The sequence below is a fragment of the Micrasema longulum genome, unplaced genomic scaffold, assembly GCF_059751315.1.
Source record: "Micrasema longulum isolate JH-2025_06_02 unplaced genomic scaffold, ASM5975131v1 h1tg000900l, whole genome shotgun sequence".
In the NCBI taxonomy this organism is placed as follows: domain Eukaryota; kingdom Metazoa; phylum Arthropoda; class Insecta; order Trichoptera; family Brachycentridae; genus Micrasema; species Micrasema longulum.
This window is the reverse complement of record NW_028278091.1, coordinates 344,622-630,027: the sequence shown is the minus strand read 5'-3', so window position 1 is coordinate 630,027 and position 285,406 is coordinate 344,622. Positions and strand designations below refer to the sequence as shown.

Below are 285,406 nucleotides of genomic sequence, written 5' to 3'. Positions count from 1 at the left end.
AAATAATTATTTAAATAACAACATGTGTAGCATATACTTTACGTATGTACTTGTACGTACTTTGGTCTACACATACCTACGTAAATTTAATATTAAATAATACAGTCAGCCTATCGAGCATACCTCGGCTGTATTACAAAATCAATGTCAAGGAGCATTACCGATATGACCAACATATCTTCATAATGACATCATTTACACATATAATAGGTAGGCACTTGAATGTACTATGTATAACGTAAAAGCGCCTTATAATTAGGGCTGCCACCTCTCAAAAAGGGCAGGCCCGGAGATAACGGAAAAATCACTATTTTATTAAATAAAGTTTTCATTTTTAGAAGAATCATTTTTTTCTATACTTGAATTACAATGCTGCTAGGACCAGCTTGAGTTTTAAATCCATATTCTTTTAACCAACTCTTTTTGCTCTAGTTTTTTTCAAAAACTTTTTTAAATCCTGCAAGGTCATTTTGTAATTAATATATTAAATGAACTCTGCCAGATCCGGAGATATTAGATGTGGACCCGTAGCCCGAATGTGAATCAATCGAACCCGTAGAGGTGTAGCAGCCAAGAGCGTAGCCACGGTGGGGCAGGATAGGGCGCTTGCCCACCATCATTAATTGCATTTTCAAAATACTGAATGCTATAAGTGATGTCCCATCTCTTTTGCAATTTATTTATTTTCATGTTCCCAACCATGTTACCAGAAGAAAAAATCTGTAATTTATCAAATCTTTTAATATCGACTTTTGTTTTCATGTCCCGATGTCCAGAACGTGTAGATTAGCCAATTCGTCCCACAATTTCGAATTCTTTGGGATAGATCTTCCAACTTTTCATAGATCTCTTCGCCACTAAAACAGTGTGGGATGAAGATGGATTGGCATGGTTTAGCTCGATGTCTTATATGTTGATCGTGTTTATGAATATATTGACTACTATTATTTTACTACCGTTATTTGTCTTTGATACATAGTTTTATTATCTTTTTGTTCCATTTCATTGGTAACAGTTGTAATTGGGCTAGACCGTATATATAATAAATAAATAAATAGGTCACAATAGTATTGCACCGGTAAGGCTAAACTTTGGTACTACCAATGGAAAAGAAAAATGCGGAACTGTAGGAGATAAGGAGGGCGGCCTCCGTGGTGTAGTGGTCAAGACGCTTGACTCACGCACGGAAGGTTCTCCGGGTTCGATTCCCGGTCAGAACACAAAAATTAAAAATGTGATTTTCCTCAAGCCTGGGTGTTCTGTGATGTAATTCACCACTGTAATTGGGCCTCCTGGCCTGTTGTGGTGCAAAAAATAAATAAATAAATAAATAGGACAGCTGCCAGCTGCACTAGTTAAAGAAACCCAATTGGTATATCCATTTACAAAACAGGGGCAACCAATTTCACTTGCACAACCCTACATAATGTGTACTATCGAAAGATCCTTCAGCACCTCACGCCGGTGAAAACTTAGTTACTGTCAACAAAAACAGAAAATGTACTAAAAAAGAAGGTTCTGGAAGCTAAAAATAAAATTGAGATATAAATTTTGTTATGATTTATCCAAAACGCACGTACTCTAATGCTGACATATGATTTAGATACGTTCGAATAGCATTGCAACTAATTACTTTTAGCGTTTTCAAATGTTTAAAAAACGCCCCCATTGGTGAAAATCCTGGCTACGCCCTTGGTCTCAGCCCGGCTAATCGGCAACCCGCAACCTCAACATACCTACAAAAATAGTAGTGGATATTATGATTTCAGTGACTATACGTTTATCCAAACAATCCTACATACCCAATATATTGTAAAAAACATTAAAAATAAAGGTAAAATACAATTTCATTCTCCTGAAATCATATTTACTAAATATCCGGGAAACGCGATGCGAGCAGAAAACTTCAGGTTTAAAAAACGTCCTTGTCGCATTTTTGCTCAAAATTCCACCAGAGACGACAAAAGCTATGTTGGATATTATATAATGTTCTCAAAGGTACAATAATGAGTTAAAAGCTATTAGAAGTGTCTGCGAAGTGTCTCTAACGTCCAACGCATTACAAGCACCCCTGACCTGCTTTTGGAGAAAAAAAACTATTCTCAAGGTTTAGCCGACTGAATGAACTGAGAGACTGTAAATATTTTCTCGATAAATTTATTGCTAAGCCATTCATAACTGTTTGTTTCTGAGTTCTGGCCACTGGCGCTCACTGATAGTACAGTCTACAGTCGAGAAAAAAAGTTTCAGGGCCCCGATAACAATGGGAATTTCTTAAATTCTCAATAAAGTATCTTTCGTCCGTTTAATTGTCAATAAAGCATCTTGTCAATAAAGTATCTCGTCAATAAAGTATCTTTCTTAAATGTCAGTTTAATTTCACTTGATATACCTCTGTTAACATTCTATATTAATACGGGCCCTGGGCCCAGATCTCAATGGGAAGTTTACAGAGTTGCCATCGACTGTCCATAAAGTGTCGGCCTCGTGGTGTAGTGGTCAGCGTGTTTGCCTACCATGCAAAATGTATCGGGTTAGATTCTCGACATGATTGGCATGAAATATTTATTTAAAAAGGTGTTTTTACACTAGAATACTTCATTGTTCCTGGACTGGTACCTGAAGCGTAAGACTGATCATCTTACCGTCATGTAACAAAAATGATCAAGATACACTGCGATTAGTGTACCAAGTACCAATGCAGTTCCTTATGCAACATTAGGAGCGGAAAGGGAATGATGATGATGTCCATGAAGTAAAATATAAATTTATGTACGAAAATTTGTATAGTATGAAAGTTTGAAGTATCTTCGTCGGTAACCTGTGATTGAACATGTTTTAAAAAAAAATGTATGTCTAAAAATCAGCACCATATGGTGCATAGGGCACTGTACTGGTACACCAAATGCAGTCTTATGTTCAAGTTGACAGTCGATGGAAAATTAAATATTGCAGTGTAAATTTTAAAGCATATTTACTGTCAACCTTTCGGAAAATCCGGGAATCGAAACCGAGACCTCAAGCATGGTACGCGAACGCATTACGAGGTAGACCGATTGTTTACCTGAGATTAGCGAGCCGAGAACGCTCGTCTTGGATTCTGGTTCTATTTCACATACAGAAATGTATTCTTCATCCACCTGGACACGGAGATAATATGCATACAGTTTCGGTTTAGTAATGTGTACCTGCATAAAAGAGACTGTATTTTCGTCGCAGAACCGGCTACGTTCTAAACTTTCAAGTTTCCCTTTAAATTCATGGCTACCCTTAAACTCCACCTAATAAAAAGTCATTTACACGCAGTATAAAAGAATGTCTTTTCTGTGTCCGGGATCCAAAACCAGAATCCCAGACGAGTGTTTTTGACTTGATGGCTAAAAAAAAGAAAGCAAGGGAGAGATGTCCGCCTCGTAATGTAGTGGTTGACGCGTTTACCTTCCATGCTTGAGGTCCTGGGAGGGCCGACATAAATATTTGTTTATAAGGTGGTTTTACACTGGGGAATTTCACTGTCCTTGGACTGGAACCCAAAGCGTAAGACTGATCAGCTTATCTTCCGGTAACAGATAAACGAGATACGCTGCATTTCCTTCACCGGTCACGGCCGGAAAAATTTCAAAACTTTAAAAAATCATAGCGATGTTCATACAATACTGAAAAATCAAAATATTCTGGGTAAGTTTGATATCAACTAATAAAAAAATGTAAAGAAAACCACTGAACTTCCTCATTATCATGAGTCCCCTTTACGACCTAGTGGCCAGCGCGTTTACCTACCACGGAAGAGGTCTAAGTTTCGATTCCCTACATGGTTGAAATTAAACATTTAAGTTGTTTTTACACGAAAATGTTCCATAGTCCCTTGACACGGCGCGACGCGGCACCTGTGCCTCGATTATGAACGCTATCTTCATCTGTATATATCGAGACGGTATACTTAACTTCTGTACTATCTGTATCTTACCTCGGTATGTTCTACCTACTTGTCATATCGACATCATATGATCGAAACAAGCCAATGGATGACCGCAAACAAGTAGTCCGCGTTCTTTACGTCATAAACATTTAAAATAGTTCTTATTTATATTTTAAATAGGCTTCTGTGATAGAAAGTGCCCACTTCAAAGCGATTTAAAACTCCAATAAATCCCAATTCAAGCAAAAAAAGCTCAATTAAATATGATTTTCATATGACTTTTAACCATTGCCAAAACGATATCTGCATTTATAACGATCGTCTGCATTTATCTACTGAGATAGTACTGAGCAACTACAAGGCTGACTCTCGATACGTTCTCTCAGGAAGATAGTAAAACATATGGAAAAAATATAATAACTAAATTATTTTTTACAGTGGTAACTTTCTAACGCCTAGATACTCTTATTTTTTAATAGGACAGAACCTAGCGACATTATTTTTGCATCTAGGCGTTTTATTATTTATTTATTTATTTATTAGTTTATACATACAATGTTACAAAATGGCACAAAAAACACTCTGGCAAAATTCTGCTAGTACTAGGAGTAGGCTCAGTATATGAAGGGTCGGCAAGCCAGAAATATTAATACGCCTAATGTTGCAATCGGTTCCTATATGGGCAAATGCCTGTTCTAAGAAACCGATTTGTTGCGGCAAATATGGTTTACGAATATTTTTCCTATAAATAAAAAAAACTATATTGAAGAAATAAAAAAAAAACCGTTATAGCCCAAAAGAGAAGAAAAGAAAAAAAAATTTAGTTTACATTAAATGTAAAAATACAATTAAATACACAAATATAAAGCATACATACTTCGTACATACATATACACATACATACATATATACACACATATACATACATATACATATATATACACACATTCATACACGATATATATGCACATGCGAAAATACAATAAATTTATATATGATTCAGTGGGATAGCATAATATTTAGATTACTATCTTCAATAAATTCTCCGATTCCTTACTTCCAATGTCTGTCAACCAAATTTTTAAATTTCTTTTCAAAACTGATGGTTTATCAGATTTCCAAAAAGACGGTATCAGGTTGTATAGTTTAGGTCCGTTATATAGAAATGATTTTTGGAATACCGCTGTACGTGCTATTGGAATCACCAAATCGTTTCGTTTGTTTTATTAAACTGTTAGTTTTGTCGTAATTTAATTCGATTTCAAAATTTACTTATTTCTCTCTCATATTTTTAATAGGGTTTTAAGAAAAAAAATGCCACCCTCAAAACGATTTAAATTTTTAATAAATCATAATTAAAGGAAAAATTACTCGGTGGAAATTTTTTTTTGACACTTTTAATGCGTAGATAAACGTATCGAGGGGTTCTTGACCCGTCGTTATAAACCGATGTACTTAAATTAAAACTTGATGGTGGGGGTATCGGTAGTACATCTTTGTAGTCGGTCGGCAGACTTTTATCTTCAACTATGACGTCATACTGAAACTAAGTCATTTTAGAGCGTAGAAATGTGTACCGTGACGTACACTTCCCCTTTTTTCATATCGATGTACCTACCCAAAACTTGAAGGTGGAGGGTCGGTATTATATCGTTGTAATCGCTAGAGGGAATTTATCTCCAACTATACCGTCAAGGTGAAGGTATGACGTCTTTATCTATCTTCTCATCATAATCAAGGCCCAGGGCCTCGATTATGATGAGAAGATAAAATTTATCTTCAATTTTATTTACAAAGTAAAATAAAGTTTTTTGCAAGAAAAATTATCGGTTACCGACGAAGGTATTTTGAATTATCATACATATATATACACCTTCGTACATAAATACTATAATTCATTGCGTGGTTCAAATAGTTTAAGTCAGTTCTAGTTTCTAGTATAAATAGACTTATTTCTGTCCCATCTTCTATAGTTCAAGTAGTACATATTAAATATTGATGATACTTGTACAAATTAGTTGAATGTGATTTTAAATAATCCGTAAATAATAGCCCATTTCGCGGAATATGAGTTCTGTAGCTATAAATTTGGTTACAAAAAAACGTTTTTTTGTTCTTCTGAAAAGTTACACTTTTGCAGTTATACTCTTTTGTCCGCCCATCGAAGATATATCCATCTCGCTCTAACGCAATCAAAATCGTATTTCGCCCTCATACGATACAAATGAATTTACGAAACGAAGCTGTTACAGAATAAGGGCTTTGAAACGTGAGGATATTTCATCGTACCTTTGATCGATATATTTCTTTAAAGACTTTATATACATACACAGTTTACATACATATGCATAAGGACAGGCATATTGCCTTGAAGTATTTTTTTCCTACCCACCCAAACCGTTCAATTTGAAAAAATCAGTGGCATATGAACATATTGTTGGTTTATTAATAATTTATTTATAAAACAAAATATTCATAAAAAAATGATTTTTTTACATTTATGTGTGAAAACATTTCTCCACAATATCTATATTGATTTTGAAAATAAAATAGTTATTCTAAATCCTTTGGCCTCGTGTTGTAATGGTCAGCGCGTTTGCCTACCACGCCAGAGGTCTCGGGTTCGATTCCCGGCATGGTTGATATGAAATATTTATTTAAAAGGGTGTTTTTACACTTAAAATATTTCATAGTCCCTGGACTGGTACCTGAAGCGTGTGACTGATCATCTTACCTTCAATTGTGAAAATACCATATTGCAGCATGTTTAAAATATTACATGGAAGGCCATGATCAATCCTACGCTTCAAGTGGCAATCCAGGGCCCCGATTACAATGGGAAGTTAACAAAGTTATCGATGATTGTCTCTAAAATAAAATCGATGTGTGCGTGTCGGAACATTTTCAAATAAAATATTGTACTGTGCTAACTAACAGAAACGAAAATTGAATGTTTATTTGGTTTACTGACAGGCACAAACACATTATTTAATGAATCTTTTGTACTTTATAAATATTTGTACATTGTCGGGTTTATTGCCAAATGGTATTTTTTTCCAGCTATCCAATATTAACATAAGTTTAATATACAATGGAAGGCATTTTTCATTGAAAAATAAGATTTTCCATGATCCTATGGTACTTTTTCCGATGCGAGATTCCCTTGTTGCTTAAATACGCATTTTCCATCCGCATTAATATTTTGTTATCCTATTTATTATTTTTTTCTTTAACAATGTATGTATGACTTTTTTACATTAATGATAATGTGGGGGTGTCTCGTGCCTGGGAGACATTTTTCATAATTTTGAAACTTGCCTTATTAAACACAATTAAATAAATATCAAATTCATATAAAACATAATAAAATAATAATGAAAATAAATGAAAAAATTAGTAAAATAATTTTAATAAAAACGAACTACAAAAGACTTTTTTTTCGTGATTATAAAAAACACATTTTTGAATGTTTAAGAACAACATTAGTTTTTCATGGATCCCGATCAAATTATTTCTTTAAATTCCTTATAATTTCTACCCATTCATTATTTATTTTACTGGATTATTCGTAATACAAAAATAATGTTGACTGACATTCAATACATTTTTGAAAATCGCATTCTTAAATAAAGTGCACCCCTGTTGGTGGTCAGAGTTTGACATTTGCAAAAAGAATTCTACATTTAAAAGTGAATTATTTTAAGTTTTTGAATTCAACCATAAACAAGTACCTGGGTACCTACTCAAATACAATATTTGAAAATAAACTATTTTAAGTTCTGGAATTCAATCATAAACAAGTACCTAGGTACCTACTTACCAATAAAAAGTTACACAATCTTTTTTAAGTTTATCCGAACGGTTTTTACACGCTCTCACGACTCAACCAAGCATTTCGGTTTCGAATTAAATGTCAAGCTTACGTCAAAACCCCGCTAGCGGTTAACAAACGATGTAGGATAGGAGTTAGCGTTCGGGCATGAGTTAAGTGTCATAACTTTAGAGGGTTTCGAGTGCGTCTATGTGTATTAATAGGTCGATGGTTTTATTTAAAAACACTGAACCTGTTTCTATGGTTACAAAAAAGCATTATGAAGTAAAGTTTTGTAAGTATACTTTAAGAGCAAACGCGGTCTGACTTTTCTTCATACAAACGTTTTCCCATATTTTCTCTCTGGATCTGGATCTTTCTCACTGGCACTAGAGCAGTGATTTTTTTACACACTATAGAGATGTACTATTGGCGCATCTCTATCGTTTTGTTTTTGAAAAAAAAATATTATGGGAACTAGAACCATCCAAAAACCCATTAAAAAGCACAATTTATCTGTTGTCTTCGGGCGCACAGTATACAAATATAATTATTTTTGAAAAACGCAAAACGTACCGATACTAAAAAACTTATACTGATACTACTGATAGTCTAAAAAAATAACAAAATGGTTCAGTTTTGACAAACTGTGTTTTTTTCTGACAGAAGGTCTGACATGCAGTTGTCTTTTTCGCACACTATCGGGAAGACATCTGCAAGACAGTGACATGAAAACAATGTTCAAATACCTATTTATCGAAATTCTCTGTCCTCACAATTTATGTAAACCGAAACAAAAATAATCACGTATACGTACATATCGAATTTGGACTAAATTCAATAATTGATATCAAACTATCGATTGTGTTTATTTAATGTATATACGGGTATGCACTCAAATCTGGCAATAGAAAAGCATTGTCGGGTTCAACTCGTTCAAAAATAAACACCGAACTTCCTCATTCCATATCACCATCCGGAACAACACGCGGCACTGTGTGTGTAACACAATATCCTGATAAAGAATCGACAAATTTATGCAATGTCTTGCAGCAGCATCTTGCAATGCGCGAGACCTACAGTTCGCAACTTCGGAGGGATGGGTTCACACTGACCCATTTTATCAGACCGATAAGAGAGTTTATCAAGAACTCAGCTTTTTAAGAGAGTATCAATTTTTATGTTCCAAGTAATTATCTCCGACAGCTTCAGCACGGAATGTTTTACCTCCCAGCTTCCAAAACCAACCTGCCACTGGTTATGCCGATTGGAAGAGCAGTCGGGTAGCTGATCATCATCAAATAAATATGTTGTCCCAATACGAAGGCTCAAATATTTTATGTTGTTGATTATGTTATTTTGGTAAAATAAATTAATGTGAATTAAAAAAAAAATATTTACAATTTGTCATTAGTCGTTTTAGTAAAAATATTTTTTAAAGATATAAATAACTCGCTCCGTGAGTGCTCTCCGACAACATTCAGAGATTTGAGGATTGAAAAATATTAAGCACGAATATTTTGACTGGGTATTTTACTGTCGTATTTTAGTTGAGTCCGTTGAATAATTCACTTCCCACTTTTCCTCAATCCAATAAAGTACATATTATGTACTTCTGGATTACCTTCTTTCAGCACGAAGGCTGCCAAGGCTGTCAGTTTACAGAGAGTCCCTTTGGGCAGCATTTCTCTTTCTGCAACGAGCTTTTTCCTTGTATGAGTGCACCGCCAAACAGACAGTCCTCAGATGCGGTGTGTCGTATGTGGCGGGAAAGCTGTCATATATTTGATACCTACATCAAATGTTGACAAATATTGAACACGGCAATAGTTAGGTACGTACAAAACACAACATTAAAAATATTGTTTTTAATTTGGCTACCCACAATAAAGTGTGGTGTGGTGTCACTTTTTTAAATGTGTTATGTTGTGTTGTTTATTATTATGATTACGGATAACATATGTTACAGTGTCATTTTCCTAAATACCTCGAGAGTTCGCGTATTATGGTGTGTGTTGTTAGTGCAAGTGAGGGTGGTGTTAATGCGATCGCACAAAGTGTTACCTGAACGTCTTGAGCTTGTCCTGCAGCTGCGTGGCCAGGGACTTCCTGAGGGGGCCCGGAGAAGGCCCCGGGGAGCCTCCGCCCCCCTCGGCCCCCTGCACGAGAGCCCGCGCCATGGCCAAGTCCTTCCCGTTCATGGCCGAACTGTTAATTCGACGTTAATCACTTTACACTCAACTGGTTTCTTCACACTCAAATTGCCTAATCTAGATCATAAAGTCATTTAAGACCCGGCTCGCTGTTGCAATAGCTTTTTTATACTAATTTCAATTATCATCGATCTTGCAAATTATATATTGTCTCGATTGTTTACGAAAATTAACTTTGACACGGACATTTTATCACCATCAAGATTCGGAGATTTATTAACTATAACGAAATAAAAAATATACGAGGTTTGTGCGGAATATTATGTCACTTTGACACGTTCTAATTGTAAAATAAACACTTTACATGTACTCGTACCACTTAGTATTTTAATATTATCTCGCCCCACTATCGCAAATTTAAAAATATCACGTTCTTACGTACGCTTTATAAGCCCACAAATAATAAAATTAACAAAAATACGCAGACTCGTATTTTCCATCTTAAGGAAACTGACTAATATTAGTTTTGTCGAGGACATTAAGTTCAGGTGAGTCACTTAGCTTCATACTTCGTGGGTAGACATTATAATGTTAAATAATCTGCAATAATAATAGCATTTTTCAAAGATTTTTGTTGAACCATTTCGATCTACGGTTTATAAAGATATTACATATACATATTCAACAATGTTCGAGTATGTTCAAATGCTTACACATTGTTGAATCGCTCAAACATTGTTGAATTAACTACCAATAAAAGAAGAAGTATAAAAATTTGTTTCAAGCGTTGCCTAGCAGGTGATTTGGTTCAGCCGGATGAATCTGAGTTAAGTGGCCACTTAAACCAGCCAATGACAGGTCATAGCTCTGTAAATGCCTAGACTTCCATATTTCCTTCTCAAAAATGTTTTCCCTCCCTGTTGAAATAAATTTAAATATGACATATTACTCAAATTTTATAGAAAATCAAAATGAACGATACAATGTAAATTATTTCATTATTGTTAAATCACCTACATACCTACTGTGGCCCATTTTACATGTGTCGTGCCAATTCACCGGACCCTACAAAATTAGTGTGGGAATGCGTATTTATTATTTTATATTTTTGTTTTATTTCTTTAGTTTTTACTCGCGGGTGAAAATTTTGCTAAAGGAAATCGAGTGGAGATTAGTCGGCCTCGCGGTGTATTGGTTAATGCGTTTACCTGCCAGTAATGATTTTTTAAAAATAATGATTATACGATAAAAGTCAATCGACCCAATGTTTTTTTATAGGGCTGGGTGTATTTTTGCTGTGGTCTGGAAACGATAGAGTATTTGCACCAAATATCGTAATAAAACCAACTGGTCCAAAAAGAAGTTTAAAAATTGGAAAATTGTTTTCAGGCGTTGCTTAATATGGGAAATAATTCAGTCAGATGAATCTCTTCGCAACAATAAAGGTTTCAGCTCTTTGACTTCACTAAAATCAACAGATGAAGGAATTGAAGAAATATGGATGTTCAAACATAGGCAAAATGGTGAATGTTACACAGTATGTTAAGTAGCCACTTAAACCAGCCGACGACAGATCATAAGCCCTGTAAATGCCTAGACTTCCATATTTCCTAATTTAAGGTATTCTCCACACGTGTTGTAATTTGTTAAATCAGTGAAGATTAGAAAATATTCAAGCATTGTTGCGTCAACAATGCTATGGAAAAAACGGGTTGCATGAGAATTATTAAAATAAAACAACCAGTTTTTCTCATGTTGACTAGCAATTATTTATCTTTAAAAATTGTTTATGCTAATTTTTTATGGTTTAACTATTGTTTTTATAAGTTGGACGTCAGACAGCATTCAATGTCCTCTAAAATCTTCCGTATAAACCTTCTAATTTAAAAAGATTGTATCTCTGGGGAGGTATTCCAAACGCTCTCGCGGCCGTATTATCTCTCGTATTTACATAAAAAACACACGAGTTGTTTTCTCATAGCATAGCACCCCTGGGTCCGTATTACAATGGGAAGTTAATAATTAATAAACAATTTTATTTACAAACTAAAATTAAGTTTTTGTATGAAAAATAAAACATGCAAACAACTTTTTTTCTAACATGTTCAATTACGTGTTACCAACGAAGATACCTACTTCAAATTTGTACACAAATATTCACATTTTCGTCCATACATATCGAATTTACTAGAGACAGGCAAAGATACGATTGTAATGAGGGAGTTTAGTGGGTTTTTTAAATTTCTCTACGGATTCCCGCCAACCGAACACATATCACAACACTTTGAAATTGTTTGATTTCGGAGAACTAGTGACGTCGTTCAAAGCAGTTAATTTTTTTTATGCATTTTGGAGAAACTTCGCCGTACAATGAATTGCTCTAATTTTTACCGCGCGTACGAAAATATTTTTTATATCCGATTTTCCGTTGCACTGACTAAAGTGTAGGCGCGTTTTGGTTGGTGGATACCGGATAGAATGCTATTAAAAAAATTGCATTTACAATTAATTTTATTTAGGGTTTAAAAAAACCTTACGCACATTTCAAATGTGATATACAGGGTGTTCATTAAACCCTGTCACATCCGAAACCACGATGATCAGCATGACCAAGAAGACATATTGGCACATTAAAATATTTTTTTAGAACGAATAAAATATGAAAAAAAGCAAATGGTTGCTTACTTCTGCAGGGGTGAAACGAGGAGAGGGGAGGGGGGAGTCTGATACTGCGCCGCGTTCCCCTCACTTCTCTCCTGCAGAAGTAAGCAACTATTTGTTTTTTTAAATATTTTTTTTTTTTTAATTTTCTTTATTCCAAATATTTTTTAAAATATGCTTATATGTCTTCTTGCCCATGCTGATCATTGTGGTTTCGGATGTGACAAGGTTTAAAGAACATCCTATATTAAAAGCCATAAAACTTCTGGAAATATGAGGCATGTTCAAAAAAGTATGTGTACTATATCTTTTTTTTTGAGAAAAAGTGAATTTGAAAAAAAATTACAGGATATTGTAAATACACTTTTTGACTATTTTTACACATAATCACCATCCCGTTCAATTCATGTGGTTAACCGTGGCACGAGCTTCTTTATGCCCTCCTCGAAGAACTCTCCCTCCATCTCCTTCCTTCACTTCAGAACCTCTTTTTGCGCCTGATTGTCTGTTGAAAATTTAATTCCACCCATGCGTGGCTCTAGAGAGGTGAAAAGATGATAATCTGAAGGTGCCAAATCGGGGGAATACGAGGGGAGGTTCAAAGTTCAAAACATCTCAACTAAATGAGCCCGTCCTCATTAGCCACCAAGGCGCTCTTGGACTCATTTGGTTGGGATGTTTTGAACCACACCAGTATTTCTTTGATTCGGCACCTTTAGATTATCATCTTTTCACCTATCTGAAGGCACATATGGGTGGAATTAAATTTTAACGGACGAGCAGGAGAAGAAAGAGGTTCTGAAGAGGGGGAAGAAGCTGGTGTAGAGTTCTTGGAGGTAGGCATAAAGAAGCCTGTGTCACGGCTCGCCACATGCATTGAACGGAATGGCGTTTATGTGGAAAAATAGTCAAGAAGTGTCAATTCAACAATTACCTGTAATTTTTTTTCAAATGCACTTTTAATAAAAAAATATAAAAATCTAGTACACGTACTTTCTGAACATGCCTCGTATTTCCAATTTGTGTTTTAAAGCAGCTCTATTACCAATTTGAAGATACTATTTTTGACGATACTTATAATGTTAAAAATCTAAAATTTATTAAATATATCTTGTCCGTGTGCAGCCGGATGAAGAATACAGTTATGTGAGTGAAATAGAACCTGAACCACGGACGAATGTGTTCAACTCGGATCACTACTTAGTTAAATTTCCCGAAAAACGGAATAGAGTGGAGATAAGTCACCTACCGTACTTGAGATCCCGGGTACGACTCCTGGAAAGGACGACATGAAAACATGGTCGAGGTGTTTTTACAATTTAATTTTTCAATATTGGTCAAGACTGGTCATCTTGCATTCATGTATCGAAGTCTCGTCGCATTGAAGTACCTACCGATCCAGTGCCTTATGAACCCCCGTGTGTGAATAAGAGTACGATGATGATACGAAATCAATTTATTCAAATGAATCAATGTACATTACATTAATCATACAAACATTGAAAAAACTTTGAATTGAGAACGTACCATAATTAAACTAAAAGTTCAGCTTATCCTTAATTTCCTAACATGTCCATAGTCGGTTAGAGTGAGTATTTAGAAACCCGATATGTTTTTTGCCGAACAACTAAGCTAATTGTCTAATATTTGCTTTGGCATTTAGTCTACCCACGCCGAATGCAGCCTATCTTGATCATCCGTTACATGAAGATAAGATAATTAGTCTTACGCTTCAGATCCAGCCCAGGGACAATAAAATATTTCAGTCTAAAAAAACACCTTATGCTCATATTTCACGTGCTAACCTAGGTGGAACTCTATTTACTTTTCCAGGATTTTTATTTGAGACTAGCCATCGGGTCAAAAACACTCATGCATCCAGGATTCCGGTCTCATTTCACCAACAGAACTATAATATTCATTCTCCCGGACATGAACGTATATTATCACATTTTATTATTGTTATTTATTTATTTATATGGCTATGGCTTGCATGCACCAATGTCCCGATTGTGTCGTATTGTAAACTCGAGACAAGATCTGGACTTTTTTGTGGTAAGTCTTTATAGATTTAAAAAGTCACTAAGATAGACCGGATCTTGTCTTGAGGTAGTAATTTTGTTTTGTCCTAGCTTTAATTTTATTTAGTTGTATTTTATTTTATTAGTGCCTGAATTTATTATGAGAAGTTGTATTTACCATTGTTAGAATGTACTGCATAAGTCCGTCAAATAAATAAATAAAATTTATTTTATTGTAAAAGTACACATGAATAAAAATTAAGCATAGAAAAGAAGTACACCTAATATTTATTTACTCACTTTTTGTGTCTTGTTGGTGAAGTTTACCTAAATAAATATTATAACTACTTAAAAATGAATATCTTTACATAAACAATAAGATAGACTGTTTCCGCTCAATCAAAAAAAGAAAATCATAATAATAAGAGAAACAAATATATCATGAAAAAAAATATTGACGGGTTGTGGTTCCGCGGGTAGTGTCGCAGGCTCCGGATCGAGTCGTACGAAGTTCGAACCCTGCTCTACCACAACTTGTTTCCCATTTTCTAAAATGGCATTTGCGACTAAAAAATGGCCACAAAAGTAAAATATTTGGTTAAATCGATAGAATGCAAATATCGTATTAATGAAAATAAAAATGCGAAAAATGCCTCATGGCGGGTTAGGTTAGGTTTGCCGGGTTTATTACCAAAATGTAAGAGGATTGGTAGTGAGCCTAATCAAATATATAACTGGCTAAACCTCTATTTTAGATGCTTGTCAGCAGTTCAAACAACGAATGAAAAAGACATTAATGGTATAATATATTAATAACAGGTTTAAGGCATCTTCCAAAGATTTTTTGTTACAAAATGTTACAAAAAATAAAAAATACGTTAATATCAAATTAATATAAACAACATTTACAATACTAATGGAACAGTAGGTAAAAATAGTAAACAAAATAATGTAAGTGTTAAAAACAAGTTCAGAATAACTATTATTAAAGAAAAGAAAAAAAAAATATCCCCGGGTGAGAATTGTTTCTGTTCGTTTTGTGTATTATGTCAGAAGAAATAAGTACGAATGTTTTGGTAAGACACGATTTTATTTAAGATAAGCACAAATAATTTTTGATAACTTGAGTAATTTCCACACACATTTTTATAATATGAACATTTGTGTCCCTAAAACAACATTTCAGCAACCACTTTCGGACACCATTTTTGTTTACTACATCATTTTGGAATACTCGTGATATTTTAAAATGGTTTTTAGAAGCCCGGTGTCTACCACTTGAATTTTTAATGCAAATGAGTCTTAACATGGACATACTTAATACTGAGGTGCTATTTTATACAACACGCCAGTAAGCTATGCACCTGCCAGAACACACACTGTATATATTGTTTATGTGTATTTTATCAATTGAAAAATAGACATATATTTTATACAAAATTCTGAAAAAGAGAAATTGTAACAAAATAGGAGTTTAACTAATTAATATTATTTATTACTTATTATTAGAATGATACGCGACTCCAAAATGGTCCTGTAAATTCCAATCAATATGGGTGTTTTTTTTTGTTAAACGAGTAAACTTTATTGTTTGGCCCTAGTCAACATATTATTATGTCCTTGATTATACATATTTTTTGTATGATTCTAGCTTAAACTTGTCAAAGCAAAGAAATTATTTTGACAAATCCAATTAGATTTGATTTGTGAAATACAATGTTATTTCCTCGTTCAACAAACTATTGCTCACACTTCATTGAGAACGAACGTTGTCACATACTTTAAAATGCAAGACAAGTAGAAATGAAATACAAAAGAATAAATTACTAATATGTTTGTAGAGTTACGAGTATGTTCGCTGATGAGAGTTAGACAAAAATATACAGAAATGGATCTCCCAGGTCAAGGAACGCAACCCAATAGTTCGCTAACACTGACCCGCGCTTTACATCCTTCTCACAATTTAATAGTTATATACCAATATTATTTTTATTCTGGCAATTAAAATACCCTTGAATTTAGATAATAAAAATGACATAAGTTATCTCACTTATTTATTTTATTTATGCATTATTAAATTAGAATATAAACTTTAATAAACATTACTGTTTTTTTTCAAAATTTCTCAAGAAAATATTTTTTTCAAATTAATGAAAAATAATTCAATTCCTCCTATTTCTTTTATCTGTTGAGGTATCTCATTGTACCAGGGATTGAAGCTGTTTTGAGATTCTGTTTTCTCCTCATGGTAATCTTATCTTTTTTTATCCCTTGTTTCATATGTATGACATTGTTTGTTAATTTTTTTATTTTATTCATCCCTTTTAAGTATTTTATGCCTAAAAATTGCTTCATTATATTTTATTTGCTGCTTTACTGTGAGCAAACCAATTTCTTTGTGAATTCTTTCTACATTGGAATACATATTTCTTTGGGGTATAATCCGCATCTTATTTTGAAGAATTTGAATAAATTCAATTTCCCCTTCATTATTACATTTCGTAATCTTCCCATTTTTTTATAATTATTAAATTTTCCAAATCCATATACGTATATTATGAATGTCGCTAGACTATCTATACATATGAAATACATCAGACAGCTCAACCAAAAAAAAAACAATGTATTCAAAACTCATTCCGTAACAAAACATTTTGGATATATTTTATAGTTGATATACGAGTTCTATTAAAGATCGCTAAAAAAGCGTATAAGGTTCATAAAAAATCAGCTTCAAGAAGATAATATATTCCAATTTTAATCAGGTTGTGGTCCCGTGGGTAGTGGTCGTGTCGCGGACTCACGGATCAGAGGTCCGAGGTTCGAACCCCACTCTACCCCAACTTGATTTTCATTTTCCAATAGTGAGTTATTTACAACTCGTTGAAAATGGCCACCAAAATGGAAATATTTGGGTAATTATAAGAATGCAAATATTTATTATTTTACTATTTTTAATAAATCCCTTAATTTGTATGTTATATATTAGTTGGATAATTTATCTAGCGCCATTTCGTGAAAATCCCCTAAAAGGCGCTGTTCAATAAATAAATCAATATCCCAGCACATTTTGCAGTTACAGAGCGCATAGACGGTTGGGGTTCTAGTTCCTCATTTTAAATTAAGATTAATTTTAATTATAAAAGATAGGAGCTTGATTACAGCACGTCTTGCAGGTACAGATCCCATGGACGGTAAGAAATCTAGCCTCCATTTACACATTTTTTTTAATTGGCAAAGAAATTTAGTGTATTAATGAAATAAAAAAAAAAAAAAAAAAAGAGATTACAACACGTCTTGCAGCTACTAAGCGCACGGAGGAGTGGAATTCTAGCAACTTAAAATAATATCAATAAATTTACAAAAAATAAACTTAAACATAGAGCATAGGTAGCAGTAAATTACTACATAGTAGACGTTATTTATATTAGTTAAAGAATTACTGGTCGTTTTTTTGTACAACAACCTGAATAAATTTATTTACATCAAATTGGACTGAACAAGCATAAATAAATAAAATTACGGTGATGGACGCTTGACTTGCGCGCGGAAGGTTCCGGGTTCGATTGGCGGTAGGAACAAAAAAAACTGATTTTTCACAAGTCTGGGTGTCCTGTGCTGTAATGAATTACTGTAATTAGCCCTCCTGGCCTGTTGTGGTGCAAAAAAACTATTTTAACGAAAGCATTAGAAATTATTATAATGTGTCTTTTTCACTTTTATACTACATATTTGATAGTTCCTAATGGACTGTCTTTAAAGCGGTTCAAAAGTTGACAGCGAATTGATTGATAAAATGTAACTAAAAATGACATTTACATTCATACAAGAAAATTATATGCAAATGAATTGTACATTCATTTTATATTAAGTAGCGACTAAATAATTTTTATTGACGCAAAATACTAGTCTATTATACAGTATTTTTTTATTGCATAAAAAATATCACATTTCAAAAGTTTGCTCCATATATCCCCGTAAACGAGGCAGAGTGAAGGAAAACTATTCTTACCTAAAAACTGAAGCAAAATATAGCGATAAATGAGTGTCACGATTATTCGCAAATACAGTTTTTGTTCGAGTAACACAGTAAGCACTTTTTAGCTGATTACACGATGCTTTGTGACTATCGCGGAGACATATTGTCGCGAGCACGCGTCGTGCTTTATCGGTCGAGCTTATTCGGCACCTGTTTTGTGTATAGAGTTATCAGTGAGGTGAGGTGAGGTGGATGGCGATATAATAATATGCAACTACAGCCTGCGTTTATCTCACGCGCTAGAGAAAGACTGATGTGTGAGCGCGATATTTGAGAATCTGTCGTCGGGCCTTTTGTCCAAACACTGCCCGTGGACCGACACCAATGTGGAGGGATATACGAGTGTATAATACTCGTAATAAATATCTATATGTCTTTTACCTACACAAAATCTCGTTACAAGACAACGTCAAGATAAAAATAACAACCCTAAACGTATTCAAAATGTGTTTTACCACCTTCATTATTTTTAAAATAGCGTTTGCGCGTGGACAGTACAATATTGTTCTGTCCCAGAATTCGACCTATTGTCCACGTGTAGACAGCAATCTGTAGGACATGCACATTGTTCCGAGACACTGGCATACTTATGTCACCGCCGCGCGCGGCCGCATTGTCCTCGTGTAAACGGACGAGCGAGGACAGGACCGAAGGACTCTGCCGAAATGTCGGCAGGAAAAATGCTTTTTTATTATTATTTAGTTCGTTCTTTATCAATTCGAATCTTGGTATAAAAGAAACAATATTTTTCGCGAACTCGCTCGTAACAAACGTCCCCGTGTATTCATTTTCGCAGCGCTCACATGTGAACTACGGCCGAATTTTCGTATTGTCCCAGCATCCTGTCCAGCGCGGCCGAGGCTGTTCACGGAACTAGGACAATGCGATTTTGTTTTATGTATTGTATTATCGTCTTATAAAAGGTACTTAAATCGTGGCTTTTCATTTCGTTTTATTTATAATAAGATGAAACACAATATAGATGAAGGAAAGAAATTACCAACAAAAATATCGGTAATTGTTTTTGGAAACTCGCATGTGGGTGTTTTACTGCAGGTTCGCACAAAAGCAAATTGGCGAATGTTACACAGTGTATACAGTATTATTTAAATCTGCAATGACAAGTCGTGATCACTGTAAATAGCTAGACTTCCTTAAATTAAATTTAAAAAATATATTGTTGTGAATGTTGATGTATGCAGAAAACAAGGAAGACCGAAAAATAGATGGTATGACAAAGTCCAACAAATATTTATGATGGACATGTCAAAGTAGGAATAATCGACGCGACGTGCGTCTGTGAGGAAGATGTATGGATGTAGAGAAAGCGAGGTCTGTATTCAAAGGCAGAGTCGTGTGGCGTTCTATCCTCTCTGCCTAACTCTACTGGAAAATGTCGAGACGATTAATTTATTTTAGTTTATTTATTCTACTTCAAAGACTTCCATTGTCACTTCAAATAATTATTTTTAATGATTAAATAATTATTAAAATGTTTTCTGATATCTTTATTTTTATCAATAAATTTATTATTATTTTGCATTTTAACTATGGAATATTTAAAAAAAAAAAAAAAATTTGAAAGGGAAAAATACGTATATTATTTGAAAATCTTATATGCTTACAGCTATTTGTTTAAAATTAACCCGATTATCGTTGGATTGTTTGAAATATAAAATTATTAACTATACAGTAAATTAAACAACAGGCTTACACATACCGATTACGATAAAAAGTGCTTTTCAAATATGTAGTAAATAAACCATTTTTAAAACAAGCATATTTGAAGAGCGTGAGATGTCAGATACCAAATACCATTAGCTACTTGTTTCGGAACACCCATAACATAAAAAGAAAACTAAACGTATTTTAATGAAAAAAGTTTTTAAAATTAGGTATGCAGATTATGTACGTATTTAGCAGCTTGCATCATACTATTATGCCGATGAGTTTTTTTTCTAGTACATCTATATATTTATACACGTGTCGATATAGTTTGTTCTGTACAGTACGCGCCTAAGCTTCCCGCTTTCTCCTTGAGCTGCTCTCAGTTGGTTTAAAAAAAAAATCGAAAAAAAATTACGCAATAATTTTTTTGTTTTCTTCATTTTTCCTAAAACGTTTTCTAGAATACGATTAAGTATGTGGGTCAGTCAAATATGAAGGCTGCACAACGGACGCAGACGGTTTGCTGGGGGTCACGATTTTATGACTCTTATTGGATCATCGAGCCCTCGGGCACAATAGCTGTCGGGTAATTAAAACGATTTTTACGATAGAACATTTGGTTCAATAGGGTAATAAAGACATTTCATTCCTTTATGTACCGTACCTATGTTTGTAAGTAGGGTGATCATAGTTTTAGGTGTCTCACAAATCAAGATTTTGGCCCACGGGTAAGATAAAAACGGAGTTCTAAGAATTTATTTGATATTTATATTATTATCTAACAGCTTATATTATTCACGAATCTTATTTGAAGTCATTTTGCCCATTAGAGGGTGATCGGCCAAAGAAACGGGTGGAAGTGTACATTTTTTAATTCAATTTTTTTATATGGAAGTTGCATTATTTTTTACCTTGCTTATAATATACAAGGTTAATATTTAAAAAGAGGATTTTTCTACAATTATATTACTTTAAATTAATCTAAACTGTTGGGATCAGGAAGGATATACTAAAGTGGGCCGATCAGGAACTTCTCAGCATTGCTCGAGTATGCCTCTTCTGTTTGGTCTCCACAATATGTCACACATAAAGAAAGGTTCGAGAAAATTCAATGGAAATTTCTTAGACATCTTAACTGGAGATGCAGGAATACCGATCTCAATTATATGTCTTCCTGCATAAAGCACCACTTGCTTAGTTTAGAAGATCGCCGTCTACTATTAGACATGGGGGTCCTACATGACATACTTAGTGGACGCCTTGATAGTCCCGGTTCTTATGTCGGAGTTATCATTAAATGTCTCTGGCTACCGCACCCGTCACACGTCAAGCCCTCTATTTCATGTGCCAGCAGTTCGTACGAACTATGCCCAGAACTCTCCACTTATAGCTCGTTTAGCTCGTGAATATAATTTAAACTTTTCCCTCATTTATTCGTTTGATTGTCACAAATTAGCGTTTTAAAACAAACTTTTTTTCTTGTACTTAGTTTCTACAATACTCGTAAATTCTTATTTTATCTCTAATTCTTAATATTTTATATATTTTCATATTTTTGACCCTATATTTACATACATGTCCACCCTCATTCCATAATAAAACCCACTCACCCACCCTCTCACACACTTACACTAACACAAACTCCGGCCTGTTAACGTAGTAAGCAGGCCTTCCGTTCCATTAGAAGAGTACTCGGCATTTTGTTCCCTACTTTGGTTTATTTTACCAATTGCCTGCACTATATTGACCATGCATGATACTACCTCTCGAGTGAGTTCTTTATTACCTATCACCGATGAGATGTCGCATAGATCTTCACAGTCGCACAGGCTTCAGCATAGCGCCTCCAGCTGTTGTATTTGAAAGCTGAAAAAGGGGCAATGCATCAACAGGTGGGGGACATCTTGAGGAGTTTCATCGTCGCATGGGCGGCTGTCGATCTCGGAGAGCTTGAAGCGATGCAGGTAGCTCATGAACCCATCATGACCCGTGAGAATCTGGGTGAGCTCGTAGCCGGCTTTTTGCATTCTCCTGAAATCATAGGCATGGAAAATTGTAGGGATAAACATTTTAGTAATACTTCCGGTAGGTGGAAGTGTACTAAGTATTTTTAGTTCACAACTTACAATCAAATTAAAGTCACTATAAAATTCATCTGAGAACACGCAATGAAGAAGTTCAGAGCTAGGGGAATTTGGATATAAAAAGTGTTTTCGTACGCGCGGCAAAAAATTTGAGCATTTTATTGTATTGCGGAGTTTCCTGAAAATTAATGAAAAAAATAATAAAAATAAACCTCTTTGAACGTCACCAGTTCTTTCGAATTAATCCCCAATCAGCAGAACTCACCGAAGAGAACTTGCGACGTCACAGGCGGATTAATTTCAAAATCACAGCGCTGGTAATACGATACATAAAAACATATACAAATATTTTTTGCTTAGTTTGGTAGTCTCTTAACAAATAAAAAAATACATAAAACTACTGTACTTCCTCATTCAGCAAATAACATGTTTTTGTAACTTTACGATAAATATTGAATCAGTTTTAACATCGATCAACATCGATTTTTAAGAATGATAGGCTGGATGTTAGGCTTATCCAGAAGCGAATACACATGATATTTATAATGAGCTAGAAACAATCATAAATATATTTTCTCTTCATGATCGTCGAAATATGTCAATGGTTTTGTCTATATTCTTATACTTTTTTCTCTGTAGGTACTTATTATATATTTTTTTTCTCTTTCATTTAATGTATATAGTGTATATGTATTTTTTATATTATGTAGATATTTAGTATTAATTTATGTATTGGTATGTTGTCGGGAAAGCTTTCCTTATCGAAGGGTGACATCAGAGTCGACGTCGAAGAGATTTTTAAGCAACGTACGAGAAAAATACTTCTTATTACGATTAAAAAATATCTTTGACAGAAATGTTTAATTCTCGAAAAGACAAATAAATAATCGAAAAAAACAACAACAAAAAATGGCTATTTAAAAAAAGGTATAAAAATAGTCAATTATGGTGTAAAAATAGATTGATGTATTAAAAACAGCTTCTCAATTAATGAGATGATTGCCATTTAAACAGTAAAAAAAATACATTTTAAACTATCAAGACATGTTGCAAATTTATATGAACGAGAAAGTAGTATTTCCTGTATATTATCATTAAACTATTTATATTAAATTTATTAACATTAGTACGAGTATAAAATACACATGTGTACTTGTATTATGAGTATTAAATAATAATTTTATTTATTTATAATTAAATATTTACATGCTTATCGGCAATTTACATTTAGTTATATATACAATGAGTAATAAAAGTATACATACATATTTTTTGTTTTTTGCTGGTGAGTCATTTAAGCTTTTAATCGGTTCGTGGTCCCGTGCTAGTGTTGTGGAATCGTTCATGGATCCGAGGTTCGCACCTCACTCTACCGCAACTCAATTTCCATTTTCTAATAGTGAGTTATTTACAACTCGTTGAAAATGGCCACCAAAATTGAAATATTTGGGTAAATCATAAGAACGCAAAGATTTTTTTATTAAAAAAAAAGGGAGGGTAACTTAACCGTTTTAAGACAGTAAATATATTTTTTTAGAATCAGTTATTTTTATCATAAATATTATTCACATAATTGTTTTTTTAACCTTTTTGTTAGTTTTCCCATTGTTATAATTAATATTTAAAGGGAAATTAAATTAAAATGTAATTAAAAATAACAAATGCAATAAAAATAAAAATAAATGTTTAAAATAAGAATAAAATAGTGTAGTAATAATTTGGGCAAAGGTTTATTCATATCATATCAAAATTCAGACTTAGAGTTAAGACACATTAATTTGTTAAACTATTTACTAATGAGATTCAGGTTTATACAATATTATTATTATTAGAGCACAATAGAAATATGTTTATGTGTGCCCTACTTTCAGATAATAAATATACCACTAATACCTAAATCCTAATTCATTACCAGTAAAACAAGAATTCAACTTACGTCTTTCTACATCGGACAACAATTTCTCTGATCCCCCGAAAAATACAGAGTAAAAATGTGGCCATCACTTCATTTTATGTGTCAATTAATTATTACGATTATTGTGATAAAAATGATGATAAAATTAAATACCGTGGATACAAATCTCGCTATACAGGTAAACGTCGTTTTGCGCCGCTTTGATTTACGCCGATTTACAATTACGCCGGTTGGTACCGGCGTGGGATTCTCCGGTTCGGCCGACACCGGACGACAGTAGGCGCCGCGATTTTAATAGCAGACACACTTTTACACGTTGTTTTATTCTATTACCGTGTACGCGAGCAGCCTATTGCGCGTGTAAAATTGTTTCTGATTTAGTTTTCGTTTTGTTTTTAAGAAAAATAAAAAGGTATAGTTTTATTTTATATTTTATTATTATTAAAATTAAAAGAATATTCATTTTTTTTAGTTTATGCTATGATTCTGCAAGAAAGGAAGCAAAAATCAAAGCAAATGAAATTAGATGCTTTTTTCAAAAAAGTGAGAGAATTTAATTTAGTACCGACGAACTGGTGAGTTAGTATTTATTATGAATAAAATCATCGTTTATATCAAGAGATCATTATTTATTATGTGAACGAATTATAACTGTATTTATTGAATACATTTATATTTTGTTTTGAATATATATAGGATATGTATTAAATAAACATGTTAGATTGTTCTTAGAATTTTGACACGGAACCTAACCTTATATCTTCCATTATATTTGTGTTCATTTTACGCCAATGTCTCTCGGAACGGAACCTCGGCGTAAAACGACGTTTACCTGTGTTGTGATTTCAATCCTATTTTAGTGCAATTTATCTTTTTGATTTTGTCTTTCACAATACGTTATGTATTAAGTTGTAAATAAATGTATTTTTAAGAAAAATCTTATGTAAAGTATGGTTGCCCTATTAATAATAAATTACATGAACATAGTCGTTAATTGATAAAGCTAAAGATTACCGTCGTTTCGGTGATTAATAGTCTGTATATTGTATGTACGAGTAGGTACTGCCTGCATGATTTATTATAGAAACAAATTGACCAAATCGCTTGCACGTACTATCATTTTATTATTATAACGATAAAGTTTGACCGATTTAGGACAAATTCTATCTGAAACGGCAGTTAAATATGAGGTAATCTTGTATACAACGCTGGTCAAAAATATTTAACTGCTTCATGTTGCTGATTTAGCAGTAAATCCAATTCATATATGGCGCTTTTTAAAGGCCGTGCCTACCTATCCTATTGTACTTTTCATGAATTGCAAAAAATCGGAGCTCAACGGAATCTGAACAACTTTGCACGATCCACTGCAACGGCCAATAGGGAAATATCACTTTTAAATACATTTTTGAAGAAATAAAGGTCTATGAAATACTGCATATTTATTTATTAGTGGCATAAAAAATATTTTTAAATATGTAATTTTGAATTCCCACAAAAGCGGTCATTCCATTGGCCACTCCCCTAATACGTGACGATTCATGTTTATTTGTTCCTGGCCATTGAAATTTGTTGAGAACATTATCACGAATCTTTACGTCACAACAACCAAGGCCAAACACGTCGCGTTTTTCTTGCAACGTATTTTTATTAAATTTCTTTTTTACATATGTATGTATGAAGACATTTTTCCACAATATCCATATTGATTTTGAAAATCCAATAATTAATTATTCTAAATCCATTTCATATATTTTTATCGGTATTCGTAGTACGTGATATTTCCATATTATCGTGGATTTTTTTTATAAGCTAATAAATTAATGCAAAAAATCACAAGACAGTCGTTACTATTGTGTTAAGAAATAAGGGAGATATAAAGAATCAAAGTCTAGTCATTTGAATAAGGGTAAAAACAATTTGTGACGTCACCAAGTATGACGTCATCGGATGCGGAGACAGTTTTTTCCGTAAAGTCTATGATTGGTGAGAAGTGAAATGGGATGACTTTGAACAGTTTCGAACTTAAAACCTTCATAAAGGGAAATTGAAATTGTTATTTTTTAAATGAGAAAATATTATGTTACGTGAGCGCCAAAAAAAATAAATTTTGGTGATCAAAGTCAACCCTCGGAGTAGGGTCACTTTGATAGACCATAATTTTATGTGTTTGTTTTGAGGATTTTCCAATTATAAATTATTTACAAAAAAATACACTGAAGTGAAAAGCAAAAAGGAAAGGCGTGTCTTTGATGGAGGGCGTTTAAATGGCATCTCATAAAATAATTAAGTAAATATAAATAATATACTTTAATTCCAGATGAAGTCAATTCATTTTCAAATTATTGTGACCCAAAAAAGATCATTTTACTATAAACATAAAATTAGTAATTGAAATAGATATCAAGTTTAAAATTTTAAAATATTATGGTGTTTGAAAAAAAACATATTATTAAATATTAATTGATAAAGATGGCATAATACCCTTGCAATCTGATCAAAGTCAATGAATATATTGGGTATAAGAATTTTTTCATTAGCTGACATTATTATCAGATCAGTATGAGAGGTTATTGTGTCCTTTTTATGTATGGCGGAAATTTATCTTTTACAGCTTTGAAAACATATATTTTACCAAATGTTTTAGAATCCATTACTTTCATTCCAGTAAAGCAATTCTTGTATCTGATAATCTGTTTCTTATAATGACTTGAAACATACCTAGGAAATTTTATACTGGCCATATTCAACAGTGTTCGACAAGATTTCACAAGAAGTGCAATTGAAGTGTATGAGGTTCTTCTACAAGCATTTTGTCACTTAATAGATAAATCATTCACCGTTACCATTCGAAGACGAAGCCTCACATTTATTTCGCTCATTTTTACTGAAAACCTCCTAAATCCAAAAATTGCTCTAAAACTAAATATTTAATTTTATTTATAAAATTATTATTAAACATTGTTTTTAAATTTAAAAGCAACCAAAGTGTATTTTGGAATTTACGAATTCCATTCCAAATTAAAATAAAATAGTTTAAACTGTCTTCTGAACAATTTGTAATTTTGGTTTACAAGAAAGACTGACAACATACTGAAAACGAGGATTTGTATGGCAAATATTATTTTCTAATGAATATTTACGTACACCATAAACTGTTTCTTTAAATAAATAATCAGGGACATGGGGGTTGTCAGAACAAAATCGGATGGCGGATTTAAATTTTTTGTTGTTTTTGTAACTTTTTTCGATTTAATTTTCTCCGGGATGTATTGGGAAGGGTAACCTCTGCCCTAGATTTCCGTGATGAAATCAAGTTGTTTAAGGTTTATCTGATTTTTCTGCCTTGTTTTCTGTAATATTGTTTTGCTCCCATTTAACATTTGTTAATATTGTATGTTTCTGGGTAATATTACCAAGAGTGGTAAAAGCCATTCTTCTTCTTGCGGCGCCTTGTCAGGTCCCCCCGACGTTTGCGATCATGACAGCGAAAGCATCTCGGTCCTGCGCTCATCTTGTATTCCGCAGCTAGGACAACTGCTTTTTGGATATACTCGCCATAGTGATTCCTGGGAAAAGATGACTAGAGTGGTTTCCCGTTGCCTTCTTTGGTGGATTTTTCTGTCGGGGTTACCTTCCCTTAGCTTGATAGTTCTGGTTTGGAGGCGCCAGAAACTCGCCTTTCATCTTCTCGTTAACTGCTGCGATCACACCTTTATGAGTATGGTTCCATTGCCCGGGATACGCGACGTGGACGCTAACGAATATGACTAGTCAGTAGTGTTGCCGGTGGAATGCAACTTAGCATTCACAGCATTTTATAGAAGCACACCCTCCGGCAAGAGTGTGTCTCACTGCGACCCTACTGACAGTTTGAACCTCCTTAAAAAGGGCATAATAAATTTAATTAATAGAAAAAAAAAATGCTTTTCTCGCATTAATACTCGTCCGATCTCGCTTTGGTTTTCACCATTTAAAACATAAAAATAAACGACATTCCTAATCCTAAATATATAAAAAACTCAATCATACAAATTCGCGCCATTCAAAATGCGTGTGAATATTTAAATAATTACTAACTTAGTCAAATGTGTTTATAATACCGGGAAAAGCGTACCAAACTTGCAAAGGAAAAAACTTTTATTTTATATTATAAAATGAAGAAAAATGGTATAATAATTTATGTCCGATACCCAATACAAAATATTATTTCAAACAAAGTATTTATAAATCCTCTTTTAGAAGTAATTTAATATTAATTTCACATCAATAAAGTATTTCTGATGAGAATATAACATTAATTTCACATTAAGAAAGTATTTCATATAAGAATTCAACACAGATTTTTTATCATGGAATCAGTCTTCAGGGAAACAATGCGCCTGGAATAGTGTAAAAAGATATATTGGCCAGTATGTTCCTCTCATGATAGCTTTCCCCAGAAAGGAGCAGGACTTGAAGATGATAAAGGGAGCTCCTCCTGGAGCTATCACACGATTTCACCATCAGGCTTCAGGTTCAGAAATCTCATGGTGCATCAAGCGGAAAAAACACAAATGTTCTATTTTTTTTATTTAATTATAAATCATTTGTCCTTGATCGTGTTTTTTAATTTATGTCTCTCTGTACTAAAAAGAGTTTTCATAAGGTGTGTGTGCGCTTTACGAGCAATAACAAATAGTTTTTATCAAGTGCTCCTTATATTTCTGATAGGCGATAATGGGAACAGGGGTAGGTGATATTGGGAACCCACTTTTGTAAAATTCTCTTACGAGTTTTATCAAATTTTGCTAGTTTTATTTAACTGTCACAATGTTACGAAGAGATTTTATCTCTGGAAACCAAATAATGGTTCTTTGTGATATTTGAGAAACTTACCATATACATCTTACTCGGGAAAAGGTAAATCAAAATAAAACCAGATAACTCAGTTCATTAGCTCTATATTTATTGATAATCTAAATTTTCATTTTTATTTAAGTCTCAATATTAGACTACAAACATTATATGTAATTCCAAGTTTAAGAAGAAAATTTAGTTTGCACTATGTAAAAATATCTATAGAAACCTAACACATATATTGGTAAACCAGGTTTGTGAACATAGCCATAAAAAGTCCATTAAAACTTTTCAGAAAAATAATATGATTAAGTATGCTTAATAATGTTATTATAGAAAACATAACAGTTGACAGTAGGGCCCTTCCTTTGGAAATCCTAAGAATATGGCAGTATTTCATTACATGTACAAGTACTTAGGCATAATCTCCGAATATGATCTACATCCCTTTGCTCCATTCTCTCTCTATCTCTTGATACGAAAAGAGCGCAAAAACTAAGGAATTATCTGCATTTGGTGCAACAAATAACATCGTAATTATTTGTGCGTTTAGGTCACTTTGTACTGATGTTTCTCTAACCTCTTTTGCTGTTGCAAAAAACACGTTAGGATTATTCTGAGCAGCCCTTCTGCTTGTAAAACTGTCGGATATGAATATATAAATTTGATTTTAAAGAAAAAAATCAGTCTTTTGTTAAAACGATAAAAGCATTTAAGATACAACCATTTTACAAAAAAATGTCTAATTTTGCATACAAGCAATGGTAAAAATAGATTTTTCCGGTACAATCTCCACCTAAACTAGAATATAATAATAAAACCGGAAGAATACATTCAAGGTATAATTTTATGAAAGTTCCCTATTCTTTAATTGAAGCCGCAGAATAATTACATATAATTAATACATAAATATAATAGTAAAGTAAGCAAACCTAAAATACTTCTGTTGCTGACCTCTTACTCTAATATTCGTTGCTAGTGTTGCTACATTATGTTGGCGTGTTATACTGAGAAACAAATCCTCAACACCTAGTCATATATTACTGTCAAGAAGAATAAATTCTATCTAAAACTAGTCAATTTTTGACGTCGCACTACCATTTCGCCATGGAAGCAATATCAGGAAATATACTGTTCGCACGTCCTACAATTTTAGCGTATTAATATTATGTGTTATCTAACATGTATTTAGTTTACTGTCAAACAGAAATCAAATATAATTTGGTAAACATTTTTTTGAATTCCAAAAACATTCATATTTTTTGACATTATTTTGAAACAAAACAAAAATAGAAAATGTAGGTACTTTTTACCATAGTTCAGATCATTCTAATTTATGGACCAAATTACTAATACATAAAGAAAGTAACATAAAAATTATGAAAAATTAATACTACATACATATTATGAAAGTAAATATCTATGCAGACACACAATCTTATAATGCACCTAATAAAATTAAGCTACAAATAAATTAATAAACATATTAGTGGATGAAGATGTTATGTCGCAAATTTTAAAAAATGTACTTTTTTACATAGATCAAGATTTTAGGTTCAGCCCTTTCATATAAAACCAACTACACCATCAAAAAGCAGCAAAAAACCAATTTGGGAACGAATGAAGGTGTTATATTATCAATAATTGTACTGGTGTTCAGAATTCTAACTTTTTGTTTTTGTCGGATAACACCTTTATCCACTCATGTCTTCAAATATTTATAGGTTTTATAGATTCTATTGTTTTAATATAATTGGCAGTAAAATTCATTAGAAAAAATTGCTTATAACTTTTAAGTTCTGATAAAATTTTCCAATATTAAATTAATAATAATGATGATAATAATATAATATATTTTACAGTACTTTTATTCTTCTTTTTAAGAATAAATATATTTAATAGTTTTAATAGATGCATTATTGATTTATACAAATACTGTAATAAAAAAAAACAATACAATTGATATACTTAGAAATAATTACTTGATAATATAAGAAAAATAAATGATTTTAAGACGTGATAAACATAATTTACATACTTAAATAAAGTTTAAACAGAAAATTCATATTATTAGTTGCCACATTTTTATTATATTTGGCCTTAAGTATTAGATAATATAATTAATAAAGGAAAGTAAAAATATAATAACAGTAGTAATAATATGAATCAACAGGAATATTAAAATTCATTGGAAAAATTCACAACACACACAAAGTAGAATAATATGTAATTAATTTCCAACGCCTGCAATAAAACTGTATGAAGACTCGCTTCAAATGAAGAGTTTTAATGTTACACTAAAGCCTTTAACAATAATCTATTGTTCTTTATGCGTGGAAGATAATCAAGCCTTACCATAATATATATCCAAAAGGAAATAAAATATAAGATAAAATTAATTACAGTAAACCTCGTTTTTACGTTCCTCGATTTTAAATGTTCCCGCTTTTTACACTGAAATGTTCAAGACCCATTTTTCTTCATACATTCTCATACAAATATTCCCCCCAATTAACGTTTTTTACATTTTCAAACAAATCATTATACACAGTTGACAAACGTTTAGAAACAATAAAGTTTTAATATCATTAAATTGCGATGTTTAAAACATAACAATATAAATATTTAAAGCTATAAAAAAGATGGTTTAAAAGCCGCGATCTATATGACAGTTGTTTTTAGTGATGCCATAGAAAAAAAGTGATACCGTATAAATAAAATTTCCCAACATTCAGGGGAACAATTATTTTATGCTAATTCAAAATTCTAATTTCGTTTTTTTTTTATTTACCCACAATATTGTTTGAAAAAATATAAAAATATTTTTAGTGAAATCATTGAAAATAGGTAAAAAAAAATTATATTAACAATTTCCACTTATCGCCGTTTTTACAATTTTTCTGGAAGTATATGTACACTATAGTGTAGCAAATCAATTTTATTTTTATGTAATTCCTATTTTTTCCATACATTTTTCATTTCTTCACTTTAGCGTTTTCCTCAGTTTGAGACTTTTTTTGTTGCTCCCTTGAAAAACGTAAAGAGGGGGTTTTATTGTATTTACATTAGATACTTCACTTCAACTAAGATGTTATGTATTGTATTGCATCTATTTAGATATTATATTTCAAAGGTTAGTGTTAAAAAAATAAATATTAATTGTCCTTTTCTCCATGGCTTGCAATAATTATAAATACCAATAATTCGTCACTATAAATATGTATGTAAACACAGTACTTTTTAAATAAAAATTGTTAGTACAATAAGTACCCAGAAAATATTTGTAGTCAATATTAGAACACAAGTAAAATTAACATAATTGTAGTTGAACCGAAAACCTCTTAACACATTCACAGTAACATTAGAAATCAAATCATCATCCTCTTTAGACGTGTGCTTGTCAATATTGTAAAAATATTACAATCCCTAAAGGCGCTACATTTTTTTAAGAACGCCAAAGATGGATGCATTTAACATCTCTCGACTCTCGGCGCATCTACGCAGCGAAGCATCAAGCGTGCGCCAGTCTGGAATCAGAATCTTCCGTAATTGGAAAAGGCGAAGATTCAACATCGCCGTCCAGCTACCACTCGCTGCAGTCAGCGGGCCAGCAAAAGTCCGGTCCGGGGGCATGAGCCCTAAAGGGACGCGCCGGTGTTCTGCCACAGGGAGGAGGGGAGCGTGTCGTAGTGGGAGGGGACTGTGACCAGGGCATCGTCGGACGAGCGGCTCGTGGAGCAGTTCTGCAAACATTCCCAACGTTGTACACACTGATCTATGAACTTATAAAATGAAGCCAACAATGATTTGTTTTATACAGGAAACGAACAATGCTCACATACGGATACATAAATCTTATTCTATTTCTTTACTGTTCTTACAATTCATTCTAGATACTGTCCGCGATACTGCAATACCGCGTGACCATCAATTTTGTTCTGTGAATGTATTACGTACGGTTTAATTCACCAGAAATAATATTGGGGTATTATAACAATGGGGAAATACAACAAATCACATACAACAAATAACAATAAAAACACGTGAAATATTAATTGTATTTTCAAAATTAATATGGATATTGAAGAGAAATGTTTTCATGAATTTTGAAAATAAATTTGTTAAAAAACGTGTCTTGACAAAAACGCGACATGTTTGGACTTGACATTCGACAATAAATTGTGATATCAAGATTCGTGACGATGTTCTATTTAAATGGTCATAAACAAAGTTCAAAATTTAACCGTGACGTATTAGAGGCGTGGACAGTGCAATGAACCATTTTCAAAAAGTGATATTTCCTTAAAGTATTAAGAGTTATCCATACGGAGAAAAACCATTCGATGATTATTGACCACAAAGTTAGTAACAGATTACAGCGATACAACGGGCCGTAGGTACTTGGGTTGAGAATGAGGAATTCAAGCCCAACCCGGAATTAAATTTAAAAAATGTTTTCGTGTACACGTGAATATTGAAAAATTTTGGAGTAGGATGAAATATCTCAGAAATGCACGCAAAAATAAATAAATAAAAAATGTTAAAAATAGTATTCATTTTAAAATCGTAAATAATGACATCACTCCTTATATCTACGTGTAGTATTTCCGGTTTCCGCTTAAAGCCCCCGCAACTTGTAAGCTACGTTTATATTTATATATATATCTAAGTTTATATTCCATAGATTCTTGTCAGGTTAGTGAAAGTAAGAACCCCAACCGTTTCATGACGTCACTACTGAAAAGTGACACACTGATTACAGTCATTTGGTGCGGTATTTGATAAATGTAACTTTAAAAAATCATATCTTTGTAAATAACGCACAAAAAATATATATATATTTTTCTTAGTTAAATAGTACGCTAATAAAAAATAAATAAATTAGAAAACAGTGGAATTCCTCATTGCAAGGCGCAAACTGAAACCGTCCGTTACACGTTTGTTGTAAAGCTAAAAACCAAATTAAAGCAAACGTTTGTAATGCTTTTGTTCTATGCGATAGAGCTTAAGGGCTTCTCTAGAGAATTATTACTCTGAGGATATTTCCCTATTATTTAGAGTGAAAAATATCAGGAATTTTAAACTAACAGCTCTTAGTCCCAAGAATGAATTTATGTTGTAAAAACATATTTGTAAAAAAATTAAGTTACAATGAGGTATATTGCAGAATCATCGACGATTCATAATCGAGTATTTGGTATTGCAGATCAATAAGAAGATAAGGGTAATTATAAAAATGGTTATGTAATTGCCATTCATTATTATTTTTTATTTGTTTTGCACCACAACAGGTCTCGAGGTTCATTTACAGTGGTGAAGTACAGCACAGAACTCCCAGGCTCGAGAATATTCAGGATTAAATTTTTGTGTTCTTGCCGAGAATCGAAACCTGAACCTTTCGTGTGTGAGTCAAGCGTCTTAACCACTACACCACGGAGGCCGCCAATTTATGTTTGGTTTGGGTAATACTTAAGGATTGATTAATAATGCCGGAACGAGTTGTAAATAACTCACTATTAGAAAATGGGAATCAAGTTGGGGCAGAGTGGGATTCGAACCTTGGACCTTTGAGCCGTGAGTCCGATACACTTGCCACGGGACCACAACCCGATTTGTAAATTTAAACTTCACTTATCAAATAACTAAAATAAACTTTAATTAACATGCATTTCATATGATACAGAATTATTATCAAAATGTTTTTTTTTCATCATTTAGTCCAACTTACATTAGGTTGGTGGCGATGTGTGTCCACACAGTCTATGGGAAGTTTAATGAGCTCCGAGTGATACTTGTGTCCATGTGCTGTCAACTTGATAATTGTGTGAAGGGGAACATTCATGTAAGGAAGTTCGTCTGTAACAAATTATAAAAAATATTAATTTTATTCGATTTACAAGATTATCTCAGAATAAAACAAAATATCAATTGAACATTTTAAGTGAATGTGTCCAACTTCTTGTAAATTAAAATGTTTGGTGAAGAAACATATTACTACCGGATTTAATCCCAAGAGGTTTTACCGAAGAAAATATTAATATTATTTTAAATATTCATGTTTGTTGAGTAAATTTTTGACAAAAGTATATTTCAATGAAACAGAGAAATTATTTTTGAAAAGGATAATAGAAGTCGAGGCATTTGTCATGTCAAAGTTTGATTGAACTATAAAAGTTATGCCCTACATAAAGAAAAACACTAACCAACACATTTAACCCTGGACGGACCCTGAATCGTAAATAATTTGAGTTATTTTGGCATTTACATAATGTCCTTGAAATTTTTTAATAATGCATGTAATCTGAGCACAAGAGATAGTCTCTTTTTTGGAAAGTTGCAGTTATAACATTAACTAAATATAGAAAAGTAGATTGTAATAGAAAAAAAAACATGTGTCATTTATGTAACTATATTCATTAATAAAAAAAAAAAAGATTGTAAAAATTACAATGCAACAGATTTATCAAGAAGAGGAAAAGTAAATAAAGAATTAGGTATGCAGAAAAACTAACATTAGGAATAATTCCGCAATAAATATAAAATGGGCACAGAGCCAACCAAAACACAAATTTTACAATAAACATAAAAACAGTCACCGCCTCGCTATTCTTGGTGTTCCTTAACAGTTTAATTCAATGTACATAGGTAAATAACATTGGAAATAATTAAAAAAGAATGGTGCTTCTTTAATTGACGAGTTTTAATTGCAAAATTATTTGTGGCACAGTATCATCAAAATATATAAATACCACTAGCCCAATTCATATTAAGTGTTTCCATTGTGATTCTTGCATTTTTTCTCTATTATTTATCTGTCATGTTAGTAACGCATATTTAAACAAATGATTTCAAGATTCATTATTTTATCTGTCATGAAGATGCTCTAAAATGTCACATACTCAAAATATTGTTAAATGAATAGTACAGGATCATTATTTGGAAAAAATTTAAGATACAATTTTGCGCAACAGAATAAGAGACCCAATCCGAACCCAGATCCTTTAAGTATAAGGCAATTAAGTAGGGGGCGAGCACCCTAACATCCTCAGGTTTAACTAGTGACCCCCGAAGATGCGACTTATTTTGTGATATAAAACATCACATTCACATAGAATGTGAATAGGTGTTTCTATTATACTGTCTGTCTATTTTACCAAGTAAACGAACCTAGTTTGGCATCGAGGAAGTAGCCGAGGATGCAGCGCAGCACGGCCTGGTGACCGACCAGCAGCACGTTGTGCGAACTGTCAAGCGCCGTAAGGGCGGGGCGCAGGCGAGACATGATGTCGATATAGCTCTCCCCCCACGGGTAGCGGTAGCGCAGCTTGTCCTGGTCTCGCCAGGCAAACTCCTGCGGGAAGCGCTGCTGCATCTCCTCGTACGTGAGACCCTCGCATATTCCCTGGAATCGCTTCATTCGTTAAATGTGTACAAATAGATAGATGGATAAATAGAATCATAACACAACTAAATTTCAAATTTTTAACTATTCCATTTAGCCATTTTGAAGCCCACTATCGGTCACCACTATTTCTTGCCTAGAATTTGGCATACCGGCACAGCACAAACTGTGGCTTTCACGCACTAATGTTCCGATTGTGTCGCATTGTAAACTCGAGACAGGATTTGGACTTTTTTGGTGTAGGCTTTTGTAGATTTAAATCAATCACAAAAATAGACTAGATCAGTGGTCTCCAAACTCAATAAGGATGTGAGCTACTTTCAGAAATTGAACTTGTCTGGTGAGCTATCTATACAATTTCCCTCTTTTTATCATCGGATTTCAAATATTTCATTTCTTTGATTTCTTTGGGTAACTATTGTAAAATTATTTTTAACAAATTTTGAGAATGTTTTTCTCCTCATCAGTTATCGTTTCAATCTCTGTTTTTGTATGCTTGGCATTGCTGGTGTCATTTTTCAGGGTGTAGAATATCAACATTGACAATTTAAGGCTTCTTGACTTTATTAACCCTATTGCTGACTATACTGTACATTACGTTCTAAAATTACAGGATGAAGGGTAAAAATATGGAGCATTCCATTTATTCTAATTAAAATCAGGACATGGCTAAAGTTATACCTGAAAACTGAGATTTCCTTAAAGAACAGAACTATTTACATGTTCGAAATTGGTGGTATTTGCATTGTTTTATCTACTTTTAAAAAAAGGTATAACCTGCCAAGCGTCTATTTTAGAGGGTTGTAAGCAAGTGAGAAAGACAGGATATGAAAGAAAGTTTTGAAAAATACACCACAAAACCCACACCAATTGAGAAAAAATATTTTGTGGGTCTTTTCCTCGCAACTGGCGGGAATCGAACCCGCGACACCAGTTTCACGGTTAGATGCAATCAACTGGGCAGTGGCGCCTGTCGCGGCGCAGTTGGTTTAAAGTCAAAGAAATATATAACTCACAGCGTCCAATTCATTCAGAGGTCTGACGCAGAATTTAGGGGCATTGATGCCATCGGCCGTCTGCTTGGTCCTCTTCATCTCGCTGGTCCACACCTGTGCGGGGGACACGCCTGCCGACCTAAAGTACTGTGACAGGGCTACTGCGTACTGCTGTCCGCGCGGAGACAGGTCCGCATCGCCGCCGATGCGCCCCAACACGTTGTACTCACTCTCACCGTGCTGAAAATTTATTATTGTTAACACTAAGACTATTGGAAAAGTATTGTGATGTGTCCGTCGGGTGATTTATTGGTTAGCATGTTTGCCTACCATGTATGAGGTCTCGGGTTCGATTTCTGGTAAGGTTGACATGAGAATTTTTTTTTAAACCTTACACCTATTTAAGACTTAAAGGTGTTTTTACACTGCAATAGTCTGTGAAGCGTAAGATCATAAGTCTTTTTGAAAATGTTTTTTAAAATAAATATTTGGGATCCAATGATTCAGCCAAATACTTCAATTTTGGGGGCCATTTTCAATGAGTTGTAAATAACTCACTTTTAGAAAATAGGAATCAAGTTGTGATAGAGCGGATTTCGAACCTCTGACCTCTGATCTGTGAGTCCGCAACACTAGCCACAGGACAACAACCACATTTATATGTAAACTAAAGCAGTGCCTTATTACAATTGTTGTGTTTTATATTGCACAATAAGGTTAGAGAATGTATGTATCGATATACTGATGACAATAATTATTAAAATAATAAAATTATAGAGAAAATTGAAATGGTAACATTCATATAATCACTATATTGACTGGTTTAAAATAATTAAATAAGAGTAATTGCATAAATATTTTGATTTCATCATTATTGTTTTGAAATATTATTACTTGAATAGCCGTAGCCATATTATTTACAAAATAAATGTACACAAAAACAAGGATCTTGTTTCAATGACGTGTGAATTCTGTACAAATAAAGATTAGAATGCTTATATATATTATTATATCGGGAATTTCCGTAAAGGATTTTATTGACATGTGAGGGTATTACTTGACAAAATCCAAAATCTTAAAAGTGAGACGTGAATTAAAACTTATTCAGAATACAATAATAATAACATTGTCATTCCAAAATACGGTTTTATTTGCGAGAATCTGACTTTCAAATTATTGGGTTTGTTGCAAACATGGCAAACTCTGCTGGCGTATCTTCAAAATTAAATTAATAACTTCACTATTGTTTTTTGACATTATGATGATCAATTTAATGCTAGTTACTTATAAAATATTAACGGCTTATAATAAATATTTAAAATATAATAAAAAGTAGAAGCTATTATTGTATCCTTTTTAGTGATTTGCTCGAAATCAAAAAAGATGGATTATCCCAAGTTTGCAAATAAAAAATATTTGTTTTGGCAAAGAAAGTATTACATTATTTTGAGTTAATCCAAATGTTTGTAGACAATATAGGCAAAATGGTGAATGTCACACAGAGTGTAAAGTGGCCACTAAAACCAGCCAATGACAGGTCATAAGCCCTGTAAATGCCTAGACTTCCATATATCCTTCTCTAAAATGTTTTACATCTCTCTTTTAATTTGTTAGTAAGTGTTATATATTTTTTTTTTGTAATTAGAAAATAATATGCCGTAAACAAGCACACCATTAAAATGTATATTTTTCTACAGTACATTAATTCTGTACTTAATAACATGTATTTTGTATCTGCACTAGACAGATACCTATGAATAAGAAAAAGCCACCGAGCACGGGTAATTTAGGTATTTTATATGATGTACAAAAACACATTTTTCATAGGTAGATGTGTCAACAATACCTCAAGCGATATGTCCGTCCGTCACCGATATATATCTCAGAGTAAGTTTGCATTTGACAGAAAACAATATTTACTCGGTTCACTCCGTACAAATTTATATGAAAATCGCAAGCGTGACAAAATCAATAAAAATCAAGAATATTTAAGTAAATGACAGAGCAAAATACACATATTTATTTATTGACTTTATATTGTTATTCATATTATTAGTTTTAATATAAGTGAAAAATTTTAAGTTAACATGCTCATAAGACTTTTAATTATGCCTTCAGCTAAGGAATTTTTTAGCGTTTTGCCCATATTTAGATATGATTATCACTGTTAATGTATTACATATGGAAATAATAGTTTGTTAATAGTATTTTTCTCAGCGTACATATTTTGATACTTAACTACACGCCAGTAGTTACGCCCGCAGTATACCCCGATTGCCTATTTCATTGATACGCATAATAGCAAAATAGAGACAAAAATATACTTTAGCACACGCAAAGAAATGTGACGGATGTTTTACTGAATTCCAGCAGAGAGAATTTACAAGTCGGCTTATCAGAAAGGTGAAATGACTTTAATAAAAAAATAACACAATATCTAGCATTAAGAGTTGTTTACAGGCAACATAAAATAATAATCTGCGATAAAAACACGCCATTTAAATAAATAGATACTATATCAGTAAGAACAGTTTAATACCTTTAATAGCACAGGGGACAAATTAATGATAACAGAAATAACAAGGTAGATCTATATTACATTGATTTAAATAATAATTTTAGATAATGCGCATAATATTACTCAATTAATACAAAAAATGTTTCAAAAATGATTACATTGATATGAATACCGGTTAGTTAACAGAGATTTAGGATATTTCTAGCGTACAAAAATCATGAAGAGATCATTCCAAACATCATTGATTTGGACACGTATATTGCTGTTTTATTGATGACTTTTAATTAACTCTTAAAAGATAGTCCTAAAAAATCACTCTGCAAACGGTTATGTAATGACGTGTTAAATTAAGCAAAGGACGAGGTATTTTAAAATACAGGTATTTAAAAACAAAAATTTAACACATATATATATATAAATATACATACTGTTTATTAGTCTATTTTCCATAATTTATAAACATAATTATATGATTTCGGCCCGTTACAGCGAAATATTACTTCATTATTATAAAAAAAAGAAAGATATATTAAGTCTCCTATTCTATGTAGACTCACGTGACTTCATAGCCACACAAGAGTTAAGGATGAGATAGTAAAACATTCTTAGACATCAATTTTACGACATTATTTCATCACGAATATACAATTAGTTGTGCGAACTTAATTTTTTTTTGTGTTTAACTTGGTGAAGTGATAATCATTTTAGTTTAGCGCAACACAGAGGGAACATTTTGAGAAGGCCATGGAAAACTAGGCATTTACAGGGCTTACAACCTGGTATTGGCTGGTTTAACTGGCCAATTTACCCACTGTGTAATATTCATCAATCTCGTAAATGCCTAGAGTTCCATATTCCCTTCTCAAAGATGTTTCCCTCTCTGTTGCAATAAATTTCAATCTTCCCGGGGGAGTCAAATCCAGCCTTGTCCACAAAAATTTGTTCACACACAAAATATAGTATAATAATTACATAGTTTCTTGAAAACTCTCAAAATACATAGTATAATATAAAATATTAACTTCTCAGATTGTTGATCAGTATTAGTGCATGGGTTAATGCTGCAGTAAAAATCAATCTGTATTCTGAAATACAACTATTAATGGAATAAATTTGTGCCGTATGGAATTTAAGATTTTTTAATTTGATTTTTTTAAATTAATATAGTTACCTAAATGATACATGATTTTTTTCTATTGCAATCTACTTTTATATATTTAGTTGATATTAAAACTGTAACATTCCAAAAGAGAGACTAGCTCTTGCGCTTGGAGAGTGACATACACTGTTATAGTTAATTAGTCATTTGAAGTTATATAATTTCGAATATACACAAGAAAAAATTATACGAAATAAAACGATAAAACAGAAAATAATAATACGGTAATATTAATTAAAATTAGAACGCTGTTTTTACTCAGGTTTAAAAAATTTCTTTAAATTTACTTTGAATTTCTTTATTGATTTATTAGTTTTAATAGTTTTTAATAGCCAAAGACTTTGTAGTTGGGATATTTTAAACAACTCACTCGTGTGAAATAGAGGGTCTGCGGCATGGGCTTCACACTAGCCAAATAGCCCAAGATGGCGCTCTCTCTCTGACCCGTGAGCTTGTGCCCGTTGACAGACTGGCCCCCGTTAAAGACGCGAATATAGCAAGTGTCCTCCGTGGCGGGGTCGATGGGCTCGTATTGGCGCACGTAATGGTCCAGCTTGTTCTTTAAGTCCTCCAGTGCCTCGGCTCGCTTCATGCCCTTATAGTCGGGAGAGTAGTGCAAGATCTCGAGGATGTTCTTCTCCGTGAGCTCCTCGTCGTCGCAGATACACTCGATGAAAAGTACTCGGAACCCGAGATCCTGCACACAATGGTTCTGGAGGTCATGCCTCTGCTGAGCCGTAATATTAGTTCCGTCAAATATCTGCAAGCAGAAATAATACATGAAAAAAAATATTGACTGAATGATTAATTTTTTTATTTTTTATTACAGTTTAGCAAAACATCACACGAAAAAAATGGATAAAAGATACACAAAACAGATTTGTAAATAATTTCAGATATGCATAAGTAGATACAACTTTTTAAGATCTTCGTTCGAAAAAAAAAACAGGTTGTGGCAGAGGCCGCTAGAAAAAAACTCAATGATAAATTTCAATAATATTTTTTTAATGTTAGATTTTAGCACACTCATTCAATATCAATCTAAATTAAATATCTCCGATATTAATTTTACTAGAGAGAGAGTAGTATATTAAGGGGTGAAGTATATTAAAGGAGACTAACAGCGATACTGTTCCCATCATTGAGCCACTGGATGGCATCGTGCACTGCGTCCCGGGCGCTCTGCCTCCGCACCACAGCCCCCGTGGGATGGTCAGCCCGGAACATGTCATGCCTCCCATACGCCTCCATCTGTCTCCTTCTGTACTCGCTGCAGTCGAACACTGCAACCAACCACCGCACCATAAGTACAGGAGACAAACAGAGCATTTAGGAATACCGACATGCTTATACTAATGCTCATATAAACCATTTGCGTGTTATTTTACTGTTCAACAGGCTTCAAACAGCAGTTACAACTGCGAGACGAATAAAGGATGTTTACTGTTTCTAACTATACTTCTGTATTAATCAGGGTACATTACATAGCGATGATAATTAATTAAAACTGTGATGCTCATTAATTTCAATGAAAATGTTTATGTCTACCTACTATTGGCACAAATACTTTTACAAAGTAAATTAAGATGAGTTGCGGGAGTTTTAAAATTGTTTTCATATATGGCCGTTTATTGATGATTCTATTGAAATAATTACGAAATCATAATAGAAATAAAATACATAAAAACAGAAAATACAGAGAAATATGAAATTATTAGTCATGTGATATTACTTGAACTTTTTTATGATGGGTAGATTTTAAATTATTCTAATAGTCTTAAAAATTTACGGGTAAATGTTATACAACTGTTCGCCGTAATATAAAAGTATATTCTACATCAGCATTAATTGTTCATGTTTAAGCCAGATTCAGCTGTGAGTCATGAATAATGAGATATAGATACTCGTAAGTACCAATTAAAAAAATATATATATTATTACCCACCTAACTTAATTTTTAAAAAGAGAATGTAGGGAATGATTTCAGCTCTTTTACTTCACAAAAGTCAACAGATGGAAGAGTTGAGGAAATGTGGATGTTAAAACATAGGCAGAATGGTGTATGTAAAGTGGCCACTTAAACCAGCCAATGACAGGTCATAAGCCCTGTAAATGCCTAGACTTCCATAGTCCCTTCTCAAAATGTTTTCCCTCTCTATTGCCACAAAGTTAGATCTAAATAACTCCCTAGGGAGGAAATCCAGCCAATCTACAAACATTTGGGCATACTCAAAACATTGTTTATTAAAGAGAATGTAGTTACAACAAAATAGTTGTGTTCTCTTTTTAGTTCATTGGCTTTATCACCTCCCTACTGAAGTTGCAATATCATTAGTATCCTTATAATGTTATTCAGAGATAAAGGTTAAACCAATGAAAACTACAAGAAAAAAATAATTACTGGTACCAAAAAAATTTTCATTTTGTGGCCTGCAGAATCAATGTCTAAAAAATGATCATGTATTTTAAAAGAAAAAACATTATTTGATTTACGTTAAAAGAATAGGCACTTATAATATAAATAATACAGAATTATCATAAGTTAATACATATTTTTTATTTTATTGAATTGTTTACATAAAAAAATATGCGCATAAATGTATTTACTATTGTTATTTCACTACTGTATTACAAGATTTAATGATAATATTTTTATATCTTATGTCTCTCCTAAATTCACAGACATTCTATTGTTGTCAAGATTTGTTTATGATCAGTAGGAACCAAGCATGAGATGAGGGGCGGGTGACCTACCCTTGGTGCTCTCCCCCTGCCAGTTGAGGTGGCGGGCGAGGCGGTGTGCCAGGTGTGTCTTGCCTCGCGCGGGGAGGCCGGCTAGAGCCACCAGGAGCGGGGAGAACTGGGCCCATGACTCTCCGGAGTGAGAAACAGCTGAAAAGATTAACATTTTTAGTATGTTCCAATCTCTTGGCCAAATTACAAACCTACCCCCATAAAGTAAGCATCCATTGGTTTACTTTCTAAAAAGGCATCCATAAATGATAGTACTCAATTCGACAAGATTTTATCAAGATAATAGGAACGGTGAGAAAGGGGTGACTCGATAGACATATAAAATACTCAATAATCACTCCAGCTACCCAAATTTGAATACCATGCTCAAACTAAAACAAGTTGCTCGACTTAGTCGACGCTAGTCACAGGCTGGAGAAAAACAGTTCAACCTTAACCCATGGAAGCATTTTCTGAACAGTAGGATTGTTGATGGTAGGAATAAGCTGCCACAAGAGCTGGCCTCAATGTGAAGTCACGATAACTTCAAAAATGGGCTAGATTTGTTTAGGAGAAGTTAAAATGCACTAACAACTAACTTTTACAGAAACAGATTTAAGCATATCAGCTTTTATGTATCTCTACAGACGTGTAGATATTATTTTTTTTTAGAAGAGGATATGAAAGCCTAGGCATTTATTACGGAGTTCATAATCTCTCCTTTGGCTGATGAGATCTATTATGTGGGCAATTAAAATGCCATTCCCTACAATTCAAAAACCTTTATCAAAATAAATATTCTTAATTGCTGTTGTTAATTGTCATCTATAAATAAAACCCACTGGGAAAAAGCATTTCACACCTAAATATCTCTTTTCTTTTCTATTTTATGAATTAGAAGTTGCAGGTTTTTCTCGATATTTTATTTACATCGTGGTTTGATTATTAATTTTACGCTTCAGGTACCAACCAGTTCAAGGTAACAACATATTATACTACAGAGAAAAATCTTTTGATCCTACAGGCCGATCATCGGCCTCAAAATTTGTGTTAAAGTTTTATATGGATTTTTGTCTTTTGTAACTTTGAAAAGTTTATTCCGGAAAAGGTCATTTCTATTCTGTTGATATTTTGTAAACTTGCTAATCTAACTCAATTTTCCGAAACTAAATAGGTAATAGGTTTAAGGCAGGCTAAAAAGGTATTAACTAATAAATAAAAAATGACAAAAGTCAGAATAATCGGCGCGCAAGCATGAGAAGGTATTTAATTATTTGTTACAATAATTAAATTATTGTAAAAATAATTAAATACCTACAATAGAATTTAATAATTAATTATTGAGAAAATAAAAACTTTGTTTTTAGTGTAACACTAATAACAAAGTTTTTATTTTTGTAATAATTTATACTGAAGTGTTGTGAAGTGAATGCCGATTGAATTAATAATATAAATAATAATTTTTTCTTTCATTCTATTATCTTACAGAAAATAAAAAAAATTGAAAAACTTTTTTAACAATGCAAAAAAAGATATTACAGTTTTTTTTAAAAAACAAATCGAGCCTTAAATTTTATGTATTGACCAGTTGAATTGAAGGGAGGAAAGTAATGGGTAAACCAAATAATGAAACCAATGGGGGAGGGGGGGGTTCAAATCAAATGTAGAAATTGGCACAGTACTAAAAGGCATGGAGATAGATACTTTCTGTGGAAAATTCCTTAACAGCCGCACTTAGCATTGATCAAAACGTCAAGGGGATCAAAACGTCAAGGGGATCAAAACGTCAAGGGGATCAAAATGATCAATTAATTAAGAGATAACATATATTGTGTACCAATTAATTGTTATCAAAGCAAATATGATAAAAATGTATGAAAAACAAATAGTTTCAAGATTGCCATCGTAATTTATATTTTTCTGTAATTTAAAATGAGATAATCATAATTCCATGGTTACAAGATTATATAAAATGGTTCTCAATACCTGAACTAGATGTGTGGATAATTATCAGCACTGCAATCAACAGTATGAGATATTTAGATAGAACTTCACACATTAGCATTTATTCAAACTGATGAATACTAAACACTCGGTTTGAATTTGTGATTATCACCTTCAGTAAAGGTATTCTACGATACTTATTGTGGGGAGAAAATGATCACTGGATACATAAAGAATTATGTTGTCGATGTTTATATATGTTATCAATATTCATCATGCAACATTAATAACGTTAATGGATGTTTATGATAATCCGCAAATTATAACTATAATAAAAAAATATATAAGCTGATGAAATATCAATGTTTTTCTTATTCAAAATACATACATCTATAGAACAAACATCCTATAAAAAGTCATCATCATTATACCCCTGTCCGCACCTGATGGTGCATAGTGTAACGTGTCACTTTATCTAATAGAACACTTCCCATTACCAAAAATTGATGTAACCCATCTTTTGATTTATCTATGAAAAATGCTCACGTAAAATACCTTCTCTATGCTCCTCCCTTTCTCCTTCTTTGATGACAAGCGAGTAGATGATTTTCTACAATGTAATGTGACAACTAATCAAGGGTTGCGAGTGACCTCGTGTAAGTTTATTGAAATTATTTTAATATATCGATTCAATGATTTAATTTAGCTCTGTATTCATTTTCCGTATTCACTAGTTTTATACAGATTCCCTGGTATTAAATATGTATACTTATATTTGCAATAAATTTCTAAAATAAATAAATGTCTCATGACATACTCATTAAATTTAAAATTGCAAAACCCCTTTTTACCTCCATTTTTTTCATTTATCTTATCTACAAATACATTTATTAAATATTTTATTCATGGGTACGTGTATGTGTATGTATCAATTTATAATATAAAAAATCATCCTGTAGCTATCTATCTATCCGAATAACTAATGCTACTTTAAAATGCAAAATTTTATTCACTTCATAAATTTCATGGATGACTTTTAAGATGTGGAACCACTCATATCTGAACTAAAGGCTTCAGGAAATGACTTATTTTTAATTACCTGGTTGCAGATTTCTCAGAGAAGATGACGACATCATGAGCAGGCAAACAACCAGGAGTTAAAACCCGAAATCTTTGCCAGTCCCCGTTTTATCATTTCACAATTTTTTTTTCTATTTAAATTTAAGTCTAGAATTAACATTCATGTTTGATTATTTTACTGTATTTTAGCTCTTGATATTGAAGATTCTTGAATCTATTAGGTGAAGATACTTTAGGACATGTCAACTAAATCGTAAAATGTAATTAAATTCGGTTTCCGTAAACAAAATGTTTCATTTCAAGGGTTCCCATTTTCAATATTTTCTGTAATCAATCGCTTACGTTTAGATTTAAGCGATTGATTATACGTGACACCCTGACATGTCTCTGCTAATGTGGCTTGTTGGTGGCAATGGTTGCGCACGTGCAAAACATCGGAGGTTCGTTGAGCAAATTATTAGAATGTCTGAAATTAATTTATTTTTGAAAACATTCAATCTGTTGCACAAACACGCATTGCGATAGGGCACTGTGTCGGTACAGTAAATGCGGCGTATATCGATCATCTGTTACATGAAGGTAAGGTGACCAGCCTTAGGCTTCGGGTGCCAGTCCAGGAACATGGAATATTGCAGTTTAGAACAACCTTTTTAATCAATATTACCAGATATTACCAGGAATCGAACCCGGGACCCCAAGCATGATAGGCAAATGCACTAACCACTACAGTACGAGGCGGATTTGTGTTTACTCTATTTCCAAATTCAGGGTTTTTACCTGACCTGAGAGAAGCCATCGAGGCAAAAGCACTTGCCAGGATTCAGGTTCTATTTCACATACATAATTTGTATTCTTAATGCGCCCGGACACAGACTTGTATAAAAAGCTAGCTTCTACTTGCAGATTTGCCCGCGTGCTATTATGAAGAAATAAGTTAGCTAATTATTTAGTTTTGTCATATAATAATAACAATTTTCCTGATGGAAATATTATGTCTGTGGCTTGGGTCTAAAAGAACTATTACTATCCTCCAACTATCGCTATGAAAAAATACGACAGTCAGGTTGGTCTATGGTGATGTAGGATCGTTATTCTGTTCACAAATTCAAAACGAAAAGCAAACCAAACTAACCATATGATAAAATAAGTTGATTTTGTAAAATTAAACAATTAATTTCAAATAGATTATTTTTGACCTCCCCCCTTAACCATTTACTCATTTTCTTTTAATGCTCATTGTTGATTTATTGTGTTTTTTTTTTCAATGCATTTTTTTTTTATCCGGGATGAAAAATATGTATCCTATTTTACTTCTCACCTCTCTGGCTATGCAAAAAAATATGACAATCGGTCATCATCGAGACGCGAAGGAAACATAAACAAACACTTTCGCGTTTATAATATTAGTATGGATACATTGAAATGCACATCATACTGATTAAAATGTATCATTATTCTAATAAATTACAGTATACATAATATTATTTTTCCTTACTATTTACAGGGTCATATCTTAATTTGAATTAAAAGCACTATCTACCTATAGTTACATAATTGTTAGAGTTATATAATTGAGTAGGAATACAATAATTGTACACACTAAACGCAAATTATTTACAGTCTTTCGTAAGCCGTCATGTTTTGATAACATGACTCTGGGAAATACTTATCAATTTCTCACCAGAGTATCTGTGTACATTAGCAAATTAAATAAAATATTTCATTATTAAATCTAATCTTATGAAATTTCCCTTTTTTATTTGTCTCTCATGCATCCTAAATAATAAATATAAATTTACTTCCATACGTAAGTGTTAGGAATAAAACTCCGTTGTGCACTGGCAGTTAAGCCTCGATGGACATATTTTTATTAGCAATTACTGTGCTTAGTGCGCCATTTATCTTGCTATCCACATTCACTTTTCTTTCAACATCTTTTTTTAGTCTTCCATCTCTTGAAAACATGATTCCCAGATACACAAATTCTTCTACTTGTTCAAGACATTTGTTGTTTACATTTATTATGCAGTCAGTAACCTCACTTCCCCATTTCAAATACCATCACTTTTGACATACTTTCGTTCATCACCAATTCGCTCTCCGGACATACATTCTAGAGACTATTTGTTGCAAATCCTCCTTGCTGCTTGCTAAAAGAACTGCATCATCAGCGTACAACAAACAGGTTACTGTAAAATTATTAATTTTTGCTCCAATACCCATGCATTATATCTCTTTCATACAGTTGTCCATGTGCAGATTAAACATCCGTGGTGACATCACATATCCCTGTTTCACGCCTTTTGAGATTGCAAACCACGATGTCATATTCACGCTGAAATTTATTACATAATATATTATGACTTCAATAGAGTTTTTGGTAGGAAAATCGATACTTTATATCTAAAAATATGATTCACATTTTCAAAGTGAACTAACTTAAAAAATGAAAAAGTCTTTAATTAAAAGTCCCCTTGACCCGTTAACACTTATCCTAATATTTAGAGAAAAATATGCATACAGCACAGTTCAATACCCGTTATACGTGAGTATTTCAAAATCAGTTCAAGGTTTCCTAAAATGGCATTCAAAGAAAAGTGTTGGGAGGAGAAAGTTATTATAATTTATTACCGAGTATTCTAAGACTTGAGATTATTATTTGTCTAAACAGTCTACATGTATCTGGGCCCATTACAATGGGAAGTTAATAGATCTTCAGTTGTATATAAAGTAAAAATTAATTTTCGGTAGACATTTTTTTCATACAAATATATATATAAATTTCCGTGATAAAAATTCGATTTGACTTCCTATTGCTATTGGGACCCTGGGAAGCTATCAGTAAAAAAAAAAAAACAAACTAGAACCCTCAGTATAACAATACCATAGAACTGAATCAAGAAATCACACCTTTATAAGAACTACTTATATTTCTTAATAACAAATTACAACAGGGATGGAGAATACCTTGAATAAGGGAATATGGAAGTCTAGGCATTTACAGGGCTTATGACCTGTCATTGGCTGGTTTAAGTGGCCACTTTACACACTGTGTAACATTCACCATTTTGCCTATGTTTGAACATCCATATTTCAATTCTTCCATTTGTTGATTTTAGTGAAGTTTAAGAGCTGAAACCTTTGTTGTTGTGAAGAGATTCATCTGACTGAATTATTTCACATACTAGGCAACGCCTGAAAACAATTTATCAATTTTTAAACTTCTTCTTGGACCAGTTCGTTTCATTACAATATTTGAGTTTTACTTAAAATCAAACATACTATTTTAAAAAAAACAATAAGTTTTACATGAATGTGTAGTATGTATGTATTGGTTTTAATTATTATTATATTTTATAAAAATGTGCCCTTGTTTAATGTAATATTCACTATTCTGTATACAATTTATAATTCTACATTTAATTTCATAATCACCAAAGGCGGAATAATATTTCATTAGAATATTATCGCAATAATAGATAAACATATTTATATTTATTAGCTTCTAAAAAAAGTGCATGAATAAAAACAAGAATAAAATTATACTGTAGAATTAAGAAAATTGCTTTGATAAATCAATGAATGAATACAATTAATATTAGTTGAAAAATAAAACATAGGTGTACATTTTGTAAACAAAATAACACTCAAAAGTTAATGAGCTCATTATTTTGAAATGTTTTTACATTGGCAACTTAACCTTGAGGTGTGTAATTTAATTATCGAAATTAATAATATTTTTTTATTTAATTTTGATAATTTTTCACTGAGATTCTGTTGCGCGCATAAAAATCCTATGAATAAGTTGGAAAAGAGGCTGCCAACCCCTAGAACTCCTTTGGAAGAAGCGCAGAAGTCAACCGCACGAAATAAAAATACGCTACAACTTACATATAGTAAGAATTCGCCAATATTCTGATTTAACCATTCAGAATCTGGAGGCGCGCGTGCCAAAAGCGCATAGCGCGAATTTTATGCAAACAGTGAATTCGAATAAAAAAATGAATCGTGAAACATAATTTTAAAAAAAATATTAGTTACAAGTTACACGATTTCTTGCTCAGAATTCTGCTAAGATTTTCGACCAATTTCTTGTTAAGTTTTATGACAAGTTTTATGACGTAATAACGTGAAATAACCGTGCCAAAAAACGAAAATCAACTTGTAGAGTGAGATTCGAACTTAGGACCTTCGTAAGTCCGTGACACTACACATATAGGGTGGATCGATCTTGTATGGAGAAAAAAATGAAATTATCGAAATGGTCCTATGCGGAAAAGATGTTCCATAGTATGTAGAATAAGGGAAAAATATAATAAAAAATCATTTTTAATGATATGGTTTGCCGCGAGGGGGTTAAATATTAGTTTTTTTTTTTTTTAAAGCCATGTTTTGATAAGATGATTTTTGATACTAAATGACAGTTTTTCTGCAATTTAAATATGCATAAATTATTATCATTAATTAAATAATATATTACGATGGCTTTGATAACTAACCTCTTCTCCGCTTCCTCTAAAATCAGTTCATAAAACTGCATCAAACTGAGCGAGCGGCCGTCAGAATAGCATGCGCGATCGCTGTTCCCGCTACATAAATGAACATTATTTTGTGGGAATTGTGTGAGTCTATATACTTGAAATGGTTTTGTACTATGGCGATATTAAGAAAATACATGATTTGTCCTGCTTTCGGGTCTGGTTGTGATATGCCATCAAATATGCTTTCTACCTATGAAAACGTAATATGGTACGTACAATGGCATTTAAACCGACATGCGACATAAGGAAGACATTTCTGCACCGTGTAAAGAAATCGTTAAGAAGCTAACTTCTTAACAATTTCTTTACTTTTTCTTCTAAAAGATATCTAAAAATAATCATCAATCCCAATAACTAAGCACAATATAATTTTGAGAAAAATACGAGCAAACAGAAGCAGCGTGTGAGCGAGAGAACTGACTTTCCAATACAGTAGGATATTGTTGAAAGCGCACCCTAAATCTCGAAGTGACCAAATTTTCAGCCATAGCTAGAACATTAGATCAGTATGGCGTTTGTGATCGAGCAGGGACAGGCATCGTGTCAGCTGCACAGATGTTGGCCTTATATCACGAAGCAACATATCGAACGTCATTGATTGTATTTAAATTCGGCGAGAGAGAACAAAAACAAGAACCACTTTATCATCTCAGCCAGTTGTAACAGATTTTGATCCGATTAATTTATATTTTGATGGACGTGAAAACAAGACCATAACATTTTTTAAAAAGCGGATGAAAAATCAAAACTAAAAACATATGTCTGTTAAAAGAACTTGAGCCATAGCATATTGGTAACGTACCTGTAAATGTCGGAAGAGTTAGAAAATTGGAAAACACCTAATAAGGTCTGATATTTATTATTTTATTGAAATAAACGGCACTTAGTACCTTTTGCATATTAGTTACAAATACAATTAAATATACATACATATAATTATAAGTAATACAGAGCATTTAAAACAATATTATTAATTAACAAATTAAGAAAGTCTAAAAAAGATAAACTATATAAAAAAAAAAAATATTACCAATTATATAATTATCGATAAAAATGATAATTTGGTATCAGAAATACTTTGAACCAGTTAAAAAAAAAAAAAACTAAGAAAACTATTTTAAGTAACATTAAATGATAAAATATATATATATATATGTATTATTATTTAAAACTAATACTTAGGTAATTAATATTGATCTTACAAAGTTGGTTGCGATTGGATTCGATGGAACCGTGGTTTGTGTGCCAGTTACACGCCAGTTCCACATTGTCATATTTTTGCAAATTTAGATGGAACTACGATTGGGCTCAGAAGCTTCACGGGAGAAATAGGAAACTGTTAGATGGCGAGAAGCTGCCTATAGTTTCATTCACCTGAATAAGTAAACTACCTGAATTCATCAATAAGACAGACTTAAGCACTGATCAGCTATACTTAATGGACATTGTGAAGCTATCAACTTCGAACATTGCAATTAAAGTCTGTCGAAGAGAACCCCTTGAAAGATTTGGCACTCGAGGTGGCCTTCAACCGCAAACAGGATTCATAAGGTGTATGCATCTCACAATAATCCACCAGAGAATTAAGTTACATTAATGACTTTAATTATTTAAGTTCATTTTCATTTTTTTTTTGCACCACAACAGGCCAGGAGGCCCAATTACAGTGATGAATTACATTACAGAACAAGCAGGCTTGAGAAAAATCACGTTTTAATTTTGGTGTTCTCACCGGGAATCGAACCCGGAACCTTCCGTGCGTGAATCAAGCGTCTTGACCACTACACCACGGAGGCCGCCGCCGTGTCATGCACTTATGTGGTTCAACAAAACCATCAAACGTGTATGTTGTGCAGCATTTGTATAAGTCAATCGCTTTATCTTGTTTGTCCATTGAAATGAAATAAGTTATTATTATGATCCAGTAATTAAAAAAAAGTGACTTCGTATCTTACTAGAAAGTTCTTTTATCAGTGCTAGCTGACGAGAGAAGACACGTAAGAAAAAATGTTTTTCGGGAGAATTACGAGAGCCTGAAAAATAAAACGGACTGCAATTGCAACAAGTATCCAAATGTTCTAATTATCAGAATGTGATATTTGTGCAACAGATTATGTGGATTCGATTAAGTGAGATAATCTGACAGAGCCACGAATGACTGAACAATTTACATATAAGATGATTTCATAAGCAATCGGAGGCACATTAATTATTCAGGAGGCCACACTACTTTCCTGCCACAGTCAAGCCACACGAATTGTTAGTTAAGAAAGCGTCAGTTTCCGTCTGCAGAAACCAAAAAAAGAAACAAGTTTATGGAAAAAACGCCAAAAATCAAGAAAATGAATGCCAGTGTTTAACGCTAGTAATAACCGCCAATTGTAAGTTTGATGTGTTTTTTAGCATAAAAAAATAATATTCTGAATCTGCTCAATACATATATGTATACATTATTTAATGTATCCATTGTCCTTATGTTTTATCTTTGTAATAAATGCTAAAAAAAGCATATAAAAAAAATGATTTACCTAAAAAAAATATTTTTTAATACTATGTACGATGAAAATGCTAAAAAACCTAAACTTCAACAGCCTCGCGGCAAATATTATCGAAAAAATATTTTTTTGTTGTTTATTTTTCCCTTAATATTTTCCGCATAGGGCCGTTATGAATTTCCAAAAAATTAGAAATCGAACCACCTTACGACAAAATCATCATACATAAATATAATAAGTATGTAATGTTATCTAAAAAATACAAAATTTTGCGGGAATTATCGGAAAATTGGAGGAGTCTGCTGCCAAATGTCGACGTTTTTTAAATTACATACATTCTCGTAGATATAATTTTTATCGGAAAGGCAATCCTGAATGCTTTTTAGTAATATGTTACCGACAAAAATAAATATTTAATACACGGTTTTTTGCGTAGAAAGTCGAGTTCACTTACGGGATCCATGTTCATACAATGAGATGTAGAAAATTGTTAGTTGTTGCTAATATTTGTCGATGTAGTTAACTAACCAGAATTTTCCCCGCGAAAACAAACATAATTTTATACTAGTGTATTAAAATTTTTCGTTCCTATTGAAGGCAAGTTACATTTTTTACAAATATTAGAAAATTCGGATGATTAAATTAGCAATGGACAGTCCTACGAAGGCCAAGTTTATTAAATTTTGGGAATTGCTTATCATTTACGTTATGCCCGGTATAACTACATTTATCTGAATGATAAGAATTAGAAAAATTCGTCCTGATGCTATATTTATATCGTGTTGACGCCTCGCAAATCGCAAAGTCCATTCGCATTTAAAATACGAGTATCTAGGTTACTTTATAAACTTGTAAAAAAATTAAGTAAACTATTGATTATAAGTGTTACCTATGTTGGTAAGTATACACACATATTATATTTCTTTATGTTGAAAACAATAATTGCGTAAATTGTTACTGTGCATTTACGTAAAAATAATATACTACCTTCGTTACTTCCGTACCTACAGAGAAATAGGTGTGTACGTATGTAAGTACGATGTACTTAAAAACCTGATAGCGAACTTCGGTAATTATAATTACGTATAATAAGTACGTATAAATAATGAGGGAATATATGACATATTTGCCTATAGAAGAGCACAAGACCGTTCCAGATGGAGGGAGACTGTCCACAGACGAGCCATGCCTGGAGTCAGGCATAATCACCATCCTCAGACATGAGGCACGGATTGAAGAGAGATATGACATATTTATACAACCAGCCGTTTCAACTATTTTTTTAATATGAATGCAGAATAGTTGTATGAAAATTTGACGTTGAGTATATGTTACCGACGAAATTTCATAGAAACATTCTAATTTACTTAATAAATATTTGGGTTTAGGTAAATCAACTATGTATGTCGAATCACAGGTCGAACTGAAAGTGTCCCGTCAGCAGTCAGCAGTCAGAATCAGCGTTAGCTAGTTAGTATCTACCTTAGAGTAATAACACGCCAGATAGTGAGGTAACTAAACTATTTACACCTACATAATGTTTTTGTGATTGCAAGTGGCTAGCTTAGTTCAGAGTAATAAGACGCCAGATATTGAGGTATCTACACTACATACATCTACATAATGTTTTTGTGATTGTAAGTAGCTAGTTAGTATCTAACTTAGAGCAATAACACGCCAGATACTGAGGTATCTACACTACATACACTTACATAATGTTTTTGTGATTAAAAAAAAAAAAAAATTGAATCTAATAATATTATACAATAAATAAGTTAATTTCACCTTGCTTGGGAAAAGTAAAATGCAGGAAGTATACTTTGAAGGATATTAAGTTTTTTTGTATAAAGCTGATTGACGAAGTCAAAGCCTATCTGAATATGAATCGCAGGATAAAGATTATATTATTATTTACAGATAATAATGTATGCGTGCGAAATACAGACGCGATTGAAGAAAGAACGGTCGAGCCTCCATTCTCCGTACTCTGTCCATCCATGTTTACAGCATACCATCATTACCAACAACAGTGGGCCTGGCTAGTCAGTAGTCAAGTAGTAGAGCAATATCCGATAAGGAAACTACGCATACGCACCCACTACAAATAAATACATGACTTATTTAACTCCTTTGCATTGTATGCATGCTTTCAACTTTGAACAATAAATAATTATGTGTTTCTCACGACTATAATAAATATAATATAATACATATAATACGCTATCATTATAAAATTGTCGAAGGCCGTTTGTTGTTTGTAAGCATGATATTATTTATTGCCTACGAGCTCGGTAAGCAGCCTGACGGGCGGTATATTATGTATGTGTGTTGCGTGTTGCGATCAACAGCAGCAGCAGCAGCAACAGCAGCTATATACCGGAATTGGAATTAATTGTTTTTCGCAACGGAGCAAACGCTTCCGCCTCGAGATAATGCGAAGTTTCTTGAACAGAAGCGACTAAATTAATTCGCAGACGTTCTGGAAAACATACTAAGATAACTTTCTCGAAACGGGATGCGAATATTCTATCATTGTGCCGATTTGTAATTCCCCGTTTCTCGTGTCCTCGTGAGACATTTCTAGGTTGGGGTTTTCATTAACCTTGTTTCGCTATATTCAACTTACATTGTATTTGTAGAGCGAGGTTTAGATATCGAGAATATTTTTTTATTCAAATCCTATTATAAGACGAGAATTGCTCAATATTTTATTCGATTAAGCCCAACTCCGCTCTGCTGTGTCCGCGCAAACAACTTGCCTACCGATTTCTTGGCACGAGAAGTTGTAGCGGATAATCGGATAAGCGATAAGATTTGGCTATAAGTACGAGTATATTTCATTTTTTAAATGCATCAGATAAAGATAAAAAAGTAAGTATTTAAATAGTATATTATTTTGGAAGGCCGCTAATTTAATTTTTAAAACATTCTCGGTACGGGAGAATTCGGTGTTGAATAAATGTTTGCGGGTTCAATATTTACATTTAGATTGCCAAGAGCACTGTTATATTTCTGTTTATCCCTTCACACGATAGTGCTAACATTACAAACGATGTCGCTGGAAAAGTCACCTTCAATCTTTAATGGTTATTTGCCGAGTTTGCAAGTAAAGAGAAATGCGTAACTTATCGATCGGCCTACGCGGTACGCTCAACGCTACGCACACTGTCGCACACCGTACACCGCACACGATCACAGCGAGCTAATAATACGGACTTAGAACGCTGGACTTTGCACAGTACCGATTAGTCTAAACATATTTAACTATGTATTCTATTTTATATCATAAAACTATTTTTGTTTTTATTTTCAAAATAAGAAACAGCATACCATACCGATACGCTCTCGTAAACATGACAATACTATTGGTGTATCCGGGAAATAAAGAAGCTTTATTATGAAAATATCTACACCGCAAGACAAAAAAAATTACGAGTTTACCTGCTACCGCGCCCCTTGACTTTACTGAACCCTTTTTCTAAGAAATCCTTTATCGATACCTCTTTCTTTTGTTTAATAAATTAAGGAAACTATGTGTCACCTTTCTACAATATTTACATTTTAAAATGTCTCAACAGTCTTGTTTTACCCGCGTTTGAGTGAACATAACACAACAATCATGGAAAGTGCAAAGCAAATGTCGATTGCGATAAAATCCAAAATAATCACATTGTCGCAAGAAAACATATCTAATTGTGAAATATCTCGTCGAGTTGGGTATTCAGAAGGTGCAGTGAGGTTTTTATTTAAAAAAAATCCAAGAAACTGGATCCATAGAACGGAAAAAAGGAAGCGGACGGGGGCGCGTGACATCTGCCCGAGATGATCGCTTAATAAAAAAAATTGTTATGCGCGATCGATTTTTAACGGCACCTGAAATACACGCAAAAGGTGCAGTCTACCAGCACATCAACATTTTCAGTAAAAACAGTGTCCAGGCGGCTGTTGGAGCATGGTTTCCAAGCACGGAGTCCCGCAAAGAAACCATTACTCACGGACAAAATGAAGAAGGCTAGACTGGATTGGGTGAAAGAGCACCAGAATTGGACCTTGGAGGATTGGCAAAATGTTGTTTTCTCTGATGAATCAAAATTCAACCTTTTTGGTCCAGACGGCAGAAAGATAGTTCGACGAAAACGTGGGGAAAGATATCATCCGTCGTGCGTCACTCGAACCGTTAAACATTCACCCTACGTGATGATTTGGGGGTGCATGACAGCATACGGTTTAGGACCTCTAAATTTTGTACAGGGTACGATGAATGCCATTCAGTACAAAAAAGTGTTAAAAAAACATATTATTCCAACAATCGAGGACATTACGCAGTATACCGCGGACCCAATTTTTCAGGACGATTCTGCGCCGTGCCATAGAGCCCGCACTGTGAGTACAAATATATATATTTTTAAATGCATTTTGTGACCACATGATAAATAATTTATTGTTTTTTTATAGATCAATGAATTCAAGGAGAAAATTGGCTTAAAATCGTTGACGTGGCCCGGGAATAGCCCTGATTTGAACCCGATAGAAAATTTATGGGCGATTATGAAAAAAAAAGTCGGGAAAAAAAAATCAAAAAACATTGAGGAATTAAAAAAAAACTTAATTCAAGTTTGGGAAGAAGAAATAACATCAGAAATTTTAGATTCGCTTTACGCTTCTCTAAATAATAGAATTTTACATGTTGTAAAAAATAAAGGTGAATTCACTAAGTACTAAATATTTTTAAATGTTATAAATATGTTTAAATGTAAAATACTTTAATTTAAAATAAAGCGATAAGAACCTACTTCTTAAATATGAATTAAAAAATAACATGTCTTTTATTATTCCATCACAAACACTCGACCATAAATGAACCGTTATGGGTCTCTAAGGTTCGGGTAATCTGATACCTGATATATAATGGCAATTTCTAAGTACAATTCATGAGTAAGATTTTTTATTTTAACCTTGAAATAACGAGTAGTCATCACATATGTCAAACAATATAAAAAAAACTAATTAAATATCAAGAATAATTCATTATATGTCAATTTTAGTTTTTTTTGAGAACTCGTAAATTTATTTGTCTTGCGGTGTATGTATAAAAGGCAATGTTCGTATGCGTGTCCTTGATAGACTGAATAACTACTGGACCGATTTACGTGCGGTTTTCAGCGAAAGGTAGATCTTTGCCACGAGCATATTTATAGCTCTGAAAATCTTTAATTTATTGAGTAGAAAAAGTTAGGAGCGTAAATGTTTTTTTTCATCGTACCAGGGCTGCATTTGCCGAGAATGCATTTACAAAAAAAAAGGAAGGACGTTATTTTTTTGACTTTGAAGTTTACAAACATTCGTTTTTTTGGATCCCAATCAGATTATCTCCTTAAATTTCTTATAATTCCTACACATTTATTTTGACTGGATTTTTGGTAATACTAAAATAATGTTAACTGACATTCAATACATTTTTGGAAATCGAATTCCTAAATAAAGTGCACCCTGTAGGTGAGAAGAGCAGAGTTTGACATTTGCTAAAAGAATTCTATGTTTGAAAATGAATTATTTAAAGTATTGGAATTCAACCATAAAAAGTACCTAGGTACCTATTTATAAATGAAAAGTTACACCATATTTTCACGTTTATCCGAACGGGTTTCACACGCTTTCACGACACAACCAAGCATTTCGGATTCGATTTAAATGTCAAGCTGACATCAAAACCCAGCTGGCGGTTAAAGAACGACTAAATATGCGTAGGGCAGGACTGAACGTTCGGGCATGAGTTAAGTATCATAATTTTAGGGGGTTCCGGGTGCGTCTGTGTTGAGGTGCGTGAAACGGGACAACGAAACGTCGATTTTGTTTTTTTTTCTAACAAAAGGTCTGACATGCAGTTGTCTTTTTCGCACAGTATCGAGGAGGCATCTGCAAGATGACAGGAAAACAATGTTCAAATACGTATTTAATAAAATTCTCTGTCCTCACAATTTATGTAAACCGAAACACAAAAATAATAATAGATACGTGCATATCGAATTTGGACTAAATACAATAATTGATATCAAACTTTCGATTGTGTTAATTTAATATGTATAAGAGTGTTCATTTAATGAGTAATTACTCAAATCTAGCAATAGCAAAGCATTGCCGGGTTCAGCTCGTAGGCTTTAAAAGTAAAAGCTTGGTTCTAGTGTATATTGTAATGATGTGATTTTTATTAATATTTTTTTTGTGCAAACTACTTTATATTAAACATTAACTGTTATGGCATAATTAATGTTTGTTTTGGTGTTAAAATTTTGGTTTGTATACAACTTGCGAGGCATTTCAACATCAGTACAAACGACAAAGTCAATTCGATAAATCAATTACTCAATAGTCAAATTATTTGTATGAAATCTAAAATAACCTTTGTCGGTAACACAATACTGTTCTTCACCACATATATTTTTTAACGCGAAATAAAATATTTATAAAATTTTGAAATCAAAATCACAAAGATTTTATTTTTATTTTATTTCATTTGGGACTTTAACAGCTATTACATAAAAAAGGAAGAAATATATTAACAATACTAGAGCCAATCAAAAAAATCCACTGTAAATTTAATGACACATAATATATAAGAAAAGAGTTTACGTAATTGTATGTGTGTGACGTTTATATTCATGTGTATGTGAATGTGTGAATGAATGGGGGAGAGGGTACATGTGCGTGTGGGAATGAATGAGAGAGAGGGTGCGTAAGTAAAAAAAATAATAGTAGAAAACTTGTAATTGTATAAAAAAGAGAACAGGAAAGAAAATTTTGATTATTTAAAAAAAATAATAGTTTATACCTACTTTCGAAACCTTTTTGTTAAAATTTAAATCAAGAAATGTTATAAATTGCATTTTTTTAAATTATGGAAAATTTCAAAACCGTATTCTGAAAAAAAGCATTTTATTTTAAAATTTAACTGATACACACTGAATGAATAATGTGCGACGAGTCCCATACAATAATACGGTAAGATTGATAAAACCAATAGGTACTTTTATTGGGTATAGGTAAACAAATTAAAAACCAGTAATTCTAGGGCACGTTCATCAACTATTGACTACTTACGTAGTAAATACTCCAACATACAGAACAAATTTTATAAAATTTTCATAGCCTACTTGGCGCTATCAATTTACGAAAAAAAATTGCTGGGCGGAATTCACACGCCACGCGCTATGCCAATTCAATATATTATAACCGATATAAGTACAAGCGTAGAGAAATACAATGATTCATTTTGTTAATATTCGGTGATTTGTGTGCCTGGAAAATGGACGCGGAGTTTCAATGATTTTTCACTTGTTTATCGAGTAAGTAGTTGATAAGCAATACAAATGTTTACTACATTCATTTTCTCAGCTATTGTTTTGCAAAGAGATGTTTTGCAAAAAGATGTTTAAAAAAACAGCTGTTTAAACAACGAGCAAATACCGGGGGAGATAGGTCATAATAAATATTGTGTGCATGATATATTACTAGATAAGTATGTATCCAGCGGCGTGCGTTCCATACAGACAAATAAGAAATGTTTACCCTACTAGATTATCCAAAAAATATTTTAAATGAAATATAAAGTGTGCAAGAAAAGATATACAGAATTTGAAAAATTCGCGCAAACAATTGAGCATGATTAGGACCTTTTCACGTTTTTTTAGATACTTCCCAGTGCTGCAGAACACCGTTTCTTCCTCATGCTTAAAGCATGTTATAATTTTAGCTACCCACTAAGTCTAGATACGTGCACTCGACTGGTTTGTTCTAAGTACTGTGTACAATATACGCACACTCACTACAATTTAACAATTCCAGTCTCTCTCCGCTTGTGTTCATATAAAAAAATGACGTAGAAAAACATGTTGCCAACGCCCAGCAACAGTCGCATAAAGATAAAAATAAAATATTTGTGTTGTTAAGCATATGGATCGAGTATGATGAAAATTTTAAAATAGCTATCTCTATCGCTTACAGCGGGAGATAGTGACACCCGCGCCCGCGTCACGGTTCACGGTAGAATGGTCCGACAGAGATTACAAAGAATGTTTAAAAAAACAACTATTTTCGAAATATACAAAATAACACGAGAATTCACGCCAGAAGAGGATGTTTCTCGACAGGTAATAATGTGTAGTAGGTCCGGAGTCCGGAGGCTCGACCCCGTGCGGGAGGATGCAGTATGCATCATGCAGCGTATGCACCCAACAGTATTATACTGCCGTCATAATAAAGAAAGACATTCTACATAACACTAAAAAACGGAGAAAATAAATATTTTGTAACTCGGAGATTGAAAAATTCGCTGTGTGAAAAATACTACAAAAATTAAGTATATTATTATGCGACAGTATGTGTTATGGTGTTCCCTAACGGAATATATATATTTATTTTTTTAAATAAATTTTACGTTCTATATTTAAAAAATAACATTGTCATTTTCCTTTTGGTAAAAAAAATACAAGAAAATATGTTATACTGCAATGAAAAGACGTTTCTGGTTAGAAACGCCCTTTTTATTTAGTAATTAAGTCAATGTCTTTCTTTCTTAGTGTTAATATGCCAATTGATTCTACTCAACTAAATAAAATAGACGTTACTGGCCATTTACTGCTTTTCAAACTAGTAACGCCGACCTAATAATCAATTAACTTCGAAATTACCAGCAGATATTAAATTTAACTGAATACGAGTAGGTACATTCATTTCAGATGTTTTTAAAAACGGAATAGAAGAAAAATTAAGTATTTTAATCAGTCTTTTAAAATTATATAAGTCAGAAGAGCCTTATATATTTAGTAATCTTCAAGACTTTTTGCAGTTAAGTCTCATTGAAAAAAAATAGGGTTGTGGTTATTTTAGGAAGATAATTCTAGTACCAGTAGATGCCTATTTTTTTCCTGATTCCGAATATGTATTTAACTCATTTTCGAAAAAAATGTTAGATGCGTCCTTCTTTCTTATGACAGCAGTATAGCCGTGTGGCGGGATGTGACTTTTGAGAAGCGAGGACAATATGCAACATTGAATTGAACAGATTTTTTTTACAAATAGACTGAAAAAATATTCCCAATAAATTTACTGTAAATTTTTAGAATTAACCTGGATTCCATAATGTCTGTCTAATGTATTAATTTGTCTTTGCTTTTCTTTGTTGTATTGCTTCTATTATTTGTTACTGTATTATTATTGTTTTTCGTTGAATGATTTGTTTAAATTGGACATTGTCCGTAAATTTGTTAAAAAAATAAATAAACATTGCGTCTATGCGATGAGATTACAAAACATAAGCAGAAAAGGACACTCGCGAGGTCATAGCAATGGATACACATGAATTTATAATGTCTGAGCTAATGTAAACATGCATAGTAGTGTCTGTTAGACCAAAATAAATTCCGGATCACTTAAGGTCGTAAGGAGAACTATACTCTATCCAACCATTTATTTAACTTTTGACAGCTCGATTATGTATCGATTAGGGATGTCCTAATGCGTTACCGAATCGATTTCTCATAAAAATCGACTTTACTTATGAAAAAGTTTTAATCTCAACATTTTGTAGTTTATAAACATACCCAGACGTTTAAAGCAGAGTTTATATTACGAAAGCGCTGTAGTAAAACTTTTTTTTTTTTAAGTCTTCATTCAATAAATAATATTGCAAAAATTACATCATTTCTTTACAAAAGAAACTTCAAATACAGTCTCGATAAACTCCTTAATTGGAGTTTGTCATTGGGTGCAGGAGCTACAGAAAACCCAAATATGCATAGGACTATTTTATTGTTGTAATGTAAATTGAGAAATTTTGTGTCGCGACTCTGTCAGTTTGTCGGCGACAATAATAAATGACAGCGACCACGGCGCCATTAAAATTCAATATATTCTGACGAACTGTCAAATTAGTTTTGGCCATAGACAATCGATAAGTAGTTTTTAATAAATATTTGATATTTTCACAATATTGAATCAGTTAGACATTTATATTTCATGTAAATTAGTCGTATTCATTATTAAGTGAATAAAAATACTGTGGCTTTCTATAGAAAATTATTTTTTTTAATTTCTGGTTCATTTTGTCAACTTGTATAATCCTCGTTGCATAAGTAGTCTCAATAAACATCGATATCGATAAATATCGGAGCAAATGAACATGTCGCTTCACTATCGTAATGAAAAAAACATGAAGTATTGCATTTTTCGGTCTATGGTTGCCTGTCAATAATTACGGAACTTTATAGGCGCCCATGTGTCAAAAGTTAAATAAACGCTTGGAAATACTGTAGTTGCAGTATAATAAATAGATATTAGGTACTAGGCACCCATTTCGGGAAACGGGTCATCGTATTATGCACCGGTAGTTCGGCCATTGCAGCAAAGCGCGGTCGTCAAAATCATACGATTTCCGCGAAGAAACAAAGACCTTTGTTATTTGAAATAAGGGCGTTGACTTGACGTTTAGACTCTTGGAATCTTGTGGTTTACGAGTACATATTACATAGGTACGTTCGTTCCCCAGAATAATTATATTTATTCCGTGTATTTTTTAAACTAACGTTCAAAGATAATTCCGATAGAATAAAACTTTGTATGTCAATCGTTCACAAAATAACAAGCGTTTGGAAATAATAAGTTGCAAATCCTGTTTTCCAAAGTAAGTATATGCGTTCTTGCTTCTGACAGTAACCCGGCAAACCTGTATAAAGATTAGAAATACGTAAACGTAATATTTAATGATACTGCACGTAAGCCATGTTTTGTTTGTCTCACTAGTATCTAAGAGTACGCATGTGTATGTGTGTTTTTGTATGTATGTAAACTGCATATAGTAAATATCTTCTCCGTGCAAAGCTATCTTGAGTTCAATTCTGAACTAATTAAGATTAGAATATGGAACATTGTTCGCGAACAACCAAATCACTAAGTAAAGTGAAAAACAAAGATTAGAAAGAGCAAAGGAAGGTGTGTCTTAGTTAAGAAATATCTGTATTTTGATGATAAGCGTAAGTAGTTTATGCACAATGTAAAACTCGTACCTACCAAGGAGGAGACTAGACGCTATCATAGTTATATAAAATATCTAAGCCACCGAACTTCTGTATTAGGCATACAAAACTTGGTCCAAATCTAAACGTCCAAACTTGTTTCTTGATTAGTTATGTTTATTTATTTATTTATTTATTAACGGACATTGTCCATGTATACAATTTATAAGGTTTAAATATTACAATAAAAGAATAGTTTAAAACATAAAAAAAAGAAAGAAGCATTGACAAACATAAGGGACATCGAGACAAGATCTGGACTATTTATTTAGTGCTCGTTTAAATCGTTGTAAACTTAAACCAAAAAAGTCCAGATCTTGTCTTGAGTTAACAATACGACAAAGGCGGGTCATTGGAGAATTTAGGCCATAGTTTGTTCTATGCTGATCGATGAACAGTACTTCATTGTTTCTCAATCTAGGAGTCGGAATATTGAATTTTACTTGTCCCAGTAATGATGGAACATCGATTATACCATTTAGTATGCCGAACATATATATGGAGTCAATATTAGTTCTACGTTTTTGTAGACTAGAAATATTTAACATTGACTCTATTTCAGCATAAGAATAATTATCTCTCTCTAGTCCGAGCATCCACGCTATTTTTCGAAGCAAGCGATGTTGGACTGATTCAATGTGATTTATGCGATTGACATAGAATGGAGACCAGACCACGGAGGCATATTCTAGAAGAGGGCGAACAGTTGAGCAATAAAGAGTTTTGATTGAACGGACATGAGTAAAATCAGAGGATATTCTGTTAATGAAGCCAAGTAATTTCGGTGATTTATTTACTGTATTATATATATGCTCGTTGTATGTCAGTTTATAGTCCAAAACAAATGTTCGATATAATATCGTTGTTCGAATGTTGATAATATGCTATTCGACAGCATGATACCTTGACAGTGTTGACAGCATATTGGTATAAATAACTGTAAATAATACACAGCTAATTTTGAATGTACTGGAAACATTTGTATTTTACTTTCATATTTAAACTAATATTAAAATCCTACGTTACATTTAATATCAGATGCACATGCACACCGACCTTTCATGAATTCATTAGTTATACGTAGGTAAAGTAATTGATTAAGAACGCAGCTTGTTAAATATTTAATTTTAAAACCCCAGTTAGTATCTAACATCTGATCCTAGATTAGTATCTAACAAAATCGTTAATTGGTCCGGATATTGACCGTCGCGAAATACGACGTCAATCAATTGGTTAGGTTGCACAATGGGGTACTATCTAACCCGATAGACTGACATGCACCACTTACTACGAAAACTATTCGAAAAAGGAAATCTGATGCATGGTTTGACGAAAATTGTCGACGCAAAAAGAAAGAGTTGAGACGTCTAGAACGTAAATACAGAAATACACTGCCAACTTCAGACCGATCAATATGGTTAGAAATGCAAGCCTCTTATAGGACATATATAAATTAAACAAAATCTAGTTTCCGTGCCTCGATTATGAACGCTATCTTCATCTGTATATATCGAGACGGTATACTTAACTTCTGTACTATATGTATCTTACCTCGGTATGTTCTACCTACTTGTCATATCGACATCATATGATCGAAACAAGCCAATGAATGACCGCAAACAATAAGTCCGCGTTCCTTACGTAATTAACATTTAAAATAGTTCTCATTTATCTTTTAAATAGGCTTCTGTGATAGAAAGTGCGCACTTCAAGGCAATTATAAACTCCAATAAATCCCAATTCAAGCAAAAAAATCTCGCTTAAATGCGATTTTTATATGACTTTTAACCATTGCCAAAACGATATCTGCATTTATAACGATCGTCTGCATTTATCTACTGAGATAGTACTGAGCGATTACAAGGCCGACTCTCGATACGTTTTCTCAGAAAGATAATAAAACAGATGGAAAAAATATAATTAAAAAAATATTTTTTTACAGTGGTAACTTTCTAACGCCTAGATACTTATATTTTAATAGGACAGAACCTAGCGACATTATTTTCGCATCTAGGCGTTCGTTTTATTAAACTGACAGTTATGTCGGAATTTAATTCGACTTCAAAATATACCTATTTCTCTCTCATTTTTTTAATAGGCTTTTAAGAAAAAAAAATGCCAATGTTTGGTTGATCGTATGACAAACCCTAAGATTTTGTAAGCTTTTTCTATAGTATTATTTCGTACTAATAATAAAGCCGTAGCAAGTGATAACAAAAAACGTTTTGCTTAAATTACAAATTTAAAAGCTTATATTAAATTTATTTATGTATAGAATCACTACGTTACTAATTATATTACGAAAATGGCGCTATATAAGTTATACATAACAATAACATGCGCATCACTAAGGACTTTAAAAATATAAACACTTTAAAAATTTTATACACCTCCTTGGTGAGAAGCATCTTGGAGTATAATTCTACAATATGGAGCCCTTATTATGCCTCTCACCAAATTACCATAGAAAGAGTTCAGAATAAGTTTTTGAGATATGTTAATTTTAAATTAGGAATACTTAATGAATTTCGTAACCTATGATTATTTATTAAATATATTAAATTTGATTAAATTAAGGGACAGGAGAACTATTAATGATTTATTAGTTCTATTTAAAATCGTTAATTCAGTATTGGACAGCCCTGAAATTTTGGCCCTCGTTGGTTTTAAAGTACCAGTTAGAGTGACTAAGCTAGTTCAACTTTATCACTGCAACAATCATATCTCAATATATTCTAGCAATTCAGTACTGAATCGTCTACATGCGCTGGGTAATAAACATTCGAAATTAGGTGACATATTTTTATTGACATTTCCAGCTTATAAACAATTACTTGTAAAACATTTTAGTGTGGAATCAATATTTTAATTATGTTCTATCTAAGTAAGCATTGAAAAAGTTGTTACTGTATATACTCCACTGTAAATACTTACGTATGTATGTAATGTAAAAGGTACTTGTACCGTTAATTCTCGAAAAAATAAAAATAAAATAAAATAAAATTAGTAGATCTACCGAAAAATTGGCAGGGTTGGCAACAACGCTGGTTGCAAGAAAGCTACCATCAACCCCAAGGATAGATTTTATTCATTCGTGATCGGGAATCGGACCACGGCGCGGGGCCCAGCTCATAATTTGGCCCTAAATATGTTCAGAAAATGTGAAGCAATTTATATATTCCAACAGTAAAACTTAGGCTCCGGTAAGGGTTCGAATGACTATTTGCAATACCCCATTTCATACAAATTAAAAACATAAACAACTTCATGAGCAGTTTCACCGAAAATTGTACATTATTTCAATTATGACGAAAAATAAAAAAAGAACAAGACTTTATAGTGTTTTTTGTGTATACCTAACCTAGATGGACGTTAAATATATTTCATTTTACCGTACGCTAAAAAATCACACGTCAGGTACATGTTGTTATACGGAGTCAGCGAACCACGGTACCACAAACCGAAGTTATCCACGGCTTGCAGAAAAAGCCCCAAAATTTTTAATATAAAAATAAATGCAAATACATATATTTATTATTTATTTCTTTAATACAACGTGATAAGCAATCCTCCTTCGTTTTTCGCAGATGCATGGTAATTTTGTGGTGACATTTAGTTGAGTTCGATAAAAAGTATCAAAATAGATTTTCTGTCAGACAATTTTAGAACTTTCGGATACTAAACCTGAGGCAACTGTCCCATATAATATGCTAGTTTGGAGCTACATCTAGTATTGAAACGGATAACGGTTCTAGACTCAAAAGTACCCGTGACACTGAGGCAAAATATTGATCTCTGATAACCTTCCATGCAGACTGATATCTGAGTAATTAAACACTTACGGGTCATACGAATAGTCCGCAGTCTGCGGCCATTAGTACATTAGTAGCTCCTATAACAGTACATAAATTCTTATTATTTATTAAAATAATACATCATCTAATATCCACGTACCGACTGTACCGAGTACAGTGAGTACTGACAGATTACGGGCAAAAGTTGTCTCCCGGGTTTATTATTTACTACTACTACTACTCGCATTACGTCTAGACTTAATTTAAGTAAAACGAATCGGATCTACAATGACGATAACGCTGATAACAGTCAGAGATCATTATTTTTACGAGAGGATAATGTATTCCGAAATTATTTGCGTTTTTTTTTGAAAAATAAATATTTGCGTTTGATTTACCCAAATATTTCAGATTTGGGGGCCATTTTCAACGAGTTGTAAATAACTTAATATAAGAAAATGGTAGCCAAGTAGTGGTAGAGCGGGTTGCGAACCTCGGACCTCTGACCCGTGAGTCTGCGGCCTAGTCACGGGACGACAACCCGGTTGAAATTTATAATACTATACAATCCGTAGCTAAGCTGGTGAAAAATACAGTTCTGTATTGTACCCGGTAAGGTACCGACGCAAACAAGGCCTAACTTATTTATTTTAGCAAATAACTTTCAAAGCGAGGAAAACGTTTTTTTTTGTTTTTAATAAATGATATTTTTAAAAGAATTGGCAATCTGGTCTCCATTCCTTTGTGATACGTTATAATATATACCTTTTTTATAGTATTCCGTTGGAGAAAATCTATCGTACGGGCTACGGTACCTTACCTATGATGTTTTTCGACTTGATGGCTTTTCTCGGGAAAAAATCCTACAAAATTAAAATGAAGATTAGTCCGCCTCACGGTGTAGTGATTGGCGCGTTCGCCTACCATCGTTGAGGTCTCGGGTTCGATTTCTGGCACATTCGACATGAAAATTTACTAAATGGTGGTTTTACACTGTAATAAAGGGTTTTTCAATTGGCGCAGGTAGATTTTGACGGCTCGTGGCGGCCATTTTGTTTTGATGACATCTGTCAAATATTTTTTTTATTATTCAGTTACTTATGCCAAATCACCATGGCAAGTTACACAATTGAACAGCACGTTCAAATGATAAAATTTTATTATCAAAATGAGTGTTCGTTAGTGCAAACATTGCGCGCATTTTACGGTAGACGTGGTGGCCCTTCACAGTCAACTCTTAAACGTTTGGTTGCCAAATTTGAAACGACCAGTTCGGTAATCAATCAGCCAACACCCGTACGTTTAAGGAACGCAAGATCGGCCGAGAACATCGCCGCTGTCCGTGAAAGTGTACAGCAGAGCCCCAGGCAGTCGATTCCTCGCCGTGCACAAGAACTCGGCCTTTCGCAGACTTCAACTTGGCGAATATTGCGTCGGGACTTAGGCCTACACCCGTACAAGATTCGACTGACCCAGGAGCTTAAAGTTCATGACCGTAGACAACGCCGTTTGTTCGCCGACTGGGCTTCGAATCGTTCGGAAGACGACCCCAATTTTTGCCGAAAAATCATTTTTAGCGACGAGGCGCTTTTCTGGATGAACGGCTGGGTTAACAAGCAAAATAACCGTATACGGGACGACACCAACCCAGGCGAAGTTCACCAGGTGATAATGCATCCTCAAAAAGTTACCGTTTGGTGTGAATTTCGGGCCGGCGGCGTCATTGGTCCGTACTTTTTCGAAAACGACGTTGATGAGGCGGTCACCGTCAACAGCGAGCGCTACAGGATGATGATAACCAATTTCTTATGGCCCAAATTGAACCATATGGACCTAGACGACACGTGGTTCCAGCAGGGAGGTGCTACGTGCCACACAGCGGACGCCGCGATAGACATTCTGCATGAACGATTTGAAGGTAAGGTTACCTCTCGCAGGGGTGATCTAAATGGGCCACCAAGGTCATGCGATTTGACCCCGCTAGACTTTTTCTTGTAGGGTTTCTTGAAGTCACAAGTCTATGCAAATAAACCACAATCGACCGATGCCTTAAAGGTGAACGAACATAACACAGGCCATCGCTCAAATTCAGTCGGATCTCCGCGGAAGTCATTGAAAATTGGAGCACTCGGATCCGTGCCACCGTAAGAAGCCGAGGCGGGCATTTAAACGATGTCATATTTCACACTTAATGCACATATGGGCCTTTTAAATAAAAAAAAAAAAATTAATACCTCACACCCAACTTGTTTAATTTCATTTCAATATCTACCCGCCCTTGTTGAAAAACCCTTTATTTCATTACCAATGGACTGGCACCTGAAGCGTAAGACTGAGCATCTTGCCTTCATGTATCAAGACGCGCTGTATTGGAGTACCAATGCAGTGATCTGTGGAACACGGTAATATACTAAGCTGTAAATTGCTAAGAATTTTTCAAATCATGGGTATATCAAAAATTCACTATCTGACAATATAGCTTTTTTGTACGCCGTTATTAAATTATTTTCTTAAAGTGAAATGCTTTTATGAGAAACATTTCTAAAAATTGCAGATGAGTTTATGATTGGGACCGACGACAGGTAGAGGTATATTACTGATAGAAAATAGGGATAATGTTGGCTGCTGACATGAATTTATTCAATTCTCATCAGAAATATCTGAAACCCCTACTGCTGGTAATTTGTATAAGTCAATAATTAAATACATAAATAAATCAATTGCAAAAAACTACATATGTATTGGGTATAATTATAAATAAGATATTAATGGATCTGCGAAAGGAGATTTAAAAATCGTGAATGTCATAAAACCGGAGCTAGTAAATTTCCACTTTTCTCAGAAAGGAAATTCGAACTTTGGCCGAACGCCGCCGCTACCAATGAAAAGAAAATCGTACTATATGAAATTTGCTTCCCAAATACTTCCACGTTTCCTTGAAATTTCCGCCCAATTTATATTTCATGGAATGGTGAAAAAAAAAACATAAGAATTTTAATCAAAGTAGGCAGCTCCCGTGGAGGATTCCGGGTGAGATGACAAAAAATATAATACCATATAATACGATCGGGCCCCCGGGCCTATTGTGGGCCAAAAGAAACCAATTATTTATCTCAATAATATAACTACGTATTTACTTTGTGTAAAAACATTAAAATACAATTTAATATGCCGACCGGTTTCATAACATGACTGTTCCTTTGCCAAGGTTTAAAAATATACCAACACTAAATATTTAAAATATTACCGAATAATAAGTGTGTACAATCTATGTAAATCTGCTCTGTCTGCGTTGCAATACATTTTGAAATTTGTATGTTTATTTGGTCGGACAGGCACTTACGTATATAAACATAGGATTACTAACATTCGAACGCACTGTAGATAACTTAAAATGCATCATCGGACAACGCGTGTTCGATGCTTTGCGTCCAGTCCGGACTACAAACCCTCATAAAAGGAATGGTTTCTCTCATCTTTGTCCAAGTACACATTGTTTTCTTACATTAAAAAAATGAGACAATAATGTTAAATAAGTATACATTTTAATAATAAAGACGCTGCAGCGTCATCTTGATTGAACAATAAAATGAAGGAAAATCCGTGAATTTGTTCGACTGCCAAAATTACTTATACCGAGTAGAAATCTGTAATACGCGAGCTTTGTTAGAATTTAACTTTTGTAGCAGAAAGCAGGACAATACGTTCACGTACACTGGGTATGCGAGGGTCTGTTTGGAGTAGTGGTAGATGGAGAAAGTCAGGAATCACACTCTCGACTCGATCCTTCCCGGTGAGAAGGCGAGGTTGGTTGGATAACACGGTTATGTAGTGGCCAGGGGCTCGGGGCCATCAAGAGTCCGTCGCCCCCCTGTTCCCCTAACCGCTGACTCTCATCCAGTCCACCACCCCGAGCCAGGGCCCCGATTACATTCAGTCAGTCACCGAGTTATCTTCAACTGTGTGTAAAGTAAAATTTCTGTACGAAACTGTGTATATTTATGTTTTTTTTAAATTTAAAATATGTTCGATTACACGTTACCGACAAAGAAATTTCACATTTTTGTTTAAAAAACAATTTTACTTTATAGACAATTAAAGATAACTGTTAACTTCCCATTGTAATCGGCGCGCAGAGTCCACAATGGGAGGCTATCAGTTTTTTTAAATCAAATTATCTGTACGAAAATGTGTATATTTATATAAAAATTTGAAGTATCTTCGTCGGCAACCTGTGATTGAAAATGTTTCAAAAAAATAATTAAATAAATATTCAATTTTTCATGCAGAAAATTAGTTTTTACTTTATAAACATATAGACAGTTAAAGATAACTTGTGTTTCGTCAAATCAACAACACACTTGAGAATGCTTTGTTTTTGTTTACTTTAGAGAAGAGCATTATTTTTTAGTATTATATCGGTGTATGGGTTAAAATTAATAAAACGCAAATAATTAGTTAGGTATATTTTTACGAAATGAACAATAAAAACTCATCAATAGTACCTAGTACCTATATGATTGGATAATTTTACTTTCTAAATTACTGGCCCTGAATATTGTTTTTTCGCGAACGTAATAACAATACACATATAGTGAACAAAAATCGATGGATTTAGGTAAACTTACCGGTCCTCTGTTTAGTAGTCGTCATCCTGTCTTTGTCCTCTCTCATGGAGTCTGCGGTAGAAACGGGTGCCATGATCTTGTCGCGGAAACTTTTGCCGGAGTGAATGTCTCTCGAACGAAGCTCACTGTCGGCCGTTTGACTGGCGACTGCTAGGGCTGGAGCGACCGGACGGACTAGGCGGCCCGAGGCCCCCTGCAGGCATCGCCGTACCAGACCCAGCGGCGCAGATAGCAGTCCCCCCTCGCCGATGCGGCCCGACCATTTCTTATCGTCCGACAGCAGGCTGCGATAAATAGTCGCTAAAAACCCAATCTTCAGGATGAAGTTGATTATCACAAATTGGAAATACAGCAGCACGGTCAAATACAACTGAACCAGCTTCTGTAGCGTCATGGCGGAATTTTGATAGGCGAATGTAAACAAACTGATAATGTTTCATTACACCGACCCTCGCCTAAATTTCAGCACGTTCTTCGCAGAAATGGTCCGAAGAAGTGTGTCGGATAAATTGTACGAGGTCGGGTCTCATGGTGGTCGACGCCCGTGAGCTAGCCCCTGGCCCCAAAGCCGCGGCCGACAAAGCGATGTATCGCCGAGAAACGCAAGCAACACACATGTGAAAACTGTCTTGAGGGGTCGAAAAAATACGTATTTTATCGAAAATGCGCGGCTTTGAACCGCGCTACAAGAATTGGAACTCGTTGAAGGTTTCTGGTCGCAACCAATTTCCTAAAAACGCTAGTAGTTAAGAGAAAATTCCGAGAAGGTCTCTGTTGTGGCCTATTTTCGCTTCAGTATAATCTAATATTAGTACAGATTGAGGGTCACAAATTCACTCATTTAATCCGAAAAACTCAAGCACATAATATATTTTCACACTAACTGCCACATTCACCGCTGCAAACCAGATAAAAATCCTATCTGATTGAAAATTCGATACCGAACATATGTATAAAATAGAAAACAGCCGCTAACGCTAAAATCGACTCACAGCTGGAAACTGGAAACATCCCTTTAGAATTCAGAATAATAATAATAACAATTCGTGACCATAAAAATCCGTAATATGCAATGCCGTCATTTCGGGAAAACACTATATTTATATGTAAACACTTCATCTGAACAAACACTTTTAGTCCCGGGCAGCTAGGTTAAAGCCCAAAAGCAAAAATAATATCCAAAGTATTGTACGCTTATTGCAGGTATAATACAGTACTGCTTGGTTACGACCAGATTTTTTCAATAAAAAAATAGTCAAAATATAAAGATTCTTGTAAATATTACTTAGGTATTTACATAATTTAAAATTTTTGACACATTGCTTCTTGGTTTGATTTAATATACATTATACCGAATAAGTTTAAGACAATTAAGTAAAAACATCGTGATGACAGTTATTCGTATGAACTGTCGATAGTATATATAATAACAGTGGATAGTATGCTGTAATAATTTAATAATAATATAACCAACTTATTTTTAAAATATTAAGTAAGTAAGCGGTGCATTTGTGAATTTTTTGAAAAGTAAATTTAATCCATGACCATCATATTCGTCGATTGCGTTTCTAAGCTAGATTCCATTAGCCAAATGGTTTTCTTGTGAAGTTAATTAAAATAAATATTTACGCATGCATTTATTTTATTGACAGATTCAAGAAACACATTGATTCCCAAACACACGAACAAAACAAAATAGCACTTGACCAGTAGTTCTTTATGCCAACAACTATCCACAGCATGAAAATAGCAAAAATAATTTGAAAAATAAGCATCGGAAAGGAAAACCCATAAATTGTGCACAAAGAAATAAGTAAATTATAAACAAAATTAAGCAAAAACTTATGTGCAATATTATTAACTACAGTGACAGTTGAAGAGAAACCTTTAGTGCTCAACGAGTCTAAACATATCAATATATATATATAAATTCATTTCGACGGCTTACGCCTTTGATAAAGTATAAAATAATATTGAAAAACAATTATAATAAAACAAAACACCTGAACACAGTATAAAACAAGATAAAATCAGTAGAAAATAATGAAATAATAACGAAAAATTAAATAAGAAACTATAACATAGGTATTCAGCAAATTAATAATAAATAAAGGGTTTCAATAAAAAAATAACAGAGGCGATGTATCATAGCATAAGCAATAAAACGAGTATAACACTTAGTACATTTTTTTAATTTAGAAAATAAGTGATTAAAAAGTAATGATTTTAATTGATATAAAGATTAATTAAATAAGTCTAAGTTTCCATGTTTGTTTGCTAACATGTGGAACCGTGGAATAGGTGAGTATTTGGCCTAGTTTGAACTATGCCAATCAACAGCAAAAAAAGTACTTTGTCCTCGTCCCACACTGTCTCACATAAAAATTAACACAATTTAAAAGTTCGGGACTGGCAAGAACATTATTTGAAAACTTGAAAAGCAGCACTAAATCTGAAATTTCCCTTCTATCACTAATGCATATGAATTTAAACTGCTTCATTAAACATTTATAGTTAAGCTCTTCAATTGGAATGTTTAATTTGAAATTTATAAATCTTTAAAACTCGTGTTGGACCTTATCCATACTGTTTATTTAGGTAACATAATGAGGAAACCAAACTGAGGACCCATATTCTAACTGGCTTGTTACTAGGGTCATGTATAATATTTTTAATGCATCAACAGACTTAAACTCTCTTGTAGTTCTGATAACAAAGCCTTAGGTTTTTGTGGCTTTATTTAGCATCCATATTGCTGTGTCTTCGTTTTATTTGTTGCGGTATCCTCACATGTAGTATAAAGAACTATTCTGTCGTGAATATCATGTCCATTGGTCCCATTTTATCTTTAGTGTTATTAGACTAATGAAAAAAGAATATTTAAAAAATCTTTAAAGTTTAATAAAGAAAAAAGAGAAATTAGAAACAATATTAAAAAATAAAATTTAAAATACTGTTATTACTCTTAAATCGATTTTACGTGAAACGTACACTTTTATAACATAATAAAATATCATAGGGCATAATAAAATACCATTATTCCACTAAATACCAACAAATGAATTGAATACATAAAAATAATCTACTCTGTTGATAATTTATAGAAAATAAGAAAAGAAGAAATTACTTTTTTTTAATTTACAGCTCGATCGTTGCGAATTCCTGAATCTTATTAAGTTTTAAACACAAAATCGAGGTACTAGAAGTAAAACACGGTGGTTTGCAACTATATCGTTAATACTAACTATGAAATACATTTCGGTGGAATTATCAACAACGTTATCCGCATAAAGCAAACACAATAGCAGCTTATTTAGAATATTTTTGTCAGGTAGTCCATCACTACGGCGAAGATTAGGGAACTCAATGTTAAAGCCTGATGAACTCCAACATTTATATTGAAATGTTCACTATAGCCTGAAGGACTTCTGACCCTGGTGATGCTGTCTGCTTAGATTTTTTTGAGCAGGTCAATTGACTGTTCCTGGATATTCTGCCCCCTTGATGCGTGCCATATCAATTTGCGTGGGTTTCTGTGAGATACCTTCTCGAGATGGATAAACAGCATGTGCATATTCCTTTTATTCATATATATTTTTTTTAATAAACTTTCTACAGTTTGTATCGTGTCTGTTGTTGATTTTTAGCTCTGAAACCAAACTGATTCAGTGTCAATTTAATCGAATTGTGTACTCATGTGTTTATTATCCTATCCCATGTCTTAAATAGGTAAGCCGTAAGTTTTTTGCTCAGTAGTTCTAATATTGGCTGACGTCTCCTTTATTTTTTTTAGAAGAGAATCAATGTACTAAAACGCCAATAAGTAAGGGATACTGTTCAAAACATAGTTAAATCGTTCCGTGAGCCAGTTGATTCCGATGGGTCCAAGTTTCTTGGCGTACCTATCTGTGAAAATAAAAAAATACTCAACAAGAAATTTGTGTTGATTTTTTACATTCGATATTTTATTTTATTTTATTATGTTCATTACGACAATTTTTTGTTAACGGAATAAATAAATAAATAAAAATAAATTTCAAGAAAGCCTCCTTTCAAAATTTATGAAGAGGTTTTATTTTATTTTGAAAAATACAGGTGTAAAAATATCATTGAATAGTTATAGTTGTACTGAATTTATTTTTTGGACAAATAATGTGATTTTCGATGCGATACAGATAGTAATGAAAAAGCAACAAATCTTTGTTGAGAAAGGACTAGGCAATTTTTAAATAATCATGACACGATGGTGTTGAATGAACGCAGCCAAACTGTTTTTTTATTATATTATATGGAACATTATATTATTATGGAACATGAATATTGATGTGTCCTCATATCCTCTAGCAACACCATGCAACGAACGTTTTCTGTCTGAATTTTGACTTTTTGACAATTGACATTATTGACAATCAATAAACGAAACGGCGAGTAGTTTAAAGGTTATATTATAGAGAAGTTCGAAATAGTAAACCAATTTCCATTTTCAATATGACATTATTTTAGATTTTTAATTATATTTTTACTGTCTTCCGCCACATTGAAAATTTGGATTCTGAAGTGTTTTAGTCAATTCAATTTTATTTTATGAAGGATTTAAATCAAAATTTTCTTCATGAAACATCCTTTCAGCGAATACGCCTTTCTTTCCCGAAAAATTGTCTAAAATTCTACTATTACCTTATTTAGTAAGATGGCAGATTTAGAGATTAACTTGGAGTATTGGATGACAAACTTATTGGATGACTTAAAAAGACTTCCGATCATTTACCTTGCCATCCCAGGTAAACAATATTTATTTATTTATTTTTAATTTTTCACGCCCATAAGACTTTTATATACATATATATTACATGAGTACATATACAACATAAAATTTAAAAAATAGGGTATGCTGTAAAAGAGAGAAAATGTTGTATAATATATATGAAAAAGTTAGATTGAATTCTGTTTAATAGGGAACGTGCTTTTTTTTTAATTTACAAGGCTCATGTTAAAGACATCGATGTTATTAACATATTTGTTTGAAAGTACATGCATCTGTAGTACTGGCGAATTCGCGCTGTAATTAGTGGATGATTGAGCGCAGTAGAATCGGGTGGCTCGACCAAGTATTCGCATACTAATAAAATTTATGAGTTGACAACAATTTATTGAACATTGGTGTTGATATTTTGAATAAAAAGCAACTCATTTAATTTTCGCCTGTTTTCGAATGTTTTTATATTTAAATAAACATTTAAGTATTTGTAATTTATATATTCAATCCGTATATCGCTAACCCAAAGCAACAGTGAGGAACAAATTCTGAGGTAAGCGGACTTGGAGGTGTGTAAAGGCTCTGACTGAATTAAATTATTTGAAGTAGATTATGAATACTATATTTTCACATAAGTTAACTACCTAACTTCAATATTTTATTATTTGAAAACATAAATTTACCAACATATCTGCACGTGCATCTCAAAATCGGAAATTTCAGGACTATCTCACTGTTGCTTTGGGCTAGCAATATTTAGTTTAAATTGATAAAATGCAAAAAACTATGGTGAACTCTTTCGATGTCTGTAACATGAACTTTGTAATATGGTGACCATATAACCAATTTATATTCGAGCTGACTTCACACTAGTGCCATATTCCAATGTTTTCATTATTTTTATAGACTTGAAATCCCATATTGTCCGCGGCAAAAAACCCAAGGTTCTCACGCTCTTATTTGTTATGTTTTGGATGTATAACTCGGTTTTCCTAATGTTTTTATTTTATGGAATAAATTGGAAGCATGCAAATGAATCGTAATTTTAATGGACCTGTTTCCATATCGGACTGCGAGAACTACAGGAGTGTAACTGCAAATATCATTATTTTGAGTAATTTGAGATCGAATATTTGGAATAATTCTAATGGATCAGTTTCTATATTGGACTGCGAAAACTACAGGGGCATAACTGCAAATATCATTATTTTGAGTAATTTGAAATTGAATATTTGGAATAATTCTAATGGACCAGCTTCCATATCGGACTGCGAGAACTACAGGGGCGTAACTGCAAATATAATTATTTTGAATAATTTGAGATTGAATATTTAGAATTTTTCCAATGGACCAGTTTCCATATCGGACTGTGAGAACTGCAGGCCGTTACAGCAAATATAATTATTTTGTGTAATTTGAGATTGAATATTTGGAAATCGACCACAATTTGAATATTTACTATCGATAACTGAAACTTGTATCATGAAAATATTTTATTTTCAATGAATAACAAAAAAATAATAATTGGATGGTTATGTCATTTTAGTAATATTTGAAGTATGTATATTCCTGAAATTATTTGATGTGTATGAATATAATGCCAAAAACTTAATAAAATGCCTAAATAAGAGTAACCAACAATGCAATGGTAATGGTAAACCCCAGTGAGGTCACATTATATTTATTATTGTTTAAAATGTAAAAAAAAAAAAAAAAAACAATTGACTAACACCTTACGGGTGTGTAAAATGATGCCAACTTAGAAATCACAGAGCCACAACTGTAAATGTGGTGGTTTAGCTCAGAAAATTTTGTTACACTGACAAAATGTTTTTGCATCAAAAAGTCTGGATAATGCCGTGTAGTTCTTAATTTATTTTTCAGATATTAAATTTCCACATGGACACAGCTCTATAGGAGACTATTGGTTCCAATAATTCAAGCAATTATTTTTTTCTCTATACAAATGCATTCATAAGTCATTTTTGGATTTTTTGTAGATATGGCCCTTTAGTTCTCGCAGTGCGATATACTATTACAATAAATAGTGCTATTCATTTCGTTTTCTTCATGTGAACTTTCGCCTTATAATACATTACTTTTGTAAAAAATTTGTAACTTATTAAACATGTTAAATAAAATAAAATATAAAATAATTGAGTATGCTAAAGAAAAGTGATTAGTTACAGTTTGAGAGTACAAAATGTTGGTGGTATTGGTGAAAACTAATTCTTTAGTTAAAATATCATATTTATCAAAATACTGTGTAATAATTTGCAGGAAGCCATGACTCGATGACATTCGGAATAACCAACAAGAGTGGCATTGCTCCCGATGTTCCTCCCGTAGTGCGTTATCTGTGGCCAACATTTAAATCTGTTGTTGTGCGTTGGACAAGAACACAACAGTATGACCTGTTATTACAACTTCTCGCTGGAATAAGGTAGATCCACTTTTTCGCCTTGGTATTTTTATTAGAATATTAGTGTGCCATGCAGAAACATCTATAGATTATACTTTTTATATATAAAAATAAATATCGCAGGTATTCATTAAAATAGTAAATAGATATTGTCAGTAGAAGTAAACAGATAGAGCACCTGATCGGCAAACAAAAGGGTGTTGGCAAACCACTACAATTTAGGTATCAACAGTGAATTGTTGTAAAACTTATACAGTGTAAATGCGGCTCGACTGTGGAATCAACTCATCTCCAATCCACTATCAAAGACGTTTCCACAGTATCTGTCTATGTTTAAATCATGCCTGAAGAAACATCTATCTCTTCCTTGATACCCCCTTTTCTCTCTTTATTTGTTATTAATTTGTATCGATAATCATTAATTTATATACACACACTGCTAGTTCTTTAAAAAAAAAACTATTTTGTTTTATTATTTTATTTTTTCTCACATAAATTTTGAAACTTAAATTTTAGAAATAACTTCTTTTATGTTATTGGTTGGTTGGAAGAAATTGCCATTTGACAATAAGCATGCTAATGTACAAATATGTATACACAATAAGTTAAATAAATATAATAAATAAAACAACAATATTTATTTGTGTCAGTGTTACTAAATTTTATTAACATATTACAACAGAGATGAAGAACATTTCAGAAAAGGTAATATAGAAGTCTAGGCATCTACAGGGCTTATGACCTGTCATTGGTTGGTTTAAGTGGTTTAATCGGGTTGTGGTCCCGTGGCTAGTGTCTCGGACTCACAGACCAAAGGTCCGTGGTTCGAATCCCACTCTACCCCAACTTGATTCCATTTTCTAATAGTGAGTTATTTACAACTCGTTGAAAATGGCCCTAAAAATTAAATATTTGGGTAAATCATAAGAACGCAAATATTTCTTTTTTATTAAAAAAAAAAAAAGTGGCCACTTTACACACTGTGTAACATTCACCATTCTGCCCATATTTGAACATCCATATTCCTTCAATTCTTTCATCTGTTGATGTTTGTGAAGTTAAAGAGCTGAAACCTTTATTTATGCGGGTGAGATTCGTGTGATTGAATTATTTAACCTACATACTAGGCAGCGCCTGAAATTTTTTTTTTTTCATTTTATATACTTCTTCATGGACCAGGTGAATTTATCAACAATATAATGATAAATTAATTCAGTTAACATGGACTTGACACTACATTTACATTTTCTTTTATATGATGGGAATTTTATTGAAAATTTTGGTTTAAGTAATTTTTTTAATACTTACTGGGGTAAGTTAATAATAATAAGGCAATAAGATAAAGAGCTAAAATATTGAACAGTTTTCAGTCGTAACCTTAACTAATTGTCTTGGCCTTTATACTTTACAAACTGATGTATTTTCCCAATTGGCATGAATTGTTAACTTTACAGATATTTTGACTTAAGATTCGCTACAAAATCAGACACAAACGACTTGTTTTTCACTCATGGTCTTTATGCTGGAGAAGTTACAGAACAATTCAATATAATGAAGAATTTTCTAGATTCTCACCCTGAAGAGGTATACGCATACTAATCACTAATCACTAATCACATACTCACATCCAACTACCAATGATAATACCATTGCTAATTACATACAGGTTATTATTCTCGACTGTCAACATTTCTATGGATTCCAAATGGAAAATCACCGGAGGCTAGTCAATATTTTAACAAACACTTTTGGATTGAGAATAAATCCCATTCAAAGGGATTTGGAAAGTGTTTCTCTTCTGTCTCTCATAGAGCAGCATCAACAGGTGTGGACTCCTGATATTCTGTAGCTTCATAACATGAATGTTATTATTTATTGATGCATAAAATGTTTGCACTTTATTATTTTCCAAATGCCTTTTTTTTGGTTATGCATATATATGAATATAACTTTTTTCAGATTAGATTTATTGCAAATGTTTTTGGATTAAATTGTACAATTTTATTTCACTCAGTACCAACAGCTTTATTCACTTTTTGTATGCTTATCCAGCAATAATTTCTTTACACGAACCCCTAAGGGTTCCAATAATTCTATGGAGACCTTACAGATTAAAAATGAAATAAAAGCATGATCATTGTGTAAATGTATTTACTGATAGGAGGCAGTTCTTTAGCGTTTTTACATTGACGTCTATTATAGTCACTCCTTTAAAAACAAAATGTTTTGGCATAAAAAAAAAATATACAGAAATTTCAGCACTGGTGTGAGTTCCATGTCACAAGTTGTGCAAGCAGAAATGGGTGTTCATAAAAAGTTTTTTTGAAACTAGGCTTAAGCCTAGTCTTGAATTTTTAAATTCATTCGAACGAATGAATTCGTAGTGGAGGGTAATAAAAATATCTTCTTAGTGAATCTTATTACGGTCATCTAATTTATTTCAATGGTCCACAACTCGATTGGTCAAGAAATGCATCCTGGGGGCGAAGCCATATATTCACTATGATAGTATGGTTGAAAATAAATTCTCCTGAGCGATTGCAAATATACATTATCAATCTTTTTTCTTTGAGTTTTGAGGCAAAAATATCGATAGCTATCAGGGGCACCCGTACCACATGGTACGCTTATCTACGCACTGGAAATGTTAAAAGTCATGTTTAAGCAAGTATTTTTTGCATTGATTGCGATTTGTTTGTATTTAAAATTATTTTTAGGCAGCTACTTTTTATCACAGAAGCCTATTTTAAATTTGAAAGTATACCGTCTCGATAGGTACTGATGAAAATAGCATTTTTAATTGCCCCCTGGTGTTGGATATGAAGGAAGCCATGCCTGACTTTAATTCCTTGTCCTTACAAATATTGTTTTTTATGAACATTGGTTTGTCACATTATATTGGTTCATTAGGATTTATGGATTGCATATCACTATTTCTCAATAATGTGCAATTAGATAACGTGGACTATAAATATTGAGTCTAACGAGTTTTTAGTATGAACATATTACAACAGAAATGGAGAACAACCAGAGATGGAGGACATTTTCAGGGCTTATGACCTGTCATTGGCTGGTTTATGTTGCTTTTAAGCTGGTTTTCAGGTGTTTCTTGGTAGGCGAAATAATTCAGCCAGATAAACCTGCATCAATAAAGATTTCATCTCTTTAACTTTACAAAAATCAGCAGTGAAACACTCTCCACATACCCGGAAACCGTTTAAAAGACCTTTAGTCTTCTATCTATAAGTCTATCGGTTTCCCGCATGCTAAAAACCTTTTCTTTGTTAATAAGCTAGTTACTCTTTAAAAATGACAATTTTGTAAACCACCATTTTAATTGAATTTAACTCTACAGCTCTCACTGCCGCTTTCAGTGTGGGTTTGGTAAATTATATAGAGGGTTTATGTTGGATATTGTCATTCTTCCTCATGACGACATTGCAAACACCAATAGTAGCTAAAGCTGTGTTTACTTATATTAAATTCAATTATATAAATCTATTTCCACTATAGTATTTTTGTAAATTGAATAACATTAATTTAGATTATTATTTTCATTTTTTTGAAATATTGCTTAACTCCAACCCTTGGTGGGTACTTAAACCAGCCAATGACATGTCACAAGTAGACGTGGGTGAGACCCTGTCACCGAGAGGATACGTATCACTTAATCTGCATCACCAAAGTGACCGTATCTTTTAAGTAGTTCAATTGAACGAATGTATCTTTTGCACATTCGGCTCATATGGGTCATCATATCTCCCCATCTTTCGCATCATCATATCATTTGTGTCTTCATATCTTTCGTGTCTTTCATGTCTCTAGTTCGTTTCGCTCTTTTGTTTGCTTGAGCGGAATGCGTACGAGCGGTGAATGAAACAATAAGCAATTCTAAACCTTTGGCTGGTTTGTCAGCATGATTTTCTTTATAGATTTTATAATATTATTTTTTAGATATTATAATATCACATACCTATAGAAAACAGATAAATTATTTTATTTTCAAGAAGAACGTTAATACTATAAGGCATTTTTATGGAAGAAATTAACAAAGATATTATATTTCATGCAAGTTTTTTTTTGTTTTTTTTTACTTTTACACTTAACTTTTTACTATTTTTTAAATAATAAATATTTTAAACCCCCTTATCGGGTTAGCTTTTTTTTAAAAGTAGGTTTTTATATTTATAAAGCGTGCAGTTATACAATATATTATAAAATGAAAGGCCTCTAGCACAAAATGGATAACTGACCTAATAAATTTTTCCACAATTAGGTTGATATTTTTTACGTTGTTTTATTTGTAATTATTCTTTAATTTTATATCTTCTAGTTGGATTGTTATTCTGTTATATTTTAATCACTATTTATTTTAAGTAACTTAATATGTTTTATGTTAATTATTATTATGGATACAACCTAAAAAGCCATAATAGGTTAGTGAATATGAATATTTTTTTATGAATTAGTAAATAAATAAATTAATTAAAGTGTTACTTTTAATATTGATATTGAACAGAAAAATATACAATATTCAATAAACTCGGGTGAACAAACTAACCTCTTGTTCACATTTGAGGGCATTAATAAAATATGAATACCTAATGTTTACATCTCAAAGTAAATAATAATTCATAAAATAGCATTTTTATCGTGACATTTCATAAGGAAACAAAGAACGAAGCAGCCAGTATAGACATTTAGGTACCCACTATATAGGTAGATACAGAGTGTATATGTAGGTACCTAATCTACCTACTAAACACAGAGTTCAATGAATGAACGAAACGAGCTAGAGATCCATAAGACACAAAGATATGAAATATCCAAATGACACAAAGAGCCATTTAGTTCGGGGCTCTTTCCGTTCGCGAACTAACTGACTGAGATGAAAGAAACATATCTCTAGTTCAATGTTTCTGACCTTGTCAGTATGACAGGGTCGTTCGCGAACTACACACCTGTAGTCACAAGCCTTGAAAATGCCTACACTTTCACATTTCCTTCTCTGAAGAAGTGTTCTATATCTCTGTTGCATGTGTTATATAGAGTTTGTTTCTCATTACACTGGATTCTCTGACCGAGTCCTGGATTTACAGGTGATAGTGGTGTACCGGAATGAGTCTGTGGCCAGTAGCGGGCGGTTCTGGCGCGGGGGGCAGGTGCCCTCACCGTGGCCTCGCAGTACCAGTGCCACCGCCCTCCTTCACTTCCTTCAGAGCCGCACTCGCTCCCCTGCTGCTGCCTTCGTCACCCAGGCTGTCGTCACTCCCACCCCCTCTTTCGTAGTGCTCAGGTAATTCATTTTTTAGAATGGGACTGTAGGCTCAATGCTTTCACCGCATAATATAATTAACCCATTGTCAAGATATGAAAGGATCGAAGCATTACTAAAAATATGAAGGTTCATCTTGTTAGAACTCTGATTTTCTTTATATTCCCATACAAAGCAGAAGAAACATGGATATTGAGAGAGTCAGAAAGAAAAAAGATTGATGTCTTCAAAATGTGCTGGAGAAGAATGTTCCGGATTCCATGGACGGCGATGCATTCACATATTGTGGATCATAAATAGTATAAAATAGATAAACATAAACATTGGGAATCGACTGTCAAGTATATCGACGGTTCCTACATATACTATCGAATCTATATTTTGCAAGGTTTACAGGAGAGCAAAAACAAAGCTTGATATTTTTTAGGAAGCTATCAGGTACTGTAGGATAGCCAAACATGTGTCTATTAAAATACAATGGCTACATTTTTGGCAATTCTACAGTATCTGATAGCTTCTTTAGCTTTGTTTATTGGGGGAGTAGAATGGAAATATTTATGCGTTTTTGTTTTAATGTTTTATCATGTAAGTTTTCACTATATCCATTATTACTAACAATCTGTTTTATTGTATTGAGTTTTACTAAATTTTAACTTGATAAGAGAGCTTGTGTAGCTTCGAAACTGATCAATATATTTTTTTAAAAGTGGTTAAAAATGAAGTGGTTTTGTTTTAATTATAATAAATAACCACAGAGATACTGCTTCAAATATACATTTTATAAAATAATTTAACTTCTGTACCCAAAAAACTTAAATTATTATGTTACAAGGATAACACTATAACTTAGTTGTAAAAATGACATTTAAACACAAATAAACATACCATAAGATCAAAAATAAACGGGAATTTCTAATTTGAAATGCCCGCGCTGCATCAATCGGTATTTTTTTGTTGTTGAAAGCACTGTTTTTGACAATCTTTCAAAGTTTGACGGTGATTGGATGCTTAGTATTCTGTCAGCATTTGTTTGAGTGAGTCGAAAAATTGCTGTGTGGCGATTTTTACAATGGATAAAAAATTGACACAACGAGCGTGCCTCAAATTTTGTGTTGCTAATGAAATTTCGTGTGCTGAATCATTAAAAATGTTGAATAAAGCCTTTGGAGAGTCGTGTATGTCGAAAACACGGGCATACAAATTGGTATAAGAGGTTTAAAGACATTTGTGAATGCTTAGATGATGATAAACATACTGGGCGTCCAGCAATGTCAAGCACCGAAGAAAACATCGAATTGGCAAAGCAAATCGTGTTAAAGAATCGATGTGTACCAATTCGAGAGCTTGCTGTGTTATTGAGCATCTCATCGTTGAGATGTTTTGGGTATAAAACGCGTCACTGGCCCCCTCGTCCCAAAAACAGTGAAGGAATGTGGAAGGATAATTTGTGGATATTACACCATGATAAAACGCCGTCTCATACAGCGGGGATTGTTTCAAAGTTTTCGGCCAAAAATTCGACTAATCTCATCAGCCAAGAACCGTATTCTCCAGACCAGGCACCGTCTGACTTTTTTCTTTTCCCAAAACTAAAATTTCTGTTAAGAGGAACGCTCTGTAAGACGATTTATGCCGTAGAAGAGAATTCGCTGCGGGAGCTGAAGGCCATACCTTTCCAGGCCTATGAAAAGTGCATGGACAATTGGATTAAGCATTGGCATCAATCTAGCGTCGCAATTGGCGAGTATTTTAAAGGGATAATATTAAAAATTATTGAAAATTCAAATTTTGCATTTTTTTGCCAAATTCCCGTTTATTTTTTATTATAAGGTATATCTAAAATTTGTAGTTACAATCATAATTTTGTTGAATTCACATCAAAATAATTGTTGTATTTCTCAGGTTCCTATCAGACATAAGGCGAAGTTGCGCCATGCAGGTGAAGCGGAGAGTGTTACCGTGGCTGTCCACCTTGTGTGCTGGACAGCCTCCCCTGGGCCCCCCCACCGAGGATTCTCCCAAAATTAACATTGTTATCGCCGACTTTATCGATTTGGATGATAACATTTTCTCTAAAACAATCATCGAACTGAACTATAAACTCGTATTATAAATAGTAAATGTCATAATTTGAAAAATTTATAGATTTTAAGTATTTATTGTGTAGGTGATTAGGTAGGTGTATTGTAGGCATGTGGAGCCTATTATTATAGGAATGACTTTGTGCAGCTGTTGTATTTTGTTTGCCGTTACGTCTTTTACATAATGCAATTACTTGCAATGTAGCTGAAAGATGAGATTGTATGAAATTCATTTCTTCCTTACCTTTTTTAAATTGATTTATTTTTGCACCACAACAGGCCAGGAGGCCCAATTACAGTGGTGAATTACATCACAGAACACCCAGGCTTGAGAAAAATCACATTTATTTTTTTTTGTGTTCTCACCGGGAATCAAACCCGGAACCTTTCGTGTGTGTCAAGCATCTTGACCACTACACCACGGAGGCCGCCTTTCACATCGGAGAATAGCATAGAATAATTTATGAACCTTCAGCATATTTGCGTTTACTTTTTATACCTACATTTGCCAGATGGCAATATGCTTATTAACTTAACCTAACATGCCAGTTATATTCTCTACTGGGGATTACTAACTTATGAACTAGCAGTGGTTTTAAGGCAAAAAATATAGACAGAAAATACAAGTATCTGGTTTATTAAATTACATATTCAACATAAATATATTGATCTTGAAATGATTTGCCTACAATATCGTTTGTTCATATCTATGATTTCAACATGAAATTAGCTTCAACTTGTAACTACTCGCTCAATTGTGGCTAAAACAAAGCATGCAGTTTTAAAAAAATGCATAAAAAAGCTAAGGTACAGTAGGTTTGAATGTTTAATAACCCTATGTTAATGTGTTAGTGACAGATTTTCAAATAAAATATTCCAGTCTGACTACCAACACAAATGAAATTTGTATATTTGTTTTTTTTTATAAAAAGAAATATTTGCATTCCTATGATTTACCCAAATATTTTAATTTTGGAGGCCATTCTCAACGAGTTGTGAATGACTTAATATTAGAAAATGGAAACCGAGTTGTGGAAGACCAGGTGTGAACCTCAGACCTCTGATTCGTGAGTCCGCAACACTAGCCACGGGACTACGACCCGGTATTTGATTCACCGATAGGCACTGACACATCCACATAGGCTTATGTAACATTCTAACACACTGTACATAATCATATTAAATCTTTTTGTTTTAAATTCACATTTTATAAATAAAATTAATATCATCACATCAAGTTTCTTCCGTCATATTTAATACATACTGTCATGTAGCATTTTGAGGTTAATATTAGAATAAAGTTAAATAAACCTACATGCATTCTAAATAATTTCTAAAATTGAGTATGTAAGTATTATTACTATATCTTAACATGAGCCAGGATTTTGGATAGATTATCCACATTTGAAAATTGCAGGCTTACAATAAATTGAGAATTATATTTGAAAATTTTAAACTTGTTCAACATTATGAAATTTTATCAAGAATAATTTAAGATGCCTAAAGCTTCATATGGTCATAGTCAGGAAGTTCAGTACTACAGGAAATTGGATATACAAAATGTTTTCTTACATACGGTAAAAATTAATGCATTAATTTGTACGGCGAAGTTTCTCATGGAAAAAATAAATATTTTTTACATAAAAACCATTGTTTTAATAAAAATGAACTACTTAGAAACATCAAAAGTTCTTGTGAACAATAACCAATCAATTTAAGCGTTGTTACGTGTTCTGATAGATTTACGGTTTCCGGGTAGCCATTTTTTTCAACATTTAGTGTATTTTAACTGCTACAGAGTTCTACTATTAAATGTCAGCACAACTCACCGACAACTCTAGACGTCACAGATGGAGTAATTTCTAAATAATAAAACTTTACAAAATAGCCATGATAATACGATACATAATTATTTTTATTGGCTAATTTGATAGTCTATTAATTAACAAATAAAAAAAAAAACACTGAAATTTTTGATTACTTAAGATTCATTACATAAATTTAAATATGCTTTATTCCTCGACAATAAAAACTATTATTTAAAATTAGATATTACTGATTAGGTAAATAACATAAACATTCAATAAAACGTCATCAATAGGCATTAAAAAGTTTTTCTTTAAATTGTAGCATTTGGCAAATTTACCATGGAGATGTGTTAGGTAGGAAGGAATGTGAATTACTGGGAATTGTCAGGGTGAGAGGAATCCAGGGGAGCTCCGCAGCTTTCGCTAGCGCTACTCGCCTCTGATAGGTCAGGCTCCGTGTCGCCCACACTGTCCTGGCCCGCTAGGTACGCTTCCCCAGAGGCGGCCGAACTGTCAGGCGATGGCGAGTCCGCTCCGCAAAGCCGCGCGCGCGCCCGCCGCGCCCCCCCACCCCGCCCCGGGCAGCACTCGTCGCCGCACGCCGCAGTACATGCGGGGTAGCGCACGTCATCGTAGATGGAGAAATCTAAATCGATCACCTTGTACTCGTTCTTGCCTCCCGTGTTAGCCACCCACAAGGGCAGCCACCGGTTCACCATGAGCCACTGAAGAGAACCATCCGAGATGCCATCGATGCCTGGTGGAGGAAGAGCCTCCTCTACACGCTGGTACACGCGGTCCGCCTCTACAGCCTGGTTCTCAATGCGGAAGCGCGGGTTCCCCTGCGAAGGCAGGGCGCAATAGTGGTCGATGTTACCGCAGGACGAGCTGAGGTGGCGCTCGATGCGGCCGATGCCGGAACCCAACACCTGCAGGTGGCCGTATGTGTTCCCCAGGCGAGCGTACAGAGAGGCGCGGGGAGCCGCAGCCCCGCGAGGACAGGTGGCAGCACCCTCCTGAGCCGTTCCCTCCCTTCCCTCGTTACTGCGATCGTTAAATTCCAACGTTTGAGAGTTGGAAGGAGAACGAAGGAGCTTTTTCCCGAAGCGAACATTAGACCCGAGTAGACCTCCGGCGCGCTCGGGGCGGGGGTTCCCTAAAGGCGAGACTTTGGTTTTGTTTTTGGTTTTTATTGGAAAACACTTATCCGACATTTTTCCGTAGATTTTTGGGAATTCATATTCGTTAAACGAATTAATCTTATTTTTCGTCGTTGCGTCCCTAGGGAATGTTTGTTTGGATGTTTTCGAGCCAGTTTTAAACATTTTAAAGCGCCAGTGGGTGGCAGCGGTGGAAGATGATCCGGCGGAAGTGGAGGGTTCCTCGGAGGGTTCGTAAGCACAATCCGGCCCGTTAAGATTTGGATTAAGATCAAGACGGAAATGACTAGGAGATACAACTTCGACCCTTCCATCTTCGTAACACGGTTCGTTGTTTCCGATTTCGATGGGAACGATCTCATCAGCATCTGAGATATTTTCTGGAGGGGCGAAGCACGGCCCTCCTCTGGTACGGTTGGAGAGTTCTTGCGACGTTCCCTGTGTGGCGTGGGAGGGTCCCTGTGTGGCGTGGGAGGGTCCCTGCCCGGCTGAGCTCCCCTCGGGGGCCCGACGCCCGGCTCGCGAGGCTCCGTCCCCGCGGCCCTCTTCACCACCCCCCTCGGGTAAGTCAGTATTCCTGGAATCATCATATTTTACTAATACTAAGAGATAAAATTTGACCAACATTTTGCTATTGTGATTTAACAAAACTACTATAGAATAATGAGCTTATATAAATAAAGCATAAACTCGAAAATTAAATCTATTGCATAATTTTGAGAAACTACTATCATAGTTGTCCTTCTTTGGACTTTTTCCAACAACTCTGGGTTTCTTTTTTAAATAGGGACATTAGCAATGCTATTTGAATGTATTCTTGTGCACGTAATTAGTATGTATATTACGAACTAGCGATGCATTTTATATCCCCTAGAGCGTTCAGAATCACACTGCAGATTTGATATAGGCATACTCCAAGAGTTATGTTTAGTAAAGTTGAGGAATAAGTCGCAATAAAAAAGGTTTTTATTTAATTATGCAGTGATAAAAAAATTATCCGAACCTGTTGGGGGTTGGCAAGGAGGGCAGTGGTGCGGGTCAGGTGGGCGGGGGGCGGTCTATGATGGCCACTCCGGCGTAAGAGCGACCCGTGGACATGCGACTCTCCAGCATGCTCCACGCCTCCAGCTTGGGACTGTACACCTACAAGCGCAAGGACATATCTTGCATTTACATGTGATGAGAGGAAACACAATACATAATAATGAAAATCAATAAGGCCAAAGCACACTCCAATACAGTATGCCTTAAATAATGTAAGATGTTACTAAACAATATTAAGAATAGTGTATTGAATACAGGAGTGAGACGCTCAAATTGTGGTTAGTGAAGAAGAATGTAATATGCTCAGCACCATGCAAATAATTTGAAGACCTTGTTTCAAACATTCAAAATAACATTATTGATTTTATTATTCTCTGTCTATGCTTGCATACAATCGTTCTTTCCAAATATCAAAAAAAAAAAATTGTAGGTACCTCAGATTCACTGTTAAAAATATGCTGTTTTTGCTAAAACAGCAATTGAAAGTATCAGAAGCAAACTTAGACATTTCCATTGAAGGAGTTACTGAGATATTTGCGAAAAACTTTGAAAAAAGAATTGTGAAATTTCTAATTATGCTTCACTAACTCAATGGAGCTAAGTTTGCAGTGTCAAGTAGTACGATTGAAATCTGTATTTGAAAGATTTAGAGACAGTTATTTAGGTAGTTAGGTTTTTATGTATAGTTTATTTTGGCATCAATAACTAATTTTCCGTTTTTTGTGGAGATTTCTAAGCTTGCCACTAATACCCTCAATTGTCCACATCAATTTGTATGAATGAACAAAAAATATAATTTCATTAGCATTTCTACCACTATGTAGCGCCACTATCACTTCTTATTTGACAGTTCAAAGGTGTTCTGGATATAGGTTTGTAGCAGTGTTTACTGAATATTTGTACAAATCTAAATATGGAGAGTTCCACTACTTTACACGTTTTTGAAAAATGGCTGTTTTAATTTCAACTAGTCATACTATTTTTTGTTTAGTTTGCACTGAAAACCACTAAGGTCCAAATATTGTCTAAAAACAACAAATGTCACACTAACATTTTATTTAATATTTAAATATATTTACAATATTTATGATATTTTCAATTTCAATACAGGGAACGTAAAGTATATCAATGATTTTATTTATTTATACTTTTACAATTTTGTATTTTTTTTTTAATACAGAATAATGGGGTGGTCCAGTGCCGAGGGAAACATTTTACAATAAAACCTCATTTTTACGTTCCTCAATTTTACGTTTTCCTGCTTTTAACACCGAAATGTTCAGGACTCACTTTTCTTCATACATTCTCAAAATATTCCCCCCAATTAACGTTTTTTACATTTTTTATCACCCTGGTTTTACATTGAAAAAATTTCGGCATTCATTTAATGTGTCAAAAAAGCCAAAACTATGTCGTAATAATGATGCCGCGGCCCGCGTGTGTCATGCGAAGGAAGAATAAAAACAGGTAAACAACTAATAAAGAATAAATTATTGTCTTAACCTAAATTCAAAGCAGGTGCAGTGTAATTGACCTTTTTGTTTAAATGTTTTCCTTTAGGGTTAGTCTTAGTTTTCATTTGAACAAAAACGTCATATTGACTTGTACAAATCATGATACGCAGTTAACAAACGTTTAGAAACAACAAAGTTTTAATATCATTAAATTAAATGAAATTGCGATGTTTAAAACATAACAATAAAAATATTTAAAGCTATAAAAATGATGGTTCAAAAAGTTGTTATCAAAGTGGAAACAATTTTGCCGCGATCTATATGACAGTTGTTTTTAGTGATGCGATAGAAAAAAAGTGATATTGTAAAAATAAAATTTATTGTATGCTATTTTATGCAAATTCAAAATTCTATTTTCGTTTTTTTTATTTACACATAAAATAATCTTGTTTTTAAATCAAATAAAAAAACAAAATCAATTGAAAAAATATAAAAATATTTTTAGTGAAATCATTGAAAATAGGTAAAAAAAAAATATTGTCAATTTCCATTTATCACACTTTTAACAATTTTTCTGGAAGTATATTTACGCTACAGTGTAGGAAATCAATTTTTTTTAAATGTAATTTCTATTTTTTCCATACATTTTCCATTTCCTCACTTTAGCGTTTTCCTCAGTTTTACTCTTTTTTTCTTACTCCCTTGAAAAACGTAAAAAGGTGGTTTTACTGATTTAACATAGTTAACATAATAACCAAAATAAACGAAAATAATCATAAAAAAACATAATAAATTCATATAAACTTGCAGACAAAATTTCATAATCAGGAAACAATTTTTACCATTTTGGCTTGATTCACTCATCGATACGTGAGCAACCCACCCCGCTATCCATTTCTTAATAGCAATTTTATATTGAGAGTACTTACTAGTTATCCTTATGGATAATGGAAGTAGATTGTACACTTTAACCGAGTAGTAGGCCAATCCTCTTTGACCGAAAGTTGTATTGATTTTAAGTTTTTTTGCAGCATCAGGGTGGAGCATCTAGTAACTCTTGTATTTGTGTAGTGAGTTTTGGAAGGCAGAGAGTAATGTTTGTGTGCGTACAGTTACAGAGCATTTCATTAAAATACATAAAAACAATAGTAAAACCGTGGTAACACTCTCCTGAAAAATTGTTGGCTTGTGACATTTGAAGTTTTTAAAACGAGGTCTTTAATTGGAACTGTCAGTTAACTGGCCGGCAACGTGTCAAGTGTCAAATGGATACATTTGCTATAGACAAGAAGTTGTTTTGCATTGTAAACAGTAGATTTATTTAATCAAAGTGTTTTTTTTTTGTTCTTTTGACTAGTTTGGAGGAATTTTAAGTGTGGATATCACATATAGAAAATTTATTCTTTCGCTCTCTGAGCATAAAGCGGAGAATATTGGAGTAAACCTAGGTTCCATAAGCAGGATTATCAAGCAGAAAAATTAAACAGGAGCAGTGAACATGAAAAGAAAGGATAAATGCGGTCAGAAGAGGAAAACGACAACCTTGGATGATCAACTTCTGGTACTTTAAAGCAAAATGGATATACGAAAGAGTGCAGTTGATCTCAATAAAACATTTTATGAATCTGGAATCCACATTGATGTAAAACTTTACTAAGAAACCTTATTGAAGCTGGTAGAAGGGCAAGAAAGCCAATCGAAAAGCAATTCTGTACTTCAGAAAGTACACTAACAGATCCAGACCCTCGACACCCGCTTTACTACCATCAGATGGCTTCTTTGAGACTGGAATCGAGAAAGAGCTTCCTCAAAGTAACAAATGACTCGGAGACCTCTGCGTAAAAATGAATATAGGATCTGTGGAGAGAGGAACTCGGCGATAGAACCCCATCTGAAAGCACACACTCCGCGTACAGTTTGGACTTCCCTACATGAAAAGCTATGAACAGACTGAGGGTAGGGGTGACTAGGTGCAAAAATAATCAACAGAGGTAGGGCTTTCCGGCAGGAGATGACACGAGCTGCAATTGAGGGGAGGTGCAGGATGATCCTCATCTGCTGCGGTGCCCACAGAGGCGGATGACTTGAGGATGGCAAATGACAAATCAATATCCGTCACTGCATACCGGAGTGGTAAGGTCTGAGATCGTCGATGGTTGGATTAAGCTGCCATAAAGAGCTGGTCTTAAGGTGAAGTCTCAATAACTTAAAAATGGACTAGATTTGTTTTGGAAAAGATAAAATACGCTAACAACTAACTTTCGTTAAATAGATTTAAGCTGATTGCTAAAAATTAAAATAATATAGTGTTAGGGGGCACTCACTTCGACCGTGTTAAGGTTGGATGTGCCGTCGTCCCCGCCGATGACCAGCAGCTGGGCACCGTGCGGGAGCACGCCTGCATTGCGGCGCGCGGCTGCCATGTCGGGCGCGGGGCTCCAGGCCACGGCACCCGGCCGCCAGGTCTCCACCGAGCGCCGCACCAGTGGTCCGTCGTGCCCGCCCACAGCGTACAGCACCCCGTCCAGCACGCCCACACCTGGATATACACATTGTTTCATCATTATTATTCCCTTATATAGGACACAACATTGTTACACCGATTGCAGCATTTTGATATTTTTTTATTGGGGACTTGAATAAGTTCTCATTGTTTTACTGTGAAAATTAATGTTTTCTTAAAAAAAATTGGTAAAGAACATGTCATTGAAATTACTGTGCATCGCTAGCGACTACTTTCTCCCATCTTTCTGTCAGCGTAAAGCGTTTTAAAAGAACAAATCATCTTTTGAGGTTATCCATGAATCTAGTAATTTTTTGGCATCTTTATAAGAATGAAAGCGCTGCTCAGCCAGGCCATTAGTCATCGATACAAGTGGTAATCGAAAGGAGCAATGTACAGTTAATACGGCGGGTGGAGTAGGACTACCCTATTGAGCATTTCCAAGTATGTTTTAACTGGCCTTGCAACATGCGGCTGAGCGTTGTCAGGCTGCAAAACTATTTTTGTCATGTCTCTTCTCGTATTGCAACTGTTTTTCCTTCAATGCTCGAGTTCAATCATCATTCCCTTTCCGCACCTAATAATGCATAGGACACTGCATTGGTACACCAATCACAGCATATCTTAATAATTTTTGTTACATAAAGATAAGATGATCAGTCTTACGCTTCAGGTAACAGTCCAGGGACTATGAAATATTCTGGTGTGAAAACGCCCTTTTAAATAAATATTTCATATCAACTACGTCAGGAATTGAAGCCGAGACCTCTTGCTTGGTAGGCAAACGCGCTGACCATTACACCACGAGGCCGACAATTGTAGTCGATAGCAATCTCCAGTGATGGTTTCATTGGGTTTGAGGAGTTCATAATACACTACACCCAGCTGATCATGGTGCAGAACAGAGATGATGATGATAATGATGTTCGGTGGTGTTCCGATAGAGCATGGTCACCGTAAGTCTCCACAAGAATTCTACGTACTTCAGCTGCAGATTTTTTTGAAAAAACTAATGCAGCAAAATTCTTTGCAAATACTCATGATTACGATACGACATGATTTTGGCATGAAATTCGATATGTTTAACCCTAGAACAACTTAGAACAGGCTGAGCCATGTTTAATGGAGACTATCCTAATCAGAGGACGCTCGTAATTCACTAGTTTTATATAGATTCCCTGGTACCAAATATGTACTTATTTATGCAATAACTTTATTTAAAAAAATAATATGAAAAAATATGTTTTTGCACTTCGGCGGAATAACAAATATGTACTGTCATTCCAAGCCTAATAGCGGAGCGTCCCGTTGAAGTTGGCTGTAGAATTGCCCGATGCAAATACAGCAAGATAACATTATCAATTGGGAAACAGCGAGAACTTATTCAAGACCCTATTACATATATGTAACATGAAGTAATTAAAAAAAAATATCTTAGATTGGGCCAAACAATCCCTCAGCAAACGGTGCTGTAACATTGTGTTCTTTTTCCCATCAAGTAATAGTATTGATTTAAGGAAATTTATATACAAATCAAGTTATTTCTATTTTTATATATAGCTTTTTTATTTTCTATTGAATATGTTTTGGAATTTGAATTATAAAATTAAACTTTTATTTTATTGGTTGATTGGAAGAAATTGCCATTTGGCCAGCTGCTGTACAATAAACAGTATGTACAAAAAGTTAAATAAATAAATCTGTACCTCAGAGGCAGACGGATGCAAATCCAGAATTTGATGAAATGACATTTCGATTTTCGTATCTAGTTTATGATCGTGTCCATTGATTTTCAAGAAATGTAAGTCTTACAATGAAAGAGTCAATGTATTAAGATACTGAACATACAAATTAATGTTCTGGATTATTAGAAATCACTTAGAGAAAGTAGATTCCTTAGGCTATTGTTGAACATTTGACTTGGATTTGCATCCGTCTGCCTCTGAGGTACTGAAATAAAGACGAGAGATTTTGAAACACAGGTATTTGAAAACAAAAATTTAACATATTATATTTATGAAAAAAAAACTACGTGCCCACCAAAAAACATAAAATTGATAAATTATTAATTATCCTTGATATTTAAATTGTTCTTTTCCTATTGGTTGACATATTTAATACTTAGTTAAATTAACCTTTTTTTTTTTATAATTAGTAAAATTATTTTATTTAGGGAAGCCTAGAGCAAATTTAAAATTTCTAAGAATATTTCTTCTTCCCAAACTTTAAAAAAATTTAATTGCTTTGGCATTTGATAGTACAAATAAATTTAAAAACATTAAACATCCTCATTCTTCCATCTGTTGATTTTTGTGAAGTTAAAGGGCTGAAAACTTTATTGTCACGGGTGAGATTCATCTGACTGAATTATTTCACCTGCTTACTAAGCAATGGCTGAAAATATTTTTATACTTCTTGGAGCAGTTGGTTTTCTCATATTCATATCGACGCTGGAAAGGAAAAAGTTACCAAGTGACATGTAGTAACTTTACAGAAGAGCAAATTGAAGATTTTTTTTTCTCGAAAGAATCTCGAATTTTTATTCAAATTATTATAGGAATCACGCCAAAGTATGAGATTTTTTAATTAGTTCGTAATTAATGGCTCGTCTGTAAAGTTGCTACATGATGCTTGGTAACTTTTTTCTTTCCAGCATCGATATATTTGTGGTTTTATCATATAAAATTTAGTCTAATGAATCTCACCAGCAATAATAGGGTTTCAGCTCTTTGACACTTTTATACCATAGGATACACTTATTATGGGACACTTTTTATCATAATTTTCTTCTTTTTTTTAAACATCCGATTGGACCGTAGTTGGTGGTTTAAAGTAAAACTTTTGATGGACACAATATCTCCCGTAGGCTATAGCCGTATTTTCACTACCAATGTCTTTTATCTTAAACGAGAGACCTGATTTTGACGGCTATAGCCGGTATAACTGAGTACGTTTCAACATTTGTTTATAATAATTATGATATAAAGTATAAAAAATTCTCAAGATGTCTGTTTAGACGAGAACACTTAAGTTTCATTTGTACGTTGCATGAGAATTATTCATTATGAAATTTTATCAAGAAATATCTACAAAATAAATGTGATTTAGAATAGTCATGTAGCTGTATTAGTAACCTGCTCCACTGCGGCGAACTGACATGTCGGGTACATGGGTCCACGTGTCGGTGGCAGGATCGTAGCACTCCACCGAGCTCAGGCACTGGCGACTCACTCCATCATAGCCACCCACCTAAAGTTACCACAATCATTACTCAATAGACTGCTAACAATAACAGAACTTTACATATTTCATCATCGTCATATTCCTAGCCACACTGCACTGGTACTCCAATTGCAGCATATTATCTTGATCATTTGATGCATGAAGGCAAAATGCTTCAGATCTACACTATGAAATTAATATTACAGTGGAAATCAATTAAATAAGATTTTATTAATAAAAAAGTAAAAAAATCTATTTGACTAAGGACACGTGTTGGCCATCTAGCAGCTATCATCAACCTCTCGGAATACCCACGACCAATTTCACTGAGAAAGCCAGTCAGTCCCTTTTATACCTTGTGGCTCTTACAACATTTCCACGGTTATGGCATTATATTAAATGTTTTTTTTGCTATGTAGGAGTTTGGTGTGCTATTTCTCTGTGCTAAATAAAATCTAATCATTTATAGGGAAATCAGATCATTATTGGAACTCCGAGTCTCATAATGATGAGAAACTGATGGGTGTGTATTAAGGTATAACCCGCTAAGCCTCTATTGAGAGGTTTGTCAGCAGGTGGGATAGAGGGGATAGGGAAGGAGGCAATGAAAAATACAACACAACACCCAGACCAATTGAGAAAAAATCTTTCTTGAATTTTTTCTTGCAACTGGCGGGAATCGAACCCACGACGCCAGTTTCACAGCTGGCCATCTAACCAACTGCGCCACAGCGCCTCTCAGTGAGTGACCACTGCCGCCTTCATATTTTATGGTTAAATATTAATACAGTCATTTTGGCAATTTCCTTCTACAGCAGAGTGGTTTAAGACTGGAATAACGTGCTAAACATGGTTGTCCTTTTCACTATGGTCAACCAATATTTAAAATGCTTTAATGATTTCTTAGCACGATGAAATAAATTATGTTTACTAAATATAGGTACACCAACAAAGACTGCTTGCCTACAATCTAATAATATATATTTTTTAAAATAGGAAATATGAAAAACTTACTGCATATATTTTCCCCTGAAGCACGGCGACTCCAACAGAGGATCGGCGAGTGGCCATAGAGGATAAGCTTCGCCAGCTGCCGAGTCTGGTGTCCAGCACTTCTGCGGAACTCAATCCAGAGGCCCCATCGAATCCACCGACCTATATTGATAAAGTTTCTCTCTTAGATATATCTTCATATAAAGAAAGGGAAGGTGTCAGAGAATTTTTTTCCACTAAATTAAAAACTCTCAGTTTTACACACTAGTAGAAAGGGTCGACATGACACAGACATAAAATAATGAACCATCATTATAGCTGGCAATATTTGCATTTAAAATCAAAACAAGATGCTTAACTTTGTTGCAACACAAAGCTTAATTTCAATACAATAAAACTTTGACTTAAACCCTGAAAAGAAATTTGTAAGCAGAAGGGTTTTTGATAATAATTGTTAAAAACTACCGCAAGAACTGGTTCTAACAACAAAAAAAACTTCTTTGTAGAGGGGGCGAAATAGGCAAAATTTGGGCTTAACTACTGGCATATAGTAAAGTATTGAAATGTTAAAAAAATATGTACGCCAAGAAAAAGAAGTAAAGTTTACTATGGCAAATATTTCTTTATGTAATACGCGAGCGAACACAGATAATCATACCTAAATATGGGAGAAAATGTTAAAAAATGCCTTAGGTGTAGGCACAATTGAACGTAGTTATACAGAAAGCAGCCAGCCATATAAAAGTGTAAGTGAGATAATAGCACTTTTGTGAAATGTGTGAATGATCAAATCTACACAACAGTTGGAATGTTTTGACTTAAACAAATGATAAACAATGAATGCATAAGTTTTTTTTTTCATATTACAAACAAGAATCTAATTATGTATTCGACCAGCTTTAATGATTTTTAAATAAAAATAAGTTTTTTTCAGTGATGTGTGTGTTTTCTGCAAATTGAGAAATGCCTTTTTTGTGATCGACACCTTTTCAGAAGGTGATTATAACAGTTTTTTGTGTGAAAGCGGTCTGGCTATTTTTAGAAGAACATAGAATTAACCTTACTGTACCCGATTACATCAATATCTAATTTTTTTTAAATTGTAGACTGGCTGCTTTCTGCATAACTACGTTCAATTAAAAGTCTTATAAGAATGTTAACTACCAACTGTTTCCTTAATACAATATGGAAAACATTAAAAGACAATAAAAAAAATAATAAGTACAGTGGAACTTGGTTATAACGATCGGATGACGTTCATGACAATGTGTAAGTGTCTAAGTACCTGATTGGTGCTGACAGCATTGAAAAAATATCACACGCATGGTTGAAACTGCGTGTAAAAAAAGCTTTGTGAACTCCGTAAGTGCCGGCTCGGTACCACATTACAAATTCTTTGATAGTTTATAAATGACATCATTATTTCGGGTGTTTTTACAGCGCTTTTCAGATTTTTTTTAGAATTCTATCAATGCATAACAAACATTACAAGTGGGTGATGTTCGATCAGTTAAAAAGAAACCCTTGGATTATGAATATGTCTTCTTACAAGAGAGAGTGTCTCTCAATTCGTGTAAAAGTGGCTATTATTTATATTATATGGCGCGAAAAATATAATAAAAAAGTGTATAAAAAGATTTTTTATCCTTATCCTTATGGAAAAATTATAATGTTTATTTATCTACATTTGAAATTTTAAAAAGTGGTATGTTTGTGGGCATTTATTACAATTTTCCTTAAAAGTTTTATTTTTGAATTATTTGTATGAATTATATGTATATTTATTTCTTTACTTAGTGAGAATATGCAATGGCAATTGATGTAATGAGTAATGCTTATGATGAGCAAATTCAGTCGGTCCCGTCTTCCTCGTAATAACCAAGTTTCACTGTATGTGTATTGGTCCGGTCATTAACTTAAACATTATTGATTTTCGTTGGTTTTGAGTGAACTGAATGATCAATTATTTACTGTTAAACGCAAACTTAGTATTTAAAAATTTAGTTTGAGATAAACATTGGAGCCAAATGGATGTCGGTTTACTTGAGGTATTGTTGATATATCTATCTAAGAAAAATGTGTTCTTGTGCATCTCATTAAATACCTAACTCATGCGTTGTCGCTTGCTTATTGCCTATATATTATATATAAATGAAAACATAATCCCATTCAAAATGAATTATGTAGATATATTTATTTCGTAAAAGTTAAGACATCAAAAACAATATCTGAATATATTTATCAGCTCATGTTAAATAACTCACACGAATAAAATGTAAATTATGATAATAATTAAATTTTCAAGAGCGCTGAACAATAAATAAATATCATCTTGCAGCTACAGAGAGCGCATGGACAGTTGGGATACTAGTTCCTCGTTTCCAATTAAGATCTATTTTAAATTTATTTCAACAGAGAGGGAAAGATTTTTGAGAAGGGAATATGGAAGTCTAGGCATTTACAGGGCTTATGACCTGTCATTGGCTGGTTTAAGTGGCCACTTTACACACTGTGTAACATTCACCATTCTGCCTATGTTTGAACATCCACATTTCCTCAACTCTTCCATCTGTTGACTTTTGTGAAGTAAAAGAGCTGAAACCTTTATCACGAGTGGCCACTTAAACCAGCCAATGACAGGTCATAAGCCCTGTAAATGCCTAGACTTCCATATTCCCTTCTCAAAAATCTTTCCCTCTCTGTTGAAATAAATTTAAATATGAACAACTCCCTAGGGAGGAAATCCAGCCAGTCTGCAAGCATTTGGACATAATCAAACATTGTTGAAGATCTATTTTAATTATAACAGATAAGAGTTTGATTACAGCACGTCTTGCAGCTACAGAGCGCGTGGACGGTAAGAAATCTAACCCCGTTTACACTTTTTTGATTGACAATGAAGTTTAGTGTATTAATGAAATTAAAAAAAAAAAAAGAGTAAGATTACAACACGTATTGCAGCTACTAAGCGCATGCACGGTTGGAATTCTAGATCCACTTGACGTAAGAGAGAGTGAAAGAGATTTGAGAGAGATTTGGAGTGAAATCCAGCATGTCCACAAACATTTGGAAATACTCAAAACATTAAACATTAATATTCAGTAATACGGAATATTTGTTATTTAAGAAAAATGTTTTGCAGATAATTTCCTTCAAAATATGCTATACCTATAAATTCAGCGTGTATAGTCTTACCAGGGCTGGTATTCCAAACGCTCTGGCGGCCGTATTATCTCGTGTATTTACACACAAAATACACGAGAAAAACTTTTTTCTTGTGCCGCGACAGTGGTTCAAAATAGCACCCCAGGTGCATTATATTACGTTTTGTATAAGATATTACTTACGGCATATATGCAGTGATCGATAACAGCCACTCCCAGAGTAGAGCGGCGTGCCTCCATAGATGGGGCAGGTTGCCATGTGTCAGTACTCGCATCGTACATATCCACCGTGCGGACACGGAGTGATCCGTTAAACCCTCCCACCGCATACACGCGACCCTCCACGACCCCCAAACCAGCTCTAGAACGATACGTTACTTCATTTAAAAAACAAAAAAACATCATCTCCCATTCCCCACCCAGTGATGCACAGGGCACCGCATTCGATCATCTGTCTCATGAAAGTAAGGGGATCAGTCTTAAGCCTCGGATGCCAGTCCAGGAACAGCTAACCACCTTAAAAAAACAATATTTCACATTGATCTGGCCAGGAATCGAACCTGGGACTTCAAACGTGGTTGGCAAATGTGTCAACTATGATATTATGAGGCAGACATATCTCCACTGGATTTCCCCTTTCAGGATTTTACCTGAGAGTAGCAATCGAGTTGGAAATGGTAGTCCAGGGTTCAGGTTCTAAATATATATTAAATAAAACATTTTGTATGTATATATACTAAACGCAAGTATAATATTATTTATAACACAACTAGTTTAAGGTATTCTGAATTATCCACCTTCAGATGTAAATATCAACTAAACCAGAGTTATTATAGAGAATAGTAATTAGGTACTGATAGGGTTGGATGGAGGGGGTAAAAAGAATATGGATTTATCAATAGTGGCGCCAACTATGACATCCTATGAACTTATTGAGTGATGTAATATAGTAAAACCTCGTTTTTACGTCCCTCAATTTGACATTTTCCCGTTTTTTACGCCGAAATATTTAAGTCCCATTTTTTCCATACATTCTCATTCAAATATTCTCCCCAATTAACGTTTTTTACGTTTTTCATAACCCCGGTTCTACGTTGAAAATTTTTCAAAACTCATTAGATCTGTCAAAAGACAACGAGCTGCGCGCCGCCGCGTGAATGGGGAATAAAATCGAGGTAAATAAAAAAAATGGGTAAATTATTGTCTCAAACTAAATTCAAAGTAGGTGCAGTGTAATTGACCGTTTTGTTTAAGTGTCTAATTTTGACATTTTACTAAATTGTGACATGCAGTTGACGCATGTTTAGGAAGAATAAAGTCTTTACATCAATAAAGTAGGTTGCAGAAAGTTTAAAAATGTGGCAATAGAAATATTATTTGAAGTTATAAACAAGAAGATAGTTTAAACAGTTGTTATAAAAGTGTGAAACAATTTTGCCGCGATGTAGATGACAGTTGAAATTCTGTGGTGCCATACTAAAAGAGGCGATACCATATAAATAAAATTTCCCAATATTTAGGGGAAAAATCATTGTATGCATTTTCAAATTTTTATTTTCGTGTTTGTACCTACATAAAATTAGTTAAAACATGTTTTTTTTTAAATTTAATTAAAAAAACACATTATAGTATTGATTAAAAAAATACAAAACATTTTTACTTAAATCACACATTCATAATCCCCCAATGATGACAGTTTTAAAATTTTTTCTGCTGTATATTTAGTATAGTCTAGTACAATAATTATATTTTTATGTAATATGATTTTTTCCATACATTTTTTATTTCCTCACTTTAGCATTTTCCTCAGTTTTACATTTTTTTTGTTGCTCCCCTGAAAAACGTTAATCAGGGGTTTTACTGTATATATTAACAATATTTATGTATGCAAATACTAATTATAAAGTAGGTAAATACTTTTCACGGGTATAAATTGGGACTAACCTGCATCTGCGTGAGATCATCTCTGCAGCATGATACCATCGTTCCTCTTGAAGGTCGTAGCACTCCACAGAACGGATAGCTTTAGGGGCTTGTCCTCCCACAACCAGAATGATCTTGAATATTACAATTATACATTTAGGGTCGACATGCCTTGTTAAACACTTATGAAGTTTAATAGCCGAAATATTTTTTTTTTTGTAAAAAAAAAGAAATATTAGCGATCTTATAATTTACCCAAATATTTGTATTTTGGTAGCCATTTTGAGTTGTAAATAATTCACTATTAGAAAATGGAAATCAAGTTGGGGCGGAGTGGGGTTTGACCTCGGACCTCTGATCGGTGAGACCGCAACACTAGCCACGGGACCACAGCTCGATTCAAAAGATTATGATTAACACATTAATTGCGGGTGATCATCACCTATATGGAATTAACAAAAGCCACTTTCACATTACGGTGAGAAAGATCATTATGATCATGATCAAAACACATATTTCAGGATTAGAAAATGGTTTGAGTCCTTCTGATTAAAAGTTGTGTGTTCTGTCTACTAGCTACAAGAATGTTTCAAATATAAGTTGTGTGTTCTGTCTACAAGCTAAAAGAATGTATTACATATAAGTTGTGTGTTCTGTCTACAAGCTACAAGAATGTATTACATATTTCCCACTAAAATTTTATGATTACATGACTAACCACCAATGTTTTTTTTTAATCTTATGTAGCATAAAATATATTTATTTAACTTTTTGTACATACATATTTGTACATTGGCAGGATTATTACCAAACGGTAATATTTTTTTTTGACAAAAGAAATAAATAAAAGGTGTTATTTATATAATTTAAGTTTCAAATATATGTGATAAAAAAAAACTAATAGAACTAGCAATACATGCACATTACAGTGGGCCGATAATGTATGAGGTTTTTTATTTTTTTAGACATCAAAGTGAAAGGGCTCTAAAAAGTTGCATTTCGGATCACATTGAACGTAAAAATTATTTAAAAAAATATTCCATACTACTTTTGGCCCTCAACCGAGGTTTGAAGTTTATCACTGTCTGAACATTTTGTTAATTATCTATATTGATAAAATTATTTTGTGTTAGTAAAGAAATAACTTAATCACATTACAAATTCGAAAGCGCTTTTAAACTAACGAAATGGAAAAAGTTTACACTCTGCGGAACTAATTCCGTCGAGCGCCTGGCTAATATTGACGAAAACAATGGCCTATTAAAACAATGCTACCCATTTATTACAAAACAAAGTGCAACTCACGCCCTTAGATACTTATTTAATAAGATTTAATGCACATTATAACATTTAATTAGACTGATTTTTTTACATAAATACGAAATGACAGCCGGTTTATTCCAAAAATTCGACTTTTTCGAAAACTTCAAGTTGAGGGCCAAAAGTAGTATCGAATATTTTTTTATATATTTTTTGCATTCTGAGTAATCCAAAAGGCAACTTTTTAGACCCCTTTCAGTTCAAAATTCGGAAAAAAAAATTATCGGCCCACCCATAGAACACCCAGGCTTGAGAAAAATCCATGTAATTTTTGTGTTCTCACCGGGAATCGAACCCTGAACCTTCCGTGTGTGAGTCAAGCTTCTTGACCGCTACACCACGCTAATATATTTAAAAAGTTTGTTTTTGCTCTCCTGCAAAATGGCTGATTGGCAAACCACAGTGTACTTCTGAGGGTGGGTATTGTTGAACGCATTCTACAATAAAAAAAATAGCATGCAGGAAATCTTCAAGTTATAGTTATTATAATACGCATATTAGTATTTAAGACTGGATGAGGAAGTGCTTTGACCATACCTTCGGGGCTCCAACGGGCATACGTGGGCGGCAGCGCGGGGTGACCACAGCCAGGCGCTGCTCGGGTCGCATGAGGTGGTACGCGAGTGCCTCTATCAAGAGGTCCTTGCAGCGAAGGTCGCCTCGCAGAGCAGGCTCACGGGGCATCCGCTCCGCCAGACATTCCTACACCCAAACAGGGTTTCATCCAGTATTTGTATGCAAAATATAAGGCACATCAGTTCTAAATAGGGTTCGTTCGGTTAGGTAGCATTCTTCCCCAGAAAATTATTATACCCATACAGTTTTCTATTTAAGTGACCATAGTTAAATCGACGATTTCATCATCATCATCATTCCTTTTTCCACACCCATTGGTGCACAAGACACTGCGTTGATAAACCGAGTGCAGGGTATTTAGGTAACCTGTTATATGAAGATGAGGTGATCAGTCTTATGCTTCAGGTGCCAGTTCAGAAACAATAAAATACTGCAGTTTAACAACCTTTAAAATGTTTGACGTCCATCCTGCCAGGAATCAAACCTAGGACATCAAGAATGGTAGGCGAACGTGCCAACCACTTCACAGGGTGGATTTATCTCCACTCGATTTTCTTATTCAGGATTTTAACCTGAGAGCGGCCATCGAGTCAAAACACTCACCCCGGGTTCTGGTTCTATTTCGAACACAGAACTGTATTCTTCATCCGCCTGGACACAGAAAAAATCGACATAAGTCATAAATCTGCATTCGGATAGTTTTGAGAATACACAAAATTGCGTTTAACTATATTTCGAATCATATGATTTAAACCAATTTATTACCCCAGTTTTTTAAACATTTATTCTGAATATTTAAAAATTACGTTAATACAGATTCGTGATTTTGACTACCTATTGTATGAATTATTGCTCTGCTGCCTGTGAAATAATTTGGCAATGATATTTAGTGGTCACCAGTAAAGTATTTAACAATTCTGAATTTATTGCTGTGTAATATGCATGTATGTATATTATTATTGTATTCCATACTTGGGAGAGTAGTGGCAGTCGCACATGCTCCATAAGTGTAGCCAACTGGGGTTGCCTTCGTACCGGGCTGTGGGCTGCCCAGTTCAAGACGCTTTCAAGGACCTGAAAGAGGAAAACTTAATTAAGATTTCATAAAATTGAAAAAATGTTTAAAAACTTTATATGTACATAATATATAATATGAATATCAATTTACAAAATGTGTTTGTACAACAGTAATGACAAAGAATTTTTAAACCATTTATTAAACCAGTGGCTAATGTATAAATTCAAGTTAAATAATCAAATAAAGTACTGGTTTAAGTTTGATATGGGTACTATAATTTGTGGAATCTGAATAGGGTTAGATGATGTTTGGATAGTATTAAGCATTGTATAATTGTAAAATATTTTTATTTGGTTATTAAACTTGCAGCCAGTTTTTAAACAATCCTTGCTTATATACATTATACACAACTGTTTAAGAACACATTAGTTTTTTAATGACATGTGTTTTCTGATTATAAAAATTTGAAATAAAAATGAGTATTGCACAATTTTAGTAAACAAAAAGACGAGTAAAACCTCCAAGTAGTATTTCTCTAGAGAGGCTCTTAAGTTCTATTGCATAGAACAAAAGGGTTCCAAATTTTTGGTTTGTTTTTAGTTTAACAACAAACGTGTAATGGACGGTTCCAGTTTGCTCTTGTAAATTTCAACCCAAGTACCTAAGGCCCGTTGTATTGTTATAATATGAAGCTAACTTTGTAGTCCATAATCATTCATTCATTCCCTTTCCACACCTAACACAGGACACTACTGCATTGGTACACCAATCTCAGTGTATCTTGATCATATTTGTTACCTGAAGGTAAGGTGGTCAGTCTTACGCTTCAGGTACCAGTCCAGGGACTATGAAATATTCTACTGTAAAAACACCCTTTTAAATAAAAAATTCATGTCAACCATGTCGGGAATCGAACTTGAGACCTCTTGCGTGGTAAGCATATGCGCTGACCACCGTATAGTAATATATGTCAGCCTCGTAGTGTGGTGACATATTATATACAAAAATCATAGAATAGTTTTTTTCCGTAAGGGCGACTTTATTAGGTTATTACTATTGTTACTCTAAAGGTAAAACATTTTTTAAATTCAACAAATAAATATATCACCTTTTCTTCCGAAGGAACGGTGAGACGGTCACTGCTGATGAGACGAGCGACTTGCTGCTGAGATAGTGCCAGAAACTCTTCACATTCCACCACCTCTCTGCAAATATATTTAAACATGTTATTATGTTACCAGAGAAGTTACAAAGAGTAGTTTATTTTAATTTATTGATTTCATTTATTTATTTTTAATTTACATTGAGAACATTACAGAGCATCCAAATCATTCTCAATACATTCCAAAATATACATAACTTCTTCTTTTTATGGTTCCTTTCCCCGATGGAGGTTGGAAATCATCGTTGCGATTTTTACTTTATTGGCAGCTGCCCTAAACAAGGACTGAGCGCTGCAATGGAACCATTCGCGCAAGTTCTTATACATAACAGATTGATTAAATGGAAAAAATATTTTAAAAAGTCGTGCAAAATGAACATACATACATATTACAATTTTGAAATTGCCTTCCTAAGAGAAATTCCACTGTCATGAAATATATCGACATCTGAGGTGACACGATTAAATACAACAATTGCTCTACCTACCGGCATAACCATTGGGATGTCGGTTCTGCATCATGGTAGGTGGATAATTACAGGGACAAATAGCCTGAATTTATTCAGAATATCTGAATATGTATGCAACCCACCAATAAGTTGGGTTATGAATATGTATGCAACCCACAAATACGTATGCACCCAAATGAATATCCCTTCTCTTCAACAATGATTGGTAGCCCAGTATCCCTAGTAAGAAGTCAGTCGGGAAAAGCCACGGGTAATATCTATACTCCCTGAGATACAGATAATGCATACATTTTTACTATCATTAAGGAATATGTGGTTTCATTTGTTAAAATACACTGTGCGACATATTTTGGCATCAATTAATTTTCCGTTTTTGGTGGAGATTTCCATGTTCGCTTCTAATACACTCATATGTTTGTAGAAGATAATTTTAGTAGAACATACGCAAAGTGTTGTTGGATGAAAGTGTCAGCTGCTTGCGTGAGATCCGAGCAGGCATGGAGGTCAGCAAAAGCACGGATACCCAGACAGTTGGAAGGGTGAAGTTGTGCCAGTAGGAAGCTGCAGCAAGCTTCCCGAACTGCTGTCAGTTGAAGTAGGTTAGCCGCCGGCAGTAGAACCTAAAATACAGCAATCATTTTCATCCACACATAAGTCCTACAGAAGAATATGAGGAATAATGTGAAGAGATCACATTATGAATGACGGCTTGATCGCTAAACTCGCTAAACACCATACTAAAAAGATAATTAGATTAGCCACATTTTGCACCATAAAAGTCTCCTGGTTGCTATTTTGAGAGTGGTTATTAAAGTTGTTATGAACTACGCATACCATATGGAATAGTCATTTAAAAAGAGCTGGAGAGGTTCAAAATGAAAGGAGAATGAGTTCTTGAAACTGATCTCGGGGATTGAAACCAGAGGAAGATTTATCCACGTTGTGATATAATATCTAAGTTCCTGGATTGGCAGACCCTGCCTACATTTATAAAGTAAATACATACATCAAATTGACCCAATTTAATCTATGTATTTACTTAAAAAATGTGCATCTTCATATTTCAGTTTTTTTCTAGATAGTAGTAACATATTACGTAGTTTCCCAGACGAGTGTAAAAAAAATACTTACTTGAACATTGTCTTCAGTAACAGTAACTTCGGGGTTGTATACATAATCAACTAGAAGCTGAAGAGCTAATGGATCTACACCCTAAAAAAAATATAAAAAATTATAGTACTATTGATTTTTAAGTTTTTATACATACTTAAGTCCATAATTTACCATTTTGAAATCATTGGAATAAAATCATTATAAACATATTGTATATGTACATATATACAGAATGAAATGTGTTAAGAAAACATACAAACAATTTATACATTTCACTTTGAAATCTTTTGGTTAAATAATAATAAATAATAAATAAATAATAAATAATGCCATTAGTTTCGGAAGACAAACATTTATTTGTCAAGAAATTACATAATCAAATAAATATTTTCAAATCTATGAATTATGAATGATGTAAGAGTATTTATTAAATCAATTAAAGCCTAGACATAGGAATAGTGTGTTTGGAAACCGGATGGCATCATTATTTAAATTATAAATTAATACAATATCAAACCTAAGTTTACCTTAATTAAAAAATTAAATGTTAGCAGATAAAATCAAAGAAAAATATATTATAATATGTAACATACATAAGTAATGTGTTTAAAATGGAAAGTCTGGTTGATGGATGATAATCCAATATAAATAATTACAGAAAATAAACGTTACCTGAAGTGTGACACGATCACGGCGAGACTCTTCAAACTGTGTGAACATGGCCCTAAAGTATGGACTACACGCTGCCAGGAGGGCTCGGTGAGCTGGTACTTCTGTGTTACCTGCTACTAAACGGACATCACACAGGACTCCTTGTCTGTCAATACAAAATATTGATATTTATATGTGGTTGGCAGAAATTCAACATGCTGTAATGGACAAATTCAAAAATGAGATTCCAATGTCACGTTATATATTTTTACCTTTCTTAATATTTTTTTTCTTTTACACATATTTTTTTCTTTCCTTTCTTCTTTTTTTTTTCATGTTTATAACTACATAATTTGTTACTACTAGATACTTGTTTTTTTCTGAGCACTATTTTGTTTATTTTTAACTTTGCTATTTTAAATCATTTATAACATTTTTAACCTGAAGTTTTTTTTTTCACAACTGTTATTTTGTTGAATTTATATTTTTTATTACATTATACACATTTTAATTATTTTAACAGACTTTTTTGATGTTTTTCAATTTCCCGAAATAAACAAAAAAAAATAAATTATGTTGTAATTTCTTCACTGCTGTGATTATAATTTTTATAAAATAAATTTGTAAAAGGTTCTTTGAACTGTAAATAAACATTACGAGACATTCTTCATTATTCTTTTGAGTGGTTAATAATATTAAAATAAATCATTCATAACTTCTCATTCGAATTAACACCATAAGCCTTTGATTTGAAGAATTTTGAAGAGACAGTTTTATTAATTGCTGATGTTTATAACCACTTGGCAGAAACCTTCATTTGGTTATTTGTCATTCGGTGGTTTTCTCTCTGAAATTCCTGATGACTATTTGCCAATATTCCGTTTCCTCATAATCTTTCACTAAATCTATGACAAACATATTATCTCATACAACATCCACTTGCCCCTTTACAACACCAAAAGTAAAATGTTAGGTTACATGTATAAAATAGTCAACACATAAACTATAAAGAACACCACTATTGTAAGTCAAATCACCTGGAAAATTGAGTATTTTATAAGTTATGTGTTACTGCGATTGCCTACAATGGATTAGGTTTGTAATTTCCAGTAAGGTTGATGTTAATCACATTAGCATATTAATAAGATATTAAGTATACCAAACTAATGGTGATGGATAGAACCAATATATTTCCTGCATCAAATCATCGTGTAACAGTACACGACTTTATCTATTTGGGCTCAAAATTCAGTGACACCGGTGGTTGTGACAAGGAAATTAAAAGGCAGTTTATCTTGCTAAAACTCTGATCTCCAAATTTCTATCTGGAGAAGAAACATGGACATTGAGAGTCAGAGAGAAAAAGATTGATGCCTTCGAAATGTGGTGAAGGAGAAAAATGTTCCGGACTCCATGAACAGCAATGCATACTAATGCGACTACGCTGAATGAGCAAAAAATTGGGGATCGACATCGATCGATCGGAAAGAGTGCAGCCGCCATCCTCAGTCATGAGGGCAAGGACGAGAAAGAGAGAGAAGGTTGACGTTAAGTATCTCAATATTAGATTGTTTTGACACGGAATATTTCACAATCTCTGTGTCCAGGCGGATGAAGAATACAGTTCTGTGAAATAGAAACAGAACCCTGGACGAGTGTTTTTAACTCGATGGTTGCTCTCAGGTTAAAATCCTGAATAAGAAAACCGAGTGGAGATAAGTCTGCCTTGTCATGTACATGTTATGTGTTGACACGTGCGCCTACTATTCCCGAGGTCCTGGGTTTTATCCTGGCAGGGTGGATGTGAAATATTGATTTTAAAGGTTTCTTGAACTGTAATATTTTGTTCCTGGACTGGCTGGCAGCTGAAGCGTAAGACTGATCGCCTTACCTTCGTGTAACAGAGGAATGAACTACGCTGCATTTCATTTACTAATGCGGTGCCCAATGCACCAGTGGGTGCAAGGGGATGACGATGATGATATTTCACAATAAAGCGTACAGTATAAATGGACTCACTTTCTCATCTGGTTGAGGGCATCCAGGGCGGAGGCGGCATGGTTATGGTGATGGTGGCGCTGGGAGGCGCCCCCCGAGCCTCCGCTCCCCAACCCCACTCCGGGGGCCCGTTGGCTGCTCTCGTCCAGGCTGGACTGACTGGCGCACCGCAGCAACAGCCAACTGCAGTAAAATAAAAATAAACAGACAGTTATTTCAGCAGACATACATAATATATGTCTACAAACATTTGGACCAGACTCAAAATATTGTTGATCTAATGTTTTTTTAATATTTTTTACATGGAGGTTGCATTATTATTTATATTTTTCAGACTAATAAGATACATCAACTTGCTTGGAGTCTAGAATAGTATTTTTTAATAGTTAATAATACACGAAGTGTACAGGGCAAGAACGGCCTCATTAAGAAATAAGGAATTTTACAGAAGAGCAAAAAAAAGAGTAAAACCTTTATTTATGGGACACTGGATTCATCTACCAAATAAAGTAGGTTTTCCTTACAATTACAATTAGATAACAAATAAATAAACAAAAACTTGTACTTCAAATTGAAAAAAAAAACCTTTTTTGAAACAATAATAACTGATTTGACATTTTTTTGGCACCAGCGACCTCATATTTATTTCCTACAACTTGTAAAACAGGTAGCTAATTTAGTTAGTTTTTAATACTTATACTATTTTATTGGACTCATTCGGGAGAACAAAATGGCATTAACATCTTGAAAAAAAAAATGCAATGAGACCGTTTTGGCCATGTGCCTTTCACATATTATAAGAGTTAAACAAATCAACAAAAATAAAAATTAGCTTTATTTAGAAGGATTTTTTATTTGACTTTTTTCTTATAAATACTGTTTTTGATTCTTGTGACTACCTAGTAGGAATTTCATGTTAAAAACATTTTTGTTACTCACAAACATGCATCCTACATAATGTTTAACAATAATTAGTACAATTAGATAAATAATAGTGAATATAATGTCACCGTTCACACAAAAGTCACTAACCTAAAAAACAACATTTTGAGAAATCGCAAAAGTTTGGAGAGGTTTTATGTATACAATTTTTTTTATTTTTTTTAAACTTCAAGTACAATAATAAGTACTGTAGCTGAGTTATTGTTAAAAGCAATATCTTCCAGCCAACCAGAAAACAGACTGGTCAAAAGAAGAGTTGGTCAAAAATTTGCACTAAAAAACGAAAATATAATTGGGAGATGAGGCTTGCACATATTAACTTTAAAAAATGACATAATGTTATACATATTAAAGGATTAGGAATGTGGAATCAGATAATGAGTATGGAAGGAGAGATAAAAAGGAACCAGGGAAAGAAAAAGGCTAAAAATATATATTTGAAAAAACATTAAAATACAGGGAGTTCTGAGAATATATGGTAATGTTTCGGGCGTTTCTTGAAGGTGGCTAGAGAAGGTGCATTTTTTATATGAAGGGGTAGCTCATTCCAAAGTCTAGCGGCTTGGACGGAAAAGGAATAGCTGAAAAATGATGTGCTATGTCGAGGAATGGATGGACCATGATCAGAAAGGTAAATAAAATTCTCAGCAAGATATTTTGGAGCGCAAGGGTTGTGAAGACTATTATAAAGAAGTGAAAGAGATTGAAAGTTTATGGGCTGATAAAATCGAAGCCACTTGAGTTCGGAGTGAAAGGGTGATACATGGTAATACATTTTGAGATTGAAAATAAAGCGGATGCTTTGATTCTGCAAACACTCCAGACGATTTATGAGTTCCGTATTGGCATCATTATAGCAAAATATTAGCATAGCACAGAGAAGACAATAGAATAGATTGGAACAAATTATTTTTGATGGTTGGAAGAAAATTCTAAAGTCTTTTCAGTGAATGGAGGGTGCGATAAAACTTTCCAACCTCAGTAATCTGTTATTGCCACGTTAAGTGTTGGTCCATAATAATGCCAAGATTTTAAACTGTTTTTGTGAAAGAAATCCCGATTTTCGTTGATTACTAAGGTAGGAAAGGTTGAGAAATTTAGAAAGGAGATTTGTCTATGGCTACCAATTATAATTGCCTGGGATTATTTCGGATTGATCAGTACGCCGTTATCTTTGGACGAACAAGAAATTGAATTCAGATCAGAGTTTAGTGTTTTAATAGCATTACTGATATTTTCTATGTCAGTATGCCAGTAAATCTGAAGATCATTGGCATAGAGATGAAACGAACTGTCTAAATGTGAAGATATTGAATTTATGAAGATGGAGAATAGAAGTGGAGACAGTACACTACCCCGAGGAACTCCTGTGCTAAGGTTATTAAATTTAGATGAATTGTTTGCCAGTATGACACTCTGACTTATTCTATTTAAGAAAGAGGAAATCCATTTTAAGACTGGAAGTGAAAAATTTAGGATATCAAAATCAACAGAATTAAAAGCAATTTTTCGCGTTTTTTTACAAATTCCATTGGCAACATTTCCTAAAAATCTGGAAGGTTTGGTTTAAAGATTAATGTGGCATGGTGTCAAACAATTGGTATTGTGGCTTTTGCTTGTTTATAAACTGGACTGTGCAACTGCAAGAAGGAAATATTAAAAATATAATTATAATATTTTTTAACATGTGTAATATACAAATACCTTAACACAAACCAAATGCTGTTTTTAGGAAAAAAACTATCATATTTAAAAAAATTATAAAAATCTGCCTAAACTGTCAGTAAAATATATCAATAGATTTATGTTTGTTGAAACTTTATAGAAAGCCACACCTCTGTTTTTCACTTACAACAAATAATTTCAATTTCCTAAAGTTTTTTTCTAACTAACTAACCACAGTGACTTTTGCATCTTATTTTAGTCATTCTCATTTATTTTATCGATCTCCCTTTGTACAATCAAGTAAATACATTTTTAAAAAGAAATACTAGCATTAAAAAATAATAATATAAAATGGTAATTCGATTTCAGAGAAAATGGAAATCAATTTATGTGAGAGCAGGTGTCAAACTTCAAGCCACGGAAGTCTGATCTGCGAGTTCACAACACTAGCCACGGGAACACAAGCCGGTTGCATATCGGCGGGCATACTGGCAAGTGGCTATTTCTTACAAACATCCAACTTCATTTGACCCTTAAATAGCACCTTTCATGAGTAAGTATTATTCTTTCATTTTTACTTAGCACTTGTTTCAAGTGATTCAGTTAAAATAATGATACACAAATTATATGGATAAGGAAAGTACAAGTACAGAAAATAGTTTAACAATATTAAAAATGAATAACATAAATGTTACTTAGTAGAAAATAAATAGAGCCTACACCCAAACTTAAATTCTAAAAATACTTTCCAAGGACATCACAAAATGTAAAACGATATTGCACCTGGAAAAGAGTCAGTGTTGTCTAATTTTATGACAAGTACAAATTAGTTTTTGTGAGACTCTGAGTGAATAGTGGGCATCAAAGTCGAAAGTTCAATAACTAAAAAAAACCTTAATGAACGATGTATTAGCGACATACTGCCAAATTATTCTCTAGAGGATAAACAAAAATATCTAATTTATTAAATATCACATGCAAAAAATCGAAATAAACTAATATCTTGCCTTCCTCTCTCCGCCGTCCCATCTTTTGACGAATTGTTGCTCAATGCCATGTCCATTTTTCCTCAATGGGCAGCGGAGCTTAACACCATTCGTGAACACAATTTTGTTACTTTAATGCATTTTGAAAAAGTACTATTTAAACGCCTTATAAGCGCGTCAGAAACGTATTTTTTAGAAGTTAAATGCTAAACGAGAAACAATCAAACAATGACAAATGACAGACACTAAGTTCTCCAAATTTCACCAGTGTCAGTCACCAAAAACAATAAATAAAGAAGTACATAGAAAAAAATATTGACATTTCAGTGTTGCTATAATATTAAGCCAATTGAAATTAATGGTACTTATCTGTCCGGGTGAAATGTGGTGAAATGAAAAATATAGTCACGAAGTTATATGTCTGAAATAATGGTGCGCAGAAAAGAAAGGTGCAAAAATGCAGAATTGCATGTTTTACAGAGAGCTGGGAAAAGAGAAGCGGTGCGATGGAGCACGGTGGTATCGTGGTTCTCTGGTCTGAGGTCCCAAATACAGGTAATGCCTGTTAGGGAGATGCCTTGTTTTTGTCTCCCAGAATGATAGTATATGTGTAAAAGTATGACTTTATAAGTTCTAGACTTATGTTTCTTAGATTCAAAATTTGATTAGCAAAAATAATAATATTAATGTGCTATGCCTGGTTAATTCCGACCACGAATTTTAAAAGGATAAGTTTTGGACTAGTGTTACAAATATGAAACAAGTGAATGAGAGTAGTATCTACTTATGGGAGATTCAAATGGATGAGTGAGAACTCAAAGAGACGGAATGGAGTCAGCCCTAGGTATGTTTGGGAATGTAAGGCAGAATGATAATGAAAGAAGATTGCTAGAGGTGTCTGAAATGTCATAACCAATGTGGTGACAACAACGAATAATGAAGATGAAGAAATTCCTTCGAATATTCCGATTCGATCACTCAAGAGAAAGAGAGACCCTGTAAAATATGTTTTTTTTATTTTAGTCACCAACCAGCTTTGCTCTTCTTCTTCTTCTTCGTTTTTTATGGCCTTTTCACCTCTCAACTCGGGTGTTCTGGCTAGTGTCAAGTGTTTTGTTTTTTCGTTTATTTACATATGTGATAGTAATATATTCAGGTTAGTAAGTTAGCATTTAATATTTTGAGAACTTTACATTTAATATTATGATAAAACAAATTTACATCTTAACACCATTACAAACTAGATATTTACATGAAATTTTATAAACATGTTTATTGGGCGGGGACAGGAGAGATAGAATATGAACAGGGGATGGGATATTAATATCAGAGAGGTCGGGGAGGAAATCAGGATAATAGTCATTTATGGGGCATGGGATATGTCTTTTAAATCATTAAAAAAAGAATGAACCCCGTTCAAACGCTAAAGTCTTTGTGGGCATTTTTTCCAAATGATGTTATAGCTAAATTTTAAGATTTATTTTTGTAATTAAAATTCCATGGAAAAATAAACGAAAAAAAATAATCCAAAAAAAACTGGCTTAAATCTTCCTTATCAAGCTGACATTCACAAATGGCAAAGTCCCAGACATTAATTCTGAACAGGTGAGAACCATTGCAGCAGTGCCTAATGCGAATTCTGCAGATGGAGGATATTTATTGGCTAATCTATTGTCTATGATTTATGTTTTAAAATTTGAACTTTAACTGTCATTGTCATTTGTTGATTGTTGATTTTGAAATTTGACGTTTGATGGCAATAAAATAAATAGGACTGAAGTTTCTACTTCGATATTGCAGTAAAAAGTATAAACAGTAAAAAAACATAAAGGTACAATGGAAATGCAGAAAACCCGCGATGCTAAAAGCCCCGAGGAGTACGAGACACAATATTTCAGTTTTGGGAGACAAGCTCTAAAGGAATCGCTTAAAAATTTAGTCGAGTCCAAATTACAAACTTTAATCCAGGAAGCACAAAAATATTTCACTTCATCGTCTAACTTGAGTGAACAATATAAGCAAAATGTCAGTTCTAAATGCGTTAAGTTACTCGAATTCTGCACTAACAAATCTGCGGCACATTTGTCTCAAATAAATATTGTTTTGGATAAATATTTTTCTATTCCCGAATATGTAATATTGCCAGAAGATGAAAACCATCAAAATGTTGCCCAAGAAGAAGTCGATGGATTAAAACGCGAAGTGGAGGAAATGCTTTCTAAAATTTCATCTTTACAATTATCCCAAGCACATCTGGAACACGAAATAATGATTGCGGATTCTTTTCAATACGTATTTGAAGAAGATAAGATGATAACTGATATACTACAAGGCATGCAACGGAATAAGATCCCGTTTCCAGACAAGATTCACTTTGATAAAGGATGATATTATTTTAGTTTATGTGCTCATTTGTGTTGAAAACGCCGTTCTCAGACTCGAATTCTTATATTATGTAAGTGCACTTTACATAATAAATACATTATGGACCATAGAACGTTACTACTTATTGACTACAATTTTAAATTGATTTAATTGTTTCAACACAACCATGAAGATCACCAGGTAAAAAGATGTCAGATGAGGATTTTAACATTTATTTCAGTCTTCGTATTCATAAATATATGTATTGTTAAAAAGAAAATGTAATTAATAAAACACAATCATGAGTTTTTTTTATTTTATTTTTTAACACATTTATTAACAACCATTATAATATAATAAGTATGTCATTAATCATACATTTTTAAGCATTATTTTTATTAACATCATTTATTTTAAAATGGAAAATATAATTAATTAATCGCATAATATTAAACATTTCGCTACTTTTACATTATTTAATTACATGAACCATTATTATTAAGGACACCTTCACAGAACTCCAATTCTTTTTAGGGGGCAAAATATATCTAATTTAGTATGTTAACTAACACTTTTTAAATAAAAAAAATAGTTTATGAAATTATGATTTATAGAAGAGGAGATCTTAAGAGGGAATTAAGTAGTCAAATTTTATTTCATTATCTTCTTGATTTATTTTACAAAGCGGCGATTGATACACAATTACATAAAAGAGTCATTGTTTGCCTTCAATAATACTTATTTTGTTGTGATTAGTGCGTTGGGCTCCAATAATTGATATCCCGAGTTTGATTTCCGGCTAAGTCAGCACCAAATAATTATTTCATCGACCACCTGATGACAAATTTGAAATGCTATTAAGGACATATCGACTCATCCTGCGTACAGCTGTGTAACTGAAAAAGTAAGTTTTACAAGAGAGCGTTTTAAAGATTAAAAAAAAATCAACTCGTGATATTTTGCTGTTCTTAAGTAGTAAAGCTGTGAAATTCGGCATAACGGTTTTAATTGAGTTATTTAATAAGATAAAAAATAAATGTTCTTTCTGAAATCACTAGTTTTTGTTTTATCACACATACTCACTTATACTTTGCTACGTAACCTGTCATCAATACTGTAAGTCGCTGATACAGGCTTATTCAATGGGATTCATTAAAATGATTCATGAGTATCTGCCTAGTTAAATAGTTTTACTCTGTACTTCATTTGATATCTTCCCCTAAAATGTTCACTTACACAGCTTTTACCAAAAAATCGTAATTAAATTATGGTCTTAAATTTGTGTATGTATCGCTGTCACAACATTAATATTCGATAATTTTTATTATTTTGATAAGTAGACCTGTGTTTTTTAATTTTTTCAAATTTTTGGCGGAGCCTGATTCTCTCGCTGTCCGAGGTAGAACTGAGCGACGGGCAGATCTCCGTCGCCTGCGCCGCGCCGCATTACCCCCGCGTAATAGTCTGTAGCTGGCACGTACTTAATTATTCCTTGGATTTTGTTTTAGATATATGCAGTTAAACATTTATATGTTTAAAAAAAACATGTTCCAACGATTTTTTATATTTTTTTAATATTTGATATTAAAGTTTCAAAGGTGTAGATTTCAAAAATGCAACAGTCTTATAACCGTGGATGAGGCAGTTACACAGTTGTATGTAGGATGTGTCGATATGTACTATCCGAAAACGGTATTTGAATTTTATATATCATTTAGTATTTTTTCTTGTTACTTATTTGTGGTTTGTTCTTGAAAGTCTCTCCAAATTTTGTTAATTACGTGTTGCATGGAACTGAATTGCAAGATTGTTTATCTTACCTTAATATTGTTATCAGAGATCAAGATAACGCTGAGAAACTTGTTCTGATTGCAGTGCTCTGTGAATAATATAATGAAAATAATATTGAACAATAATGACTTAGGGTCAATAATGATTCTTTTCTCCAGTGTATGGTCTCGTCTGAACGTTTTTTCTAAACACGTTCTATAGATTGCTCTTAACCATATAAATGCCAGATAAATTCAACAGTTTTTGAAATGCTTTTGAGAAAGAAAAATATTCTCAATATTGATAAGTTTTGTTAGAGGATATCATGCGGAATGGTTTTTCTATTCATTTTAGGCAGTGTTAAATTGTCGATAAAACATATTCTAGATGCAAATGTTCATGTTACACTGTACCATGCATGAGATATCTCGCTTGTGGTACCTAAAGGAAGTGTATATTTTTTAAAGATGTTATAGAGTTAAGTGCTTATCTAACATGAAAAGCGGTCTAGTAATATATTTATTTTTTTGTATTAAAAAAATGTAAATTAAACCGCCTTCTCATGCGTATTATAATTGAGCATAAATCATTAAGTAGTGACAATTTAAAAGGGTTGTAATTATACATTTTTATATGTAATTAATATTTTCACAATTTTGTGTTGAATTTAAATTTAAAGCACATAATAAAATAATGCTAATCAGTTTCAGAACAAAACTGTTTCTCCGTGACAAATAAACCACTGTGTTCAATAACCAATTAGCATAGTTATTTTATTTTGAGATTTTTGCTTGTCGAGACTCAGCATTGACAGAATTTATTTTTTGTTAAAGATAACATTTTTTTCAAGACCACACACACGTGCTTTTCTTTTTATATTGAAAATATTTTCAAAATTTAAACAGGATTTTTTTTTAACGTAAACTAATATTTGTGGTCTTGAAAATCAAAGCGATTTTTACTTGCTTTATTTTAGTTCATATTTTACTTATTGACTCAGTTTATTAATTTTTCATATTTAAATATAATTTTGATAGTAATAAAATACATACAAAAATATTTTTGGCTGAAAAAAAAAATTCAAACTTTGGTAACATTACACATATTTAATAATGTAAAAATGGCAAGGGATATCAGAAAATAGTAGGTATATATATATAAACACTCCTGATTTTGGAACTTCAAGGAATAAAGTAACTATTTTTGTTTTAATTATATTAACTTATTCATGAACAAAAGCATATGCAGTGGCTTTTTCAATGAATATAGCCGTATATATTAAATAGAAATGCTCATTCAACTGCCTAAAGACCCTAGTTTTAAGAAGTCAAAAATTTATGATTATGTAAATAATTTTGAATCCACTAATAAAATACACTACTTAGATGAGAAATTTCTCTTTCCAATCGAACTAATTTGTCTTAAAAATATTTATTAGCATTTATAAATATATTCTAGTGCCAATATTGCCAAAACCCCACTTTTTATCATTGTTCCGCCAGAGAGCAATAAATTAAATATAGTTTTATGTGAAGAAGTGTTGTAAATGAAAAAATCTATCGCATTTCTCTAAATGAGATAATTTTTTTTGTTTATTGTAAATAAATCTTATGTGAATATGAAGTATTTTTATGATTAAAGTAAACTTGAATTTTTTATACAAAGGTATTTTTTATCTTCACTGGTAAAATGTTCACTTGATATCACCAATTTCTCGAATACTTATACATGTGGGTCGAAGTCATTTATTTGGCAAATGGAAGAAAGAGTTTGCCACTCTTCAATGAAATAATTTATTTAAAAAAAATAAAGCTTGCATCCATGAATAAGTTAATGTATAAATATCATGATATTATTTCCTTTTTATAGTATGTTACATGTATATATAATGAAATTTATTAACTGCATTTCAATAGTTGGAACTGTTATGCACATATTATATTATAATATTCTCTTGAGAACCATCTTTATTATTGTCACTTTGACACCTCTAATAATGGAAGGTATATATTAATTTATATGAAGAAGAGGAAAAGCTCTGGCCAATTTTTGTAGCAGTTATATTTGGCACTGTTTTCATTATTTTCTGATTTTGGGACAGAATTTGTAAGTTCGAAGTCTGTTTATTTACTGCTCTGTATTATAAGAACAATAAAAAAATATTGTACTCTTTTTAATGCCAAAAATAAAATGTTAATTTTTGCCTACGGCAACTTTTGAAATTTCTCAACTAGCCAACATCATTCACAGTACTCAGAAAAAAAATCACGACCAGTACCCAAAAATTAATGCATGATTTCTTATGAAAAATTATCTCTCATTATTTTTTCATTGTTAAGCTCTTTAATGAAAAAAGTATGTCCATTGCTATTTTGACATATTTGTTTTTTTTTGCATGAAGAACCATCACCCTCCAAATATGCACAGTAGGGTGTCCCAGACTATAAGGGCAATTTTTTTTTTACAGATTGAGACACGCATACCCTCTTATTTTGTTCCATTTGACCTTAATAACTGAAATAATAAATATTATTGAAATCGGATAGCGATAACCCGTGCCGACTTGATGTCAAACTTTGAATATAAAAGTTTGAATGGAAACAATAGGGGAATATTTTAACTTAATATTTATTTTGTAAATAAAACAATGGTACTTCGATTATTGTATCATATGTATTATACATATTTTATGTATTATATATATTTAAAGGACATTATTAATGAAATTTTCTTTTTAAGGTTTGTTTTTTACAGTCAGGATATACTTTTCTGTGTTCTTGTACGCAACGTAATAAATATTGTTTTTGTTCCTCGTCCACTGTGATTAAGCCATGAAAGTCTTGCATCAACTTAACAGATCTTTCAGCCGTATCATTAACTGCTTTCAGTGACTGTACCTTCATTTTAGCGTGTTGAAACGAAGCATTAGCAGGCCACGAAGTAGGACACTCCATGAGAAAACTGTCACCAATTTTGAGTCGCCTGAAAAAGGATCTGCTGTTCATGGAAACAAAGTCATTGATGTTTTTTTCGAAAAGAGGCCCGCTAAGTTCTTCTCTCGATGGAATGTAGCGTTTATTGTGGACCGATGGATTTTCTTTGGCCAAATTAGCAACTATTTTTACCTTACTTTCCTGGGTTATATCATCGTCAAATAGAGACAAGATAGACACTTCGTCTGCTAAATACCACAAATGCTGGCAAAACTTCTGTATAGCTGATTTTGATATAGTTTTGTCGACCATTTCGTATGCCTTCACAGCCTTCAAAAAGCACAAGTCCTGGTAGGGCGCTTTTACCGCTAAAGTGCATTGCAGCCAAGGCTTGACATAGGATGTGGCGATAAACAGGCAGACGTCTAATAGAGCTGTTTTGTCCTTATTTGACATTTTGAATTGAGAGCTAAACAACAATATTTTTAATGAATAAATAGCTCTCGCCATTCATCTTGCTTGGTGCATGGCGCCTGGAGGCCGAATTTTAAATTCATTAACTTTATCTCCGCCAAGAAATATTATGCAGAGCTCTATTAACTCTCGATAGTCATCTCTTACAATTTCTTTGGTCAATTCAGTTCTGTAATACTCAAGTTCATCAATTTTAGAATCGTTCAGACGTAATAACGTTTCTTTGTGGCTTTGTATCTTCTCTACATTGATGTTTTTCCAGTTTGATCGAAAATTTTTGAATAAAGGGATATCGGGATTTTTAGTGACTTGGTTGATTTTGGACTCGATCACAGCTTTTAGTACCAATTCGTAGATGTGATGGCGGCAAGCAAAAATAAAAATTTCTCTGTTCAATTTCTGTTCGAGAAGCACACATACACCATTTATTCGTCCTGTGTTAGAAGCAGTAGTATCACAACAGAGGATCCTGTGCTTTATCTTCAAGATTCCAGTCAACAATAGCATTCCAAACTGCTTGTGCCTGTTCGCTTCCCGATGAGTTTTCTAATTTTGGCACAGCAATAAGTTGTTCTTTATTATCGTATGAAATCACGATTGGTAGACGTTTCTCTTTAGATTTGCGTACATCTAAAGCCGGCAACAGTTTTCCATCCCAGTGGACAGTTACAGTATCTGGTACATTGTTTTGAAAATTAAGTTTTATAGCTTCTGCGCGCTGTTTTCGCTTTTCTGTACGAATTCTTTGGATGGAGGACTTATATATAGGAAATTCGTCAGTGTTGTGGCCAAGTGCTTCAATAATAAAGACAGAATCTCTCATACTTAACTGAAACCTGTCTAATGCCGCCACCAGTTTCGGAGTAACGAAATTTTTCTTCACAGAAGTTTTAATAGTATCGGGCTGTTTCCTTTCAATTGGAATGGACAAATCTTCTTGTAAGTCCGTTACTTCAGAATCAGAAGATGAAGTTTCTTGTAATGGCTCATGAGAAGACGTAGAGGGTGTTGTGGATGCCAAATAAGTGGCCAGCCGCTTTTGCTCCTGGATATTTCTAAGACTCGCCTTTTCCTCCTTTTCTGTCAATTTTTTGTCCACTCCAGCTAAATAACCGGGTCGTCCTGGCTCTCTCTGCTTTTGTAAGAAAATCTTATCTTCATTAATCTTTATTAATTGAAGCGCATCGGCATGTGCAATAACAAACAATTTTTTTGTATTTGTAACAAACTCTTGTCGACGCTGCTTAAACACATCTTGAGTTTTGTTTGCATCTTTTTGCAAATTTCTCCAATCTTGGTATAAGGCTACAAGTTTCTTAACACAAACTTAACAGGTAAAGATTTAGTCGGTATACGTGCCTTTTCTCAATAAATAATGCACTCACGAATAGTAACATTTGCACTTTCATTGACGCTTAAATTGACTTTGCGAATATTATAAAATAAAACCGCCAGCACTTGTCCATTAGAGGGAAGTTTAGAACCTGTAATTTGATGTTTTATATCCCCAACCAAAAATATTTCCTTTTTAGAACTGCGTAACTCCACAGACATGTTGACACAACGAAAACAATGCGTTCACTAATAAAAACAAACACGATATAACAAGCACATTAACACTTAGTTCGCCCGCGCCGTACTATGTAAGTTCTGACAAGTTCCGATGCAAGTCGGCACGGGTTGCCGTGATTTAATTTACGTGAAATTTTATTTATAAGTGTTTTGACATCATTCAAACAAAATAAGAGGGTATGCATTGAAAAAATAAAACTTTAATTTTTCTGGGACACCCTAATGCACAGTATAGAAATGAAAATGTGCTTTGTTGTAGTATAATAATTCACATACATACTTTTAAATTATGAATAGTTAAATGTGGAAAGGAAAATACATTTATCTGCATGTATAGTAATATACATATAACTTTTTAAAAAAGATTTTAAAGCTACTATGCATTTACAAAGCACTTAATTAATTAAATAAAATCTGTAGGATAATTTAGTTGAATTAACTGGGATATATTAACACAGATATAAATAATAAAAATGATAAATTACCATCTTTGGTGAGACTTTGGTAAATCTTTGACCACCACTTTTACATTTTGTTCAATAAAATGTGAAGCATTTAAATTTCAGCACTCTTTTAATTATCCTTATATTATTTTTCAAGCTCATTAGCTCAAACAACTTCAGTATTTCCATAGGATATTTGGACTCTCTTTGGTAATATCATTTCTCAATTATTTAGTGTAAAAATTGACTTTAACATCCAATACTTATGATAATATCACAGTTTTTTTAGTCCGGCAATAATATTGCTGGGCAGAACTGCAGAGTAACAAGTGGAGCTAAATAATTCATCTGCAACAACTCGTTATTATCACGCTCGCTCCTTTTTTCAAAAATAAATAAAGACTAATATTATTACGCTAAAAGGTTTACATTTAAAAAACCAGAAACATAAATATGATCTTAAAATACATTATTGTACAATTTTGCAAAAAAATGCAACATATATTTTGACACAGCCCGATGAGTCATCCATTATGTGATATATTACACACCTACATTAAAAACAGATTTACTTTAATCTAGACATCTATTTAACAAGCGAATTCATGAAATATTATATTTTTTCAAATTTGATCGAAAGTTATTCAATTTGACAAAAATTCATAATTTCAAGACAAGATAAAAAATATTTGGCTGGTATAAATACGTTGTCAATATTTATTTTATTATAAAATTGTCATGATCGTAGAACATTGACACATGTGATTTTCTTAATTTCACATGAGAGCGGTTTATTTTTGCACTTGATGTCATAACTCGATAAGTACAAAAGTATATCTTTTAATACTTGGGTTAAAAAGATGTTAAATTTTTTTCAAACTTGGAATATAGAGCCTTTATAAAACCTTTTCAAGATTAAAAATAAAATAATTTGTCCGTCGTTGTTCTACGATCACAATAAAATTATTGTTAGATCCTATTCATTACGAACCGTTTTAATTATATGAAATTCAAAAATTGTGAAAAATTGAGTCAAAATGGGGCTTTACTTTGTTTTTTATATGAAATTTATATGCTTTATTGTTTGAACTTCCCATTGATGTGTACAAAGTATTAAATACTCGATTAGATATTGACATTTTTGCTTCAATTATCCCCACGTCTCTCCATAGTCAAATATATTTTACTAAAAAAACTCGATTTTCTGTTATCTTAAGAACAAAAAGGAAATTCAGCACAACTAAACCTGTTCATTTGAGGACTTGGAAATCTGATGCACTGTTTTACAAAATGAACATAAAATTAATGCTCTATACTTTGGCAACACTTAGTCTAATCTAGTTTTTAAAAAGTTTATAATAAAATCCATACAGAGACCAAGAAAGTGTCATTGAATAATAATAACAATAATTAAACATATAGGTACTAATCTTTGGTATTCAAGGATAAATAATATTTACATTTTTCATTATAAATAACAGGTACATAACATCTAACAGTAATATTGTACAAGGTATAGAATTTAATTCCAATAAAAACATTTACTTACATTAACTTTAAATAAGTAAGTACATTATCTTTAGGTGAAGTTACTTGAAGCTGTACTTAGGAAAGCTCTTTTAGAATAGAGAACCTTATCTCGCACAAACTTGCGATGTACAATATTATAGACACCTAATTATTCTTCAGTATTATTACAGGGAAATCCACCACACCCATCTACCTAAAACATCAATAAATTACGAAATATCTCTTAAGATACTTAATATTCACAGAAAATAATGGCAGTTTTTGGAATACATTTTATATAATATAAATATTATTAAATATTTGTAAATTATCTGTTACGGATTTTTCTGTAGCTACCTGTTTCGAGAAACCGGTAGACAGAAAAGTTGGTAAGTGGTTATATATACCAATAATTACTAACATTTAACCACAAAGTTAATGCTTCAGATATTAAAAATACATTATGTAATGTATTATGTATTATAGATTATAATATTTTTATGATTTGAGTGTCAATGTTTTGGAACTCAATACTTTTGAAAATTGGACTGGTGATTGACTATGTTAGTAAGGTTTGCAAAATAAGCCAACCAAAGTATGATTGAAATAAGTATCTATTTTGCTGTATTTTAAAATTTATTTGTTTTGTATGCTAGAAATGGAAAAAATGGAAATGGAAAAGTTTTGTATGGAAAAAAAATTGTGATTGAAAATTAATTCCGATTGGTTTTATTTTAAATTATAGTAAGGACATAATTAAATACTTTTTTTCACAGTACATATTATGTATAGAAACAAAAAAATGCAGTTGTATCGGCTTACTGAAATATTTGACAGAGTATTTTTTTTTATTGATAGGTTTACAATTTGCAGGTGTATTAAATTCCTCAAAGAATTACATCCAGGTATATGTATTAGTATTTTACTAATGATGCACATTTTTTCCGCAATCATAGGACTACATTTGTTGAGAATACTAGTATTACATCTATATAGTATCATATCTATTACAATAAACTCAATGTACATTTAGTTCACTAAAACTAGTTTTAAAGAAAAACTTTGGCATGCTCGGACTAAATAGTGAATTATATTTATAACTAAATATTGATGACAAGTTGTGGTTGGATCGGCGAACTGAAATCTAGTGAGGAGTATCAAAGAGGCTATGATTTCTTACTAGGTAGGTATAAGTTGATTTTGATCATGTCTCATATTGTTTGTGAAAATGACACTACAAAAATAGTATGTTTTACAGAAGAAAAGTTTTATAAGCATGATTTCAGGACATCATTAATTTGGAATATTCTCGCTTTACACTGTGCTACCCGATATTTTAATTTTTCTAATTTAGAATAGGTATTGTCTACCGTGTTGGCATTACTATTTGTCATTATTGTATCACTCATTATTTAAAATAATTATTTGTTGCTTGAGGTCCCGGGTTCGATTCCTGGGAAGGTCGACATTAAATATTGATTAAAAGGGTGGTTTTACACTGCAGTATTTCATGTTCCCGGACTGGCACCTGAAGTGTAAGGCAACATATGACCGATGCATGCTGCATCAAGTGTACCAATGCATTGCCCTGTGCGCTATCGGGTGCAGACGGGTGTGAAATGGGAAACATGCTTTTTTAATTTGTAGTGTCATTTTCTTTGTTGATGTGGGTACTGTGGGTATTGATTAAATTATACGTATACTGGAGATCTGGTTTCAGGGCCGAGGGCAGGGGTACGTGCGGCAGGGCCCGGCCATCGCCAGCCACTGGCGCACCAAGCTACCAGTCAGCCGGATTTTGCTCCGTTTTCCTTATCCGTCCCCTCCTTGTCTTCATTCACCTGTACATCGACACAAACTGTGTTTTTAAAATTATAAAACTGTGACTATTCCGAGAAATTTATTAGTAAACATTTATTATCGTTTTGGATAAAGCATAAAATCTGTGTAAAAATTATAAACACATTATGGTGTAAAAGGTACACGGTGCTTCATAATCACATTTTTTATATCAAAATATTTATTCATTTAAAACTTCAAGTACAAAAAACATATGCACTTTGGCTGGCTTTTTGCTAATGGCCAAATCTTTCAGCCAACTAAAAAACAGACAGATCAAAAGAAAAATTGTTCAAAATTGCAAAGAACAGCTGTATTTTAGTGTGCAGATAGAGTTTGCACATATAAACTTATTAATAAAAATACTTATGTTATACACACTATGTTATGAGGAATGTGTAGGATGTAGAACAGGTAAAGAATTTGCAAGGAGACAGGAAAAGATCCAGGGCTATTATTCCAAACACTCTCACGGCCATTGAAAACGCTTTTATAGAGAATATTTACGTACTAAATATGCGCTTTAAAAGGAATAAATAAAAGATTAAGGGATGATAGGGTTCTATATATATTAATGCTTACATTCTTTTTTATCCTTATTCACTTTAAATGGTGCGTACGATGCTGCATTAATAAACGTTGCAGAATCATTTATTATGTATGTTAAAGTAAAATGACACTTATGTCAAAGGACTATGAAAAAACATCCTTAAATAAAATATCTCATGTCGACTTTATGCACGGTAGTCAAAATTGGTAACGCAATGTTATTTATTTTTAGAAAACAAAACACATATGAACTAACACCGCTTTTGTAATGCAGAGAAACTGGGGTGATAAAACATAGCATTTTGTTGTGCATTTTAAAGTAAAATATGACAAATTATGCAGAAAAGTATATAAATTACTTTTTGGATTTTATAAGTATTCATTAAAAAGTTTTTGTATTCACATAAGTTTGATTCTGATCTGCATTAGAAGTACTATAACTACCTGCTGAATGACAGGAGTAACAGGCATGGTGAAATGTCCCCCGGGTTTTGGCTTTAAGTGTCTGTTGTGAAGTTCCATTTGAACTATTTTCATGAATTCTATTTGCGCTGCCAACTTCTGTATTTCTTCCTAAAATCAAAAAAAAAAAAGTTTTAAACTATAGGATATCATCATCATACCTCCTTCCATACCTGATGGTGTGTAGGGCACTATATTGAAACACCAAATGCAGCATATCTCGATCATTTGTCACACGAAGGTAAGGTGATCAGTCTTTTGCTTGGACAGTAAATATCACAGTGTTAAACCACCTTTGAAACAAATATTTTGGTGACAGATTCAGTACAGTCTTAATGTCAAATTTTATTAAACAGAAATGTAGATCATGTAAACTGCCGTCAGATGCCATTATTGGTATAAAACACAAAAAATTGACATCCATCCTTTATATCCTGTATTCTTCAATCATTTTCTTTCATCTAATGGTACTTAAAACTTTTGTTTAAAACCAAAAAAAATTTTAATAGCAGTAAGTCATCATTATATTTTGTAAAACCAAGCAAAACAAAACCATTAAATTTAAAAAAAGGAAATGATTTACTGATTTAACAGGTAGGTATAGCGGGGTCTACGTTCAAGGCGCACGGAAGAAATGTGGTATTGTATTTTGACGCTGCCCGATTGAGTCAATAAAAATTGGTGCCTAGATATCAGCTAAATTTTATCTTAACTCAACTGGACAGCGCCACGACACACTATTGCATTTCTTCCAATGCAGACCATGACTATACATATATAAAATTAAACTCTGACCTTAAGTTCTTCATTTTCCTGGGCCAGATCATGTGGCGTGGGTGCCGTGTGAGGATGTATGGAGCCAATGCCATTTAGTGAAAAGGATGCCGACATTCCTCTTGCTGCGCGATTATCCCACTGGTCTCCGTATCCTCGGCATACTCGCACAACCTGGGAGTATGAAAGGTTTGGTTAAGTTCATTAGAGTAACCTAACACAACGTAAATTACTTTGAATATTATTTTGTATGAATATTATAATGTCATTATTAAATTATATTCACCTTCGGGCCAAAAACAAGACCCACGGTTACCGATGTAGACAGCTGTGTGCGTAGGAAGCCTAAGAAATATTTCATATCTGGTCCTACAGTTGGAAATATTAGCAGGCTGTAAGAAAAATGTAACAAATTCATTACAAACATTTACATTTTCTAGAGTGATAGTTCAAATTAGTTTTACATTATGTTTATATATATTACTAGCTTTTACCCGCGGCATCGCTCACATGGTATTAGGGAGAAATTAGTCAGGTAATCAATTAGTTTTGTCATTTAGCATTAAGAATTTTCCTGGTGGAATGATGTATTTTTTCAGGACAGAAAGTATCTTGTATCTATTGCCGGACCTCATACTACGCTATGAAAAAAATACGGCGATCCATCAGTTTACGATGATGTCCCATGATTATTCTGTTCACAAAATTAAAATCCTACTACCTACAAAACCAAAACGAAAAGCAAACCAAACTAACCATAGATAAAGTAAGTCATTTATAGAAATTTGAAGAATTAATTTCAAATTGATTCTTGACATCTCACCTTACCGCTTACTCATTTTAAAATAACGTTGCTCATTGTTAATATAATATACATGTTTTTTCATTACACTTTCTTTGATTCGGGATGAAAAATAAGTATCCGGCTCTCCATATGGAAAAAATATGATAATCAAACACACTTTCGCATTTATAATATTAGTATGGATATAAATTAGTTTATATGATTAAGTTTAAGCAACTTTGATAATACTGTGTCAGTATATAAATCTAATTTTGATAAATAATGACTCTTGTCACCAACCTGTAATTTTTGTATGGAAATAAGAGTTGTATCTTTAGACTTTTGAAAGTTTATATTTACATTAGTTTGTATTTAAACTTACTGGAATGTAACCATCAAACAATTGACAGCAGCAATATTGTAAATAGCATAAGAGATCAGTCTTGCTTCATTATATAGGGATTCTGCATGTCGGACTCCATAACAAACTCGCACTCCCCAAAGTAAGAATGCAATTTCACCTGTAGAATTAAAAGGTAATTGAAAAACAATATGATGGTATTTAAAAATCATATGAAGAATGGAATGGTGATTTACTATTAAAAGTTATGTTTTGTGATAAATAAGTCGTATATTTCTAAAACCCGCTTCTTCATATAGGACGGTTTTGAGAATTTTAATTGTCAATAAAAAAAACTGAAATATTTCAATAAAATTAAAAAAAATTAACAACCAGTGACAAATTACTTCTGTCTTTGCGCTAGTAAAATCTATTCTGTTAAGTTAACATTCTTTTGTAAAATTCTCTGGAACAATAAAAAAATATAAATATTTAATAGATATTACTAGCGCAGCGACAATATGCAATATTTTTAATACGGATTTGGAAATAAATAAAAAATGCACAAATATTAGTATGACTTATTTGACTAAAACAGTAAAGGAAGTTTATTTTTAGTTAGTGGAGATAGTAAATATTCAAAATACATGACTTGAATGTTTTCTTTTATTTACCAAGAGCTAAGCTGTGATCCCACCAGTTATATGTGCACTGTTTAAATTTGAGTCCAGCTCTATCAGTTATCTGAAAAACAAAATATGTTTGTTGGAAACAAATATAATATAAATGGTATAAGACATTTCCAAGATTAGACGGCAGATTATATTTTAAAGGTGGTTACAGTACACTAACATCTTCAGCATGAGGAGGGTCGGAAAGGGTCCAAGTTCCAAGGAAAACTAGCATCACAAGTAGTACTGGTAGGAGCCACCGTAGGAGTTGTCTTTCTGTAAGTTTTACAGCGTGTGCTGACTTTACACGATACGTAAGCGATACACTGAAAACATATAAAGAAAAATTATGTAAATTAATATCAATATTTTCTTGTTTTACATTTCAAGAACAGTGAAGTACCTGGTTGTTTGCATTAATATCACCGAAATCGTTTCCATCTCGTCTCCAATTGAATCATTATGTGTTATTGTATAAACGTTTTTATCAATCATTAATGTAAATAAAATAATAACAATGCATAGGGATTGATTGAAATCTTGCATGTCGCCTGTGTTTCTTAATTTGAATGCGAAAATGAATAAATGACCAAACAGACAAAAATAAGTAGAAAATAGTAAAAATCAAAACTATAACTTATTACAATGGCAACAACAATTTATAAGTGGCTTATTTTGTGATTGGTTATGACATGATCACAATATTCTATTTATGTACTACTGTTTTAGTGTTGCTCTAAGAACACATAATAGATCATTTATAATGAGCTATCAAAGATTTTATGATCATTTGAGAATATCTGTACTATTAAGTTTAAGCCTAAGCATAGTTTTAAATCAATGAACCTAACAAAGAAAGAAAAAAATGTTTACCGCCATGTTTTCATAAGAAGTGCGGTGTATGTGATACAGAAGCCAAGATGCCGGCACCATTTAGTGGCAATACAACTGTAAATGTCCAGAATGGGGAAAATTGCTGCCATCTAAAAGAGGAAAAAAAATGATTCACAAAAATTTGATCCAGAAAACTTTGTACCATAAATTGAATCAAGTTATTATTACCTCTAAGTACATGATGGCGCATCCAAGAAGTGTTATGGCAAGGAAAATAGGACTCGCACTGCGGAAAACACGGGCTCTGTGGTGACGGTGTAGGAAGATAGCCAGCATAATGGTTCCAATTGCACACCAACTTGATATACCAAGCAGAACACCTCTGTGAAATAATATAAGCAATGATAGAGAAATATAAATACGAGTAAGTATCTTTGTAAATTTACAAGCTGAATGAATAAGTACAAGTATACTATTTATTTACATATTGATGTAACTGTTGCAATTGGCTTAGTTAAAATAAAATGGAGATAAACATATTGCATATCTCAACTGAGATGGATGCGTTTTTTAGAATAGAATATGGAAGTCTGGCCTTTATATAATTTATGAGTTGTTACATATTGACTTTGAAGCATTCATAGTTCTGCAAAAGATTGATCATCCATTTTAGTTTTTAAAACCGTTTGTTTTATTTAGGGCTATTTATTTTATTTGTCGCTAAAAATATCACCTAAATGGCCAGTTGTAAGATGCTCGGCAGGGTTGTGGTCCTGAACAAGTGACACAACCCTCTGCACAAGGAAGACAGTGTAAAGCATCCCATGTTCCACCAAAACTTTCATTTCCTTCACGCTCCTGCCATGCAACTAAAATTCACCAAAATATAAAACTATTAAGTGTCATTCAATAATATGCATATTAATAATAATTAGAGATTTTTTAACTGACACTGCCATACCGCAAATACATGCATGATTTTTAAATGTTTCGATTTGTAACGTTTTTTTGAAATATAAATAATGTACTTATAAGCCAACTTATATTTTTTAGTTATCTTTATAATTTTCTCACATGCAATTCATAGTTTTATTTCAATGATCAAAAGTAAATTTTGTATTTTTTGTTACAATATTGTATGGCTCATTGTGTTGTTAGGAGTGAGGCTAAATAAGTTTCTAGTGATAGAAGATAAACATATTTAATTTTATATTATTGGAGGACACTATAAGATTTTTTTACGTTAGCACATCATCTCCATAATGTATAATATTTGCCTTTTTCAAAGTAAATTTTATCTATTTAAACATTGCAAATACAAAGCCCCGAGGATAATGGAAGGATGATGTCCGGAGGTTTACCGGGAGACAGTGGATGAAGACTGCACAAAACTGGCAGAAGTGGAGGAGAAAGTGGGAGACCTATGTTCTGTAGTGGACCAACGCGGGCTGATTATTACGATGATTTAAACATTAAAGAATTAATTAATCAACTCCTTGATCAAATCTTAAAGCAGAGCATTTTAATCTTCACCTTCAATCTGAACCTTCAATCACACAAATGTGTAATTATAATGTTGTAATACAAATTATACGAGCATTCCAAGAAATAAACAAATGGATTACTAATGGAAATATAATAAAATCTATGAAGTTTTTAGCTTTTCAAAATATTATGGTTAAGTTTATATTTCTACCTTCTATTAATGTGCCATTGAACCCACGAGGATGTGTGGGAGAGTAGAAACCATCACGACAGCGACACACATATGCCCCTCGCGACCAGCGCTTTCCGGAACGTGGTGAACACTGAAACAAATCATTTATAAAATATTAAATTTTTACAATCAACTGTGATCTTTTTTATCTTTCAAGGAATAAAAGGAATAGTCAAAATACCATTGTAGTAGTATTTGAGCACTTGTGTGATCCTCGGAAAACATCCATTGGTTCTGGCACAGAGATAGAAGAAGAAGTAGGAGCATCACATTGGTTTAACTCCAAACCAGAGATATCCAGATCGAGAGATACCAGCATGCTAGGACTGTAAAGATAATTTATAAAAACATGTAATTAGTAATTAATTATATCTTGCACTCAGGGTTTTTTTTTTTAGATGGGAGTTAGATTAATTTATTATTTACTTTGCTTATTATGTACAAGGTTTATATTTCTTAATGTAAATTTTTTCTGCTTTTAAGACACTTTTATTTTCTTTTTCAGTGATATTCTATAGTGGGCCAATCAGGAACTTCTCAGCATTTACTCGTGTGAAGAAGAAACCACTTGAAACTCTTTAGAAGAAGCCACACAGGGCAGTCGTAAGGTAGTAATCTCTCTGTTAGTGGGCAATGATACCAAATTATAATAGTAGGTATTCAAGGTTTACATAAGAGGGAGGGAGAGAGTAATACACTGAATCAGTCAAGTTATTATTATTACCTTTCAGCCGTGAGTCCTGGTTGTAGGATGGTGTAAGACAGTAGCCAACGTTTGGCCTTACAGCTGTAGTAAGGAGCGCTCCACCGTCCCATCTCATCTAGGGTCGAATTGTTCTTTTCATTTTCTTCTAACAGACTTCCGTTGGTATTTGATACTGAGGCCCACCTGCAAGTATTATTAATGTATTATTTAATCTGAATTAGTTACATTGACTTTTTTCTATTTCTCCATTTAATTGGATGTCTGTACGTAATGTCTTCCCTTTTCATACATTTTTTTTTCTGTTTTTGATGTGTATTATTATTGTCTAATACTCTTTCTGAAATTATTTTTAAAAATATTTGAAATATGTGGACCATATATTTAATTATAATTTTTTACTATTAATGTTAATTGTTTAATATAATTTTTTTGTATTTTTTTTAAAAAATATTTAATTCGAACATTTTTTTCATTTATTTTACTATCTACCATATTTTTTTTCAATGCATGTTTTTATACCTAACTATTAATGTTACATTATATCTATATTTTCTCTTTTTTATTCTGATAAGTTTTACTTTTGATTTTGCATTGCAGCATGCTTTTTTGGTTTCAACATGTCTTTGAAAAAAAAAAATGTGTTTGCTGTTTATTTTAAAAACTATTACGATGTTTGTACTTACCTGTATTAATTTTGTAAATGCTCCTTAGGTGTATTGAAAAATTAATTTTAAAAAAATGTGTAAATCGACTCGAAAGAGGATACCCCAGTTTTTAAAAAATATTTTTATTTATTAAAGGTAGGTACTATATGAAATATTTTTTTAAACAAAATTAATTAAAGAGTCCTCTTCACTAGGGAAACCTGTTCTAAGGAGAAGGAGGACTATACAGTGTCACATATTTCACATGACATTATTAAAAAAAAATCTTTTATCATAATTTTCCTCAGTCAGATTTTGATTTCTCTTTTGAAATATTATTTTTTATCAGTTAATTTAATTTTATGTGGAATTATATAAAACAATTTAGCAGAAAAAATATCCTTGGACCTTTGTACAGTTTCATATCAAACTATTGAATTTCACAATTAAATCTGTCTACTAATTATTGTTATAGTAAGAATGGTTAAGACCTTGCACCTAGGTATGATATTCAAATGAAAAAACACAACCTAGCAAATAATACGATGTATTAAAGAAAAAATAAACGAGCAAACATGAAAAAAACACACTTTTAAGACGATGCTCAGTCAAGATTTTGTCTAAACAAATGCATTCCCCTATTTGCTACCCGGATTATGGCACTAGAGAAATGCTTTTTTACATGCTATAGACACTGACGTATATTTAAATAGAGATTATGCTTTACAAAACGATTGTTTGAAATTAAGTTCTGAAAAATGAGTGTTGTCGCGTCAACATTGCCGTGCAAAATGAGTAGTAGAGTAAAAAAGACTCACTGTCTATGGCCAGTTTTCTGTGAATTCAAAGCTGTATGCTGTGGCTTTTTACTCTGCTTCACATTTAATGACTACAAGTTAAGTTCCAGAACTTAAGTTTAACAATGTTTTAGGGGTCCGCTGAACAGGCGGACTGAAGATGCAATATACCATCTCGGAACGTTGCTACAAAAACATACAACACTTAGGTACGTAATGTACAATGTAAATATTGATTAACATATTACAACAGAGATGAAAAACATTTAAGAAAAGGTAATATAGAAGTCCAGGCATCTACAGGGCTTATGACCTGTCAATGGCTGGTTTAAGTGGCCACTTTACACACTGTGTAACATTCACCATTCTGCCCGTATTTGAACATCTATATTCCTTCAATTCTTTCATCTGTTGATGTTTGTGAATTTAAACTTAACTTCTATATTACCTTTTCTTAAATGTTCTTCATCTCTGTTGTAATATGTTAATATAAACAGCTCCCCAGGGAGTTGATTCCAGTTCTTGTCTACAAAAATTTGGACAAACTCAAAATATTGTTGGTAAATAATGATGAAAGAAATGCTTTTAAATAATATTACCGTACTTGCTATTATGGGAAAAGAGCATTAGAAAGTTGTGCTATATATAAAGTGGGCTAGCCATCAAAATGACTTCGATCATCCCGCATTAGGTATAAATTATGTATTGATTGATTTGGTGTTTATTTTGTAGAACTCCATATTTAAACTTATAATTAGAAATCAAACACTGATTTGAATCTACTGAACAGAAGACTCTCTCTCTAGTTCAGTAGACTCAAATCAGTGTTTGATTTCTAATTATAAGTATAAATTATGTATTGACAGATTTTGAGAATTAGATTTAAAGAATTATAAAAATATTTTATCTATTTACTCCCGGCCCTCGTTACCAACTGCAATAAATAAGACCCATCAGGATGGTTCTAAAGAGCTCAAAATCGATAAGTATACTAGTAGAAGTGGATAAAAAATAACTATAATATTTCACCTGAAGAAAAACAAACGGCAATATATTTTTATGTTGGCCACTGATATTCATATTTCTGTTACACTTTATATAGCAAAAAGCTGGCATAGGTCTTTTTCATGTCGGACCTGGGTAAATTTTGTATGGGTTGTGACCCTTCTTCTTTTAGTGCTTTCAAAATAACTCTAAACATAATATTAAAAACAGCTTTGGGTAGAAAAGTACCAGCATACTGTTTCATTCTTCCATATAGGCATGTTGATTTTTATTAAGTAAAAGAGCTGAAATATTGTGCGCCATGGAAGCGTTGAGTAATGACACATTATTCTATTGAATATTGTTAGTATAGTGAGAATGAGACAACTGTACCTAAAAGAATCACTTACACACTTCTGGTCGAATTGTACTATTAATCTGTGGATCGAACACAAAATGTTCGTACGAGGTTTTCCCAGAGCACGAATTATGTCATACCTAAAACCCGTACAGCTTGTGCTCAGAGGCATCTCTCCTTTATCACACTTAGAGTATTTAATATTTTGGAAGGGTGTATTTAGCTCTCAAGGACAAAAACTATTTTCAAGAGAGGAGTTAAGGACTGGATTTTCCTTAGTGGGCGGGATTTGATTGGGAAACTCCTTGATGATTTTCCGAATGTTTGAGTTTGTTGTTTACCATATTGATTTGCCATATATTTAAAAAAAATAATTAATATTATGTTTCTGACCCAATATAATATTTGTGATGATATACTCGAATGTCTGTGTCAACTAATTACTTGTCCCAACTCAACCCAGGACTTTCAGTCCCATGTAGTTGGGACTAACTCGTATGTCTCAAAAAATGTGTAATGAACTACTTATAAGTAAATCAATAAATCAATAAACTAATAGTTACCATGGGGAGAGGATGTCGAATTCAATTTCCTGTAGAGGGGCAGAGGCGGCGCGTAGTACACTGTGCTGGGGGGCTTTGCCCTCGATGACGAGAGAGCGCGCCCCCGTGGCCCCCGGCGCAGTGCGCACCAGGCCTCGCGTCACCACATCCAGGACACCTTTATCGAAAATACTTATTATTCTAGTCTGTCAAGAAAGTAGGCACTAGAAATGTGTCATCTGAAACCCGTATTCAAGATATTATTTCAACAAAAAATGTAAGACAGAAAAACAGTAGCACTGGAATAAAATTATTTCAAGCGCCCTCATACTAAAACTTCTAAAAATGTTTTGACCTTGACAGAAATGTTAAATATATATATCGCTAGCCTAAAGCAACAGTGAGATATCTTTGAAGAACATATTTTCAGATAATCGGACTTTGAGGTGTGCAAAAGGTCTGACTGAATTAAAAATAAAGTAGATTATGAATACTGTATTTTCCCATGGGTTAGCTATCTAACTTAAATATTTTATGATTTGAAAATATTTATTTATTTAACTTACTAACACATTTATTTATTTATACATCAACGGTTCCAAGAACCCTTTACAAAAAAAAAATAATTTACAGAAATAATCACAGCAGTGCACAATAAAAATGTAGTACATAGTATGAAATAATAGAATAATTTAAACTTAAAAAAATAGTGAACATATAATACAAAAAACTAAAAGTAAAAAAGAAACATAATGTCTCTAAATAAAAGATAACAATAACCATAAGAAAATCTTTTGTTCTAAATATAAATATAACACAGTAATGTTGAAAATAACTATGAAAATTTCAAAAAATATAAGTTTTTTGAGCAATAAATAAAAGTATAAAAGAACTAAAATGAACTAAATAATATCTCTATTTAGTGAAATCATCATCATCAGTTGGTTGGAAAAAGTTTCCATTTGGCAATAAATCTACCAATGTACAATCTAAATTATGTCTAACATGTTAAATAAAGAAATAAAAAATCACGTATTCCAGGAAACAAAGTTAAATTGATAATATATTTAAAAATAAATCCATTATTTTTCAAATAAATAACGAGTGAGAATTTCTTTTAATTCATGAATAGAATTTATATTGAAAATATCTGCATGTGTATTTTAAAATCGTAAATTTCGGGTACCTATATCCTTAGAGTATATATATATAGTATATCTCACTGTTGCTTTGGGCTAAAGATATCTGTGTTTAAAAGCGTAGGTATTAGATTATTTTCTTCTTCTTCTTTTTTTTTTAGCCTTTTCACCTCTCAACTCGGGTGTTCTGGCCAGTATAGAGATTTTGGTTTTTTCTTACATATTTACACATGTGTAAATATGTAAGAAATAATAATATATCCAAAATATAATTATTATTTAATATAATATACATATGTAATAATATAACATATTTACAGCTTAATGTATTTATAACTAGATATTTACATAGAATTTTAAATATTTTTTTATTGGGTGGAAATACTTGATTCTAAATTGAAAATTGTTTAAAAACACAGATGGTTGGTGTTCGCCTAACTCAGTAGGTAGCTACTAGTTTTGTACGTGTAGTTAGTTATTGCGAATTTATTAATTTGTTATTGGTACTAAGAAATTTATTTTGTCACATAATTAGATTTATATTTTAAGTGTTTTTATAAATTGCCTTTTTTTTATAAATAAAAAAAAATCTGACCACGAGCCGGACAACAGAAAATACACGAAGTAAATGGTAGCATACAAGTTTTTTTTCCCTTTTTTCATACATATATGGTTTACTTTTCTCCTAACACTTGTAATATGATAATGATATATTCAGTAACGTATTTACATATTTATGTATAAATAAGTATTCATGTTTGCACAGGACTGAGTTCACTGAGTTGTTTGTTGTTAAAAATTGAAATTGAATAAGCCTTCAATAATTTGTCTATATCTACGCCTTGCGAAATAAAAAATAAATAACGCTATTATATTTGGTACCGCCATATATGAAGAAGGTTGCTACGCAAGTTAGTAATAACAATATTATTGATCCTAAATTCTAAATTCAGCCTTACTACGTCACATGATTGATAACGAAAATGACAAGACACGTATTCAACGAACCTATCTAATATCTGTTTGTTTGTTTACTTTTAGTGATGAGAAATACGGTTTTATGATATTTAATATTTATGACAATCGAATAACTCGAATAACATTTTTGCAACCGAACAAATGCTATTTAACCCTTCCGGGCTCAAGGGGTTATCTAGAGTCCCACAGGTAGCAATTTTTTTCAATAACTTTTTTTTTCATTTGATTTTTTGCAAAATACTATCCCACAATGTTATGAATGTATCGAAATTATAAAAATATTTTTCTGCCGAATTCTTCCAATGAAAACTCGCGTTTGTATTTGTTTTCCCCGTGTGCAAACAGCAAACATTAGAATTCATCGCTTTGCAGTTTAATAATCTTTGATATATTGGTCAGTTAGCACGTGAACTTTTTTCTATTTGGGCACTAATTTCCAGCGATAACCACAAACAAACGGATTTCGTGCTTTACATGTTACATGGATTCCCGTTCCAAACACGTAGCTAGGTTTTAGATTAGTGTGCTTTCACGTATCTCTCGCATCAGTATTTTAGGAAAAAATGTTTGAATATCCATATGTAAAGTTATTTACAATTAGTTGAAAACGGCCCCAAAATCGAAATATTTGGGTAAATCATAAGAACGAAAATATTTCATTTTTTTAATAAAAAATAAATAGTAATGTATCGATCTTATATTTTATTATTTTTCCAACATGTTTCACTGTTTTATCGCAAATCTTATTTCTTTATTATGTTATTATCATACGATTAACTATTTTTATTTTTTAAAGTAGGTACAATAAGGGTAAAAAACATAACTGAAAGTAGTTTAAAAATTAAATCAAAGTAAAAAAGTTATGTTAAAAGTATCTAGTATCTAGTCAGTATTTATATAAGTGTAAATAATATTTAAAATGAAAAAACTCACTAAAAGTGATTAAAAAGTATGAATTTAAATAAATAAGAATAAAAAAGATGTTCATATCCAAGAAAAAACATTTTCAAAAAGGAAAAATATTTTTGTTTCTAAGGAATTTAAAAAAGAACAGATGAGAAGCAACAATGAAATAAATAATAAAATATCAGTATTTCAAGTAATCTTTAAAATTTGAAAAAAAAAATATTACGAGAAGATTTTAAACTAAAGATTTAAATGTCTAAACTAAAGTATCGAGTATTTTGATATTTATGTACATTCCAAATATCACGATATTTTCGAACCCTGTTAATGACTAACGCGTGTAATAAAAATATGAAGTTTTGCGCATCGCCACTATCTTCTATAATTTGAAGAAATTTTTCCGCGCATACGTTCCGAGAATAGCTTCGATTATCGATGTACAATATTCCCATAAACAGGTGAATTTCCTCGGGTGGCTCACGGTTTACATTTCACACCTCGGTGCCTTCCGTCAAAGCCTTTACTTCGGGAGGCTAATGAGCCGAACGACCCTCGTATATTATCTTTATCCCTTTGTATAGGTTACATCCACATTTATACATTAGCCTGGCCAGTAACCGCAGATTAATGGCGTCAAGTAATTACATTTATAAAAAAAGTTCCATTATCTTGTTTGACCAGCTAACTGACTTGTCCATGGTGCGTAATTCAAAATGATGGACCCAATTCCGTGCAGATACATATCCTGGATCACCTGGCCATCAAAGCGAGGTCCAAAAGTTTCTCCATTTTAACAATTAACTTCCAACTAAAAGAAACATTAATTTGTCGTTGCAATCACCGATTTGTATAAAGCAAATACTAAATAGTTCTATACACATTTCTGTAGGGCGCACAGCGAAAGGCGATCGAATCGTGCATATTTTTAAAACTCTTGTATTACAAGATGGTTTGAGTGACAACTTGCACACATAAAATGATATTTTTTTAAATTTTTTAAATTTTTATTTTATTTAAAAAAACTTTTTTATATTGATTTTTTTGTTTATTTTACAATAAACACAAGTGATAAAACAGAGTATTAAAAAAATAAAGCATACTTAAATAGTAATGAAATACATATTAATAGTAAAAATAGTAAACAAAAAAATCCTACAAAGGCATGTCCTGTTCGTGGGTATACAAGAAAATGTTAATGAATTTTTGTTCCTATAATAAATAATGGACCGTTATAATTTTTGTGTAATATAAGAAAGAAAATGTAGAATATTCATAATAAATACTGTAATCTGGACATATGTAATAACTGCGAAAACATGAAGTCTGAAATGTGCATAAAATACCTGGGAGTTATCATTGACTGTCAACTTAAATGGACTAATCATCTTGAAGTAATTGTTAATAAACTAAGACATTTAACCTATGTGTTCAAAATACTAAAATGATAAATATGATAAAATTTTTCATTTAATTACTTTGTCCAACCGGCAGAAATGATCAGACATAATATACTTACGAGAAGGTCTCTGGTTCGATTTTTGACGGGGTCGACATGAAATATAATTTTATTTAGGAAAACGCTGACACAATTTATAGTCCCTGGACAGACATTTGAATCGTAAACTGATCGTCTTGCCTTCAGGTATAAAAAAACAATTAATAAGTGTACCGATGCAGTCCCCTGTATTGACTGGTGCGGATAAGGGAATGATGATGATTTTTGAACTTTATTGTTAAATCAGATTCTAACGATTTTCTGAAAATTTATATTTTAGGGCCAATTTCATGATGTAAAAAACCGTGCATTCAATTTATTTTTTTTAACTTAAATGACTTATTTACGCCCTTATTGCTTTACATTGTATTTTTTGAAATTTGCTACATAAATGATTATATGAATACAACATTTAAGGATAAATTTCATCAAATTGTTCGACGATTTACCATGGAACCAAGTCCTTTTAAAAAAAAAATATTAAGTAATTATTTTTTTCATAGCTTCCTTACATATCCTATTTCCCACCTGCTAAAAAGCCTCTAAAGACGAGGCTTAGCGGGTTATTCCTTTTGAAAAAGTAAAAAAATACAGGTCGTATCATTATTACCATTTATAAGTACCTTATCCACATCGAAAGGTACAATAGGGCTCTGCGTTAGTACTCCGATCTCAGTACATGTCCGCGGCAATGAGCAAGTTCAGTGCTACGGGAAATTGGATATAAAAATCTAATCTAATAGGGAGTTATTTACAACTCGTTTAAAATGGTCCCAAAGTAAATGGGTAAATAAAAAATATTTTTTTTCCAACGCGCGGTAAAAATTAGAACAAGTAATAACGAAAATTTAAGAATAAAAAAAGATTTTAATAAAAACGAACTACTTTCAACGACGTCACTAGTTTTTTTCAGAATACACCGATCATAGACTTGTGATATATTTCTGGTTTACGGAAAGCCAATTCATCAATCAGCAGAACTCACTGAAGAGAACTGGTGACGTCACACGCGGAGTTATTTCAAAATCACAAAACTTTAAATAATCATGGCGCTGATAAAACGATACATATTTTTTATTATTTTGATAGTCTATTAACAAATAATAATTATAAAAAACCACAGAACTTCCACATTCTCATATTTATTTGCAAACCAGTGCATGCGAGTTATATGTAATAATACTAAATGTGAGAAAAGAAATTAAGTCTGGTTGGTCTCCGTGGAATACGAAAATTTGGATTCAAATAAAAAAAAAAACAGTTCGACACAACTGCCGTAAAGGACACTCCAAGGTCGCAGTGGCCTTATGCTGTAAATAATTCGTTTCGTAAATTCATTCGTATTGTATGAGAGGGAACGAGAGCGAAATTATGGTTTTGATTGCGTTAGAATGAGATGGACATATGACGAACGAACGAAATTGTGACCGAATAAGCCTGCTGTATATTTTTTAGGTAAAAGTATTTAAATTGAATTGAAATATTTATAGCACTTACATAGTTTAGGGTCATTTAAATAACTATAAATAAAAGGGCTTTAAAACATAACCCGTGAAGAGGTAATACGTTTTCGTTATCTACGATAAGTGTCTTGTAAACTCATATCTATGTGTAAAATCGCTTCCTCGAAAGCGTAAAGAAAATTCATAGGAACATTTTCTTAAAAAAAGGACGATCAATACTAATCTTTTACTTACAAATATATTTTGAAGTGAAATGTAAATCTCCTAAGACGACGATTGCTTTACATCTATTGTAAGGCCTTATTGAAATAAATTCGACCCTTATTATATGATATAATGGGTTTTGAACGATTCTGAACAATTACTCATGTAAAGGTCATAAGTTCGAGATTTTCGTTAAATATTGTATTATGTAAGCGTTCATTTAATTATGAATTACGGAGTCGGCACGAAACCGTGATAATGAAGATAATGAGATTTAAAACGCTACCAAAAATAGTTTAAAAGGCGGCCTCCGTGGTGTAGTGGTCAACTCACGCACGGAAGGTTCCGGGTTCGATTCCCGGTGAGAACACAAAAAATAAAATGTGATTTTTCTCAACCCTGGGTGCTCTGTGACGTAATTCACCACTGTAATTAGGCCTCCTGGCCTGTTGTGGTGCAAAAAAAAAAAAAACAATATTTTCTTTGATGTAATAACAATATAAACATCTAGCCAGAAATTAACCATTATCAGAAAAATAATTTAAATTGTTACAAATAAATACATACACAAAAATGTGGTCATCATTCAAAATTATTTTACCAAACTTTGACGCCCATTCCAAAATCAATAAATGACCAAGTAGAAGCAATTAGTGGTAGGGAGGAAAAAATTAAAGCGGGATTTCAAAACGTGAATCTTCGAAAGATTAGTAGTGTTATAGTAGGGTTGCCATACGTCCCAGTACACTGGGACATGTCACCAGTTTAGAAACGCTGTCCCGATCTTCCCAGTTAGCCCGTCAAATGCCCCAGTCTGAATATATGAGCCGCGGTATTTTTCAAAAATTGCAGGTAGCGGGAGACCACCAAAAGTGGTAATCGACACGCCCATTGTTGCAAGTTTATTTCTTGTTTCTACAAAACCAACTGTTTTTATTTGAGAAACAAATAAAGAAAATATAAAAATCTAACATAGCCATTATAGAAGTCAAAGGCTACATAAATAGTCTTAAAAAGTCTCTGATGGAACGGAAAGAAGCCTAGTTTTAGGGAATTACAACTAAAATTCAATGTGTAAAAATGTGAAGAAAGATTCTCGTTATTCGGATTCGATAAAATTATTTGATGAAGAAATTAATCACTACTACAAAACGAGTCTAGAATATTTGGAGCAATGGAGTCGCCCTCTCACAAAATTTGAAATATTTCTCGGATGAATCTCACAACCTCTCCACAATGGCAGGATGCAGAAAATACAATAATTTATCTACAAGAGAAAGGCATAGCTATTACAGATGCTTGCTTTAAAGAAATATCGTACCTCAAGGATTTTACGGAAAAACGAAAAGATAATGAAGTGTGGACCAAAAAAGACATGCATGATAATTGGTTAAACATATTTTATGAAACCGAAGTATTTGAGAGGAAAATCAATTTAATCGTGATGTGTCAACATTTATACGCCATCCCTGGTCATAATAGAAATGTTGAGAGAATCGTTTCTCAAGTAGTTACCCAATGTACGAAAGCACGCAATCACTTTCACATCAAAACGGTGGAAAGCCTCATTCAATGCTAGTTTAATTTCAACATGACTTGTTTTGAATTTCACAAATATGTTTCTGGGAAACCAGAGCTCTCGAAGAAGGCAGAACAATATAAGAACAGTTGAATCTTTTTGAACTGTCAAATGCAAAATATAATCAAAATTATTATTTTGCAATATTTTGCTCCCGTTGAATTCAAATCTATGTCATGTGTTCTACGTCATTCTATTATTAGCTAAATGAACATAGATAATAAAAAAGCTCCTTTATTATATTTATCTGTTTTTCTTATTATTTATTTATTTTAAGGTCATTGTTCATTTATGCAATTCAAAGGGTATTGAAATTAGGTAGATCCCTACAAACTAATACGGACAGCATTCTCACTCAGCGTAGAACATCTGTACATGACTTTTCTTGAGTTTGGATTTGTCCCGGTCAGTACCTGGACTTTTATGGAAACCCTATATAGTGACACGAAAAGAAATGTTTAGCTTAGTAGAGTCCTTAGAAGTACAGCATTATTAGTAATGCCTACATCTAATACCGTATATATATAAAGTATGTATTAAATTCAAATTTATCTTTCTTAAGGGTCAGATTTTAGGGTATGAATTTTGTGGTATTTTTTTTTTAAATTCTGCGTGAAATCATGCCTTCAATAATCTCTTTTAAAAAATAAAACAGTTAAAATATTTTAGTTCATATCTTAGTTCTTTATATGAAAATCAATGTAGGTACCTAAGTTTGGTAAACATTTTAAGAGGCGTAATCAGCCGGTCGAAAACTAATCAGATTTAGTCATATTAAACTTTCAATCATATTATTTAACAGAAATATCTAAAAAAAATATTGTTTTTATCTAATGCATATTTTTTATATTTTTTATGGCGTAATTTTGAAAAAAAAACAGCGTTTTTAAATTGCTAAATCGTATGATTTCCTTACTTTTTATGGGACTATTAGCCTTAAGTTTTTCATAACCCTTATTATATGCTTTACTTTCTGAGGTGAAAAATAAATTATGTTTTTCACCCATTGACTGATATTATAGTAATGATAAGGTAGTTTTTTCTTGAACCCGCAATTTTATAAAAAACTTTTTTCTCCCGCGGAATATATTATGCTGATTTATAAAAGAAAAGTAGATAAAGAACATCCCTCTTTCATAACTTATTCAGTTCCTTACTAAATCATAATTCTAACTAGAAAAAAGTTCATCCACTCGAGAATTCCAATACCTGCATACTCGTGTATCGTATATCGACTATGTATCATAAGAGGAAAGGCGGTCTGACTGGTTTTCATACAAACGTATTCCTGTATTTTCTCCCTGGATTATGGCACTGGAGCAGTGGTTTTGACACTTTATAGATTACTTACCATTGTCGTGTCTCCGTCGATTTGATTTTTTGATAAATTGTTTCTTATGGGAGCAACAACCATCCAAAAATCCAAAAAGCGCCCAATTATATTTGCCGTCTTCAGACGTGTGGTATACCGATATGATAAATAATTTTGAAAAACGCAAAAGGTATAGACAGAAAATTTTCTGATACTTTTTCAAAAAAAAAAAACCACAGCCATGCAGTGATAAAGTTAAGTGAGTTAAAAAATACTCATGAGTTGATAAATATCAAACGCCAGTATGTTCACCCAATTTACTTTTTGATATTTGTTCTACAAAATGACATGTACGGAAAAAAGACCAATTCAGTACTGTTCAAATAAAAACATGTCCTTATTATTACAATAAAACACTTAAAAAACTCTGTTTCAATTCAGAAACTAGCGGGTCCACGTGGACACTGGGGTGGATCGTTGTGGACATACCTGCGTTTGATATTTATCAACTCATTTCACTTTTCCCTAGGCAGACTAAGAATACAGTTCACTATCATCAAACCCTTATCCGCATCCAATGGTGCAGAGGGAACCGAAAATTCGAATTCAGCGTATGTTGATCAATCGTTAGGAAGGTAAGCTGATCAGTATTATGCTTCACGTGTCAGGCCAGGAACCGTGAAATACTTCAGTGTAAAACCACTTTTGAAAACAAATGTTTCATGTCTGAAACAATTAATTTACTAACTGTCAAACAACTTTATGTTAGGGAAGTTCTAACAAATTTCTAGTCTTCAATAAAAAATAGATCACAAAAAAATATTAAAACAAGATATGCAATGAGCATAAACTTTGGGGTACCTCAAAGTAGAACTACCTCTTTTCAGAGGCATTTTGCAGTATTAGGCCCTAGGGTTTTTAACATGTTGGACCCTGTCATAAAGGCGTCTGTCAGTATCAATGTTTATAAGAAGAAGGTGAGCAAGTTGATAAGGGGTAGATCTTTTTACATTCTGTAAATTATTTTCATGACTAAAAATTGTGTTGCTTTTAATTGCCAAATATCTCCTTATTGTTTTTATTTACATTGTATTTTTACTTTTTATGCTTATTCATTTACATTTGTTTTATTTTTTCTATTATTACTAGTATTTACTCGTATGTTTAATTTTTAAATATAAATGGTAATATAAATGGTATAAATGGTATTTTCTCTAATTTATATTTGTTCTTCAATTTTTTATTACTATCGGTATATTTTCCAATTTATATTTATGCTTCAATTTTTATTATTATTAGTATGTTTTCCAATTTATATTTATGATTTATTTCTGAATTACTAATGCTTTATTTTATGATTTGTATTTATGCTTCAATTTGTATTATTATCGGTATGTTTTCTAATTTATAATAATTATGTCTCATTTCTTAACTATTAATGTTATATTTTCTAATTTATGTTTCAATTTTTATTATCACCTGCATGTTTTCTAATTTATATTTATATTGATTTTTTTAAATGTTATTATTATTCTTTTAATTTATTAAGCATCATTTATTAAATTTAAAAAAAAACACATGTAAAAAAGAAGGTCCTTCCTAAACATAGGAATTTCCTAGCTAGTCGGGACCTGAAACAAAGAAACTCCGTACATTTCAAAACTGTGAAATACATAAATAAATAAATAAATGTCAACCCTCCCAGGAATCGAGCCCGGGACCTCTAGCCTGGTAGGCAAACGTGTCAACGGTTACACCACGATTAGACGTTTCTACATTCATTTAAATTTTTCAGGATTTATACTTGAGAACGGTAATCGAGTCAAAAACACACAGAACTGCATTATTCATCCGTCCGGATAGAAAAAATCGGATAGATACAAAATACAGTTATGTATGTGAAATCGAACAAGAACACTATACATGCGTTCTCGCCTCGATGAGACGGCTGCACTCCGGTACAGCGTCGTAGCTAGGGTCATGAGGGCCCCTGGCAAGATTTGAATTTTGCGCCCCCCAGGACTTATTTTCTAAGAAGAGAAAGAGAAAAGAAGGCTGTGGGTCTGCGAAGTGCGCCCTCCTGATGGTTACGCCCCTGGCGGCCGTTCGCCTGGCCGGCCCCGAGATACGACGCTGCTTAGGTAAAAATATTAAAAAAGAAATCAAATGGAGATTAGAGGTGGTTTAAAAAAAATAAACCGGTATTTTTTTAGAAATAGCTGAAACGGGTTCTGTAAAATAAATTGAACTGTTACTGAAACAAAAAATGAAACGAAACTGATTCGAAATAATAGATTATTTTAAAAACAGTTTAAAGCAGCACTGTCGGCAAAATAGTGGCCACCCCCCCCCCCCTAAGATCACACTTTTGTTTCGCTTTAATAATCCGATTATGTGTTTGCCTACCATTTTTAAGGTCGCAAGTTCGATTCTCGGAAATATCGATTCGATAGAAAAAATAAAGGGGAATTAGGTATAAAAAATATATATTCTTACGTGCGGTAAAAGTTGGAGCATCAAATTGTACAACGAAGTATCTTTGAAATGTATGAAAAAAATAATAAAAATGATTTTAATAAAAACGAAATACTTTGCATGACGTCACTAGTTCTTTCGAATCAACCAATGATAAGTGAGTTGTGATAGGTTTCCGGTTTACGGTAACGAATCAGCAGAACTTATCGAGAAGAAAGGGAGGAGAACTTGAGACGTCACAGGCGAAGTGATAAAAAAACTACAAAACTTAATACGATACAAAAAAACTAAAATTGGCTTAGTAATAGTCTATTAACAATTAAAAATAAATAAAAAAAAACCACTGAACTTCTTCGTTGAGGCGATGAAAGAAAATTCGCCAAGGGAGCTAAAAGGCAATCCGAAATCTGTCTACGAGAAGTGCTATGAAAATTGGAAAAAACGTTGGCATATATAGTATGTATTGCCGATAGGTAAAAATTAACAAAATAAATTGGGTTAGTTTAAAAGTCTATTAACAAAAAAAACACAAAATTTCCTCATTCTGTGGCACTTATTTAGATAAAAACGTGTTCCTCTTATTTTAGTAACACAAATATGACGTGTTTAACACTAAAATTGAGAAAATTAGTTAAGTATGCAGTTCCACTCTAAAAGGTCCGAGGAAGGTTGGGGTGAAGAGATAATAATTAGGAAAAAATATTCATTGCAATATTTCAGTAATAAAATTGGTTTGTGTTGTATATTTGGAAAATACCATTGGGTAAACTAGTACATATAACTTGATTTAAATTGCATTTATAACAGAAACCCGACGATTTAATGTGATATATTTAGTATTCACAAATCATTAGGAATGCAATAGTAATGTTAATATTTAATCAAATTACCCAATATGTACATTGGTAATACAAAATACCCTAATTCGTCTAAATTTGCCACCCTCATTTAAGTAATAATAACTACCAGCTCGATCGAATGTTTAATTACCTACACTAATTGAATGTATTATGCATGAGAGTTACCTGTTACACCTCACACGAGGTGTTTTAAAGGGAAATATTATTTCAAACGGATAAAACATGAAATTAATATGAGATCTATTTAACGAGACGACATGATAGAAAGCGCACCTATCCAATTAGATTTTTTGGAATTATTTTTTTATCATTTTTTACAGGAATCATATCGCCTCGATTTAGAGGGTCATCAGCAGATGAGACGGAAAGGATATGGCAGAAAATTATGAAAACAGGCCACAGCACTCAGACCAATTGGTAAAAAAAAAAATTCTTCGATTTTTTTCATACAACTGACAGGAATCGATCCCGCGACGCCAGTTTCATAGTTGCCCGTCTAACTAACTGCGCCACGGCCCCTGTTTGGTACAGCAAATAAATATTTTTCCGACGTGTTTCTAATCAAAGGCAAAGGCAAAGGCAAAGGAACAACAATAATGATTTAATATCACATTGCGTGTGATTCGTATCGCAGGTGTGACTCTATATCATGTGTGACATAAATAACATGTGTGACTTGTATAACATGTGTGACTAGCATCACTAGTCACTCGTATTATAGATGTGACTCGTATCACACGAGTGACTCGTATCACAGGTATGACTCGTATAACATGTGTGACTCTTATAACATGTGTGACTTGTATAACATGCGTGATTTGTATCACTAGTGACTCCTATTATATATGTTACTCTTATTACTTAAATGACTCGTATCACAGGTGTGACCCGTATAACATGACATGTGTGACTCGTATAACATGTGTGACTTGTATAACATGTGTGACTTGTATAACATGTGTGACTCCTATTATATATGTTAGTTGTATTACACGAATGACTCGTATCACAGGCGTGACTCGTATAACATGACATGTGTAACTCGTATAACATGACATGTGTAACTCGTATAACATGTGGGACTTCTATAATTTGTGTGACTTGTATAACATGCGTGATTTGTATCACTAGTGACTCCTATTATATATGTTACTCGTATTACACGAATGAGTCGTATCACAGGTGTGACTCGTATAATATGACATGTGTGACTCGTATAACATGTATGACTTGAATAACATGTGTGACATGTAAAACATGTGTGACTAGCATCACTAGTCACTCGTTTTATAGATGTGTCTCGTATCACATGAGTGACTCGTATTACAGGAGTGGCTCGTATCACAGGTGTGACTCGTATAACATGTGTGACTTGTATCACTAATGACTCGTATTATAGGTGTGACTCATATCTCAGGTGCCAGTGAGATTTGACTCACATAATACGTGTCAGAACGACTTGTCTCGTACCACAGGTTGCGACTAACTCGGAATATCCTTACCTTGAGGTGGCGCAGGGCCCAGCGGCGCGAGGACGGCGGCCGCCAGGCGCGCCTGGCTGCGCGCGGTGCTGAACACGCGCGCGTCCAGGTGTACGGGCAGCGCGAGCCACTCGCGCGTCACGCACAGCGTTCCGCGCGCATTGCTGCTCACGGAGTGCACGGCGCGCAACGCCTCCTCCACGTTGTTGCTCTCCACCTGCAATGTGTGACATGAATATGTGAGGGCACGTTGATGGCGATACGGGCATTTAATAATAATAATAGTAATTCTCTTTTCTGCGTTGGTATACCAACCGCGGCGTATCCTGATATTTTTTTTGTTAAATGAAGATAAAATGGCGAGTCTTTCGCTTCAGGTGCAAATCCATAAAATATAAAATATTCTACAGTAAAAGCATTTAAAAATAAATATTTTACATCAACAATGTCGGGAATCGAACCGAAGACCTCTCGTATTGTGGACAAATGCTCTGACCCTTAAACCACTAGGCGGGTGGAATTAATTCGATTCAGTAAAAAGGCTAATTGGTGCTGAGCCAATATCATCAGATTAAGAAAGAAAACTTTTATTTTTATTTTTAACAATAAATAATTGGTAATAAGTAAAATACACACATAAAATGTTCCTAAAAAGTAAAAATAACAAAATAAATTGAAACAATATTATAACAAAATGAGCCAATGGCAAGAAAAAAAAGATTTCTCACAGAAAAATAAAATCAATAATAGACTTAGCATAAATAAACAATTATAATGTCCAAATAAGGAAGTTCATCCTTACGGAAAATTGGATATCTGATAAACCATCAGTTTTGAAGAGAAATTTAAAAATTTGGTTGACAGACATTGGAAGTAAGGAATCGGAGAATTTATTGAAGATAGTAATCTAAATATTATGCTATCCCATTGAATCATATATAAATTTATTGTATTTTCGCATGTGCATATATATTGTGTATGAATGTGTGTATATATATGTATGTATATGTGTGTATATATGTATGTATGTGTATATGTATGTATGAAGTATGTATGCTTTATATTTATGTATTTAATTGTATTTTTACATTTAATGTAAACTTAATTTTTTTTTTCTTCTCTTTTGTTTTTTTTATTTTTTATTTCTTCAATATTGTTTTTTATTTATAGGAAAAATATTCGTAAACCATATTTGCCGCAACAAATCGGTTTCTTAGAACAGGCATTTGCCCATATAGGAACCGATTGCAACATTAGGCGTATTAATATTTCTGGCTTGCCGACCCTTCATATACTGAGCCTACTCCTAGTACTAGCAGAATTTGCCAGAGTGTTTTTTGTGCCATTTTGTAACATTGTATGTATAAACTAATAAATAAATAAATAAATAAAAATAAAATGTATTCTTAAGCGCGGTTAAAATTAGAGCAATGGGAGCATGCGGAGAAGTTTTATGAAAATGTATGAAAAAAATGATTTCAATAAAAACGAACTACTTTGAATGACGTCATTAGTTCTTCCGAATCGACCAATGAGAAGAGAGTTGTGATAGATTTCGAAATTGCGGTAAGTCAACTGACCGATCAGCAGAACTCACCGAGAAAAAAGGGAAGAGAACTTGAGACGTCACATGCGGAGTAATTTTAAAAATATAAAACTTTAAAAAATCATGGCGCTGACAATACGAAGTCTCGTTGATATGAATCAATTAGCCTTTTTTTATCTTAACTATTTCTACTACCATTATTCATGTGACATATCACATTCCGTATACTCTATTCCACGTACCACCCTTCACACATCATACTCCAAACTCACAAAACAATGAGAACACTAACACAAATAAAATCATCTGTAGATACCTATTTTTATTATATTTGGTAATAAATTGTCTTAGTCCGCATCCTCCTCTCCGTTCCTCTCTATCCCTGAATAAATATAAATTTTATAGTGAGAAGATCTTTTAACATAATCATGTATCCCCATTCTGCGGGCCAACTGTTTGTGATACCTGATTTTTATCATTCGAATCATTTCTATCAAACTTATATGTTATTCTTATTTATAATATATACATAATATATGTAGGTGCATATAATATGTATTTGTATGTTCGTTTTGAATCAACGTACGCGTATTGTCATACCTACCTTGTATTATTGTTGACATTACATCGTGTTCACTGCATTTTGTGGTTACCTACCGTAATATTCAATCAGTGTGTATCAATTAAATTTTAAAATGCTTTTTTTTTCTAAATAAGGGTTTGAAATTTACCATAATTTAAAAAAAATACAATTTATAACATTTATTTGCTTAAATATTTACAAGAGGTTTCGAAAGTAGGTATAAACTTTTTTTTCTTACCTAAATAATAAAACTTCTTACCAAGCTTTTTCCATACCCCTTTGAATATAATTACAAGTTTTATTATTTTTTATACTTACGCACCCACACACACGCACCTACCCTCTCATTCATTCACACACGCACATGCACCCTCTCCCTCATTCATTCATACATACACAAATTCACACACACACACATGAATACAAACGTCACACACATACAATTACGTAAACTCTTTTCTTTTATAAAATAATGTATTATTGATTTGATGATTATGATAAAATTATAAATAAATTTATCAATGAAACTTCTTGGTTTAGTTTCATTGATAGGTTTATTTATAATTTTATCATAATCATTAACTATGGAGTTTTATAAAGAAATATCAACCAAAAACATCAATATTATTATTGATTTACTGTGGATTATTTTAATTGGCTCCAGTATTGTTAATATATTTCTACTCGTTTTTTATGTAATAGCTGTAAAACTCCCAAATAAAATAAAATAAATAAATTACATCTTGTCCTGTTTAGAAATTTGTATAGTGCAACATTTAACAACTTTACAAAAGATGTTTAAAATATTATCATTAACAATAGAATGTGAATTTAAAAAAGAAATCTTATTTTGTTAAATAAATGTTATCCGCAAAGGTTTATACATAAATTAATTTCGAATAAAAAAACAATAATGTCCTACCGACTGTGGGAATCATTATTATTATTATTTTTTTTTAAAGTCTGAGCTTCGAAATATTCCGTCTTTTATGTAATATAATACGACGTTACAGCATCGTTACCAAAGGATTTTTTTAGCACAGCCTTTTAAGAGTTAACCATGATATAGAACAGAACATACCTAACAAATAGGCATAAATAATAAAATAAGTTACACTCTAAATAACTTTTATTATCATGTTACTTTTCCTTGCATAGCGAAGGGTGGTTTACGTACATGCCAACCCTTTTTACATCCAAGTAGAGTTATGTATTATAATTAAATTACAGCAAGCCACAAAGCTTCCGGAGTATGAAACCACCGTTCTGTAAGTGTATGAGTTAGGGTATAAAATATGTACACAATACGATAGTAATAATTTAGAGTATTACCTTCATATTTTTAGGAACGGAATGGAAAATGTTGTATTTGGAAATGGAAATGATAGAAGAATCAGAAATTTTGAGCGAGTGGTAAAACAGTGAAAAACTTTGGAGAAGTTTTGTTTGAAAACGTTGTTTCTGAAACTGAATTGCGTTAGTTATGGTTTTCGGGATTTAAAAAAGTTTCATATAAAGGAAAATGTCTTTGAAATTCTTTCCATTAGCAAATAAACCATGTAAATTGCATATTAAGAAAGATGGGTGTCTCCATTAAGGTTATTTAAGTGAAAACTGGCTTATCAGTGAGTAACCTCTAAAATTAAGAAAATAGCGCAATGAAGAACTTCAGTGCTACGTGAAATTGGATACGAAAAATGTTTTCTTACGCGCTGTAAAAATTAGGACATTTAATTGTACAGTGAAGTATCTCGAAAACATGAATAAAAATGAACAGTGAACTACGTCGCAAGTTCTTCCGAATCAACCAATGATAAGAATATTGTGATGGATTTCCAGTTTTCGGGAAGCCAACTCACCAATCGAAAGAACTCACCGACTAAAACTTGTGACGCCCCTGGTTGAGTAATTTCAAAACTACAAATCTTTAAAAAATCATACCGCTGATAATACGATACACAAAAACATATTTTTTTGTCTTAGTATGAGTCTATTAAAAAATATTTTAAAAATCACTGAACTTCTTCATCGAGTACCGCCCCGGTTTCGTAGTCGTACTCGCATTAGAGATTTTAAGAGTTATTTAAATGCGAGAGTCAATTTAGTTTACACAGCCATTAATCGCATGAACATTATAAATTGGAATCAAGTTGGAATGGATTAATCGCAAAATAAAAATGAATCATGAACACTAAAATTATGTTGAGAATAAAACCATATTACACGTAGAATGAATGCCCGAGGTAAGGGCACCTCGAGTTCTTACACAGTGAAGCGGCCCGGAGGCAGACCATTAAAAGCCCCACCCATTGCCCGGATCCGTTATAAAGAGATTGTGGCCTCTTTTCAGATGCGCACATTGCAAAAACAAATTTTCTGCTTTTATGAACGGTTAATTACTTTTCTAATTACAAATTTAAATATATAGTTTATTTGCCTGTCCCCCTTAATCTAAGTTTTCCGATTCTGACGGTGATAGGGTATGTCAGTTCATTAGCTTGTTAGTAAACCGGGAGAAACAAGTCCGATCGGGCAAATCGGAGCCGTCGCGCGTCGCCACCTCTCCCCCGGCCATTCTGTGACAGTTTGTACAGAGCAACCTTCTCACGTTAAGAGGCAGACAGAGGATTTGAATAGATTGTGTGGAAGAGGACTGGAGTAGGGAAGGAGGCAGCAGAAACTGGAGGATGAGCAGAAACAGGGCTGGTATTCTGAACGGAATTGTGCGCGAAGATATCGGTCTGTTAAAAATGCGTTTTATACGCGCGCTTTTGCGTTCAGAATACCACCCCTGAAGTCTTTTTTATTTAATGCACAAAATACACAATTTTATAATAGAGCACAAGTATATTTTTTTAATGTCCCGACTTATTAGAAAATTACGTGTTTAGTCGGGACTCTTCAATATAAAAATCAAAAACATTTATTAACATATTAAAACAATATACAAAATAATATACAAAATAATAATAGAAAAATAAAAATAATAAAAATTTACATATGCCGAAAAATGAAACGCTGAAAAGTTATAAAATAATACATGGCAATATGTTATTAATAATTTATAGTAATATTATAATTCAATGCGGTAATTAATTAATAGTAAAAATAAATACAAAAAAATACAAAAAAGTAATAATTGTAACACATCTACATATATTGTAAAATATATAATTTAATAAACATAATAACAAAGTTAAAATATATATTTACAAATATTTATGCATCACATATACATATACGTATATGGATAATAATGAAGAAAGCGTCAATATTATATATTTATTCCCGAAGCAATCTCATACAGTGATCTCTACCCCTCGATAAAATCCAATTATGGATCTTCATCTTAAATATAGACGTTGTTTTGGAAAATTTAATATGTTCATCCGAGACGTTGAACACTCTTGGAGCTATATATGAAAAGTGTCTCCGAGCAAACATCGTACGTGTTTTCGGTATTAAGAAGTTTAGGTTACGCGAAAACCTCGTACGGGCATTCTGTTAGAACCTCCTTCCGTAGTCGCCTGATCAGAAAATTGACAATACATTCTTGATATAGATTTGACGGATATCAAGAACTTTTAACAATTGAAATAATGGTTCCGATGGGTGGATTGGAGGACACCGAAGCATAACTCTAAGAATTGGTTTTTGCGTCTTGATTAGGGGGTCTGATTCTAAGTTCGTTTGATTAGTCTGATTCTAAGTTCGCGATAATTTAACACGAGCTCGTGTTAACAAACAGTTTTTCTCTAATATTTTGTATGTAAATACACGAGATAATACGGCCACGAGAGCGTTTGGAATACCAGCCCAGAATACGGATTTGAATTCACGTTCGAAGTAAAGCGCGGCCGTGTTAATTTCAGCGTTAACTTGAGATAGCGCGGACTCTGAGACTCCGAATCAGGCCGCAGGAGCCGATGGAGAGCACCCAGAAGAGACTTTTACGACCCGTTGAGAAGTAGAGGGATCGCGAATCGATTAACTTTAAGTCAAAGATTTTATATTTAGAATTTCTACTCACATCATATTGGAGGTCTTCTATGGCAGAAAGAAGAGCTGGTTGAACAAGTAAAATAATGTGCACGAAGAAAATCTTCCTGATCATACCGCCCCATGAGGTCCTGAAAATAAAACACAATTATTAATCACACAACTGACAAAACCACCTAGACAAGTCTCACGTAAAAAAAGAGAAAACGCGGTCTAGCCTTTTTTTCTACAAACGTATTCCTGTATTTTCACCCTGGATGGCGCTTGAGAAATTATTTTTACACAATACAGATATTTATCATTGGCGTGCCCCAATCATTTTGTTTTTTTTTGATAAATTGTTTATTTTGGAAACTAGAACCATCCAAATACCCTTAAAAGCGCACGGTTTTATCTGCTGTCTCCGGACGCACGGTATAAATATATGGTAACTACTTGAAAAACGCAAAATACGAGTATATTGATACCGAAAATTTCATTCTGATAATCTTTCTAAAAAACAAAAAACAAGAAAATAAGTTCAGTTTTGAGGTGCGTTAGGCGTGGGCGTAGACAGAAAAACCATGTTTTAATACCTATACCGCATATCTTCTTAATGTCATATTACGATTTCTTGCTTCTGATATAATACAACATTATCTAGTCGATGGAGACAAAAATATTTATGTATTTACTAAAGCCATAACATATACAGAGGTTATAAACAATTTACGAATATAAAAATACAATTTAAAATGAAAAAAATATATTCATATATAAAAACAAAAAAATATATACGAATTACTCAATTATGGAAATATGGAATTGTATGCAAATAACTCTCTGGGGTTGCGAACGGAGGCCACTCGAGATCACACGATAATTAGGGCCACATTAAATTTATAAATCTATAATCCACTTTGGGCTAAAAAATATATACTGTGGCCAATTTTTCACCCTCCTCAAAAAAAGGTGAGTTGCGGCGGATGACAAAAGGAGTTGAAGGCCGCTGATGGAGGCCAAGACTCGATATGGGCTGTAGTGCCTTTGAAGAAAAAGAACATAGTATTGTTATCCAGTACTTAGAGATAATATAAATGTATCTATAATAGGTACTCTGTATACCTACTCCTGCGACTGTTTAGACCATACTGTGTTTGTTTTTCTTTCTCCATCGGTTATGTTATTAATCCAATGTAAAATATTCATTAATCTCGCAAAAATAAATAAGGTTCCCGTAGTCTTGCGGTGCGCTGACTTCTAGCAATAATACTTGAACAAAACAACGCAGTAGGACTCCGGAGTTTAGATTATAAAAACCCCAAATCTTAACTCTAAATTATTTATTCACTACCGTAAACATTTTCATTGAATTTAATACGAAATATTTTGATATAATAAACACGCATGATTGCACACGAGAAGTAAACAATTACTTTAATCAAAATGAACATAAAATACGATGATATTATTGTGTTCAAAATGTTAAATGCCATTACTATCATTATATCATTATCTAGTTGAGAAAATACGAAAATCATAATAAAAGATTTGTGAGAAAAATAAATAGCAAATCTCAGTATTTACTATATAAATGTGTTGAAATAATATATTTCAAACATATTGGTTCTTAGAAACATGGTATGTGTCTTAGAACCAAAAAACCCTAAAAAACCTCAAAACAATATAAATGTATTGAAATAATATATTTCAAACATATTGATTCTTAGAAACATGGTATGTGTCTTAGAACCAAAAAACCCTAAAAAACCTCAAAACAGACTACGAAGCATATTTTCCAAAGGGGTTATTTAAAACTGACTGAAGTATTTACATAATTATGTAGATGAATATGAATTTAATAAATAATAACTTTGTTTTTTCACTGTTTTTTTAAGTTTCAGATATGCAGTATTACGAAACATTAGATGAAAATATAAAGTGGTGATAAATAAATAATACATAAATGTAATCTTAAAAAACATACTGATGAAATAAATACTTAATTATTTACAATGTCCTTCTACAAAGTCTGCCGAATCCATAAATATTATGAATATGTAGATAATCTAAGACTATATGATTCATATTTCATTAAAGTTTGTTGTAAATATTAAAAAAATCGTATACAGTAGAACTCCGTTTAACTAAATCCCAGTCGTTCAAGTCGTCAGAAATCCAAATCGTTAACTGAGAATCAAAAATAAAGGAGATGTTTTTATCTTTAATTTAATTGTGCAATTCACTGTATTATTTATTAAATCTGTCGCGAATTAATCCGAATAGTTAAGAGTTTTAATGCATACATATTTTTATTGTTTTTAGCCTAGAAAAAAATATAAATATTGTAATAAATATAAGAAAGCAGTCTGATAGGGAAACGGTAGACGAAAGACTGATCATTTGTCTCCAAGAATATTATACCGAGTTCTGAGAAAATGAGTAATTCAATAAAGATTATGATTCTGGGAAGGATTACAGAACTTTTTAAAATCTTATAATATGTATTCCGACACAAAACTGTGGGTATCCGTCGCAGCGAGAAGCGGAAAAATTGAGTACAATGTCATGTTTCTCTTCATATTGGTTCTAAGAAATAGGGGATGTAAAAGCGGAAAAACCCCCGGGATACACCGCGAGGCCTACTTCTCATAGGGGTTGTATAAAACTGACGGAGGTATATTACATAATTTAAATACAAGAGTCTCGATTTGCGTCGACTCGACATATGTCATTTTTATTTACGCTCCATCAAAAATTGTCAGCATGTCGTTACTGTAATATGCAATGATTTTTTACAAATGAAATCAGTCAATGTTAATGTCTAAACAAGTTTTTATTAATGAAGAAAACGTTAAAAGTTACGTTGTCCAACGAGTTTTTAAAAATAATATCTTTGACCACATTAACGGTTGAAATATATTTTTGTTTTCTTCCTTTTCCTTGTTAAAATGGAGATGCTGCTTTTCAAAGTTTTTTATATAAATTTTTTTTTTTTGCTTTTTGATGATTTACCCAAATATTTAATTTTGAGGGCTATTTTCAACGAGTTGTAAATAACTCACTTTTGTAAAATAAGAATCAAGTTCTGGTAGAGTGGGATTCGAACCATGAACCTTTGAGCCGCAGGTCTGAGACATTAGCTACGGGAACACAAAACGATTCTTGAGTGAAATGAGCCAAAACTTTTTATTAAATTCATTTTTTTTTTGTATTATGTTTTATATACATATTTCTACAACGAAATATGTTAATAGTGTTATTATTTTACAAAGTAGAATGATTTTATAGTAAACTTATTTTTTATACAGTCCATGAAATATCATTAGTCTACAAAATTTTATGCTAGTTAAAAATAAACCACTATAATAAGATGTTGAACATGAATTTGATTGCGTACTGTGTGAAAATCTATGTTATTAGAGATATTAAATTTAATATTCCTTAAAAATAAAGATAAAATAAAATACTGATAATATTATGAGTCAAAATTAGTTTAAACCCATGTTATCTTCTTGTTAAAGTAAATGATAGTACATAGGGCAATGCATTTGTAAACTAATTGCAACGTATCTCGATCATAGATCATAATATGTTACATAAATGTAAAGTCTTAAGCTTCAGGTATCAGTCTACGAAAAATGTTTTTTTTAAACTTTAATACCTCTATGAGGTGGATTTATCTCCACTCTTCCCCCTGATTTCCCTTATCAGAGTTTTACCTGAATGTGAACATCACGAAATCCAAACAAACAAACCTTTCGACTCTAATTGAAAAAATATTTAATATTATTACAAAGTGAACACCGGTTGCAATAAAAATTTAGGGAAAATGTTCATCAGCTTTTGTTGTTTTAATGTTCCTATTCAGCACCTTATTGTGAAAAGTATCTCGAAAAGTAAGACGCCGACGCTGATATCCCGCCCGTATCCCGTCTTACGTTGAGACGCCCGACGTAAGTTGAGGTCCCTTTACACGTTTTGCTCAAGGCTGCGGGAAAGAGCTTTTATTTCTAGAGCAGTTTTAAATGTGCGGTTATACATTATTGTAGTGTTTTAGCACAAATAAATGGTATTCAATTTTAGACACAGTTTAAAATACATCAAAGTTTAAGCCATTAATTTTTAATCAACAATATTGTATGTTGACAAGTATTGCATTTTATCAGATTAAAGGAAGTGACAATCGGAAATGCAGAGATATAGGCATTTAAAGGACTTATGACCTGTTATTGATTGATTTAAGTGACCGCTTTATATACTGTATAACATTCAGCATTTTCTGACAATTTTACAATTTACATTTCTTAGATTCATCAAAATATGGCATTTAATTAACGAGCTGGATTTTTTTATTATATTGGTGAGATTCTTCCAGAGAGAAAGCATCTTTTATACAATGGAATCATTTAAAAGATACAATGCATCATTTCTGAAGAAATTTTTTTTTTACCCAGGATCATAAAAAACGGTCATAACTTTTGCATCAACCCAATTTAAATATGTATGTTAAACATGTAAATGCCTACGAAGCGTTAAAACAAATAAATAAAATAAAAAAAACAAAATTCGCTTTTTTAAAGATTTATTTTCAACAGCGTTTATTCCTAATATTTATATGAAGAATAATCGCTGTTCTGCCGCACTAAAAGTAAAAAAAGTAAAAAATTCTATGTTCCCTTCTCAAAAATGTGGATTATCCTCTATGTTGCAATAAACTTAAATGTTCATAGTTATTTCTATATTTTCAACGCCCTTAGAAGGCTTTATATTAGAAAGTAAACGTTTTATTGTATTTTGAACTTGTGTGTACACAAAGACCGGAGCAAAAAGGTAAACTACCTCATTGTTTGCGGTCTTCCGTGACATGTTATATCAGTTGTGGGAATGTCATGCATATAATAAATGTGTTGTTCGGAAGAAGAAAGCTGTTACCAGATACGCTTTCTTGTACAAACATAAAACAACAAAGTTTGTTTAGGAAAACCTTGATCTTTATGAGAACTGATTCCTGCATTAGATATCTCGTGTTTGTGACGTCTAGTGTGACATAGGATAAAACATACAACGATGAAATAAAGTATGCTTTTATATAAAAATAATTATAGTGTTCATTTCGTGCAGTAAAAAACTTGTCAATCTACAACATTTGTATCTATTTTCAACAAATCTTAATAGATTTGTTGAAAAAATGAATAGAACTCAATTGTGTAATGATAAGGGCTACCATTCGAAACTAAAGACTCGAAATTTCGATAGTCTTGAGATATTTTCAATATCGAGACTCAAGATGTTAGAATAAAAATTTAGAGACCACCAGTACGATTCTAAGCGTGTTGCTAGCACGTAATTTACATACTAATTAAACAATATTACGATGGAAATATCATACAATACTAAAAATGATGGTAGAATTTTACTATCTCAGTGTTAGTGCATGCAACACTAAGAATCCAAAGTCCAAAGCCAAAAATCTTCTCGCCGCGCTAGGTCAAAAATGCAATAGGGAAAAATCATGTTTATTTTTATTTAGATTTTTAAAGTAATAAAGGTCTATGAAATACTGTCCAGTAAAAATATTTTTTTCGCTAATTATTAGAAGCATAAAAAATATTTTAAAATGTGTAATTTTGAATTCCCGCAAAAACGGTCATTCCACTGGCCACGCCCCTAATACGTCACGATTCACCTTTATTTTTTTCCCGGCCATTGAAATTCGTTAAGAACATTATCACGAATCTTGAAGCTACAACTGCCAAGGTCAAACACGTCGCGTTTTTCTAGCGACGAATTTCTATTAAATTTCTTTTTACATTTATGTATGAAAACATTTCTCCACAATATCCATATTAATTTTGAAACAACAATTAATTATTCTAAATCCATTTAATATATTTTCATGGGTATTCGTAGTATGTGATATTTCCCTATTGGGACTGCTCGAATGTATGCTAAAGCTGCACATCTTTTCTTTTACCTCTCTCTGGAGCACGATGGCTGCTTGTTGCTAGCCGACTTCGCTCTTACCTTGTTGCTGTTTTAAGCAGGTTTTTCTGTTATGTTATTTTAGTTAGGCTATTGTGATCTGTGTTTCGTTTTGTAGGTATCATTGAACGTAGTTATGCAGAAAGCAGCCAGTCCACAATTTTGAAAAAATGAGATATTGATGTTATCGGGTCCAGTAAGGTCAATTCTATTTCTGCTAAAAACAGCCAGACCGCTTTCGTACAAAAAATTGTTTTAATCGCCTTCTGAAAATGGTGTCCATCACAAAAACGGCATATTTCAATTTGCAGAAAACACCCACAGCTCTAAAAAAATCTTAACGAATCTTAAAAATCATTAAAACTTATAACAAATTACAACAGGGATGGAGAGTACCTTAAATAAGGGAATATGGAAGTCAAGGCATTTACAGGGCTTATGATCTGTCATTGGCTGGTTTAAGTGGCCACTGTACACTCTGTGTAACATTCACAATTTTGCATATGTTTGAACATCCATATTTCTTCAATTCTTCCATTTGTTGATTTAAGTGAAGTTAAAGAGCTGAAACCTTTATTGTTGTGAAGAGATTCATCTGACTGAATTATTTCACATACTAGGCAACGCCTGAAAACAATTTTTCAAATTTTAAACTTCTTAATAATATACTTTTATTATTAATATTCAAAGCATTAACTTTGTGGTCAAACATTTTACTATATGTTATTAAATATTTGTATATAACCACGTACCGTTAGATTATTAGATATATTTTTAGATAACATTCATAATAAAATATTAAACTCTAATAATATTTCAATTAAAATTATCTTCTTATGTTTCTGAGTTTTTTGTAGTTGGACTGGAACAGAATGTCAATTAACTTCATTTCTTAATTTTATAAAAACTTTTGATGACAAAATTTAATTCACCATAGAAGATAAAAAAAACCTATATTTGAAATTAATGAACATCAATAATAAAATATAATCTAATATTTTCCAAAAACAAATTTACACGGATATCGTCGATGAAAATTCATCCATCCACCCTATTCCTCAAAAACATTTCGCATTGCATTCAATGTTGCATCGTTTAATAAATGTTCATCTTTCTAAACTTAATTTAGAAAATGAATTAAATTTAATAAAAAAAAAGCTTTTAATAACGAATATACTCGTACAATTGATTGAATAAGTTCTCTTTTAAATAAAATAAAAAATAGAACAATTTTTAAATCCTATTAACAGTAATTATAATAATGATAATAAATGGAGTTTACGTAAATACTATATCCACAAACGTATCCAGTTTTTTACCAAATAATATTAAACCTGCTCTTTGTACAAATGACCATATTTTTATTTTATTAATTTTTCACGCCCATAAGGCTTTTACATACATGAAATTTATATAAAATATGAGTATATAAACAACATTAAATTAAAAAAATACAATATAAAGCAACAAAAGATAGAACAGTGTTTAGAAGTAAAGTTGGTATAAAAAAAGAAGATTAGTAAATAAACAACATAAATTTAAAAAAATACAGTACAAAGTGATAAAATATAGAACTGTGTTTAGGAGTTAAGTTGGTTTTAAAAAAAAAGCCAAAGAAATGCAGTTAAATGTTTAAAGCAGCCAGATACATTATGTTATAAAATACAATATGAACAGAATATTAAGTTCTATTTGATATGGAACATATACATTGATATTTAAAATTTACAAGACTCACGTTAAAGACATCGATAATGTTAGCATATTAGTTCGCGAGTACATGCATCCGCATTGATGGTGAATTCGCGCTGTAATTGGTCGATGATGGACCGCAGTAGAACAGAGTATTACATCGGGTAACTCGACCAGGCACTCGCACATTAATCAAATTGATGAGTTCACAACAATCGAACATTGATGTTATTATTTTAAACAAAAAAAGCAAGTAATTTGATTTTCGTCTGTTTTCTAATGTTTGGATGTTTAAATAATCGTTTAAGTATGTGTAATTTATGTATTCAATCGGCATACTTAATTTAAAATTGATAAAACGCAAAAATTTATGCTGAACTCTTTCGAAGTCCTTAACATGAACCCTGTAATACGGTGACCATATAACTGAGTTATACTCGAGTTAACTACGCACTAGGGCGATATACAATGTTTCCATTATTTTTATAGACTCAAAATCCCGTATCGTTCATGAATTAATTATTGCTTATTTATAAAAAAAAATAGTTTATTAAATAATTTACGTGTTGACCAATTAAAATGCAATTTTCGCCCTTCAGTTGACGTCGGAAGAACATTGAGAAATTAGGATATTCGTGTTAAAGAAAATATGAGGTGTCTTCACAATAACAATTACTCCAAATTCGCAAATCACGTAATCAATTTAAATCATGACTTTAATAAAGATACAGGATTTGCTTAGAGTAAGATTTTACATACTTATAATAAAGGATTAAAAAAAAGTAATATTTCACATTAGGAAAGCTTTAAAAAATAATGTTTCTTTGATCAATAATCAAACAACCTTTCAATATAGCCCGTTATACTATGCTCCATTGTAATGATCACCCTATCTATACCAATTAAACTCACGCCCCTCTCTTCATCCCCTCCGGGTTTTGCATGTTGGTTTAATTGGTGTCCGGACGAAGAGATAGATACGTCTCGAAACTGTTAGACATAGAAAAGTCGGTTAGTGGTTATGTACAAACATTGAATAACATTTAGTAAAATGATAAAATGATAAATATGCCATACTTCAGCTTGTCACGAAGGGGAAGATCGAGGGACGTAGAGGGGTCAGAAGAAAGCAGCTTTCCTGGCTTCGAAACATCCGAGCATGGACCAGGATTAGAACTGCGGAGGAGCTGTTTCGCACTTCTCAGGATAGAGAAGCTTTCTCCCAAGTGATCGTCAACGTCGGGGGGACCCGACATGACACGTGAAGAAGAAGAAAAGGATACTTTTATTAAATGCAGGTCTTGTCGTTGTGCATAATGGTGACACGCATTCAAAATGTCAATATTTTGCTTTTTTTTCTTCTTTTGTTTATGCTGATGTCCTTTTGTTATAACAGCCCCGAAATAAGCCGCCGGCAAGATAATGGATAGATAGTAATAAAAACGAACGAACGAACTACGAAACCGAAAAGTTCGAAAGTTGATTTTCTGTGAAGATGAGTTAACCTTTTTTTACTAATTAGTAATTGTATTCCTTTATGTACCTACTTACTGTGCACGTGACAAAATCTTCTTTATTTCCGACTTTTCAATCGCTCCGAAAATAAAAAAAAGAGTGTTTGAAATCCTAATTATTTAGGGCTCGGAGGGTCGATTTTTCGATAAAACGCCAATGGCGCGGATAGTACGATATATAAAAATATTTAATTTCTTTTGGCTTAGTTTGATAGTCTATTAACAAAACCATCGAACCTTCTCATTGCATTTATATAATTGATTGATGTAATAGAAATTTTTGAAAAAATAAATAATTAGGTATTTCTTTTAAAAAATAAGTAAAAACTTTTCCATCAACCTATTATATATTTACTGTACATTTTTTTATGTTTAAATATATTTGTTTATTTAGCGTGTAATATCTTGTCTTATATTGTCATGTTCCACCCATGACGTAATAAGGAAGATTCCAGAAGAATCTACCATTTAAAACAAGTGAAGCGTAATAATTGATCGTATTCACAAAAATCAACGAAGTCAGTCTTCCATTAAGTAGATATGTGAATAGAACAAGATAACGAGGTAATTTTTCTTACCTATGTAAACTTCAAGATGTCAGTAAATATTATTTTTAAGGGAGGAAAAGGTAATGATCATGTCGTTCTTTAAAAATGCCAAATGCAATGTAATAATTTGTATGTTATTCTAAGAAATTACGTAATTTAGAAATATTTATTTACCATGTTTTAACATTTTTTATGCATGCAAAATCGCTTATAATCTCTGCTGCAACAAATGAAGATATACAGCCGGGTTTATTGCCTTAAGGCAATCCTTTCCTATATACTCAAACTGTTCAACAAGAGAAATGATTTGAACAGATTTGATTCGTCGAAATAGATAAAAACAAATAAATATATATATCATCACCATCATCACTCCATTTCCGCAGCTAATGGTGCATAAGGTACTCGAATCGCAGCGTATCTTAATCATTTTTGTTACATGAAGGTAAGATGATCAGTCTTAAGCTTCAGGTACCAGTACAGGGACTAAAAAATATTCTAGCGTGAAAACACCCTTTTAAATAAATATTTCATATCAACCATGTCAAGAATCGAATCTGAGACCTCTTCGATGGTAGGCAAACGCTCTGACCATTACACCACGAGGCTGACGTATAAATACATATAAAAATGATGATTGAGTCAAACATGAAGGGCTATTTTTACAATGCAATATTTCATAGTGTCATTTTATTAATTCTATTTAAAAAAAAAATATTATTATTATTGTTATCTTCGATGGAAGAAAGTAAAAGCTTACTCAATACAGTTTCAAGATAAACAATAATAATTAGAACCGGGTTGTGGTCCCCTGATAGTAATGTGGACTTACGGACTCAGGTTTGAATCCCACTCTATCACAACTCGATTTCCATTTTTCCAGCATAAGTTATTTAAGACTTTTAAGAAATGGTGTGAAAGTTTTAATATTTGGATATATAATAAAAACTTAAGTATTTCTCTTTCAATAAAAAAGTTAAAGGTATAAAAAAAAAATTAAAACGGTGACGTTTTAATCGTGATTAGAATACGGAAAAATGGCCGCGTAAAACCATCTTTTAAATAAATATTTTACGTCAATCCTAGAAAGCGAACTCGAGACATTAATCATGGTAGGCGAACGTGCTGAGCATTACAATACGAAACGGGTTTATCCCCATTAAATTTATTTTATGGATTTTTAGCTGAGAGTCAAAAACACTCATTCATGATACTGGTTCTATTTCACACACATATTTGCATTCTTTATTCTAGCCGGAAGCGGACGTGGGAACCTATCAGTAGGATATAATTATGTCGCAAACTCTTATGCGGTTATCGGTTACGTTATTTCGCAGGTACGTGGTTTTCCGCAGGAAACTCGTAATTTAGGGCCGCGAAAAAGTTTTATAATTAAATTTTAAACAATGTTGGAAATTCGGGTTCGCAGCTGCTCGAATATACAGGCCCGAAACTTGTCTGTAGCAGGGCGGAATATAACATTATCCGCAATGTACTAAGAGTACATGGCCGTAACTTGGAAGTGTACAACTTGTATGTAACTCGCAAACTTGAGGAATAGTTTTATTGTGAAAAGAACAGGAGCTTAAAATGCTGTGGAATGAGGAAGTTCAGTGCTACGGGAAATGGGATATGATGTTTTATTTTAACACGTGGTAAAAATTCAAGCATTTAATTATGAACCAAAGCTTCTCGAAAATGTATGAAAAAAAAAAGATTTTAGGTCACAAGTTTATGTGACCACGTGCTTTCAATAGCTAATAAATTATAGCGTTGATATGTTGTGGCAACTGACAACAGATCTCCTGTTTCCGGGGTAGACATGTCTTTCGACGTTTAGCCTGTTTTGAACGTTAAAACAAACTGTTTGTTGTTCCTACAAACTGATCCGATCATGTCGAACGATGTCATTGAATCTAAAGATAAAATATTGCCACAACAAAATATACAGACCCGATCTGCGGGAAGAATAAATTACACTGGTCCGATCACGCACTCAAAGCTGGCACAAAGAAGCTTCTGGCCCCTAAGTTCTTAAATCATCTTTCGGCAGTCGTAAAGAGTTCTACAAGTGCAGACGTATTGTACGTTGCTTTATTAATTACTTTAATTTATACACTTTCGGACAAAGGGATTTTGAGTAATATTCAATTAAAATCTATAACCCACTTCCGCTATCTATTAAAACAATTAGTAACGAAAATGTTTAAAAAGGCTATAAAAAAATGAAGAGTAACGTTGTAACTTTATAGGTTTGGTTGATATTTTATTACTTTGATTAGTTTTTAATGTAATTTCTTTTAAAAGGATTCCAATTTTTCAATTAAATTGTTATTTTTAGTATTGTACCATGTGTAATTATTATTATCAAAGTATTTAACGTCACTTCTTGTATTTGGATTGTTTTTTTTATTTTTAAAAATTTATATTGTAATAGCGGACCCGACAGATGTTGTCCTGCCCGAACGTTGGCTTGCTTGCTATTACCTTGGAAAAAGACTCTTCATTGATAAGTAGGTACCTAGGTACTTGGTTATGGTTGAATCCCAAAACATAAAATAATTTATTTCAAAATAAAAAATTCTTTTTGCAGATGTCAAACTCGGCTCTTCTCACCAACAAGGGAGCTCTTTGCTCATGAATGCGATTTTCAAAAATGCATTTAATGTCGGTTAATCTTATTTGAGTGTTACCAAAAATCCAGTAAAAATAAATAAATGGGAAGAAATTATAAGGAATGTAAGGAAATAATCTGATTGGGATCCATAAAAAGCGAATCTTGTTTGTAAACATTCAAAAACAAAGTTTTTTTAAACACCTAAAAACAACATTCTCCAATTTTTTTGGTATATGCATTTCAGTCGAATGCAACTCTGGCAGGTCGATGAAAAAAGGGTTTATGCTTCTAACCTTTTTTTCATAGATTCAACTGAAAATTTTAATATCTACGAACACGCACAGCGCAAAGATCTACATTTCGCTGAAAACCGCACGTAAATAGATTTAGCCGTTTGGGAGAAGTTCTGTGACATCACACGTACAGACGAATTATATATATAATGATCATATGAAATTATAATTATTTCAATTGACTTATTATTTCGTTGTTGTTAATTACTGTGACTTAACGAGAATATGTATACAAATGTTATTTGAAATGAAAAAAATAAATAAACGCCTGCAAATCAGCGATTCTTACAATAAACGTCGGTTAGACCTATATACTGTCGGCCTCGTGGCGTAATGGTCAGCGCGTTTGCCTACCATGCAAGAGGTCTCGGGTTCGATTCCTGACGTGGTTGACATGAAATATTTATTTACAAGGATGTTTTTACACTAGATTATTTCAAAGTCCCTGGACTGGTACCTGAGGTGTAAGACTAATCATCTTACCTTCATATAAGAAAAAATGATCAAGATACGCTAGAATTTCAAGTGCTGGATATTCTTCAACAGTATATTTTGAGGTCAGTAGCGGTCACACATCTCAACAGGGAAAAATACGCAAGGGTTTGTCATGTTCATAATACTAGACACTCCAATAAGGATCTGATTCTACAGAGAGGAGTTAATACTTTTTTGGCTCAAAGGCAGCAATATTATATAGGCCCGAGGGTATATAAGCTTATCCCAGTTTCGTGGAAATGTGGTGGGATTGCCAGGCTGAGGAAGGTGTTGACTGCATTCTTAATCCATATTGGTCGGAGGGAGTCAGAGAATTTGTTGTCCGATGTAGAAGGACGTAAGCTGGTTGCTTGTTTTACTAGTAATGACTTGGGACTTAGGATATAGAGATTTTGGTATTATTTATGTTTTCTCTGGATATTCATTGTTTACCTTTAAGACTGAAAAAGCACACATTATGATAAAACTGTGAATACTTTTAAATATCATTATATAATACATAATTTACTGCCTTAGAACGGGGAAGCTATCCCTAGTTAAGCAGTTTAGATGAACCAACAGCAAAAATAAAAAAATATGTAAGTTTATTTTTACTACTGAATTAATTTGTTGTATAAATAATTACTTGTATATTGCTGTAATAAATATGTAAAAAAAAAAAAAAAAATTGGCGCACCAATGCAGTGCCCTAAGGGAATGATAATAGTGATAATGAGACCTTTGTTTTATTTGCTTCTTGTCAGTTATGTTTCACCGTATTATTGTGTGTTTTGATCACCCAACAACCAGAATTCATTTTGTAACACGAAAAATACATATTTTTTGGCTCTGTTTAATACTCTATTGACAAATTAAAACATTAAAAAAACCACTAAACTTTCTCATTATTTCTCATCTATTATTTAAGTTGTTTTTACAGCAACGCAATTTAAATCAGGTCTGAAGGAACATTCCCTCCTTTCTCTCCCAAACATACCTTTGTCAATTCCGACCGGCAATCTTTCTCTTTACGTAAGTACATTACATAATTAATTCAAAGTTACAACACGCGTTGAGCAAACAAATTTTGTTCGGAATCCGATTATAACAAACACAGATTTTCCTATTGTTTCGTATAATTTTCATTTGAATTAAATGTAGAGTAAAATAAACTAATTTTCAGGGAAATATATTTAATGTAAGGTACGGCATTAAGTTGTGGAGACATTCAACTAAATCTAGTATAAAAAGGATGCAGGGTCTACAGAAGAGTGGGGACTAAAAACTATGCTGTATGCTGTTAGGTGCATAATATACAGTATTACGTTAATGTAAGAGCAATGAAATAAGATTGTAATGAAATAAAAAAAACCTATATTAAGAATAAAAAAGAAATACAAGTTTCATTTGATTTAATGGCCATCCAAAAGTTTGTTCAAAAATGATCAAAAATCAAAACGAAGGCTGTCTAAATTTTAAGACGTATATCCTTTATACAACCGAAAGACAAATAGATGCTTAAGTTAGGTGTCGTGAAGTGGAGCACTTCGGTCATATTGTCTGAAGTGCCTCCTTCAAACAATAATCGTGGAAAAGGTGTCCCCGCAAAGGATCGTATAATATACGGAATTGAGCGGGGGAAATTCCACTCGACAAATAAAGGAGCGCCGTAAAGGTGGAGAGGTGATGTTCCATACAAACGGCTTATAAATTAGTAGTTTTAATCAAGGAATTCGTGACAATGACAGCAAGTAGATTGAGATTTAATGAGGGAGAGCTAACTGCTTTTAAAATATTTGTCTTTATTAATTTTACTCATATTATCCCGAATCGGAAAATCGGCAACTTGCGAAATAAATTAAAATACTTATATAAAGTTTGATGCAAACACGTTAATTTAATATTACGAAATAACAACGATTTTTTTTTCATACATTTTTTTTTGCACCACAATAGGCCGGAGGCCTTATTACAGTGGTGAATTACAACACAGAACATCCAGGCTTGGGAAAAAACAGCTTAAATTTTTGTGTTTTCACCGGGAATCAAACCTAGAACCTTCCGTGCTCAAGTCAACCAGAGGCCGCAATGCTTGAGTTGTTTTCTCTTACCGATAAAGCAAAAAAATATTTTAACAATAAACAAACTGGGTTGTGGATCCGTGGGTAGTGCCACGGACTAGCATATCCGAGGTCCGGTTCACACCCCGCTCAACTAAAATTTGGTTCCAATTTTCTTATAGTGAGTTATTTTTAACTCGTTGAAAATGGCTCCCAAAATTGAAATATTTAGGTAAATCCTTATCGTATTTTTATAAATCGATTTTTGGATATCCTCATTTTACTTTGTTTTTTACTATTTTTTTTTCACTATGTTTTTTTAAACATGTTTTTTCCTATATACGCATTTTTTTACTACATATTTCACTAGGTGTTTTACTATATTTTCACTATGCCTACAACCTTTAATTATTTTTCCTATAAATTAATTACTGCTTTTACATTTTGACTATCTGAGAACGAGGTAAATAACCCTAGTTGGACAATCAAAGCAACTTTGTATAAATGTATAATTTTTTGTTTATGACTTGATAATAAATAAATAAATGTTATCATGAGAACGCAAATGTTTTCTTATAAAAAATAATTAAAATACCGTCCCGTTTGTGCTTTGAAAATAAAGTATACCATCACACGATTGAACCACCCTTCGGTATGTTGTTGTTGATATTATTATGTTGATGTTGATATTATTATAAACAATATGAACGTTATGTTGATGTTGATAACGGTATGTTGATGTTGATATTATTATAAACAAATGTCCTTAAACTTCGGTGTCCCTCAAGGAAGTGTTTTAGGTCCGTTATTGTTTAACATTTATATTAATAAATTATGCAACCTACTGACTGGAGGCAAAACAATAACTTTCGCTGATGACACGGTACTAATATTCGACTCCGAATCTTGGATGAAAGCAAAACAAAAATGTGAAAAAGGTATCAGACGCGTAAAAGACTGGTTAGACAATAATTTACTAACCTTAAATATTAAAAAAACCAAATTCATCTGTTTCAGTATCACAAAAAAAACAGAACCTGAAAATTTTTCACACAAGATCCATTCGTGCATACCTAATACTTTGTGGAAATGCGAAAATTTAGAACAAGTAAATTTAATAAAATACTAAGGGGTCATAATAGATTCTAAACTAAGCTGGAAAGATCAAATTATAGAAATATCCAAGCAAATACGGAAATTAGCATACATTTATAAAAGCCCAAGAAATATTTTGAATGCTTAAGACAAATTTACTTTGCCTTTTGCCAAAGCAAACTATCATATTGCAATTTATCTTGGAGAGGTTGCTCTCGTTCAATCCTTGAACCAGTGAAAATAGTACAAAAATGGATCATAAAAATTATTCTCAAAAAACCTTTGAGGTATCCAACGGAAGATTTATTCGCTGAGTTAAAGATATTGGATGTAAGACAATTGTTTGTGAGGTACCTACTACTTAAATTTTATGAAAAATTAAGTGAGGTCAAAAGAACCCAACAAAATATAAACACTCGTTCATCAACACAAATTAACTGTATTGTCCCATTTGTATCAACCGCCTTTGGTAAAAAGCAATATAATGTAATTGCTCCAAAAATATTCAATGATTTATTGCCAAATATAAAATACTCAAAATGTAAAACGAATTTCAAAAAAAAAAATAACTGCACATATAAATAGTGTAGCGAGAGATTTTTTTGAAAAATATATGTAGATCAAAACACGTAGTACTTTACATAATTGGTATACATATTATTTATATTTTTATGTATTTCATAGCTTTATATTGTTTTTATTATATACTATATTATATTATTTATGTTTAAGTTAAAATGTATTTATGAGACTTATATATACTTTATATTTGTATAATAACGATTTTTAATTTCTTACAATTGATAAGCTAGGCATTTATAATTAAGTAGTTTTAGTTTTTCTTTTTTATGTTATCGTTTAATTAGTATAAGACTACTTATGATCTAAAGATAAAAAATCTCCATCTTAGAACAGGCTGAGCCATGTAAGATGGAGACTATCATAAACAGAGAACACTCAGTTTTAATTTTACGTTAATTAGTTTTATATAGATTCCCTATTGTTAGGTATGTATACTATTTTTTTGCAATAAATTTATGAACAAAAAAAAATAATTGAAAAAAAAATATTTTCATATTCTTCATACGATGAAGATGTGCGATATAAATCTTACAACCGATTACTTAATCAATCCAAACAACGATTTAACGCCTGCTTTACAATGTTGCAATGAAAAGGTTTAGTTATAATTAAAACTATTTCATTATGCAAAACATTGAAAAAATCGTATGATTTAGAGGTGAGACTCAACTATAACTTTTGAAGGTTTAGATTTGCTATCAAATTAAAATCCTTGCTTTCGTTTTTACTTGTGATAATCCTACACTTGTGAAACCTAAATATCTATGCACATCCTTGAATAATCAGCTGGTATAATAATTTATCTTTCTGTTTTTTTCAACCAACAAAATAAATAAAGAAATAAATAAGCTCCTACGTGCTAACGCATTTTAATATGTATCAACTGATATAAAAAAATCTATTTGGCGATATTTTATGGACAGGCATGCGAGAGGTCAACGAGAGCCACATTCAGGATTTTCATATGCATAAAGTGTCCACAGCATAGTCACGTTTTCACGTAGAATTAAGCACACAAATTCTAATTTATTTATATATTCTATACTAATCTTAATTCCTGTATTTAAAGTACGAAACACACTTATAAGAAGAACAAACATAAAACATTACAAAATTCATTTAATAAAAATGAAATACGATAAAAAAAAAGCCACTAAAGATTTTGAAACAACTTGAAAAAAACACAGCAATAGGGAAATATCACTTACTACGAATACCGATACAAATATATGAAATGGATTAAGAATAATTAATTGTATTTTCAAATCAATATGGATATTGTCGAGAAATATTTTCATACATAAATATAAAAAAGAAGTTTAATAAAAATACGTTCGTAGAAAAACGGTACGTGTTTGGCCTTGGTTGTTATGACGTCAAGATTCGTGATATTGTTCCACACTAATTTCAATGGCAGGAGCAAATACACATGAACCGTGACGTATTAGGGGTGTGGTCAATGGAATCACCGTTTTTCTGGGAATTCTAAATTACAAATTGAAAGGTGTTTTTTATGCTACTAATAATTAGCAAACAATTTTTTTTACAGGACGGTATCTTATTGACCTTTATTACTTTAAAGATATACAAAAAAAACGTGATATTTCCCTATTCTATCAAATGGTTGATTGTTAGCTGCGAACGATGTTTTGATTTTACAAACTTCAATGAGGAGTATAAGGATTTACAATTATGTGGCTTGGAAAGAACCAATGACGTAAATTATGATATTACAAGGGAGTTAATTATTTTTTAATGTTTAAAGAGGTAAATTTGTTGAACCAGAGAGGGAAAACATTTTTGAGAAGGGAATACCTAGACTTTCGTTGTATAGAAAATGGAAAATAATCGGCAAGCAGCTTTCTATAAATTACGATATTTAAATTCTGGCACAAGTTTCCAAAATTCGAATGTGGTATCTAACTAGTGTTGCATCAGTTAGGCCTGATCTTCTTTGAATTCTTGACTAATTCAGCAGCTTATTCTTTAGTAAGTATAATAATTCAGATATCGGAAAGCCATTTTATAAAACAATACATATATCAAAATATAAAAATGTTTCTAACTTTTGACGTAATTGTACATAAAATTTGCCTTACCGGGATGGAATGGTCAAGGACTTGAGTCACAAGTCACAACAGTATAATATTTATGCATATTAATTTATAAAAATAACATGGAAATAAACCCCTGTAAACCTCGCAACACTTTGTAAAAAGGATCTTTAGACGAAAAAAAAAAAATTAAATTACATTGAAATAATTTTGAATTCTCTATATTTTAACTGTTTTCGTATAAACACACTCAATTGTATAATAACTATACCATTTACGAGATGTCACGAAAGCGATGAAAATGGTCACTGTTTATTGAAAATGTGTGGATGCATTTGCCCACGTCTGCCATATTCTTTATTTGCAAGAGAATTTATTATGTCTAATTATGTTTTCTACCGTTTAAAGCCTTTTTTTACAAGAGTACCAGTACATTAAAATCAAAATAATGAATTGGTCTTTCATAAGGTGCATTATCCGAGTACGATTCAAAACATGTGGGACACATATATGTTACGTGTTCAGTGCATTTTTTGCATGAAAAACACGCCTGTTCTTCCTTCTTGGACAAATTGAACAAAATCCGTTGGTCGCAGCCTCCGTTTTTTCATTAGAATACGGTACGAATCGTTTCATTGTTTGTCTTAAATCTAAACATCGCAAGTCGTAGTTTTATCTGGGATTTTACAAGTTCAATTGGTAAACCTTTCAGAAGCAATCGTCTCCGAGGAACAACTTGACTATTTACAAACTATATAATTGGGCATTTTTTCCGGCTATATTTAGCGATGAAAATAATGTTTTCATTGGCGATCTGCATGTGAACTTTTCAACAGAATAGTTCTTCTTTATATGGTTTACTGTATCCACCCCGCCATTTAATAAAATGAACCTCAGGTTTTGAGTCAGTTCGGGATTGTCAGTTAATATTATTATCCTCATGAAGCAAAGACAACATGAGAACTACCTTCTAAATCTTCTTATTTGGTGTGTAAGATAGCAGTCTTCACAGTCCAAAACAACATCATCATCAGAATCTTCTTCTAACCGAGAAGAAATTGTGTGATTTTCTAGCTTCTCTTTGTTTGGACGATGTCTTAAGTTCTTCACCTAGAAAGTTATAAGCACTGTGGAATAAACGTACTGAAATAATGTACCGAGAAGTTTATTCCAGTGCATTAAAAAAAATAAAAAAAGTTTTTTTACCAAAATGACTATTATTTTAGAATTAATTATTGTATTTAAATTTAATAGGGATGCTTGGTACTCGTATATTTTTTTAGTTTCTGGTTTATTCCCTTTAACATGTTAATTTCGTACTGTTCGTTTGCTTGAAATGAAACAATGCATCTACATCTATAAGGTTCTATAACCATCGTAATACTGCGTGTTCCAATAGGAAATTGTTATCTTGCATCTCTTCCTGTCAACACTCACCCCAATATAATCACCGGTCTCTGCAGAGAGGCAATATTGCCTGCCAGCCAAGTTCCACTTGCATTCATTTTATTAAAATTTTCCGGAAAGCAATTTGACTTGTTAATATAAAAAAAACCTTCACAATATACAGCGTACAAAGAGAGTGCGCAGTTCCAATTTAAATACCGTAAAACTCCAATTACCGGATTTAATGAGTGCCTGACGTTATTCGGATAGTTGGATTAACCATTTACATTAAGGCAATGTTTTGGAAGAAAACGAAAAATTTACTCTAAGATCACTTTTTTATTGCCTTTGATCTAATGCAGTGTATTGAAATCACATTAAAAGAAACTCGCTATCGAGCAGCGAGGTCCTAATTTAGAGGTTTTATTTCCTGTGAACGATCCTGATAAATATCCAAATGCCAATATGCCAAATGGCAATCCGGATGACTGGAATTCGGAAAAACGAAGTTCTACTGTAATATATAAATAATGTTGACGGAGACTCATAATGAACATAGGATTAAAAGTATATTAGAAAATGTAAATATTAACTTATTGATAATTAATTCATTTGAATAGGTAACATAATGAATGCTTCCGAAATGAGATCTCTCAGGCAAACGTGTGTTTTTTTTTTAAACTATGCATGATTAGTGCCCAAATGTCAAGATCCGCGCATTATTAAGGGCTGAGATAAGCATTGAGAGTTTTGCGTTGGTTTCAACATGTAGAGCGAATGGACGACGATAGATCGGCTAAAAAAAACGAGGAAGACTATTAAAAGTATTGCATGGCCAAATACTTAAAGATTGACGCATCAAAAGTCAGAATAATCAGCGCGCGTGCATGAGAAGATGTATGAATGTAGAGCAAGCGAGGTCTGTGTGCAAAGGCAAAGTGATATGGCGTTCTATCATCTTCGCCTACCACTACGGCGGAATGACGTTATTTTTTACGAATAAATAAAGATTATGTGTGAAATTTTAAGTCAAAAATCATAGAAATATTTAGAGAAGCAGATATTTAATTATTTTTACTATTGTGTACAGATTTTTTTCATTTCTTTTCTTTTACTTTTGTTATATTTAACATAATTTCAATTATTGTCTTAAGTAAAAATATTTTTTTTGGTGTGTGCATGAGTGTCCTCTACTAATGTACAAAGAAATTTACAATATTTTTGTACATACTGTTTGTTTACCCAATAAAATTAATAAATTACCATACGATAGAAAAGTTATACAACTCTCTTAAAATATTTATCAATAAATATCATAATTCAAAACACATTTTCTTTTAAATCTACTAATAGTTCACTACTATAAGTTAATAATTTGGAGCCAATAAATTGACATTTGAGATAGGAAATCTTTTGGCAAAAGTACATAATATTGATTATATGAGTTTTGCTTTTATAGCGAAGATTTCCCAGTCCGCGTGCTCAGATCTCTACTCTAGATATTGCCATGTTCAATACCATTTCTGACATAATTTTTGCTTTTAGTCGAGTTCGATATACTATTTGCTTTATTATTAATTATAAATAGCAATTGAAACATTCACCGCATTATTATTACGATTAAATTAATACATTAGGCATAAAATAATCGTGTTCTTTTAGAAGAGGGTCAGGGCTTTCTGACGTTCCTGGGACATGTGAAGTTCTTTTGTGACGGGTCCCTGTAAATTAATTCTCGTTCCTAAGCCTTCCTAGGTCTTTAAAGAACCGGGCTACTAAGTGAAAGGCGTATGGCCTTATAGCCATAAAAATAATTGAACAGAACATATTATTTAATGTGTATATGTATATGTATGTGTATATATGTATGAATATTTATGTAGGTATGTGTATGTGTATGTATACATATGTGTATGTATATATGCATGTATATGTGTGTATATACGTGTATGTGTATATGTACGTGTATGTATGTATGTGTATGAATGTTTATAAGGGTGCACACGTGTGTGTATGTATATAGAGATATATAAATAAACATATATGTTAGTCTGCCTTAGCACGGATCTTCTCCTACTAGGCATTACTTTATAAAAGTTATTTAAAAATAAAGAAAATAATTAATAAAAATAAAAAATAAATGTATTACAACGGATATTTTGTAAAAGCTAAATCTCATTAAAGGATAATATGCGGTGTCCGAGAAATTTGATGAATAGGTATTATAACATAGTTTTTCTGTCACTCTCTCGCAGGTGCCACCCCTAGTGTCACGTATTGTATCCGCAAGTCGCGTCGGACTGATTATGCCTAACTTAAATCGACAAAATCGAGGTTTCATTGTCCAGTGTCCCGCTCCTAAAAACCCGAGTTAAAATAAAAATATCGCGTTTTCATTTCGTTTGAGAATAGCCACTTTTTTCTAAAAAAATACAATAAACTTTCATAACGAATTTTCACTAACAAACTTGACTGTTAAAATCCTAATTAAACGTAATAAATTGAGTTGTTCGACGGAGTTCTAACACGGCACAGCACAGTAACCCAGAAACACCCGGTTAGAATTTAGAAGACCGTGAAAATGTAAAGAATCTAAATTCGGTAATTGGCGTGTTGAAGAAAATAATAAAAAATTAAACTAGTATAAGAAAATAACAAAATCACTTAAACTGGTTATATTTTCTAGGGAGTTCTGTCGTCTCCCGGGAACATTTCTAATGCAATTATTTGTACAGCGCACTAAGTACTAGGTACACGTCAATGTGATTATATTTGAGTTCTACTTCGCTTGGAATTCAAAGAAAAGTGGCCTCAATTTATCTACTGCGACAAATCCGCCATATTGCCTCCACTTGTCCCCCGCCACCATAAATTTAAATCATCGATACGTTTACTTCGAAGGCTTGTGCACCATACACTATATTATTTTATCGAAAATTAAATGCATTATAAGCTGTTTTATTCTTAAGACATTTGCCAATGATTTAAAAAGTCAACTATGACAGATACATTAGTCAAATTTGTAAACGAAGAAATACCTTTTACAAGAAGAGCAATAACAAATATTTGTATTTTATTTAAAATATGCCATTTAATTTTTTGATTGTATTGGTATTTAACTTTTTAAAATTCTTAAATTTGTTTTCATTTATTTCAATTTTACAATAAATGTGTCATATTGTAACAGAAAGGATTTTGTCCATCAAAAATGCACTGAAAATGAAAGTCAAAGAAAAAACTTTTTTTTGGTACTTTTACCAGAACAAAATCTAAACCACTGTTCACCAGCGTACCTTAATCAAGAGAAATGAAACCCTCCAAATTTATAATAAAAGAGTAATATTACAATATGGCAAGTTTTGTTTTAAAGTTTTAAAATTTTTATCTTTAAAATGTCGATGGAATCCAGGAGTAATCTAGAAATTAAAGGACAAAACGTAGTTATAAATACCAATTTATAAAACATTTGAATATGACCAAAAATTAATACCCAATTATGGACAAATAATACACCTAGTTAACAAACAAACAAATCATCACGCCGTTTCCCCGTAAGATCTCGTTTCCTCTACATTCATACATCTTCTCATGCACGCGCGCCGATTATTCCGACTTTTGACATGTCCATCTTCAAATATTTGTTGGATTTGGTCATACCATGTCTTTCACGGTCTTCCTCTATTTCTGCATCCATCAACATTTGCATTGTAAATATTCTTAGCCGTTCTTTCGCTGTCCATTTGTTCAACATGTCCAAACCAGCGCAGAGCTCCTTTCTTGATTTTGTCGATAATGCTCGTCTCAGCCTTAAATAATGTACGGATCTCAACATTTGTGCATCTATCGTACATAGTTTTACCACACATTCGCCTGAGAGATCGCATTTCGACAGCATTCAGCCTGCTTTCATCCCTGTTTTTCCAAGTCCCATACATCAGGGTCGGCACCTAGTTGACAAGAAACAATAATTCTACAATCTCAAATGCATATGTACATATACTCTTAATATTTTTATTTCATTGCATGAAGAAAATCTAGTCCTCAAAATATGTAAAATTCCAGAGAGATTAAAAGTTCTGTTTCTTTATTGAAATAATTGAGATTAACCAAAATGATAGTAACACATTAACTGATTTATTTTGATATTTTGATATTTGATTTTGATATTTTGCTTTTCATGGAGGAGAAATTATTAAGTTAGCTTAATGATTTTACTTGAATAATCCATCAGATTGAAACAATTAGTTTTTCAAAGTTATGTGAAAAGTGTTGCAAAAATATGGTTTTGAAGTTGTCAGAATACACCATATGGAATAATATAAAAATCTACTTGACATTCGACATTAAGATTGACATTTTGAAGATGCATGGTACGTAAAAGAAATGCTTCAATTACCCAGGGAGGTCCAGGCTTCGATTACAATAGGAAGGTGAAGGAACATGTACACGTAGTTAAAAATATTTTTCAACAATGTTTGATTATGTCCAAATGCTTGCAGACTGGCTGGATTTCCTCCCTAGGAAGTTGTTCATATTTATTTCAACAGAGAGGGATTTTTTTTTTTTTTTTTGTGATAAAGGTTTCAGCTCTTTTACTTCAAAAAAGTCAACAGATAGAAGAGTTGAGGAAATGTGGATGTTCAAACATGGGCAGAATGGTGAATGTTACACAGTCGTAAAGTGGCCACTTAAACCAGCCAATGACAGGTCATAAGCCCTGTAAATGCCTAGACTTCCATATCCCCTCTCAAAAAAAAATTCTCTCTCCGTTGAAATAAATTTAAAAATTATTTTTATTTATCTATACACACATTTTCGTACAGGAAATTTAAAGATAACTTTTTGAAGTTCCCATTGTAACTCGTCAAGGAAAAATGAAATTTCTGCATAAAAAATTGAAGATTCATATAAAATAATTTATGAAACATATTAAATTACACGTTTCCGACGAAGATAGTCAAATTTTCAAACAAATACACATATTTTCGAATAGAAAATTCGTTGCCGAGGGCCCTGATCACAATGGAAAGTTAACAGAGTTATCATCAATTGTCTATAAAACAAAAACTAATTTTCTCTACGTATGAAAAATGAAATATTCATATAATTCTTTTTCTGAAACATCTTTAGTTACAGTTTAATGACGAAGATACTTAAATTTATTAAATCAAATTTTCCGCACGAAAATGTGCGGAAAATTTGATTTAATTTAATAGACATTTGAAGTTAACTCTTCCCATTGTAATCAGAAAATTATTTGTTGCAAATAGTAAATCAATGTTTCATGGTGACTCAGTCAGGAACCGAAGCTTAAACCCTGTTCGCGATTGCCAAATTATGTCCAAACCACTACACCACGAGGCGGACATGAATATGTCAGTTCCAACATAATTCAATAAAGGGTTACCACGAAGAAATGATTATTCCTTATTACGTGTAATATTTTTCGTATGATTATTTATGATCAATATTCAGTCCTTTGTAATGTCGAAACCTTACGCACCCTCCTTTCACCCTCTTCTTCATTCTTTGTTGTGATAGGGGTGCATATAAAAGGTTGCCTACATATATGTTTTCCAAACATCGATGATCGATACATAATTATAAACTCTGGATTGGAAATGAAAAAAAACATCGATTATTGAAACGACGAAGTTTGTCACGTGTTTTCAATCTTTGCTTAAGTAACTAGCTTTTACACGCGGCTTCGCTCACGTGGTATTAGACAATAGTTAGGGAATTAATTGGTTTTGTCGTTTACCGATAAAAAAAATCCGGATGGAATGATACATTTTATCGAGACCGAAAGTAGCTTAATTAAGCAATCGCCGGTCCTCTAACTATCGATATGAAAACAATTCGACAATCCGTCAGTCTATGGCGACGTCGCATTGTATTCTCTTGTTATTTTATTCACAAATCCAAAATCCTGCTACAAAACCAAAACGAAAAACAAACCAAACTAACCATAGATAAAGCAAGTCAATTATATAAATTTAAAGAATAAAATTTAAATTAATTCATTTTGACATCTTACCTTACCGCCGACTTATTTTCAAATAATGTAACTAATTGTTAATATACTCGTATTATGTATTTTTTTCATTATACTTTTTTTTTCGGGATAAATATTAAGTATGCTACTTTACTTCTCACCTCTTCGGTTATCCCTACGCAAAAAATATGTCAATTGGTCGCTCCGTTCAGACGTGAAGGAAACACAAACAGACAAACAAACACACTTTCGCATTTATAACATTAGTGTTGATTATATTTTTAATTTTTTGAAACGAACGAACTATTAACAAAATATTTTTTATCAATTTTGTGTTATTTAAAATAGCTTTGATAAAATCACAAAAAAACTCCATATAAATATAATTTTACTAAAATATGCTTTGTTTTTATGTGTACCTACCAATCTACCTCTAAGTTTAGTTTAAATTTCAAAAAACGTCAACTGCCGGTCGAAAAGTAGTTATATTTTGGTTCAACAAAAGTTTAAAGTACATTTTTCATCAGAAATACCTTATAAAATTATTGATTTTATAGAACGTTCATTTACTTTATTTTTTTAATCTGGCGATTTTTAAAAAACGGAGTTTTAAAATAATGGCAAAGTCGTATGATTTTCTTATTCTTTATACACAATTCTGTCGTATTACAGACATTTATTTATTCAGCTATATAATTAAAACATTTAGAAAAACTACTAGATTTTATTAAGATAAGATTTTCAATATTTTCACCGCCAAGGTCATGATTTCAAGCTTCGATTTTTCGACGTATCGATGCGTTGGTAAGTGATTTTGCATCCCTATTTGTGATGAGCTAAAGCAGCTGCTAAACCTGATTACGACCCGACCACGTGACCTACATCCCCGTGGGTGGGGGGGGGGGGCACGGCGGCGGGGATGGGGAAAAGGGAGACAACTGTTGCGCCCCGAGGCACCACCCTTAGCAATTTCCGTATCCTATTGGCGCGGAATCATTACGAGTAGTATTTACATATTGGCCCATCATACACGAGTGTGCACCCACTCAAAAATGTTCAAAGTGTTTTTTTATTTTTTTTTTATTTTCATTCCAGTAAAATGGCTACATAGTGCAGAGCCAATTCTACCATATAAACATAAACATAAATTTAAACCGAAATATAAACATAAACATAAATATAAAACAACACTTTATATTTGCAGCACTTATGGTAGTCTTAGCATAACCCGCCATCGCTCGAACAACGGTGAATGGATCCACCCTGCAGTGGCTTGGAGAAGTGCGTTATTAGAGCTTTTCAGGCGTTCCCATAGGCTCCAGGATCTTTGGCAAAGTAGGGCAGCGAAGGTGTTTACCCGTCCAGCTGTAAACATTTCAGAGGCACTGCAATACCTAGGCAGTCCGAATAATTGCCTGTATGAATTATTATACGTGACCCTTAATTTATTCCATGCTGCTTGCGTATAATTGTTCCATAGTTCCGTTGTATACATGGACGTCAAATACGATGTAAAGATGATTTTCTTCACTTCGTCACTGCACTGAAAGAAGCGTCTTGCTTGCATAGAGGCCCTGACATTGATGGCTCTTCGCTGTCTCTCTATGTCCTGATCATCTTTACACTCATCAGTCAGTATATCAGTCATCCCTAGACACTTGACTTTTGCAGTTACCGCTAAACTGTTGTTTTATATATATTATGTTTTCTAGTATTTTTTTGGATACATGTGTATAAACATTGTAACAGGGGTGGAGGACGTTTTTGAGAGTGGAAATATATCATATTCTGTCTTGCCATTTTAGCCAAATGAGTGATTTATTTATTTGTGCACCACACTTACAGCACAGAACACCCAGGCTTGAAAAATATCACTTTCAATTTTTGTGTTCTCACCAACAATTGAACCCGAAACCTTTTGTGCGAGACTAAAGCGTCTGAACTACGAGGGTAAGGAGAAAAGTTCTCGGCCTGACAATAAAAGACTGCGATTTTCAGTAAAAAGATGATTTTATTTTTTCACATAATCTCCCTTGACTTCAACAGACATCAGAATTCCTTCTCGGAAGTGAGAGTCTGGAATATGTGAAAATATCCATCTACGGCCCTCTCAACTTCTTTATTGGACGCGAAGCGTTTCCCAGAAATAAATTTCTTCAAGTTTGGGAACAGATAGAAGTCTGAGAGTGACAAATCAGGAGAGGAGGAGGGATGGTCGAGCAAATCGAATTCCAAATCCCGCAGTTTTCCCATCGCTAAAGCACCTTTCTGCGCAGGTGCGTTGCCCTGGTGAAAGATGATTTTTTTCTTCTTCAAGCCAGGCATCTTCTCGCGAATTTTGGCATCTAGCTGGTCAAAAAGGTTGGAGTAATATTCGCCTGTAATTGTTCTGCTCTTTTCAAGGTAATCAATTAAATAGCTACAAATAATAATTCTAAAAAAGTAGATAAAAAAAATATCCAGATCCAGGCGGACGAAGAATACATATTCTGTGTGTGAAATCGGATGTCTTGTTTGGTCCCCTCATTACGTGATTTATAATAATATAATTAAAACCTTAAGGAAAAAAATCGTTCTTTGTCATTTAAGTGTAATACGAGCAGAATACTACAATGTTTTTAAGAGCCAGAAGACAGGCACCGTTGCGCAATTGGTTGGACGGCCAACTACAACTACAACTAATATGGAGATAGAACAATGGGGAGTGTAGTACCAAATCTGTACAATTTTATACCAGCTAAAAATCGCGAGGAAAAAAACCTAATTTATTTTTAAAAATAGTCAAAAATTTATTAAAAATAGCAAGTGAAACTTAAGTGTGGATATAAATATATTTTATTCTTCATTTATTATTAAACTATGTACTTACTTATAAATTAAAAAAAAAAATGCAATGTAACCCGCAGACAAGCTTCGGCTTTGCGGGAGCAAAAATACAATTATGTATGTTACTGATTTGTTAAAATGAATGAAACTTTAAACTTTTTTTTAAAAAACTGTGAAACTGGCGTCGCGGGTTCGATTCCCGCCAGTTGCAAGAAAAAATCCAAGAAAGATTTTTTATCAATTGGTCTGGGTGTTGTGGTGTATTTTTCATTACCTCCTTTTATGTCCCCTCTATCCCACCTGCTGACAAGCATCAAAATAAAAGCTTAGCGCTCACAGTAATAATGCGCCAAGCTATAGAGGCGCCAAAACGTAGGAAAACCATTCTATGACTATTGGGTATTAAGTTAGCTACAGTTCGCAGCAAAACAATGGGCCGTACTCAGGTCAAGAATTGCCAAATGGATATTAATTTGCATTGTAAATATTTTAAAATATGTACCTGTGTATTCATTATTGCAGGGTTATTTCAATTTAAGTTTCTATAATTCGCCTACATTTATTTTATAAAGCTGAAAATACATACGTGTGTTTATTTTTTTATTTATTTATCTATTTTATTCATAGTATACTTATGTTACATTTATTGAGACATAAATTCCAACTCCATGGAACCAGAGTCCTGTGTTGAGTTTGTTTGTTTGTTTGTCCGTCACATCTCCGAAACGGTGAGTCGTAGCGGCCTGAAATTTAGACACGTCATTTTAGATGCAATTTCAAGGTTAACATTGCTATTTTCGAGTAAAATTTGAATCGACCTCTACTCGATAAAAACTCAAACTTTACATGGATGCCTAGTGCGGCCCCGACATATTGCCCGTAATCAACTGTCATTATCAACAGTAAACATACTTTAATTCACAAATTTATCTCCCAAATTGAGAAAAAATAGTATCTGAAATAAACATGTTGATAAAAGGAAAGTTTTTAAACAACATAATACACATGTCGGGACAATAAATGTCAAAAATTAATGTAAATCATGGGAAAATATTTGAAATCAATTACCTGTGAAAACTGTCTCCTTTAACATATTTGACGCTCCTACTGCTGCAACCAAACATACTGCAATTCATCATAGTAGATTTTTATTAATTATAACGTAAATATCCAAGTTATTTACAAACAAAGCCAAGCACATCGGCAAAAGCATCCATTTGAACCGTTATGTTTATGTTGTCAAACAAAACAAAATGGGCACCAATTGGTTGCTAAGCAACAAACCAACATCGCTTGCGTTCTATAAAACATAGTGATAGGACTTCTCTATAGGTTCACGCATTATTACTCTAAGGCGTAACGGGTTACTCCTTTAAAAAAAAGTGCTTGGAGTATTTTAACGTTGAAAAGTTAAAAACTAGGAGACACATTGCAGATATGATGTACTTGTATAATATAATTCACAATAATGTTGATTCAGTGTTTTGTGTTGAAAATGTGTCATTGTACGTTCCCCGTAGGCGTCTGAGATCACCTGATCCCTTTGTGGAGCCTTAGAAGTAGGTACCGCCAGCCGACGAGCATAGACAACAAACACGACACGTTGGCAAGGGCAACACAGAGGATCAATGACGTAGGTGAGCATATAAAAGCACCGACGCACTGGTCGCTCTTACTTCCCTACCCCCGCAGCCAGCGACTTACTACCGAGATCTAAGATCAACGTCTTCCGAAATTATTTTCAACCGCGTAGTAGAAACATAACTTGAGTGCTAAATTTTATTAGTTAAATATTCCATGGCACATTTCGTTCATTTTATTGTGTTTTGTTTTTGCTTTAATAAATAGTGTTCAAAACTCGTGATGTTGGAGTTCTATAATTGAACGTAGTTATGCAGAAAGCAGCCAGTCCACATAAAAAAAGAGATATTGGTGTTATCGGGTACAGTAAGGTCAATTCTATGTTCTTCTAAATACAAACAAGCTGCTTTCGTACAAAAAACTGTAATAATCACCTTCTGAACATAGTGCTGATCACAAAAACGACATTTCTCAATTTGCAGAAAACACCCACAACACTAGAAAAATATTACGGTTTAGTGCTGATGGGAAGATCAATGTTTCCAGTAATTTAGTTATTTTAAATACATTAAAGTGGATGATTCATAAATATTTTAATTTTACAAATCCATTAATTAAAAAATACCTGTAATAAAAAAGCATGTTTTAATACAGAATGACGTATCATTCAATATAAGATCTGGCTGTTTTCTGTAAAATGCATGTTGTGAAGTCAGCCAGACTTCAAAATCACCTAAACTCCTTTAACACATAATTGAGTCATTTTTAAAGTCGTCATAACAAATTATTAAGTGATTCTTTACAATGAAGTACTCCTAAATACATAATGACACAACACACGTCAGAGTTTCACTAGGACTGGCTGTTTTCTGCAAAACGTTTAGCTTAGGTTGTGTGGTCAGTCAGACTTTAAAAATCATTAAAACTGGTCAAATTCATGCTTAAATTAAAAAAAGAATGCATGAATTATTTATCATTTATAAAAAAAAAAAAATTGAATCCGTTGTGAAGATTTGATTATTTACTTTTTTCACAAAAGTGCTATTATAACAGTTTCACTTTTCTATGGCTGGCTGCTTTCTGCATAGCTACGTTCAATTGAGGATACATATGAAGAATGATACTAATGCTTACTGACAAATTTGATGTATCCCTGTTGGATTTACAAATATAATAAAAAATATTTTAAAAAATAGAACCAGAATACTGGTAGAGAGGCTTCGACCCGATGGCTACTATCAGGTAAAAGATAAAAAAAGCTAATAAAAATATTGCAGGTTCTTCATTGCAATATTTATTGTTACTGGACTGGCACCTGAAATGTATGACTGATGATCACCTTATCGTAATGTAGCAGATTATCAATATACGCTGCATTTGGTGTACTTATGCCGTGCCTTATGTACCATGGGGTGCGGATAGGGACATGATGATGATTTATAATAATGTTTTTTTATAGAGCCGTTTTCGTGAGCACTTTTCATATTGCGTAGAATACACCATTATACCAAAATTATTGATGTGAGGATGAGTAATCTACTTACACAACCGCATGTCTTCGTATATCAACACCTTTCATTTCACTGAAAGAAAGTTAAGAAAGGATAGCTTCCTTTTTCTATAATTACCGGATATTTTTTTTATACCATTTTTCACACGCAAATTCCATTGCGTTAATTTTTCTCTTGTTTTTTTATGCCTCGAAACATATTTGTATATTTAAAAGGCAATGTTCGTATGCGTGTTCTCGATACACTAAATAAGTATTAGACTGATTTACGCTTGGTTTTTTGCATATTGATGAGCTTTGTCCTGGGTATTTTTAAAGCTCTTAAAATCTTTAATCTGCTTTGTAGAAAAAAAGTAACGAACGTAAATGTTTTATTCATCATTCACCAGGGCTGTATTTGAGGAGAATGCATACATAACATGCTAAAAAATGAAAAGTAATTTTTTACATGTAAAAAAAAAATTGAATTTAATGTTCACAAACAACATTCGTTTTCTATGAATCTAAATTAGATTATATTATTTATTGACTCGGCGTTAACATTTAAATACACCTGTAGATGGACAGTACTGCGTGTCCGAAACATGTCGTGTTAAATATATAAACTCAGTGGACTAAAAACAAAGTTGTTTTATTTATACAATTCTAAATTAGATTATTTCCTTAAATTCTATATAGTTTCTATCCATTTTTTTAACTGGATTTTTGGTAATAATACATTTTTAAAAATCGTATTCCTAGATTAAGTGCACACCCGTTGTCAAAAAAAACAGCTTGACATTTACAAAAATAATAAAAAAAATGATTATTTATTATTTTAAGTTATGAAATTCAATCATTAACAAGTACTTAGGTACGTACTTACAAATGAATAGTTACATAATCTCTTTTACATTAATACGAACGGTTTCTACATGCTTTCAATACACTATATACAATCAGGCATTTTGGTTTCGAATTGAATGTCAAGCTTGCGTCAAAACCCGGCTGGCGGTTAAAGAACGACTAAATACGCGTTGGCCATGACTGATTGCTCAGGCTTTGAGGGCTCAGGGTGCGTCTATGTGTATTAATAGGTCGACGGCCTTAATAAAGAAAAACCAACCTGTTTCTATGGTAATAAATAGTTTGAGAACATGTTAATAACAAGTATATGAAGAGATACTGCGAGTAGGAATTGGTGGATTGTATTTCTGGGATGCGCCAGGTGGGACAGGAAAATCATTTTTTATTTTAATCGTGCTGGCAACCATTCGCGCACAAAAAAATTTTTTTGAAAATAAATATTACTGCCTTATAATTTACCCAAATATTTCAATTTTGGTGGCCATTTTCAACGAGTTGTAAAATCTCTTTGAACATTAAATTTATTACTATAGATTTGATTTAAATATTAGATTTAGAGACATAAAAATAATAAAACAGTAAACATTTTTACCTCAGGCCTTTTTTATGGAAACAAATGTACTATTTTTTTTTAAGAAAACTCATTTGGTTTTTAGTTTTTCATTTATATGGTATGTTTTAAGCAAACTACTATTGCTTATATCGGCCGTCGAATGGCGATTAAATTTTGTTAAAAACATACTGTACAAATAAAATATTTACAAACAAAACAGTCTATTAAAAAAATATAAAAAATACGTGTTTCCGTAAAAAAAGGTACAAAGTAAAATATTTTAACAGTTGTTTTTTTTAAAAATGAAGACATGATTTAACTCAGAATTTAAGAGAAAACAGCCCAAAATTTATGTGGTTTTAAATGCTTGTATTTCTTTAGAAACACTAATGTTTGTTTTATTTTCCCTACTTTCATGTTTAATTTATCACCTTTAAATTATAAAACAAATTTAATATAAATAAATGCTTTTTAAAAAAGTGCTAATTTACCTTAGTTAAGTTCAAAAAGCGTAAACTGCCTGTCGAAAAGTAATTATAATTATATTATTATATATTATATTATATTTTAATTACATTACACTTTATAGTATATTTTTTCACTAACGGAACTTCAAATAATAATTGTATTTATACAATGTTTGTTTTTATTTAAACCGCACTATTATAAAAAAATGGCCTTTTAAAATGACTACCTTACTTTATATCAGACTAGAACCTTATCCTGCCGCTTGTTATTTATTTAGTATTCCCTGAAACATGTTTTCAGGTTACAAAAATATTTGGGAAAGGTATATGGTAAATTATAAATGGTGAAATTTCCCAACTTTTCCAGATTTTTGTTTGAGCGAAAAGCTTTAAAAACACATTACGATACTCTTAGAAAAATTGAGTTTTAAAAATTTGAAACGTTTGTTATTTAAGTTGTTGAGGAAAATTACCGTATAGAGGAAAACTCGAAACTAATATTTTTAGAAGTGGTATGTTTTGGCAATTTGCATACTTATGCATGATTTTTTTTTCATATAAGTTATGGCAATAAGCATATTATATAAATAAATATTTGTTTATTAAAGTGGTTGGTTTCTGCTAAAGGAAGCAAATAATAACTATACATAGGATATTTGTTTGTTGCAGGTAGCTCCGAGAAGAAAACATTTTTTCTAAAAAAAATAATATTATCGTTGTCCTGATTTACCTAAATATTTAATTTTTACCTAAATATTTAATAAGCCATTTAAATGCATAGATTTTCTCATTCCTTCACCTTGTTTGAGATATCCATAAATTCCTAAAAAGGTTAAAATTACTGTATAAGAGTATAAGCTATAAAGATTTGAACATACTTACATGTAAGAGTTTTATAAACTAAATAATTATTATCTTTTTTACTTTGGTAAGTCTTAATTTCAAGAAAAGTTTTTTTTGTGAGTAATTAGTTCACTTGTAGTTTGTTATTACATCTCAGTAAGGCTCTTTTAAGCGAACGCCGTAATTCGTATGATCTTAGCAAAGTCAATATTGAAATGAATGATTTAGTAGGGGAGACCTGTTCTAAATGATCCCCCGAGGTATAATGACCCCCTGAAAATTAGACAAAACTTTACATCTGACAGTAATTGCTCATTATTATGTAAAGTGAAGAAGATTGTGCGTAAAAAAAAATATTTTTTACCAATCGATTTAAGGTTAGTCATTTTCAAACATCATGTAAAGTTTTTATTAAGTACATTATTTATACTACACAAAAAATATTTTATAATAATATATATCTTCTTCATTATCCAGATGTCATTTTATTAATATTTTGTTTTTTTAATGTAGAAACGATGACTTTGTAATAAATGTACGCTTGGGTCAAAACGATCCCCTGGTTCTAGTATAAAACGATCCCGGGGTCATTTTACCCCCCACCGAGATTATGTAAATGATTTTAATTTTTGGATGCTTCATTATTACGCCAGAAAAATAACTCGCTAGAGCTGAAATGATGATGTAATGGCGGCTGTCATAGAAGACATTAAGCGTGGTTTGTCGTTGTTTAAAATCTTATTTCATTTTTGCAAATTTTTAAATATGAAGTAATTTCCTTCGATTCCAAAGCTTTCACAGATGTAAGCTTCATGGTTGCTAAGACAATGGAACAACAATAATTAGAATCTGAATGTTATCTAGCTCTCAATGACGTTTATTCGGTGGGATCCTGTACATCATCAACTTCACCATTGCTGGCCTTGCCTATTGTTTATTAATCTTCTCTCGCCGAAAGTATTTCATAAACTTACGAGTATAATAACACTTTGTTATTTTTGTTTTGCGCTACTGTATTTTTGATACTATTTGAGTAAATATGTACTTCTTCTTTCTGTGTCATATCAGGTCTCCCCGACGTTGGCGATCACTCTAGAGTAGGCATTCCGGTGCCAACTGGAACAGCGCCTTAACCCCGCGCACTCCCGTCCAGCCGTCCAGCCGCGGATGTTTCTCAGCCAGGACATCTGTCGCCTTCCAACTCCACGCTTTCCCTCGACCTTTCCCATCATAATCAGCTGCAGAAGCGCATATTTGCTTCCGCGCATGATATGGCCCAGATATGCGAGTTTTCTCTGTTTTATTGAGGACAATAGTTCTTTTTCGGCACTGTCTCGTCTCAACACCTCCACGTTGGTCACTAAATCTGTCCACGGAATACTCAGCATTCTCCGGTGAAGCCACATTTCAAAAGCTTCTAATCGGTTCATGGAGTTCATCTTGAGAGTCCATGTTTCAACCCCGTAGAGCAGTATTGACCACACATAGCACTTGACCATCCAATCCATCAAATATGTACGTGATTGTATTTCACCTGACTTATTATTTTCTCGATAGGGGTAAAATGTTTCCTAAAGATCATACACATAGGGGAAAAAATAATTGTAGGGTTTTCTTAAAATCGTTTTAGAAATAATATGTTGAATGATGACACAATTTAATGAATTGTGCTGGGTAGCAAAATAATAAAGTTTTCAAAAATAGTGAGATCATTAAAAGATTGTAATTTTTTATATTTGAAATATAGATTTTTCTTTAGGGGGATTATTTTAGACAGGCTTTCCCTACCTACAATATTTACAATTTAATGGATTGAAATAGATTCCAAGAGAGAGACAAAGAGAGCCGTTTTAATAAGTGATTTAACTTAAAATACCAACTTTTACGAGCTAAACTTTTCTTTTGATAATTAATTCTCGTGATTTAATCTCGGGTTTAGTATTGAGGGAAATATATTCAAAACGAAAATATAATACGAGTGACTGTAGTTCTATACAGTCGGGGATATTTAATTCTGTAATGTAAGCCATTTATTTTAAATAGTTTTGCACGCGTTATACATAATCCATGAGACAAAATATTCCGTGGCAAGAGTATTAAATATTATAAATCAGAATGACGTAAACACCCAGCAAAAAATCCATGGATAAAAATAATTTCCAATGAGGATGTTCAGCCCTACGGAAATTTAGATCTAAAAAATGTATTCTTACGCGCTGTAAAAATTAGAGCATTAAATTGTACAGCGATGTTTCTTGAAAATCTACGAAAAAAATAATAAAAACAATTGTAATAAATGCTTTGCATGACGTCACTTTCGAATCAACTAATGCTAAGAGGGTTGTAAAAGGTTTGCGGTTTACAGTAAGACAACTGACGAATCAGCAGAACTCATTAAGAAGAAGGGGAAGAGAATTGAGACGCCACACGCGAAATAATTTCAAAAATACAAAATTTAAAAAAATTACAGAGCTGATAATACGATACATAAAAATAAAAATAAACGTCTCTTAGTTAAAAAGTCTATTACATTTAAAAAAAAAAAAACAGCTCATTTATGTAATTTATCAATATAAATGAGCCAATGTGAGTGATATATTCAACTTGAATAATAATAAATTCAAAAAGGAAATCAGCGACATCATGCAGGCATTATCGTTCGTTTAAAAAAAAAAAAAAATAATAATTAGCGTTCTTATAATTTACCCAAATAACTTGATTTTTTGGTGGCCATTTTCAACGAGTTGTAAATAACTCACTATTAGAAAATAGAAATAAAGTTGAGGTAGTGTGGGGTTTGAACCTCGGACCTCTGGCCCGTGAGTCCACAACACTAGCCACGGGACCACAACCCGATTTTAAATTTACGTAAGTGTGTATTTATATTTATAAAAATACATTTTTTTCATTTAATTACTGTATAATTTATGACATATTACGTACGTAATTGGTAATTAGGAAGTTTTGTGCTGCGAGAAATTGGATGTAATGTAATAATGTAGTTTTTTTCTTTTACGTGATAAAAAATTTAGAGCGATTGAATGAAAAAGTTGTCAAATGAAAAAGTGCCCAGTTTCTTGAAAATGTACGAAAAAAATAATAAAACCGAGCTAATTTGAAACGCCGATGGTTCATGTGAACACGCGTTTATAATAATTATAGCGTTTCGTTGTTATGATAGATTTACAGTTTCCGGGGTAGCCATGTTTTTTAACGTTTAGTGTGTTTTGATGTTTAATGGCTACAATAATTTGTTTTTAGAATTGTTTGGGGAATTACACATTTAAATGTCAGAAAAACTCATCGACTTGAGCTCGTGACGACTTTTAAAATTTCAAATCTTTAAATGATAAAAGCGATGATACATAAAACCAATTTGATTTTTTTGGCAAAGTTCGATAGTCTATTAATAAATAACGCTTTTTTTTAAAAACACTGAACTTATTTATCACACGTTTAAAATAATTTTTAGTCTAATATAAAGTATCTGTATATTACAACTGTATTATTTTGTATATTTTTTATTTTACATATTAACTTTAGATTTCAATAAAAAAAGCATATTAAGATTATAACTTGAAATAATTATAGATAATGAAGAGTTAAAATTATTTTGTACTTTCCGGCAAGAAAATTCTCGACTTTTTTATTTACATACAGTGCATTACATTGATTGTATGTATTCATGATTCAATTTCAACGAACTACTCTCCAAATGTATTTTAATAAAGTATTAACTTATGTTTTTACAATCCTTAATTTGTAAAAGTTAACTTGTCTCACATTCGTTATGTGAGCAAGTCACATGTTGTATATAAGTCTTACATACAAGTTTACATATAATCTTGTGTATCTGAGTAACTTAGAAAGAAGTAAGACGAGTGAATAAAACTGCCTTAAACATAATACATTTACTAACCATCAATACGATACCCGTAGGTATAAGTGAAATTGTGAAGTGAAGTAAAGCGCACTGTATTAAGGTAAATCAGCACTAGAGCGTCACTGCGTGGCACTGCGCGGCGCATCGCAGGAACACGATCCATTATTTTCACTGTTTTGCATGAAAAACACAGCACTATAGCTGCGCTACACTGCACAGCACACGCTCTAGTGCAGTTTGACCTTATAAACCAAGAGGAAAAATTTTCGAGAGAGTACGTTTTTTTCGTTTTTATTTTTTTTCCATACAAATATTTCCATAGAATTTTTATTTAAAAAATACATCTTAAAATTAAGCTACACCGTAATTTGTAAAAAAATGTCCACAAAGACTTCAGCGTCTGAGCGTGGGCCATTCCTTTTTTAATAATTAAAAAGTTTATAGTATATAAATAATATGGTATGACATAACCATGAAAAGAAAAACAAGATTAAAATAGGCTGTTACAGAATTTATTTGCAGAATATATTTTATTTTCAATTTTAATTTTAAAAAAAGGTGTATCTGTTCCTTCAATGCTAATCCAAGACCTCAAACCTACTTTAAACTGTATCGGAGATTTAATATTTTGTCATTTCTAAGGTAGAAGATTGAAGGATCTTGGAGCAACACGTAAAGAGTGCCTCTATGCAAACTTGGTTCTGCATCCTGGAACTGACCGTACTTTATCGGATCTATTGCTAATCCGATTTTAATTAAAGCTAAATAATTCCCTATTCATGTGTGAACATATTTCAAGCACTGAAATAAACGTAATTTTCTAAAACTAAGGAGTCCACTCTCTACGTGTCGTTCATTACTAGGAAATAGTCTATGTTTTTTGACATGATCTCATTATACTTTTCTGTGCAATTTCTATTGAGCGACTATGCACGTCCAAGATTCCCCCCCATCCTATTATACCATATATGATTGAAGATAGAATATATAACATTTTTCATTTTAATTTGAATAAAATATTTTTTAACCAAACAAAAATTAAAAACATTGTGACGCAATCTCGTAAATAAGTTTTCTCCTCTAAGCCTTTAAAGAGCGGAGGGTGAGTGCTCTCATATTGTTTAATCTGCCCCTCCAAGCCCAGGTAATAAAGTATCTGGCTATTGGGTAGAGGGCGAGCGCTCTAACATCCTCAGGTTTAACCTGCAGTCCCCCGAGGATGCGGCTTCTTTTGTGATACAAAGCATTACATTCATATATTATAATGTGTCATCATCATCATCTATGCAAAATCAACATCTATGAAAGGTTCATTCTAGCAAGGGGGGGGGGGGTTCATTCAATCTCCAGTGCCAAGACCCGTTACAATTTTAAAATACAAAAAATTTTAAAAAAAAATCCTTTTGATAAGACTGTTAAAATGTACGTCAACTGCGTACAATTTTTATTTATTTATTCATATTAAGATACATCTTACAAAAAAAATCATAATAACGTATCCCTAACTCTATGAGGCCAAGAGCCCTGTGTTGCGTTGGGATACAACAAAATAAAGAAATTGGAAGTATGTAAATTTTTATTTATTTAAAAAAAAAATTTTTTTAAAGAAATATTTGTGTTCTTATGATTCACCCAAATATTTTGTTGGCCATTTTCAACGAGTTGTAAATAACTCACTATTAGAAAATGGGAATCAAGTTGGGGTATAGTAGGATTCGAACCACGGACCTTTGGTCCGTGAGTCCGAGACACTAGCCACAGGACCACAACCCGATTTAAAAATTTTATTGCGTACAATGAAAATTATTTTTTATTTTTATACTCGAACTCGTATTATATGATATGAATTTTATGTCAGTTAAAATTGGTTGCTGGTTTATTTTAGTGAACTCCTCATATAAATGCATTACCCAGATAACCTGTTGATACTGTCCATGAATAAATGTATCAGAACTTATTCCAGTCAGTTTTATTTTTGTGGTTATTTTATAAATTATAGTCAAAGGCCAATTTCAAAAGCTGCCGGGACTGTCAGATTCAGGTATGAACATTATGACACGAATTGGTATTTTATGAATTTCTATTGCTTATAAATATAAAATAAACATTCATAGAGTAAAGAGACCCTTCGGAGAACCCTCATCTCTTGGCAAGGGTTATATAAGGTTTCCTGAATAGAAATAGGTTTATATTAATAATTACGTAAAAGCTTTATAGCTTTTTCTGTTCATATTTTAAGTTGAAAAAGACTAAACCAGCTGATTAAAAACGCATTAAAAATGAACTATTTTAAGGTGATGCGACGCAAGGTTTGTGTTCGTTGAACATTCTTTATGGAATATAGTTTTTTGTTGTTATATAATATGATTTTTATTGTATTTATGATTAGTCAATTCTTTGCATGACTTGGAGTTCTTTTTGGATAGATCTCCGTGCTTTTCTTAAATATTTTTTTCTTGCATTGATTGGCATAGCATAGTACGAAGGTTGTTTTTTTAAAAATACATACGCCCAGTTGGCATTTACAAAAACTATGAACATCACGAGGCAGAGAAAAAAGACATTATATTGAAGAGATAAATAAGAAGAGGAACTAAGTTGGACTAGGTGGGAATAGAAGAGAGATGTTTACAGTTGAATTTGCTTCAGTGATCGCATGAAAGAAGACAACTTGTTATCAAAGAAATCAAGACTGGGATATTTGGTGGCAGACTTACCCTCAACCACAGAAGTACGAATGTAGCACGTCTCTGAAATTGTTTTTCGTTTATAACTTCGTTTTGAGCAGGTAACTGTCATCGTCCATTTTGGTAGCTTCTTAACTTCTAGTGACATGGGCGCAACCTGGGAGAGCGGATACGTGCAGCACATCTAAACATGTTAGTTTGACCATCTGACGTATGTGGTTCGTATGGTCAGTGTTGGCGTAATTTTTTCATATTTTTATAACTTTATTTGTATATAAAATGAATCTTAAGTGTAATAGGAACATCGCAATTACTTTGACTAGAGTAAAGAATTTCAAGAACTGAAAAAAAAAATCCCACCCTAATTCCTTGACAAAAACCTACAAGTTCATTCAACTATGTACATTTTTGCAAAATAACTTAGGCTGTTGTATTATATTCTAAAAATAAAAATATTGTCATTATATTATCTTCGATGAATAGAATCTTTCTAAAGAGATCCCTAAAATAATAATAATCCCTAAAATAAAAGGATGTGTGGATTCCTTGAACGAAGTTCAAATACATATGTTCTAGAAGACCCAGACGATGGCCTCTAGTCACGTTTTGCAGGAGTTTGGATGATGCTGTTACCAATTCTTTTATGATGTCTAATTGAAACTCTTCAGATCGTTTGACGTAAAGAATCTCAGGAAAAAAAAATAACGCCAAATCTTGAGCGAAAATATGTAATACCACAACTATGACACGATCTCAAGAATCTTAGGGGCCCGCCGCGGCAACACAAAATATTATTTTCACAGTTTTGGATGAAACAAACCGTACTACAGCTACGCTACACTGCGCATATCTTAGAGAAGGATAAGGTTACTGAATTGGATAAACAAAGACCGGGAATTTAAAAATTAGAAACCTCTAAGAGTTGTCATACGTTTTAAGTAGAAACGACGCAGAACCCATTGCGGTCAACAGGTCTGCTTAAAACCGACCTAACTGCTGTTAAAAAGTGCTTGGATAGCGATTTGCAGAAAAAAGTAACAAAGTTTAGTAAAAACTGTCCTTATTACTTAATAAAACAAAAAAAAAAATTCCTACAATTCATAGTTTTTGTTTTAGTTGATTTTTTATAACAGTTCGTTTATTTCGTAACGTCTAAGTATATATATATTTTGTTCCGTGAATACGATTATTGTTATTTATCTTTTTGCATTATATTTGAAATATTTAAGTATAGTACATTGCTAGCAACAAACACAATAACTTTATTTCATAAATGTCCCGGAGGTCTTTAAGAAAACAGACGAATGTCATTCCTACGTCAGTAGTAGTTTTAAAAACTAAATTAAAATTAAAACTAACTAAACCGATCATATCAAACGATATCGTCGTATGCAAGCAAGTCAGCGCTTCGTACAATACACTTCAGTTAAACCTATGTTTTCTTTGCTTCTTGTCAGTTATGTTTAACCATACGGTTGTGTTTTGATCACTCACCGACCAGAATTCGTTACGTCGAGGGCGGTGTAATTTCTAAGTTACGGTGGGGATTTTCAAAATTACAAAACTAAAAAAAATCATGGCAATGATAATAGATACGCAAAGATAGTCTGGACCACTGGACTTCCTAATTGAGCCTGAAAAAACAGAACGAGAAACTAAGTAGTAGTAGTACATAGATATTCATTTCGTGAAATGCGCATGGCCATAAATGGACTAGAGGAAGAAGCGATCGTTCCAAAGAATAAATGAATAATAATTTTAAATATTCTCCCTCCGTTTTCATCTCCCAACGGTTGGCAATCTTTTACCTCGTTCAAGGCCGAGGGCTTAAATATTACGATCGATTTATTAGAATAATCTAATTGTGGATAGATTTGGTCATGGCCGGTATTCATATTTCATATTGCTCAACTTCATCTCTCCCCAATTGTTGAATTCATTAAAACTTTTCTCGCTGACCGACATAACGGATAAATACTCTTCATTTTGAAGGCTGAATAATGATAACTTTAAAATTTGGCTACGAAATAATTTTGTTTGGTCAATTGGCCAAAACTTGTGCTTATTTAAAATATATATATATATTTATACATAAATACATATAGTTAATTTCAAATAAAGGCTATTTGTTAGAGGGCAGATAAAGCTTGCACGTTTAAACTTAAATAATAAATACTTTTGTTATACACTTAATGATGTAATAACTTATATTTACAAATAAGTTATTAATTTAAAAATACTTGGTACACTTCCACTTATTTATTTGACCTATGAGCGCTTTCACTCTCTAATGGGCATCACCAGTCTGAAGATGCCCATTAGAGGGTGAAAGCGCTAATTGGTCAAATAAATAAGTGAAAGTGAACCAAGTATTTTTAAATTGATAACTTATATGTAAATACAAGTTATTACATCATTACAATGGAATTCCATCAACAATTGTCAATAAATAATTTTAATAAAATTATGCACCACAGACAAAAACTTATTGCAACGCAGAGAGAAAACCTTTTAGAGAAGAAAATACGAACGTCTAGACCTGCTTGAAGTCCCGGGTTCGATTCTTGGCAGGGAGAGATGTGAAATATTGGTTTTAAAAGTGGTTCTACACTGCAATATTTAACATCTTCGTAATTACCTGTATCGACCCCTACGATGTTATTTAAAATAAATAAGACCTCTATCTAATAAAATAAGGTAATATACATATGTGTTTTTGTGTATATGTTTAAGATAGTCTTATAAAATTTAAGGAAATATTTCAATTTATCATTTTTAGAAGGCCGTTCTTTTAAAATCGCGCAATTTAAATAATAAAGTAAAAACACACTGGAAAATGTGATAAAAACAATCGTTTTTATGGTATATCTGATAAAAATGTTCTTAAAAGTTTTAAATAATTGATCGGAAGCAAAAAGGAATACAATAAATTATTACATTTGATGAATTACTAATATGACCAATAATGATCACTGGCCTATTTATCTTAATCTCCCTTAAAATATCCACGAGATATTATGCTATAATAGGATACTTGTTGTAGGTACAATAATGGATTCGTTACAAATAACATCGATTTCACGTTGCGTAAGATAACACTTCCCACGATAGAACGGTTTTGAAATATACTATTTACAAAGCACCTACAAATGAAAATATACGCAGGAAGTTACCGATGAAAGATAAATGTTCCTAGTGCCGTACTAAATACAGAATTGTATTTTTCTGACCACAAACAATATTGTTAAAATGGATCCGAATAAAAGAATCTCACCTCATGAGATTCGATAAAACAAAACAAGGCAAATTGGCCTATTTCACACGCATCGTCTAAATCCATACGCCACGGAAAAATTAGGGTGGCATGACATTTAGTACTAATATTATTTTGTATTTTTTATAATTTATTCAGCGGTTACTATCAGGTAAAAATCATGAAAAAGATAATCGAGCGGAAATTATTTAGTTTACCGGTTAGTTCGTTTGCTTGGAATAAAAAAATATCGAAAAATAACATTGGGCAAAGACTTGTTTCAGAAAAAAATAAGTAATTCAGATAGGATTCTCTTGAATTAAAATATTAAATCGGTTTTCCCCCATCACACAAGGTTTCCAAGATACAAGCATTTATAACTTCAAGCATATTAATACTTCGTCCATTCTTAACTGCACGATATTCGAATATTCTGACTGACTATTCACTAATTTTAGGAAACTTCTGTTTGAGGTAGGTACATGAACCGGGGGTATTTTCCATGGCTTTGACGAAATTCTGTGGGTGATGGAGATATTCCGAATACATACTTTTTTATTTTTTTTATTTTTTTTTATTTTTTTTTATATGCCTCCACTCGTTTGCGAGTGATTTTGGAGATACATACTTAGGAACAGGATAAAACACTGTGTTAAGTGCACCTATTGGTACTGGTGACCTAAAAATCACTAATCTTGCTCTGTAGGTTTTACCATCGTGTTTAAAGCGTATTAGCTAAACTATTAAAAAAAATATGCTTGGGTTACAGACCGTAATCGCCATCATTGTCCTATCTGCACGCAAGGGTGCACAAGACATAGCATTGGTACTTAAATTGCAGCGTATCTGGATCTTTTTTATCACATGGAAAGTAAAGTGATCAATCTTACGCTTCATGTGCCTGTCTAGGAACAATGAAATATTGCAGTGTAAAATCACAATGAAAACGCTTATCAGCCCAAGATGGTGCATACATAAATTGCAGCTTATCTCGATCATCTGTTAAAGGAAGGTAAGGTGATTAATATTATGCTTCAGGTGACTTCAGTTTAAAACCACCTATAAAAACAAATATTTTATGCTGACCTTTCTAGGGATCGAACTCGGGACCTTAAGCGTTTTAGGCAAATTTGCCAACCACTAGTCTACGAGGCGGACTTTTTTCTACCGATTTCCTTTTTCAGGACTTTTACCCGAGGGCTGCCATCGAACCGAAAACACTCGGTCAGGATTCTGATTCTATTACACGCAAAGAACTGTATTCTTAATCCACCAGAACAGTGATCGGCAAACTCATTAGTCAAAAGAGCCAAAGATCAGCATTACGATGGTTAAGATTTTTTTTAAGAGCCAAATTTCTTTTCGTTAAACTGTTTCCTCTTCAAAGTCAACGAACCTTATTACACAGTGAAGATCTCCGTATTTACTCTCTGTTATTGAGTAAACATTATTTAAATTAGCGATGTAAAGGAGATTTAGACAATCTTGATAACCATATTCAAAACACTTGAAAATTTTCGCCTTTCGAATAGGTTTGACTCAAGTTTAATTGAAAATTTATGCCATCTAAATTTTGTTTGACAGCTTTTTTATTTCTAGAATTTCCAAATTATTTAGTTGATTATTATCTAAATGCAATAAATCGATTTCTTCTTCAAAATTAAAGGAGTGGTTATTTGTCAAATTATGATCAGAAAATTAAGATTTTTTTTTATTGTTGAGACATCTCAAGCGTTCTCTTATTCTAATGTTAAATTAACGTGATGTTTTTCCTGTTTACAAAGCTCTGCAATCATAGCATGTAAGTTTGTACACCCCCGATTTATTTAATTTATTTGTTTTTTCTCTTTAATTTTAAATCAAATTTTCGTTTTTGTTATTTGTGCAGAATGCCAGTCTTACGACGTTTTTTTTTTAAAAATAATTTTCTACTATATTTGGGTTATACTCATTAATAAAATGAATTGTTTTGATCAATGATTAATGCTTTTTCAAACTCTTTGCTTGTTTATAGACTATCAAACGAACACAGACATTAAAAAAAAGATTTTATGTATCTAATTACCAGCGCTGTTTTTTTTTAAGTTTCGTTATTTTGAAATTACTCCGCCTGCGAAGTCGGTGAGTTCTGCTGATTGGTGAGTGCCTTCCCGGAAACCGGAAATCTATCACAGCACTCTAAATGGGTTTGTCCGAGTGGTTCACTTTTATTAAAATAATTTTTAATATTTTTTCATAAATTTTACGAGAAACTTATAAATGCTCTAATTTTTACCACGTGAATGAAAACATTTTTAAAATCCAATTTCTTTATTGTGATAATATCTAGAAGCTTAGCCATCTTTTTAATTTGAGCGTGACTACCACATCTTAATATTTTTTCATAGCTTTGTTTTATTTTTAAGAAAATTGAAATATTAGCGTTCATATGATTTATTAAAATATTTGAATTTTGGTGGCCATTTTAAACGAGTTGTAAAACTCACTAATATAAATCAAGTTGGGGTAGAGTGGGGTTCGAACCTGGGACCTCTGATCCACGAGTCCGTAACACTAGCCATAGGACCACAACCCTATATCCGTTTTATCTGGATTCTTTTTAAATCTTCTATTACGTAAATTTATATAAAATACTTGAGCAATAATAATAAATCAATGCGGAGAGTTTTAATACTCTTAAAATAAAGCAGATAGGTTTAAATGTCTAGTTTGTTTCTTATTCTTGCTAATAGGGATACCATCTTTGCAATTTTTATAAAATAACAGGTTTTTTGTAAAACAATATTTAGAGTCAATTAAAACTTCCATAAAAATAATTCATTTTGTTGATGTATTACAACTGGATAGGAGAGATAATATTGAAGTCTAGGCATTTACAGGGCTTATGAACTGTCATAAGCTGGCAGTGGCGAACGGTGATTTAATTGTCATAGAAGGTACATAATAAAATGTTAGTAATATATACTATAAATTGATATTTTTCCATGGTTCTGTGCGATACGACAACTCTCATCCATGAAATCAACTCAAACGATGTAACTTCGTGATATATAATATTATGTAGATCTATTATCCATTACTTTAATATATAATTCATTAAAAATAAATAAAAAAATACCACTATGAATTCAGTCGATATTAGGTACTCAATTGAAATGTCAACTGGCCGAATGTTCTAGTAATTAATAGTGCTAAAAACGGCCGCGTGGAGCGCTATATGTCCTATAATATTATGATGCATGAAAGTAATTATGGTCTTATGTCAAAAGTACTATCATAAAAAAAAATAGTCCTTAAAAAAATGTTTGAAATGCTGTTTTCCAAATCAAGAATCTTCAAATAATTTGTGTAATCTGCAAGTTTGATCTACGAAAAAAAAACCCGCACTGGGGTAAATACATTCAAAATATAGTACACTTATTTGTATGAAAAAATAAGCTGGTATAATCGGCTAGTTTCTTGGCTTACCGCAGGCGCTGGGCGCGCTTTATTAAAATTTATATTTATATTAGGATAAAAATACAAACGGTGGAAATGATTTAAAATAAATGTTAATTATTTATTTGTTTTTCATTATTATGGTTAGTCAAATATAATGGTAAGCTGCGCATAATCGCTTCTATACACGGTTCGCCCCTGTTAGCTGGTTTTTTGAAGATGTTCTTGAAAAATCTCTACATTTTTTTCTTTTACTATTAATGAATTTATTTTGTAAAAACATACAGTCAACAATGATTAAATTCCATAATAAAGATAAGGTTGAAAGTCAGACCAGTTAAGTTTATAAATAATAATTTTACAGATTAAATTATGGTACATTCTTAAACGTGTGCATTCGAATATACATATACGAGTATATATATCTAAAAGGGTGTTTGTGTGTATTTTTATTACAGTAAGTGTTCAAGTGTGTGGAAGCTTGTGCATCATCAAAAATGTGTGAGTTTATCACAGCCAGATTCGAATCGTAATTTATTTTTAAATAAACGAAGGGGCATGATGTTAAATACCTATAAAAAAAATAATTTTGGAGAGTAGATTTAAAGAGTAATTTATTTTTAAATAATACACTTGTATTTCGTTGACGCTTTTTTCAAATTTTAGTAACTATAAATGCTGTGCGTTTAATGCATACCTTATTACAAACAAAAGTAATATTTTCAAAATATCACATGTTATTTCATTTACAAATTTAATTATTATTTATTCGTTTTAATTACCTAAACGCCCGATGGGCTTTTACAAGTATGGTACATAGAGGAAAAGATGGTACATAGAGGAAAAGATACAAAGTAATGAATACAATAAAGCATTTGGTATATTCGAATACGTATACAAATACCTAGTAAGAAAATGTATTTTTTTCAAGAAAAAATAAACAAAAAAAGATAACATATGTTATGTAGTGTATTGCCATTCATTGGGTTAGGGGATGTTTGTGGGATTAAATTGGCGGTTTACCCTCTTTAACTCAGGGTAGGTAATTAGCGTCAAGCCTCGGTCAGCTACTTAAATTAATAACAGCGAAATATTCCTGTTTGTGGGAATAAATGAGAACTTCTGTAAAACATGAAAAAAATATGAAATATATTTCCGTTCTTACTTTGTTTTCCGAATAACCTCCAACTATATATTTCAATACCCTTTTCATTATTTTTTAAAAATAGTCATATTTTAAATATTCACACTTTTTGTTTATACATTTGTGTAAATCACTTTAGAGTTATGTGTCGACCGGTTTCGAGGTTACTTACCTATCGTCAAGATATATTGATTTTGAAATAAAATAACATTGATATTTTATATTTTGTCTTGTTTAATGATGAACTTTTTGTTATTTATAACATTTATACATTAAATTTATTTGAATTCTAATTCCTACTGTAACTTTTATTTTTTCTAATTGAAGTCAAATAACGATGAGAAAGGTAAAAAATATACATTGATAACATACATAAAAGCCTCAAATTAACACGGATTTTCTAGCGATTCGGAGCAAGTTCACTGGCATGGGTCGTTCCTGGTTATATCACTTTATAGTGTGTCTTTGTAGTAAATAAATGAATCTATAATGTTTTAAAAATATATGTAATATAACATGACAAAAGCGTATTTAAAGTTTCGTTTATCGATTTTTTTTTATAACATGTCATATTTTCTTACTGGAGGGGCCATATGGCCATGCGAGTCACCATCAACATAGATCCGAAAGGTAGAAGATTCTTATAACATTCTGCTGGGATCCAAACCCGTCTCCTTGGTTCCTTTTCACCGCACCGCTCCGCATGGCCACATGGCCCCTCCATAACTTTTTGGTCCTTCGAGCCGGATCAACCATCCCCTTAAAAAATACAGTCCACTTCTCGCATAATATTATATTTATTTTCTCATAAAATATACAAAAATATCATATTCTATAACATTTAATTCACCTTCATACCTACACAAACGATTTACATAAAATTTGCGCAATCATAACCGTACGGTCGGTAGATTAAAATATTTATTGCTTCTAAAAAACGTATTTACTGTAATAGAACATAAATAAATAAAAATATATAAGTCTATAATATCGGCGCAACCAATTACTTATATTAACATAACTCTTAAAATAGGAGAGCGTTATTCTTAAAATTGCGTTGTAGTGACCAACCGAAGTTTTGGTTAAACAAAACGAGTTTTCTGACGCGGTTGCCGAAACCTGCGGTCGGGATGTGTCGGATTAAGTTCAGCTATACTCGGGTGGAAAATAAGCACAATTAAAGATATAGGATTGTTGTTCATTCAAACAAAAAATTAGTTACTACACTATATTGTATTTCCTTTGTCTAACATAAAAAATAACAACTAGACTGATTTCGCAATTTGCTGTTCAATTTGCAGTTCTAAAATCTTTCATATTTAATGCTTAATCTCAATTTCAGTTCAATAACTCCCAAAAATGAAATGTTTAGCAATCAAGTTATAAATATTTATATTTTCTGTCATTTGTTAGAAAACTTATTTGATCTCCTTATCTCCAAAATATCTTAGAAATAGTATAAAAGCTATAAAAGTTGTAAACAATTTACCAGTCTTAAAGATGCATAGTTAGACGAAAGCGCTCGTTGGTCAAAATAATAAGAAAGTAAAGCTAAACCAAAAAGTTTTATTTATAATTTTATCAAAATCATTAACTATGAAGATTTATCAAGAAATATCCTAAAAAAACACCAATATTTATTATGTGTCAAAATTATCAATTAAAGGCATTTTTTAGTAAAAAATTGTTGTTTTTAAATATATATTACAGTGTAATCAAATTAAGTACATTATTTTATATTGATCTGTGGTCAGAACTTGCTAAAGTGTAAATCTTCAAAGTTGTTATTCTCAATTTCACGCACAAAAACTTGTGGGACTCCGGGAGGAGGATTGCAATATGCAGTATATTTTATTTTATTATTATATTACATAAATAATTGAATCTTTTAGGTTAATTTAAAGGAAAAAATTATTGAAACGTGCTTTTAGAGATAGTAGTTTTAAGTATTCAAATTTTTGAACTGAAAAGACAGATCTTAAATTTCTAAAAGTGAGCCATTACAACTCGCTGAAAACTTGGGTAAATCATTAGAACGCAAATATTTCTTTGAAATTAAAAAAAAAAAAAGATTTACCCTGTATTATATAATATTTACACCTAGACATATTTTACACATCAAAACCTAGATGAGACATCAAAAGATTAGGTTTGCCTCTGCATTCATGCAATTCAGAGATATATAATTTATGGAAAAAATTGACGATTTTGCACAATGGCATGATGCTGAAGTATCCGAGATTCAAAAATATATTATTATAAGGACTAAAATTATAACTGTATCCTTCTACAATGAGAAAGACAAAAAGTCCTTTAGGTTCGTGAAGTGGAACACTTAAGCCATATTTCTGAATACCTCTTTAACAATCTAATTTAGAAATTCTTGTTCTGAAATCTTAAAATCCAGGAACAAAGGAGTTTGGAGAATTTTTACCAAAATATCTCAGAAAAATAACACAACACAATGAAATTTGTTGTAACAGAGAGGGAAAACATTTTTGAGAATGGAATATGGAAGTCTAGGCATTTACAGGGCTTATGACCTGTCATTGGTTGGCTTTAGTGGCCACTTAACACACTGTGTAACATTCACTATTTTGACTATGTTTCAACAACCACATTTCGTCAACTCTTCCATCTGTTGACTTTTGTGAACTAAAGAGCTGAAACCTTTATAATGCGGGCGAGATTCATCCGGCTGAATCGATTCACCTACTAGGCTACGCCTGAAAACAATTTTTCAGTTTTTATACTTCTTGTTTTGTAGTACTCAATAAAACATACTCAAAACATTGTCAAACACAATGAAACTATTAGGAAATGAAATATACGTACTGATTAGTTTATATAATCACTTTATACGCTGTGTAACATCCACCTATTTTTTTCATTTATTTAAAATCATTTATTCAAATTTAATCACTAGATTGACTTGAGTGTAAAAAGTTAGTAAAATAATAAAAATAAAAATACAACGTAAGAATCAAATATGCAGTGCAGAGGCATTTAAGAACGACTCATGTCTACGTCTGCGTAGACACTAGCTTCAACTCACTGGAAAATCCGTGTAGAGTCACAACACTGTTCGAATTAAAAGTTTATACAAGAACTATGAAAACTGAACAGATGTTGTTGGTACAACTATAAGAAAAGTTATTTTCAGCGTCAGCGTCGTAGCTAGGACCATGAGCGCTCCTGGTAAGATTAGAATTTCCGGGCCCCCTATAACTTATTTTCTAGAAAGAGAAAGATAAAAGAAGGCTGTGGGTATGCCGCTCCCCCAAGATTTGCGCCCCTGGCAATCACTTGCCTGGCCAGACCCTAGCTACGACGCTGGTTTTTTTGTGGAAATGAAATAATGTGTCACAATATTCACCCTATAAATAAATAAACCAACTAGAATACAAGGTAAAAAAATTAGTGGAATAGATCATCTATCAAAAAAATATTTGTTGACATCAATAAACAAAATTTTATTGGCAAATATATAGACAAAAAAACATATCAGAAATATCCTGGGAGTAGTTGAATTTCTTTACAAATATGATAGCTATGATTATTTTATCAATGAAATTACTAATACTTTAATTCTGCGCTTTTCATATAAATTATGTAATTATGGAAGGTGACGGACGTGGCGCAGTTGACGGTTAGGTTAGGTTAGGCTACGGCTAACTGTAAAACTGGTGTCGCGGGGATGTAAATCATGAGCTCATCATCATGAACCTGAACTGAAACGACATTACACGCAGTGCCATTCAAAGTAACATACTACGTTAATTAAGAGAAGTATTTAAAGTAGCTTTAAAGGAGAATACGACAGAAACATTGACTAAAGGTGTCTTGCTCCTCAAGAATAACGCACCCGTGCACAAGGGCAACGTTGCATTGACTTCTCTTCACAAATATTTTTAACATTCAGACCTGGCCCGCTCGATTAATATTGATTCCCAAATTTCAAGGAAAATCATCGAGGAAAGAAATTTAGAAGTAATGAAGATGTCAGAAATGGCAGCCAATTTTCAAGACAAATATAGAACATTTTTTTTCAATGGTACAAAAAAATCGATTTAAGTATCTAATAAATAATTATGCGTTAAAAATATAAAATATTAAAAAGGAAAACTATCCCCATTTTTCTATTCATCCCTATTCCCTTTCATTCCAAGAATTTATGGACCGTTCCTCGTATCCTTTAACATTGTGATGGGTTCGTGGTATTTTCGTTAGAAAAAGTGCCGGGTTAATTATATACGGAAATAAAAAAAATATCAAATTGTAAGACAAATTCTAACAAAGGTATGTTATGCAATGCCGCCCAGAACAGGAATAAAGCTGACGCAGTTTAATTATATAATCGTTGGTTTTACCAGACTGACTAGTGTTGACGTAAAATATAATGAGAAAGTTCAGTGTTTGTTTTCTTACAGGTGGTAAAGTTAAGAGCACTTAATTGTAGGGCGAAGGTTTTTTAAAAAATAATGAAAGTGGTAAAAAAGAACTACTCTGCAACATCACAGGTTTACTATATTTGGCCACGTGTTTGCCAATAAATTACAGCGTTGTTATATTGTTTTTTTTTACCATGGGCGATTATCATTGCAACCAACATCAGATTTCCGGTTTAGCGTGTTTGGGGTACAAACTATAACTGAACGGGGTTTAACTTTTGAATGTCATAAACAATAAAAAAAATGTTTGTCGTTCCTACAAACTAATCCAATCATGTCAAACGATGTCAAAGAACGCCTGCAAGTCAGCGGTTTGTACGATAAACGTTATTTAAGCCCATGATTTCTTTGCTTATTGTCAGCCATGTTTCACTGCTCAGGATAGCAAATACAAACGCTATCTTTATCGGTACATACCGAGACGGTATACTTAACTTTCCTACTATCTTTATCTACCTCGGTATGCTCTACTGACCTGTTGTTACGTGTTTTTATTACGTCATCTCAAGTGATAAATGATAAAATGCAACCATTAAGTGTCGCCGAAAATTTATTTCGCGTTTAATGCTAAAATATAATATTTCTCATTCATATTTTAAATAGACCTTTGTGATAAAAAAAACAGCCTCTTCAAAACGATTGAAATTTTTATTTCGTATTTTAAAAAGACTTTTAAGAAAAAAAACTGGTCACCTCAGAACAATTAAACATTTGAATAAATCGTAATTAAGGCAAAAATTACTCCGTGGAACATTTTTTTTGTAATTTTTAATGATATGTGTACCGTGGGATACCTGAGCCCTTTGGTATATACCGATGTACCTACCTCAAAACTTAAAGATGAAGGGTCGGTAGTGTATTTCTGTGATCGCTTGGGAGAATTTATCTTCAACTATGACGTCATAATGAAGGTATGCCACTTTAATACGTAGATTTCTGTACCGTGGCGTACGCGTCCCTTGATACATATCGATGTACCCACCCAAAACTTGAAGATAAAGATAGAGATAAACTTCCGATTGGAATCGCGGCTCAGATGTGTGTTTTGATCACTCACCGAACAGAACTTGTATCGTCGCGAGCGGTGTAAAAAGGTTTCAGTGGGGATTTTCAAAATTAAAAAATGTAGCGATGATAATACAATACGAAAATATTTATTTTTAGTCCTGGTTTGATAGTCTATTGACAAATCAAAAATAAAATTTTAAAAACCACTGAAATTCCTCATTAATATTATCAGAATATTGTTAGAGAGCTATTGTCATTACATACAAAAAATATAGCAGAGGACAACATGAATGCTTTTAAGATTTCAAGTTTTACAGAACTTATATTTTTACTATTGTTAAAATGTAAAAAGCTATAACATAATATTATACCTTATGATCAAAAATAAACGGGAATTCAGCAAAAAGATGCAAACTTTTAATTTTCATTTTTTTTATATCCCCTTTAAAATACTTGCCATTTGCGTCGATACATATGCTTAATCCAATAGTCCATGCGCTTTTCATAGGCCTGCAAAGGTATGGCCTTTAGCTCTCGCCGCGAATTCTCTTTTATGGTATCAATCATCTCAGAGCGTGTTCCTCTTAATAGCAATTTTGGTCTTGGGAAAAGAAAAAAGTCCAACGGGGCCTGGTCTGGAGAATACGGTGCCAAAAACTCCGAAACAATCACCGCGGTGTAAAATTTTGGGACTAGGGGGCGTTTCATACCCAAAACATCTCAATGATGAGAGATGCTCAATAACACAGCAAGCTCTCGGATTGGTACACATCGATTTTTCAACACGATTTGCTTTGCCGATTCGATGTTTTCTTCGGTACTTGACGTTGCTGGATGTCCAGTATGTTTATCATCATCTAAGCATTCACGAACGTCTTTAAACTTCTTATACAATTTGTATGCCCGTGGATTCGACATACACGATTCTTCATATTATTCTACATTTTCAAAGATACGGCACTCGAAATTTCATTACCAATACAAAATTAGAGGCACGCTCGTTTTGCCAATTTTTTATCCACTGTAAAAATCGCCACAGCAATTGTTCGATTCACTCAAACAGACGCTGACAGAATACTGAACATCTCATTGCCGTCAAACTTCGACAGATAGTCAGAAACCGTGTTGTCAATGTGGCTACAAAAAAGAATTCCGATTGGTGCGGCGCAGGCATTTCAAATTAGAAATTCATGTTTATTTTTGATCATATGGTATATGATAAAAAAATATGTATTTTCACACTCAACCCAATAAGTGTAGGTAAACAAATGTTGTTTTTTGTTTTCCTATGACAGAGAGTTGATAATTCCACAAAGGAAATTGATTTTCACTATACGTATAGTGTGTACGAAACTGCACCTAAATAACATGTTATTTATGAGAAATATTCCAATAACGGTTGTAAAAATCACAGTCCTCAACACAAACATATTTTTAAAGTTTATAATATTTTATTTAAAATACAAAAAAATTCATACATGACGAAGCTTTTTCTGGTTTAAAACTTTTTATTACGTTTTCTGTTAATTTAGTGTCATTTTATTTGACCATTTAGCGTGTTTTTGTTGATACTTTATTTGAATCAATTATTCGTATGTTTGAATTTGACTATAAAAAAAAATATGTTCAAACAAGAAAACGATTTATTTTAATAACATGTCAATTTATCTCACTTTCAAATCGTGCTTTCTTGATTTTTACTAACCGATCTAGCATTGTTGAGGAGTGGACGAGGTGTGTAGAATACCTCGTCCTAGAAGGAGGAAAATTTAGAGTGGACTGTATTGTTGGGGAAGGAAGGTTGCGCAACTCCACTAACCTGCCGATGATGAGGCGTGACGTGTGCTGGAACCCAGCTGAAGCTGGCGGTCGTGACGCATAGCTTGTATGGAGCTGGCGGTCTGAAAGGACGTAGGCACAGCTCGCTTGAGGATATATTAGTTGAGCACTTCACTCGGTTGATGTCAGATTGTGTACTGATAATATAAAGTTTTTTCCGGCACTCACACGTAATATTATTGTTGCGTGGAGTGCGCTAGGAAATGGGAAGGACGGGTAGGTAGATATAGATTTGTTAAGAGTTGGTCCGAACAAGCTGGTTTAAATGCCAGTGTAATATTCACCATTTAGCCTAGGTCTTAACGAGCGTATTTGTTCATTTTTGCCAAGTAAAAGAGTTGAAATCTTTTTTGACGTAGGTAATTTTTTACAAACCATTTCACTTCGCATGAAAATCATCTCCTACAATGAAATATTGCATCCCGCGAGGAATTGAACCCGAAACTTCAATCTTGGTAGGCAAACGCACTAACCTCTACACTATGAGACGGATTTATCTCCACTCTATTTCTTTTTTGAGTATCTTTATCTGAGAGTTGCAATCGAGTTGATAACACTCGTCTAGGGTTCTGATTCCATTTTACGTATAAAAGGATACTCTTATTTATGGATTGCAAAACTAGACGTATATTGGGTCTATTTTAATTTTATCAGGGTGTTGTTTGGGCCATTTTGTCTCATTAATATATATTTGTTTATAATATGAAAAAATATTTTCGCCCAGATACATACTAATAATAATAAGGATTTGAATAAATTCTCGCTGTTTTCCGACAAATGGAGTTATCTTAGACTTTTAACATTGGTAATACTACAGCCAACTTTATCGTGATGCTCCATAGTTAGGCTTGAAACAACAGTACCTATATGTTATTCAGCCAAAGCGTAAGAAACGTATTTTTTCTTATCATTAAAATAGAAAATAAGGAAATATCACGTATTTTTTAAACATTTTATAAGTAATAGGGGTCTATAAAATACTGTCGAGTAAGAAAAAATGTATGTAATTTTCCATGCGAAAATAATTGATGTTTTAGCTTTACAAAGGGGAGACATGAACATGAAAAATATTTTTAAGTTTGGAATTTTGAATTCCCGCAAAAACGGTCATTGCATTGGCCGCGCCCCTAATACGCCACGATTCACGTTAATTTTGAACTTTGTTCCTAATCGTTAAAATTTTTATAGAACATCGTCATGAATCTTGACGTCACAATTATCAATCCCAAACATGTCACGTTTTTCTAGTGACAATTTTTTACAATTTCTTTTTTAAAGTTATGTAAGCATGAAAACATTTCTCCCAATATCCGTATAGATTTTGAAAATAAAGTTGATTATTCTAAATCCATTTCGTATATTTTAATCGGTATTCGTAGTATGTGATATTTTCCTTTTGCGGGGAATTCTATTGCATTACTTTTCTTTTAATCTGCCGCTTAAGCACATAAAATTCTTGTGGAGTATGGAGTGTATCATGAGCTTCTCGAACTCAACGAAACCATCATGGGCGATCGGTTTCGACTACAATCGATGCGTTTAAGCCAATCGTTGAAGGAAAAACGGCCACAACAGGTGGACATTCTTCCTCCGCATTCTACGGATATTGCGCCTTCCGATTACCACTAGTTCCGATCGACGATTTTCGAAAGATGGGAGATACTATCAATACATTTTCCATACTAATTTTTCAAAACAATGCATTAACTTTAACGGAAAAATAGCGAGAACGTATTCAAGTGGCCAACACAAAAATATTTCTTAATATTAATGATGCTATGCGCATAATGCAGAACCGTTTTCTTTTTATTTGTTCTCTAAATCTTTCATGAAAGACATGCGGCTTGGTATGTGAACTCGCTGTCAAGTGTAGGTACGCTTGGAAAATAACGGTGAGATAGAAAATAAAATAGAGGGAAAACAATATTTCCTTTAATTTATCGGTGTGGAATTCGCCCGAGTTCTTGACACACATACTGGGGTGACACCATACAAAGTGCGCAGTGTTCGTGTGTGCAGCATTGTACTCGCCTTTTGTCTAAACAGCCATAGCCGACTAAAACCAACCCTTTGTAAGGAATAGTTAGTACATCGCATCGCCTTCACATAGCTCGCCCATCGAGGGGTTAGAGATACTCACTTATTAAGGCGGAGGCGTGCTTTATCTAATGTCTATGCACAATTCAGTGGCGAACGATGAGTTTTTAGATAGGTTAGTTGCAAAAAAATTCATAAAAATATGTTCAAAGAGGCAGTATGGACACAGTTATTAATTCGAAAATCAGGCATGCAATTTTTTGTACTCGCCAACCGTCAAAATGCGCTAAACGCCGAAAAACATGCCTACCCCGGAAACCGTTAATCTGTTGTCGGTTGCCACAACAACATAACAACGCTATAATTCATCGGTTATTTTAAACACGTGGTCACTTAAACCTTTGAAGTGCAAAGTAGTTCATTAATTTCTTATGCCTTTTAGAGAAATTTCTTCGCACAATTAAATGCTTTAACTTTTATCACGTGTAAGAAAACATTTTTTACATCCAATTTCCGGTAGCACTGAACTTCCTTATTATGTTTTAACTTATGCATAAACCCTTCATGAACCTAAAAAGTGAGTCCACGCGGCACCGCCAAGCCCTCGCTCGATGTGCGGAATATTTCGCTGCTTTTCGTTTTCGGAATTCACAAGTCCTGCGTAGGTATTTCGTTTTGTTCACGTACTAACTTTTACCTTATAACTCGATTTCCTTCTTAGGGGATTCTCTCAATTCCCGCGAAAAGCTCAACCAAAGCTCCCCATCAAGTTTTTTATTAGTTTTCTGAAATTCGTTCATCTCTGTTACGACGTTTTCTTCACATATACGAGCACAGTAGTTCTATACGGTGGTTCCATGTAGAAGTTCCTACTTACATATGTGCGGCCATTCTTGGTGCTAGATTCCTTGTCTCGAGATTTATGTCCACACATATGTATGTACACCACCGAGGTTATTTTTCCCTGTGGAGAAGGGTTTCTTGAAAATGTTTGAAAAATAATAGAAAATGTTTTTAAAATACAAGCGGCACTTTGAACGATGTCACTAGTTCTTCCGAATCATCCAATAATACGAGTGTTGCGATAAATTTTCGGTTCATGGGAAGCCGATTCACTAATCAGCAGCCGAAGAGAAATTTTGACGTCACAGGCGAAGTAGTTTTGAAATTACAAAATTTGAAAAATCATAGCGGTGATAATACGATACTTAATTTATTTATTTGTTAAATTTTGCTCGTTTTGATAATCTAGTATGGGAAAATTATTATTGACAGATTTTGAAATTCTGATTTGTCATAATTATTCATTTTAGGTCACCATTACAAATATACAACACATTTGATCCATTGTTATTATCAAAAGTGTGATTAGTTTTAATAAGCAGATTAGCGAATTCCGAAAAAGTATTATTACTTAAACGCCTCATGAGTTCGTTTGTTCTAAAAATGAAATTTCTACTTGTTTTACCAATGTGGAAGGTGAGGCTCTCTTTAAAGAGTAAATTCCAGATTGTTTTAGTTTATCTAATGTATAAGTTTATTTATACTGTTATTTGCGTATAACGCGGGTTTTGTATTAGTCGGAAAGGAAAGATAAATATTATTAGCTAACAAATTTTATCAACATATACTATTCTTCTCCGTTCGTATGGTTCGGTTTTATTAATTACAGGACGAGAGTATAAACACTGATCCGCGATTTTTCGTTTTAGTGTTATATTTTAAATATAATCTATAATATTATTTATGTTTGAAGCATTAACTTCGGGGTCAAACATTTTAACTAATGTTAGTAAATATTAGTATAAAATCACTTATCGACTTTTTTAGTCTACCGGTTTCGTGACGTATCCGTCTCTTCGTCAGGACACTCACTACACCAACATGCAAATCCTTCTTCACCATCACCGTGGTATATATAAAGTATTTACAAAAATACATAAATCACATGCAGATTTATAGTGATGCGAACTCCACCGTATCTAAACATGCACTTAGCTTAATTAAACAATATTTAATCTTATAATGAAGAATTGGTAGGGAGGGAGGGTAGAGGTGGGGTTCTTATTCTTATTCTTAGAGGTTGGAGTTAGTGCTATTCAATCTCCTGACGTCACTGCGACCTATGGAGATTTATTGTGACGGGTCACCGTGAATAGTTCTCGCCCTCCGATCCTAGGTTAATAAAGAGTTTACTGTGTGGAAGGCGAGAGCTTAAACTTTGCCAAATCTCCCCCTCCAAGCCCAGATCCGTAAAGTATCGAGCTATTAGGTAGGGGGCGAGCTCTTTAATATCCTTAGGTTTAATCAGTGGTCTCCCGAGGAGGAGGCTCCTTTTGTGATGTAAAGCATCACATTCACATAGAATGTGTATAGGTGTTTCCTCGTCTGCCCTGCAGAACCTACATCTAGAAGTTTCGGAAAGGTTCCAAAAGAAAATTTAAAAAAATAAATATATTTGACAACTAAGGAGTTTTCCTAAGTGGGAGGGATTTAAGTGAGAAACTCATTGATGATTTTCCGAATGTTTGATTTTACTGTTTACCACGTTGATGTGCCATTTATTTTGTTTTTTAAAAAATTATTGTTATGTTTCTGATCCTATATAATATTTGTGATAATATACTCATGTGTCTGTGTCAGCTAATTGCTCGTCTTTTCTCAACACAGGACTTTTAGTCCCATGGAGTTGGGACTTATGTCTCAGAGTAATAGCTTTTTTCGACACATGTAAATTCCGTAAATTATGAAAAATACCTGTTGTATTATCATGTTAGGTACAACACGAGTTATCAAAAAAAATAGTTTTTCAGGTTTAAAAGAATACGAGTTGTAAGAGAACTTCAAAACGGGTGGTTTTCCATGATATTACTTTTTCCTGTAAACGTGTTTTTACTTGAAATCTGTAGGAACATTCTGGAAAATAAGCACTTTGTGCAATGGGTAAACACCCAATTCGTTACTTTGTGACGGGCGCGGGCGTGTCAAAGGTTTGCTAACTCTACCCGAGATCAGGGTGAACACGACTGAGGATCGCTAACCCAGATTATGATGCGAGGTAGGGTTAAATGGGTAAATTGAACTACGGGAAATTTCGCTAACATGAAGCTATTCTAATTGGGGGAAGGGACTTAACTTTCGACCAAATAAAAACACTTAATAATAAAAAAGTATAGGATCTTTATTGAATTAGTTAGTAAATTGTACATGTTTTAGATATTACAATTTTATTTTTATTTAACTACACAAAACTAGATAATAGACTTGCTTAGTGAAACGATGAAATATTGTCCGCTTTGCTCTACCATGAAAGCAAAGCGGAATGTTAAAGAGGGCAAAATGAAATGTAGACAGTTTTTTTTGCAATAATCACTAAAAGTATATTCATCGACAACCAACAATTTGATTCTATAATATGGTCTCTTAATTATAATATTCATATAACGCGGATTGAATCGGTGCAACGTACATTTTTAAAACCGTTAATATTTAGAATCGGATCAAATACTTTTATGATCGTCTAGAGTACTTTCACATCTTTAGCTTAGAATTCAGAAGGATTTAAGCTAGTATGATATTCTTGCACAAATTAATATCTTACTATATAGATGCCCATGATATCCTTGCTCAGATAAACATTAATGTACCTCGCCGTAACTTGCGTACCAATCCCGTCTTTGCTCTGGGAAGTATAAAAAGAAAAAGTATATTCCGTTTTGCCCTCTCATTCCACTTTGCCCTCTCTCTTCCCTAAATGTAAACATTTCTCACATATTTGATTGAATATGTAGTTTGCCATCTTTGTTTTGCCTTAAGTGCATGGGGCATATGATAGGTACTTAACAATGGAGTGTGGAGGAGATGGTGTCATCACGAATATTTGGCAAACCCAACATTGCACAATTCTTAAAAATAATATGAAATCAATTGTTGGGCTATGGCCGCATAATAAATGATTATCGTACCCTCACAAAACTCTTTATTCCACTCCGGCGATAAAACTTAAAATATTTTTATTTCTTCTATGCTAAAACAAATGTTGTTGATAACATTTTAAGTACGTCGAAAACATTATAGACTATTCATGTAATTTAAAATCTTAGTATTTCATCTAAAGAGATCGATATCTCAACAGAGATACATTCAAAAGATGATTCAATATTTACAAAAAAAATATTGTTTCAAAACTTCTCAAAAAAATCACTATACGTCACCTATAAGAAAATTTCTAATAATGTGTAATAAAACATCCGAAAAATGTGGAGATGCGAAAACTACATATATCAAGTAGATTTATTCATTTTACAGCCATTGATATACCTATAAATACACACTAGAAGCACGGTATCTTGTGTTACATTAAACTTAAGTTCTGGAACTTAACTAGTAGTCAGTAAATGTGAATCAGTGTAAAGAGGCGCGACTATATTTCCCACATATAAATGCATTTTTCATACGCCTGGACACAGAATACATACACTTTGATTTTTGACATAACTGATTCATCGAAATAAATCGGGGTACGGGTGCGCTCGAAAAAAAACTCGAAGATGCAAATTAGCGGGAGAATTTATCATCAATATATCAGTATCTTCCGATTGTAATCGCCCCTCAGAGAAAAAAATCAGAATTATTTATCATCACTTTTCTATTGGCTTTTCTTATTCTACGTTACTGTTAACTCTAGCCGTATTTATATAATTATACTATTCTTTTTTCTTACATATGTTCCGAAAAAGAAGTTCAGTGCAACGGGAAATTAGATTTAACAAATGTTTTTTTTAAGCGCGGTAAAAATTAGAGCATTAAATTGTACGGCTTTCTTACAGTTTCTTGAAAATTGTTAAAAACAATTTAATACAATGAATTACTATGAATGACGTCACTAGTTCTTCCAAATCAACCAATGATATAGAGTCGTGATAGGTTTCCGGTTTACAGGAAATCATTCGGTTTACCAATCATCAGAACTCACCGAGAAGACGGAGAAACGCCACACGCGGAATAATTTCAAAATACCAAAACGTTTAAAAATCAGAGCTCTGATAGCAAGATTTTTGGCTTAGTTAATTAGTTTATTATTAAATACTAGAAAAACCACCAAACTTCCTTAATTATCCGACCATCTAACCTCAACATCCACTGATATTGAATCTAATTGAATTAACTACTAAATTGCTGTACGAATAAGAGTGTGCACATGTACATATTGTACCTATTATGAATATGATTGTGTAAAGGTCAAATTTTACGGCTCGCGGATTTTTTCAAGAAAGGGTTGTTTTTGTTCGTAAAATAAAGTATTTTTTTATTACCCACTCCTGGCAGATGGCACTGAAGAGATTTATGATTAAGATATAAAATTTATCGATCTAATGAGGCCCTAGAGACGACATCCACACGTGTCGTGACGTCGCGGTGACGTGATTTGGTTGGCGAAGGGCGTGATTTTTCCAAACATATTGAAACAAAAACCGGGGCTTCGATTATAAAGAAAAAGTAAAAAATTACAAGTGGCAAAATTATTGACTTTGCATGAAAACAATTGTATTTTAAATTGTATAAAAATATTTTACAAGCCAAAAATAAAAAAATGACACTAAATAGCTGATTATGTGGCTGTGACGACACACATTTGAATCTAATGTAATTCACATACTTAAATTGTTTTACTAATGAATGGAAAATTAAAAAAGTTACCTTCAATAATTGTCGATAAAGTAAAATCTTTTTTTTTTTTTAACGAAAATGTGAATATTGTATGAAAATTTGAACTATCTTCGTCGGTAAGATGTAATTGAACTAGTTTTATATATTTTTTATTTTTATGTTAATAAATGTGTATGTTTGTATAAAATTTAAAGTATTTTCCTTAGTAACCTGTAATTAAATACGTTTCAAGACATATTCGTATTTTATATGAACATTTAATTGCTTTTACAAAAAAATCGATTTTTTTTAATACACAATATTGAAGGTAACTCTTTAAATTTCCCACTGTAATACATTATCATTATCATCATTCCATGTCCGCTTCCTAGTTGGAGCATATGGCGTCCACAAAATTAGTTCTCCGAAGTTCCAAGGTTCGTGTCCCGTATATCTGATATAAACTAGAGGACGTCGAGAACCTGATGCCTTGTAAAGTAGGCAAGCGTGGTTAAGGCTCTCGAGAGGCATCCTCAGTATATGGCCTAGCCAATCGTATCACCCCCGCTTGACGACAAGTATCACCGGAGTTTGCTGCGTCCGTTCTCTTATTACTTTATTCCTTGCAAAGTTTTCTACTTCATTGTAATGAGGACCCAGATAAAAGTTGCCCGAGATTTTTTTATATTTTAAAATACATACTATATAATATGTAGGTATACTTGTATCGGCGTCGTGTTGTGATGGTCATTGCGTTAGCCTACCATGCAAGAGGCCTCGGGTTCGATTCCCGATATGGTTGAAATGAAATATTTATTTTAAATGGTAGTTTCACACTAGAATATTTCATAGTCCATGGATTGGTACTTGAAGCGTAAGACTGATCACCTTACCTTCATGTAACAGAATTGATCATGATATGCTGCGATTGGTGCCCTATGCACCATTCGGTGCGGAAAGGGAATGATGATGATGAAAAAACACTTAGAGAATAGAAACGAAACCGTTGCTCGTATTTATTTTTTTCATAATTTTTGTAGCTAGTAGTGGATCCAAACGACGCGCGACGGAACGTCACGTCGTGTTGTGAATTACCACTTTACAAATAGGTCAAAAGTTCAAGAATATGTACAACAGGTTTAAATGAGTATAAATGGCATTTGAGCCAATAGGTCAAGATGTAGTTCAATGGAAATCAACAGGTTTTGAAAACGAAATGTTAGCGTATATAAGACATTATGAATTCCATGAAATAAGTTCCGCGATGCTTCGCCAGCGGCCAAAATTTTGAAAAAATCCAACAAATTTTTTTTTGCCTCAACAAACAATTTTGCCTCAAATTATTACTGATACGTTAAAAAACGCATTTTCAATTAAAATTTCATTCACAGTTTGATTTTATGTATTAATTGTGTATTGATATTAATTTTTAAATCAAAACTGCACCTGTTTGTAATTTACAAATGGTATTTTAAAATTTAAAATACCCATTTGTATTTTTTTTTTATAAATATTATTTAGTGTCCGGGTGGATGAAGAATACAGTTTTGTGCGTGAAATAGAACCAGAACCCTGGACGAGTGTTTTCAACTCGATGCGATGGCAAATAAAAATCCTGAAAAAATAAGTTGGCACGTTCGCCTATAATGCTTGATCTCTCGGGTTTGATTCCTGGCAGAGTTGACGTGAAACATTTGTTTTTAAGGTGTTTTTTAAATGTTCACTGTCCCTGGACTGGATTGATCAGCTTACCTTAAATGCAACACAATGATCCATGTACGCTGCAATTGGAATGCACCACGGGGTGTGGATAAGGAAACGATGATGATTATGATTTTTGTTATTGTAATTATTTTACCATAGTATGCAATATTTAATAATTTTTCGCACAATACGTGTTTTCACTTAAAAATCTGAAATGGACGCAACCCTATAAAAATGCTTATATATATTTAAAAAAATAAATTTAAGAAAAATTTTAAAGCACCGGAATGTACCTACCCTTAATATGGTATGCTACGTTCTTATACGATTGTACAGTATTGTATACTATAGGAGATGGCATATAAATTTATCAAGATATGAATATGAAAGTCTACTAATTATATTAATTTATACACAAATTTTAATCATTCACCACTCAAATAACCATTATTTAATATTAAAAATTGATAAGGAAAATAATATTATTACTACTTTAAGAGTATTTCTCTAATATTAATATTTGTTCAAAATAATAATAAGCTAGCCTGGGACTAAACTGGTCGATGTTTCAAAATCAACACAAACTAAAGAAAATATTATTTGAAACACGTTTAATTTCAGTGTGCACTTACTCATTTATGTTAAGCTAATAATTTATATTATTTTGTGAGCTTAGTAGTAAACCTTACATTCTGCGTTCACAAAGGTTTGATATTGAAACAATAAACACAAAAAAAATGTAGCATTTTATAAAAAAAACACTTAGACCACATTGCATAATATAAAAAAAGCATCTGAATTCTAAAGTAATACTTTTGAGAAATTGACATTTTGGTGCAGAAATACCATTTATACCAATTTCAATTCGATGTGTTTTATTTTTTAAATTCAATAATGCTCATAAATCGATTTCGACAAAAAAATTACTTGGATCAGCTTTGTTCCAATTATTTACATACACCAAGCACAAGAGGTTGCCTCTTTTTCGGAATAGTGTTTCGTTTTGTTTTTTATGTATGAATTATTAGTTTTGTAAGCATTTCAGCGAATTAATCATGTCCAATCAATTTAATCCCAGTCAGTGAGAAATTCACTTCCCTCTTTTTTGAGTCCAACGAAGCACATATTATGTACTTCTGGATTACTTTCTTTCAGCACAAAGATGCCAAGGCTACCAGATTACAGAAAGCTCCTTCGGGCAGCTTTTCTCGTTTGACAACGAGCAAATTTTCCGTGTATGTGGGCACCGCCAAGGAGACTTATGTCGTCAGATGCGGTGTGCGGTATATGGTGGGCAAGTTGTATGTACGAGTGTTATTAGGTAAAACCTTTTCATAAAACATATTAAACAAATATGTTGTATGAAAATAATAACACCCACATTTACTTTATTAGTTAAATTTTAAAATCGTTATATTTTTCTAAAGTATTTTCTTTATAAAGATATGTGATATTAATATTTTTATTATTCTTAATGCGATGAGTAGATTTATTTTTTCACCATAATTAACAGTAGAAAGTCCTCGTTTATGTCAAATTGTAAGGAAAACAGTTTAGTACATATTGTTTTACAAGTTTAAATTTCACATTTGCATTTTATTTATTTATTTATTAATATACATTGGTTTATTACACATTATTTAAGAAATCAGTTCTAACTCCATGGGACTAAAAGTTCTGTATTGAGATGGGACGAGCAATTAGTTGACACGGACACATGAGTATATCACCATAAATATAGGATCAGAAACACAAAAAATAATTTAAAAAAACATGTACCTATATGGCACATCAATATGGTAAACAGTAAACTCAAACATTCGGAAAATCATCAAGGAGTTTCCTATTCAAATTCCTACCACTAAGGAAAATTCAGTCCTTAACTCCTCTCTTGAAAATAGTTTTTGTCCTTGAGAGCTCAAAACAGTCTCGGTGCAATAAATGAGAGATGTCTCTGAGCAAAACTCGTACGGGTTTTGGGTATGACATAATTCGCGCTCTGGGAAAACCTCGTACGGACATTTTGCTGGGACCTCTCCTTATCGTTCGACCAGAAGTGTGTAAGTATAAAAAGTATCTTACTAAAAACTTCGCTATTTTAGTATTACTCAATGCATATAGGTTAGTTTACTATATGGGTGGGAGGAACGCTCTGCAAAATAGTTATTTTAATAAAATACTTTTAAAACACTTTTAAAATAATTTATTTGTACAGCACGAAACTACTTTACTTCAAAACACAAGTAGAGAACATCTTAAATTATGGAGAATGAACAAACATCCATTTTTGTGAGGGGTTATAAACGTTTTATCGTCTTTTTGATATCGTATAAAACGAAATGTAGATAGGATAAAAATACACCGACTTAACAACAATAGTTTTCATCGTTCTTATCATACTGGCGGTTCGCGCGCTGGGAAAAATAAAATAGATATCTTTAATTATTATTAGAGAGATTTTTCGGAGCAGAAAGTGTATACATCTACGTTTCTATTATCCAACTTTTGAATAATATGTATGTATATTGGCGGGCTTTAAGGAATATCTTCTGCAAGGCGTGTTTGGATACTTATTGTACAACGCCCTTGAGGTGAATTTCACAAAAATCGTCATCATCATTCCCTTTCCCCACCTAATGGTGCATGGGGCACTGCATCGGTACACTCATCGCAGTGTTTTTTGGTATTTTTTGTTACATAAAGGTAAGATGATCAGTCTTACGTTTCGGGTACCAGTCCAGGGACTATGAAATATTCTAGTGTGAAAACACCATTTTAAATAAATATTTCAAATCAACCATGTCGGGAATCGAACCCGAGACCTCTTGCATGGTAGACAAACACGCTGACCATTACGCCACGAGGCCGACAAAATTCACAAAAGCGCTATGTAAATTGTCCATAATAATTAAAGATAATAATCTTCAAACAAACCAAAAATTGAGCGGTGTTTGCTGGTTAAAGTTTGTACTTATAGATTGAAAAAAACAATTACTAAAACCAGATTTGTATTTTGAAAACAATTTAAATTCCTTTGTCGCTTAGGGTGGTATTTTGATTCTTCTCTACCTCCCGGAGAATGGTTAATTTAGGGGTTTTAATTTTTTTAATGCGACGGCATTTTGCTTCGTATAATAGTCACACTGATGACTAAACGTCAAATGATATATAAAACTTTGTTAGAAAAACGTAAAAAAACTAATTGATAAAAAAATAAAGGTTTGGTCAATTCAACTTATTTAAGTGTTTTGGGTAAATGCTTAAGGTCGCATAGTGTTTTACATGAAAATCAGCATGTTTGATTGCACGCTTTCATATTTATTTGTCTTTTAATCATCAGTGTGGCCATATATGGAGCAATGAACAAACGCACGCAAAAACAAAAATCGCTAAAAACAAAACCCACTCTCTAGGGGGCGAAGAAGATTTCGAATAGCACCTTTGATCCAGCAAGTATAACCATAAAGTCCTTGGATAGATTTTACAGGATTTTTTTTCTTTAGATCTATCGAATAGTGGTCGAAATTAAGATATGAAAAAAATACTCAAAAGGTTATGAATATTTGTGATGTCTTTCCCTGTCATTAAATAAAGCTACCCCATAACATGCTACATAAAGTTTACCATAAAATGTTTATATAAAATCTACCATAAGTGTGCGCATTTAAGATGAATTTTTATTTCATGATTTCGGTTAAATTTCATAGATACTAAAGTCGACAGTACCCACTGAAAATTTTGTTTCATCTTATTGTTTTATAGATTAACTAGCGGACCTGGCAGACGTTGTCCTGTCCGAAAGTTGGTTTGCCTGATATTAGTTCTACATTATCTCTGGATATACGCTTGGAAAAAGGTGCTTGGGTATTTTTTTGTAATTAAATTCCAAAACTAAAAATTGATAATATTCAAATATTGAATTTAAGTAGGTACCTAGGTACTTGTTTATGGTTGAATTTTAAAACATAAAATAATTATTTTTTCAAATATGGCATTCTTTTTGCAAACGTCAAACTCCGGTCGTCTCACCAACAAAAGGGTGTACTTATGTAGGAATACGATTTTTTAAAATGTAATCAATTTAATATTATTTTGATGTTACCAAAAATCCAATAAAAAGAAATAAATCGGTAGAAACTATAAGGAATTTAAGGAAAGAATCTGATTGAGATCCGCAAAAAACAAATGCTGTTTGTAAAAATTCAAAAGCAAACTTTTTTCAAACACAAAAAAATAACATCTTTCCATTTTTATGCAAATGCATTCTCCTCGAATGCAACCCTGGTAGATCAATGAATTAAGCATTTATGCTTCTAACTTATTTTTTACATATTCGATTGAAGCAAATGTGTAAAAAACACACGCACAGCACAAAGATCTATATTTCTCTAATAAACCGCACGTAAATCGGTTAAGTTTAGGAGGAGTACGGTGACATCACACGTACAGAGGAATTATAGATATTATATGTAGGTACTTAAATTACTGTAAACTAGAAACCCAAAACGTCGTAAGAAGACTCAAAAAAAGATATAGAAAAAAAGTGATTTGTGATTTTTTGAAATTTTGGAGCATCAGTGCAGTGCCCTTTCGATTTTAAAAAAAATCTTTTCAGTGGTTTAGGGATTTATATACAGAATTTCTGTTAAATCATGCCTGAAAAAACATCACTATCCTTAATCTCTCCTCTTTTCCACTCTTTTTGTTCCCTTTTTTTATTGAAGACAAGTATCGATAATAATTAATTTATATATATAACATACTAAGGTACACTGACAGTAAAGCAGTATATTATGTTACTTATAAATAACGCGAATCTTTAATAGTTTTAAATATTTTTTTATAAGTAATTCACCGATCATTCAAGCTTTTTTTCTCTTGTCATGGACGGATCCGAAAAAAAACCACTAAACCTCTAGAACGAATTTGGGTAAGTGGAGGGAGCCCTCAAAAAAGTATCTACATATACCGTTGGTAGTACAAAATTTTATATTGTATGCCATACAATAAACAAAAATGCTTTATGTTACGCATAAAAGAATATACCCCAGCTTGTTAAATTACCCCTTTTATCAGAAATCATGACGTCACTCTCCCGAAACATTTTCGTGACGTCATCGCGTTTAATTGTACCAGTCAGCGTTATATAATGTTGTACTGGATTTATAAAGCAAAACAAACAGACGTCACTTAGAGATTATTAAAAATGTTAAATAATTTTCTTTCTTTGGCCAACAAAAGGTCTAGATTTACATAAAAAATGGCGGCAAATATTTTCCTTTGTGAAGCGTGCCGAAACAAAAGAGTTGCGTTTTTTCAGTCCTTTTCAGGCATTAAGCTTTTACCTCCATTTGGGAATAAAAGATACCTAAAACATAAATTGGTAAGCGTTTTGTAAAATAATAATATTTTTTATAAATCCTAGCAAGTGTGTCACGAAATATATATTCATTTTATGATTTTAAAATGAAAAATGTAATACTTTTTATACGGAACATGGATAAAGAATTGAATTCTGGATGTGAAATAGAACCTCTGACCCTGTAAAAGCGCTTTTGACTCGGTGGCTACTCTTAGGTAAAACTCCTGAAAACGGAAATGTAGTGGAGATAAGTATTTTTTATAGAAAAGTACGTAGTGTAGTGGTTGGCGTATTTGTGTACTATGCTTGAGACTGAAATTTCGATTCATGTAAAGGTCGATAAGAAATATTGATGTACCGGGTGTGGACTTACGGATCAAAAGTCTGCGATTTGAACCCCGCTCGACTACAACCTGCGGTGCTATTTCATACCGCTCTCGCGGTCGTAGAAAACACCTTTATCTTGTGTGTTTAAATTCAAAATACGCGAGGTAAAAGTGTTTTCTACGGCCGCAAGAGCATTTGGAAAAGCACCCCTGATTTTTTTACCATTATGTCATAGAGTGTTTTTCAGTTGTTGCAATTGTTCAGCTTCTCCACACTTTATTATCAAAAATCTGGGATGAAGAACGTTATCCGAGGGATTGAATTAATGGTACGATCATTCACAAGAAATGCTATCCTTAAGAGTGCAATAATTACCGCGGAATAACTCTGCTGAGCGTTCCTGGAAAGATTCTTGCACACATAATCTTGGGCAGAATACGAGCTCATGTACTGCAGATTCTGAGAGTCAACCATGCTGGTTTTGTTCCTAGTAAGTCGTGTGCAGACCATATCCATAATATAAGATGCATTCTCTAACAGAGCAGTGAAATGAACTCACCCCTTGCGTGTTGTTTTTGTTAGCATTTTAATTTCTGGCTACTTTATTACTTTTTTACAAACATGGTTTCTAATCCGTATGTTGTCACCGGTAATATGCACGATTCATATACTTGTCTTTTTAAATGTATAGGGACTTATTTTTTTCCAAAATATATTTTAGTTTGTCGAAAGTAGTTCAACTTAGCCCTATTCTTCTTGGTAACTCCGCTGTCTGGTTATCTTTACCAAGTTTGACTTTGTGTCTTAGATACATGTATTCATCAACCACTTCGATTTTATTATTGTTATGAAAATGTATTTTCATGTTGGACTCATAATCTTTGTTTGATGAATATTCATTTCTAAACCAAGCCTGTGGTTAGATGGATACTCTTCGGTTTCTTAATTATTAGTTCACTTCGATAAAATGACACAGTGAATTGTAAGTTAATTGAATTATTATCGACCACTCCGGGAGTATGAAAAAATCACGACAGTTCAGTTGTTATTGGGCCGGGGAGAAAAAAATTGTACCCACTGTAGGGTTATAATTATAAAATTTTCACTAGGGCTCAGTAAGTAGTAGTAAATTCAATACAGCAACCTATATAGTGTATAATACACAATCAAATTGTACATGTGGCGCAGCCTATTCCCCTCACAAAAAAATTTAAAAAAATACTTCAACGTTTCTTATTTACGACATTTTCTTACAGTACTACAAATAATAAGTGGCTTTAAAAATAACCAATCATAAAGTTAAGATCTAATAACATAATTTGGGATCCAGTTTTTAGTAATAACATCACAAGAACCGTCAATAGCTATGGACCTTTAATTTTATTATTATTATATCAATACATAATCTTAACGATGGATTTTATGTTTTCCGTTCATTCAATAATCTTATATACACAAAATTCAAATAATCTTTTTCCGATATTTAGGAAAAGGGATTATTTCGTAAAGAAGCTTTATTAAAGGAAAAATTAAATTCAAGTCATTGTTCTTTATTAAGAGTAAATACCCTAAAAATACGGAATTTAAAGGTGTATTTATGTAATAGTTGAATTATAACATATTCAAATTAATTAAATCGTAAAGGGGGCAGACTTAAGAATACCTTCAGAAAAAAAACATAACCCAGGACAAGTGTTTTCGACTCGACTGCTACTCACAGGTAAAAATCCCGAAAAGGGAAATCGAGTCGACATTAGTCTAGTATTAGTATTAGTGCGTTTGCCTAGCATAATGATTTCATTATAGGATGAAAATGGTTGAATAATTAGAAATATTATTAATGAAATAATCGAATGAACCATTCGTTTCCGGTTCAATAGAGGTGGGTGTTTCGGTTATTGTGGCCAGTGGGGTGGTCGTGGTAATTAAAAAAACTATAATCCTGCCCACGTACTTTTAGGCTTTTCAAAATCATTAGGATGTAAGTAAACTTCGAAAAATGAATCCATTCGATCGCTGTTCATCTCGAATTGCGAACAGAATCCGGGGATGGTATTGTCTCGCCACATATTATTGTACAGGCTTATTCAATACTACCATGGAGCACAGCATTGTTCCAAAAGCCATAAAGAAAGCGAATGTAACTCCATTTTTAAAAGGTTCACAATTAGATGTGGAAGATTTTTTCAATTTTCGCCCTATTTCAAATCTTCCCATCGTATCAAAAATATCAGAAAAAATAGTTTCTCAAAGGCTCGTTAATTATATCGAGCAGAATTCATTATTTTCGGTTAGGCAATCGGCATACCGACGTTTTCATTCTACGGAGACAGGAGTGATAAGAGTGCTGTCTGACATTATAACGGCGGTAGACTCTGCTAATCTAGTGTTGTTGGCTCTTTTGGACATGAGTGCTGCATTTGATACTGTAGACCATAACATTTTGCTTGAACGTGTGGAAAAAACTTATGGTATCCGTGATCAGACACATATGTGGTTCAGTTTATATCTTAATGAAAGAGAATATGCCGTTGTATTCCAGGGTAATAGCTCATCCAACTTTAAGATGTCTACTGGAGTACCCTAAGGATCAGTACTCGGACCACTCCTCTATCTCCTGTACACTAAAGATGTAGAGATATTATCAAAGAATGTGGATTGTGGTCTCACTGCTATGCAGATGATACACAGATTTATTTTTATTGTAAGCCGAGCGAGAGAAATGTGCTTGTTGATTTGATTAATGGATGCATTGAGAAAATAGGAAACTGGATGGCTAAAAATAGACTAACACTCAACCCATCTAAAACGGAACAACTATGGATGGCTTCAGCCAGACGACAGAATTTGATTCAGGATACGGCACTACCCGATGTAAGGAGTACCGCTTTACCCACCGTTAAACTACTAGGAGTCATCCTTAATTCTGACCTTTCTCTTGACGCTCAAATTAGTAGAACGATAAGTTCATGCTTTTACCAGCAGAGACAGATTAAATGCATAAACAAAAATTTGCCAGTTGATGCCGCCCGTCAATTAATAAATGCGTTTGTAGTGTCTAGAGTCGATTATTGTAATGGTATCTACGCAGGTCTACCAATGAATAAAATGACTCGCCAACAGTCTGTATTGAATTCCGCAGCGAGACTTGTTTTTGGAATCTCTAAGTTCAGTCATAATACTCCACTACTTAGGGAATTGCACTGGCTACGTTTTCCACAGAGGGTGTAATACAAACTCTGTTGGCTTATGTATAAGTCACTGCACAACTCTGCTCCAGAATATCTAAGGGAACTCTGCATTCCAGATGAACTAGCTGACATACGTCTTACACTTAGATCAGCTACATCTACGTCGAAAAGAAAAGTTATTATACCTCTACGCAAACAGCGCACTAAATTCGGCGAACGTGCATTTGCGGTCGCAGGCCCTACGGCATGGAATGCTCTCCCAGCAGAAGTCCGAAACTGTGAGAGTGAAGTGATGTTTCGGAAGAAACTTAAAACCCACTTGTTCTCTAAATCATTTGAATAAATTCTTAGCATGTGGTGACAAAGTACATTATTTTTCTTAAATTAAAAAGTTAAAATTAAATTAATATCTTTATATAATCACTTTGTAAAGCGCCCTTGAGGTATTATATTACGAAAATGGCGCTGTATAAGTTATCCATAATTATTATTTGAATTTGAATATCGTTGATAGAAGCGATTGACTTTAAATGTTTTTTTTTTTTTGGATTTTAAAACCCCTTATTTTTGTATATTATTGATATTGATTGACAGAACCGTAACACGAGGGTTTTTCAAACACAGTAAGTGAAGGGTTAAGCATTTTGCTACTGTTGCACATATATATACATATTGTAGCGTCAGCATCATACTCTTAGCAATTTTCTGCTTCTGTACCTAAAGGGGGAATGTGAAGCTGTTTTTAAAAAGCTTTACGAATTAGAGTTTGCAAAAGCTTAAGCGGTTTCCGTGAAAGCTTAAGGGCAAGTTGCACCACAAAAAAAATAAATTAAAAATACCATAAAGTAAAATAATTGTTGAACTTAATTCGTTAATAACTAATTTCATAAAAATATACTAGCCATTTAAAAAAAATTGGCTAAGTACACCAAAATATTACATTTAGACTTGATGGCTGTTCCCGATAAAAATCCCGAAAAACAAAAATGAAAAAAAGTGCGTTTCTAGCCAGAAACGTCTTATTATTGCATTGCATTTTTTTTACTAAAAATAAAGTAAGAATGTTAATTTTTAAATGTATAACGTTAAATTTATTAAAATTAATATATATATTCCGTTAGGGCAAACTATAATACATGCTGTCGCATAATAATATACTTAATTTTTGTAGTATTTTTCACACAGCGAATTTTTCAATTTCCGAGTTACAAAATAATTATTTTCTCCGTTTTTTGTTTTATGTAGAAACGTCTTTCTTTATTAGGATGGCAGTATAGCGTCATAATGAAGGTATGACGTCCTTAACTTCCCATTGTAATCGCGGCCCTGGATTCTGATTCTGTTACACCCACAGATTAGCATTTCAATCCGACCGGACACAGACATGTTATAGTATGCGTAATTAAGTTAGTTCATTTCTTCTTAATACAGCTAGTACGTATTATAAAGTCACGTTTCATAGTAATATCATGGTAAAGTTAGCTTCACATGATGTTGCACGTAATGCAAGTACGTCGCCATTCCCCAGTAACAGTATTATAATGAGTTCACCGCATTGGCACACAGAAAGTTTATAACAAGTTCAGCGCTTTTCCGCACATCAAAGTATGCATTACAATTAAATTAGTTTTGGTTTGAGATCCCGTACATTTTGCATTTTGAACATCACTAAGTTGTGTAAACAAACAAGGCAGATAATGAAGTAACTTATCCGTGGATGATAGAACAACAAGATAACAATATTTTGATTAAGACTTAATGAAATACATTTGTATGTAAATTTTTATCACCATGATCCCTTGATCAATACCTTATGGTGCACAGAGCATTGTGTTGCTGCTTTATTTATTTATTTATATGTACATTTCATATTATACAAAATGGCACAAAAAACACTCTGACTAATTTTGATTGTACTAGGAGTAGGCTCAGTGTATGAAGGGTCGTTAAGCAAGAAATATTAGTATGCCTAATGTTGCAATCGGTTTCTATATGGGCAAATGCCTGTAAGAAACCGATTTTTTGCGGCAAATACGATTAGCGAATATGTTTCCCATTAATGAAAATAATATTTAAATATAAGAAAAACAGTTGAGTATAGCCCAAAAGAGAAAAATATATAAATACAGTTTTCATTCATAAAAAAAATGTATTAGATTTATGAATGATTTGATGGAATTGCATAATGTTTAGATTACCGTCCTCAACAAGTTTTCTGATTCCTTACTTCTAATGTCTGTCAACCAAATCGAAATTCTCCTTTTCAATACTGTTGGTTTATCAGATTTCCAAAAACACGGTATCAGGTTATATAGTGTAGGCACGTTATATAGAAATTATATTTGGAATACCACTGTACGTGCTACTGGAATCATCAAATCGTTTCTTACTGTTCTCCCGGTTGAGTGCGCGTGACTCACAATCACCCGAGTACTCCTATTTTTGTGAATATCAAGTATAACTTTTTTATGTAGATTTGTCTCAAGTCAAGGACTTCTAGGGATTTGAAAAGGCCTTCTCTCGGATGATTGTACGGTTTTCGCATTATTATACTTAATATTGATTTATGTACCTTAACCAAAGGATCAAAAATAGTCTCGGCAGCTTCTTCCCAACAAATACAACTTCAATCGCAAAGTTTCGGCGACCATTTCTTAGGATTCAAGGGCCAGTTCGAAAACTATGAAATAAACTGGAACTTATTTTTACACCGTTCCACATAATATTTTAGTCGCTGCTGTCCTCATGAGGATCGTGACCTCTTGTGACCGCCCCGACAATTCTTCTCCGACTCTCCATTGACTGCACCGCAAGCAGCACTCCAACCACTGAGGTGCCTGCCGCTATCCTGATCTGGTCGTGTAGAGAATTTAGCTCTTCCTCTTTTCCCTCCACGTCACCGACTACAACCAGACGCTTCAGGCTATCCTCTCGCCATGCGCTGGGTATTTAAATAATTGGAGAATTCGTCAAAAGCAAACATTAACCAGAATTAAACCGTCAAGGTTCAACTTCCGATGGATGGACTCGTTGGTGCGTCAAGCTGTCCACAATATTCGGAGCATGCGTCTCCAGCAAACACATTTAAAAAACGCCAATGTTTCGTCTTTCCACTGCTTTTATGGCTTATGTTTCTAGAGCATATAGGAAAATGGAGTGGACCAAACTCTTAATGAGCTATATCTTGGTACTCATTTACTCAATTACTTATGCCCCTGTCTTTCTAGATTTTATCGAGCTTAGACATGGCACTTTTGGCAATGGCGATGCGACGTTTGATTTTTTCTTCCATTTCTCATCTTTTTTAAATTTGAGATCCAAGGTACAGAAACTCATTTATAACTTCTAGACCATGCAACGAGTTTCCGAGATAACCAAACATCTGAAACCGGTCAATGACCATTATTTTTGTTAATCTCTAGTCCTAGTACCTTGCTTTCATTCTACATGTTTAAGAAGATCTATCATTTTACTGGGGTTTTAGTCAAAAGTGTTTTGTCGTCTGCGTATCCGATATTGAACAGTTTCACGCCACCAATCTTTTGTCGAACGAATAAATCGAACTCGATACCACAGGCATGGTTAGAAAACACATTAGACAGAAGATATCTATTATCGTCTTAGGACAGTGCAGAAGATGAATCATGCGCTGTACGTAAACAACAAATAATCAAAACATACAAGAATTTACAAATAAACAAACCAGTCGCGTGATATTCGACATAGAATGGCCCACTGCACACGTATCGCCTAAATCCACAGGTTTATTATACTCTGTATTTATTTAAAAAATATTCACTGGCTTCTGTCAAGTAAAACTCCTGCAAAAAGAAATCGAGTGGAGATTAGTCGGCATCGAGGTTTATTGGTTATTGCTTTAGCTGGGATTAAATAAATATTATAATTCAAAAAACATTAACCCACCCTGTTATTTTATCATGCCGCGTGGATTTTTGCCATGGTGTGAAATGGGCCAATAACGTTACATCACGCAGTGGACACGTGGTTTGCACGTGTTTAGCAGTCCTGTCTCGGTGAACATACTTTACGTACATTCGTTACATAACCAAAACATTAAAAAAAACTTAGACCTAAGGGCGGAAATAATAATTAAATTTATGATTTTAATAAATCTAAATGCCGGAAATTATATAATTTGGATGATTTTACTGAACGTAAAATTTAATGAATTCCTCGGAATGAAAATCAATGAATTATATAATAAATTAAGGCGATAATTAAATTTATGGAAGCGTTGATCAAAGAGTATGTTGGAATGCGTGACATTAGCAGTTTACGTTTTATTATCAGGACGAATTCCGCCAGTGAAGCAATAAAATTATTTCAGATCACAATTACATTTTCAGATTTTTACGAAATTTTTATTATGTACCGAAGAACGTTTATACTATCGATAAAAAAAAAACTATTTTTCTGCAATTAGGAAACCCAGTGCTATAAGGATTTGGATGCATAAAATGTTTTTTAACACGCGTTTAAAATTTCAGTATTTAATTTTGTAGCGAAGTTTCTTTAAAATTTATGAGAAAAATCATAGAAATGGTTTTAAGAAAAATTAACTACTTTTAAACATTACAAGTTCTTGTGAAGGCGCTGTGCCATATTTGGTTAAACGGCCAACAGTGAAACTGGAGCCTCGGGTTCGATTCCTGCCAGTTGCAAAAAATACCGACAAATTTTTTTTTTCTTAATGAGGAAGTTCAGTCCTACGGGAAATTGGATAAATAAATGTATTCTTACGCGCGGTAAAAGTTAGAGCATAAAATTCTACCGCGAAGTTTCTTGAAAATGTATGGAAAAAATAATAAAAATCATTTTATTAAAAATGAACTTCTTTGAACGACGTCACTAGTTCTTCCGAATCAGAAAATGATAAGAGAATTTTGATCGAATTTCGGCTTACGGTAGTTAACTGACCAATCAGCAGAACTCATCGAAAATAAGAGAAAAAGAACTTGAGACGTCACACGTGGAATAATTTTAAAAATAAATTACTTTAAAACATCATAGAGCTGATACATACAAATGAAAAAAAAAATTGACTTAGTTTAATAGTCTTATTTGAAAAACAAAACTAAACTTTTTCATTGGTCTGGGTGTTGTGGTGTGTTATTTATAATTTCCTTACATATCCTTTTTTCTACCTGCTCAAGCAAGTGAGCCTCTAAAATATAGGCTTAGCGGGTTTATTCCTTAATTATAAAAATAATAATAACAAATCAATTACAGTTCTGTTATGTGTTGTGATAGATTTCTGGTTTCCGGGTAGCCATTTTTTCCAACGTTCAGTGTATTTTCACAGCTATGGGGTCTTATTTTTAATGTCACACAACTCAATGACGACAACTTGTGAATTCACCGGCGGAGTAATTTCAAAATTATAAATCATAGCAAAGATAATACGATACATAAAAAAATTGGCTTAACAAATAAAAAAATATTTAAAAACACTGAACTTCCCCACTATGCCGGTAGTGTGATTTCAAAAGAGTAAGTATATCTGTCTCTTTTTCCAAAACAGTCATTTTTTCAAAAAAACATTTTTAAATTTGATACTCTTTCATATAACAAAAGGAAGGGTATATATATATAGTATCTCCAGAGCGTCTTTCAAAATGGCCGTACTAAAATATGAGGTTTATCTGTTCATTTCACACTTTAAGCAATGTGACAGGAGGAATTATTTGTTTGTCCCATAAGATGACAGATAATATACTCTTTTGCCACCCCACTTCCAATGTGTTTTTATCTGAAAATACTGATAATATTCAAAAAATTGTTAAGTAAAAACTGGTCGAAAAGACGTTGAACACCTGGTAAAAGAAATAAATCTGAGAAATCTTACCTATATCAAATAAATGTGGCAGCACTATTAGCGTAGTACTGTATATGGATAGTAATAATATTATTACGATTTATATTATGATTTCTCTAAACCAGATTTATATTATATGGTCCTATTTTACTCGGTTAATCGCATACAATATTCTTTATTGCCACCTTAAAAAGAAAATCAAATGTAGGCATGTATTTAAATAGTGATGGGTAGCCGATGACAGATTAAAAGATCTATAAATACTTTGACTTTATATTAATACTTATTCTGCCAGGGAAAAATGTAAAATTCGTCTACTAAGATTTGGGAACATTAAAAATACTCTCACAATTATTGAAACAATTGTGACGAAATTTTTGTTTTTATATATTTTTTATTTGTGAAAATAAAAAAAAGTATTTAGTAGACTCAAATCAATTTTTGATTTCTAATATTTTAAGTTTAAATATGGAGTTCTACAAAATAAACACCAAATCAATCAATCAATCACTAAAAATATTGTCAATAATAATCATATCGTTAAAATAAGTAAGATTATTTTTTAAATTTTCACCGACAAACATTTTGGAAATAGATTAAAATATAAATATTTCAGCACTATAAAACCTTTTTCTATTTAACAATAGATCACTAGTTTTCTCCATACTTTCAATCTCTATAGTAAACTAACCCGCACAGGAATATATGATAGAGGATCTAAAAGTATTTAAATGGTATCAAATGATCAAGATACGCTGCAAATGGAGTCCGAATTTAGTGCGGCTAGGGAAATGATGATGATGAAATATGGATACATAATGTTAACAAAAGGGTCAATGTTACACGGTGAATTCTATTTTCCGTTTCTGTTGAAACACCCGATAAACAAAATTAAGTCTAAACTATAGTAAACCTTCCTTCATAATTCGTAGGGATTGTGAACAACGACGGATGTGTGTAAAATGCGACGTTTTATATTTCATATTGAAAAAGTTATATAAATGATTTTTTTACAGGTTTGAAAAATAAATATTATCTAACACTAACCCAAGTGTCAAATGGTATACTTTCTAACTTATCAAGTTGTGACATAAAGTGTAAAAAAAATGATTTAAACCACTCTCACGTTAAGTTGAAGAAAATCACATACGTCGATGTTCTACGATCCCGACGAATTATTATGTTACAAGCGGACCCGACAGACGTTGTCCTGCCCGAACGTTAGCTTCCCTACTATAAGCTGGTTGAACAAACATTTTTTTCGTAATTAATTACACACTTGATTTATTTTGGACTTTTTTAAGCTTTTTATATATTCGTTATAAGGTTTTGTTTTTTTTTGTTTTATCTCCACGTGTGATTGGCTAAGAGGCCTTATCGTGCTCAAATCAAAATCGTGCGAAAATCACTACTCTAATGCCACAATCTATGAAGATAATACGTGAATGCGTGTTGATGAAGAAAAGTCAGACCATGTTTTACCCTAAAGCTTAGAGCCTTCTAAAATTATGACACTAAATTCATGCCCAACGTAAATTGAGTCATTCTTAAACAGCCAGCCGTGTTTTGACGTGAGCTAATAATTGAATTTGAAACTAAAATAAATGAAAAGAAAAATGCCTGATTGTGTCGTGAAAGCGCGCAAAAACTTATTAAAGAATGACTAAATTCGCTTCAGTCAACAGATGGAAGAGTTGAGGATATTTGGATGTTTAAAAATGGGCAGAATGGTGAATGTTACACTGTGTGTAATGTGGCCACTTAAACCAGCCAATGACAGGTCATAAGCCCTGTAAGTGCCTAGACTTCCATTTTCCCTCTCTGTTGGAATAAATTTACACACTAACCCATGTGTCAAATGGTATACTTTCGAACTTATCAAGTTGTGACATAAAGCGTTTTTTAAAAAATTTAAACCGCTCTCACGTAAAGTTGAAGAAAATCACATGCGTCGATGTTCTACGATCCCGACGAATTATTATGTTATATGTAAGTAATATCTTTATATATATAATTCCGTGTGATGTCACTGAACTCCTCCTAAACGGCTTAACCGATTTACGTGTGGTTTTCAGAGAAATATAGATCTTTGCGCTGTGCGTGTTCGTAGATATCAAAATATTCAATTTTTATATTTAAAAAATAAGTAAGGAGCATAAATGTTTTATTCATCGGCTACCAGGGTTGCATTTGAAGAGAATGCATTTACAAAAAATGGAAAGATGTTGTTTTTTGGTGAATAAAAAAAGTTTGTTTTTGAAAATTTACAAACAACATTTGTTTTTTGTGGATCTCAATCAGATTCGTTCCTTAAATTCCTTATAATTTCTACCCATTTATTTCTTTTTACAGGATTTTTGATAAAACTAAAGTAATATTAAATTCAATACATTAAAAAAAAAATCGTATTCTTACATAAGTATACCCCTCTGTTGGTGAGAAAACCGGAGTTTGACGTTTACAAAAAGAATGGCATATTTGAAAAAAATATTTATTTTATGTTTTGGAATTCAACCATGAACCTACTTAAATTCAATATTTGAATATTAACAATTTTTAGTTTTAGAATTTATCACAAACAAGTACCTAGGTACCTACTTATCAATAAAAAGTATTTTTCCAAGGCACACCAACGTTCGGGCAGGACGACGTCTGTCGGGTCAGCTAGTTATGTATAACAATATTAAGTTTTCATCGTTCAAAATTGATTACAATATTTTGGTGTGTACTTTTTGTTCGTTCCTTTATAGAGAGTTTGTAATATCCGACTGTCACGCAATACGTTATTACTGTGAAAATCTTTTGTACATTAAAATAAATGACGTGATTGAATATATTTTAACAAATCCTATTTTTTTTTCATTGTACAATTCAAAATGTAATGTGTAACTTGAAAATCCGTCATCAGCGGTTAAATCTAGCCTTTTTGAGCTGTATTTTGGGTGTGAATCTCCGCGTCCAGGCGGATGAACAATACAGTTCTGCGTTTGAAATAGAACCACGATCTCGGACGAGTGTTTTCGACTCGATGGCTACAGTCGGATAAAAATCCTGAAAAAAGAAATCGAGCGGAGACAGGACCGCCTAGTAGTTAAGTTATTAGCCACTTCGCCAACCATTTTAAAAGTTCAATTCCTGATTTTTCATTGATTTTAAAGGTAGTTTCAACTGAAATATTTCATTATTCCTAAACTGGCACCTGAAGCGAAGGAGTGATCATCTCACTGAATTAGGTTTACCAGTGCACTGCTCTATGCACCACTAGGTGTCGAAAAGAGAATGATAATGATGATAAAAATATCAAAATTTAATTCAATTTTCGTATTATTTTCCTCTTCATTAACCGGAATATTACGTTAGCGAGGCGTACTTTTCCAATTAAAAACGGATTTTATTTTTGTATGTGGATTATGTTTTCTGATTATCGATTCAATAAATAAAAGCCATTAAGTACCCATGACGCTTTAGAATCATCAATGTGCTCCAATTAAAAAATACGGAGAAAAAACATTGAACAGATGTTTTTAATTGATACTGTCGAGATTTAAACCTAGCTCGTATTTTATGGGTCTTGTCCAGTTTCGTGTACAATAATTATTGAGCCAATCTTCGGCCATTTATTAACATTAAAAATAAAAAAAATATTTCATTAGAAACCTTATGCCTTATAATTTATTGTACATCATCAGGTAAGCTTGTTGTTTTTTTTTAGATTTTTTGGTTCTCTTTTGAATTTCTGTATAGTTTTGATATTGTGAGGTCTACTGTACATTCAATTGTTCATAAGTCGGGATTGGCCTGTTCTTGTTTTAGCTCTTTTGCATGTGATAGTGTTGTGATCTTCTCGTGGTTTCTGGGATTGAAAACTACGCGTAAGGGTGCGTAGTGTGTAATGTTTTCGGCGCCATGACAGATAACGGACAGTTTCACAGTCGACAAAACCAGCTATCTAGTTTTCTGAAATTTACCAAAGATTTGTAAATTACATAACACAATATTCAGGAGGTCAAATCTTGTAACATTTTTTGACCTATGATTTGCAAGCTTTAATCGTCATATCGCATCGTAGTTCAATTTTTTGACATATGTTTAAGGTGGACGTTTTTGATTATTTGTAATATAAAAAATACCTTTCAGACAATATTTTGAATATGTCTAAATTGTTGTATGCTAGAATTTTATCCATCTTAGGATTTCTTCTAAAGAGTCCAATATCTCAACAGAAACGAAGGAAATAACTGTAATTAATATCTCAACTGAGATGAAGAAATTATTGGGGAATGTGAAAATACAGTCAATAATACCGTATTAAAAAAAACTTATTGTTTTAATCTGTAGTTTTTCTTCAGTTATTTACTCATTTGAATCGAAACAATTGATCAGCAAACACTATTTTGTACTATACTGCAGAAGATGTTGTATTAAATGCTTTTTTTCTGAATTCGTTCTATACAACTTATGTAAATTTTAAATTAAGGATTTCAAACAAGTGAAGCATATTCTGACGTCTCACATAGGTGTTGTAAAGCAACGTGTTTTTGTGTTTATGAAATCATTGGAAATTTGGATATATGCCCAGATCATCTGGCAGCCTCCGTGGTGTAGTGGTCAAGACGCTTGACTCACGCACGGAAGGTTCCGGGTTCGATTCCCGGTGAGAACACAAAATTTTTAAAAAATGTGATTTTTCTCAAGCCTGGTTGTTCCGTAGTGTAATTCACCACTGTAATTGGGCCTCCTGGCCTGTTGTGGTGCAAAAAAATGAAATTAAATTAAATGAAAGGTGGTGAATATCTAAGAACTTAAAATTTTAAGTTGGTAGGGGAGCGCAGGGTAATACAGTACAGCAGCTAATTTTATACTGCAGTTTCAAGTTGGAAGAAAGCAAGTTACATATTTTTGTATCTGTCATATGCTTTTTTAAAATTTTCTTTTATCATAATTTTTTATTTGGGTTTTACAATAGGTCTACATAGGTTATAAATACTAAGAAAACTAGTACATTAACACAAAAAAATCCCAAAAACGCACGGCCTGTGTGTGGGTATAAATTTTATTTTAAATTTAAATAAAGGCTCCTGGAAGCATACACTAGATATTTAAAAAAATAAGTGCTAATAATAGAAGACAATTTTTTTGACAATAAAAATGAAAAAAACAATTATAACAGGATAAGCTATTCAATAAAAATAAACCATTTAAATTTGCTTATTAAATCCATAATTTCAACAAAAAATTTAATCGAAACTAATTTGAATAATTAATCTTTATCATATTATCCTTATGAAAAAAGTGTCATTGCCTGAGTCCGGATTTAAAATAAAGGATTTTAAGTTATTACTATTCAATCTTTGACTGGATCTATTAATTTTTTTAGAAAATAAATGTTGGCGCATAAAAACTTTTTTTAGACATTGCTGGCAAAAGGTTTCCCGTAGCTTCAAAAATTCAGCTTCCTGTAATAATTGGATTTTTTTATCATGATTTCATAAAGTTGAATTTTTATGAAGTTTAATTTTAATAATGAGTTTTTGTACGGTTTCTAAGGGCTTATGTGATTATTTATAGGCTCCTCACTATCCAATTATTAGATATAAAAAAATGACTATACAAAAGGACGATAAACCATTTTGCTAGAATTTGGATGAACTTAACTAGTTAAACGTTTGAGGACATAGGTCAAATATCTCAATTTGTTAACAACTTTTCAGTTTTCATTTTTTCACAGTTATAACATTCATCAAGATTATAGAATTTATTTTGAAACATAATGTTAAAGCCAGAAGAAGGGGCTGACGATTTATAATTGTAAAAAAGTTTGTTCGTTTAGTGTAGTCTCGTAAACTAGCAAAGTACTGCATCAGTCAGCGGAGTGCCTAGCGGTGCCATCAAATGTGATGTGATTTTACACTCGCTGTTACAACATTTTAGCATCAGAAAATAAGTCTAAAGTATATATTTTTACGTATTAGGTAGTGGCGATATTGAATTTTATTTTGTAAGTATAATATTTAACACAATGTTATCGTCGATGTAACACTTAGTTGCGTATGTTTTTGTAATAACAGGACGTCGAAGTTCAATCTACGTTTTCGGAATTCCGTATACTGTACGGTATTAACCGCCATAATTATTTGAATTACACCAAGTTAACGTCATTTGATCTTATTTTCTTTTTATCAAAGTTAACCTCAGAATTGCCTATGCGGTGCAATAACATATATGTAGTTAAGTAAAAATAAGATATTGTGAGCAATGTACGAATAATTTCGTAAAATTATGGCGCATATGTGTCATTCGGAAATTAGGCCCATGCTTTATGCAGTGGTGATACTTTTGCAGATAAATATTTATGTGGATTTGGCGAATGAGTGTAACGACGTAATAATTATAATAAAGGTTTGATTGATAGTCATTTTGCCATTTGTAAAAATACCTTTAATAGCGCTTTTTTGAGCCTTGAAAAAATGTACGAAATTAGATGAATAATGTACGAAATTACACGCAAGTGTCGGGTAATTTTCAAATTCTTTATTAATTCTTAAATGGTTTCGTGGTAGTCGTATATAAATAAACTTATCTAAACTAAATGTACATAAAAGTTAGCCTTGTACCGAATAGATCCCAACAAAATGACGTTTAAAGTTAGGTATACGGCATTGCCTTCCTCTCCACTGTGTGTTAAATTTAATAGTGACATGTCTTTTTCAGTCTTCTGCATCGTAAATATTTTAAGTCGTTCTTTCGCGGTACATTCGTTTTAATCCTCTGAATCATCGCAGCACCCTTTTCTTAATCTTGTCGATAATGCACGTCTCAGCGTCGCATTCTGCAAGAATCTGTGCATTAATGCACATATTTTAAAAATTTAATATTACCCTCACAAATTCGCCTGAGCATTGACAACGTTTAGGCATCTTTTTAATTGCGTTTATAAAATAAAGCGAGCGAAATTTGAGTTTTATAATACTGCGCTTGATTATAAGTGTTTGTAAGAACGGATGTAAAAAAATATTATCTTGCGAAAGCTCCAATCGCTATTATGAATATTTCTTTCAGGAATTTAAAAACGACGAACGGTTTTTTATGAAAGAAGTAAATATTTTTTTAAAGACAACGCTTTCTATGCCTACCACGCAAATTCCATTGAATCCACGTTAGTATTTTTTAAAATACCTAATGTTTATTTAATTTCGTTTTGTGAAAATATATTGCGCGATTTTCTAATACTTTTTTATATTAAGTACTTTTTGTGTATCAGACGTATACAGCAGCAAATTAAGGATAGGTTTATTTTTAAAATGATGTAAAAGTATTACCTTTGGTGGGTAGATGAAATTCAGCAATGGAAGGCTCCAGAATTCTCATTTTTTTCATTAATTCTTCTCATATTATCTGTTCGAAGAACTATCTGATCGGTGACCTTGGACTATGGAATTTGTAACAACTCTAACCTTCCTTTTTCCAAATTATAAAAAGAAACATGAATAACGCGCGCGATGTTTACTCGATAAAATGGCACGATAAATAGATTCGGACGTTTTGACTACCTCACCGACCGCCAGTTTCCTAATGATAAGGGGTAGCGGTTGATATCAAAGTTGTGAAAAGCTGAGATATTTGGCGGAGCGGGCGCGCGTCCTCCCACTCTGGAAACATGAGGCAGACTGGCTTCTGTGGACTGAAGCTAGCTGCCCGGGACCGCAGAGGGAGGTAGCAGGACTTCATCCCTCTCTTTCTCCCCCCTCCTCTTCCTGGAAAAGGAGCGGGGAAGCGGACACAGCAGCGACCCTTTCAGATGCGATTTTCAGGCGTAATTTTCAGCTCCGCGAGCGATACGAAAATTCGAACACACGTTACATATTATAACATTTTCTTCTACATACATTTACATATATGTTGTCCCTGTACTAGTTTATTTGTGTAATAACATTGTAGTTATGTCTGTGATACACACATATTTAAATAGCTACGTAGATAATTTATACTAAAAGTGTCTTGGAACCACTACTTCCGTATGTAAAATTCTCATGGCGAAGTTTTTTTGTGTAAATAGTTGTTGTACAACTAAAACAAAATATACAACTATATGAGTATATCATTTACCTTTCAAAAAACTGGTGAAAAATTAAATATGAATTAGTTATAATATAATCGACGTGACTCAACCATTTAGATATTAGTATACATTTAATATAAATTAAAATAATTTGTTAAAAGGTATTTCATCCTAAAGATACATTTATGTAAGTAAGATTTATTTCTTTTTTATTATTTATTCTATTTTTTTTATACTTAAACTGAAATACTTTGCTAAATAAATCATATTACTGTCAATTAAAAAAGACATCAACTTTTCATCATTCAGAAACTGACGAATAGTACATATATTTTATTGAAAATGCACCAAAAGTACACGATAATTGAAATCAAAACTCCAAAAAATGCTTATTTAACATTAATGTTTCCAGTTTCGAGTAATTGCAATTTAAGGTAGGAGTTTACAAAACTTTGTTTTATTAAACAAAGTTTGTAGTCGTTATTACGAGTACTCAACCAATTACCGTAAATATTAAATAGTAAGTTGTTAAATAGCAACACAAAGCTACAAGCTGTATGCAACAAAGGGTTGGTTGTAGGTTGTGGCGTAGCGCTACGGGTATTAAACTTTCAGTCGTTATTCATACGAGTACAATATCGAGGCTTTACTGATATAATGCATTGAGTCATTAATACAAGTTCCGGGATAATCGCATTTAAAGCTGTTTTATTCTTTCGACGCGTTATTTCTTCCACAATTTTCTTTAATTTTTTTTTTAAAGCTTCAAAAAAGTAATTTTTATTCTATGCATATCTTAAAATTTCAAATCAACATCTTGCACCTGTATTTAAATATATTTGAAATATATTAAGACTGTTGACTTAATGCATTCTGTTAGTATACCCACGTGTAGTCGCATGCGAAAAAAAATCCCCACGTAATATACAGTAGAAATCTTCTCTATCCCCACGAGAAAATTCAGAATGGCACCCCAAAATGTTACTTTGATGTACTTTTGAAAACCAAAAATCAATTTCGTTCTCCCAAAATAATAAACAAGTAGGCTTATTCTATTACAATTTCGTTTCGTAAGTTCGTTCGTTCTCCTTATACCCATCTCACTCTAACTCAATCAAAATCGTATTTCGCTCTCGTTCCCTCTCGTAGGATACGAATAAATCTACAAAACAAATTCGTTACAGAATTAGGCCACTAATCATGATAAGATAAGATATTTATTGTTAATGAAGAAAAGTACATATAATCTTTCTTTTTAAATTGAAAACATATGTCATCATCATCATTCCTCTTTCCACACCGGCGGTGCATAGGGTACTGTATTGGTAAACCAAATGCAGGGTATTTCGATCAACTGTTACATGAAGGTAAGGTGATCAGTCCTAGGATTTAGGCGCCAGTTCGAAAACGATGAAATATTGCATTTCAAATCATGTTTTACGTTCATTCTGCCAGGGATCGAACCCAGGACCTCATAAATGGTAGGTAAGCGCCAACCCCTGCACAACGGGCAGACTAATCTCCACTTGATTTCCTCAACTTTTATTCAGATCTGGTTCTATTGCACACACATAACTGTGGAGTACAATTGTTTTTTTTTTTTAGTTTCTAAAATAATAAATGACATTACACAGAAATAATTTCTACTTGTTGGAAAATCGAGCACAACCTATATTTTATTATGTTTAAGAATGAAAGGTAGAAAAATATTAATATTTATCAACACATTATGTTGTAGCGAACACTAAGGTAGAAGCTGAAATGAACGGCGGCCTCCGTGGTGTAGTGGTCAAGACGCTTGACTCACGCACGGAAGGTTCCGGGTTCGATTCCCGGTGAGAACACAAAAATTAAAAATGTGATTTTTCTCAAGCTTGGGTGCTCTGTGATGTAATTCACCACTGTAATTAGGCCTCCTGGCCTGTTGTGGTGCAAAAAAAAAATGAATAGCACCAGTATAGCACTGCGAATTTACAAAAGCAATAGCAAATAAAATGACTTCCTCATTTTAAAAACTGAGTCCTAACAATATAACATTTCGGCAATATATTCTATGTTCCCTTAGTCAAATCGAGAGAAAGAAATTAGAAAAAAGTATCGAAAAGACTTTTTTTTTTTTTAAGGAATAACCCGCTAAGCCTCTATTAGAGGCTTGTCAGCAGGTGGGATAGAGGGGATATGGAAGGAGGTAATAAAAATACACCGCAACACCCAGACCAATTGAGAACAAATCTTTCTTGGATTTTGTCTTGCAACTGGCGGGAATCGAACCCGCGACGCCAGTTTCACAGTTGGCCGTCTAATTAACTGCACCACGATGCCTGTCAAAAAAAATTACACTGAAGTAAAATACTGAAAGAAACCTGAACATTTTCAAGAAAATCAAGTGGAAAAAAAGGGCGGGGTACCTTTAATTATTCTAAAAGATCTTTTTTTTTTATTTGAAAATTTATTTATAAACCCTTACGGATTGTTACATTTATATTACATAAAATAATATATACATTTTTCATTTATACTCTGTTGTTCAAGATAATATTTTTTACACCTTTTGAAAAGTTTGTCTGAGTCTTTTGTTTAGGCCAAATTATGGCCAAAAAAATTAAAAAGCGAACTAACTTACGGGAGACCAATAAAAGAGATTTAAATATCTCATAACTCGCTTTCGGTAAATTAAGGATAGCAAATATTTTTAAAAAATCTGTCCATGTGAACGAAGAATACAGTTCAGTGTGTGAAATATAACCAGAACCCTGGACCAGTGTTTTTGACTCGATGGCAGCTCTTAGGTAAAATTTCTGAATCGAACGAAAATAAGTCCACCTCCTCGTGTAGCGGTTGACGTTTTCGCCTACCATTCTTGCGGTCTTCGGTTCGACTCCTGGCAGGGTGGATGTATAATTATAATTTTTGAGGTTTTTTGAACTGCGACAATTAATTATTTCTGGACTGGCACCTGAAGCGTAAGACTAATAATCTTACCTTCATGTAACGATGATCTTACTACGCTAGATTTTATTTACGGTAATAAGGTTGGATAGTGTAGTACTATGACAAAAATACGTTATAAAACTCTTAATTCAGTAAATTAAATAAACATGAAAAAATAACATTTTTCGCGCTAAGCAATAATGTTGAATAAAGTTAGCAATAATTTCCAATAGTACGATCTATGTAGTTTGTATGCATATGTATGTATAATATACGAAAGAAAGGTGTTATATATAGATTCGGGATTGCCTGCTTCCATATTGTTATGTGAGTGCTGGATTAAGCTAAAAGCCGTTAAGATTACCGCCCAATTTCATCAACGTGTTGAGTCGCTCGGTGACACTAAGCATGCTCTGTGTAACTCGGCGACCCATTTTCACACTAACAAACTCTCATACTTCTCGACCAAACAATGAAAGTATTAATTTATTTAGTTATTATTTTATAATATTTTGTCCTTATATTTTAGTTGATAGTGAGAAAGTTTAATGGTTTTTTTTTTATTCTTATTGATTTGTTAATAGACTATTAAACTTAAAAGCCGAAAATTAAAAAAAATACATGTTTATCGTATTATCAGCGCTAGGATTTTTTAAAGTTTTGTATTTCTGAAATTACTCCGCATGCGACGTTAGAGGTTCTCTTCCGCTTATTCTCGGCCAGTTCTGCCGATTAGTTCGTTTATGTTTAGTGACCCGGATTATTTTACACCTCTCTTACCATTGGTTGACTCATATGAACTAACTCAAAATCTAATTCGAAATTCAATTTTTTTTTTTAATAAAATTTTCGTACATTTTCAGGAAACTTTGCAGTACAATTTAATGGTCCAGTTTTTACCGCGGGAAAAAAAAACATTTATTGTATTTAATTTCCCGTAGGACTGAAGTTCCTCATTATGTTTTAACATTGACTTACGCATTTTATAAAACAATGATGAACAAAATCATAAATTACGATTAATTATGAAATCAGTCGGCATATTAAATTTACTATAGCGATTTTATGTACATTATTTTACATGGAAACTCACGAAGTTAGTGCTCCGAGTATTGATTTTTATAATGAATTCGTTTGGCTGTAGAGTTGCTGTTATTCATATCGGATTTTATTATTTCATATTTTTCAATTTAAGTTCATAATTTCAATTCAACAACCAGTGGAGCATATGACACTGCATTAAAAGATCAAAAACAGTATGTCGAAGTCCAGGCACGATGACATATTGTAGTGTAGAATCACCTTTAAACCAATATTTCACCTCCACCCTGCCAGTAAACCGAGAACCTCAAGCATGGTACGCGAACAAATCAACCAATAAACCACGAGGCGGGCTTATTGCCCTTAGTTTTTTTTTCATGATTTTGTCAGGTTTGAGAGAACACATTTCTGTTTGTGAAATACTCGTAGTGCCAGAGCCCCAGATAAGTGATTTCGAATTGATGGCTACTTCTAAGTAAATATACTGAAACATGAAATCGAGTTAAGATACACGTAAGTCTACCTCTATGTGTAGTGGATGGCGCGTTCGCTAACCATGCTTGAAGTCCCGGGTTCGATTAGCAGGTTTAACGTTTTACTATAATATTTCTCTATGCCTAGACTGGAGCTTGAAGCGAAAGAGATATTTATTTATTTATTTTACAATACGCCCCAGGGGAAATTACAAAAAATAGAGTTAAAGTTAAACTGCATAATAAAAAAGAAAAAATACAGATGCAAGAAAAATTTTAGAATTAAAAAGCAAATTGTAAATAGCTTGTAAAGAATTTAAACATAAAAAAAATGGCATTTACAAATTAATGTTAAAAACAAATAATAAAAATTAGTTAACAGTGAGTATGTATATAATAACAATATAATATACAGTACACAAACATATTTGATAAATTAATTTCAGAAAGAGAAAAGATAATAATAATAGACATCAAAAACAGAGAAAAAATTGCATGAAAAAGAAAGTTTTATTACGACTTTAATAATTAGTTTTAAACAATGCATTAAAGAACGTTTTAAAATGAATAATTGTTGTATTAAAAAGGTCTATATCACAAGATTAAAAAATATACGAGCTAAACTCGGCAATGCTTTGCTATTGCTAGATTTGTGTAAATTATAGTCGTCGAAAGTTTGATAATTAACAATTATTGTATTTAGTTCAAATTCGATATGTACATTATTTTCGTGTTTCGGTTTACATAAATTGTGAGGATAAATAAATAGTCCATTTTCCGTACCTCAAAACTGAACTGATTTTGTTTATTTTAGACGGAGTATCAGAATAAAACTTTCGGTATAGGTACGTCTCGTGTTTTTCGAAAATATTTGTATTCCATAAGCCCGAAGACAGCGGATAAAACTGGGCATTTTTATGGGTTTTAGGATGGTTCTAGTTCCCATAGTAAACAAGTAAATCACTGCCCCAGTGCCATAATCTAGGGAGAGAATACGGGAATATGTTTGTATGAAGAATAATCAGACCGCGTTTCCTCTTAAGATTAAACATTATTAAGTATACTCACAAAACTTGACTTTATAATGCTATCACATAATCATAGAAAAAGGAAAAAAGGAAAAAAAAACTATTGACCTATAAATACACATAGACACACCCTGAGCCCTCTAAATTATGACACTTATGTTCAAACGCTCAGTCATACCCAACTCGTATAAGTCGTTCTTTAACCACCCGCCGGGTTTGAAAACCGTTCGGATAAACGTAAAAAAGATGGGGTAATTTTACATTGAAAAGTAAGTATCTAGGTACTTGTTTATGATTGAATGCTACAGCTTAAAATAATAATTTTTCAAATATACATTTAGAATTCTTTTGCGGATGTCAAACTCTTCTTTTCTTAATAACAGGGGTGCACTTTATGTAGGAATATGATTTTCGAAAATGTAATAAATGTCAGTTAATAATATTATTTTAGCATTCCCAAAAATCCAATGAAAATAATAAATGAGCAGAAAGTACAAGGAATTTAAGGCAAGAATTTGATTGGAATGCATAAAAAAACCAATGTTATTTGTAAATATTTAAATGCAAACTTTTTGAATATACGAAAAAATAGCATCCTCCAGTATATGCATGCGCGTCGTCTTTCTTTCATCTTGATAGCAACATTTTCTATAACGTTGTTGAATGTTGTCACTGACATTTTCGAGCCTTTATATCGGAATGTGACACGACTTGTTGCATTAATTAGAAGCCGTAAATGAGTTAAGAAACCCTTTGATACTCAATCTTAACCCGCTCTATCTTTGTCATTCGAGCTAATTTGCTAATTCTCCCCCTAGAATATTATAAGGAATCGGTATATTTAGGCCAAAAGTTCTCACCCGCAGAAGCCTTACAACCCCCCTACTCCACGCCCCGTCAAGGTTCTACGGGAAATTGAAAGCTTTTATATTTTTTATTCGACTCAATACAATGTCTACATCACAAATAATGTAATACTAACATAAAACCTTAAATGATTTACCCCTATTGATTTTATGTCCGAGCGGATGAAGAATACAATTCTGCGGGTGAAATAAAAGAAGGATCCAGGACAAAACATAAATCAAGTGGGGATAAGTCCGCGTTGCTTGAGATCTAGGGTTTTATAGCAGGGTAGGCGTTAAATATTAGTTTTAAGGGTGGTTCTACATACGGTGCTATATGTTATCGTTTCTGAGCCCCGGTTAATTACAATGAAAAGTTAACAGAGTTATCTTCAGTGACTTTAAAAAAAAAAAAATGTTATGTTTATATTTTCATAAAATATGTTCAATTGCGACGACACATTTTCATAATGAAAATCATATTTTGCTTTATAAACAATTAAAGATAATTATTCACATATTACAACAGAGATGTAGAACATTTTAGAGAAGGGAATATGGATGTAGAGACTTATGATCTGTCATTGGCTGGTTTAAGTGACCACTTTACACACTTTAAATTTCACCATTTTGCATGTATTTGAAAATACATATTCCTTTAATTCTTTCATCTGTTGATGTTTGTGAAGTTAAAAAGCTGAAAATTTTGACCAACTCAAAATGTTGTTAATTAAAGATAATTATTAGCTTCCCATCGCAATACGGGCCCTGGACTGGTACACGAAACAAAAGACTGATGACCTTTAATGTAACAAAAATGATCAAGATACACTGCAATGAGGAAGTTCAGTGAGTTTTTATTTAAATTTATTACAACAGAGAGGGAAAACATTTTTGAGAAGGGAATATGGAGTCTAGGCATTACAGGGCTTGTAACCCATTGGGGGGTTTAAGTAGCCACTTTACACTTTGATCGGGTTGTGGTCCTGTGGCTAGTGTCTCGGACTCACGGACCAAAGGTCTGTGGTTCGAATCCCACTCTACTCCAACTTGATTCCATTTTCTAATAGTGAGTTATTTACAACTCGTTGAAAATGGCCCTCAAAATGAAATATTTGGGTAAATCGTAAGAACGCAAATATTTATTTTTTCTAAAAAAAAAAAAACACATTGTGTAACATTCATCATTCTGCCCATATTTGAACATCCACATTTCCACAACTCTTCCATCTGTTGACTTTTGTGAAGTAAAGGAGCTGAAACCTTTATTATGCGGGTGAGATTCATTCGGCTGAACCAAATCACGTACTAGGCAAGCGCGACCCCAACAATTTTCCAATTTTCATACTTTTTCTTTTACCAGGTAGTTAATTCAACAATGTTTGAGTGTGTCCAAAAAATCAAAAATAAAAAATATATGTATACTTGTATGAATTTTTAAAATTGTGAAATTACTCAACGTATAATGTCACAAGCTCTCTTTGGTGAGTTCTGCTGATAAGTGGTTTGGCTTCTAATAAAAACCGGAAATCTATCGCAATATTATGTCGTCGGTTGATTCGGAAGAACTAGCGACATCGTTCAAAGTAGTATGTTTTTATTAAAATCATTTTTATTATATTTTTTATACATTTTCAAGAAACTTTCCAGTACAATTATATAATATTATATAATATAATATTAAATGCTTTAATTTCTATCACGTGTAAGTAATCCAATTTCCCGTAGCACTGAACTTCCTCATTGGAGTATTAATGCAATGCCCCATGCAGCTGGTAAGGCAAGGAAAATGGTAATGATATATCAACAGTAATGAAGAATCTCTTCGAGAAGATATTTCGCTTGTGTTAGCGTTTATCTTATATGAATAAAGGTTTCTGCTTTTTTACTTATACGACTTCAACAGATGGAAGAATTGGAGAAAAAAATATGTTTAAATATATTTCTATGATATATATAATGGATTTCATTTTTTAATGTCGCAGGTAGATAAAACTGCCTATTATTTGCATTGTTGTGCCCTGCAGTAAGTTTGACAACAGTTTAATGTCAGTGTAGTTCCCGTGCTGCATTGTTGTTTATTAATTAGCCCTTTTCGAGCGTTAGCATTGAATGGTTTTAATTAGTTTGTGTGAAGGGTTATTATTGTTATTTTAAATAAAAACGACAAATCAAGATATGTTTTTAAAAATTTTAACACAATTTAATTTTATATTAATTAACAATTATAAGTAGAATTTGAATTATTTTTCTCTGATTCAAATGTTTAAATAGCCAAATTGTTTATTTTTCAGCATTTCGTCGTATTCAAATTAACTTTTTTATAAAGCTTAAATATTTTCAAGATCATTGATTTGATTTTTTTTACGATTTCGTGCGTCACGCATACATTTTTAAAACATTCTCAGTGACGGGGCCCTTAATTTCAAGACGAAAATTTTTCAACACTTGGTTGCAAAGCACTAAGGAAGAAACAGCAAGACAGATGCCATATCACGTTATTCAACATTTTGGTTTTGTGGATTATTAAGTAAAAGTCAATTTATTGTACAATCAGAACAATGAACGCCAGAATTAAGATGCGTTGGGAAAAAAGTAGAAGACATGCAAATGTTTTTTTAAAAACTAATTCTAAACTAAAAGTTGGCTCGACGAAAATAATTGTTTTAGTCAAATTGTTAACAACGCAATACCTTTTTGTAGTCACTGCACGGTACCAAAGATTACGAGTGTTCCCAGACGCGGTCGTCCAAAAAACGTTTTACGGAATGTTGCCAAAAAACAAAAGCAAAAAAGTTAGAGGAATTCTAGATTCCTTCAGCAATGCTAAATAGCCATGGCATCTCAAATGTCTTTCCGCGCCTCCGGTAAAAAAGATACTGCCAATATTATGGGCATGTTGTTTTCATCATCACCACGATATGCCACAAATATGAAGAAAACAATTGAATCGGCAAAAGCGAATATGCAAAGGGCACCCTAAAACACTACGTCGAATCGTATCCCTGGTATTATATACCATTAAGTGTCCATAAGATTTTGATTCATGGAAAATATATACCAGCCACTTCTCTACATCCTATTGGACAGCTATCAGAAGAAGCTCAAGAAGCCGGGAATAAAGATAACAGACAATTCAGGGAGTTATATACAAGGAAGACTTCCTGGATTGATTCTAACACGGATCTCGTGCACATATTACTTATCTCGTCAGACCCATTAATATCAAGTTTACGGAATACACCGAGCAGGAAACCAACTAAATTCTTGCCAGAAGTGTTGATTTTACTGTCTGATCTATCCGCTTCTTCCATATCGGAATAAATATCAGACAAAAGTGATGAGGATGTCTCCGATTGATACCTATGAGGGTGGTTAATAATTTAATTTTTGCAAATAAGTGATTAAACCATTTAACTGATCGTTAAACTTTTTTATAACTGTTTATTATTTGGCTTTTAAAAAAATTATGTACAAGCTTATATTTTCAAGAGTATATTTTCATATTTCTATGTTTCATGATTAATTATAGATTGCAGTGAAATGACAACAAAATACTCCATGTGTTTTATATATACAATATTTTAATTGATACGAAAGTATGAAAGTTTTTATGTTTTTCACATACAATTTTCGCATAAATCTTTTTTATTTATTTATCTCCAAAATGACATAGAAATCGAATTTGTACCTATTATATCTTATTCACAAATGATATTTGAGTGGAGTGATAATTTAATACGCTAGATTAGAATATTACACAGTGTGCGGTGAGAGCGAGAGCCATCCACTGGGCTTGTACTTAGTACACATAACTTGCACTCTTAATTTGCCTTTATATTTCTAGTCCTGGCGTCAATATTGATTTTGACAATTATGTATTAATAAAATTCTGAAAAGTTCAATAAATTATGAAATTAAATTATAAAATATCAACCTGAAAAAGCACATGATGACTTCACTAACCAGATGAGACAAACACTAATAGATTTATAATATTTCTTATATAACCCTTACGGGTTTAGTGAACTTACCAACAATTAAAATTAAAACTTTCAAAAGGTGCTGTAGAAGCTGTTGAATCACTTGGTTTAAAAAACCAGGATCGGCTTTATGAAGAGATCAATAAATTGAAGCAAACATTTCCTTAATTCGTACAATCTGATTTTCCAACATCTTTAAGTTTTTGAAAGTAACGAATTCGGAGAACTACCGAAAGTAATTAAGAAATTGTCAATCCCGTTAAGCTTTTAAAGAACGCGTTTTTTTCTTAATGGGGATTTTTTATGGACAAACGATGGAAACTGCCTATCAGTTGACATGATGAAGTCGAAGCTAATTGTAAAGATGAATTATTAAATCATAATATAAATTACCAGGAATTTTTAATATTTTTGAAAATAACAAAGAGAGCTCGATAAAAAATAACTTATATTTACCAATAAAAAATACGATTTTCATGTTGGTCCTAGTAGCACTGTTTAATTTCTTAATTCCGCTATAACTAAATGTTTTGTTTAGCAAAAAAAAATAATTTTCCGAAATCTCCGTGCCTGCTCTTTTTGAAAGGTACTAGAGCTAGTCTCAATACGTCTAATGGTAAGCCCGTGACGACATTATTTGAACTGACCAATAGTGACAAGTGGGAAGTAATAATTGTATACCGGAGACACCGTGTGATGTCATCATTCGGCGAACCAATCATAGAAGGGATTCGAAAAAGCAAATATATTTTTCAAAATAGCGCCTTGAATAACTCCATAAAAAAAGTACTTGCGATACTGCCATGTTTGAGTTCTACCGTTTAAAACAAATCAGCAATATTTTAATGGTCTTTCATTTCCCTATTTCCATCCAGTGGTCCATATTATATATTAGCACCTCGTTTGCAGCGTTGTTGTTGTTGTATGGAAGTTAAGGTGATCAGTCTTACGCTTTTACGTGCTAGTCCAAGAATAATTAAATATCACAATGTAGAATCACCCTTAAAACCAATATTTTACGTCCGCTCTACCAAAAATCTAAACCAGGACCCCAAGGAAGGTAGGTGATCAGGTATTTGATAAGTAATTGTTGTCGATAAAGAAAAATATAAAAAAAGTGATTATTTATTCACTAAAATAAAATTGTAAGTAACTAAAGCGAAATCAAGGAAAAAACGGTAAAATGTAATATCTTGAAAACGGCGAACATTTCACTGAACATGGATTAACCTTTATTCACCAGAACTTTTTTTAACCCTGGTGTCTGGCCACCCTGCATATATATATACACGTTTCTCATTGCGTAAAAGAAAAAAAGTATTATTGTGTACAATAATGAAGGGTGACGTCTGATCCCATTCTAGTTTCTAATTAGCGACAATGATGTCATTTCTAGTTTCGTAAAACCACAAGTGAAATCACAAAATATACAGTAGTTATTTCAATAGGTGTCCTATGAAAAATAATTACGAATATGATTTTTTAACTTCGCGCGAAATACTTGTATTCCTTGCTGTATTTTTTGTTTGCTTTATTCATTTAATCAATTAAATATTCTTCTGTAATAATGTCGCCCTGCTGTTTTTAATTATTAAGTAAATAAAAAAATAACCAATTGTTTTATGTAGATCTCGTACTTACTACATTTCGTAAAGCAGAAACATCATTAAATATTATGTGATCCTTAAATATTTGAAGCAAACAATTCTTTTTTAATATCGATTTTTTACCTAGAACCCAGAATTTCTTTAAAAATTGGGTAGTGGGAAAAGCGCAAAGATGGTTGATGCTTTTTTATTAAAATTATTTAGTTATTAATTTTTGTATTTTTCGAAATCGAGTTGAGATTAGTCGGCCTCATGGTGTCCTAGTTCGTGCGCTTAAACGCCAATTAATGAATGAAATAAAAAAATTACGCTGAAAATCAATCCACCCTGTGTTTTTTTTATCGAGCCGGGTGGATTTTTGCTGTGGTGTGAAAACGGCCAATATGTGGCCGAAGTATGCCGCTTTTTTATAGCGTTTTACCTTCTAAATACGCGACAGCAAAGCGTTTTCTACGCGCGTTATACCTTTCAAAATACTAGCCTTGATCGATTACATATTATTTATCAAAATTACTCGTAGTACGACTTAATGTTTTACAAAATGAATACACACACTAACAGTGACAAGCGACGTTAAAGTTGTTTACAAAATTCAATAAAATGAAGTAACAAGGCTTGCTTACCCACACGTAAATAAAATAAATTTTAAACTGTATACAAAATAAGTTGAAATCAAAATTATAGTCTGATAATAATTATTTTATTCGAATATATCATTCAGAAGCAACGTGCAGCCCAACGTGATGCAACGTGATACGAGAAATAAAAACAAAACAAAAGATAAACGAAACGAAATAAAACATTGATTTTTAGTTCAGAACACCAACGCTTATTTTTATGGTTTCTAATAATATTGATGGTACAGAGCCGGATTTTAGTACCTACCTCCCAATGTTTCGGTTCCACCGGTTGGTTTGTGAACTATTCGAATATCGTTTTGTGAGCCCAGCACTGTATGATTATATAAAACCGAGAGCAGGCTTGCTTGATAATGTTTAACTAGGGCTGGTATTCTAAACGCTCTCGCAGCCGTAGAAAAACTGTTTTCTCGTGCCGCAAGAGTGGTTTAGAATAGCACCCTAGACCGTCAAGTATAAAATTTCAAAAAAACATTGCTCACGTGTTTTGGTCACGTTTATATAAGATTTTATCAAAAATAACTCCCGAATTAATTTCACATTATTATGCAAGTTGAATGAATTCAACATTGTTACATGGAATTTTTCTAAACAGAGAATTAAAATTTCGGTTGATCTGCGAAAAAATCTGATCGGAAAATGAATTATAACCTTCAGAAACCTCATAAGTCAATATAAATATTTTTAAGGCCTCTACAAAAAAAAAACTATTTACTGACTTTTTTGTTAAATGAAAGTGCCCAAATATTTTTTTTATTACGATGCCATAAATAAGAATGAACATTATAATTTTATCAAAAATTTAGACAGTCAAGGGAATTAAGCACTTTGGGACTTGTGACATCTTTAATTAGTAACTTTATGGGGTTTTTGATAATCACAATTTTAATACAATCTTCTACAAAATACTCTTGATCAGCAGCTTTCACACTTATAAATAAAATAATCGCCCAAAAATTATAATCACCAAAAAACAATTGTAAAAAATTATTCGTTTTGAGTTTTCACATAAATTATTTTCTTGACAATTAATTTCCAATAAATTGATTGCAATAATTTTTTGTTAATATTAAAAGATTAAAAAAAAAATCTTTTAACATTTCTTTCCATGACCTATTAAAATTTTATTATATTAGACTCCATCCCTTTACAAGCAAAAAATTAGTAAATACAAGTTTTTACAAATCAATTATCACTCGAAAAATCTATTCAGGTAGTTATTGCCGCACCCAGTCAAAAGTACTTGTAAAATATCTCATTAAATATATATCTACGATTAGTTCTTATTGATTTTCAAAATTTATTAACTGACTTTTATTTATCAAATCTTGATTTGTTATTCTTGTACATTTGCATAATTTTTATGTTTGTGTACATTTTGTCATTAATTGTTCTTTCTTTGTCAATGCATTTGACTTATTTTCGGCCCATGTTATCGTGTTTTGGTAGAAGGCCCAAATAAAGGGGAAAAAATTCTACTGGCCATAGAATTATTTATTTTTGAAGTACCTACTTATCCGGAAGTACTTACCTGAAAAAACTAAAACCTTCTACTGGTATCCCTAATATGGGCGTAAACTCAACGGCGTGAATTTATCTGTCATTATTCGTCATAACATTACTTCGTTTGGGAAGTTTGTTTATATTTCAAAACTCAAACAGCAGCAAAATGAATTCCATAAATTTATATTTACTAATACTTTTATCAAGCCTTGTGTCCTCAGGTTGGTTGATCGCGTTCATCTGGATTGTAATGTTTAGTAAAAGTTTGTTGTTCTGATCGCTGTCTTAACCTATAATTTTATTACAGGACTTGCAGTAAGATGTTATATGTGTTCATCTGCACAAAATAAAATAGATGACACCTGCGGTGCATATAGAAAGTTTGACAAACGACAGAATATTGCCGTAGAGTGTAATAGTGAAGAATCTCCCATGCCAGGATCATTTTGTATGAAGATTACTCAACAGAGCCCCATTGGGTTCGTATGTAAGTAAAGTGATGATCCCTTACGTTTAGTATCTATTAACATGTACAAAACAGTGCTTGAGAAATATTTCCTTTTAAGAATCAAACTGGTGGAGACATTAATTTGTATATGTAATGGCATTATTATTATTGTTTCATTTATTCTTAAATGTAATTTCATTCTGTTTGGCTGTTAGTGTCATAATGAATAGTGGTGGTAAATAGTTTAAATTGCACTAAAACAACTAAAATGTGAAGGACAACAGGTAAAGGAATTAGTTTCATTCACAAAGTTATTAAATATAGATACCGTTTGTCAAAGTATATTATATTCAAGTTTAATAGAGAATAGAAATATTAATTTGTTAGATGAATTTGAAGTCACATAGAAGAAAAATAGTATCATATATGCATTAAGGTGTAATTGAATTGGTTTGTTTATTATGTCTTCCTACAAATTGCCTAATTTGTCCATAAGTAATAATGACAATGTGAAATTATAAGAAAACATAATATAAAGGTTAACAATATTATGCTTCATGATCTGTTAACCCTTTCTTTTGCTGTTATTTGGGTGCAAGTTAAATTTTTTTAGTTTTGTGAAAGGTGGCGTAAAGTCAGAGTAGAGTATATTTGTATTAAAAATTAAAACCGATCATATGACATTTATTTATTCATTTCAAATTACATTTGTATACATATTCACCAACATATTATGGCTTTTTAGGCAGTGCCTGTGTTAAGCCATAATAATTAAAAACAACAAGATATAAATTAAATTAAAATAAATTATAATTTCATGTGAAACAATATAAAATTAAAAAAAAAACCAATCCAAATACAAAAAATAACATTAAATTATAAATAACATTAACTTTGATAATAATAATGTCATATGATACAATATTATATTCAATAATGTTTTTAAAAACTGGTGAGAAAAAAACTATTTTTTTGACACCATATATGTTTGGCACTTTTTCAACAGTCAAAAGTTATTAGTTATTGTTGCAGGAGACTGCTGCAGATATTGCATAGATTTATATACTATTAAGCGTGTTGTCCAGATGCCCTTTGAAATATATGTATGTTTATGTAATAATATTTTATTTTTGATATTATTTAATTATGTACTTTCCATTATGTTGTATCTCAACTCAACACAAGGCCCTTGACCTCATAGTGTTTTGGATACATTTACTATTTTATTTTTTTGTAATATGTGTGTATTTTGTGTGAATAAATAAATAATTAAAAAAAATTAAACGGAACTTATTTCTGCATTGTTTTGGTAGGACCTTAACTCGCGCGCTTGTAGGTTGTGATTAATTTCACTAAATTGTTAGTTGTACTTTCACACTTATAGACTAGGCATACAGGTAGGTCATTAGAACAGATTAATCAACACAATTTTTTTTAATATGGGACATATATATGTGTATAAAGTGTTAAATAAATAAATAATAATTAAAAAATATGCTTTTTGAAATTTTCAGGGGATGGGCGTTGGCGACAAGTAATTCGACGCTGTGCATCAGTAGCTGATACTGGAGTGACGGGAGTGTGTAATTGGGGAGTTTATGAGAACGGAGTTTATTGGGAGGAATGCTACTGTTCATCTGACGAATGCAACTCGGCAACTCGTTTCCCCATTGCTAAATCCCTCCTCTTATTACCGGTCTTACCTCTTATCTACTTGTTTAGTAAAACTTATTGAAAAATGAATTTTGGTGTCTCCGCATGATTATTCTAAATTATTATTTATGAAGATGTCATCGTACAAATTTTTTATTCAATTTTTGTTTTAGTGAAAAATCTTGACGCTACACACTTATTAATTTTGTCAACTGTGAAAGGCTGCTTAATACCTGATGCTTTTGTATTTTTTTAAATAAGGAATTACACTATTTTTTCCTTTGCTTATTATGTATTTATAAGGGGTATTCATTCAAAAGGTTTCAAAATTACTTCAGGATGGGGAAGATATTGACTGTTCTTTGACCTCTTCACAAATGCGTTAATGCTGTGGATTCCACAGACGACTCATCAGAAGAGGTTGGACTGTCACAAGTAAAAAGTAATTGGCCTTCTGCTCTGTTTTCATACATTGTAGTCAGCTTTTCTAATGATAGTTTTGTCAATATGTTGGATATTTTTTTTAGAAAAAAAAAATCACCTTTGTTGCCAGTTCCCTATGGAATCTTACAAATTAGGTTCCTTCTCTGTTTCCAACCCAAACAGTTTCTTGTCAAAAATGGAAAAGAGCTATAGCAGGGGTAGTACATTCTGTATCGTGATTTCATCACATTCACAGCTGGTTTCATCCCTTAAACCAAGCTGGCAAAGGTATTGGCGGAACGTACTATGCCCTGTGAACATTTGAGTGAACTGCAAAGTTGGATTACATATTTTTTAGAAAAGGAAAGTAATCCAGTATCACTAGAAAGGAAATCTATGTTATTTTTCCCTGTTCTGCTTTTTTATAGCAGTCATTCCAAAATCCTTTCATAGACTCTGCAGAACAGAGTCGCTATTTGTTGCTGTATTTTATTAAGTTTTTTTCTTCTACATTTTTTATTTTAATGAATGTATTTATCAGTTTGACAGCTCCTTGATATAATTGTTTTTCGACTTTGTGTGATTCTGTCTACGTAGATTGTACAGCTCTTGGCAAGTTGGTTAGTCAGGCCTGTGGCTTTTTTGTGTACACTGTCTACATGTTTTGACCAATTTGAATTCCTGTCTAACGTCATCTCCAATATTTAAAATAGTCAATGAACTTTATTTATTATTTATTTACATATATTATTTTTTTGCACCACACCAAGCCAGGAGGCCTAATTACAGTGGTGAATTAAAGCACAAAACACCCAGACTTTAGAAAAATCACATTCATTTTTTGTGTTCTCACCGGGAATTGAACCCAGAAACTTCCGTGCGTGAGTCAAGCGTCTTCACCGCTTCATCAAGGAGGTATTTCTCAAACTGATTATTGAATAATCCTTATAGTTTTTTCTTCTGCAAAGTAAATCGGGTTGTGGTCCCATGGTAGTATTGTGGACTAATAGTCCTAAGGTTCGAGGTTCAAATCCCACTCTACCACAACTCCATTTCCATTTTTCCAGCACAAGTTATTTACGACTTTTACAGGAAATAGTCTGAAAATTATAATATTTGAGCAAATATAACACAAGTATTTCTCTTTTTTATAAAAAAATTAATTGCAGTTTAGGTCTGTTTTTCCAATCAATTAATATTCATTATTTCCCTTCCATTAGATGTATTGGTGCATAGGGCGCTGCATATGTACACCAACTGCAATGTATCTTGATCATTTTTGTTACATGAAGGTAAAATGTCTGATCGGCTTTAGGCTGCTTAGTCCAAGGACTATAAAATATTTAAGTGTAAAAAACCGTGTTAAACGAATACTTAAGTGGACCATTTTGGGAAGCAAACCCGAGACCTCTTGAATGTTAGGCAAACTGACCACAGGCACAAGGCAAGACTTAGCTGAGTTTTATTTGTTTTTAAGTTGCTGTATATAAATTTTAACAGCATATTTAATGCAAAGCCACGAATCTTTACTTCTTCATGGAATGGTTTTTGCAATATATCATCGACTACGATGTTTCTAAAACTTGATCCATAGATAATCCTCTGTATTCACCCTTTTGTGGTGACTTTCAATTTTTCTTCGTTAGATTGTTGATTGCAGTGACTGAAACATTGAAAATGGGCTGAATACCTGATGTGGTTATTGTATACTAACTGTAAATTGAAATAATGTATACAAAAATTATCACATTATGGATCATTTAGTCCAATTTTTTTAGACTAATTTTTCTTATGTGTTTTCCTAAATGAATACATTACATAACTTGACGTGAAAAAAATATTTTTAAAAGGAGTAACCCGCTAAGCTTCTATTTAAGAGGCTTGTCAAGGTGGGATATAGAGGATATAGAAGGAAGTTTAGAAGAAAAAAAATCTTTCTTGGATTTTTTTCTTGCAACTGGCGGGAATCAAATCTGCGACACCAGTTTCACAGTTAGCAGTCTAACCAACTGCGCCTGTCCATTTAATAAACTTTTTTTTTATTATTTTTTTTTTATAAAAAGAAATATTAGCGCTCTTATAATTTACACAAATATTTCAAGTTTGGTGACCATTTTCAACGAGTTGTAAATAACTCACTATTATAAAATGGAAAACAAGTTGGGGTAGAGTGGGGCTCGAACCTCAGACCTCTAATCCACGAGTCCATAACACTAGCCATGGGACCACAACCCGACTCAATTATGTTTGAAATGCATGGCTATTTCTTCGGAAATATTATACTTTAAAAAAAAGGAGTAACAATGAAATAGTACCAAGAATTTCCATTACTTAATTATAAGTTTTTAGATTTTTAGGATTTTATCTATCAAAATGAACAATTATTGTACCTTTTATCATTGAGTACTTTACCCTGCTGAAAATCTTGGGAAATGAACAGCAAAATGTTGAAATCCAAAAGAATTATGACATTTTCCTGGCGTGTTAGGAAAATGAGTGTGAAAAATAGTGTTGAGAAAAAAAAGGTTTTAGTAAAGGGTATAAATAAATTTCTCTTTTCCGAACTGCCTTAAGTTTTACGAATATAAGATGTCTAACGCATTAAATACTTTAATTTCGATTTATTTTATCGACTGAAGTCGACTATTTAGTCTTTTCCTGGAGGTATTAATTATCAAATTGTAAATTAGTTTGGTTGTAATTTCGTACATGATAAAAACATAGATGTTTTGATAGAATAAGAGAAACAATGAAAATATTTAGATCTGAGTATTTATAATTATTTTTAAGTTGGATTTAAAATTCTCTAGGAGTATATCCGTCCATTTTGAATTATGAATCAATAAAATGTGTGGAATAGTTAAAAAATTAATTATTTTCATCTTCGGGCTATGAAGGAATGAAGCGTCAACGTAGCAAGGATTTATATGACATGTTTTATGAATTATATTATTATTTACATTACATGTATTATAAAACAATGATGTTTTGATAGAATGAAAAAAAATAATGAAAATATTTAAGATCTTAATATTGTTAAAATGATTATTTTTATGATTGATTGAACATTCCACCAGGAGTATATCCATCCATTTTTAATTATGAATCAATAAAATTGTGTAGAATAGCTAGTGACTATTTTTATCCTTTGGCCATGAAGGAATGAAGCGTCAATGTAGCAAAGACTTACATTACATGTATTATGAAAATATATATTTATATTTTCCGCCTATTTAAATTTTTTAGTTTGATTCTGAGCAAATTTTAATAAATATTGACGGTAATAATTGTCTGTATAGGACATTAAACACAATATTTTATTCTTTGAGAACAGCCTTTTTATGAATTATCATGACTGAGAAATGAAAGTGCACTTACAATTATTTACAATAAATTATATGTATTACGTACTTGTTCATTATTGGAACGAAAAATATGATCCGTTTTGTACATTTTTATAAAAAATAAATAGGTTTAAATATTTTATGTGTTTTATTTCTATGTACCTTAAGATTTCATTACTTCTTGTGGTGTCGTTTGCGAGTCAGAATTATTTTTTTTGCCTCTAAGTCATAATCTCATGATTAAAGGAGTAAAAAATGTTAGATTTCATGTTAACCTTTTAAAAATGTCGGCAAAAATACCTATTATGCAAAAAAAAGTATATTAGATGCTTGAAGCAATGTGAGAAATTATTTAAAATTATGTTTTCTGGTTTGTGTAAATACATATAGATGGTAAAAAAGGCTAAGTGACGAAAGTGCCACTGTAGCTGAAATTTTGACAGAAATTGAAGCTGCATCGTATGAGCCATGGATATCGGATGCCAATTTTGGGGTTCACATCAACACCCAACCAACGGATTTATATCCCAAAATTTGACATATCTTTAAGAATTTTCATTTAGATTTACATTAAAATCTGTTGTTGGTATTTATCCAACACTGCCATAATAGTTTTACATAACGTCTGTCGTACCTACAATGTTTTGGAGTTGATTGGTGACATATTTTATTTTTAAAATCTTTAATGGACTCTTCATCAGTCACAGGAGTTTTACCATCGGTATTTTAGGTAGTTATACCCGTATGCAGAGACAAAACTTAAGGTGAGGAATGTACATTCTAATTTCAAATGCAGAGAATAACCCGGAGGTGAAGACAATAGAATGTACTTTCCTCACCTTAGTCAAAGAAACAATGATAAAAATAAAGTTATAAAAAAGACTTATATTTGTAAAAAGTATTAGATGATTTAATATGGTTGAAAAATTACATGCAAAATTGATTTTCAATAATTCATCTAAAGGTTACTACATAATCACATTGAAGAAAATATAAAAATAAAAAATTGTAAATATCTTTATAATAAATTGTGTTAGGGAAAATTACATTGCTTCATTTATAATGTGAGATTACTTTATTATATTCGTATTAAATAAAAATAATTTTATCATTTGTTGTAGTACATTTTTTTAATCAAATAAAAAGTATGAAATAGCAGTCTATACTTTCTCAAGTGGCACTATTGACTATAAATGGACGTAGTTATGCAGAAAGCGTCTAACCCTCAAAATGTTTAAAACGAGTAATGGCGGTTTCAATATTATACTACTATATTATCGTTATGTGCTGAAAACGTCCAAGCTCTTAGTGTTATACTTTTTGCCGAATTACGAAATTTATAACCCACATCACGGCTATCACTGTTATATTAACTTAAAAAACGTCCAAGTGGTTTGACTTTTTTTGCAGCTCTTTTTTTATTTTAATTCTAATTTCTTTATTTGGCAAAAAGGTACTTGGAGCTTGTACGTTTTCAGCACATAAATATGTCGTAATATGCTATCGAAACCGACATTGAACTCATTTTGAGGGTTGGACGCTTTCTGCATAACTATGTCCAAATATTCCTAGTATTAAAATATAATATTATATGTATATAAAAATATGTTAATTCATTTCCAGGTAAATCAGACCTATAAAAAATATAAACATAAATATGTAGAACATAACATATATTGTCGCCGATGAAGTAATAATCACTAACACTGTGCATTAACTTCACCCATAAATGACAAAGCACATTTTTAGAGTGGAAGTTTATAATTTGACTATATTTTATTGTTGTTTTGGTTCATGATGCAAATGATGTATCCTGTATTAGGATGTAAACATGAAATTATTACAATAATATTTTCAAATACTCTTTTAAAAATGCAATATTGGCATTTATTATATATATATAAAATACATTGATTTGGTCAAATATAAAATATGTACTTACTCACATAAAATATTTAATTTTACAAGAGATGAAATGAAACATAAACTACATACATAAGAAAGTTCAGTGCTTTGAAGAATTGGATATAAAAAGTGTTTCCTTTAGCAAGGTAAGAGATAAAATAATTAAAATAAAGTAAAAAAATTCATAAAACACGAATTAATAGATTGAGTTTTTCTACTGATATTTCTTGGTGGAACTGCATTTTAATTATAATAATAAAAATAACTACTTTGAACGACATCACTAGTTCTTTCGAATTAACTAATGATAGTGTTGTGATAGATTTCCAATTTACAGGAAACTAACACACCAATCAGCAGAGTATTTGAAAATCACAAAACTTTAAAAAATCATAGCGCTAATAATACGATACATAAAAGCATTTTTAATAAAATTTTGACTAAGTTTGCCAGTTTATTGACAAATAAAGAAACCTACTGAACTTCCTTATTAGTTTCAATGCAGTCAAATATTGTGGAAATATGTATTGTAAATTTTACATATGTACATAACTTAAGAATTTTTTGAAAGATAGTCATGAAAATTATTAATATTAGAACATTATTTTAAGCCTTAATTTGTTGCAACAGAGGGAAAACATTTTTGAGAAGGGAATATGGATGTCTAGGCATTTACAGGGCTTAAAACCTGTCGTTTGGTGGTTGAAGTGACACACTGTGTTATTTTCAGTTTTCTGTTTATGTTAAAACACCATTTAATTTAAGTAAATCAAGTCAACCATGCTTTAATCTTATACATGTTTGAAAATTGCACTTTGAAATAAATGTTTATGCATTTGCGATTATTAAACTAAATTCATCATTATATAAAATGTGGTTAAATTACTGATAATAATTATATAAAAAATTGTGCTAATGGACGGAATGGTGAATAAATGCAATATAAACATCAATGACATACATTCTTTAAACTGTAATAAAAGTTGTGTATAGTTTAGAAGGCACATATGTTATATTTTACAAATAGGTGTTTATCAAAATATCTTCTCACCATGGATGAAGTCCTGGGTTCAATTCCCGATAGGATCCAATTATAAAAATATTAAAAGTAATTTATCTTCCGCTATTTTGTCATTTACCTAATGGCCCTATACTTTACGAATCTGGGCTTGGAAAGGGAGATTTAGCAAAATGAGAATTCTTGCCTTCCAGTACTATATAACTGCCACGCAGTAGCCACGTAGTTCACGGACCCGTTACAAAAGATATTCACAGGTCGCAGTGACATCAAGAGCTTGTATGGCACTGACCCCTCCATTTAAGAATAAGAATATTTACTGCTAACGGCAGTATATAAATAAACAGTTTTGTTGTGGTCCAGTGGTGACGATGCAGACTTCGAATCGGAGGCATCATTCAAAAGACGTGATTTTTACACTCTTATTTAAATTGTTATTTCACAATCGGCATTCGATTTTAAAATAAAATAATTGAATTTTGTAATTTAAAGATGAGATAAAATTAAAGTTTTATAGATATTGCGTTAACACTTATACATTACTGGTATCGATAATACATAAATATTAATTTTTAATTTAAGATAGTAATCAAATCTAATAATAATTGTATTTAATTATCAAAAAGAGAGCGAAAAATCATACTATCTATCTTTTTTCAAAATATTTTTGATAGAATTCATTATTAATTAAAGAAAAATAAACAGGAATGTTGTCAATAAAAAAAAAAAAAGAGTACATACAGTGGATTTCAACATAAAAAATATGAAAGTAAAAATAAATTGATTTAAAAAAATGTAAAAGCACAACATCTGCATTCATAAAATTATGCATAGAAAAAACATCTGTCACGTACATTTAAATTGTAACAAAATGGATTTAAACATTTATTGCAATATATTAAATAACTATTTCCACGTGAAAAAATCTTACATTAATTGCTCAAACGAGGCTAACAATTAACCACTTGGTAATTATTGATAATGTATCTATAAGCCGTGGAACAAAAGTCTTACTTAAATTAAATGTATAGTTTCCATATTTAGACAGTTACTTCAGATCTGTTTTTTACTAAATTTGGAATAACAAAATACAGATTCAATTTTAAACATTTCTGTGTCGATTAATGCTACTGAGGTTTATGTGTTCAATGACTTAACTTAGTTATTAATATTTAAAGCATTACGTTTGTGGTCAAAACATTTTACTAAAGGTTGTGATGTTTTTTATTATTTTCGTGCAATAACTGTGGTAAAGGTGTATAGTGAGTTTTCTTATGTTGGTTTAATTGGTGTGCTGACGAAGAGACGGGTACGTCTAAAAAACGGTAGACATAGAATAGTCGGTAAGTGGCTACATACAAATATTTAATAACATTTAGGTTTAACTTTGAGTCAATAAAACATTTACCATGTCAAACACCACTATTTATGATTAAAACTAAAATACAAAAATATTTCATTTAAAGTTCACATTTTGATAAGTAGTCAATTTCTCATAAATTCAAAATGCAAATATTTTTTAAGCTCATTCACTATAGTTTAACTTATGGAGTTTATGCTTAAAATGACATTGTAACGTGATTAAAAAACAAATACTTTTTAATGATTATTTCTTTTAAATCGGTAGTGTGATGGCAAAAATGTGTATCTGTCATTGTTTTCAAAACATATATTTTTACATAAAACATGATAAAACATGGTACTCTTTAATATGACAAAAGGATACATCTTTCAAGAGCTTCTTTCAAAACAGCCGTGTTAAAATATGGGGTTCATTTGTTCTTTTGAAATGTTAAAGTTTGTTGGGGAACTTTCTTGATGGTACTTTATTGTAATTTACTGTTAAAAAATATGAATGGTATTTCATATAATATAATATACCCCTGTTATTGAAAATTCACACATCTCATTTTATACAGCAATAAAAAAAACATCAAGTATAAAGTTATTAAAAATCACATCCATTAAAATATGTTGATACTATTTTGAAAAAGACAAATATTACATATTTATTTATATTTGGATAATTTATATAGCGCCGTTTTTGTGAAAATCACCTCAAGGGCGCTGAATTTATATTTAACTTATAAAAAATCACTCAAGAGCAAAATAGAACATAGGAATGTACATAGTAAAAATTATTGTAAAAAAATAACTACATTGTATAAAAAGTACCTACTTGAAAATGGACGGATAAGTATAATTATTATCTTACTAAAAATGAGGCTTACGATATGACATTTGTTTTAAAATAAGTTATCAACGATAACTTGAGATTACTTAAATTAATGAACAAACTTCCGTATTATGTTTACAGGAGTTTTTAAGAAGAATATCAATAACTATATTGTGCCTTGCTTTGTATACAGTTTTTATAAGGTACAATAATGTGATATTTGGTAGAGCACTCAAATATAATTCCGGGATAAGGAAAATCCAACAGTTACTGCAGATGTTAAGAGAATAACTGAAATTGTCGAGCCGGTGAGCGGGGCCGAGTTGCAGCCATCTTTACTGTTGCAAGTGCAGTATTCCATGAAGATGTTGTAAGTCCCAGTTCTCATGAGGCAGAAACGTTCGTCTCCGGCAAGACCAGGTTCCCCCATAAAAGCGCAACTACGGAAATACCGCCATTCACCATTCACTGGAAACATTTGGCATATATATTTCTATAAGTGTAAAAGCACTACAGTTAATGATATGAATCATAAACGTATATCAGTTCAAAACTTATTCCGGTGGATTTTTCTACTATCAGCAAATTAATTTTCCAAATCACCACAATAAACACACCATTCGGAGCAAATATGATTTATTTTTAATTGCTTGTTCGTATGCATAAAAAAAATGAATAAAAATAATATTACTGTTCATATTAAAAGTACTGAAAAGGAATGAATATACCACAATAAGTATCAATAATAATAACTTCTTTTCAACATCCGCTCCTAAGTGGAGCATGTGGACATCACCAGTTGCCTCCAGGAGACCCTATCGGCAGCCAGCATTTTTGCCTCTTCCCACGTCAATCCAGCGCCCCTTAATTCTGACGAATAAAGTCTAAAGATCGTCATTGATGGCTTTCCAGGACGGAGTGAGCCCGCAGGTTTAAAGAAGAGGCAACTCGGGTTTAGGTTCTCCTGAGGCATGCGCAGCACGTGTCCAAGCCAGGTTCACTGCCGCATCCCCAAGAAGCTCGCTATAGGAGGTTGCTGAGTTCGTTCTCGGACTTCAATGTTAGTTAAAACATTTAAGTTTGTAAGTGAAAATTCTTGATGGAAGTTCATTGTAATTTATTATATAAATAAAAGACGAGTGATACTTTGTGAGTGAGTGATACTTAGATGATGCTACTTGATGATAGTGAGTGATACTTACTCATTAGTTAACCCGAAGAAAATTTTTTGATAATGATCCTTAAGATAAAAATAACTTTATTTAATTTACTTTCATATAACTTTGAATTATCTATCCTTACCTCTGTTTTGTGTAAATACATTGAACTCTTTAATAAAGATACCAGTCTCGAAGATGTCGCGAAAGCGATGAAACCGGCAACTGGATATTCCAAATTTGTGGATTAAAGTATCACTTGTCTTTTATTTATATAATAAATTCAATGTTAGTCATAAAATCATTTTTTTTAAATAACATTTTTTTTATTTTTATAACTAACAATATGACAGCATCAAGTAAATAATGATTGAGAGCAATGAAAATATAATACTTGTCAATAAATAATGCGGCATATTATGGGACTCACTGTTAGGTGACTCTCAAATGCTACTTTATTGTATGAAAATTATGGAATTTACTTTATATTGATTAACGGAAACATGACTCACATTGGATGTAAACAAAAAATGTAAATATAATAAAACGGGAAAAGAAGACATTTTTTAATGTGATCAAAGACAGTGGAGAGTTTTTCCTTAGTGAATCAAATTATTAGTGGTTTCATACCTTTCTGTCTGATTTTCCTACACATTGTGGGTCGAACTCCAGGTAAATGCGAAGGTGAAACTTCTTTTTTGCAGTCTGTGATAGGGACTGTGGTGTTGTCAAACGGATCAGCACATTTAGGATCGGTGTCAGAACGGCAAACCCAGCATTTTATACTAATGCCTGTAAAAATAATTGTATTAACAACATATTTGAAATACAGTTTATTTACTAATAGCATGTTTCAAAATCAACAAAAAATGGGCGTGTACACTAGTCTTATAACCTCTCGGCGCGACTTACTTTGTTTTAAGATTACTAAGAAAAATAATCCAAAAAGGAGAATGGGAATATGCCTCGCCATTCTTTTATAATTGTCTTATATGTAGCGATCTACGTAAAAAAAAACAATTGTACAGTAATAATTATTCAAAGCTTCAAAACAAGCTCCGACATTGATGTTAACCTCACAAAAAAGACTTAAAATTTAATAATATTTTTCTGTTCCTGTTGACGTTTTTGTTTCATAGACAATAATGTGTCTATGATATAAAATAATTCAAGTAGGTACTTTTAAGAGAAAATGTAAAATAAAATTGGGGACAAAATACTTCCATAAAAAGAAAAACGTTGAAATAATTTACTAAAACACTACTTACCATGTTTCTAAGCCATACTGAAAACAAAACATTGTTTTTCTATTACTCTCCGGCAAACGCCTCCCGATACTGTGCAAAAAAGACAACTGCAGGTTGGATTGATTTTACCTGACTAAAATTGATCAAATCGACGTTTGACCTTAGAATATATACATCTGTAGAGGGATAACAACACATTTTACCAATCCAATGCATGTTGCCTATTAAAGCTGACTCATATTTTACAATAGGTTCTAAATGAGAGAAAGGGAGACAAAAAAATGTGGGTACGGTCTTCTTTTTTTGTTTTGTAGTCGATTTCACAATTTGTACGATGCTCATTTTTTACGTACGCGGGCAGATTTGCTTCGAACTGTCAAACGCTCTGTCGTTATTTAACTGTTTTACGTATTGAGTGCTAATTACATCAAAATTAATTATGCTGACTTGTGCCATGAAAGGATGTTCAAAAAGAACTGGAAAAGGGAGAAAACGCTTCAGTCATCACAGGTATTTATCAAATATTATAAATTTTCACATTAATACGTTTTTTTGGTAGTTTTCAACCTAAATGCACCACAAACATTTACTATCATTTGAGCAATTATTATAGCATTTGTTTCTGTGTAATTCAAATACCTTATATAATAGATTTATGTATTTTTTTTTTTTTTTCAATCGTTTAAATCCAAATCCGCGGAATACCCATCTCAGGTATAAAATCCCCGGTATGCCATATATAACAAGAATAGAAGATATTCAAAACAAATTTATAAAGTACCTAAAATGCAAAACCGGTATTTCTTATGCATCAACTCTCACTGCCTCCACCTACCATGAAATCACTTCTCTTTAATACTGCAGAGTGTGTGCGGACCAACTACTGCTTTACAAAATTATGACTGGAATAGTTGACTACAGAACTATTTAGTTTAATAACAATACATGTGCCAGCCAGGATTTGAAGACGGTACCACCTGTTTCTTGTATCAATAAGTAAAACATCGTATGTTAAAAATGCTTTTTTTCGTAGGACTTTTTCAGTGTACAATACAAAATTTAAAGATATATATTACACAAACATCACTGTCAGATTAAACATTTACACTAGAAATGCATTATATTTATTTATTTTATTTATTTAAATCTTAAAGTAGGGCACACGTATCATACATATTGTTATGTGTGTTCTAATAATAACATTGAAAATATATTTAATTTATAAATTGTTTATCACATATGTCTTGACCATTATTTTAAATTTTGATATGTTTTTTTCTTCATAAATATTTTTTTCCATTTCGTAATACTTTTTAATTGCTTTAAATAAAATTGAATTTTGTGACTTTGCCTTTTTCCTAAATGGAAGTCTAATTTTGTTCTTTTCTCTAGTATTGTGATCGTGTTCATGCTGGTTCCGATCAATTTTTTTCCAAAATTCTGTTTTTTTATTAGAGTTTATAATTTTATGAACAAATATCATTGTATTGTAAAATATTCTTTGTTTATATGTTAATAATTTCATTTCATTTACCATCGACTTTACCCTCGTATATCTGTTTTTTTTTCAAAATGATTCTAAAGGCTTTATTTTGTAATACAGTTAGTTTATCTATGTTTTCTTTGTTTGATAAAAATAAAATGCTACTACAGTAGTTAACGTGTGGTTCAATAATTGCTTTGTAAACTAAGTAAACATTATAATAATAAATATGTACATCTCTCTTCTCCTCCTTATCCTCTCTTCAAGCATCCTTGTCCTAATCCCGCCCAATTTACAGAAAATAACATTTTTATATGTATAAACTTATATGTATTTATAAAATATGTTTTTTTTTTTAACAACTTTGTATACTTTGTGGAAATCTGTTATTAGTTCTGAGTTTATACACTATATCTGATTGTTTACTATAAATATGCATGTAGAACTGTTGATTTCCCAAATAAAATAAAATAAATAAATATTAATCTCCCCTGACGGTAATAACTCTTTCTGATTTCTGATTCTGACCATTCTAATGGTGTTGCATTCTCCTCTGATAAAAGCTTTGATAATCCCCAAGAACTTTAGTTAACCTCTTAATTAACAATCAACATTATTACGTCTAATAAAATATCGTCCAACGCTGCCGATATAATAAATATTTTACTTCAAGCTGTTCACAATGGCTCAAATCCTTCGATGGAAAACAGCAAAAGTGATGTATCCACTGAATAGTATATCTGTGGCTGTATCCAATAATATTAATCTTTTTCATTTATTAACTTCATTTTTAATTTCAGTTGCTGCCATTTCTGAGACATGGTTCAAATCCGATCTGGTTTTCAGATTGGGTAAGTACTCGTGTGTTAGATGTGACCGCTCTGATGGGGGCTGTGAAAAATTCCATCTCTTTCCAGCGCATACCGGTCACCCCTCCTGATAATCTCACTCAAGTATGCGCAGTTAGGATTAACAATATTACATTTGTTTCATCCTATACCTCCCCAATTTCTCTATTTAATATTCAATGGTGGTCAAACTTTTATTCTTCCCTTCTTAAAAATATTTTATTAATGGGTGATTTCAGCGTCCACTCAACTCTGTGGGGCTGCGTTAAAGACGATAAATCTGGTAAATTGATTAACGAATTTTTAGATGATTCTTATTTATGTGTTTTGAATGATGGCTCTCCGATGCGCATTCCTCTCCCAAACCCACCCCGTAATGCTTTGGATCTCTCTTTCTGTTCAATTGGTTTAGCCTCTTCTTTTTCATGGGAGGTTTTATCGGATTCACATGGCAGTGACCATCTTTCGATATTAATATCTTCATCAGACGTTTTTGCAGCATTTGCCAATAATTCAAGACCAAAACACAAACTAAATTCACCAAAAGCTAACCCAATAGCATTTTAAAACGTTTCTTGAAGTGAAAGCTTCCAAATTTCCTCAGGTTATCCCTGGAAATTGTAAAACTTCTTGGGTAAATATGCTTAAAATTTTCCATGAAACTACTAAAAAATTTATTCCTTTTTCTAAAAATATTAATAGTCACCTTTCGTCCTGAATGTACTGAAGCAATTTCGAAAAAAAAATTATCTTGCAAATCTTATTGTAAACTTTGGAAAACTTTTTAAAACTAAAACAGGTTCAGACTCTTTGCTAACGACATTCCCCTTCGAGCACTTTAAAATCTGTATGGACCATGATACGAAAATTTAGAGGTTCTTATAATCTTCCAATTGAACGTGTTCCGGTAACACTTTGGTTGGACGACTTCCTTAATAAATTGGCTCCTTCTTACTGTCCCAATATTGAAGAAATTATTTGTTCTCCCGTTTCTTATTCCTATGCTCCTAAATTTAAATAACTCTGCTCCCGGTCCTGATGACATTCCTTTTTCCCTTATAAAATGTTCAAATACTGTATTTCGTAATTTTCTTTCAAATATTTATAGTCAAATTTTCGATTTAGGTTGTATTCCAGACTCCTGGAAACTGTAGTATCTCATTCCCATTTTGAAAGTTAGCGAAAATCCTCATATAGACCTATTGCATTATCATCCTTTTTTTTAAAAAATTCTTGAACATCTAGTTAAAAATCGGCTTGATTGGTTCGTTGAAAGCAATAAGATTCTTTTAAATTTTAAATTTGGATTCAGGAGAGGTAAGAAAACGCGTGACAACCTTTCTGTTTTTGTTACAGATATTCAAATCGCTTTAGGTAAAAAATAAATTCTAATAGCTTCCTTTCTGGACATCAAAGGAGCATATGATAACGTCAACATTCCGCTTCTCATTAAAAAACTCTCTTCTCTGAATGTCCCCTCAAAAATTGTAAATTTTGTAAATAATCTCTTTCTTAGTAGAACTGTTGATATTTTAATCAACGGCCACACAGTGGGATCTACATCCATTTGAAAAGGGCTTCCTCAAGGTAGTCCCCTTAGTCCTCTTCTTTTTATATTTATACTTATGATCTTTTTCACTGTCTTAATCATTCTTGTATTTTTTTACAATTCGCAGATGATTTAAATATTTGTATTTCTGGTGAAGAACTTCCTTTTCTGTTGAACCAAATGAAATCATCGCTTCATTTCTTTGATTCCTGGATTACCAAAAACGAACTCATTTTAGCCCCTGATAGATGTAAAATTATGGTCTTCACGAGAAAAAGGAATTTATCACTTCCTCTCAATCTTTTGATTAAAAGCTTTTGCATTGGGTTTACCAACGAAATGAAATTTTTGGGCATTCATTTTGTTTCTAAATTAGCTTGGCAAACTCACATTCAGCATATTATTTCGAAATGTAATAAAAGCTTTAATATTTTAAAGTCCACAGCTGGCGTTTAGAAACAATAAGTTTACGAAAAAACAAATCGATAGAGAAACGCCAATGGTAAAAAATACGTATAGTGTGTAAAAAAAAACATTACTGTAGTCCCACAATCCAGGGAGAAAATACGATAATGTATGAAGAAAGGCGAGACCGCGTTATGGTTCGTTCCCCTTTCTACCACAGCTTGCTATTTATTTAGCTGAATAAGAGCGCAAACTTTTTTTTTAACGGTGAATGAAAATCATATCAAGCATTAAAAAAACTTACGATTTATCCAAATATCTAATAAATATATAATTATTCGGTTTTATGTAGTAAGAATAGATAGATACATTACACATATCTACTTTATTTGGGTTATTTTTGTAAAATGCTTACTCCGTTATTAATAGTAAGTAATAAGTAATAAATACATTGATGTACAAGCTCTTAAGATGTTTCTGACGACAGGATGTCCGATATTCGTGAAAGGAAAGAACGTAAAATGTAATGATTGAACACAATGACTTGATTCTCTGTTCGTCATTAGTTTGTTAACGTTAATTGACTGGAATTAAATACTAATGTGCTTAAATACAACACGATGTGAACCCTTAGTCGTCTTAGGACACACCATGCCTCTTGCATTAAATTTCGGTATACTTTTATTAACTTAATCAGCATCATACCTACTTACAAAATAAACTATCTAATACTCGTATCGATCGCATCAGGGAAAAACTCAAAATTTATGAATAAAGGTGTGGACATACCCAAAATATTTTTTATTATTTATTACTGATGTTCCTTTTGAGAGTAGCCTTTTAATTCACAAAATTTAATTAAATAAAAAAGACAATGATAGTTCTAAGTTATAATCCGCCACTTCACTTCTCCGGCCCTGCCAATAATCCGGCGTTTTATATACTTCTTACCAAGCTGGTAGCTCTGAAATTTCGAGCTCGAATTGGAGAATTTTTTTTTGGTTATTGTAGTATTAGTTTATGATTACACTTCAATTTCGTATAAGTACTAATATACTATTATATATACTGTGTATAATACAGACATACATAATACAATAAAACATAGCTTCTGCCGTTTAAATACGTCATTGTTAGTGATTTACAGTAATCCGATGTTTTCAGTAATCCGGCAGTGCTCTGGCTCGATATCTGCCAGATTATCGAGAGACCACTGGTTGTTCTAAATGAGATTTGTATACAGATTTTCATTTGTAAAAAATCTACATTTTTATTTCCCAAATTAAGATTGATAAAAATTATAATGTCATATAAGTGTTTTAATGTTATTTGGCTTTTGTAATTAAATTCGATTAAAAAAAAAACAATTTTTAGTAGACGAAATGTTTTGCATGTTATTACTAATATAAGAGTTACCTTAGATTTTTTGGTTATTTATGTAAAATTTCAAAAATGTTTTTTTTGATTGATTAAATTCATTACGGATTATTAAATTTAACATAAAATTATTCTTAACCCATTTTATTACATACATGTCTTATTTGAAATACCTACAATAGGGAAATATCAAATCCTACGAATACCGATTGAAATATATGAAATGAATTTAGAATAATTAATTGTATTTTAAAAATCAGTATGGATATTGTGGAGAAATGTTTTCATGCATAAATGTAAAAAAGAAATTCAATAAAAAAATTCGTACAAAAACGCGACGTGTTTCCCCTATGTTGTTATGACATCAAGATTCGTGAAATTGTTTTACACAAATTTTAATGAAAGTAAAAAATACACATGAATAGTGACGTATTAGGGGCGTGGCCAAGGAAAAACCGTTTTTGCGGGAATTCAAAATTACAAATTTAAAAATATTTCTTAGGCTACTAATAAGTAACAAAAAATATTTTTTTTTACTCGACAGTATTTCATAAACCTTTATTACATAAAAACGTTTTTAAAAAGTGACATTTCCCTATTGTTTGGATATACATAATATATGAGTAGATTCAGAGACACGATTGATAAGAAAGTGTAATGAAATACTCAAGTTCAGAGTACTCTTATGGGTCAAACATGTTGTCAAGAGGGCAAGCATTGTTAATTGGAAGCTTGATTATATTAATTATAATTAACTTGACAAAAGATATGCAATTAAAGGAAGTGGAAGACATGTTATTATTTGTTCCGTGCGTGTCGCATGACTTCATTTTAGGATATTTTTTATATTTTTTTTGATATGTGAGTTGCATTATTCTATTACCTTGCTTGTAATGTACAGGGTTTATATTTACTTCAAAGCGATGGTTATTTATTTGTTTGATAAAAAAAAAAAAAAATATTCTATTAAATTTACTTCAATGAAAAACTTTGTTTAGTTACTTTATGTAAGAATCGGTGGGATGTTTCGGCTGTGACCTGTTTCAGGAGCTTCTCCACATTTGCTCTAGTGACGAGGAAACCACAGAAAACTCGTCAGGAGAAGGCCATTTTAGGATATTATGTATATAATGTTCAGTATCGTTCTCTGTTTTCTCGCAACTAACAACGACTGCATTTTGTTTTGGGTAAGGTAAGATGAGATATGATCCGTTTTTCTTTCATCACGATAAAATAGATAAACTCCCAAAAACCGCATCAAATTCCGTAAAAAATATTGCTTAAGAAAATACATATTCACTAGCGGACCCGACAGACGTTGTCCTGCCCGAACGTTGGCTTGCCTGCCTGGTTGCCTGCCTGCCTGGTTCCGCAATAGTTTTTTTCGATTTTAAAAGTTTCCACCTACTGGTTCCATTTGTGAATATCTATGATTGAATTCCAAAACTAAAAGTATTAATATTCAAATATTTAATAAAAGTAGGTACTTGTTTATGGTTCAATTCCAAAACATAAAATAAATATTTTTTCAAATATAGCATACTTTTTGCAAACGTCAAACTCCGGTCTTCTTACTAACAGAGGGGTGTACTTATGTAGGAATACGATTTAAAAAAAAAAATAAATTTAATATTATTTTTGTATTACCAAAAATCCAGTAAAAAGAAATAAATGGGTAGAAATTATAAGGAATTTAACCCTTTATAGGACGGGACCATTTTTTTTGCATTTTTGATGAAAACTTGATTAAAGCTTAAAACTACAAACATTAAATGTATTTTTAGTATTTAATATTAATATATAATCATTAAAAAATATAAATCTTATCTGTTTTCTCCCTGAATACGGTTTGGAGTCGAAAAAAACAGAGAAACAAGTCGAGACACGTCCAAACAGCGCAAAGTTCCGCGCGGGGATGTTCGGTGGCAAATATTAGTGAAACATATTTTGTTTTTGCCACCACTTGCACCACCGGTTTCAATTTGAACCAAAAATGACATTTATATTGACCACTGTTTGTTTACCTAACGAAACAAGTACACAAACATAATTTTAGATGGAAATTAGTAAAGATATTGACCTTTATTGAAAGTGGCACGTATATTTGCCACAGACTTAAAAAAGGGTTAAGGGAAGAATCTGATTGAGATCAACAAAAAATTAATGCTGTTTGTAAAAATTCAAAACAACATTTTTCCATTTTTTTGTAAATGCATTCTCCTCGAATGCAACCCTGGTAGATCCATGAATAAAACATTTATGCTCTTTACTTCTTTTTAACATATTAGATTGAAGATTTTAATATCTACGATCTTACGAGCTGACTCAAATGCTTTCAGGTCATGGTGCTTTTCGAAAGTATCTTCATAGATTTTAAAAAAGAGATAACGATTGCTGCCCTTGCGATGGACTCAGCTCTCAGGACGTCCTCCATATATTACTAGATTGTCCTATGTTTGATGCCGAGAGGTTAAACTGCAAACAAATGTGCGCACAATACAGTCAAATTTTTGAAAACCCAGAGGAAGTTATAAAAAATGAAGCTACTTCCGAAAAATACATTGACTTTCTAAAGGCCATAGTTACAAAAATGAAAAAAATTAATGAGGGAATGGACTCAGACCCGTGAAAAATAACTATTGTGCAAAATATACACACCAGGAAAAAAGCTTTGTATGCATAAGCAAAGCAATGAATAACGGGAACAAGAGGGGAAGAAAAAAAAATATATCTACGAACACGCACAGCGCAAGGATCTATATTTCTCTGAAAACAGCACTTAAATCGGTTAAGCCGTGTAGGAGGAGTTCAGTGACATCACACGTACAGAGGAATTAGATAAATAAAGAGAATCATTTCTCTATCGCCCCCAGTGAGTCATAAAGCGATGTATTGACCATCCAACCCCAGGATATTTTTTGTTCCACGGAAGGTTAGGTGATCGGTCTTAAGCTTCAGGTAAGGGAAAGTGAAATATAACAGTGTTTAACCACGATTAAATTCAGTATTCCACGAACACCCTACCAGAAATCGAACCTGGGAGCTCGAGCGTGGTAGGCGAACGCGCCAACCAGAGAGGCCGACTTATCTCCACTCGATTTCCTTTTTCAGGATGTTTACCTGAGAGCAGCCATCGAGTCAAATGCACTCGCTCGTCCAGAATTCCAGAATTCTGGTTCTATAAAGATATATGTAAGAATATATGCATATTCTTTATCCGTCTGGACATGTAATAGTAAATGCACAATTATATAGTGAGTGACGGTGATACTTGAATCCACTCATTTGAATTACCG

The 285,406-nt window shown here is 32.5% G+C and overlaps 7 protein-coding genes and 1 long non-coding RNA gene across 8 annotated transcripts; 4 read left to right on the top strand and 4 right to left on the bottom strand.

Annotated features, from left to right (window-relative positions):
- Positions 1-29,198: 29,198 nt before the first annotated feature.
- On the bottom strand, positions 29,199-74,485 carry LOC148278272 (6-phosphofructo-2-kinase/fructose-2,6-bisphosphatase-like). Its single transcript, XM_088231684.1, has 8 exons — positions 73,469-74,485; positions 43,939-44,076; positions 42,307-42,467; positions 41,555-41,944; positions 37,529-37,747; positions 36,278-36,512; positions 34,839-34,966; positions 29,199-32,853 (listed from the first exon to the last, which is right to left on the bottom strand). The coding sequence occupies exons 1-8, from the start codon at positions 73,860-73,862 to the stop codon at positions 32,749-32,751; spliced, it is 1,770 nt and encodes a 589-aa protein (XP_088087810.1). The 5' UTR covers positions 73,863-74,485; the 3' UTR covers positions 29,199-32,748.
- On the top strand, positions 44,029-48,898 carry LOC148278273 (uncharacterized). Its single transcript, XR_015823239.1, has 2 exons — positions 44,029-44,142; positions 46,971-48,898. It is a non-coding gene; the product is annotated as an uncharacterized LOC148278273 (long non-coding RNA).
- Positions 74,486-77,869: 3,384 nt separating the features above from the next.
- LOC148278271 (PI-PLC X domain-containing protein 3) lies at positions 77,870-88,610 on the top strand. The gene is made up of 6 exons (XM_088231653.1): positions 77,870-78,249; positions 80,505-80,667; positions 82,101-82,230; positions 82,313-82,471; positions 85,746-85,942; positions 87,824-88,610. The coding sequence occupies exons 1-6, from the start codon at positions 78,159-78,161 to the stop codon at positions 88,032-88,034; spliced, it is 951 nt and encodes a 316-aa protein (XP_088087779.1). The 5' UTR covers positions 77,870-78,158; the 3' UTR covers positions 88,035-88,610.
- Positions 88,611-90,114: 1,504 nt separating this feature from the next.
- LOC148278270 (uncharacterized) lies at positions 90,115-117,476 on the bottom strand. The gene is made up of 15 exons (XM_088231661.1): positions 117,196-117,476; positions 113,603-113,764; positions 111,605-111,749; positions 110,951-111,031; positions 110,264-110,439; positions 109,296-109,392; positions 108,142-108,243; positions 107,131-107,295; positions 105,295-105,407; positions 103,534-103,711; positions 100,208-100,348; positions 99,106-99,220; positions 95,793-96,007; positions 92,019-92,113; positions 90,115-91,547 (listed from the first exon to the last, which is right to left on the bottom strand). The coding sequence occupies exons 1-15, from the start codon at positions 117,249-117,251 to the stop codon at positions 90,182-90,184; spliced, it is 3,207 nt and encodes a 1,068-aa protein (XP_088087787.1). The 5' UTR covers positions 117,252-117,476; the 3' UTR covers positions 90,115-90,181.
- A 1,404-nt stretch (positions 117,477-118,880) lies between these two features.
- Positions 118,881-119,690, top strand: LOC148278269 (uncharacterized). Its single transcript, XM_088231652.1, has one exon. It carries the CDS (start codon positions 119,011-119,013, stop codon positions 119,560-119,562), a length of 552 nt encoding a protein of 183 aa, XP_088087778.1. The 5' UTR covers positions 118,881-119,010; the 3' UTR covers positions 119,563-119,690.
- Positions 119,691-128,874: 9,184 nt separating this feature from the next.
- LOC148278268 (putative G protein-coupled receptor CG31760) lies at positions 128,875-248,638 on the bottom strand. The gene is made up of 17 exons (XM_088231642.1): positions 248,289-248,638; positions 160,292-160,391; positions 154,154-154,349; positions 140,262-140,418; positions 136,934-137,098; positions 136,391-136,535; positions 136,189-136,300; positions 135,226-135,361; positions 134,721-134,874; positions 134,532-134,641; positions 133,840-133,984; positions 133,662-133,731; positions 133,030-133,168; positions 132,150-132,255; positions 131,885-132,037; positions 131,072-131,200; positions 128,875-130,080 (listed from the first exon to the last, which is right to left on the bottom strand). The coding sequence occupies exons 2-17, from the start codon at positions 160,373-160,375 to the stop codon at positions 130,027-130,029; spliced, it is 2,055 nt and encodes a 684-aa protein (XP_088087768.1). The 5' UTR covers positions 160,376-160,391; positions 248,289-248,638; the 3' UTR covers positions 128,875-130,026.
- Positions 248,639-263,152: 14,514 nt separating this feature from the next.
- On the top strand, positions 263,153-266,396 carry LOC148278267 (uncharacterized). Its single transcript, XM_088231664.1, has 3 exons — positions 263,153-263,298; positions 263,385-263,564; positions 265,040-266,396. The coding sequence occupies exons 1-3, from the start codon at positions 263,244-263,246 to the stop codon at positions 265,258-265,260; spliced, it is 456 nt and encodes a 151-aa protein (XP_088087790.1). The 5' UTR covers positions 263,153-263,243; the 3' UTR covers positions 265,261-266,396.
- A 6,820-nt stretch (positions 266,397-273,216) lies between these two features.
- On the bottom strand, positions 273,217-276,304 carry LOC148278266 (UPAR/Ly6 domain-containing protein crok-like). Its single transcript, XM_088231663.1, has 3 exons — positions 276,114-276,304; positions 275,832-275,993; positions 273,217-274,512 (listed from the first exon to the last, which is right to left on the bottom strand). Exons 1-3 carry the CDS (start codon positions 276,172-276,174, stop codon positions 274,277-274,279), a joined length of 459 nt encoding a protein of 152 aa, XP_088087789.1. The 5' UTR covers positions 276,175-276,304; the 3' UTR covers positions 273,217-274,276.
- Between the last annotated feature and the right edge of the window lie 9,102 nt (positions 276,305-285,406).

Excerpts from the sequence above, each read along its gene's own strand:
- LOC148278272 (XM_088231684.1), bottom strand. The coding sequence starts at position 73,862 with ATGACGCTACAGAAGCTGGTTCAGTTGTATTTGACCGTGCTGCTGTAT. Across the intron at positions 44,077-73,468 it reads GACTACTAAACAGAGGACCG|CTGTTTCTCACTCCGGAGAG; the intron begins GTAAGTTTACCT and ends TAATCTTTTCAG. Across the intron at positions 36,513-37,528 it reads CTCTGAATGAATTGGACGCT|GGAATATGCGAGGGTCTCAC; the intron begins GTGAGTTATATA and ends AAGCGATTCCAG.
- LOC148278271 (XM_088231653.1), top strand. The coding sequence starts at position 78,159 with ATGGCAGATTTAGAGATTAACTTGGAGTATTGGATGACAAACTTATTG. Across the intron at positions 82,231-82,312 it reads TAGATTCTCACCCTGAAGAG|GTTATTATTCTCGACTGTCA; the intron begins GTATACGCATAC and ends AATTACATACAG. Across the intron at positions 82,472-85,745 it reads TCATAGAGCAGCATCAACAG|GTGATAGTGGTGTACCGGAA; the intron begins GTGTGGACTCCT and ends CTGGATTTACAG.
- LOC148278270 (XM_088231661.1), bottom strand. The coding sequence starts at position 117,251 with ATGGACATGGCATTGAGCAACAATTCGTCAAAAGATGGGACGGCGGAG. Across the intron at positions 107,296-108,141 it reads GACTGCCACTACTCTCCCAA|GAATGTCTGGCGGAGCGGAT; the intron begins GTATGGAATACA and ends GTTTGGGTGTAG. Across the intron at positions 92,114-95,792 it reads CCAACCTTAACACGGTCGAA|GTGTACAGTCCCAAGCTGGA; the intron begins GTGAGTGCCCCC and ends TTGCGCTTGTAG.
- LOC148278269 (XM_088231652.1), top strand. The coding sequence starts at position 119,011 with ATGGAAATGCAGAAAACCCGCGATGCTAAAAGCCCCGAGGAGTACGAG.
- LOC148278268 (XM_088231642.1), bottom strand. The coding sequence starts at position 160,375 with ATGATCAGGAAGATTTTCTTCGTGCACATTATTTTACTTGTTCAACCA. Across the intron at positions 140,419-154,153 it reads GGGCCCTGCGCCACCTCAAG|GTGTCCTGGATGTGGTGACG; the intron begins GTAAGGATATTC and ends TTTTCGATAAAG. Across the intron at positions 132,256-133,029 it reads TGTTTGATGGTTACATTCCA|CCTGCTAATATTTCCAACTG; the intron begins GTAAGTTTAAAT and ends TTTTTCTTACAG.
- LOC148278267 (XM_088231664.1), top strand. The coding sequence starts at position 263,244 with ATGAATTCCATAAATTTATATTTACTAATACTTTTATCAAGCCTTGTG. Across the intron at positions 263,299-263,384 it reads ATCAAGCCTTGTGTCCTCAG|GACTTGCAGTAAGATGTTAT; the intron begins GTTGGTTGATCG and ends ATTTTATTACAG. Across the intron at positions 263,565-265,039 it reads GAGCCCCATTGGGTTCGTAT|GGGATGGGCGTTGGCGACAA; the intron begins GTAAGTAAAGTG and ends TGAAATTTTCAG.
- LOC148278266 (XM_088231663.1), bottom strand. The coding sequence starts at position 276,174 with ATGGCGAGGCATATTCCCATTCTCCTTTTTGGATTATTTTTCTTAGTA. Across the intron at positions 275,994-276,113 it reads CTTAGTAATCTTAAAACAAA|GCATTAGTATAAAATGCTGG; the intron begins GTAAGTCGCGCC and ends TTATTTTTACAG. Across the intron at positions 274,513-275,831 it reads TAGGAAAATCAGACAGAAAG|TGAATGGTGAATGGCGGTAT; the intron begins GTATGAAACCAC and ends AAATGTTTCCAG.